Genomic DNA, 288,358 nt, shown 5'->3' on the forward strand with positions numbered 1-288,358 from the left:
TTATGTGATTTGTCCTATGCACGTGGTTTCTTTCTTTGGCTTTATGTCTTATGTGCTAATCTGGTATTCCTTAGATTGAGCCAGTACAAGAGATATGCATCCTTAGTTAAGTCAGGTAAAGCAGTTTGATAAACTGTTTAATTGGATCAGGAAAAGATGGATCCCCAACCATGAGTTCAGACATTGCTTGATTCACAAATGTGAGCTTATAGTCATAGGTCAAAAAATAGACTTCTAGGTTTATAGATGATGGTTGGAGTAAGTGTAGGAAAAGAGAAGAAGGGACTTAACCTAGGAATGGTGGCTAATGTCCAGTGCAGAGTGTTAGTTGACTTCAGGCCTCTAGATAAACTTTTGGCTTTGCATAAGAAAAAGGTTCAGGGGAAGGGAAGAAAGAGAAAAAGTAATTTAGCCAGGAAAGGTAGCTTGTAACAAGGTTTTGAATACCTCAGGTCTGTACTTAGCTGTTTTATTTTGATTATTTACTAATTATATTATATTTGAAATGGTCTTCATGTGGGTCCCCTAGAAAAGGGAGAGGGGCTGTCTCTGATACGGACTCTGTTGCTTGCTGTTTAATCACTACACCCTGAGGGGAGGCTGTCTCTCCAGGCCATAGAGAAAGAAGATGGAGTCGGTCCTGACACAACTTCCTCTTTAAAAATGGAGTTCAGCTTCACTCAAATGTCAGTCAACATTCCTAGTAGTGTTTTCTGCAGTATTATTTTATTACCCAAAAAATGTTTAGTTCAAGTGTTTCTCCTGCATGTCTTCCTTTAGATCTCTACTAATGATAAGGCAAAGATAATCTTGTGCCTCCAATGTTAAAACAATTCATTTGATTTTCTAGCTTGGCTCAGAAATAATATTATATTTTTTTCAGGCAGACCAGATTTCATCATATTAATATTTTATTCAAGATACTAAAAATTCTAAAAGATCAGAATGTATTTCCCATTGCTTTATCAGATGCATCGTATAAACTAAAACTTTAAAAATCTTCTCATTAGACAAATCCTCATATATTAAAAATATCAATTAAATCTTAATTCATATTAAAATTTATTTGACAAACAAACTTGCCAATAATATAGACTTGTTTAAATCAAGTATGGACTCCAGCATGAGGATACAAGACTGTACAATTTTAATTACACCTTCCCTTTTATACCCATAGCGTTTTTTCTCATATAGAATTATTTATTGAGATTCTTTATTCTCACTATCCAAAGTTGTAAATATTCTATTCAGAGCACAAGTTGTGAATCAAATAAACTACCAAATCCCAAATCAAACAGCAGTATGGCAATTATACATAGAAAGGAGACAGTAACAGTCATAAGACAACAAACCAGCAATAGTTACATTTACACAGTCAAAAATCTTTCATTAAAATTCAACTAAAAGTAACTGTGTAATTGTGATGAGAATATACTAGGACTGTGGTTGTCTCCTCCCTGGTTTTGTGATGAATGGTAAAGAAAAAAACCTTAATTCTAGTATCTCTTAACCACAGTATGTAATTATAGATTTGGTATTGTTAATATGGCTGTACTAGTAGCTCACATATGCCCAGAGGGCAAGAATCATTACTTATCTACTTATATCTAGGTATAGTCATGCAACTAGATATACAGAATGTCACTGATACATATTTTTTGCATGAATTAGAGAAGTTTAGAATGACTTCTATTTTCTACATGTCCAATCTTGGTGAGTTGTAAAGATAGTCTTTCAAATTCTAGAAAAACACATATTTATGCTTATTTTGTATAATCTGCAGTACACTGTAAAATTTTAAAGCAATGGAAATTAAAGCATGTGGTCTGCCCTAGTTTAATAGATAGTCAATCGTGTCTAAAAATTAGCTTATAATACTGATGTTTTAAAACTTGTATATACTGTAATATGAACAATTATTCCTAACAGGATTAAGAATTCCCAACATATTTAGTAGTTCAATTAGCTGGTAATCCTTTCATAATTAATTAATTCCATTCATCCTATTGTGAAGAATAAAAACTACATTAGATGCAAACAGGGTTGTGCATTGATCCTGAGTAACATTTTGGTTGCTTTGGCATAAAATTGTGAATTACATATACTGCTCTTGCATTTAGAAGCTTTGAAGTCATAGTTCAATACTTTTAGTTATATTCATTCATTTTAATGAATAAGTGAAAAATTTGAGTTCCTACATGTGTTAGCTATTATGTTTTAGAGAACATCAATTAGGGAATCCAAGAAATAACATCACAAAACTGTGAATAATACCCTATAGGCAAGAAAAAAAGTAGAACTATATTTCTAAAGAGGAGAATATGACATCTATATACTGTAATCTTTGTATTTCCTTCTCTCTATACATATAGATATATATGAATGTTCTGATGCTTATTGGCTACATTTAACTTTGAACTATTATATCATCTCAAAAAACTAGTTTACATGGTTTAAATCATAATGGCTCCTATAGAGGAATTTTAATCCAGCAATATCACTGCCCTGGCAAAGCATCATATCTAAAGACCTTCTATGTCCATGTGATTCAGCTGTATTGCAAACATACCCTGGATTGCAGTATTATCTGTCTGGAATATAGACAGGCCCATAATATAACCTTTAATCCTAAACAATGCACTTACAGTTGGTTTGTAGAAGGAAGAAGTGATGTTTGAAATTTATGTGTAAGTTAGAGGCATACAAAGTGACAAATCAGAGAAAGATTTGATAGAATAGAAAGGAAAGACAGACAACTTAAGAAATAGCAACACAGAAGAAGAGAGTGAGAAGGCAGTTTTACTGGGACAGTTGTACAGATCCAAGTTGCAGAGAGAGAGAGAGAGAGAGAGAGAGAGAGAGAGAGAGAGAGAGAGAGAGAGAGAACAAGCTAGACACAGGTGAAGACAGACCAAAAAAGAGAACGAGAAGGAGCCAGAATATTAGAGTATATTGCCAAAGTTAGTAGGAGGTTAAGCAGAGCAATTTAGTCAGAAGTTAAGAAAAGCCAGTTTGAATCAGTCACCTTAGAAAGAAGTTTGAACCAGCAGATCATAGATGGTGTAGATGTTGGGGTAGGACAAATCAGAACCCTGGAACTGGTCCTGGGTGGTAGCTGAGTGGATAAGCATGCCTGTGCCTACATCACCAGCGTGAGTTCCCCAGCACTGTACTGGGTAGCTCATTCAACGTACTGGCTGGCAAAAGGCAGCAACAGTTCTCCTGTTCTTATGTCCTCAGGGCCAGTACAACTGCACCTTTGCCACTAGGGTCAGCCCTACTGTGCTGCCTACGTGAGGGACAGGGATTGCTTTCCCCAGTGCTGAAGACAGTGAGAGGTGAGGCCAGCATTTCTGCTCTTATAACTTTGGGCTTGACTTACATTCCTGAAGCAGGCAGAGGGTGTCCATGGGAGAAGAAATAATCTTTCCCTCATCCAATCGACCCCGCAGCAGACTAGGGCAACTCTCCAGATGCCATGCCTCTAGAATCTGCTCACTCACTCCCACTCTATCAAGGTCAGCTTTACTGTGAAGCCGAGGTGAAGGGCAGGGCCAGTTTAGCACAATGCCTCAGGTTCCAGTCCAGACCTGGAACATATTCATGAACTTTGGTGGCAGCACCTGCCTGGGACAACAACACAGACCCAGGCTGCCATAGGACAACAGATTCATATATAGCCCCCAGTAACAGTATGGGCCTGGATGTCTCCATGGCTTCAGGTACAGGACACTCAGATCAGCCTGACCACATTTGGCAGCCCAACCATTAGATATCCATATTGTGTCCAGCTGCAGTCCAGACAATGAACATCTGCCAGGCCTTTGGTGATTACTTGTGCCACAGACATTGTCAGAGATTCAAGCTACAGAAGAACTACAGACCCAGACATGGCCGTTGTTGGCAGCCTGGTCCAGGACCTCACCATGGTCTCCTCTTATCTGTCTATTCCTCACTGCTGCTGAGTCTTCAGTTCTATCTTTCTCTGCAGTGTACGAGCCTCACAGCTTCACATTTCCTTCCATCTATTCACCACATATGCCATTTTCCCCATCTCTCCATCACACACTGAGTTGTAGTACTGGCACTCTGTAAAAGTTGTTTTTATTTCCTAAGATGAGAGAAGGGGATGAGAACCATTTCCAAGACTTCTAGCTCCTTCTGAACTCTTATTGGGTGTTTCAACTCAGCTGTTCTGGCCTCAACTCCTCAGCAAGTTGAATGATTCAAACTGCTTTCTCTTAGCTTCTGATTGAATTACTTTACCTGGTCTTAAACTAATTCTGGCAATATATTTTATTCTCTGGATCCTTCTCATTCTCTGGTTCCTTCTGTCTTCACCTGTATTTAGCTTGTTTTATCTGCCACCTATCTTTGCAAAACTGTCCAAGTAGGAAACTTTAGGTTAAAAAACCCTCTAGGTAAAACTTTTTCTCTGGTAAAAACCTAGATGTTCCTCAGCTGAAGAATGGATTTAAAAAATGTGGTAAATTTACACAATGGAATCCTTAGTAGCTTTTAAAAACAAGGAAATATTGAAATTTGTGGGCAAATGGATGGAATTAGAAACGATCTTTTGAGTGAGATAACTGAGACCTAGAAAGACATGCATGGCTTATACTCACTTATAAATAGGCATTAGCCATATAATATAGTATAACCACAGTACAATACACAAACCTGAATAAACTAAATAACAAAGAATTCCCAGGGGATAGTGCTTATTTCTCCTTCAGAAGAGCAAATAGAATAGAAACCAGAAGCAGTTGAAGAGAAGAACAGAAAAAGAGCCTACCATTGAGTTCCTCTTAAAGACTGCACCCCATAGGAGATCTAAACAGATGCTCCAGGGTGGATCACAGGCAGTCTTATGGAAGAGTTGGAGAATAGAGGGACCTGGAGGGTTCAGGCACTCCACAAGAAAACAAATGGAGCCAAAATATCTGGGTGGAGGAGGGGGTGCTGCTGAGACTGATGTACCAACCAAGGAACATTTACGTTATCCAACTAGACCCTCTCTTTAGATGTAGTAGATAGGCAGCAGAGTCTCCTTTTGGGTCCCATAATGTGGAAAGTAGGGACTACTTCAGACATGGATTCTGGCTCCCGGAATTTGATCACTTCCCCCTAGTGCCATAAAGTAAGAGGATGCAGACAGTTCATATGAGACTTTATAGGCTGATGTCAGGAATTAGGGAAGGAGAGATCCCCTTTCTGAAGAGTAGGGGAGGGAGAGAGAGGGTATGAGAGAGGGAGGGTGGGATTGGGAGGCAACAAGGAAGGGAGCTACAATCGGGATGCAAAGTGAACAAATTAAAAATTAAAAAAGTTTCTTTCCCTCTGTGCTGCTTTTAAGTAGGCTTCCTTGTCTGTTCTCTTCTCATGAGAGTTGGGCATATCCTATTTCTGACTAATTTTGTCAAATCATTCTCTGGTTCATCACTTTGTCTGGTCCTCAATTAGACATCACTTTAAAACATGGCTGCCTCCTTTTATAAACTAAACTTACCTTTATTGTTTGGGAGTAAAGGTATGTACTAAGTGCACATCTGTATTCCAACCAGATCACATTGACCTAGAAGGTGTTTGGATGTGATCTGTTGTCAGAGTAGCCATGCTGTGGGATTATATTTCCTCTACTGCACCTGCAACAGGAGCTTTGGTGTCTTTATTCCAGTCACTCTGACCAGAATAATAACATATTTTTTTAAATTTATTTAAACTCTTTTTATTTAAAAATAATGATAAAGTAATAAAGTTTTAAGATGTTCTGGATGCATTATTCTACTTCTGAGGCCTTATACACACTAATAAAATCAAATGCTTCCAACAATTTTTTTAAAAGTACATTATCAATTAAATCTTTTCTAATTTAATTTTAATTTGGTACAGAAAATAAAGTATTAATGTACTTTACCTGTTTTTCATAACTATTGATATGTAAGATACCATATGTGTTCTGTTTTAAATATACCCTCTTGAGACTTCATTTAAAATTATCTCATTAAAATAGTTTTCTAAATTTGACACAATAACAATGTTAAGATTAAAATATGTTGTAAAAGATTGTTTAAAAATAAATATGCTTGTATCTAAGTTAAAGGCTTAACTTTGAAAATTATACCTCACTGTAGTTGCATCTCTGATGTGCCCAACAATGTAATTTTAAAATTGCTTTTATTTATGATTGTCTTTGTTCAGAAAAAGTATAAGACACCATAAAATAGCTTCCCATTTGAACAAACAATTTGTGGTAACCTAAATGTATGCTCTTGGGTAACTAAAATGACTCCAGAAAATAAATTAAAAATAAAATCTACTGTGGCATTCCATATCATTTCTCCCTACATGGATATCTTCAAGGATACAAAGTACAACAATGGCTAGGTACAATATGGAAAAAGGGAATTGCCTTATTCACTTGTTGGTAGCGTAAACTTGTATAGATACTATGTAAATAAGTCAGGAGACTCCCCTAAAAAACTGCATATAAAACTATCACACAAATCACTTATACTCTGTCTGAGTGTATACCCAAAGGACTCTGAATCTTAACACAGAGATAGATATTCACTCCTTTTTGATCTACTCATAATAGCTAGAGAATGGATTCACCTAGATGTTCACCAGTAGATTAATGAATAAAGAAAGTGAAATACATATATACAATAGAATTTCATTCAATTGTAAAGAAAAATGAAAATAGGTAGAAGTAAGCATTCTCTCTTAAATTTTGATACCAGCTTTTATTTATTATATTTGTATGTTTAAGTTGAAACAAATGCCTGCTGAAGTAAGGATTTCAGAAAATGTTCTTGCTGGGATGATAAGGGCAAAGGATAGTAGAACACAGATGATATGAAAATAAGTGGAGGGAATATTGAGTTATTGAGTACAAACAAAAGTAAAGAGAAGATGGGAGCAAGAGGATATAAAAGGTGGAGGTTAATCAAAACTAAGAATTTAAGGAAAAAGCTTTTGGAAATCTGTTATTTCTAAGGCTAACTAGAAAATATATTTTAGGAAATTAAAATAATTTCAATGGGAGTATCCTGATTAAGTGGCCAATGTTGTTTCAGGAAATCATAGGTTATTAAAGAAAAATCTAAGTCCAAAATTTAAGATATATCAGCATAAATTTTTGATGAACAAAGACCTAGACTCCTCCAAAATAATAGAAACCCTTGATCTTGGTTGTCCAATGGAACTTGATACCATACCTTGCACTTCAGATGTAGGACACAGAAAAATTAAGCTTGAATTGACTGGAAACTTCCTCCATCATCTAGATTTCATATCGCCTGAATACTCTGTAAGCTGTTAAGAATGCCATTTTGGTCATCTTATTAATCCTTATGTCTATTAGGTGATTGACTTACAGTTCTTCTCAATGATTCTGAAATTATTACTGCTAAAATACTTAAATCCTAGTGGAACTGATAGAAAAAAAATTGGTCCATTGATGTATATATGTATATACACGATTTGGCATTTCCAATATTCTAGCTCTCTAGAAAAATCACATTTTAAAAGGATAAAGGAAACAATAATTGGAGCAATGAAAAGCTGAGCTTAATCCCTTTAAAACATACTCACTTATACTATGGAAGACACTGTAGAAAACTAGAATGAAAAAGGTGATATCATTTCACTTGTCATTTTGGTAGAGGACCTAGTCTTTCATCTCCTTTTTATGTCTTTGAGAAATTACCTTGGAGTGCTTTCTATCAATAGATAGCTTGATTCGATATGTCCTTTCTCTCATACCTGTAATTACCCTATTAAAATATATATATATATATAGGATTTCAGTAAAAAGAGCTAGTGAGAATGGAAGCTAATTCCATGGCCCAATGAACAACAGAGAAGTAGGATGTTGTCTCTAGTGTACTCAATTATGTTAACTTCTCCAGTTTTTGTCATTTTCCTTGAAACCACATTCTTCTAAATGTACCTTCAAAATGTAAAATTTTACTGAATTACAGAGGTTCAGATTTGTCCTTAGTCTTAATTTAATGAACATTGGTGGTAATATTTCCATTATAAAGTTACTAATTGCAACACCAATTACATCAATATCACTAATTAAATTCTTCTAAAGCAGCAATACTAATAGGACTCATTTATTGAGAACATATTGTTGGCTAAGCATTTGATATAAATTATCCCATTTAATTGCCACAGCAATATTTTACAGTAGGTGCTATTATTATTAGAAACCTACCATCCTAATCACATTTTCCTACTCTATATAGAATATTGACCCTAGAAAGTATTCAATTTTGTAAGGCTGATATTTTACAGGATGGTCCTTGGATGTGGGAATATAACCATCTCAGCCAAAATAATCATCATTCCTCAACAGGAAGTGTACAGTATCTATAGCTATTTGTTTTTCTCTTTCACCTGAAAATTCATACATATTTTATAACTTAATCTAGTGAATATATAATGCTTCAGATTTTTTCAAAAGCCCAAACAAACAAACAAAAACAAAAAAAAGCAAAAACCAAAACAATAAACAAACAAAAAACCCAAAAAACCCAAGATCAGAAAACCTTGTGACTAGGCCATAAAGGTATTTGTATGGGAACAAGAAGTTTCCATAAAAATACAACTGTAAGAGTAACACAGTTACTGGACTTTCCTTTGTGACTGTTGTTGAATCTTAGGTAATGCATCACTTCTAAAATTGTACAAGTAGTAAAAGAGCTAGAAGAAATTGCTATAAATTAATTGCCTCCCCTCTCTCACCTCTGTCTCTCTTCTCTCTCTCTCTCTCTCTCTCTCTCTCTCTCTCTCTCTCTCTCTCTCTCTCCTCCCCCTCTGTGAATTTTATATTTCACCTCTCTGTTACTTACTCTTTTCTTGCTGTGAAGAGACACCACGACCAATACAACATATAAAAGTAAACATTTAATTGGGGGCTTGCTTAGGGTTTCAGACTGTGAGTATATGATAATCTTTCATCAGGCAGGCAGGCTGCTGCTGGGGCAATAGCTGAAAGTTTACATATTTTTCATTAATTAATCAATTTATTTACTTTGCATCTGATTGGGACTTCTCTTCCGATTGCCTTTCTCTCTCTTCTCCATCTCTATGCTACCCTCAATTTCTCCTTAGAGAAGTGGAGAACTCCCATGGATATCAATTTCCCTTAGTATATCAACTTGTAGTAGGACTGGGCACATTTTCATCTATTGAAGCTAAACAGAGCCATCCAAGTAGGAGAAAGGGATGCAAAGGCATGTAGCAGAGTCAGAGATAGCCCATAGAGAGCTTACATCTTATCCACAGACAGAACGTAGAGACACAGAGAGATTGTGCCTGTTTGCAGGCTTTTGAAACCTTAAACTTCATCCCCAGTGGCATATTGCTTTCATTAGGGCCACAGATCTTAATATTTCCTAAACAGTCCATCAACTGGAAACCAAACATTCAAATGTATGATTATATGGAGACCATTATTATTTAAATGATCACAATATCTGTGAAATATTTTTATTCTTTATTTTTAACAAATAAATGACAGATGACTAAGAATCCCAGTTGTAATATCAAATAAACATTTGTAATGTAGTAGAGTACTAAGGGTCAAGACCAATCTAATTTTAATGAGGTGCTGAATATCTTTATGGAAATCCAACTCAGTTTTATTTATGTTATAGCAATTGGATGTAGTATATAATAACAAGGAAATTATTAGACCTGGGCTAAAAGGAGCAGTTTGAATACTTTCATAACATTTGATCACTTGTCTCATTTCATATTTGTCATCAATGGGCATAGCAGAACTGAAAAAATAGACTCTTGTCTTGGAAGGTGAATCAATAAGTACAATACTGTCATTGGACTACTGAGAAGCCTTGGCAAGTTGACAAACCTGAGAAAGTTTGTGTTCCATGTTATCTTCCATGTTTCTTATCTTCTTCTCTCCTCTACTTCTAGTCTCTTTGTTAAGCCCTTTGATGGTGACTGGTGCTCAAAGTTGTAATGGTGATAGGAATTATGCATTTCACAAGAGCATTGCATATAAGGCAGAGACCAGCTCCAACGAATTAATCAAATGTTTGAATACCTTTTACAATTTCCCAAATGATAGTCCCAAAGAGCATTGTCTTGTAATCAGCTTATTAACTTTTTTTCTGACAGATTCAAATAGGTTTCCTAGGAAGAACTTTTTAGTTTTCAATTACACAAAGTCATTGTATTAGTAAATGTTAGCTTCTCATAGCAATTTTTGCTCCAATATGTAGCACAAAACTGGATTTTCCACAAAACAATATAAATTCCAATTTTTTCTGCCTTCCTCATGGCCCTGATGCAATTACAAGCACCAGCTAGATAAAAACAAAAGTGATTTTTATGAAATTTTTGCTGGTTAAGAAAGAAGAAAGAGTATAGATGTGTTTCACTTGAGTGAACTGTAAGGGCAGCATTTAAGAAAAAAGAAGCATATTGCTAAAATTAAACTTTAAATAAGATGGGGGTAGAGTATTAGAAAATAAAAACAATCTTTTCGTATGTTTTTCTGCCAGTATTGCAAAAATATCACCATTTTCTTGCAATGGCTTATTTTTAAGGACCACAGAGGTGGTAAAAACCTGTTAGCTTGGTGTGAGGGCAGAGTAACACCAAAGGAAACCTGGTAGAGTTCCATAGAAATCCGATGTGAAAATCAGTTATCCAATCTGCAGGGAGGGGTGAATCACTAATTGAACCATCTAGTAGCTGGTCCACTCCAAAATTTCCCTCAGGAGGAAACGATCATCCTAAGCAACAAAATCAGGATACAAGGAGATGAAGCTGCTGGTTAACTTTGTAGATAGGGAATATATATTTTCCATTAGCTTGAGAGAATGGAAGATGTACTTAGTTGTTTATCTATTGGTGTAATGAAACACTATGACCAAGACAAGTTACTGAAGGAAGGGGTTATTTGGTACATATGGTTCCAGAGGGACAAGAGTACATCATCATCAAGACAGAAAAGTGTGAAAGCAATTTTCCAAGCATGGTGGCAGGAACAGTTTAGAGCACACATCTTTAATTATGAAAAGGAAACAAAAAGAGCAACTCAAAATGGCCAGAGTCTTTTAAAACTATAAAACTTGTATGCACTGACATATTTCTTATATCAAAATCACATTTCCTAATCCTCCTTAAACATCTAATAACTAGGGACATAGATTAAAATTCCTGATATTTATGGAAGACATGTCCTTCAGACTACCACAGAGACAGTAGTCAAGACACTTATATTTCATGATTTAAAGCTTAGGTTTCATCTGATAGGCTTTAAGCAACAATTAATTGCATTTTTTATTTTACATTTTCCATCAATACCTGAAAATTACTTCATGTACTTATAGTTTGATGAAGATAATTTTCAACTTCAAAGTAATAATTGTCATTGTAGAAAATGTAGAAATCAACATGTAACAAAAATAAGTATTTTGTGTAACTCCAAACACATACACACACACACACACACACACACACACACACACACACACACATATATATTTGTTTTTTCACAACAAGGTAGCATTGGCTACCAATGTGTAGCATTGGCTGTCCTGAACTCACTTTGTAGACCAGGCCAGCCATGAACTCACATAGATCTGCCAGCCTCTGCCTCCCTGAGTCCTGGGATTACCATTGTGTGACACCACACCTGGTTTTACAGTTTATGTGTTTTAAAACCAAATTTATAGCAAAATATTCCATTAGTGTGTGTGCATATATATATTTAAATAACTAAAATGATTTGTATAACAAAGTATAATATTATTTAATAATATATTGTTGACCATTTTCATGGCTGTTACTTTTGACTTCTATTATAATGAGTGCATGTTTCACACAAATGCTATAAATATGTAAAAATAAATCCATTACATTTAATAACCATATTATCATTATTTAATTCATAGTGCAAATTTTCTTGCCAATTAAGCTATTATTGTATTGCATGTTGTACCATATCCTGACTTTATATTGTATACACACACAAACACACACACACACACACACACACACACACACACACACACACACACACACACATATATATATATATATATATATATATATATATATATTCTTTTAAAGTTTATCACTAATATTTTGACCATTTGGTAGAGTTACAGTTTTTGCGTTATAAGTTATTTGAGGCACTAATTGGAATTAGAGTTAAATATTAAAAATTGAATGGAAAACCATATAGGGTTAAGTATTAGTGGGAGACTCCTGAACAATAACAATATATGAGCAAAAAAAATCTAGGCAATGGACAGGAAGCAGAGAGAGCTGAATTTTGCTGTTTAGCCCAAACTTCCTTTTTCCTTTTTCCTTTAGTTTGAGACATAGCACATTAAATAGTATCATACACATTTAGAGGACGTGTTTCTCTCTCAGGCATCATAATCTAGAAAATTTCTCAGACTAGCTTAGAGATTTACTTCCATGGTGATTATAACTCTCATCAATTTGACAAACAAAATCAGCCATCACAGATATACTTGTCTACAAGAAAAACATATGACCTTCTATATAAGTCAGGCTTATTTCCTTTAAAGCCAGCTGATAATTAGCTATCAATTTATTGCATTCTAGTTAGATAGCAAAATCTACTATCTGGGCATAAGAATGTAGACAGAGCTGAGGAGAGTTATTCTGACTAACACAATGGAAAACGGAAAAATCAAATATGTGGGTTTTTTTGGGGGGTTTGGTTGGTTGTTTTTGTTTTGCTTTATTTCTGTGAGTGTTTGATTGTATGTATGTTTGTGCAGAGTGTGCATGCTTGCTGCCCACAGAATTCAGAAGAGGAGGCAAGATACTCTGGAACTGGAGTTTGGCATGTTTGTGAGACAGTCTTGGTACTGTCTGTTGTAGAAATAAGGACATTTTGCCCAGTGGTTTGCCACATTTGAAGCCATCACCATATGGAGGTTCTTTGATGCTCATTTTCTTCTTTGAGGTAGGCTGGGTGTTGCCAGGAGTTAACCTATCTCATTGTAAATGTATCTTTGAAATAAGAAAAAAAATCATTAAATGCAATATTATGTATGTCTCTGAGGTTTTTGAAGACCTTATCCAACTATTTTAGCTTATCTTTCTATAAAATCATATCTATTTATTACACCTAGGATGTATATTCTTCTGGTTAAAAATAGACTAGTAATTGATATGACCATGATTTGAACAACTAACAATTAACTTGTATAATTTACTTATCCTAAACAGCCTGCAATGGAACTTTCAAAGTAATAGTTGTAAAATTAATTGATGTTATAAATTTGCTTACAACACATAAAATGATGAAAAATTAAAAATACACATACAGACATCTATATATTGGAACTAAAGCTTCATGTTTCCAATATAAAACTGAAAAGAATATTAATATAAAGGAAGAAATAATAATGCCCAGTGAATACAAGAATAAAACAGTATATTTTTCTTTTATTTACAGAATAGACACCACATGCTAGCGAGGATGTGGGTAGAGAGGAACACTCCTTCATTGCTGGTTGGAATGCAAACTAGTACAGCCACTTTGGAAATCTATCTGGTGCTATATCAGAAAAATGGGAATAGGGCTTCCTCAAGACCCAGCTATTCCACTCCTTGGAATATACCCAGAAGATGCTCCAGCACACAACAAGAAAATTTGCTCAACCATGTTCATAGCAGCCTTATTCATAATAGCCAGAACATGGAAACAGCCTAAGTGTCCATCAGTAGAAGAATGGATAAAGAAACTGTGGCATATATACACTACGGAATACTATTCAGCTATTAAAAACAAGGAATTCCCGAAATTTGTGGATAAATGGATTGAGCTAGAAATGATCATAATGAGTGAGTTAACCCAGAAGCAGAAAGACTCAAATGGTATATACTCACTTATATCTGCATATTAGCTCAAGGGGCATGTCCCACGAAAGCCTTCACTTACCAGGAAACTGAGACCGAGGGGAGGACATTCTAGTGGGACTCTAGATGAGAGAATCATGGGAGAATGGCAAAGTAGAAGGATCCAGAGAGTCCTAGAAGCCTACAAGTAGAACATTATGATAGGCAGATTTGGGCTCAGGGGTCCCGCTCAAACTAAGGCACCAGCCAAGGACAATACAGGCGGTAACCTTAAACCCCTACCCAGATTTAGCCAATGGACAGAACGCTCTCCACAGTAGAGTGGAGAGTGGGATATTACTTTCTCACATACTCTGGTGCCTCACCTTTGACCATTTCCCCTGGAGGGGGAGACCTGGAGGCACTCAGAGGAAGGACAGCAGGTTACCAAGAAGAGACTTGATACCCTATGAATATATACAGGGGGAGGTAATCCCCCTCAGGAACAGTCATAGGGGAGGGGAATAAGGGGAAAATGGGAGGGAGGGAAGAATGGGAGGATACAAGGGATGGGATAACCATTGAGATGTAACAAGAATAAATTAATAAAGGAGAAAAAAAGAAAATCAAGGCAACATTGAGATAGCAAATGAAAAAATTGAACATAATAATGATCAGCTTTTGCAAGTATATAGAATAATGAATGCACTTTCCCTATTGTGAATGTTGTAAGTCATAAAGTACATCTGTAAGCAATTTAGTAATCTATAACAAAACAATTAAAGTATATGCAGTTTGTCATGGTAATTCTATTCAGTAGGACTGCAACACCCAAAGGAAATCAGCCCATGTTCTGACAAGGACTTATAAATATGCTAACAATAACATAGTTTTTTGCACCAAAAATTAGTACCATAAAGATCCATCAGAAAAATAAAGTTAGCTACATGTTATGCCCTTACAATTGGAATATTATTTACGTAATAAACATTGACTATGCTAGAAATGTCAGAAATTGAAAATACTATAAAAATCCAACAAGAAGTTGGATTAAACAGTTAAATCTATGTTACTGGATATTAGGAAGAAATTAACTGTTCATGTGAAACATGGATAAATATACAGATAAACTTGCTAAGTGAAAAACCAGGATCTAAATATTAACACAGAATATTATTAAATTTCATGATCTTCATTAACCTGCTAAATTAATCTTGGTGACTATACAGTAGAATAGTGCTTTTCTCCTGAGGATGTCTAGGAAGCTGAATGCAACAACATTCTCCAGTGTCAAAATACTTTATATCGTGATGGGATGTTCATTTACATGAGCTCTTGTCCTTGTCACAATACATTGGACTTTTCAAAATATATACTCTTATGCTGAAGTAATACTTGAAATATGTTCACTGTCTAATTTTATATCTCTGTATGCACATACAAGAAAATATCTACTAACAGTTTGTGAGCAGCAGCTATCAATCTATGCTGTTCTTTCTCACTTTTTTATATTAAAAAGAATCTTAAATTGGGTGTGGTGGCACACACCTGTAACCTCAGCAATCAGAAAGGCAGAGGCAGGCAGATCTCTGTGAGTTTGTGCCAGTGTGGTCTACAAAGTGAGTCAAGGGCAACCAAGGAAATACAGAGAAACCCTATCTCAAACAAACAAACAAACAAAAAAACCAAACCAAAACAAAACCAAAAATGCAGAATCCTAAAGTGAACTTGCAGTATATTTTAACAAAAATAACTAAAAATGTATTTGTTGGATATGAACTTGGAGTTGTCTTATGGTAAGCTCTTAGTTAGCGAATACAAACAATATACTTCACTGATTCCTTAGTTCTCTGAATTCCTGAGATAAAGGAAAATAAAATAGTTCTTGGTCCACATATTATTGGCACCTTAGTTAAATATTTGCATGCATAAACTGTTGTCTTTTGCATGCATAAGCTGTTGTCTTTCTCCATTGGCGCTTACCCCAGAAAACTGGATTTCAGAATGCTGGTTCATCAGACTGTCCCTTTATCCTTTGTTTCAAATATCATTTTAAAAACTCATCCTTCCATCTGGTCTGTGTGTTGCTAATGCATTAGCTCTTCCTGCCCTTTCTACTGGAACATTCTTGGGTTAAGTATGTTCATTCATGAATAACTGTATAATTATTGTAATTTTGTTATTTACAGAGTCCTGGCAGTATACCCAGAGCTAAAAGCAAAGACATGTTTGCTGACTGAAGATTTACTATAGAACAAAAAGAAACTCACTGAGTAAAGAGGAGCATGTTTTGAGCAATGAAGGAATTCTTGATGGTGCTTCAAACATAGTATGCTGTGCCAAGTGGTTTTGTTAAATGGACTGGGCCATTATGATCAACATTGCTTTTTGGATTTAATTTATTTCTTGGCAACTTTACAGTGATTTAATGATTTTTTTTTAACTAAAATGGAATTAGCATATAAAAATAGCTTCTAAATATGGAAAATTGATGCATCCATAATTTGATATTAATGCTAGTTTGTAGCTTTACAGAAATTATTTGTCTACAAGCATTGTCTAAAGTTTAAGTAATCTACTTTAGGAAATTAAAAAAAAATAAAGACTATACCATATTCAGTTTTAGATCACCACTGCCTGTTAACTGAATGGCAGGAATTCAATAAGGGCATGCAGATTGACGAAAAAGTTGATGATGCGTTTTGATTATGCAAGTTGCACAAATTAACAATGTTATTAGTAGACATTTAAAATTTTATCCTTGAAAAACAAATAATCTGGCCTATTTCATATGCATAGCTTCAATGTTTATTTATATCAACATAATGCAATCATAATTTTGAGATTGAAGTTTAACTTATTAAATATATATATATATATATATATATATATATATATATATATATATATATACACACACACACACATACCTTATGCTTTACTTAAAGTTTTAGCACTTATTACTTAGAAAAAGATTCTGTGGTCTGACCCCATCCAGCCTTCAGCCCTTTTAAGAAACCTCAAAACAATGAATTTGCCATTGTTATAGATGGACATTTTCTAACTATCTTTGAAACATGATCTTTAACAATCTACCAGGTTTACATTCAGAATTCTGCTAGACCAAAAGTGATAAGATGAAAAATAAAGAAATAAATTGGTGTTACTGCCTAATAATAGATTATTTCTTTTCTTTCTTTGATAATTCAAATGTATTTCACTGATCTTGGAAATTCAGGCTGCATATCTCTACCAGTAGGGAGGATATGTTTGGCTAGTGTTCCTGAAATGGCACCATGTGGATAGCTTGCAATACTCTGCTGTTTGGACGCCATTTGTAGCTTGATTTCTGCTTTGTAGTTGTAACTACTGTTTTTAGGCCTGTCATTGCTTGTGGCTCAGACTCTATTTGCCTCACAGAATTTTTAGAGTCCTTTTTCAAAATGAGTCACCTCTGATTGCAACTCAGCAGTATGTCTTTCTTGTTGTATCCCTGTGGCCTATGATTCTTTCAGCTTTATAAAGTGAATTTTCCATTTTGGAAAGATACACCTTTTCTTTCTCTTGTTTAACATTATTTGTATGAACTTTCCATAGTAAGCCAATAGAATTCATAAGCAAAATGGCAACTTAATATTAAGTATCTGTATCTACCTTCTGGACTACCATCATATGTATGGGCATGTTTGTCATTAATACTTCTTCAATAGAAAAGAAACTCTCTTCAAACTTTGTTACCAATCAAGATGCAACATTTTTTTCTTCATGTAATATGACTTTTGTCTTTGATGTTTATAGGCAACCATGGTAATGATTCTAGAAGTTTAGTTTAGAAAATGTCTATATTTGTTACTTCATAATTGACAGAATCGTGTTTATTGAAAAAACTGGTTAAATTAATATACTTGTTTATAAAGGGACATTAAAATATAAATTTAAGTAGTAATCTTTAACTTGAAAATTTTGTGGTGTTTCAAATCCATGCAATTCAAGATAAACAAACATACCATTACATGTCATTTATTGTACTTTTATAGTTATATGATGGCTATTAGTAAGAAAAGCTTTATGTCCCAATATTGTTTATAGTTTTCTGGGTTTCTACTTTGCTATTGTTCCATAATTGAATAATTAGAGGTGGAAATTCTTAAAAAAATAAATCAATTTCTAAAATTTTCTTCAGAATAAATATTTATTTTACAAAGAGAGGGATAAAGATATGATGTAGTCAGTCTTAAGCATTCTTTAATTTCCTATTGTTTAGAAAATACTATGTATGCTTTCTTCCAAAAGAACTGTAACTTAAGATCCCTATTCCATCATTATCTTATGTGATGAGTACATATTTCAAGATGAAGTGTTAAAGGATCTAACAATGTCAGTCATTTTTCTAGACTAGGAGAATCTCAGTTTTTATCAATGGATATTGATACTTTGTATCCAGAGTTTTCTGAAGTTCTTTGTTATTAATATTTGACTACTTAAATACAAGTCTATGTTAGTCTTATGGGAATATTCTTAAAGGCTCATACAAAATGGAGTGGCTGTACACCTTTTTATAATGTTTACATCTCATCTTTTTCCCCCATTCCACTTCAGCATGTGCATTTTTGTTGTCCTCAGGTCACATTTTGGAAGTTATATTTGTAAGATTTTTTAAGGATGTAGCTTCTGTCATTTCTAAGAGAAAATAACTCATGAAAAAACCTGGTCCTCCGGCCCTTACATTCTTACAACCAACTAACTCTTCCATGATGATCCTTGAGCATTTGGTGAAGGGATTATATTGTACCAGTATCTGTTAGAACTGCAATTAAAGAGTACTGAGACTAGGAGAAATAGCCTTCCCCAATGAAGAATATACCATTGGTTATCCAATATCAAGTGGTCACTCATGAAAATATACATATAAGCAACATTATTCAGCCTTAGCAAGTTATATTAATGTATTTAAATAAATATGTGATAGGGATCATTGGGAAAAAGGTAAGCAAGATATTATATAATTACATTGTAGTCTCCAAATCTAAATGAAATAATCAAAAGGAATACTTTTTATGTTCCATTTTTAAATGTTTTTACTTTTAGTCAATGTCTATGATTTACATGTCATGCACCAAAATCTCTCTCCTCCCCCCATTAAAATAAAACCAAAAAAATAAAATCTTGTCAGAGAAGCTGTAGTGTATCACACAGTCTAGATTTTCTTTACATATGTTTACTTTTAAATGTTCATTGTTATAAGTCATGGGTCTGGTTTGAGGCCTACACTATCATTACTGGATCTTCACTGAGACTGTTGTCAGATATCCCTTTGTTGCCATGTGTCAAGTAGATTCTTAATCTTTGAATCTGCAAGTCTGGCCCTTTCATGTGTTCCAGCGGTCATACACAGGGTAGATGTTGGGGTGAGGTCCACTCAGAGCCCTGGGTAAGGGGCCCACTCCCTTGTCCTCAGGGCAGGGCCCACTCTACCACTCCCATGTCCTCAGAGCAGGGCCAGATCTCCTCCTCCCCTGTCATCATGGCAGGACCAGCTCTCCAGTTCCTGTGTCCTCAGGGCAGGGACCACTCTCTAGCTCCTGTCTCCTCAAGGCAGGGCCAGCTCTTGGTCTCCCATGTCCCTAGGGCTGGCTCACCTTCTCCTGTTCTTATGTCCTCAGGGCCAGCTCTCCTGTTCTTGTGACCTCAGGGCCAGCTCTCCTGTTTCCATTCAATTTGCCAGGTTGTTGTTGGCCAACAAGGCCTGGGTGGCCTCCTACTCCTGTAGGTATTGGATCTTGTGGGCCATCAAGCAAGTGGCAAGTGGAGACGCCTCAAGTCTTTGTTGAGAAGCTCACAGAAACCACTGATATTGACCCAGGTCAGCTTCTTGTCCCAGGGAACTTGTGGCTCTGTTGATTTGTTCCTCCAGAGTCTCTGGTTCCACCATGTGCTCCATCCACCAAGGGCCCCTGCCTCGGTGCTGCCCATAGTATCCACCTCTGCACAATACAGCTCTTGGCACTGAGCATGGCCTGTGAGAGGAGGTCTGTGAGGCCTGTGGTGTGGGCATTGTAATCCTTGCTTAGGCTCGACTCAAACAGACCCCCCCTCCTCAAACTCCATCTCCTTGGCCCACATTGCACTGGGCTGCAACCTGAAAAACACAGGCTGCTGCAGTGGCAGTGTCTCGGGTCCCTGGGAGCTCACTGGAGCTTGGTTTCATGATCCTGCAGCAGGAAGGCATGGGCGATCCACAAGACAAGATTTTCTTCTTTCTGGGAAACACCTGCACTGTGTTTTGGAGCTCTCAGTATTGTCCTTTGGTGGCTGTGCAGTCACTGTTGTTCTGTGGATCGGACACAGTGTGCGATTTGCCATCTTGAATGATCTTGGCTTGGATATTTCTAATACATTGCACTAAGTGTTTCCTCCCAATCAGGCTGCTCTCGGTGGTGAACATTTCAGTGTAGCTCTGGAACACAACCATCTTCCTCAGAATGCATTGAGGACCCCATCTTTCAAACCCAAAAGACCTGCTTATGTTCCATTTTTTTAAGTCTACATTTAATTGTCATTTCACAAACCAACATCTACAATAACCTGTATGAGCCTTGTTTAATGTGACAATTATAAAATAAATTATTTCTAAATTACTTTTCTTCATAGAGAAGTGTATCAATATTTTTCTCCTTAATATAGACATTTTATTTCTTCCCAAATTAATTGAAGGGCACTTTACATCTTGAAGACAGTTTACCATAACTAAAATATTTGAGAACCAAGTTACCAGAAGTATCCCCTTTTGCATGTTAAATAATATCTCAATTAGAATGCATAGCATATTCATAGGCATTTTGCTAAGAATTCTCATAGGAAGCAATGAAGTTAGAAAGGCTACTTTCTAGCATCTAATGCGTAAACATTTGGTTCCTTGGGACAACCTGACATGATTTTTGCCCTTTTCTTTTCATGTCAGACTTTCCTTTTCTTAATTTTATTCCCTCAGGTCTCTATTTGCTAATCTAATTATCTGAGTCAAGCTGAGGTTTTAATGGATAATAATGGTTTAATATGTTATGCTTCTTAGATAATAGTTGCCTTTTAATAAACTACTTAATGTTTTAACCCAAAGGAATAAGAATATGGGAACTTTAGACATAATCAGTGTTGAAAGTAGAGAATATTGTAGCTGAATTTAATCTTGGAAATACCCGTATAAAAATGCATTGCTCCAAAGAGGAGAAAATGATTGACAAAGACCAAAAGTCACGTTTCTTTGATCTAATATTTTAGTGGCCAATCAAAGATTGTATGTTCGTTCTTCCAATTCTCCATTGAATTTTTTCAAATCCTTGCCACAAAAACCTTGAGTTCTACAAACTTAATAACTATATTAATATTCAGCATATTTTGTCATCATTTCTACCATCTAAACATAGAAAACTCCTAAAACCATGATTGAAACCTTTTAAAAATGTGATTATCATTTACTAAATATAGTTCTCATGTTCCCTTGATGCTTGCTGAAATGTAAAAATAATTTACTAGTTTTGGAAAGAGAATGAAAGTAACTTTAATTTTAGCATATATTTCTTTGAACACATGCCATCTTATTTTAGATAATCGCATGTACCCTGTGTAGTTTTGGCTTACTGTGGAAAGTCTTGTGTTATATGAACTTAAGGAAGTATAATTTTGTGTACGAATAATCCAGATCTGTTGTTTGATTTTTGTACTCCTAGAGTCTGCATCATTTTAAAGAGCCTTTTTATATGCAGCAAAACAGGAAAATGGAAAAAGAAAAAAGAATGCCACTAGCAGGTGAAATCCCTCAATAGGTGATTGCGCACATGAGAGAAAGTCCCAAAGAAGGGAGGGATGCGTTCTCAGAGCAGTAACCATGACTAGCCTACCAACATAAACATAGACACGGAAGCTGCTAAAAACAGGACATGCAACAGCAAGACAGGCAGGCAGCCGAGTCAGGCCTGGTTCCCACAAAAGAAACCTGTGTTTTCTAATCACATAGTATCATTTTTTCAAAAACAAATCCTCTCTTCTTTTAAGAAGGAGTTACAGATTGATGAATGTTATATTTTAATTAATTAATATTTTGTAATAGAGTATTCATTGTGTATTCTAAGCCAGCCTGGAAGATGCTAACATATACTAGGTTAGCTTTGAACTCACAGTGATCCATTTGTTTCCTGAATGCTGGGATTAAAGAGTTAAGCTACCATGCTCACATTTTTTTAATTTTATTGACAGACACTATGTAACATTTACATTTGATATTTTCTGACAACTTTTTTACATAGTTCATAAAACACTATGAGGTTGTAACAGACTACACAGTGGACATAAGTAGGCATCTTCATTTAAATAGAAATGGCTACATGTGAGTAATAAAGTTAATTTCATAAGTAATAATAGGTGCATCATGATGAATTTTAACCTTTCTAATCAATGTAAAAACTTTAAGTAGCAATAATAGGCCAACTAAACTCATAGTCAATGTATTGAGGCAAAGAAGTTTTTTTAAAAGGCTTTCAGGGAGAAGATAGAGGACTCTTTTCACAAAGCCCACCTAGCTCAGGGACTATATCAACACTTGATAGTTTTTCCAAGACTGGTGGGCACACTTCCAAAATGAGTAAGAAAGAACATTCACTTCAGATGCCTTGTCTAGTTATAAACCACTCTGAAAAATCCCCAAACAAAAAATGACATTTTGTTTTTAATTTAAATTTTAATAATAATTTATTCACATTACATCCCTATTGGAATGCCCTCCATGGTCTCCTCTTGTTCCCACACTCTCTCCCTCTTCTCATCTATCCCCCTTACCTAGTCCTCTGAGAGGGGGAGCCCTCGTCCTCTACCAACTGACCATGCCATGGAAAAGTGATCAAATAGAGGGCACTAGTCTCCATGTCAGAGATAGCTCCTGTTCTCCTTACTAGGGGACTCACTTAGGCACAGAGATGCCCACCAACTTCATCTGAACAGGGGATCTAAGTTCTCTCTATGCATGGTCCTTGATTGGTGCATCAGTTTCTGAATACCCCTCTGGGTCCAGATTTGTTGGCCTTGTATGAGCTCCTGTCTCCTCCAGGTCCTTTTATCAGCTCACTCTTCCATATAACTCCCAGTGCTCTGCCCAAAGTTTTCCAGGCTTAGCTTCTGCTTTGATCTCCTACTGGGTGGAGTCTTTCAGAGGAGGCTCCAGTCTTATTCCCTCTCTTCAACTGCTTCTGGTGTCTATTCTATTTGCCCTTCTGAACGTGAACCAAGCATCCTCCTTAGGGTCCTCCTTGTCCTCTTTATTGGCTAGATCTAAATGTAGGTTCAGTATTTACTGCATGTATTATACTTGGTTGATAGAGTAGTTTGAGCAGATCCCCCTGGGTCCAAATCCACTCATCATGATGTTCTTCTTGTAGGGTTCTAGGATCCTCTGGATCTTTCTATTTCCCCATTCTCCCATACTTCTCTCACCTAGAGTCCCAACAGGAAGTCCCCACATCTATCCCAATCTTCTGGTAGGTAAAGACTTTCATGAGACATCCATTTGGGGCTAGTGTCCAATTATAAGTGAGTATATACCTTGTGAGTCTTTCTGGGTCTGGGTTAACTCAGGATATTCATTTCTAGTTCCATCAATTTGTCTATAAATTTCAGGATTTCCTTGTTTTTAATAGCTGAGTAGTATTCCGTAGTATAAATGTACCACACATCTTTATCCATTCTTCAACTGAGGAACATTTAGGCTTTTTCCATGTTCTGGCTATTATGAATAAAGCCACTATGAACATGGTTGAGTATATGTACTTGTTCTGTGGTGGAAAATCTTTTGGGTATATTCCAAGGAGCGGAATAGCTGGGTCTTGAGGTAGCCTTATTTCCAATTTTTTGAGAAAGCACCAGATTGATTTCCATAGTGGTTGTACATATTTGCACTCCCACCAGCAATGGAGGAGTGTTTCCCTTTCTCCACACCCTCACCAGCATGTACTGTCACTTGAGTTTTTTATTTTAGTCATTCCAATGGTTGTAAGATGGAATCTCAGAGTCATTTTGATTTGTATTTCTCTGATGCCTAAGGACATTGAGCATTTCTTTAAGTGATCTCTGCCATTCGCTATTGCTCTATTGAGAATTCTCTGTTTAATACTGAATCCCATTTTTAATTGGGTTATTTGGTTTGGTGGTGTTTAGTTTCTTCAGCTCTTTATTTTGGATATTAGCCCTTTGTCAGATGCAAGGTTGGTGAAGATTTTTTCCCATTCTGTATGCTGTTGCTTTGTTCTGATGACAGTGTCTTTTGCCTTAAAGAAGCTTCTCAGCCTCATAAGGTCCCATTTATTAATTGTGGACCTTAAGTCCTGGGCTGTTGGAGTTCTGTTCAGGAAGATGTCCCCTATGCCAATGTGTTCCAGGCTCTTCTCCACTTTTTCTTCTAGAAGATTTAGTATTTCTGGTTTTATGTTGAGGTCTTTAATTGACTTGGACTTGACTTTTGTGAATGGGGACAAATATAGGTCTACTTGCATTTTTCTTTTTTTCTCTCCTTTATTAATTTATTCTTGTTACATCTCAATGGTTATCCCATCCCTTGTATCCTCCCATTCTTCCCTCCCTCCCATTTTCCCCTTATTCCCCTCCCCTATGACTATTCCTGAGGGGGATTACCTCCCCCTGTATATGTTCATAGGGTATCAAGTCTCTTCTTGGTAACCTGCTGTCCTTCCTCTGAGTGCCTCCAGGTCTCCCCCTGCAGGGGACATGGTCAAAGGTGAGGCACCAGAGTATGTGAGAAAGTAATATCCCACTCTCCACTCTACTGTGGAGAGTGTTCTGTCCATTGGCTAGATCTGGGTAGGGGTTTAAGGTTTACTGCCTGTATTGTCCTTATGTAGACATCCAGTTATACCAACACCATTTGTTGAAGATGCTATTCTTTTTCAATGGAATAGATATGGTTTCTTTGTCAAAAATCAAGTGTCTGTATGTGTGTGGATTTACTTCTTGGTCTTTAATTCGATTCCATTGATCAACCAGCTTATTACTACCATGCTGTTTAAATTACTGTTGCTCTATAGGACAGCTTGAGATCAGGTATGGAGATTCCTCTGGAGGATCTTTTATTGTACAGGATTGTTTTAGCTATTCTGGGTTTTTTGTTTTCCATTTGAAGTTGAAAATTGATCTTTCACTGTCTTTTAAAAAGTGTGTTGGTGTTTTGATAGGGATTACACTGAATCTGTAGTTTGCTTTCCGAAAGATGGTCATCTTTACTATGTTAATTCTCCTGATCCATGAACAAGGGCGATCTTTCTATCTTTTGATGTCATCTTCAATCTCTTTATTCAGAGATTTAAAATTTTCTTCAAACAAGTCTTTCACTTGCTTGTTTATAGTTACTCCTAGATATTTTGTATTGCTTGTGGCTATCATGAAGGGTGTAGTTTCCCTAATTTCTTTCTCTACACAATTGTCCTTTGTATATAAGAAGGCTACTGAATTTTTTGAGTTAGGTTTGTATCCAACCATTTGCTGAAGGTGTTTTCAACTGTAGGAGTTCTCTGTTTGAATTTTGGGGGTCACTTATGTACACTATCATATCATCTGCAAATAAGGATAATTTGACTTCCTCCTCTCCCATTCATATTCCCTTGATTTTTTTTTTTTGTCTTCTTGCTCTGCCTAGAACTTCAAGAACTATATTGAAGAGATTTGGAGACAATGGACAACCTTGCATGGTTCCCTATTTTAGAGGAAATTCTGTGAGTATCTTTCCATTTAATTTGATGTTGGCTATTGGCTTGCTGTGTATAGCCTTTATTATGTTTTAGGTATGTGCCTTGAATCCCTCATATCTCTAGAACTTTAAACATGAATCGGTGTTGGATTTTGTCAAATGCTTTTGCTGCATCTAAGGAGATGATCATGTGATATTTATTTCAGTTTGTTTATATGGCGGATTACATTGGTGAATTTCTGTATATTAAACCATCCCTGCATGCCTGGAATGAAGCCTACCTGGTCACGGTGAATGATATCTTTGATGTGTTCTTGTATTTGTTTTGCAAGTATTTTATTGAGTATTTTTGCACCAATATTCATGAGAGAAATTGGTCAGGAATTCTCTTTCTTTGTTGGGTCTTTGTGAGGTTTAGGTATCAAAGTGACTGTGGCTCATAGAATAAGTTTGGTAATGTTCTGTCCATTTCTATCTTTTGGAGTAGCTTGAAGAGTATCGGTATTAGTTCTTCTTTGAAGGTCTGGTAGAATTCTGCACTGAAACTGTCTGGCATGGGCTGGTTTTTTTTGTTGTTGTTGTTTGTTTGTTTGTTTTGGTTGGGAGACTTAATGTCTGCTTATATTTCTGTAGCAGAAATAGGACTATTTAATTTGTTTATCAGATCTTGATTCAATTTTGTCAAGAAATTGTTCATTTCCCTTAAGTTTCCAAATATTGTGGCATATATACCTTTGAAGTAGGATCTTATGATTCTTTGTACTTCTTTAGTGTCTGTTGCTTTCTCCCTTTTCATTTCTGACTTTGTTAATTTGGATAGTTTCTCTCTGTCTTTTAGATAGTTTGGCTAGCAGTTTGTCTATCTTGTTGATTTTCTCAAAGAATCAGCTCCTGGTTTTGTTGATTCTGTGAATTGTTCTTTTTGTTACTAATTTATTGATTTCAGTTCTGAGCTTGATTATTTCCAAATGTGTACTCCTCTTGGGTGTTTCACCTTCTTTTTTTCCCTAGGACTTCCAAATTTGTTATTAAATTGCTTATATTATATATTTCTAATTTCTTCATGAAGGCATTTCATGAATTTTCTTAGCACTGCTTTCAATGTGTCCCACAAATTTGGGTCTGTTGTTCCTTCTTGTGGGTCTGTTGTTCCTTCATTTTCATTGAATTTCTGGTAGTCCTTATTTCTTTCTGTATTTCTCCCCTGACCCAGGTGTCATTAATTAGAGAGTTGTTTAGTTTCCATATTTGTATAGGATTTTTGTTATTTTTTGCTGTTGGTAAAGTCCAGCTTTAGAACTTGATGATCTGATAGGATACAAGGTATAATTTCAATTTTGTATCTGTTGAGGCTTGCTTTGTGAACTAGTATGTGGTCAATTTTGGAGAAGTTTCCATAAGGTGCTGAGAAGAAGGTATAATCTTTTCTTTTTGAGTGAAAAGTTCTGTAAATATCTGTGGGATCCATTGGATTCATGACATTGGTGAGTGTCATTATTTTTGGGTTTAGTTTCTGTTTCAATGACCTATCCTTTGGTGAAAATAGGGTGTTGAAGTCTCCCATTACTAAGGCATGAGGAAAAATGTGTGGTTTAAGATTTGTTAATAGTTCTTTTACAAATGTGGGTGTCCTTGTATTGGGAGCATAGATGTTCAGAATTGTGATGCCATCTTGGTTGACTTTACCTTTGATGAGTATGAAGTGTACTTCCTCAACTCTTCTGATTAATTTTCATTGAAACTCCAATTTATTAGATATTATAATGGCCAAGCCAGCCTGCTTCTTGTATCTATTTGCTTGGAATACTTTTTTCCATCCTTTTATCCTGAGGTAATATATGTCCTTGTGGCTGAGATGTGTTTTTTGAATGGAGAAGAATGTTGGTTCTTGTTTATGCATTCATTTAGTAAGTTTGTGTCTTTTTATTGGAGAATTGAGACCATTGATGTTGATAGATATTAATGACCAGTGACAGTTAAGTGCCTTGATTTTGATGTTGGTTGCAGTAGAGAGTTTGTATGGTTGTGTTTTGCAACAGTGAAATTATCTATTTCCTGTCTTATTTTTGTTCTAGTTGGTCCCTTTGGGTCAGAGTTTTCCTTCTTGTAATTTCTGAAGGGATGGATTTGTGGATAGGTACTGTTTGAATTTTTTTTTGCCGTAGAATATCTTGTTTTCTCCATCAACGGTTATTGAAAGTTTCACTGGATATAGTAGTCTGGCCTGGCTACTATGGTCTATTAGGGTTTGAAGGACCTCTGTCCAGGCTCTTCTGGCTTTTATGGTCTGTTCAGAGAAGTTGAGTGTATTTCTGATAGGTTTGCCACTATATGATACTTGGTTATTTTCCATTGCCAATTTTAATATTTTTTAATTGTTCTGTATATTTTGTGTCTTGATTATTATATGACAGAAAGATTTTCTTTTCTGGTCTATTCTATTTGGTGTTCTGTAGGCCTCTTGGATGTTTATATGCATCTCTTCTTTAAACTGAGGAAATTTTCATCTATGATTTTATCAAAAATATTTTCTGGGCCTTGGAGTCAGGCATCTTCTCTTTCTTCAATGCCTATTATCTTCAGGTTTCATCTTTTCATGGTGTCCTTGATTCTTTGGATGTTTTGTGTGAGGAATTTTTCAGATATAACATTTTCTTTGATGGTTGCTTCAAGTTCTATGATAGTATCTTATATTCCCAAGATTCATTCCTCCATCTCTTGAATTCTGTTAGACAAGATTACCTCTGTATTCCTTGCTTTCTTTTCTAAATACTCTTGTTCTTGTCTTTCTTCCATCTGTACCTTTATCATTGTTTCCATTTTCATCTTCAGATCTTGAAATGTTTTATTGATTTCTTTCACCTGACTGTATTTTCCTAAATTTCTTCTAGTGCCTCTTTATAGGCCTCTCTAATGTCTTCAGTCTGTTTGGCTGCATCTTCTTGCATTTGTTTGCAAATTTTATTTGTTTCCTCCATTATCATCTTTATTACTAAGGATGTGAGGTCATTTTCTTGAGTTTCATTTGTGTTTGTGTTCTCAGGGCTGGATTTTTTTTGTGATTACTGGGGTCTGGAGAGGCCATATTGTTTTGTTTTTTTTTTTGTTGTTGTAGTTTGTGTTATTATGCTGGCTTTTAGTCATCTCACGGTCTCTGATATTGAGTGGGAGGTAGCTTCTTGCATCCTTTATTGGTCACTGAGGGCAGTTTGTTGTTGAGTGTTTGTATGTCGAGTGCCCTTGCTTGTGGGGATCAGAGACTTCTTCCCTGGAACAGGCAGGTGACCTGGTTTCAGCTCCAGGGGACTTTGCTTCACACCCTGGCTTCCCCACTGGTTCATCAAAGGTAGGTGCTGGTGCTCAGAAGCCCCAGTGTCAGATCGAGATAGTGTGGGTAGAACCACTAATCCTGTCTTTAGCTGGGCTTTGAATAACCCCCTCAGGCCCTGGGGCTTTCCATCCTAGGCTCAGATCACCCTAGAGTGCCTGAATCCATTCTCTCTTATAGCAGTTGTTTAGGCTTCTACCTGATCCATCCAGGCAGTTTGGCCTAGGTTCTGCCCACCAGGGGGCAAGCAGATACTGCCTTCTGGTTGTTGTTTGTTGGCTTGGTTTCTGTGCTATACTTCCAGGCCAGTTTAGCCTCTCCCAAGAGTGTGGGAGACTCTGCTGGCCTGTGGAGGCTGGCTCAGCTGGGTCAGTTCACCAAATGTACAGGAAAAGTCTGCTGGGACAGGTATCTAGGTTTCTGCACAATCTGGTTTAGACCACATAGCTATGGCTAGATAAAGTGTCTACATCTGCCTGGATCCCCGTGTGGCACCTGGGGCTTTCTGTGGACTGGTGAAGGGGTGGGTATTTATTCCCACTGACTGGTACCACACCCAGGTATTCTGGACTTGGGTTTGACTCCAAGTGTACAGAGAACAGGGATTTTGATGGCAAAACCACATCTAGGCATCTCACTTGGCAGCTGGGAGGGAGCTTCATTGAAGTAAACTATTTAATAGAAGCTAAAATAAACAGACTAAGATAAATAATCTACAAAATTCTAACCTTGGGTTCCTTGAATAAAATTGGGTACTTTTTCATGGGATTCTCCATCATGGAGATAAAATTCTAGTTAAACATGAACTGGTCTCACTGAATAACAGTTTCCATACTTAATTTACTATCCATAGTTATTCATTTATTTTATGTTTTCAGATTATAAATTATCTACTTTTTGTACTTATTTACTCTCCTTAATAGTAGAATTCATGTGATTAAGTGGTTCATACATTTTGCTTTTGTGTTCTGGTTTTTGAAGATATTTTATCTCCTTAGGAATTGTCTGTGGTCTTTGTCATATGTTGGTCTCTAACAACAAGTTTTTATGTTACTTTGAGTCTGATTTACATATCATTTTTTCCATTTTGGGATACTTATATCTTGTAAAGAATGGGAATTTAGGTCCCACACTACTATGGCAAATGAAATGTATATATCTATATATCTATATCCATCTCTCCCTCTCTCTCTCTCTCTCTCTCTCTCTCTCTCTCTCTCTCTCTCTCTCTTACACAGACATCATAAATATCAAAATATCTCTTAAGCCACTGGAAAGAACTATTTTAATTATCCTTTTAATGATGAGGCAGTTTCTCAGATGAAAAATTTCAGTTCCCTTTGCAAAGTCAGTACCATACCTTCTGTATTCATGTGAGCATTAAACATCCTGGTCCTAAAAATTCTGTCTTTTAGTAGCTAATAGTCACTCAAGTTCGTTCAGTTTAAAGTTTCTGCTTTTGCTTTAGCATTTTGCAACCATGATTTTATTTTATTTATTCACATTACATCTCAATGATTATCCCATCCCTTGTATCCTTCCATTCTTCCCTCCCTAAAATTTTCCCCTTACTCCCCTCCCCTATGACTGTGACTGAGGGGCACCTCCTCCCCCTGTATATGATCCTAGGGTATCAAGTCTCTTCTTGGTAGCCTGCTATCTTTTCTCCGAGTGCCACCAGATCTAGCCAATGGAAAGAACATTCTCCACAGTTGAATGGAGAGTGTGGTATGACTTTCACAAGAACTCTGGTACCCCATATTTGACCACGTACCCTGGATGGGGAGACCTGGGGTCACTCAGAGGAATGATTTTATTTGTTATCCTTACTACTAATTAACATTTTATTTTTTTATATTTGAAATATCACATTCTTTTAGTTGTGTACGTGAGAGTATATGAACGCTTGAGACTTATGGTCTCTGAAATAAATTAACAAGTAGGTATTGATTCAAATTCCTTTTTATACTTATTTTCTGACAATAGATGGTATCCTAAGATGACTCCTAATAGGTGCTCCCTTTGTTTATCTTTCTACTAAGTGACTCTGTAACTCCATAGTCATGGCAGTGAAATAAGAAAGAACCAAAACAATAACAAAACCCAAAAAACCAAAACAAAACCAGTGATAGCTAGGTCTATGGTAACGGTAAAGGGGGTATTAACACTTTTATCATATAATGAAGGAAAGGTGGTACTTATCATCAGATACTGAAATTCTAATTGTTATTCTTTCCTGTCTCCCAACAGTAATAGATTTTGTGGCATGTTAAACTACATGGGTGACTGCAGGTAGGACTTCAGTGATGCAGCCATGCTTAAATATCACCATGCCAAGGATAGGGCTATTGAGTTAAGAAGATGCTTTTGAACCACCCATGATCTCATGAGTAAAGCTGTGTAAATATCTCTAATAAATTATCATTGATTCATACAGCTGAATTTTAATGTACTATTTCCTGTGGTCTGTTGGTGTCCTATCTGAAGTGAAGAGACATTTCTTTCTATTTACCTCAGCAAAGCTCATATAATTGCATAGAAGTGGATTGTCCCTCAGACCCTTCAGATGATATGATCAAACAAAGGATTCAGCATTGAATCAGTGCTTGATTCTGTACTATGATATTGTACATAGCAAACATAGTCATTCAATACCATAATTATGACCTTTTTAGACAATATATTAGTAAATATTTGTTATATAGTAACAGAAAACTAATATTTTTTCTTTTTTGTTTGTTTTTGTTTTTTTCACATTTTTCCTATTTTTATTAATTTATTCTTGTTACATCTCAATGGTTATCCCATCCCTTGTATCCTCCCATTCTTCCCTCCCTCCCATTTTCCCCTTATTCCCCTCCACTATGACTGTTCCTGAGGGAGATTACTTCCCCCTGTATATGCTCATAGGGTATCAAGTCTCTTCTTGGTAACATGCTGTCCTTCCTCTGAGTGCCACCAGGTCTCCCCCTCCAGGGGACATGGTCAAAGGTGAGGCACCGGAGTATGTGAGAGAGTCATATCTCACTCTCCACTCTACTGTGGAGAATGTTCTGCCCATTGGCTAGATCTGGGTAGGGGTTTTAAAGTTTTACGGCCTGTATTGTCCTTGGCTGGTACCATAGTGTGAGTGGGACCCCTGGGCCCAAATCTGCCTATCATAATGTTCTACTTGTATGTTTCTAGGACCCTCTGGATCCTTCTACTTTGCCATTCTCCCATGCTTCTCTCATTTAGAGTCCCAATAGAATGTCATCACCTCTGTCTCAGTTTCCTGGTAAGGGAAGTCTTTCGTGGGACATGCCCCTTGGGCTAATATGCAGATATAAGTGAGTATATACCATTTGAGTCTTTCTGCTTCTGGGTTAACTCACTCATTATGATCATTTCTAGCTCAATTCATTTACTCCACAAATTTCGGGAATTCCTTGTTTTTAATAGCTGAATAGTATTCCATAGTGTATATATACCACAGTTTCTTTATCCATTCTTCTACTAATGGACACTTATGCTGTTTCCATGTTCTGGCTATTATGAATAAGGCTGCTATGAACATGGTTGAGCAAATTTTCTTGTGGTGTGCTGGAGCATCTTCTGGGTGTATTCCAAGGAGTGGAATAGCTGGGTCTTGAGGAAGCCCTATTCCCATTTTTCTGAGATAGCACCAGATAGATTTCCAAAGTGGCTTTACTAGTTTGCATTCCCACCAACAATGAAGGAGTGTTCCTCTTTCCCCACATCCTCGCCAGCATGTGGTGTGGCTTAAATTTTTGATCTTGGCCATTCTGATGGGTGTAAGATGGAATCTCAGAGTTGTTTTGATTTGCATTTCCCTGATGTTTAAGGAGGTTGAGCATTTCTTTCAGTGTTTCTCAGCCATTTGATATTCCTCTGTTGAGAATTCTCTGTTTAGTTCGAAGCTCCATTTCTCAATTGGGTTATTTGGTTTGGTGGTGCTTAATTTGTTGAGTTCTTTATATATTTTGGATATTAGACCTTTGTCAGATGTAGGGTTGGTGAAGATCTTTCCCAGTCTGTAGGCTGTTGCTTTGTTCTCTTGACAGTGTCTCCTGCCTTACAGAATCTTTTCAGCCTCATGAGGTCCCATTAAGTAACTGTTGACATTAATGCCTGGGCTGTTGGTGTTCTGTTCAGGAAGTTGTCTCCTGTGCCAATATGTTCCAGGCTCTTCCCCATTTTTTCTTCTAAGTGACTTAGTGTCTCTGGTTTTATGTTGAGGTCTTTAATCCACTTGGATTTGAGTTTTGTACAAGGTGACAAATGTGGGTCCAGTTACAATTTTTACACATAGACATCCAGTTAGACCAGCACCATTTGTTGAAGATGCTATCCTTTTCCCATCGAATGGATTTGGCTTCTTTGTCAAAAATCAAGTGACCATATGTGTGTGGATTCATATCTGGGTCTTTGATTCGATTCCACTGATCAACCAGCCTGTTGCTGTGCCAGTATCATGCTGTTTTAATTACTATTGCTTTATAGTACAGTTTGAGATCAGGTATGGAGACTCCTCCGGAGTACCTTTTATTGTACAAGAATGTTTTAGCTATTCTGAGCTTTTTGTTTTTCCATATGAAGTTCAGAATTGAATTTTCAATGTCTTTAAAAATTTGTGTAGGTATTTTGGTAGGGATTGCATTGAATCTGTAGATTGCTTTTGGTAGGATGGCCATTTTTACTATGTTAATTCTCCCGATCCATGAGCAAGGAAGATCATTCCATCTTCTCATGTCATCTTCAATCTCTTTCTTCAGAATTTTGAAATTTTTTCAAACAAGTCCTTCACTTGCTTAGTTAGAGTAACTCCTAAATATTTTATATTTAATGTGGCTAATGTAAAGTGTGTGGTTTTCCTAATTTCTTCCTCTGCAAGCTTGTCATTTGTGTATAGGAAGGCTACAGACATTTTTGAGTTAATTTTGTATCCATACAATTTGCTGAGGGTGTTTTTCAGCTATAGAAGTTCTCTGGTGGAAATTTGGGGGTCTCTTATGTACACTATTATATCATCTGCAAATAGGGATAATTTGACTTCCTCTTTTTCCATTTGGATACCCTTGATCTCCTTTTGTTGTCTTATTGCTCTGGCTAGAACTTCGAGTACTATATTGAAGAGAAATGGAGAGAGTGGGCAGCCTTGCCTTGTTCCTGATTTTAGAGGAATTTCCTTGAGTATCTCCCCATTTACTTTGATTTGGGCTATTGGCTTGCTGTATACAGCCTTTATTATGTTGAGGAAAGTGCCCTGTATCCTCGATCTCTCTAACAATTTAAACATGAATGGGTGTTGGATATTATCAAATGCTTTCTCTGCATCTAAAGAGATGATCATGTGTTTTTTTTTTTATTTCCAGTTTGTTTATATGGTGGATTACATTGATGGATTTCTATATATTAAACCATCCCTGCATGTCTGGAATGAAGCCTACTTGGTCATGATGAATGATATCTTTGATGTGCTCTTGTATTCGTTTTGCAAGTATTTTATTTAGTATTTTTGCATCGATGTTCATCAGAGAAATTGGTCTGAAATTCTCTTTGTTTGTTGAGTCTTTGTGAGGTTTAGGTATCAATGAGACTATGGCCTCATAGAATGAATTTGGTAATGTTCCATCCCTTTCTACCTTTTGGAGTAGCTTGAAGAGTATCAGCATTAGCTCACCCTTGAAGGTTTGGTAGAATTCTGCCCTGAAACCATCTGGCCCTCGGCTTTTTTTGGTTGGGAGACTATCAATGATTGCTTTAATTTCTGTAGGGGAAATAGGACTATTTAGCTTGTTTATCTGTTCTTCACTCAACTCTGGCAAGTGAAATTGATCAAGAAAATCATCCATTTCCCTTAGATTTTCAAATTTTGTGGCATATATGCCTTCAAAGTAGGATCTTATGATTCTTTTTATTTCTTCAGTGTCTGTTGTTATGTCTCCCTTTTCATTTCTGATTTTGTTGATTTCAATACTGTCTCTCTGCCTTTTAGTTAGTTTGGCTAATGGTCTGTATATCTTGTTGATTTTCTCAAAAAAACAGCTCTTGGTTTTTTTGATTCTTTGGACTGTTTTCTTAGTTTCTAATTTGTTAATTTCACCCCTGAGTTTGATTATTTCCAGACGTCTACTCCTTTTGGGTGTTTCTGCTTCTTTTTTTTTCTAGGGCTTCCAGTTGTGTCGTTAAGGTGTTTATGTGCGATGCTTCCAATTTCTTTTTAAAGGCACTTAGTGCTATGAATTTTCCTCTTAGCACTGCTTTCAATGTATCCCACAAATTTGGGTATGTTGTTCCTTCATTTTCATTGAATTTCAGAAACTCCTTGATTTCTTTCTTTGTTTTTTCCCTGACCCAGGTGTCATTTAGCATAGAGTTGTTTAGTTTCCATATATGTGTGGGCTTTTTGTTATTTCTGTTGTTGTTGAATTGCAGCCTAAGCTCATGGTGATCTGATAGGATACAAGGTATTATTTCAATCCTCTTGTATCTTTTGAGTGCTCTGTCCAGCCTGCATCACAGCAGAAGAACTGTGGCTGTGCTGAGTTAGCGCCTAGGATGGAACTGCACGCTCCGCCCAGCCTGTGTCACAGCAGGAGAACTGCGGCTGTGCTGAGTTAGCTCCCATGGTGGCATTGAGTGGTCTGCCCAGCCTGCATCACAGCAGGGGAACTGCCGGAGAGCTGAGCTGGTTCGTAGGTTGGACCTGAGCGCTTGACCCAGCCTGTGTCACAGCAGGGGAGCTGTGGCTGCACTGAGGTAGTGCCTCAGGCAGAATTCCTTGCTGAGCTGAGCCAGTGTCTCCTCGGCACAGCACACTGAGCAAACCCGGACTCTGGTGCTGAACTGTCTGCCGAGTCCAGTTTGGGTCTCAAGGCACCACGTGACCCAAATCCTGTCCAGACTCCCCTCTCCCACAGCAACTTCCACCGTCCACCACACCAATCGCCTCCACTGGAAGGCTCTGAGCTGCAAAGCTCAACCTCCGCCGCTGGTGTCGCTCGTGCCCCTGGTGACACTGCTGTCTCTGCTGCTGCTGCTCTGATCTGAGAAAATCCGTGCTCCTCCCATGTGCAGGGGCAAGCAGGTCCTCTGCACCCTGGTCCCTCTGAACCATGGAGCACTCCTGCTGCCGTGGTGTGGGGACCTTGGTGTTCCTGGCTCAGAAATCTGTGCAATTCCCTGAATTGTTCACTGGAGCTTCCAAATGTGGTCCACACTGCTCACCGCCTTCTTGGGTACCCAACCATCATCAATAATTTTTTTCTTGTGTGATTCAATGAAGAACACAAATTTGGTAAATTAATTGAGCCAAGGAGAAACAACGTAACTTCAGCATGCAAAGAATTCAGGTTTTATTTTATTATACCAATTGTCATATTGAGATCACATGATAAAACCCAGAAAAACACAATTTGAGCTGCACTGATCTTTGATGACCATGAAGTGATGAATCCTTTTCCTTTTTTACATTTACAAAGTAGCCAGAGTCTTGCTGTTATAAACTCAGTAACAACCATTTTCTCTTCCTAGAGAGGAATCTCAGACAGAAAACAAGTGGCCCTAAACATGCTGTTGCCTAATGATAAACATATCATGAACTTGTAATTAAGCTTTTATTTATTTTCAGTGTTTATCTTATTCAAAGTTGCTACTTTCATTTGAACGATTTAAAGTATTGATTTGGCAGTATTATTCCCTTTGTTCATTGTGTATTGATTAAATGGTCAGTGAAATTGGACCACTTGGAATGTTAATCAGTATGAAAATCACTCCTTGATTGTTTGTAATTCTGAAATATAAAACTTAAAGGTTTTTCTTGTTTTGTTTTTGTTTTTCTTAGTTTTAAGGCTAATTACATCACATACACAGTCACTTCAGAAAATATAGAAGTTATGTTTATGCCTTGGCCTTTCACCCTCTGTGAACATGTCAAACTAATTAGCAGGAAAAGTAAAATGACTGCTTAACTGGTGATTGAACTTTGGCAGTTGAAAGAAAGCATCACAGATTAATTTGTTTCTGACCAAGTAAGGGTGTTACCAAAAGTGGCAGAGTACCGAGAAATGATATTTTATATGCTAAGCAATTCTTTTTTTGGAAAGAAAAGTAAATATGAATCATAACTTTTGAGAGCTGTTACATAAGCAATCATCTGAAATGGCCATTTGTAATCATCAGATAAAAAATTCAAAAGCCAATAGACTAGAGCATCTTAATTTTATATACACAAACTTCAAAGTTTTAAAACTAGTACTTGGAAAAAGGAAAGTTTATTAGTTTGGAAGGACAGAATAAAAAGAAGTTACCTTGTGCCTGTTGAAATAAATATGTGTTATTATACAGTGTAAATAGAAAAGTGACTCAGCCAGTGTTGAGCCAATCCCATAGAGGATTTGAATGCAATGCAATTCATAGACTCTGTTTTCATAAAGCATACTTATCATCTCCAAATATTCCTGAGACATTTGATGCTTTCTGATTTAAAAAATATCTGAAACATTTCATTATTTTACTCATACGTAAAACTAAAAAAGTCTCTATAAATTTTAATGCTTATTTTCAATTAATCACATATTCCTGTGGCTTGCACAACACAAAATTGTAATTTTGGTATTAGATATTTTTTGTTACTATTTTAATAGAGAGACTGAACTTTTGAAGAAGAAATTTCCTAGTATGTGCTTTCTTCTTTAGATATTTATCTTTATCTAAATGTATAGGTAGGTAGGTAGGTAGGTTGATAGACACACAGAGAGACGAACCACATAGATATACAGATAATGACAGATAGTACTTAGGAGATAGATATATGTACTCATTTTTATTGATCTCAAAAATAAATCACTTTAATTTTTAAACCCATCTACCCTATGTGTTAATGTAAAAATTTAATTAAAAAGATCTACAAAGCTTTCAGATTGTGCTGAAGGCAAAAACACACTCCTTGTCTTAAATTGAATTCTAGAAATTGTTTGCTTCCTAGAATAAGCAACAGCATAGTAGAAAGAAGGCTGAGGGCCCGTGGTTGATGCCTTGGGTGTTGTTATTTTACTTTAATGATGATGTTATTTGGTACCTTATGTTGCTCTTGAACTTTTTATCCCTTTGCCTTGAGTTTTGGAGTTCTAGCATTACAGGCTTATGCCACCAGACCTGGAAATATCTGATCTTAAATCATTTGCAGAAAGGAATTTATATGCTGGAAGCATATTAACAACATTCCCTACCCTAAATACAACCCAATTTAAAATAGAATTCAATCTTTGACAATTATTTATATTATATTAAATATTTTATTTACTGAACATTTATTTTAAAACAATATTTGTAGAATGAATAGGATTCTGTGTTCAATATATTAAGATAATTTGCCAGCTCACAGCTGTAAAAGTAGTAATAAATCTTGTGGGATTCTTTGATATTTGATTCGAAGGTGGTACTATAAGACATGGAGAAAAATAAATGAAATGAAGATGGAATTCCGAAACCACCTTTGACCAGGACTCAGTCGGCATGTATGGATCTTCAACATTTCCTGCTGTAGAATGATTATTATAATTAATTGAAGGCATATTATTTCTAAACTTAAAAAAAAACCTATTTCAATGCCTTCCTCTTTTCCTATGCTATTGTGAATCATATTATTTCTAACAGAAGTAGAAAACCAGAGAAACAGGAGAGAAGAATAACAGTCAAAATGTGTTCAGTAGAGAGTCACAGAGAGCACATCTTGGCAGTTTTTCAAAATGAACACTGCATTCCATTGCTTTTCAGACAAGCTGAATGGGACAGCACATAACCATTTGTGCCATGGAGATTATAAATGCATTTGAATGGCATGTGTTATGTAAAATTTGGTACATCCTTGAGGATCAGGTGAATCATGGAAGATTGATGAGTCACTCACAGATCTACTGTGTCTTAGGCCCTGATCATATGTTTGAAATAAGAGAACATGTTCCATTTTTATACAGACATGACATTTTTAAACTGTGTATCAGTTTTCATAACATATAGCAAAAATAATAAAAATTAGTGAAATGTTTTAGTATTTATGGACAGAAAATATTTATTTTATACTTATTGAATATAGTAGAATGTGAATATTATAAAGTAAATAAACTACTTTTTCTATCAATGTATCTATGAAGATACAAACTAATTATTTTATCTAGGTATCATTACATTTCTTTGGATATATATTTCTGAGAACACTTTTAAAAGTATGTTTATCAACCCTAATTCAAGTGCCCTGCAATATAGTCATGAGTTTTCCCAGGTGGAAGTGATTTTAGTGAGACACTTTGGTCAAATAATGAAGTTTTTTTTTTTGAAGAGTTTGAATTGTGTCATCTTCCTCTAGATAGCTGAGTTGATTCTTTACAAGACAATGGAAACCACAAATGGAAGAGCACTTTACTAGTTTCTTGCATTTGAGAGTAATGCATAATTTACATTTGAAGATTACTCTTCTAAAAGAATATGAGCAGAATTATAATACTGGAAAAAATCACCTCTGCTATAACTAAGTGTGTTGCTGTTTGAAACATAGGCATCCAAATAGAAGGAAAAACTGTTAGGCAAAGGCAAAAGAAGACTCCACTGTACTTTCCAAACTAGAATTTGACAAAGATGGACATAAATTGTCAAGAAACATGAATATTATTGGAGAGATGTGGTATTGGTATTGTAGGGTCGATGGAGGGGTGGATATTAAGTATATTCATAGCATATTTCCATTTCCTGACAGGGAAAACAAGCAGTTTAATTGACCTTCGTATGATGACCAGAGTTTGGTCTAGTAACCATTACCAATAGTCCATTAGACTGGAGCATAATGCCTATAGAATATCAGATTGAAGTGAAGATTTATTCCAATAATCTATCCTGAATGTAAAGGAAGGTATGAAATTGTTTGTGCCAATGTAATAAGACCCTAGATATATGGTAGCAAGACAAGATATTCTGTCTTTGTTTTATTTGAAGAGAAACAAAATTCAGGCCAGGTGGAAAGTAATCAACTAAGAGAGTAATGGGAACATCTTTTTATTAAACATGACCTTGCAGTTTTGACACTGTGTTTCAAAACAGAATTCACAAAAACTAAAAGAATAGCATCTGACCAGGTGTGGTGGTACACACCTTCAATCCCAGGATCTGGAGGTAGAGGCAGGCCAATCTCTTTGAGATCAAGGCCAACCTGGTCTACAAAGCAAGTTCCAGGGCAGCCAGGGCTATTAAACAGAGAAACCCTGTCTTGAGAAACAGAACAAGAATGGCATATTAGCCATAACTAATTACAAACAACAAATGAGTCCACAGAAAATAGTCTGAAAGGCAAGCATTACAGTCTAAGACAAGCAAAACCCAATTTAGTACCTGCCAAAAAATCCATATAGTTAACATAACTGAGCTAGATAGTTACTGGATGTATTTTCTTAACAGCATTCTAAGCTTATTTGTCCATTTTGATATCAGAGAAAAGGGTATAAGACATTAATATGTGTTAGGTTTTGCTTACCACCATTTTTCATTACACTTGAGTTTCACTAGCCTCAGTGATTCAAGCCAAATAAGGTTTACATTATTCTATGTAGAAACTGAGAAGGAACTAAAGCTGATTTTCAATGATTTCACATAGACTTCAAAGCACTTTATACATACAGCCAGAAAATAAACTATTTTAGTTTGAATCTTATTATGTTTATTATGCATATTGAAAGAGTTAATTCTGTTAATGGTCAAACAATTAGGTACCCATTTTTCATGGTTACTCCAATTGTGAAATATGTATCATTACATGGGAAAATATCAACTATGTAACTACTGGTGTTCTTCCACAGTTTATTATGAAACCAAACAAGTGTAATTCTTACATATTATAGCTGCAAAAAAAATGAAGGCTCACAAAATGACAAGGTGCATTACTTGAACTATTTGTATTGAGTAGTGAGAGTTGAAGAACTAGATCAATTGTCAGTAAGTTTAGAATAATGAGATGCAGAGAATACTTGACCACAGAGTTACTTTAGAGAGGCACCATTAAAATGGAAATATATGACCCATATCCTATGAGGCTATCTGTGTCTCTAGATAAGATACTCCTGAGGGCAGTTAGCATAATTTTATTTGGGATTAAATGTAGATTTAAAAGGAAAGTTTAAATCAAACACCTAACTTATACTGAATACGTTTCTCTAATAATATGCTTCACAGAAAAATATACCACCCAAGGTACGACTTGGCTAGAGCCATAAGTTTTAATTTTTAAATAGTAAACTGAGTAGAGTTAATTATTTTTACAACCTGAGGAATTCAAGCTTTTATCATCATAATGCAGATTACAGTCCTTCAGGGGACCTGAAACTAGAGTCTTCAGAAGAATCCAAGAGGAAGAGAAACATATTGCTAAGTTGAATCTTGAATTTCCAAGGTAACTACTAGTACTATGCATTTATTGAATGCTTTCATAATTCAAATACTCTTAAAGATTAAGTTTCTCACTGCATGTAATTATGCAGATTAAACACACTTTGGGAAAATATATTAATCCTCTCACCCACAGCATAATTGTTTATCTACTGGAGTCATGTTGGATTCAAGCAAATAGACATCCTCATTTACTTCTGTAAAATTTATCAATTCAATTGAGAGGCTGTTCACAGAATTTGTCAAATTACATGGTTTCAATTGTGGGATTATAATGTGTTTTTACTTCAGCATAGTACAATTGTCAAAGTGTCACCATCTCAGAATAATTTGAATAAAGGAACCAACAATTCTTAATTATTTTCCAAGAATTTGAATGTTTCATTTCCACATTTAATGCTTGGCAGTACCAGTTAATATGGCATATGGACTCAAAGAAATATAAGAAGCATTTGCCTCTTTATTTAACATTTTGTGAATATATAAATTTAATTTCCCAGTAAAAAACAGATAATTTTTAAGTAACATTTCCATGGAGCTTTATGGATGAAAAAAGTGGTACAAATGCTTTTATATACAGAGGACCAGTTTTAAATATAGTATTCAACATTTGAGTAGGGTGGGGTATACTTTCTTCCTTCCCCTAAAGTAACATGGTATTTTCTTTGGAGTCTGAGCATATTCAAAGTAAAATTTCTAAGTTACTTTGAATGAAAAAGCATGACATTTTATTTACAACTGTCTAAATATAATGCACTGGATAATAAATATATTATTGCCTTGAGAAGGGTCATACATTTGAAAATTCCTGGTAATGCTGATCTTAATAAGTGGTCTTTGATGAAGTGCTGCAAAACATAGGATCCACTAGAAACAAATGACAGCTGAGATGGTGTTCCTCATGTGAAATGCCCATTGTACACTTTGGCATAGAAATTCACCATTTCAGACGCTTCTCAGATACATGGCTGCTATCGGACATCCATGTGGCAGCTATGGAATGATGACATTCAATAGTGCTGAAATTCAGGTTAGAACTTTGTGTTTCATATTTCACAGAATTGTATATGCCTCTGTCAGTCAGAAAGTATATTAACAGCAAAATGGCCCTTAGCCTTGAAGGCTATTTGATAGGTCCATGTGGGACAATCTAAGAGGTTAGCATTGCACCTGTTCTTTCTAGCATAAATTTGTATATTTGTTCTTTTAATCTATAGTGTGTAGTTTGAAGCTATCTCCAAGTCTTTATTTCTGCATAGTAATTAGGATCATCTGAAATGCCCCTGCTTTTGCTCCTCCAATTTTAATTGGCAGTAAACATAGTTCGCATTATTTGGAGAGATTTGCTTTCAGGAGACTCCTCACTGTCTCAGAACGACAGGAAAATGTGCCTGCATTTTATAAAGGCTGTTTTGTTCCAGTGAATAAGAACTTTCTTTATTTCTTTCATGGATTTATTGTTTAAATGTACTTGATTTATGGATTTTGAATTACAGTTTGTATATGACCTTTTAATTTCTGCATTAAAAAGAAAAATACATAAATCTCAAGGAATTTGATAAATTTTAGTTTTTAAAAGCTGCTTTGGCTCAGCCTCTAAAAGCATGAGTAGTCCTTCCTTCTCATTTCTCAAAATGAGAGTGTTACCAGTAGGTCTGGCAGGGAGTGAATTGAAGTAAGATTATTATCTTTTTGTTTCATAAATGACAACAAGAAGAAATAGACAAAAGAGACAAGAAAGGCATCTTATAATGGCCACACTGTGGAGTAAGAGATTGGATCCTTAGGGACATAAGTACTCCCCAATATACTATATATTTATGGTTCTGTCTACATAAAAACATAACTATTTCCTGATAGTACATACTTAGTTAATATTCTAATTAGCTTTCCTCTTCAGAACCAATTATAGGGTTAATTTTCAAGTATTATTTTAGCGAATCTTTTCTTCTCACGTTACTTAAGACTGATTATCATGGCATTGAATTTGTATGAAACATTTATTTCTTTGATCCTATGAAATGTATGTTTGTATTAGAGATACATTAAAACCTTGCCTATTAGAAATAACAACTGACTTTCATAACAAACAAAAGGAGATTCTATGTGCATATGGACTGTATGTCAATGTTTATAATTCACTCATTCTGAGAGTTATGACCAGTATTTGGTTTAGGGGTGGGCAGGGCAGAAGAAAACATATTCTGACTGATTGTGCTATGTGGCCATTTGTGGCATACTTTGACTCTTTTTTAAAAATATTATCAACAAATGAGAAAATATTTATTCTTTTGTAAATGGAACAGGCAACATTCTCAATGTATGAGAATAGAAACAAAAATGCCCAAAGAATAGATGATATAGAAAATCCAGTCTATAAATATTTACCCACTTTTATTTGATTTGCCTGAAGAATCATTGATAATTCTATGCTTACTCATTTCTTAAAGGTCCATTAAATATAAAGAGACTAGATTCTAAACAACTACAACCAAGCAACTCTCTCTCTCTCTCTTTCTCTCTCTCTCTCTCTCTCTCTCTCTCTCTCTCTCTCTCTCTCTCTCTCTCTCACACACACACACACACACACACACACGACACCACATCACACCCAGTAAATTAAAAAAAGCAACAACAAAAAGTAAACAGTAAAAGGAATGATTCCTATGTAATCCAAGTGAGCCTTGAAGTCACCTTCTATGTTAGTCTCCTTTTAAACCACCACATCCAGTTTATCACAAAGTAATTTTGAAGATCACTAACAGGAAGAAAGAATATCTACTATTAAACACCCAAAAAAAATCTTCTTGCTTTGTGTCTAATTTCTGCCTCTGTAGAAGTATTTTCTTCAAATGTTTACCAATTTGTTTTCCCTCTTCTTTCGGAGAAGAAAATGTCCAATGAAGCAAATTATTTCAAATAATTGCACAAGTAATATATTGATTCTATAGAAACTATTTTCAACCAGGTTAGATCAAAGACAATTTTCTGCAAATCACATAAATCCAGATGTAATAAATAAATAATGAGAATATAAATAAATTTCAATCATGGATCAGGATTTCGGCCTGAGAAACAATTGATTATTCATGTAAAGTAGTGTGGAGGGTGTGTATGCTTGAAGATATGAATAGCATATGAAGATTGAGAGAAGGTAACTGCACTGAAAGCACTGATCTTTAGTCATTCAGTTTCCTTTTCAAAGAATGTTCCAGTGAAGTACACTTTCAGTTATGAATTAGCTTTTCACATTTATTAACACAAAATTTATGTACTTTGCAAGATAGACTTGACTATTCAGGCTTGAGTCAGCATAGGTAGATAACCTTAGTTGTATTTTTATTGGCATAATTTGGAAGATTTTAAATGGGTGGTTAATGGTCCTATAGATCAAGTAAATCCTTTATCTTCCCATTATAACAATTAAGAAAATATGATAAAGAATTCACTATATTTAATGACCTCGTGCTTTCTTTTCTTTTGAGTTACATGCGACATTTGGAAAACATTTTAACCAAATACCTGATACAAAAATACATAGAACGTAGATGTGTATGGCTCTAATTACTACATGTGAGTGTGTATGTACACATGTACTTGTGTATGTGTGATGGCAGGAACTTTATTTTAGTTATTGTTTCAAGATGAAGTAATCAATGAGATTCTAATAGGAATCCAGGAACACTAAGGATTTATGGTTGCATATAGTGTTTGTATGCATGTAATATGCAGCATCCCATGAGTTATACAGCATGTTACAAAAATATAATTTCACAGTCTTTATTACCATTAACGACTTTTGTACCTAAATGCAACTGTGAGTTTTTCTGTCTCTGTCACAAATTCGTTCATGTATAGCATTTGGTATATGCAGAATGGAAGCTATAGATTCAGTGGATGAGTAGCAAAACTGTTTCAAAGGTACAAAGTGAGAGATTAAATGCATGCTCAGAGAAAATATCATAGACTACTGACCATAGACTTTGTGAGTGGACATTTCTGATTGACAAACCAAGTCATTTTTTTATCTGACTTCAAGTACAGAATGGAAATGAATGAAACACAGAATTTCAACTTACATAATGTTAAATTTTGGTCTCAGAGGAAACAATTAATATTTTTAATAGGAAATCATGTAGAATATCAGTATTAAACATGTATTTTCATTCTTGAATAGACTTTGTATTGTGCTAGCTTCAACTAAAATCCTTTTAAAACAGTGTCATAGGATCTAAAAACAATTATCAGGCAGATTTCCAGATACCTGTCTCTTAGTAGTCAGTATTTTTTTCCTTTAAGGTGTGTTCTTTAATGATAATATCATTATGCAATATATTACAAAATGTTATATCGCGAAATTTCCTTAAAATTCATAAAAATCATTCCCTCAAAATTTCTGTGAATCTATGGCCTGTTATTTTAGGCTTATCATGTAATTTGATTCTTACCTTTCATTTACTTCTTCCTTCTTAAACTTATTTTCATCTTCCTGTGTTTCTTCTAATAAAATATCAGTAACATGAAATATATTGCCTGTTTCATGAAATTAAATGGAAACTGAACAAATAATTTATTTTCTTGTTTTCTTTCTATTTCCTGTGTAAGATCAGTCATTTCCCCGAAGAGGGGTCCAGAATCACCAGATTTATCAAGGATTTGAAAGCTTTCTTGGTGTTGCCACACCTTATATTTTATACCTCACTTTGGAGATTATTCTCTTTTGCTTTCTCAATTTTAGACTTTTAGAACTAGTCCTTCAAATATCTTGTTAATCCTCTTATCTTAAGCTTGATAAAATGATGATTGTGATAAAAATCATTGTTAACATCTTGTTAACCAGTTTTGTGTCATATTACAAGAACCCCTTACGCTGTTTTGGAATGGGCTCTGGATTTATGACTAAAGTTTGCCATCTAGTGTTTAGTGTTTTCTGAAACCAAGTTTTATAAGACATAAAAATATCCTTTCACTGTTTTGACTTGGCTAATCAGTAGGTTCCAAAGAAGACATTTTAATCACTACATAGACCAGGAAACTTTAGTTACTCTGATGTGCTTGTACAATAATAGACCCAGTAAATTGATTAAAATTAAAACTGCACTTGAAAAGAGTGAATTTAATTGAATTCAAACCTGAGCATTTTAAAAATGAAAATTGTTTTATAATGTCTATAGCATGAATTTGATCAATTATAAATATAATTACTGAGAAGATATTCTCTGTTTCCTTCCATCTTTATCATAGTTTTGATGAGATTCCACACAAAATGTTTTTTCTGTGTATCTGCATTTATTTATATACATAAAAAATCAATTAAACTAAGGAAAAATAAAAGGGGGTAGCAAAAATATGAATTTAAAATTATGTTGTTAAAAACCAGTACTTTTCACATCACATGGTGTCCTTAAAGTCATATTAAATATAATATATTCAATTTACATTTTTTAATGAAAGATAATACAATGAGACTTCATGCGTCCCCTAGTAAGGGGAGTGGGGGCTATTGCCTGCCTTGTGATCACTCCCTGCTGGAGAGGCTGCCTCACCAGGCCACAGGGGAAGAGGACATGCTCAGTCCTGATGCCACTTGATGAGCTGGAGTGGTTGGTAGGATCTTTTCACAGAAATAGAGGAAGAGGTAGGGGGAAAGATAGAGGGACGGTGGGACCAGGAGAGTAGGAGGGAAGGGCTATGTTTGGGATGTAAAGTGAATAAATAAACTAACTAAATTTTAAAAAGGAAAGAAAAATTAAAAGGATGAAGGGTTTTTACATTCAAGTTTTAATTCCTGGTCTGTGTTAGTACTCTGGAGAATAAATCTGTATTGTGAACATTGGGGAATATTTGTAAAGTGTTACTGAGATGGTAAGTCATTCAATAACTTCTGAAGTTATAAATAGTATAAGGAGGCAGTAATTCAAGGATGGCTTTAAGTAGAAAAGAGTCTATAATAATGACTCAAGTGTAGTAGTAGCCTTAAAGCAAGAGAGAAATCAGTTGGGTTACCTCACTCAGGACATTATCTAGTTCCATCCATTTGTCTACAAATTTTATGATGCCCTTGGTTTTCATAGTACTATTCCATTGTGTAAATAAAGACCAAAATCCTGATACTATTAATTATACTTTGCTCTCCTTGCAGACAGGAGCCTAGAATAACTGTCTTCTGAGAGGCTTCATCCAGTAGCTGATAGAAACAGATGCAGAGACCCACAGCCAAACAATAGGCCAATCATGGGGAGATTTGTGGAATACTATGGCACCAGCAGCATCAAAGACACAAGAAGACCTACAGAGGAAACTAAATTGGGCTCATATGGGCACACATAGACTAAACCACCAACAAAAGTACATTCATGGACTAGCCTTAGGACCCCTACACATATAAAGCTGAGCGGCTGCTTGGTTCTCAAGTGGGACCCTCAAAATTATAGTGGGGGCTATCTCTGACTAGAACTTTGTAGCCTCCCTCTAGATCTTGTTTCCATATCAGGATGCCTTGTCTTGTTGCATTTAGCCCTGATGTATCTTAATGTGCCAATGTGGGTTGTTGGTACCTGGAGGGTGGTAGTGTAAGGGAGTGGGAGGACAGGGAGTATGGACAAGTGAGAAAATAAAAAAAAGAAAGGCATGGTAGAAAGATGATAATATATGTAGAAATAATGCATTAATACTCTATGTAAAGGCTCTCTCTGAATGAACAAATTAGTAACTGTAAGAAATATAATGTACATCGGTGATACTAAGAACAGCAATTGGTCTGCTATTTTTTTTTAAGCTTCAGGCTATATTTTTTTAGACGACCTGTTGCTTTAAATGCTCCTCCCCCCTTCTATTGTAGGTCAGTAGGTTGCTAAAATTCCTTTTCTAATTTTTTTCCTCACTTAAATGTTGATACAAAGCCATAGGCATTTCATAGAATAGTAATCTAACAGATTCCAGACAAAGTACTTTTCAAATACACCTATGACGCTGCTGGCCCAATCAAACATAAATCTCATCACAACTTTTGCTCTCAGTCCACATACAGTTATTTGTGACATGGTTAGGCATGTGAACTTCATGGTGTGGAATCATATACATAATTGTAATGGTGAAAAGAACTGGCCAAAGCATTGCCCTGCTTCATTACTTGCATGATAGTATATGAGACACAGAACATCTTTGAGTTACCTTACCAGCTTCCAAATGTAGGTGGAAGCTTGATGTGAAGACAAAGTGAAGAAGTATTCAGAAGCACTTGGAAAAATAATCAAATAGTTTTTGCATTTGTAAGTTTTCACTAACCCAAAAATCTATTTGTTTTCTTTTAAAAATGTGAAGTATTTATGTTGCTACTTGCACTGAAAGAAGGCATACATTTTAATCTCACATGCTTTCAAAATCTTAAAATTTAGGCATCTTTTCAAGTTTTGTTTATTGTTGTTACTTCTTTGTTTTAGGGAGGGTTGACATGCTTTGTATCTCAGCAGTTTCATTTATTCAGTATAAGAATTTTGGTCTCTGTTTCTGGAAGAAAGCTCTCATACATAATGAAAAGGTAGAGATCATATTTACATGCAAAAATTTTGCCATCACTGCTGTCACTTCCTTTTGCTCTGCAGGTTCAGAAATAGCCACTGAAATTCAGCTCTTCTGTTACAGCTATGATTCAATATCATTTTATTCTTTATGTTTTGCTAAATGACTCTGAGATCAAGTTCACAGGTATGCTTTAAGAATCAAAATGTCAATTCATTTTCAATTTTTTGGTAAATCTAAAACTATTTTGAAAAACAGCACAAGAACTTAACATTTGTATTATACAAAGCATCAATATTTATATATTAATAAAGACATCACTACAATGTTAATCCTTTACAATGATTTGTTAATCCACTTATTCGATAGGCAGGATAGAAAAATGATGTCATATATAATTTCTAGGTGATAAATGACATTATAGGTAAATTCCAAAGCCGTGACAGCCACAAAAAAATAAAAATTTTGATTCTGAGTTTTTAGTTTTTTTCATTAACTGCACTTCCTGCTCATTTTTTTATTAAGTGAGAAAATAGTTCTTTTTCAGAAAAAATTAAAGCTAAGTTCACTAACAAAGGGACTAACGTGGATGCTTTAACTTAAATGTAATTGGTATTTTTCTTTATAGAACAGTTAGCTTTTAATTCGTACTCCACATTTGGTAATATGTAAAATGTGAATCAGGATTTGACACAAAGTTACATTAGTAAATTATTTACAGAGGAATGCGTTAAGAAAAGCATATTGAAAAAGCTTCAAGTATTGATATTTAATTTTAGGGATTGTCATTCAAAGACATTTTGTTCTTCTGCTTAAACAATGTTGGGTAGTATTACACATCCATTATATGTACTCACCTAACTACTCAGGAGCTAATAATCCCACCACTTTTCTCCCCACTTTATTTTTGTGAAGTAGATTATATATAGGGAATAATCAAACATGTGCTCTGAGTAAGAATAATATAACTTACACATTTTTGTGACTGTAACATAAATTTATACATGATATCTTAAGAATCCCCCCAAAATCCATCTCATTGTGCACCCGAATCATAGTGCAACTCCCTTCTCCACACTTAATGCTATTCCTTATTTTTTTAAACAATCCTACTTCCTTTCTCCTTATACCTGAATCAATGTTGTGCATTGCTTGTTTAAGTAAAATATCATTTACTGTTACCTGTTCTTAAGCTTTTAATTAGAATCACAATTTACAGATAATTGTTTATTTTTAAATTTTTTCTTTAAATACTTTGCCATTTGTGTTTCTATATTTGACACGATTGTTATACATAACACAGCTTTGCCGTTTTAAAGATTCTTAGTTTGGAATACTATAACATTAAGCACATTTTCCTTATATTTTGGCAATTGCAACTATTTATACCCAAACCATCTTCATTATTCCAAATTGAATCTATGTCACATTTAACAGTTAACTCTCTGATTCTTTATAATTACTGATGTTTTATACAGATGTTTAAATGAATTGCACCCAATCTTTTGTCAATTCACTGTTTCTGGTGATTTTATTTATTACTGTATTACTGGAGAAAAGCCAAGAAGTAATTCTTTTGCCTTTGTGTGTCTGAACAAGTCATTATTTCATGTTTGTTATTAAAGGATATTTTCCATAAATATATAATATAAGTGAAATTATTTGTAGGATGTGATAGTAAAATGCAAGTATACTCTGTTTTTAATGTTTTGCTCCTCTTACTAGTTCTAATTATTGTACTCTAAAAAACATTTTGCTTCTGGAGGTAGCAGTATTTATTCCAGAAATGTGTTGTCATGGTTATTTTTTGACAATACAATTTAAAGTTATCTGGAAGGAAATCACAATTGCAATAATACCTCAATAATATTTATCTGTTCAAATCTTTATTTAAATTACTAGAGCTTGTTGCCAATCTCACTACAGTGATATTAAGCTCTGGCTAGAAATCAAGACTTTGTATGTTCTATTTTTGTCAACATGATACAAGTTAGAGTCATTATGAAGGGGCAGGCCTCTGCAACTAATCACTGATGGGAAAGGGAGAATTAGCCTATATGAGACTCTTTATTGGTTTTCCAATGCAAAGTATACAACTCTGAATCCATATATAAAAAAACTGATTCAGGAAGTTGTATGTAACAATAATAATAATTTTTAAAATGCAGCATAGGATGGATGTAAGGGAGGGTTCTTGATATAGGCTGGATGGAGGAAAGGCAGAGGGAAAACTTGAGAGAAAGAGGGAGAGAGGAAGAAGAAGAAGAAGAAGAAGAAGAAGAAGAAGAAGAAGAAGAAGAGAGAGAGAGAGAGAGAGAGAGAGAGAGAGAGAGCACAAGAGAGTTCACTTCCAACAGATTTGTTTATGGACAACCTTCAGTGCATTTTCTTGATTAATGATTGAAATGGAAAATTCCACCTCAATGTGAACAATGACATCACAGGTCAGGTGGTTCTTAATGCTATAGCATTAAGAAAGCAGGATTAGCAAGCCAGTTCTGTGACCTTTGCAAGAGCTCCCACCTCCAGGTTTTTTGCCAGCTTGAATTCAAGCACTGACCACCCTTAGTGATGGACTGTTACCTATATATGTAGGTGAAATAAACCCTTTCTTTCTCAAGTTGCTTTTGGCCTCAATGTTTTACCACAGCAAACAAAACACTGACTAAGACAATATGTAAAGTCTAACCCACAGATAAATTGTCTTCTCTATCTTGAAGTTTCAGTCACATTCAATGAGACTGAATCATTTTCAACACTCTAAGATTTTGATATGCTCCAGGTTATGATCAGCTTTGGTGACCAAATGTCTGATTTTTTGTAACACCATAACCCAAATTTAGGAAGCGAAACTATCACTAGGCCCATGCCCACCTATATGGCCAAAGCTGTCACTTCCATCTATATATTCCATCTTTCAACTGCATATTATTGAGCAAAATATTATTTCCTCCGGGTACAGGACTTACAAGGTAATAAATTCAGTACTTTTTCACATAGAAATTTATATAAGACTTGTGATATTCAGGTCTAAAGAGATTCTAATGCCCTTCATTCCCTGGTCTGGGTGAAATTTATACTTACATTTCTGCTTCTGGGTTAACTCACTCATTATGATCATTTCTAGCTCAATCCATTTGTCCACAAATTTCGGGAATTCCTTGTTTTTAATAACTGAGTAGTTTTCCATAGTGTATATGTACCACAGTTTCTTTATCCATTCTTCTACTGAGGGCCACTTAGGCTGTTTCCATGTTCTGGCTATTATGAACAAGGCTGCTATGAACATGGTTGAGCAAATTTTCTTGTGTGCTGAAGCATCATTTGGGTATATTCCATGAAGTGGAATAGCTGCATCTTGAACATTATGATAGGCAGATTTGGGCCCAGGAGTCCCGCTCAAACTAAGGCACCAGCCAAGGACAATACAGGCAGCAAACTTTAAACCCCTACCCAGATCTAGCCAATGGACAGAACACTCTCCACAGTAGAGTGGAGAGTGGGATATGACTTTCTCACATACTCTGGTGACTCACCTTTGACCATGTCCCCTGGATGGGGAGACCTGGTAACACTCAGAGGAAAGATAGCAGGCTACCAAAAAGAGACTTGATACCCTATGAGCATATACAGGGGGAGAAAATCCCCCTCAGGAACAGTCATAGGGGAGAGGAATAAGGGGAAAATGGGAGGGAGGGAAGAATGGGAGGATACAAGGGATTGGATAACCATTGAGATATAACAAGAATAAATTAATAAAAAAGAAAGTTACACTGACAATAGCATGAGAAAAAATAGTATCCAACTTAGAATTGTAGAAATCCAGTTTAGTTAGAATGAAGAGATCTATAATGTTTCAATTGAAACTAGCATCAAAGATTTTAAGGAATATAGAATATGACCTAAAAGTGAGATTATGATATAGGAAAACACTTATAGTGAGAAAACTCTCAGAGAAAATTTAAAATAGCTTTGTAAATTGTTTTTTAATTTCTTTTGGAATTTAAGAGAGCTTTTTAAATGGGAACTCTGTGATCTTGGGGAAAAAACCCAACAACACAGCAATGATCCAGAATTTAAAAAAGGATAAAAGCAATCCAAAGAAATTATATTTTTAGGCTGAAAAATATGCTAAGGAAATTTGAAAACATGACTAGTGGCCTCAATATCTTAATAAGCATACAGTGGAAAGAATTAGTTAGCTCAAATACAAGATTATTTGAAAATAAACAATAAAGAAGAAGAAAAATGTATAAAGAATGAAGAAGGCAAGTATAGTGTTAAATGTCAGTAATTACAACCTATCAGATTTGGAGGAGGGAGGATCATGGCCAAGAGTTTCTGTCTCAGAAAAGTAAAGACAAAACCAAAAATGAAAGAGTGTAGAATGGGAATTGACTTTCACACGAACTCTAGTACCCCATATTTGACCACATCCCCTGGATGGGGAGGCCTGGTGGCACTCAGAGGAAGGATAGCAAGCTACCAAGAAGAGACTTGGTACCCTTTGAGCATATACAAGGGGAGGAGGAGGTCCTCCTCAGTCACAGACGTAGGGGAGGGAGGTAGGAGGAAAGCAGTTGGGAGAGAGGAACAGGAGGATACAAGGGAGGGGCTAACAATTGAGGTGTAATATGAATAAAAGAATAAAATATTAAAAAATGTCAGTGGAGAACAAAGCAAAGATGGATAATAAAATTCTACAAGAATTTGGGAGAGTTTCAGAGGCATATGTATTTGAGTTACTATGGTTCAAAAAGATACTGAGATTATCAAAGATAGAAAGCATAATCAAAAGACACGTTTTAGAAAGCATTGGGAATATTAATATAGGAAGGTCAAAGGTCACCACTCAAACTTTAGTCTACAAGTAATTTTAAGATGAAATTCCAAAAGGAAAAAGATAAAGAGAAGATTATTCCAAGCTACAAAAGCAAGAAACTTAATTCACAGGCTTTTAAAATAACTTTTAATACTACTCAGCAGAACAGAGCATGACATAAGATTTTCACAGTACAAAGGAAAAAAATTTCAATTAACAATATTCAACATGAAAATAAAAGGAAAGTCTATTATCAGAGAAACAATGTCTGAGAGAATCTATACCTATCAGTGATGTCTTAAAAGAAATGCTAAAGTGACTTTTGTAAATCTGAAGAGGCTTTAAGGGCAAAAAGAAACAGAAAGGTAAAAACATACAGAATGTTTGAGTCCTTCAAATACTATACACAAATCATCTATATCTTTACAAAAGAAGATGAAATACTGAGAATAAACCAAAGTTATAATAACTACAACAGTATTTTAAGAGATTAGCAGTATTAAAGTTCAGTAAATGGCAATTTCATAATTTCAAAATGGCCTGCAAAGTAGATCATCAGCTAAAAATACCAACAATGCAGAATAACAATTTGAGTTCAGTCCTCAGAATCCATAGTGGAAGAAAAGACACCTGTAAGTTGTCCTCTGATCTCTACACTCATGTAAAGCTCCATCCCTACACACACACACACACACACACACACACACACACACACACACACACACACACACACACACAATCATATAGACATACTAATACTAAATGGAAAAAGAGGCCATGAATTTCAAGGAGAGAAAGGAGGGTTTAAAGGAAGAAAGGGGGAGGGAGAAAGATTGTATTTGTAGTACAATCTCAAAAATACTGCACAGCTCAAAATAAGTACTATAAGTTTTTTCAGAAAAGGACTAGGATTGTTTTAGCTATTCTGTTTTTTTGTTTTGTTTTGTTTTGTTTTTCCATATGGAGTTGAGGTTTGACATTTCAATGTCTTTAAAAATTATGTAGTTATTTTGATAGGGATTGCACTGAATCTGTAAATTGCTTTTGGTAAAATGGCCATTTTTACTACGTAAATTCTCCTGATCCACGAACAAGGGAGATCCTTCCATCTTAGCCCAAAAGGCATGCCTCATGAATATCTTCACTTACCAAGAGATTGGAACAGATTTGAGGACATCCTACTGGGACTGTAGGTAAGAGAAATATAGGAGATGGGGTAATAGAAGGATGCCGAGGATCTTAGAAACCTACAAGAAGAACAACACAATGGGTGGATCAGGGCCCAGGGGTATCTGCTCAAACTATTGCACTAACCAAGGACAACACTAGTAGTAAACATCAAACCCCTACTCTGATCTAGCCAATAGACAGGACATCCTCCCCATTTATGTGGAGAGCAGGGACTAACTCTGATATGAGCTCTGGTGGCCTATATTTGATGACCTCCCATTAGTGGGGAGCCTTGGTAGCACCCAAAGAAAGAATAGATAGATTACTAAAATGAGACTTGTTAGCCTGCGACCATAAAGTAGGGAAGGGGAATCTCCCTCAGACGTGGACCTAAGGGAGGATAATAGGGTGGGGGTGGGAGGAACAGAATGATACGAGTAATAGGAGAACAATTGAGTTGTAACCTGAATAAATTAATTTTAAAAATTTGAACATTCAGCCATTTTAAAGCAGATAATAATACATTCTTGCTATATGGAAAAAATGGACTAAAAATGTAGTGGTGAAGTACAGAGGTTTTTCTAATATATTTCTATTTATCTTTTATTTATCTCTAGCATCATGTTAAGCTGATATCATTTTACAAAAGCTTGTTATAATAAAGATATTTTTGTACATGCTTGACATACACAAGTTTATGAAAAACATAAGAAACAAAAATGAAAACATGGATTTGGGAGTCAAGATGGTGGCTACAAAGACGCACACTGCCTGATTTGCCGGGAAGAGATCAAAGATGCTAACTGAGGCCACAGACAGTGAGTGCTGTGGATAACTGATCAAGAGACATCCACACAGTACGGACCTTGGGTTAGTTAGACCACCGGTCATCCAGCACCCCAGGAAGGATGACAGACTAGTCCCCCAGCACCCAGACAGGATGCAGACTGTAAGTGATCCAACAAAAAAAGAGAATTTCAGACCAATATACTAAATAAAATACTTGCAAAATGAATATAAGAAGATATCAAAGATATCATTCACCATGACCAGATAGGCTTCATTCCAGGCATGCAGGGATGGTTTAATATATGAAAATCCGTCAATGTAATCCACCATATAAATAAACTGAAAGAGAAAAAACACATGATCATCTCCTTAGATGCAGAAAAAGCAGTTGACAAAATCCAACACCCATTCATGTTTAAAGTTCTGGAGAGATTGGGAATTCAAGGCACATACCTATACATAATAAAGGCTATATACAGCAAGCCAATAGCCAACATCAAATTAAATGGAGAGATACTCAAGGAAATTCTTCTAAAATCGGGACCAGACAAGGCTGCCCACTTTCTCCATATATCTCCAATATAGTTCTTGAAGGTCTAGCCAGAACAATAAGATAACACGAGGAGATCAAGGGGATCCAAATGGGAAAGGAAGAAGTCAGACCATCCCTATTTGCAGATGATATGATAGTGTATATAAGTGACCCCCAAAATTCTACCAGAGAACTCCTACAGCTGATAAACACGTTCAGCAAATTGGCTATATACAAGATTAACTGACTCAAAAAGGTCAGTGGCTTTCTTATATACAAATGACAAACATGCAGAGGAAGAAATTAGGAAAATGATACCCTTCACAATAGCCACAAACAATATAAAATATCTAGGAGTAACTCTAACCAAGCAAGTGAAGGACTTGTTTGAAAAGAATTTTAAATCTCTGAAGTAAGAGATTGAAGATGATATCAGAAGATGGAGGGATGTACCTTGTTCATGGATCAGGAGAATTAATAGAGTAAAAATGGCCATCTTACCAAAAGCAATTTATAGATTCAATGCAATCCCTATTAAAATACCTTCAAAATATTTTGAAGATCAATTCTCAATTTCATATGGAAAAACAAAAAGCCTAGAATAGCAAAAACAATCCTAAATAATAAAAGATCCTCTAGAGGAATCTCCATACCCGACTCAAGCTGTACTATAGAGCAACAGTAATTAAAACAGCATGGTACTGGAATAACAATAGGATGGTGGATCAATGGAATCGAAGTCCTAGATGTGAATCCACACACATATGGTCACTTGACTTTTGACAAAGAAGCCAAATCTATTCAATGGAAAAAGGATAGCTTATTCAAAAATTAGTGTTGGCCTGACTGGATGCCTACGTGTAGAAAAATGGAATTAGATCCATATTTGTCACCATGCACAAAACTCAAGTCCAAGTGGATTAAAGACCTCAATATAAAACCAGAGACACTAAATTGGTTAAAAGAAATAGTGGGAAAGAGGCTGGAACACATTGGTACAGGAGAAAACTTCCTGAACAGAACACTAACAGCCCAGGCCTTAAAGTCAACAATTAATAAATGATACCTCATGAGGCTGAGAAGCTTCTGTAAGGTAGGAGACACTGTCAACAGAACAAAGTGACAGCCTACAGACTGGGAAAAAATCTTCACCAACCCTACATCTGACAAAGGTATAATATCCAAAATATACAAAGAACTCAAGAAATTAAACACCATCAAACCAAATAACCCAATTGAGAAATGGAGCTCAGAACTAAACAGGGAATTCTCAACAGAGGAATATCAAATGGCTAAGAAACACTTAAAGAAATGCTCATCCTCTTTAGTCATCAGGAAAATGCAAATCAAAACAACACTGATATTTCATCTTACACCCATTAAAATGGCTAAGATCAAAAATTCAAGCAACACCACGTGCTAGCAAGAATGTGGAGAAAAAGGAACACTCCTTCGTTGCTGGTGGGAATGGAAACTATTACAACCACTTTGGAAATCTATCTGGCACTATCTCAGAAAACTTGGAAAAGGGCTTCCACAAGACCTAGCTATTGCACTCCTTAGAATATACCCAGAAGATGCACCAGCACACAACAAGGGCATATGCTCAACCATGTTCTTAGCGGCCATATTCATAATTGCCAGAACAAGGAAACAGCTTAAGTGTCCCTCAGTAGAAGAATCTATAAAGAAAATGTGGTCCATTTACACTATGGAATATTACTTAGCTATTAAAATCAAGGAATTCCTGAAATTTGTGGACAAATGGATTGAACTAGAAATGATCATGATGACTGATTTAACCCAAAAGCAGAAAGACTCAAATAGTATATACTCACTTATAACTAGACATTAGCCCAAGGGATATGTCCCATGAAAGTCTTCACCTACAAGGAAAGTGGAATAGATGTGAGGACATCCTATTGGGACTCTAGATGAGAGAAGCATGGGAGAATGGGGAAATAGAAGGATCCCGATGGTGCTAGAAACCTAGAAGTAGAACATTATGATGGGCAGATCTTGGCCCAGGGGTTCTGCTCAAACCATGGCACCAACCAAGGCCAATACATGCAGTAAATTTTGAACCCCTACCCAGATCTAGCCAATGGACAGGACATTCTCCACAAATGAGGGAAGAGTGGGGACTGACTTTCACATGAACTCTGGTGCCCCATATTTGACCATGTCACCTTGATGGGGAGGCCTGGTGGCACTCAGAGGAAGGATACAGGTTACCAAGAAAAGACTTTATAACTTATGATGATATAGAGGGGGAGGAGGTCCCCCTCAGTCACGGTCATAGGGGAGGGGAATAGCGTGAAAGTGGGAGGGAGGGAGGAATGGGAGGATGGATACAAGGGATGGGATAACAATTGAGATGTAATGTGAATTAATTAATTAATTAATTCAAAAGTGAATACATGGTGAATAAGTCAAGTGTTCATAAAGTCTAGTGCAAGAAAGTGATAAGAACAATTTTTAGCTTGAACTAGAAACAAAAATCATTCATAAAAAGATTTTGGTATCAATATTTATCTTAAATGTCAAACATGTAATTTTCTAGTTAGAAGAGTAACTAAATAAACTAAAATAAGATCAATGGTATATTATTTTTAAATTGTCACCATATTTCTTAAAGAATAATTATAAGAAATGTGAAAATCTGCAATAAAATATTCTACATGGATTGGATAATAATAAAAAATGACAAGATAAGACAGACTAGTATCAGTGCAAAAATACCTTAAATAAAAAATAGTTAAACCACACAAGAAAAAGTTATGTTGTAATGTCAAGGAGTCAAATCTCCAAGCAGTGGATATGTCAAAAATATACAGCTAATTTTAATATGGTCAAAAGATAAAGTAAACTAAAAAAAATAGGTTAGGGTTTCTCATACTCCTCTTTTAGCATACCGACACATCATGTAGACAGAAAATCTGAACAAAAAAATAATAGAGTTAAAAGTCAACCTTAACTGGTCCTTTAAAAATTGTCAGAATTTATTTCACAACAGAATACCTATTTCTCTCGTCAGCACTTGAAATATTCTCCAAAGCAAATCATTTTATACATTACAAAACAAATATCAACTAATTTGTAAATAATGAAGTCATACCAAATAACTTTTCAAAAATGTCATAAAACTAAGGAACATTACAATAAAATATTTAACAAGTACACAAGTAAATGAAAATTAAACAACTCTGGAACAAATGGTAAAATGGAAAATATCAACATACAAATTAAAAATACTTTTAACAAATAAAAATGAAAAAAAATATCAAAACCCATGGGACATTGCAAAGGCAGTATTATTAAGGACTTTATAGAAAATAAAATACCAGAATCCAAAAAGATCTAAAAAAGAAAGAAAGAAAATAGAACAAATGAAAGTAAGAAAGATACAGGAAAAATAAAACTATATCAGCGTGGATTGAACAGATGGTTCAGAGGTGGAGTTCTTATTTGTCTTCCAGGGAACTCCAGTTCAAACTCATGTTTGGTTTCTATAACTTACTCATTTAAGTCCAGCTATAGGCAACCTAGTGCCTTCTGGCCTCCTTGAATACCTCCAAACGTGTGTGCCGACTCAGGTGGGCGTCCGTGAGCACACGTGCATGCGCGTGCGCGCGCACACACACACACACACACACACACACAGAGTAAAATGTATAACTAAAAACAAAAACAAAAACAAAAAAAAAACCCTGACTATTAAAGAACTAAAAAGTCAGAAAACAAAATCTAAATTAGTAGATGGAAGCAATCAAGGGTAGACTAGAAATAAAATAAATGTAGGGTCAACAGGTATGAAAAGATAAATTTACTAAAGATTTTTTTTTGCAAAAAGATTTTAAAAAGATAAATCCATAGCTGTGTGGCATAAAGAAAGACTACATTTTAAATAAGAAATGAGTTTGAAAGGAGACAGTAAAATTTATACCACATTAAAAACAAATGTTCATTAAAGAATATTATAAACAACTATGTACTAATGCATTTGATAATCTAGATAATCATACATTTCTGAAGACATATACCTCACCAACACTGAATCATGAAAGAACAGAAAACTTAACACATCAAAAAACAAAAACTAAGATTGCATTATAATGAAGACTTCTTTATCAAGAAAAGCCCAGAACTACATATCTTCATTTTTGGGTTTGCTCAAATAGTTAAAGAGTTAGTATTGTTTTTTCTTAATATTCAATTTGATATTATTATAAATACAGAAGGAATTATTTCAATCAGATTTCATGAGACAAAACAAAGAATAGAAGAAATGCAGAATGAATGAAAAAAGTAAGAAATTGGAGATAAAACAAACATGGAAGTAAATCTATGTTTGTGGATTGAGAAAATTTGTATTAAAATGTCCATTCTATATGAGGTAATATGCAACTTTAATAGAATTTTATCAAATAATGACATTTTAAGGAACTAGAAAAAAGAATAATATTTATGCCTATCTTCAAGAGGTAAAGCCATCTTAAACAAAAAGAGGAAAGAAAAATACATTATACTACTTGATTTCATAAGCTGTATCACAACGCTAAAGTAGCTAATACAGTACTATTTAAATTCATTGCTATTTTTAACTGTAAAGAAACTTAAAAACGTATCAACTGATGAACAATGGAATACTGCCAAGGTATCAGAATTAAAAAAAAAAATATTCCATTATTACACTTAGACCTTAGCAAGTCCTCATGTGTTCTTCTATGGTAGCATAGATATAGACAACAGCAATTGTGTATAAATAAAAAACTGAAGAAAAGTTTTGAATGTTTTATTATGAAGAAATTTAGGTATGGGATATAATCATTAGCAGAATGCTTTAAGAGCATATGTGAAACAGTAGAGTTTGATCATAGAAAAGCAACAAAAAAGAACAAATAGTTAAACCTGATTTAATTATTGTACATGCACATTGCATTTTTACTTTGCAATTTTATTATATTTCTAATTATATATTTGTTATAATTTATAAAATGCTATGTAATACTAATATATATTCACCAATTTTATTTTATGCATTAACATAAATGTAGTTAAAATTTTATAAAAAGATTGGGCCATTTTTTCCAGCTGGTAAGATTGTTTTTCACAGATTGCTTGTTAATATTTTACTTATTTAATTTTAACATTTTTCTTATAGCTATATATCGTATGTTGAGCATATTCATTCCTCATCATTAACCTTTTCTTTCTTTTCTTCTCCCTTCCCTTTATTTCTACTTTAATATGTACAGATATGATTCTGTGTGACTTTTACAAAATATGGAATTGACAAGAAAAAACACATTGCCCCCCCTGAAATTGTTTAATTTTCATAATATAGTTGCCTTCAGTTGCATCAATTTTTTTCATAAATTAACAGGTTCATTTTCCTTTATGAATTAAAATTCCATATATATAAACATACATATATATTACCATTATATTTCTAAGTTTCTTATTTGTATTATGTTCCTAGAAACATGTCTAAAACCTGGATTGCCCCGTGCTCACTTCCTGGCTTTTCTTTGAGAGATCACGTTACAAATACTGTCTGTTGCCTGCCTTTGTGTCCCATTCCCTTAGCTGAGTTGCCTTGTCAGGACTCAGTAGAGGATGTGGCTAGTCCTGCTGTGGCTTGAGGTGCCAGGGTGAGTTGGTACCACTTGGGGGCCTCCCCTTCTCTGAATAAAAGAGAGGGGAGAATGGTGGAAGTAGGCATGAGAGTGGGATTGGGAGAAGAGGGTGGGGGTTGGGATCGGGCTGTACAGTTCTTAAATATATAAATTGAAATACAAAATAAAAAACAAATAGTGTCTGGTTAGTAGGTGGAGCATAACAGGTGAAGTCTCAAATAGTTATCACACCTCTGAGTCATAGAATTGCTAGCTCTTACTCTTTGACCCTCCAGTGACCTGCATGGATCACTGTTTTAAATTAGCTGTGAAGACTCATTCTCCATATTCCACTTTTACCTCACCAAGTACATATTCTGGTAGTCTGGCTGAATTCTTCTGACCCAGAGTCAGCATGTAGTTCAGCTTCATTTGCGTTGAATTTCTGACACAACTGTTCTTAGAGAATCATTGGCTGCCTCTCTGCCTGCTCAGAGTGGTTCTCTTTTTTAATTAATTTATTCATATTACATATTTATGGTTATCCCCTCCCTTGTATTCTTTCAGTCTTCCCTCCCTCCCATTTTCCCCTTACTCCCCTCCACTATGACTGTTCCTGAGGGGGATTTTCTCCCCCTATATATGCTCATAGGGTATCAAGTCTCATCTCGGTAACCTGTTGTCCTTCCTCTGAGTGCCACCAGGTCTCCCCCTCCAGGGGACATGGTCAAATATGAGGCACCAGAGTTCATGTGAAAGTCATACCCCACTCTCCACTCTACTGTGGAGAATGTTCTGACCATTGGCTAGATCTGGGTAGGGTTTTAAAGTTTACCGCCTGTATTGTCCTTGGATGGTGCCTTAGTTTGAGCAGGACCCCTGGGCCCAAATCTGCCTATCCTAATGTTCTACTTGTATGTTTCTAGGACCCTCTGGATCCTTCTACTTTGCCATTCTCCCATGCTTCTCTCATCTAGAGTCCCAGTAGAATGTCCTCCCCTCTGTCTCAGTTTCCTGTTAAGTGAAGGCTTCGTGGGACATGCCTCTTGGGCTAATATGAAGATATAAATGTAGAAGAATGGATAAAGAAACTGTGGTACATATACACTATAGAATACTATACCACTATTAAAAACAAGGAATTCCCGAAATTTGTGGATAAATGGATTAAGCTAGAAATGATCATAATGGGTGAGTTAACCCAGAAGCAGAAAGAATCAAATGGTATATACTGATTTATATCTGTTTTTTTATTTTTTATTATATTTTTATTTTGGAGGTGGCAAGAAGTGGCTAACATTATCCTTTTCCTCTCCACTTCCATTTTTTAAATTGAAAATATTTTTTATAAAATATGTTCTCATTGTTGTTTTCCCTCCTTCATCCCCTCTTTTATCTTCCCACCTCTATACTCATCCAACTCTATGCCTTCTTGTTCTTTCTCTTTAGAAAAATGAGAGGTAAATTAAATACAAAACAAAAACAAAACCAGAGAAATCAGAACATAACAAAACAAAGGAAAAGAAAAAATAAAATGCATGATGATAAAAAATAATCTCCCCCAAACTATTAAGTTCATTTTTTGATGGTCAACTACTGCTGAGTCTGGGGACACTATGGTTTTTATACAGAGTAAGACTCTGTTAGAGAAAACTCATTTTTTCTTTGTGAGTGGTTGTCAGTTGGATACAGCTTCTTGGTTAGGAATAGGAGATCAAGTCCATTTCCCCTTTCAGTACTGGGACCTCATGTGGCTTATATCTGTGCAGAACCTGTGCATGCTGCCACTGTCACTGTGATTTCTTATAGGACTTTTTCTTTCCTGAGCTTTGAGGGGAGGAGTTTGCTGGAGACATTCATTTACAACTGAGTGCTCAAAGATCTCTCACTCTTTGTTGTTTGCCCCGTTGTGGGTCTCTATTTGTCCCCATCTACTGCAGGTGGAAGCTTAACTGATGATGGGTGAGCAAGACACTGATCTGCTTCCTAGGCAGGTGTTTCACTACCTTTTGTCCTTCTCTTTTCTGATATGGTTTCACTTCCATCACAGATTTCTGAAGTTCTGTTTCTCTTTCTGAAATAAATCAATATTTTCTCATATTGATTCTTGTTTACTAAAATATATGGAGGTAATCTTCAGGCTACTACATGTATATATGTGTATGCATTATTTCAAATATTTTTCAATCCTCTTCCATTCCTTATCATTCTCCATTTATACACATGTCTATACATCTCATGGCATCTTCCAACATTCTTTTGATATATCAACATGTATCTACATTTTCTGTTAGTTGGAACACACAGTCTTTATTTTTAAATTCACAAATATTGCTTCCTTCTCCTCCTCCTTCTCCCCCTCCCCCTCCCCCCTCCTCCTCCTCCTCCTCCTCCTCCTCCTCCTCTTCTTTTTCTTTTTCTTCTTCTTCTTCTTCTTCTTCTTCTTCTTCTTCTTCTTCTTCTTCTTCTTCTTCTTCTTCTTCTTCTTCTTCTTCTTCTTCCTCCTCTGGTTTTTCAAGAAGGGGATTCTGTTTGTGGTACTGGCTGTCCTAGAACTCTCTTTGTAAACCAGGCTGTCTTCAAACTCACAGACATCTTTTTGCTTCTGTTTCCCAACTTCTTTGACTAAAGACATGTGTCAAGATGGGCGACTTCAATACTGAAAAATCTTCTGATGAATCTTTTTCATAAATATTAGATCATTCCATTTGGGTATTATTTTTATGTAGCTGCTACCTTTTTTATTAGTATTCTCTTTTTCAGTGGAACCTCATCATTTCATCTTTCTTTACTTCTTTAGTAATATTTTCCTTCAGTTTATGGCCACATATATACCAGCTACTTATAAATTATTATGAAGTTTGACATTCCTCTCATATTCTTTGCATATGGAATCATCTTTTTTTTTTGTACTTTAACCGGGAAATTAGCGTGTGTGTGTGTGTGTGTGTGTGTGTGTGTGTGTGTGTGTGTGTGTGTGTGTGTGTATCCTCTGCTCCTACCTACTCTATCACATCACTCATCATTGTTATTGGTATTCATTTTTATTGTCTTGTTGGACTGTGCTATTGAAGTAAATTTACCCTATAGTTAAATTGTTCCTTAGAATGTGTAGTCTTGTACACCCACAATAGCTAATCATTATTTTTATATGAGTGGTTTTAGCAATCTCTGTTTTGAAATTTTAACTTTTCATACTTTCTCTGCAAAATGCCTATTTCTGTTAAGCTCATACCCAGCTATTACATCCCAGCAATGGTCAAAGTTTGCTGCTTTTGATGATATCCAGGACTTCAAATTATTAGACATTATGATCCAATAAAATTATCTCTTTTTTCAGATTTGAAAGACTGTCTCTAGTCAGGCTTTTAGCTATCATTTTTCCAGACTATCTACTAAGCAGATAACATTTGTGGGTTTTTTATTTTTGTTTTTTGAACTTTCAGTTTCATTTTAATTGCTTATAACAAAAATTTCATTATCTGCCACAGAACTTAAAGGCTTGAAATTCTCCAACACTGTTCTAAATAAAATTTTTACAGAACAGTTCCTGAACTCTCTATTGTTAATATTTCTTTCTCTCCTTTTGTGCTTGTTAGTTTTTTTTTAATCAACTTACCTTATCAATTTAATGTCATTTGAGAAGAGGAAACCTCAATTGATAAAATACCTTCTTTCATACTGGCCCTTTAGGCAAGACTTTGGGCAATTTTTTTTTATTAACGATTGTTGTACAAAAGTCCAGCAAGTAGCATTATTGGCCAAGTGGTCTGGGAGTGTACAAGAAACTTAGCAGGTCATGAGAAGCAAGCCAGTAAGCAGCATTCAGTCATGGAGTTAGATTCAATTCCTGCCTCCAGCTTCATGCCCCAACTTATTGTCATGAAAGTAAGCTAAAAATGAAATAAACATTTTTTTTCTTCAAGTAGCTATTGGTCATGGTTTTATTCATAACAATAACAATGTAACAAACATAATCTGGGCAAAACCAGAAAGCCTCAAGTGCAAGAGTTATGGGTATGAGATCTGTCCACTACAGTTGAATGACACCCTGATTTATGAGCAGGGTAGAGGGGGCAATCTATTGTCATCAGATTGTCTCTACTGATATGGGACATTTACTTTAATTGAATTTTATTGTAAAATAGCAGAGCTTAGGCATCCTTGACATCCAGTACCAAAGTTAGAATATTTAATTTCTAAGTAAGGGCTTGGCATAAGAAATCTTCTAAATCCTCTCTATTGTCTTCTGATTATCTTCATCATTCTGATCATCTGTAAACACCAGTAGTTTAGCTCATGCAACACTTAGATGTAGGAGATAAGAAATGCTGGTGATCATCCCACTTTATGGAGGTAATGGAGATGTTAGAATAGGTGGAAGAGGAAGTAATTTTATCCACATTGGCTGATAATGAATTTCCTCAAAGTTAGGAAAATGTAGGTTGTGCTTCAAATGCTACACTCTCATTATTCTTAGCAAAATTAAGTTAATTCACATGACAAAATGAGTGCCTTTTATTCAAATAATCACCAAAAGAATATTTGCATAAAATATTTAATTGTTTATTGTTTTTAATTGTTTAAATTATGTTTTACTTTTTAGTTTTAACATTTTCTTTGACTGATGTATTGACTGCTTCAACCATATCTTCTACACTTACAATTATCTCTTACATCTCTTGTATTTTATTGATGTTTCTTGTGTCTGCAGTTCCCACTCTGTTCCACAGGTTTTCCAACTCCAGGTTTGCATCAGAGTGTGTTTTCTGCCTTTTTACTAATGCAATATTTATATCTTGAATAGTTATATTAATTCTATTCTCCCAATTGATTGTATTATCCTATAATTATTTAAAGGATTTATTCAATTCCTTCATCTGTTTGAACGTATTTTCCTGTATTTCTTTGATTTATTTAACTTGTTCAAGGATTCTATAATTTTCATCACCTCCAAATTAAAATCTTTTTTCTTTTTTCTACATATATTTTATTAATTCATTCATATTACATCTCAATTGTTATGCCATCCCTTGTATCTTCCCATTCCTCCATCCCTCCTGCATTCCCCCTAATCCCCTCCCCTATGACTGTGACTAGGGAGGACCTCCTCCCACTGTATATGCTCATAGGGTATCAAGTCTCTTCTTGGTAGTCTTCTATCCTTCCTTTGAGTGCCACCAGGCCTCCCCCTCAAGGGGATGTGGTCAAATATGGCACACCGTTGTTCATATGAAAGTCAGTCCCCACTCTCCACTCTCCACTCAACTGTGGAGACTGTCTTGTCTATTGTCTAGATCTGGGTAGGGGTTTGATGCTCACTGCATGTATTGTCCTTGGTTGGTGCCATAGTTTGAGCAGAACCCCTGGGCCCAGATCTTCCTGTCATAATGTTCTACTTGTAGGTTTCTAGGACCCTCTGGATCCTTCTATTTCCCCATTCTCCCATACATTTCTCACCTAGAGTTGCAATAGGATAGCCTCCCCTCTATCCTGCTTTCCTGATAAGTGAAGACTTTCATGGGACATGCCCCTTGGGCTAGTGCCCAGATATAAGTGAATATATACTATTTGACCCTTTCTGCTTCTGGGTTAACTCACTCATTATGATCACTTCTAGTTCAATCCATTTCTCCACACGTTTCGGGAATTCCTTGCTTTTAATAGTAGTATAGTATTCTATAGTGTAAAAGTACCACAGTTTCTTTATCCATTTTTCTACTGAGGGACATTTAGGCTGTTTCCATATTCTGGCTATTATGAATAAGGCCACTATGACATCAACAGCCCAGGCCAGGCTCTCAAAAAACATGGAATAGGGCTTCCTCAAGACCCAGCTATTGCACTCCTTGGAATATACCCAGAAGATGCTCCAGCATACAACAGGGACATATGCTCAACCGTGTTTAAAACCTTCTTGGGCCTCAGAAGTGTTAGTATTTCCAGGGCTTGCTCTGGTAGGACTTCTGGTTTTGATGATGTCACTGGTTCTAAGTTTTGTTGCTTGTTTTATTATGCTGGCCTCTAGACATCTGGTTGTATCTGGTGTTAACAGGCCTGGAGATTGGTCCTATGAAGTCATTGTCTGTGTCCCAGGAGGGCCAGACAGGTCAGGAGCAGGTGAAGGGAGCTCTAAGCCAATGGCTGCCTGCTAGGGCTCCTGAGAGGCATCCTCAGGAGGGTGAACTACTAGGGATGGAGACTTCACCCAGCTCAGTTCTGCTGGGTTCACTGTTTCCCTGTTTGGCCAGACAGGTAAGGAACAGGCTGAGAGAGCTCCAAGTAGAAAGCTGTTCAGGTACTCCAGGGACCTCCTCTGCTAGTTCGCTGTCTGTTTTCCAAATGTGCCAGGCTACTGAGCCCAAAAAGTCTCAGGTGCCCCACAGGCTTCCTCCTCAGGATGGCTGATAATATGAGTTGTTGTCTGTGCCCATCTCACCTCTGTTGTTTATCTGTCTTTTCTGGTTCAATGTCTCTGATTAATTCTCGTTCAGAAGAGCAAGAAGAATAGATACTGGAAGCAGTTGAAGAGAAGGAACAAGATGAAAACTTACTATAGAGGTCCTCTGAAAGACTCCACTGAGCAGGGGATCAAAGTAGGTCCTGAAACTCACAGCCAAACTTCGGGTTGGAGCAAAAGGACTCTTATGGAAGACTTGGGAAATAGAAAGACCTGGAATGGACAGGAGCTCAACAAAGGGACCAGTGTAGCAAAAAAAATCTGGGACTGGGGTTGGGGCATGGTGAGGACCTAGATACTCTGTTCTTATGTAGGTGATAGGTAACACAATTTTCTTGTGGGTCTCATAATATGGGGAGTGGGGATTACATCTGACATACATTTTGCTGCTCACTCATTGAGCACTTCCTCCTGGCTAGGAGGAAGTGTGTCGTTCATTTGTTGAAGCCCTTGGCAGGAAGACATACATGCCATTCTTCCATGTTTACAATGACCTTGTTACATCCAGCAGGTACTATTTCATATCACTCCTCATTTTCTAGCTCATACATTCTTTCTGCCCTCTCATTTATGGTGTTTCTTAGTTGAGTGAGCACAGAATAGTCATTTATTATCAGCGCTTGGGTCAGTTATGTGTCTGTTCATAAATGGTCACCCATTGCAAAAATAATCTCCTCTGACTCTGGCTGAGAGCAACATTAGGTTATAAGTATAAACAGAGATAGCAAAAAGCACTTTGACTACATATCTATAAAGTTAGTAGCAAACTTCTATGGAAGTAATGTAACCTCTCCAGCCATAGAATTTTTACCAAGTTTATAGGAGAAGATAAGCATAGTCCCCAGTGGGATGGATGTTAAATCCAATCAGAAATCAACTGTCTACACCTTAAATAATGCCAAAACTGCTTTACTAAACACAGCCTTTGCTTGACAGAGCAGTGTTATAACATGCAGGTCCACAATTAGGTAAGACCATTTGTATTAGTCAGTGTTCTATTGATGTGAAGGGATAGCATGGCCATGGCATAGTATGGCCATGGCAAATATTATAGCTTACAAAATAGAACATTTAATTAGGGTTGTTCTACATCAGGATCCACAGTAAGAGAGAAAGCCACTGGGACTAGTTTTGGCTTTTAACATGTCAAAGCCCCCACAGCAGGCAGATATCAATTAGGTCCACTTGTTTGATGATGCCAATTAGTTTCCCTATTTATCCATTTACTTTCTCTCTTGGTGATCTGTCTATTGGGGAGAGAGGGCTTTTGAAGTCTCCGATGATTCATGTGTAAGGTTTGATATGTGATTTAAGTTTTAGTAACATCTCTTTTACAAATGTGGGTGCTCCTGCATTTGGAGTATAGATGTTCAGAATAGAGACATCGTCTTGGGGTATTTCTCCTTCAGTGAGGATGTAGTGACCTTCCCCATTTCTTTTGATTAGTTTTGGTTGAAAGTCTATTTTATCAGATACTAGTATGGCTACTCCAGCTTGCTTCTTGGAATTCAGTTTTCCAACCCTTTAACCTGAGGTAAGCCTATCTTTATTGCTGAGGTGTGTTTCTTGTATGCAGCAGAATAATGGATCCTATTTTTTCAGCCACTCTGTCAGCCTATGTTTTTTTACTGGAGATTTGAGGCCATTGATGTTAAGAGATATTAATGACCAGTGGTTGTTACTTCCTTTTGTCTTGATATTGGTGGTGGTAGAATGTGTGTGTGTGTGTGTGTGTGTGTGTGTGTGTGTGTGTGTGTGTGTGTGTGTTTCTGTGTTCTTGAGGTCTCATTTTTCCTTCTATTACCTTCTGTAGTGCTAGATTTCTGATTAGGTACTGATTGAACTTGGATTATTCATGGAATGTCTTGACATTTCCATCTATGGTGACTGAAAGCTATGATGGGTTGGCATCAATGGTCTCTTAATGTTTGCATGACTCCCATCCAGGCCCTTCTAGTTTTCATAGTTTCTGTTGAGAAGTCAGGTGTAATTCTGATGGATTTGCCTTTATATGTGACTTGATCTTTTTCTCTTGTAGTTTTTAATATTCTTTATTTGATATGTACATTTGATATTTTGATTATGAGGTTGCAGGAGGATATTCTTTTCTGGTTGAATATATTTGTAGTGCTGTAGGATTTTTGTATGTTTATGGGCACTTCTTTCTTTAGGTTGGGGAAACTTTCTAGGGTTACAAACTTAGTTCCTCACAATTGTGTGGCAATGCCTATAAACAGAGAGAAAAGGCCTATTCCAAGCCTAGGAAACCTGTTTGAAACATTGTATCCATAGATATTTTCATATAATAGTTCTGCAAAAATGTTTCCCAATTTTCCCTCAAAAAGTTCAAAGTAGTTTTTTTGGATTTTATGCATGTGAGTGAGAGTCCACCTGTGTGTGTGTCTGAAGACCAGAAGATGATTTGAAATTCCTACAACAGTCCCTCTCTACCTTATTTTTTAAATGTCTTTCACTGAATTACAATCTTGACAATTCAGCTAGGTTGGCAGGTAGATCTCTGTTGAGTCTAAGGCCGGTCAACGGAGATCTACAGAGAAAGTTACAGGACTATGACAGTATCTCCTGCCTTACAGAAACTTCTCAGCCTCATGAAATCCCATTTATTAATTGCTGACCTTAAGGCATGGGCTGTTGATGTTCTGTTCAGGAAGTTGTCTCCTATGCCAATGTGTTCTAGGCTCTTACCCACTTTGTCATCTAACTGATTTAATGTCTCTGCTTTTAAGTTTAGGTCTTTAATCCACTTGGACTTGAGTTTTGTGCATGGTGACAAATAGGGGTCTAATTGCATTTTTCTAATGTATACATCCAGTTAGACCAGCACCATTTGTCGAAGATGCTATCCTTTTTCCATTGAATAGATTTGTCTTCTTTGTCAAAAATCAAGTGACCAAATGTGTGTGGATTCATCTCTGGGTCTTCAATTCAATTCCATTGATCCAACATCCTATTGCTGTGCCAGTACCATGCTGTTTTAATTACTGTTGCTCTATAGTAGAGCTTGAGATCAGGTATGGAGATTCCTCCAGAGGATCTTTTATTGTACAGGATTGTTTTTGCTATTCTGGACTTTTTGTTTCTCCATATGAATTTGAGAATTGAACTTTCAATATCTTCAAAATATTTTGTAGGTATTTTGACAGGGATTGCATTGAATCTGTAAGTTGCTTTTGGTAAGATGGCCATTTTTACTATGTTAATTCTCCCAATCCATGAATAAGGGAGAAATCATTCAATCTTCTCATGTCATCTTCAATCTCTTTCTTCAGAGATTTAAAGCTTTTTTCATATAAGTCCTACACTTGCTTGGTTAGAGTTACTCCTAGATATTTTATATTGTTTTCCTAGATATTTTATATTGCTTTTATTTTCTTAAAATACAATATTTATGATTAATAACTCATTTTACAATTTTAAGATAATTTAAAATGAAGATTTTATACTTTTTCACTATTTATTTCTAATTCAATGTTTATTTTAATAAGTATATACCAAATGAATCTCATTTTGCTTCTCAATGTATTTTTAAATATTTTATGTACATGAGTGTTTCATCTAAATGTAAATTTCTGTAGTATGTGTATATGATGGCTGCAGAGGCCAAAAAGAGAGAATGGGTAACTTGGAATGTGTTAAAGATAGTTGCAAGCCCCTATAACTGGACCCTCTGGAGAAGTAACTAATATTCTTAGTCACTGATTAACTTCTATAACCTCAAGTTTCTCAGTAATTTTAAAATTATAATGGGGTAGCCAGACTTAAATGTTATAAAAATACTTGAATAGATTATATATTGAGTGGTGAGGCTTCAATCCAAATTAAAACTTAAATTAAGGAGTCAATTAGCAGATACTAAAATAACTACTTGCATGTGCTAAATGATCCCACAGGACTTTTAAACATCTATTACACACTGTAAAACAAATTTTCATTGTTTCTTTTGAAATTTGATTTGGAGTGGAGGGCCTTGTAAAATATGAATATAATGGCATTTAGAGATCCTGACTAAATGTATATAAATGAAAATGTAATCAGTGAGTTCGTGCATAATGAATGGTTTCTACTTGAGTTACCTCACTTAGGAATTCTTATTCTAATTAAAATTTATTAATTCATTTTTGATATATTCTACTTCTGCTCAAACCAATCATGTTCTTGGAAATTAGGAGGCGGTATGATAAACTTGATTCACTTAATTGTCTGGCTTTTCAGACTCATTTAAAACTTATGTTCCAGAATCATGGTTCTAAAATACTCAGTGTATCCAGAGAAGGAGATAGCAATGAGATTACTGTTATCAAGGTGGGTTTTGAAATGGTTTGTTAATTTTTGTTCTTTCTCATTTTATGTCTTTCCTTTTCTCTCTCTTTTCCATATCTTTCTTTATCCTTCCCCCTCCCTCCTTCCCTCCTTCCTTCACTTTCTTTCTTTCTTTGTCATACTTGTTTCCATTTTTAAGACATAGGCTCTCAAAAACAGGGAATTGCAGTTAGTGAACATGTATCCTGAAATGACCAATTACCCCCACCCAATAGGTTGGTTGGGCTTTAAAATCTCAAGAGCAACAAACTCCATGCTTTTTAGTAACTTTTTTTTCTTTTGTTTGAATACTAATAAAACAAGGTGGTCTCTGATGCTAAGAGAGGATTCTTTGATGAAGGGATTCTGTTGTTCAATATTTATTAATTCAAGAACGCTTTTCTATAACCCACCTAGCTTCCACCTAATTCAGATAAAGACCTATTGTTTATTTAATAAGCTTTAGCACAATAACTGTGCAAGTATATTTAAACTAATTTGTAAGCTATTCTGGCTACCTCCCAGATGTACTCCTCAAGATACTTACCAATATTTGTCCTGTATAGGCTATAACTGTTCCATAAGGCCACATCCTCTCTATCTTATTCGTTTTTCTTCTTCCTGTCTCTCTACTCTGGACCTCATGATCCCTATTTTGGACACCAAGCCTGAAAGGCAAATGCCTGGCTACTTCTCTTCTTCTCAGTTACAGGCTGTCCAGACTGTTTAAGTAACCAATCAGAGATAATTGGGGGCAATGTGTACAGAACAAAGACTGGTGTACCTGAGAATGCGCTCTTCTGGATTGCAACCAGATCTTGGGGGCCAGATTGTATCTTCTGAATGCACAGAGCACCAGACCAACACATAATGGGCAGCCATACTTATCTGCAGATATAAAAATAAGCTTTATAATGTAGCTTCACTAGCACCAGGAAACTGGCTATCATTCCAGGACCAGGCATGATTTCCATCCTACTGAGTAGGCTTTAATTCAACTTAGATAGCTTTTGGTTACCACGGACTTGTCAGGGCCACTTTTTACACCTTTCTGTGTATCCTGCATTGTTGGAAATTGCAGTAGCAATTGTTGATATTTATAGATGTCACTGAGTAGGATTGCTTAATTTTTCCCTTCCCCTGGCATATTCTGTTGTATTTTCTGGAAACATGGAGAGCAGAACACTGGGAAAAGGCTTTCAGTTCAGATCTGGCTTGAATCATTCAAGTCCTGAGTTGTTAGTGTACAGTGTCTTCAGGAATAGTGGCTCATCCTCAATGCCTTAGAAGCATTCAAGGGCTAAATTAATAATCTATTTTGTTTTGAACATTTATTTGACTAGTATGACAAATCATTTGAAAGGAAATTTCTTATGCCTGGCAATGTGTTTTTGTTAGTCTATGGTTCTTGGAGGATGAGTTATGAGCCAGAGTGAATGAATTAAATATATATACTCCCTCTCTCTTTCTCTCTGTCTGTCTCTGTCTCTCTGCTTCATTGTTGTTAATCAAGAAGTGAATTCTCAGCTGTTCCTTTGCTCCATCAGGCACTCTATGTTTCTGAAACCATAATCCAATTAAATGCTCTCCTTTCTAAGTTGACTTATCACATCAAAAGAAAAGTAACTAAGACGAGATCACAGCCCCAATGGAAAATCTACATCACAGATCCTAGACTTGTGGCTCAGAGAAGATCATGCAAGAGGGGACAGAATGCTTGTAAAATCCAGAACATCAGGAAGTCTTTTGTGAAACAGAGTCTCTTAGATGTAGCTGAATAAATAAGAAAGAAACAATGACACTATGAATGGATATGTTGATGTGGAAGGAGGCTAATTTTCAAGACATTCAACACCTAACAAAAACTACAGTCAAAAATGATGGCAGAGAGAAACATAATAAGCCTCCCCAAGGAATGAGAATCTTATTTGCTGCCAAATATGGAGTGGTCTACCTTGAAACCATATATATATCACCAACAAAAACAGATACAGTAGGTTGTCTCACATATATTTGTGTATATACATTCATTCATACAAATGTGTATGTATGTATGCATATATATGTAACAATAGTAATCAAAGAAAAAGAGACTATCAACTTGAGAGTCAGATAGCATGGGAAGGATTTTGAGGAGGGTAACTGAGACGGTCAGAACAAAAGAAAGTTGAGGGAAGAAGTGATATAGTTTTATCTCATTTTTAAATATATTTTATTAAATTATTCATATCACATCTCAATTGGTATCCCATCCCTTGTATCCTCCCATTCTTCCCTCCCTCCCATTTCCCCTTACTCCCTCGACCCATGACTGATTGATGGGGACCTACTTCCCCTGTATATGCTCATAGGGTATCAAGTCTCTTCTTGGGAACCTGCTATCCTTCCTCTGAGTGCCACCAGGCCTCCCCATCCAGGGGACATGGTCAAATATGGGGCACCCAAGTTCTTGTGAAAGTCAGTTAAAACATATTTTTAAAAACATTGAAAAAATGGAAAGAACATAAATTTTTATGGGAACTGAATGATTATGAACTGGAAGAACTCAAAGAATAATAAAGAATATATATATATATATATATATATATATATATATATATATATATTATATAATATATACTATATAATATTATATACAATTATAAAAGAAATGATATTAAAAATTAAAAGTAGAAAAATAATAATTTGTAATTTAATTTTCATTGACATTTTTATGAAATTGCTACCATGCTTATGGAGTATTGTTGTGTCAGAAGTGATCAGGTTGTTTTGGAGAGAACTGTAGTAAGATTTCAAATTCTCAGAAGTAAAAGCCATTGACTGCTCTGATTTAATGAGCTGTTTTGGTAACCTAGAAGCTAAATGCAGACTATGAAGTCCTAGCTTGTGAAGTTTCAGAGAGAAGCAAAAACATTATTAAAGATGTTAATGTGAGTCTTTGGCTATGATTGTGGCTATGGTCATCTGAGGATAAAGAGTCATCTGTGATGAACAAGAAACCAACACCACTAAAGTAAAACCTTTGTGTTAACTGTACAGTTGATACTGTTTAGCTGGGGCCTAGAAATCAGCTGTTCTGTTGTTTTTGGGATTTTGCTTGTGGTACAAAGTTTAAAGAATATGAGGTATATTGGGTACAGAGGTTGCATCCAGGAGAAGTTTGGGAGAGAAAAAATATGATCGAAATGCAACTCATAAAAACTTTTAGAGTAAAAATAAATTTATACTATGATCCACATTTTTTATAATAATATGGCATCTTGCAGAAAATTAGTAGTGTAAGCTCATGGTTTAATAGTGACATGTTTATGTGCCATGTTGAAAAGTATTAATTCAGTTTTTGTTTTGTTTGGTTTGGTTTGATTTTTTGTTTTGTTTTGGTCAACTAGAAACAAACTAGGGTCATCTGAAAGACGTTCAAGTGAAAAATAATCTATCAGGTTGGCCTTCTGTCAAGTGTATGGGGGCACTTTCTCCATTGATTTGATGGAGAAAGTTCTAGCTCTCTGTGGCAATTGGAATTATTGGGTAAATGACCCTGGTTTGTATAACAAGGCAAATTGAGCAACCCATGGATACCAAGTCAGTGAGCAGTGTTGCTCCATGCTTTCTGCTTCATTTCTTGCCACAGTTTTTTTTTGCTGGCATTCCTACCCACACTTCCCTCATTGATGGACTGTGACTTGGAAATTTAAGACAAATACCTCTTTTTTTAATAAGTTGTCATGTTCATAGTATTTTATCATCACAATACAAATTAACTTCAGGATGAAAAGATGAGCAGTATTCAACCTTTGCTAAAATTTTAAAATGTTATGACTGTTTTTAGAGTTGAGTCATTGTGAAATGTGTTCTGATGAATGTACTCACTATATGGTTATTAGATTCAAATGTGTAAGCTGCTACTGATTGATTATATGCTTACTCATATATATGACTCTACTAAACATTTTCTGAAAATGTAAATATTTAAATATTTTCTGGTAGTTATATTATTGTAGTAGGAGAAGTTTACATGTTGAATTATTTTATTATTAACATGTGAATGAAAAACATAAAAATGTATGTTGTGACAAGGGTTTTCAGGTGTTTGCTTTGTTTCTGATATTGCTTCCATTTCTTATTTACTATATTTAATTATATATTATTAGATTATAATAGAGAGACTGTGTGATTGAATATATTCCTTTGCTTATTTTGAAATTCTTGCCCAAGCAGCACAGTATATCGAAGCAAATCATATAGCTTATTTGTTTTAAAAAAAACTAAAAAACAAAACTAAGACTTTCTTCTATGTTGAATTCCTATAGATGTTAGTATGAATGTCATTTTTTTTCTAAGTACAGCAAGGGCATGCTATACAAATCATGCTCATAATAATGTAAGTTTTAACTTCCCTTTAAATAACTATCACTTCATTTCAGATATTAATGATACCTCTAATTCATACTCTATCATGAATTTTGGATTGTGAAGACATAAAAAGTTACTGTATATTGACCTTTATTCTACTTGTAAAACTGTGCTTATATTATGATACTCACAATTGTCCTTAAGAACATTATTTTCACTTATTGTTGGCCTTACATTTCTAAGAAAAATCCTATTTATTTTTATTTAATTCTAGAACACAAAGAGTGGAATTCTCTTACTTCATTTGTATAAAAATGCATATAGATAATAACATGTAAATGTCATGAGCTGCTTCTTAAACTTCAAAAACTTGATGGAAATTGCAGTTCAGCAATAAATTTCTTCTAGAATAAGTGTTAAATTTCAATTTTATTTGTATAAACATGAATATTTGAAAAGTGTTTAGTTCATGAATTTTTATTGTGGCACCTCTCGTTCAGCATCATAATATTGCAAAACTGTGTTCATTAAATCTCCTTTGAAATTTAGCTGTAGGTTAATAATAATTTACTGAAAAGTGCAGTTCTCTGTTATCCTAAGCAGTTAAAAATGTTTCTGAAGTCCATTTGCAGATTATTAGGAAAACGTGTTATAGGTGTTAAGTTATGATAGATTCGCATTAGGCAGCCATTCCCAGCAGTTCAAGGAGTATATCAGAACTGAGCTTAGATGAAAAAATATGCATAGTCTAATATACCTGGAGGCAGAATTAAGATCTTTGTTTTAATTAAAGGAACAATTAATGAACAATAGATTTTTTTGTGCAACATAATTTGACTAGTTGGTTTAATTAAGTAGGAATTTATGTTTCACTTAGAGACTGTCTTTGCTTGAATAATTAAACACTTCTGCTTTCTAAAGCTTTATCTTCTACTTTGAAAAAGTTTGTTTTCTATTCTTAATTTCTTCCTCTAGATTATCATCAGCAGAAGGTACATCACTTCTTCAGAGTGTATCTTTTCCTTGCCATTTTGTCACAGCTTTCAGACTTTTGATAGCAGATGTGCATTTGAGTCCTATTTCTTTCATTCACTTACGCATTCTTCAGGCAACACTTCTTAAACCATCCAATATTGAATGTGTTTGGAGATAGTGAAGTGGAAGAAAAATAGATTTTTGTCACTTTAAGATTTATGTGTTATTGAAATGAATAATTGAAAGAAGGGGTGATTGAAATTTTAAGTGTTTAGGGAGTTTTCTTCGAGACCAAACTCTGAGGTATAAATTTGTGAACCACTCTATTTTTTAGGGAAAGATACTACACATTGGATATTACACAGGTAATGAGCCTAGAGAGATGACTCGGAGCACAATAAAGTCATGTTGCTAATTCAAAGGATCTGGGTTCATTTTTCAGCATCTACATGGTGGTGCACAATGAGCTATAACTTCACTTCTAAGAGATCTGATGTCTTCTTGTGACTGCAGAATGCATCAGGAGTGCACATGGTATACATACATACAAAGACTCACACAGAAAATAAACATACCTACAATTTTTAAAAAAATATTAATACCCATGAAATACAGAGGAAAGTAAGTTTGGGCAAAATAAACTGGGATGATGGGAAATGACAATAATGTCTTTGAAACAAGAATCAGACTCTTTATGTACTTGTATTTGCCAGTTATTGGATATGGCATAATTCAGTAAAGGAGGTCTGAACTCAACAGAAAGTTTTGTTAGCCAATATTTGGAAGCAGATGGATAAATGTTTGTCCCACCCTCAAGGACATCAGAGAATTTTAAATACCCTATGCACTATCCAAAGGGCTATATGATTCATTAGCAGGGGACATCTTTAAATTATACTCATTCCTTTAAATTGAGCAGATCAGAAAAGTTTTTGTAAATATCTTAACTTGATAAACAAAGCATGTAAAATTTACAGTTTATGAGACAAACATGGGGAGCTCTGTACATCATTTCAAATGCATAGTTTTAGCTCAGGGAGAGAATTCATGGGCACTGACTAATTTAAAATAATGGTGTTCTTAGAATGAAAGTCAGGATACCACATTTGATAGATAAGGGAAGAAGTCATCAAAATAGATATGTTTTCTTCCATGATAAGAATGCTTGTTTCATACTTTCTGCATGTACACAGTATGAAGAAAATATTGTGAACAAGAAAGGGCTGTGCCAGTGATTCAGTAAAATAACATCCAAAGAACCAAGAGTGATCCAAGGTTCCAAGGGCAGGCAACTTTGTGGGTAGATATACAAAAAGGCAGTATTAAGTCTTAGGCAAACAAATGAAAGCTTAGATAATTAGATGACTGAAAATCAAAGGTGCTTCTCTCATTAATTATAGGAAACTTAGCTTTTTAAGATTTACATGAGGCAACCTGATTTGGATGAAGGGACATGTCAAAAAAAAACTAAATGTAAAGCGAATGAGAAAAGAAAGCTATAGCTATTAAATATGTGTTTATATCACTTCATAATTTAATAATATCAGCACAGAAGTGGATAGCATTTTTTATAAATGCAGGAAGCCAAACAAACAAACAAAAAAACACATGGGAAAGCCTAACTGACAGAGTAAATAAGTAGAAGGCACTGGACACTGTGTAACTGGAGATACAGAGGATTGTAAGCAGCCATGACGGTGTTGAGAACTGAACCTGGATGTACTGGAAGAGCAGACAGTATTTTTAACCACTGAGAAATCTATCCGGCCCAAATCGGATAAATTTTAAAAATCCTTCCTACCCACTCTATCCATATTTCTTCAGTATAATACTTGAGCAATAAGAAAGAGCCATAAGAAAACTAAAGGAGATCAAAGTGATACGAATTGGAAAGGAAGAAATCCAAGTATCACTATTCTCAGATGATATGATAGTATACATAAGTTACCCCAAAATATTTGATCCCCAAACTACTACAGCTGAGAAACACCTTCAAGAAAGTGACTGGATACAAGATTAATTAAAAAGATTTAGTAGCCCTCCTGCATTCAAATGACAAATAAGCTGAGAATGAAATTAGGAAAAATACACACTTCATAATAGCAATAAATAATAAAAGTATCTTGGTGTGACTCTAACCAAGCAAATCAAAGACCTGTATGACAAGGACTTCAAGTCTATGAAGAAAGAAATTGAAGAGTATATCAGAAGATGGAAAGATCTCCCATGTTCATGGATCAGTAAAAATAATGATTTTCTCAAAAGTAACCTAAAGATTCAATGCACTGTCTATGCCAACACAGTTCTTTACAGACAACAAAATAATAATTCTATTCACCAAAGATGAGTTTCTTGCATTTCAGCAATAATTTGACTGGCTCCTTTTAATGCCTTTAGCATATCTGCTGCTTCTTTCCTGCACTGTGCCATGTCCTCTGATTGAGTCAAAATGTCATCTAATAAGGATGATTTATACAGCTGCCGCACTAATTCACTCTGAAGAGTATCTTTCACATGATTAACCAAAAAGTGCATTACTGCCTTTGGGACACTATCTTGAATATTCTTTCTGACAATTAGAAAATATGATTTGATGAGTCTTTCAATAACCTCACAATCTCGCTGTTCATGGGCAGACAGTTTTCATGCATCTGGAGCTGGCACATCCAGAAAATTGACAGCATGGCCTTTTTGTGGACTTGCTGGCATAATTAGAATTTGTTTTGATTTTTATTCAGCAAGTAACTCTTCAGCTTTTGAAGTTTTCAGCATTCCTCTCCAGTTGCCTGTTGCTGGTTCCTGAGCAGCATCTCCAATCCCACCACCTCCAGATGCAACATTTTTAGTTTCTCTTCTGTTGTCCTGAATTAACTTATCTCATGATACAGCTGAAGGTAGTTCTCTTGCTAGCCTGTTTCTTCTTTGTTCCTCTATATTATTGTTCATTAGCCCACACACATCAGCAAAGTCGGGATGTTTTGTGTTGATATACACTGGTTCAATTGCCACTAAATTATATACCATTTCATTTGTAACAGGCAACCATTTCCGAAGAAGACAATTCACTACTTCAACTATGCCATCATGAAGTTTAGGGAACCATAACAATTCCTGTGTGCTATAGTTGCAACAGTGCTGGAGGAACCTCTGCATTTCCTCATGGACCAGTTCCAAATACTGCATTAGTGTTACAAATACTAAAATCTCTTTTCAGGTTATGGCCAGGAACTTCATGAAGTATTATTAGCAAGGAAAACAAGAACATGTTATCTTTGGTTCATGATACTCATTGAGTGATCTCAAATACAAAAAGGCCCACTTTAGTCTGATGATTTAGGACTCAATATGTTAATAGTACCAGTTTAAAAGTAAGTACACACTGTCTAAATATGTTTGCACACTTTAAACAAATACCTTGACTATTTTTAAAGAGAGATGACTACCACTGTAGCCTTTTGAATTTGTAAGGGAAAAAATGCACCTTTATTCAACATTTCAAATAAATACATTTTAAATGGAAGGTATTATTAGCTTTATAAATGTGCTAGAATAATGCACTTGTTAGCACTACACACTTTGTACAAAGAAAAGCAAGCAAGGAACCTGGGGAAGGAGCTTCCTTTGTGCGCTTTTATACTGAGTTGTGTTCTGCAACATGGAGATAACCTCTGGCATATTTATAAGACCACAGTATGTTCTTTCTGTGTAAATAAAAATACTGGTATGAAATGGCAAAAAAAAAAGAATAATTCTAAACATCATATGGAGCAACAAAATCCTAGAAAAATAAAACAATCCTATACAATAAAAGGCCATCTGGAGGTACCTCCGTCCCTGACTTCAAGCTATGTATTAAAGAGCAATAGTGATAAAAACTACATGGTACTGGCATAGAAATAGACTGGTTGATCAAAGTAATCAAATAAAAGCCACAAAATAACCTATATACCCAAAGAAACTTCATTTTTGACAAAGAAACCAAAACCATACAATGGAAAAAGAAAAGCATTATCAACAAAGGGTTCTAGTCTAACTGGATATCTGCATGTAGAAGAATGCAAATAGACCCATATTAACCACTGGGCACAATTCTTTATTCCTACAACATAAACCAGATACACCAAGTCTATTAGAAGAGAAAGTGGGAGAAAGCCTTGAACTCATTGGCACAGGACACAACTTCCTGAACAGAACAGAAACTGCTCAGTTTCTCAGACCAACAATTAATAAATGGCACTGTTTGAAACTGAAATTGTTCTGTAAAGCTAAGGACACTGTCAATAGAACAAAACAATAACCTACAGATTGGAAAAAAGATCTTCACCAATGCTCCATCCAACGAAAAGCTCATATACAAAATATATAAAGAATTCAACACATTAATAACCACCAAACAAAATAACCCAATTAAAAATGGGACAAAGAGCTTAACAGAGAATTTTCAGAAAAAGATTTTAATTGGGTGTAAAGCCCTTAAAGAAATTCTCAATGTCCTTAGTCATCAGGGAAAAGCAAATCAAAATGAATCTGAAATTTCATTCTACAGCTGTCAAAATGGCTAAGATAAAAAACGCATGTGACAGTACATGCTCATAAGAATGTGGAGAAAGGGGAACACTCCTCCATTGCTGGTGGGAAGTCAAACTAGTACAACCAATTTGAAAATCAATCTGGTGTTTTCTAAAATATTGAGAATAGTGTTACCTCAAGACCCAGCCAAAATACTCCTGGGCATATATGGGAACAATGTTGCACCATACAACAAGGATACTTGATCAACTATGCTCATATCAGTTTTATTCATAAAACCCATAATCTGGAAACAATCTAGATGTTCCTCAATGGAAGAATTTATAACAAAATTGTGGTAATTTACACAATGGACTACTACTGAGCTATTATAAACAAGGAAACTATGAAAGTTGCAGGCAAATGGTTGGAGCTAGAAAAGATCATGCTGTGTGAGGTAGGCCAGATACAGAAAAACACGCATGGTATGTACTCACTTATAAATGGACTTTAGCCATATAGTGTATGATAAAAATACTACCATGCACAGACACAAAGAAGATAAGCAACAAGGTATACTCAAGGGAGGTTTCTTGAATCTCACTCAAAATGGGGAATAGAATAAACAACAGTAGTGAATGAAGAGAGAGAACAAGTTAGGAGATTACAGAGAGAAATGAGTGTGGAGATAAGACCTGGGGAGACTGGGAGGACAGAAGGCAGGCAGAGAAAAGAGAAACTGAGGACTGAGATATCTCTGTTAAAAGCTGGAGACATACAACAAGGTAGGCTTCAGAGAGGATATGTGGGGACTTTAGCAGAGTCTCCTGGTAGCAGGGGTGATGAAGACTGAAGAGGACACCCTCTAACTAGGCAAGACTCCTAGTGGAGGGAAGGGAAAATCAACCTACCCACAATAATTTCAAAACAAAATTTCCAAAGCATACTAGATGTGAAGGTATACAGATAGAGAAGATAGAGCAGAGATAGGCACAGCATCCAACCAATGCCTGGTGCAACCTAACACCCACCCTATGGAAGAAAGACAAACCTTGACACTATTATGGTATACTTTCAGACAGGAGCCTAGCATGGTTATTCTCTGAGAGGCTGCACCCAGCAACAGTTCCAAACAGTTGCTGAGACTCAGAGCCAAACATAGGGAGATATGTGGGGAGCCTTGTGGAAAAATGGGTGAAGGAGAAAAGGATCTGGAGATGACAGAAGCTCCACAAGAAAAATATCAGAGAAAACTGGCCAGGGCATAGAGGTTTTTGCTGAGCCTGAAGCACCAACAAAGAACCATGCATGGACTGTACATAGGTCCCCTACACAGATGTATATGATCAGAAGCTCAGGCTTCATATGGAGCTGCCTCTGACATGGATTCTCTTGCCAGCTTTTCTATCACTTCCCCTTGGTGGTTATGCTTAGCCAGGTCACGGAGGAAGAGGTCACACTTAGTCCTTATGCAACTTGATGAGCTGAGGTGGGTGAGAATTGGGGGACTCCTCTTTTCTGAGGAATAAGGGAAGAGGGATGGAGAGAGAAGGAAGGAGTGTGGGACTGGAAGGAGAAAAGAGTGGGGGCTAAAACCAGGATATAAAGTGAATAAATTAATTAGTTAATAAACATTCACAATAAAATATTCATTACACAAAATTAAAATTATTATTTAAGAATATGTGAAGAGTGATCACAGTTTTAAAACACACAGGCATACAATTCAAATATTCAGTGAAAATGTTAACAATAATCCTCAATATGAAAATAAGAATATTATTTTTTTTCTATTTTTGAGACAGGGTTTCTCTGTGTTGCCTTGGCTGTCCTAGACTCACTTTGCAGACCAGGCTGGTCTTAAACTCAAATAGATCTTCCTGGCTCTGCCTCTGTGATTGTTGGGATTATAGGCATGAGCATTCCTGGTTTATTAATTTTTAATTGTACTTTAAAGTACTTACTTTACTGTACATACTTGAGTATTCTAACTTTTTAAGAATATACTTATAATGCTTTATAATCACAAGAAATGTTATCTATGCAAAATACTTTATTTACTTATTTATGTTTATACATGATGGCAAACATGTAGAAGTCAGAGAAGATTTTACAAGTGTTGAATCTCATCTTCCACCTCATGAATTATGGTGCTCAATCTCACATCATCAAGTTCAAGAGGAAGCACACTTAGCCATCAAACGATTTCACCCACCCTAATGTTATTTTTACAAACAATTTATTCATATGTGATAGTGTTTTCTTTGCCCAGCATTTCATTTTTTTTTATACAAAAAATGGAGAAAATTCTTCTGGGTGCACACAATGATAGGTCTCACTTTTCTCTACTTTCTAAGATGTCACATAATGCATAAGATGTATTTTCAACCTTGGTGGGAAAAAAAGTTTTTAAACTTGAAAACTTTTATCAACATTCTTTTTGTATTTTTTTAATTTTTAATTTGTTCACTTTACATCCCAATTGTAGCTCCTCTTTCACCTCCTCCCAGGCCCACAACCACTCCCTCAACACCCTTCCCCTAGTTCTCAGAAAGGTGGAGCCCCCCTCCCCTATCATTGAACATTCTAATCATGTCAGTAACCAAGTACACAAATTATGTACTTATGGCCATGACAACTTTGTATTAGGAAACTGAGTTATTTTATATTTTTAAGAATAAGTTGCAAGCAAGTGAAAACCTAGTTTTCTAATGGATTTATATCAGAATCCATCCACAGACTGTGGATGTCATGCACATTAGAAATATGACATTAACACTATTTGATTTTATCTGAGGGTTTTCTTCTTGCATTAAATACGATGAAGAGCATCATGTGGTAGAAAAATAAGACATGATAATTCATTTCTTCCTTTCTCTTATCCTACCAAAGGCCAAAACTCTAAATATCATTAACACAAATCTCAATATTAAGTTAATTTTAAGGTACTTGAAACTTTTAGAGACACTTTGAAAAATATTATAAGTGTACCTCCATCCATGTATGGTTTACAAATTTTATAGTTTTCAGACTGTAAAAATAAAATTAGTAGTAATATAATTAAAATCTAAGGAGAATCATTTATGAAAAAGCATCAACAGATGAGAATAGACATGCTAAAAGATGACAAATACTAGCCTATCAAAATCATAATAGTCAGAGGTATTCAGACTAATTTATGGATATTTATTTCACATAAGTATCACTAAAAGCTAAGTAAATTCAACACATCTTCTTATTTAAGACAGTGATAACCCTTGAAATAATTTATCTCTTTGCTTTGATTTATATCCATAAATCACCATGTCATTTATTACTGTTGTGATTTAAGTCCTTTTGGTACAATGATTTTGTATCTCCTGATTATTTATGTATACTACTATGTGTACATACTGAAACATTAATTAATATGTTGAGTTGCAATGAGAAATCCTCATTTCTTGTCATACAGCCTTCAATAGAATGGACTCACTGAACTATTGTAAGTCTCACAGGGGGATAGTCTAATGAGCAAATAATCAATCTTCCTATCTGAACTAGGGTCTTCTCAGTCATACTTAAGTATAAAGCTATAGACAAATTTTACAAAAAAATTAAAGTTGAAAAGAATCAAGGCACTGTAGGTCTCTCTCAAATAAAGAAACAATTTCCTTTCTCCTGGCTAATATAATCTGATGACCAGAATTAAGGGGACAGTGTCCCTGATTAGGATACTTTGGACAATTAGAAGATGCTCTCTCTGTCTCTGTCTCTGTCTCTGTCTCTGTCTCTGTCTCTGACTCTGTCTCTGTCTCTCTCTCTCTCTCTCTCTCTCTCTGTCTCTCTCTCTCTCTGTCTCTGTCTCTGTCTCTCTGTCTCTCTCTCTCTCTCTCTCTCTCTCTCTCTCTCTCTCTCTCTCTCTCTCTCTGTGTGTGTGTGTGTGTGTGTGTGTGTGTGTTGTAGTGTTTAGTTAATGGAGTTGTAACTTTTATACAGTACTTGTGAGAATTAATTAGTTGTACTCTGATGTTTAAGTACACAATTGAAGCTGGTGGCTCAAATATTTATTTGATGGTATTTTCTTCTTTAGATAGATATAGTGATGGAAGTTTATTAATACTGGCTATATTTCTATAAGCAGTTTTTTTAAGCAACAGGGTTGCAGAATAACTTTAAAACTCAAAGCACAATTTTAATAAAACTATGCATAGTTGTTTTAAGAGACTGTAAGTCCTTTGTAAGAGTATATATTTATAATTTGAACAAAAATCTAGGAGACTATGTCTGGGTAGGTCATAGGCCCTAAGGAAATACCCATTATTACTCTGATAAATGCACATAATAGTAAATTTACTTCTGATGATTTACATTATAGCCATATATTAATGTACCTCTCAACCCTTATCAGAGAATAATACAGAGACTATTGACTTTCTAATAATCAGAAAATATGACACTTTGGAACGCTCAGTTCCAAATAAATCATCTCTGTCACACTCCTTAATATGAGGCCAAGTGATCATTACTGAAGAGCCATATGTACTGTGAAGCATAGTTTTATAGACTGGATCAGATTGATGTGTGCATGAAATTACAGTCATTGAGATAGTATATACAAAATCAAGCCAGACAAAAATCCCAGAATAGATTGGCGAGGGTCTTACAAAGTCTCACACCTAACTAAAGAACTACTGGCAGTTGATGGCTGTTAGAAGAGAGAAAACCAGTTTTCTTTAGGGACACAGAGATTGAGAGGCTCTATGAAATAGTTCTACACCCTTGGTTATGCTAGCAGCACTAAGTAGGCCCAATGGATTTTTTTCTTCTTATTTTTTTACCTTACATACAGATTGTAGCCCCCTTCATCATTGCCTCCAGATCCCACCTTCCCCACTACCCCAATCGTCAAAAATGGAAGCCCCCCTCTCCTAACATCTGACCTTAGTCTATTAAGTCTCCTCTGTACTACCTATATGCTCTTCCTTTGTGGCCTGGCAAGGCTGCTTTGCCAGGGGGAAGTGATCAACATGGAGGGTCCAGAGACCATGTCAGAAGTAATCATTACTCCATATAATATGGGACCCCCAAGAAGACTGTGGTCTGGAGAGAAGAGTGGTAGTGAAATGTAAAAGAAATTGGAGAGAAGGGCATCAGAAGAAGATATGATAAAACACATCGTATTCATGCTTGAAATTCCCAAATGAAAAGTAGTAAAATTAAATAAAGAACAGGAGGCTAAAATTATCCAAAATGAATAAATTGTTGGGATACATGTACCATAATGCAGTACATAGGTCATACACTTGTTGAGTTTGAGCAGAAAACACACACACACATATACACATAAGTTTAAGCTTCAACAAAGTTCTTAAGATACTATTTATAAAATTTAATTTCTAATATTTCTGTTTAGGAAAGACTTCATCTTAAATTAGTCCATTTTGCTTTTATTCTCATAAGCCTTATTTCATCTAACTTAATCAGGAAAATTTTAAGTTTTTAGAAGCTCCTTGAGATTATCTGTACATTTTTAATGCAATATGAAGAAATGGAGGGATTCTTGAAAAGGGAGACCATCATACTTTCTGTCATGTAGTACAAATGGTTTAGAGAGAGACTTGTGACTTTCCCAGAAATGCACTTCTCTGGCCTTGTAATGTACTCCCAAATGGATTTTCTATGTTTTTTTCTATAAAACATTCATGATGACAATGCCCTAATGAGTATATTTGTGTTTACAGACAGTTTTTATACGTGTTGTCTATTTTGGTGTTCATAGTATATTTACAATGTTGTAATATCATATTTTAGAAAACAAAGCTAGCAGAATCTTCAAAATGAAATAATTTGTCGATCACATAGAAAGTTCAGTAGCTTCTCTTGTTTAGATGCACTGTTTTTTCATCTTATATGTGGATAGAAGAATGAAGATTTGGAAGAGAACTGTTTCAGGACACTGTTAGTAGGAGAAAGTGCCAGCCTACAGAATGGGAAAATATATTCACCAATCCCACATCTGACAAAAGGCTAATATCAAAAATGGATAAAGAACTCAAGAAACTAGATATCAACAAACCAAATAATCAAATTAATAGTGGACTAAAGTTCTAAATAGCGAATCCTCAAATGACTGAGAAATGTTCAAAACGTTTATCTATCAAAAAACGCAAATTAAAACAAATTTGAAATTTCATCTTGTGTTTTTCAGAATGGCTAAGATCAAAGGTATATGTAAAAGCTTATGCTGGCAAAGACATGAATCAAGGGGAACACTCCTCCATTGCTGGTGGGAGTGCAAACTTGTATATCCCCTATGAAAATCAATATAGTGGTTCCTTAGAAAACTAGGAATCTATCTACCTCAAGATCTAGTTAGGTACTCCACTCTTGTGCATATACCCAAAGGAAGTTCCATCTTACCCCAAGGACACTTATCCAATTATACTCATTGTAGCCTTAATAACAGCCAGAAACTAAAAAAATGTCTCTCAAATGAAGAATAGATAAAGAAAATGTGGTACATTTACACAATATTACTCGACCACTAAAATAATAATATCATGATATTTGCTGGCAAATGGATGAAATGAGAACAGGTTATCCTGAGTAAGGTAACCCATACTCAGAAAGATATACATGGTATATATGTACTCACATAGAAGTGGACATTAGTTGTTAAATAAGTTCAATCATGATACAAGCCACAGACCAAGAGAGGCTAATAAGGAGTGCTCAATGTGGGGACACATGTATCTCCCTGGGAAAAGAGATTTTTCAGGTCACCTGAACTGGGTATGGGTGGGAACAAGATTAGGAAAAGATCAGGAAATGGCCAGGTGGAGGAGACTGAGGGAGAGAACTAGAATAGAGGATGCAAATTAGGGGGCATTTGGAGTGCCATGCAGAAACCTCTTGCAATGGAAACATCATGGCATATATAAGAGTGACCTTACTGAAGTCTCCTAGGGCAATATGGAGCCTGAGCCAAATTCTATAATCATCCAAGGCCCCCAGCAGTAGGACTGCAATAACAACCCAGGCAAAAACTTTGACCTATTCTGTTCTGCTTGCAAGAAGTGCTGTGGTAATGGTGGCACAACTGTCACAGTGGTCACTTCATGGCTGACATTGCCTGAATAGCAAAGGAACCCAAGGCAATACATCCCAGAGACCCATGAGAAAACCAAACATGACTGGCCAAAATGTCAATGAAATGATTCCTAGTGATGTTTTGCTATATTCATAGATGGGTGCTTAAGCCTCCCCATTATACAACATTATACAGCAACTGAAGAGAGCAGAATCAGAGACCCAGAGTAAAACATTAGGCAAAACTATGGGAACCATGAAGAGGAAGGGAAGTAAAGATTGTAGGATCTGGAGGGAATGAGGACACCTGGAGAATACACACCCCACAGATTCAACTAAATGGGGTTCCAGTACATTACAGACATTGAACGAACAGTTAGGGAGCCTGTGTGGGTCTCAGATAGGTTCTCTGCATATATCTTTTTAAAAATTTATTTATTCAGATTACATCTCAATTGTTATCCCATCACTTGTATCCTCCCATTCCTCCCTCCCTCCCACTTTCACTCTATTCCCTTCCCCTAGGTCTATGACCTAGGGCGACCTTTTTCCCCACTATATGGTCATAGCCTATCAAGTCTCATCTTGGTAGCCTGCTTATTCTTTCTTTGAGTGCCACCAGGCCTGCCCAGCAAGGAGAAGTGGTCAAATATGGGGCACCAATGTTCATGTCAGAGGCAGGTCCCACTCTCCACATAACTGTGGAGAATGTCCAGTCTATTGACTAGATTAGAGTAGGAGTTCAATGCTTATTGCATGTATTATCCTCTATCTGGCACTTTCTCAGAAAACTGAGAATAGGGCTTCTTCAAGACCCAGCTATTCCACTCCTTGGAATATACTCAGAAGATGCTCCACCACACAACAAGGAAATATGCTAAACTATGTTCATAGCAGCCTTATTCATAGTAGCCAGGACCTGGAAATAGTGTAAATGTCTCTCAGTTGAAGAATGGATAAAGAAACTGTGGTACATTACACTACAGAATACTAATCAACTATTAAAAACAAGGAAATCCTGAAATTTGTGGACAAATAGATTGAACTAGAAATAATCATACTGAGTGAGTTAACCCACAAGCAGAAAGACTCACATAGTACATACTCACTTAAAATTGGGCACTAGCCCAAAAGGGATATCCCATGAAAGTCTGCACTAACCAGGATATTGGGATAGATGTTAAGACATTCTACTAGGACTCTAGGTAAGAGAAATATAGGAGATGGGGAAATAGAATGATACAAAGCATGTTAGAAACCTACAAGAAGATTATCGTGATTGGTGGATAAGGGCCCAGGGGGTTCTGCTCAAACTACTGCTCTGCATATATCTTAAGGTTGTGTAATTTGGTGTTCTTATGGGACTCCCAACAAAGGGAGTCGGTGGTTATCACTGACTCTTTTGTCTGTTCTTGGGATACATTTCATCCTACTGGCTTGTCATATCCAGTTGTAATATAAATGTCCTCTCAGTCTTATTTTATCTTCTTAGGCCATGTTCTGTGGATATCCCTTGGAAACCTGTTTTTTTTTTATATTGTTGCTTGTGAGTCTATCCTTTAACAGCTGAGCCATCTGTCCAGCCTTGTTTCTTTTTTTGAAAGGGAAATGTAAGAGGAGTTAATAGGGGGAGAGGGGAGGTTGGGGAGGAACTGGGGGAAGAAGAAGGTGGGAAAATTGCAGGTAGGAAATAATAGTGCATAAGAGAACTTTTTTTTGGAAGACTTCAACTGGATTGAAGATGTTATTTAAATTTCCTATTCATTTGGCAGTGTCTTGAGTTCAGTTCTGGAATTAGATGGAAGTTGAGTTATTTCTCCAACTGATGTAGTAGAAAGACCTTGGTTAGTTATTCTACTTTTTAGAACTTCATGTGATCAGTCTCTAAAATGAAAAAATAATATCTATTTCTGGCAGTATGGTTGTTGGGATAAAGTGAAATAAAACATGTGAACCATAGTTTGAACAACTGTACATCAGAAGTTGCTAATAAAATTGCTTTGATTTCTTTCCTTTCTAAGATCTGAAGGGAGAAAAACTTTATTGGATATAGATTGAGCTAAAAACTCATTAAAGAAAACTCATCTTTTTCCTTTGATGGTGGATGACATTTGTTCAGGCATGAGGCTCTTGTCTACCTCCACCTCTCAGCACTGGAACTGTATACGGATTGAACTTATGAAGTCACTGTGCATGTTGCCACAGTTTCTGTTAGTTCATATTTTGCATCCGTGCAGTTCTGTCTAGAATACAGTTTCCTTGGTGCCATATATCCTCATTTGCTCTTACATTATTTCTGTTTCCTCTTATGTATAGCTATCTCAGGCATACTAGGAGGGGTTTGGTGAAAATAACCTATATAAGACTGAGTATTCTTTTCACTCTCCACACATTTTCTAGTACTGGGCCTCTGCATTAGTTTCCATCTATTACAAGAGGAAGGTTCTCTGATGATGACTGAGTGAAGTACTGATCTATACCTATGACAGAATGTCTCTAGGAGTCATTCTGTTTCTATGTTCCTTCAGCAAACAATAAGATAGGGTTTTCACCTAGGCTCATGGTCTATCTAATCCCAGGTTCTTGGCCACTGGAGCAGATTCAGGTATAGGTTACATCCTGTAGAGTAGGCCAAATGTCCCACAGTAAATAGGCAATACAAAATGAAGTCAGTGATTTATACTTTTTTGCATGGGCATCTTTGTCTTGTCTTACTGATCTTTTACTTGTATATTACTATTTATGGTCTTGTTTTATGAGTTTTTTCTTTGTGTATGTGTTTTCTGTATTTATCCTTATTCCCAATTATGTTTTGTTTGGGGTTGTTTGGGACTGTTTATTTTCTAAAGAGAGAGATAAAGGAATGGTGCAGACTTGGGTATGTGAGGAGGATCCAGAAGGAGTTGGAGAGGATGGAACTGAGACCAGAAATATTGCATGAAAAATGTCTTCAATAGATACATATTAAAATAGAATAAAATAAAATATATGTATAAGAAAAAAAAGAGAATCATTAAATCTGGATGAGTTTACCATAACCATTGATAAAGTTCAGAGTTTGATACTTCTGGAATACAGGTAGTAAAGAGATCAGAAGCATGGGACATCTTTCCATCTTCTGATATCTTCCTCAATTTCTGTCTTGAGAAACTTCAAGTTCTTGTCATATAGGTCTTTACTTACTTGGTTAAAGATACACCAAGATACTTTATATTATTTATGGTTCATATGAACGGTGTAGTTTCCCTTATTTATTTCTCAGCCTGTTTGCCCTTTGTATACAGGAGGGATACTGATTTTTTAAAATTTGTGTCCATCTAATTTGAAGAAGTTATTTATCAGCTGTATAAGTTCTCTGGTGCAATTTTTGGTTCATTTATGTCTACCATAAGATCATTTGTGAATAATGATAATTTGATTTCTTCCTTTCTAATTTTTATCTCTTTGATTTTCTTTAGTTGTCTTATTGCTCTAGATAGAACTTCAAATACTATATTGATGAGATATGGAGACAGTGGGAAACCTGGTATTTTCCCGGATTTTAATGGAATTTCTTTACATTTAATTTTTTGTTAGCTATTGGCTTTCTGTATATAGTGATTATGATGTTTAGGTGTGGATTTTGTATCCCTGATGTCTGCAAGACTTTCATCATGAAGGGGTGTTAGATGATATCAAAAGATCTTTCTGCATCTAATGAAATAATCATGTGATTTTTTCTTTCAATTTTTATAAGGTGAAATATACTTATGGATTTTCATATGTTATTCCATCAATGCATCCCTGGGATGGATCCTAATTGATCATGGTGGATGATGTAGTTGATGTGTTCTCCATTTAGGTTTGTGAGTATTTTATGGAATATTTTTATATCAAGTACCCATTGATACAGTAAGTGACATTGTTTTGAAATTTTCTTTGTTGAGCCTTTATGTGGTTTAAGTATCAGGGTGGATGTGGCTTCCTAAGATGAATTTGGTTATGTTTCTTCTGTCTCTATTTTGTGGAATAATTTGAGGTGTTGTTGGTTTTAGCTCTTCTTTGAATATCGTTTAGAATTCTACACTAAAACCCTCTGGCCCTGGGCTTTTAGTGGTTGGAAGATGCTTGATGAATGCTTATATTTTCTTAGGGCTTATAGGACTGCTTAAAGTATTTGCCTAATCTTGATTCAACTTCAGTAGGTGAAATTTATCAAGAAAGTAATCCATTTCCTTGAGATTTTCAAATTTTGTGGAATACAGGCATTTGAATTAAGACCTAATGATTCTTTGAATTTCCTCAGTGTCTGTTGTTATGTCTCCCTTTTCATTTCTGATTTTGTATCTTTAGATAATCTTCATCTGCCTTTTTGTTAGTTTGGTTAAGAGTTTGTCTGTCTTGTTGATTTTTGGAAAAGCCCACCTCTTTGTTTAATTGATTCTTTGTTTTGTTCTCTTTGTTTCTTTTTTTTTTAATTCACTTTAACATATACATTTACATTATTACACATGAATGAAATAACCTACATACAGCAGGAGGAACCATGAGACAAGAGTTATATAAATGTTACATTCATAGTGATTTGACTATTTGTATTTGTCAAACATGAAGAAAGCATCTTTCTTACCTTGTTGGGTCTAAATTTCAGAATGAAAATCAATATCTATCATATCTCTTCTCTATTAACTTAAAACATCTATCTTGACCTAAAAGCATCTTAACCCCTAACCAACTAAGCTTAATTGAAGTCTAAACTACCTGGGCTTCAGCCCCAGCTGAGACTTGAGAAGGGATAGAACTTGTATACCTGAGTGAAGTGTAGGTTAACAGGTTCCAAAATAAATAAAAAAATTAACTGAAACAGTTTACTGCCTGAACCCAACACCCAGTAGTCTGTATAATGTTGGAGCATCATATTTAGCCTTCTAGCCCAATATCTCTGACAGACATATTTGCAAGGCAGGAACTACTGAGGACTTGCTCACCCTGTCTTGGCAGAGTTCAGCCATCGACTCTGCCTGCATCTAAGCTTGCCTATTTTTAGGCATAAATCTATCTGTGGCAGAAATGAGGACATTTTGCTCAGTGGCTTGTTTGCCATATTTGAAGCCAACTCCATAAGGAGATTCTTTGATATTCCTCATCTTCTTTGAGGTAGGCTGATTGCTGGCAGGAGTTAACTTTTCTTGTTTTCAAGGAATCTTTAGAATAATAAAAAACATTTAAATGACATATTCTGTATGTCTCTGAGGCTTTTGAAGACCTTATTTAACTATTTTACCTTATATATCTATAGAATAATATCTATCTGTTAGACCTAGGGAATATTTTCTTGTGGTAATTGCTCTGTACATCCCACATACCTCATAAAATTATAATGTTATAACTGTAGAATGTTTATGAGAAATAATGTTTTCAGAACACAAGAATGAAACACTGATCCTGGATCAGACCTGACAAGATTAATTCCTCCCAGCATGCAGCATCCTGCATATTCCAGGTTCCAGCTCCAGGAGCCTCAGTTGTTGTCACCCATCAGAATTGGACAGCTTCCAGGATAGCATTGTAGAAAGCAGATGATCTCAATTCGTCCAACATTTCAGACTGTCCCACACAGGATTCCAATTAGGTCTGGAATTTTGCAACATTTAGAAAACAGTCCACAAATGCTATTCCTGTCTTACTTAAACATTTTCCCCATTGCTTTTGGACCCCTTCAAGGTTATTATTTTTCTCTAAATCAGCCTGAAGAAACCTTAAGAGAATGGCATCCCAGTTCCTCTAAGGGGGCTTGGGTAGGTTTCTGTTTGGTCTCTTGGGCTACAGATGCTTATTTTCACTGGGAGGTGGTTATAAGTTATTATTGGTCTTAGACAGAGAGAAAGATAGGTTGGAATCAGGGACATCTATCTCTCTTTTCCTTTATGTTTCTTCCATAGGTAAAGAAATAGGAGCCGAAAAGAAAGAAAGGGGATATAGAAATAGTGAGGGAGGATAGAACAAAATGTAGATTATTGATTCTACTCTTCAACTCAAGGCCTTAATTGTTACTCAGAAACAAGGTTATTTTTTAAATATTTTTTTATTGGTATAGAATTTTGTATATTGATGTAAATCATGGTCATATGAAAAATTAGTTCTCTTTGTTTCTAGTTTATTGATTTTAGACCTGAGTTTTATAATTTCCTGACATGTAATCCTAATTGTTTTATTTGCTGCTTTGAACTTCTGTTCTCAACAGTGTTCTCCATTTGCCTGATCTGGGGGACCCTAGATCCCCTGTGGAGCATCACATAGCCCTCAGGGAAGATTACAAGTCTAATCTTTTCCTGATAAGAAACTTGTTAAGCCAACACCTGGGGATTCCTGGAGATACCTGATCTATGCTAATAAGATATCTTGGTGTCTTTGCTTTCAACCAAGGACATTTAACTGGACCTGGAGATTCTTTCCTATCCATAGGATAAATAAGTACTGCTTTTCTCTTTTACGATAGGACTGATATTTTACATTTAGATTAAGTATCTCTGTTACCCCTAGTTCCAGCCGATCAAACACATTCACCCCCAAAACCCCTCTTACTGCCCAAGGTTTATAATGTCCCTGTTTGACAAATATAAAAGCTTGCTCTTTCTCTCCTCCACCATGACCACCTGAGCCTCATCATTTATTCTAGGATAAATTCGAGGATAAAAATTCTAGGATTTACCACTGGATGCCTGGGGCTTGACCATCAGTCTGGCAACAATGCCAGAACTGCTATGGCAGCCTCTGAAGCTCACTCCTTTGCAGCAAGTGAGGTGTTGACCACCAGCTAAGTACCCACAGAGGCTGTGTCTTACTGGACCTGCCTTCAGGCTCCCAAGGCCTACTTCTCACTGGACCTGCCTTCAGGCTGATTTTGAGAGTCTGCCTGCATCTTCTGCTATGCTTAACATGGCTGCTTAACAAAGGGTTGTAACACTTTTGATATCATTCATTACAGGCTTTTGGAACTTCCAAGTTTCGACTGTTGTCTGATACCAGCAATCTCATTTCAAAAAAGGTAACTGTAACACACATTGGAAAACTCGTTTACACCTCCTGCGGTGAGACTAGTAGCCTTACCTAGCTCACAGGCCTTGCCCTGAGCACTCTAAGTAGCTCCTGCTAGAGAAACAGAACCTTTGATCTCAAGGTCTCTCTGTTTTTTTGTTTTTGTTTTTGCTTTTGTTTTTTTGTTTTTTTTCTGGAAGTAAACAGTGCCTAGAACAAAGCAGAACAATAATTGTGTTTTGATTTCTGTTTACTTCTTTATGTCCTACTGCTTGAGAGGGTACAAATATGCTTAACCTAAGGACATTAAAAGACATGTTAGCAAGAACAATGCAAAGGAATTAGTGCAAGACCTTCCTATACATTTTCATAGTTTTTACAGATAATGAATAGATATCTAACAGCAACGAATTGTCTATGATATGTAACTCCAGAGACAGTACTACATGAGAAAAAATGTTTTCTCTGCCCATCTATATTAAGTGTTACTAATGAGTTAATAATGAGTTATTATTAATGAGTTAATATTAATAATAAAATATAGCTGTATATTAAAGTATTCTTGTGCATTTGTATTTTGTCAAGATCATAGATCTTATAACATTTATCACAATACTACATTTGACTGTGAATTTCTTCTGCTCATAGTTAATTATTGGATAGATTTTTAGCTGGTGATTTTTTTCTGATAATGTACTAATTTTATTATTTTCTTTTGCTGTTGAATGTTTAATCTTAAATTAAGAAGGAAGGAAGTGTGGAGAACTATATTTTTACAAATTTACTTATATAAGAAAGTTTTGGTGTGACATAGCATTATAATATAATCCAAAACAAAGTCTTAACTAGCTTGCTTATCATTAAGAGATTATCATCATAAATAATATTAAGGTGTATTAAGAATATAAACTTATTTTGTACAATTTGTGTTACTACAATGTGTGAAACTAATAATAAAAAGAGAATTACAGAAAGCATTGCCAAACATATTTTCTTTTAGTATTCACATTTTAACATACTGCTAATGTGTAAGTACTTTTGCTTTCTACACCTCTGCTGAAAAATAGCTCATTATATAAACTTCAAAACCAGAATACAAATGAAATTTATTCTTCTTTTGAAAAAGTAGGAATCTGTACACAATTGTATTTTCAAGTAAGTATGAATTTGCATGTGGAATAGAGGTGCAAATCAGTAGATAGCTAAAATTTCATCATCAGAGGTAGAGTAGTTTAGAATTCACTTATAAGATTTTTAGAATAATTAAAAGGAGGAGAATAAAGTGTTATGACTTTGTATGGGTTAAGTAAATGGATCTGACTTAATCAGGACTTAATTGACAGGATTTAAAAGAAGAAAATAACTAGTGATCTGAGATTTTTCTATCTTTAGCTGAATAGTTAGTGAGGATATCTACAAATTTGACAAATGTCCAAACTTTTAGGAAATATTTTTTTGTTTTGTAAATCTACTTTTAACAAATATAAATATTATGTATACATATAATCTTTTAGTCAAATATGATGGTCTTATGATTATAAAGTATATATATTCTTTTCTGATTCTTTTATTATTAGAACCTTTGGAACCCATGTATCTAGTTTTTGATTTCACTTTGGTTTAGACTGAGAGCTAATAGAAGCAAGGGTTTAAAAAATGAATTCAAGCTTTATTTTAGGTTTTAAGGAATATGAAAGTCAAGAAAAGTACTGAAATGTCCCTACCCCCACCATCAGAGATGCTACAGTACAGATTGTTTTCTTTTAAAATAGTTAACATTTTAGTTGATTAATAAATAAAAATAATTGGAAGATTGATTGTTATGTAGATTCCCTAGAAAGTTGATTATGTGCTGTGAATGATATAGATTCGGTTAACTGGTTTTGTTCACTTCCCTCTAATGGGGTTGCCTTGCGAGGTCACAGGGGAAGTGGAAGCACTCACTCCAGATGTGACTTGGTTAGCTGCTACGGGTTTGTGGGGGTGCTCTCCTTTTTTCAGAAAAAGGGGAGAGGGATATAGAGAAGAGGGTGGGACTGGTAGGAGAGAAATGAGGGTATTACAATTTAGATGTAAAGTAAATATATAAATTAAAATATTAATAAAATATTTAAGCAGAAATAAAGATAAATTAAAGAAGTTGCATGATGTGTTAGATTTCATACTCTAAAAACATTATTATTGAGAATACTTTTATTTTGCTAAAACATAAATGTAATCAAGAAAAGTAGAGTGGCTGTCAAATTTAAATATGTAGACATGTTTTTATTTTTGGAGGGGCCTATGATATGACCCTGTTTTTAGAATAATATTTCACAAAAAATACCAGAAAGTTATTGTTTGTTTTTTCAAACAGTGAATAAACGTCTACAGGAAATCTAAGAAATTGCTAACATTTTCACATATCTATAAAGTTATTTTTTATAAAGCCGAGAAAGCCAATAAACACGTTGCACAAAATATTTAAAGTTAATATACATATTAAATAGATTTAAATATTTTTATTAGATGACTTTTGAGATCAAGTAAATATATTGCTGTATTCAGATAAATAACATTTTTCATTTATGTTGAGGTGTTATCTACATGAAGAAAGTATAGAGCTAGAGAACAGACTTCCTTTGAATTATAATGGGAAACACATCTGCTGTCTATCTAATCAAACTCTGTTATTAAAATACTTATATCAAATAAAAGTGAATTATATGTTACTAGCACTATATGTTCCTACTAAAACTATTATCATATATCTCCTGATTAGTACATAATTTCTATATGCAGCATAATAATTTAAAATGATATAGTAATTATAATTAGTGTTTTATACAAGCTATGACATTTTGATTCAGGAATTAATAAACAATAAAAATTTAGAAAAGTATTTGTTGTCTTAGCTTTGTTACCTATTGAAGAGATATAACATGCTGGAAAAAATTAGCATCTTTAAGAAGATAAGGATTTATCTGGCTAACATATCCATGTTACAGTCCCACATTAAGAGAAAATCAAGGCAGTAGGAAAAAAATCAGATAGCTAAAACATCCATGGTCAAGAGCAGTGAGTTAGTGCATGTGTACATGTTCTGAGCTGGGTTTCTCCTTTGCATTCAATCCAGGTTTCATCCCATGAAATGGTGCTCTCCACTTGAAGGTTAGGTCTTCTCACTGCAGGCAATCACTCGCAGACTTTTGCCTAGATCAATAAAATTTAGAAGAGCTCTCATAAAGACTCTCTTCTTCGGTGATCCTAGAATGTGTCTAGTTGACAATTAGAATTAAGCATCTCTTTCAGCATATTAAACTATCTAATTTTAAAAAGTAGAGTTTCTTTTATTACTGAAAATTGGTCATGTATATCTAATATATTATTGTATATTTTAGAAACTAGTATTGTTTAATTGTCTGAATTATGGTAATATACGGTCTCTACCCATTTGTATCCTATTTAAAGCCTCATTCGTTCTACATATCTTGTTCAAATTAGCAAAACTGCTAAATTTTAATCTTTTATTTATTCACACAAAACACACAGACACATACATGTGTATAGGTGTAAATGCAGTAGAGAAAAAGTATACAGTAGTAAAAATTCAGCAAATTATATAATTCAGCACCATCAATAATTGTTTTACTCATGCTTATGAAGTTAGTCAATAATTTATTATTAAATACCCTTTCCAGCTTCAGCTTTTATCTTCTTAATGGTATATATTGAATAACAGGCATCTGGGATGGTTAGCTATAATTGCCAATTTGACACAACTTAGAATGACCTAGGAATAGAGTATTAATGAGTCATTGTCTACCTTGCACTGTCCTTGGATCACTTCTTTGGGAGACTATATTAGTTAAGTTATTTGATGTGGTAGACCTAACTTACTCTTGGTAGCACCATTCCCTAGGCTGAGACTTCTGAACTGTATAAAGCTTCAGAAATTGAAGTGAACACAAGCAAGCATTTGAGAATGCATGAATTCATTTCCCTCTTATTTTTGAATATAATATGAATGACTAGTTACTTCAAAATTCTGCTAACTTCTCCAACATTAAGAGGAATAACTCACATTTATAAATTGTGATAAACTCCCTTTTCCCATTAATTTTTTTTGGCATGATATTTTATCACAGCAACAGAATATTGCATCTATTTTCACTATATTATGATACATTCAATGTATGATATTATGTACCTGTATATGTAGTTTTTATTTATGTATATAATTTTATTCACTGTCATAAGGGCATGATTTATAGGGAAGATAACATTTATAGACACATATGTATACACAATACATATTATATTTAAATGAAAGCTCCACAAATAATGTAAGAGTATAAAAAGAAATATTTGCTATATGTAATTATAAATGTAAATAAATAACTATTAGATACTTAAATTACTTTTCTTCTTTTGAAATATCAATTTCTTTAGCTTATAAAAAGAAAAAGAAATATTTTAGAGTTATGTAATTTTATGAAGGAAATAAAAATAACAAATAAAATTTACTGATTATTTTATCTTAACTCTGACTTCCTATAAGAAGTATGTAAGAATCTTTGAAAAATTTATTAATACAAATGAATACCCTCTGAGAGGCTCAGTTAATTAGTCTGGAGTTATTCAGTTGCTAATTCCATATAGAGATTATTTTTTGATGCTCATCATCTTCCTTGTTATTAATATATCTATTAATGGCATAATTTTAGTATTTCATCAAATTTTATCCTACCCATATTTATTTTTTGTTCAGTGACTTGTGAATAAATGAATTATCCTGAAAGAACTTTTATGAAGGAAGGTTGATTTTACCTTTTAAAATGACTTATTATTTGAAAATTTCACACATTTATATAATTGATACTAGTGGCCTTCCACTCATTCTTATCACCATTACCATCATCCCTTTGCTGGATCAAGTCCTCATCCCTCATTCATGGTTTCTGTTTTAATTTCCTTTGTGTTATATAACTATCTAGTTTTAACCAGGAATTCTCCCATGAGTGTAGGATTGTATTTATACCCTGGAGTAGTAAAAACCCACCAGTGGTTACATCAGATTATGACTGAAGGAAGAGGTTTTTGTGTGTATACAAGACTTAATATTTCACCAACTTCTTTTCATTTAGAAAAGTAAATATTTATATACAACTTACCTATTTTATTCTACCTGTGATATTTTTCTCCTTTCGGAAAAGTGCTTGAGAATAAATTAGGTTGGAATATAATATATTTTTGTTATTACTAGTAAAACAATTTTCAACTTAACAATGACCAGATGATCTTTTTCTTTTTTATTGCTGATTGACAAAATTCCAAATAAGGTATGAAAATAAAACTAAAGGAACTAATACAAAAATGTATACATGAATAAATGTTAACATAACTGTGTTTCTTCTATCCCTAAGAATGTTTGTACTTTCACACTGAAAGTATTGCTTCTCAAAAATACTGTTTGGTCTTCTCAGGAAAGTGCCCCAGTGGTATTACCTGTCAAAATGTATTGCTCATTTTACCACAAGATAGCTTTAAGATATCTTTACTGTACCTATTGTGCTCTGTATGATATTCAAGTTAAGAAACAGAAATGATAAGCATAAATCATGAAGCCTTGAAATGTCATGTTTTTAAGCATGTTCTGTATTTAAAAGTGATGCCCTTACATAGCTGCTGTGATTTTTTTTATGGTTTACGTTCTGTAAGTTCGGTCCTCAGTAAAGTAGTTTAAAAGTGGAAGAACCTCAAAGAGGTAAGACCAGGTGAGCATCCATTAAACTTTTCTGGCAATACCCTTGAGATTAATACTGATCTCAGAGAGTGGATTATTCTTGTGATAGTAGATTGTTATAAAAATAAACCCACTATTCTTTGAAGACGTATTTTTTCTCAATCCTGTACTCATGTAACCATGAGAAGTGAAGAGGTTGTCTGCACACTAGTAACTTATAATATGATTCATGATCTATTAAATGTGAGTTCAAGGCTAGCCTGGTCTACAGATTCAGCGAATTACAGGACATCAAAGGTTACACAGAGAAACCCTTTCCCCAAAAATAAACAAACAAAAGTTGCTTAAGTAAGTTATCAGTTCAAAATTTTATCATATAGTAGTTATAGACACTTCTCTGTTTAAATTTCTGCTTAAGTATATTTTAAATGATTAGTTATATTAATTTTCAAATAAAACCATATGTAATTACTGTATTGGGAAATGCCTAAATGGAACTAATTACTATGTGTTTTGGAAAAATGCTAAAAATAAAGAATTGAAGAAAATAAAACTTTTTTCTAACAGTATTCTGCCTCAGTTATTTTGTTATAGCAACATAAGGGTATCAATATAATAGTTGATTCTAGAAATGCTTATTCATGTCAATCAGGTACTGTAGGAAACAAAGAAGGCAATAAGTAACATAGAATAATATGAGCAATATGCCAATTTTGAATTTAAAGTTGCATTGTATGTGAATATGAGGAAGAATTAATATGTTTGCAATATGAATTCATTTATTGCACTTGTATATTAACACATATATTCATTTGTACATATACCACCACTAGAATAAAATATAAAAGAAAAACAGGTGGAGTGGTGCTTGTTAAAATTTGTTATGTGGAAATTGATAGGCAGGCAAGGTGTAAGAAGGAAAAACCTATTTAGCATTAGTATTGTCATTTTAAACTTACATTTTAATTTATTAAAGATTTATTTATTTTACGTGTATAGTTGTTTTGCTTGCATCTGTGTCTGTAAACCATGTTCTTGTAGTTTCCAAAAGAGCCCAAGGACGGCATTTGCGTCGTGTGAAACTGGAGTCCCACACAGTTGTTAGCTTCCATGTGAGTACTAAACACAGAAGTGAAAGAATAGCTGTTTTTCTTAACTACATATCCATCTCTCAAGCTTACTTCTTTTAAGTATGTATTTATATATGTGTATCTGTGTGTTTGAGCACATAAGTGCAGTACCTGTGCAGGCCAAAAGATAGTGTCAGAATCTCTGGAGATAATAAGGGAAAGAAGGAGGGGGGTAGAACTGGAAGGAGAGGAGGGAGAGGGCTATGATCTCTATGTAAAGTGAAGAGAGAAAGAAGGAGAGGGAGAGGGAGAGGGAGAGAGAGAGAGAGAGAGAGAGAGAGAGAGAGAGAGAGAGAGAGAGAGAGAGAAACAATAACAGAAACTAAGAAATAATAAAAAAGAGAATCTCTGCAGCTGGAGTTACAGGTGGTTGTGAGTCACCAGATGAAAGCTTTAGAAACCTATTTCTGGTTCTCTCCAAGAACAGCTAGCACTGTTCACTGCTGAGGCATCTCTGTAGCCTTAACATACCAAACTATTAGAATATTTTACCAAGTGAATTTTCTTTTACTGTATATCCATGTTAACTAAGAGAAGACAAAATGTTTGAAATCTTTATTTGAAAACACAATTTTGAAATCTACTTGCCTAGGAAAAATGCATGTAAAGTAAAAAATTATAGTCTCCATCATCAAAATGCTATGAAAGCATACGAATTATATACATTCTATCTAAGAAAAGCATAAAGCTATTAGAAAGTGAGACTTAATGAGAATAAGTATATTAAACATCTAAAGAAGAAAAAACTGAGAAGATCCAAGTTTCATGAGTACAAAAACATTTGGCTGATAATACTTATAGTATCAAAACCATTTTTTCACACTGGAAAGTTACTCTGTGCTTAAAAACATTTAATACTATTCCCTAAAACATGACTTTGGTTCCTAGCATGCAGACTGTCTTTTATTTTATTTATTTTATTTTTTATACTTGTATTCAGTTTGCACTTATTTTTATTGAGTATTTTAAATATATTTTATTAATTTATTCATATTACCCCTCAATTATTATCCCATCCTTGTATCCTGCCATTCCTCCCTCCCTTCCATTTTCCCCCTACTCCACTCCTCTGTAACTGTGACTGAGGGGGACTTCCTCCCCCTGTATGTGCTCATAGTGTATCAAATCTCTTCTTGGTAGCCTGATATCCTTCCTCTGAGTGCCATCAGGCCTCCCCATCCAGGGGACGTGGTCAAACATGGGGCACTAGAGTTCATGTGAAAGTCAGACCACACTCTCCACTCAACTATCAGTCAGACTGTCTTTTAACCTCAATGAATCAATGGGTATACCTGACATGCTCACATGGTTATATGTGTGTATGTGTAAACACACACAGATATACACACACAAAGAAACACACAAACAAGCTCACACACATACAAACTCACACCACACACACACACACACGCACACACACACACACATACACACACAAATGCAAAAATTTAAAAGAAAATATAGAGTCTGAAGATCTGGCTCAGCAATGAAGAGGGCATGCTTTCTCTTCCAATGGGCCCTGTTTTAGGTCCCAGCAACCATACCAGAGCTCATAACACACTGTAACTCCAGTTCCATGGAATCTGACTCTTACTTCAGCCCTCTGCTGTCACTGCATATTTGGATGAACAGGTATACTTGTAGACAGACTACATACATTAAATAAAATTAAATCTTTTAAAAGGAACTCACAAGATGCTGGAGTATTCACTCTAAGGAACCCTCTGGTTAGCTCACATGCCACAGAAACACAGATAAACCACTTGTATTTTCCAGCAGAACCCTGCTCAACCCATTCCTCCCATAGCTGCTTGTCCTAGATTGTGACCTTTCTCAGTCCTCTTTCACCTTTTGAGGCTTACCAGACACAAGAGTCCTCACTGCAAGAGACACTGTAGTCAAAGTTTGGTTTCTTAAAAAAATCTTTCATGTTATATAAACAGATTTTTGTTTTAATCCCAAGTGTGGGATATGCAGCTGCTTTTAATTTGTCCACAGGTGGTAATAGCCTCCTGTAGTTTGAAAAGAGATGTAGTCTTTGCCAGCATCAGGTAGTTTAATACTGAGGACTCAGAGTGTATAAATACCAGAGCCTGGAGAGTGATGAAGGGCTTCAAGAGAACACTTTGAGAGAAAAAGATGCTTCAAGGAAGGAGAGAAAAGGAGGCTTATAGGAGACCGTCATAGGAGGAAGAAGGTTGCTGGTTAGCAGGACTGCTGGATATCCAGATTACTGAGATTGTTATTGCTCCCAAAGACCCCCAATCACCCTATCCATCTGGAAGCATCTAAAGAGAACACTGCTCCCTCTCCTCACAAATCTTTCTCTACTACCTAGGGATGGAGGGTAAGAAGGTATTAGGAAGAATAAGCAGAAAAGGAAGAATGGAAGAGACATGAGAAATAAAAATAAAAGTTTTAAAAACTAATGCCAACCAGCTGATAGAACACTCTAGTCAGCCTTCATGGTGCAAAGTCATAGTCAACCTGTGTTCCCAGGTACAGCTCCTTCCAACTTTGTTTGCCTCATAGTTGATATGCTTAAATTCATCCTCCATGCCCAATCAGACCCATATATACTGAGCTTAGCATAGTGAGTCTACATGATACTATGAAGCCTGAGTCACTCTCAATTCCCAGGCCTACCCTGTATCCCAAAAACAAGATCAGACATTAATATTGATTTCATGATGTAACATGAAATTTAATGTTTGCATAATTAACCCAGTCTTTAAATTTTCAATACCCAAATATTCAGTCTCTTAATTGTCCATTCCTGTAAAATTAAAACAAACAAACAAAACTAAGATAAATTTTTACTCCAAGAAAGAAGAATTAGAGCACAGTTGCAATACAATCAAAACAAAACAGTGTAAATAGCTCAGTGTTGGACATCTGGGACTTATAATCTTATGGGATTCAAAGGCCTTGGAAAACTATGCTTCTGTGTTTCATACCTGCATAGCCGTTCATCTCAGCCTCAGACTGGTTCAATTCCATAGCTGTTGCTGTTCTTGGCAGTCATTCCATAGTAATGGTATTTCCAGTATGCTGGAGTGTCTCCATTGCAATTGAGTATGAACCTTGGTCAATGGCCTCCCTTGGCCTATCTTCAAAAACTGCATCCCTGCCAAACACTGTCAAGTCTTGGCTATTCTTCATGACTAATTCATGCCTTCAAAACCTGTACCATGTGAGATAATCTTACAAATCACTAAGTTTGGCTTCCAGCTTCAGAATCAGCCTTGGCCCTTTCTGTAATACAGCTTCTATGAACTGATCTGATACTCACAGAGGATGTTGTCTCTGTAATACTGGTTCTTTCTTTTTCATACCTGATTTTTCAGTCCTAGCAAGCAGTATCAATGGTGCCATTAAAACAAAGTTGTTTTTGTTTGTTTGTTTGTTTGTTTTGTTTTCCTGTGATTCTCGTCTCTTTCCATCACAGTTGACTTTTTTGGCCACAGCCAATAAGAACCAGAGCCAGAGATTTTTAATTCAAAACAACACACAAGTGGCTATAATACAATTTTTGCTTCCCTGTGAAATTTCACAAGCCAGGTCTCAGTAATTTGCATGGCTTCCAGAATTCCTTTTTTGCCTGTATATATTTGTAGCCCCCAGAGTGGTCCTTTTTCTAAGTTACCATGTCTCTTGGTATTATTTGCAAACAGTCAATCCTGAAAACATATAGGTAGCACTACATGGACTAAGCAGGTTTAATGTTATACATAATTAAGGTTAATGTAAGGTGTGTGTGTGCTCATGCATGTAAAAACATTAAAGAAAAAGAGGGTATGAGTTTGAATGAGAGCAAAGAGATTGCAAGGGAGGGTTCAGGAAGGCTTAAATAATATAATATATAATATATATATTATAATCTTAAAACCTCAAAAAAATAAAATTAAAATAGAAATATATTTCCATTATGTCCTAAGGATATCAAAGTTCCCACTTTGCTATTTGATCAATATAATTGTATTCACTTGATTTATTCTAGAGATCTAAAATAATTTCCTATTTATATGTTTTTAGTAATTATTTCAAGATATTGATAACTTCTTTTCTTTATACTGATTGTTCATTAACTTATAAAATATTTCATAGTATAAACATTACTAGAGTAAACAATAAGTACTCTATACTTTCTAAAAATGCATTTCTTCTCTGATGGCAAGAAAAGAATTCAGGCAATAATTTTATCATGTGTATGGTAATATCTAGTATGCTGTAGTGATCATTTAATTTAATAAAACTAATATAAAATATTGTTTATTGTGATGGAGTGAAGGCAAAACTTTTCTAAATAATAGTTTTGAGAAATATCCTATTTGAACATGGTAATATTTTTATGATTGTTAGAAATCAATGGGGATTTAAGCATGTGCTCTTTAGAAATACATTGTAAAAAGTGTTTACTGTTGAAAGGGATATTCTCAATCCTGTCACACAGAAAATTGTAAATTAATGTGTATAAAAGTTATCTTTCCATTAAACCAATCTCGGTTATGTACATATATATGAAATGACAAAAACTTACTTTGAAGTCCTCAAAAAAATCAGACTGTATTAGAATTTCACAAATATCCATCCAACTCACTATTTCACAGTTATGGATAAAAATGCAAAATACTTATACTAACATCATGATTAATGTATGCTATGCTGCCTTTGTTTTCTTTTAAAGCCATTGTTCACCAAAGCTTTGGAAATACATGAAAGAGATTAAATAAAACTGAACAAAAACAGAATAAAAGTGAATGAAAAATGAATATAAATGTCTGATAATGCCACATAAGGTTTTTCTAAGGAATTAATCCTTCAACCTTGTTTATCTCAGTTTCTTTTTAGTGAGTTTTTATGCCCTGTTTTTATTTTTGTGGGTTTATATCTTGAGAACAAAGTATAGATGTAATCACTTTCTAAAACCTTGAAAGAGGATGTAGGTCATCTGAATAGCTTGTGCCATCAAATCAAGGCCTGAGATATTCTGCTGTGCTTACCTAAAAAAAAAAAAAAACCTACCATTTCATTTCAATTATTTTTTCTCTTCTTTCTTCTTTTCTTTCTTTCTTGCTTTTTTCATTCTTCTTTTTTCTTTTCTTCTTTTTTAAAAGAAAGTATCTGTTACTCTAGAGTTTCTAAGTAGCATATAATTGTCATATAGGGTTTATTACAAATACTGTCTAAAAAAGAACTTGGAGAAAAATTTTCTACAATAGAGCATTTCAGGAAATATTTTACTCTAAAAATAAGGAGACATTTTATTCTCACATGTTGTTTAATGCTTTGGGTGGTAGCATTTTAAAATGCAATATTTGTAGCTCAATCAGTCATCATGGAACCATGAGATGATAAGTAATGTCATTATAAAGAAATTAGTCTAGAACCCTGAGATGGTCATGCTTTGGAATTGCCAGTCCATAATATGACAAGATCCATAATATTTTTATGTCAGAAAATTTAAAATAATAATTTTTGTATTTGTAGATAAAAGGAGGTTGATGGTTAAAATAGGCATAATTAATTAGAATAAGACCTCAATAAGGAAGAAATGGAGTTTGGCAATAAAATCTTTTTTTTTTCATTTCTCTTTTTCCTCCTTTATTAATTTATTCTTGTTACATCTCAATGGTTATCCCATCCCTTGTTTCCTCCCATTCTTCCTTCCCTCCCATTTTCCCCTTATTCCCCTCCCCTATGACTGTTCCTGAGGGGGATTACCTCCCCCTGTATATGTTCATAGGGTATCAAGTCTCTTCTTGGTAACCTGTTGTACTTCCTCTGAGTGCCACCAGGTCCCCCCCCTCCAGGGGACATGGTCAAAGGTGAGGCACCAGAGTATGTGAGAAAGTAATATCCCATGAAAGAAATAAATAAAACAGTTCAAGATTTGAAGGCATTAAAATCTTAAAGAAGAGAAAACTGACTCAAACTAAATACAAATTAAACAGAGGAAAGGCTTAACAACTTTGTAATAGGAAGTATCCATTTTCATTTTATCAGCTTTGACTTGTGGTAAAGGGATACAGATGCCTATTGACGAACAATAAGGTTGTACAGTGAGCCTGTCTTAGGTAGAAAATAGCATATGTTAAAAACAAATTTAAGATATTAATTTACTAAGTTAACACTAGCCCAAAAGGCATGTCCCATGAAAGTCTTTACTTACCAGGAGATTTGGATAGATGTGAAGACATCCTACTGGGACTCTAGGGGGAAAAAAAAGGATACAGAGTGTCCTAGAAAACTACAAGAAGAACATCGTAATGGGTAGATTAGGGCCTGGGGAGGTCTGCTCAAATTACTGCACTAACCAAGGACAATACAAGTAGTAAATATCGAATTCATACTCTGATCTACCTAATGGACAGGAAATTCTCCACAGTTATGTGGAGAGTGGAGTCTGACTCAGACATGAACTCTGGTGCCCCATATTTGACCACCTCCCCTTGGTGGGGAGGCCTGATGGCACTCAAAGAAAGAATGAGCAGGTTACCAAGATTAGACTTGGTAGCCTATGATCATATAGTGGGGGAGGAGATCGCCCTCGGTCATAGACCTAGGGGAGGGGAATAGGGTGAAAGTGGGAGGGAGGGATGAATAGGAGGTTACAAGTGAGGGGATAACAATTGAGTTGTCATCTGAATGAATTAATTAAATAAAAAACAGAAAAAATACTAACTTACATAATGGCAAGACTATCAATACATTATATTGTATAGTAAGAGTCATTAATTCTTTGGAATATGTGTTTAGCTGAGAACTGTGACTTATGGTATTGTTGTGGCTAATATGGAACTACTATGTATTCAAGCATTAGTTGCTTGTCTCTGAGATCTTTACTATTCTATTAGCAAGTGCTCACATACACCAAGTGATGGTATGTCACCTTGCCTCTCCATTTATCCTTTATTGGCCAATGAGATTACCTATATCTGGGATGGGCAAAAGATAGGTAGGTGGAGGTACTTTCCACATGCTTGGAGGGCAGAAGGATTATGGGAGAGAGGTGTACAGTAGAGAAGGAATGAAAAAGAGAGGGGTATGTTTCCGTGGGTTAGCATGAACAAGAAGCACATGGCAGGGAGGAGCTTGTTCTGAGGACTGGCATGATGGAGAGAAGCAGCCCAAATGGAGCATATGGAAGTACTTATGGGAATTTTGGATGGAATGTATCACTGGGAGATAACAAGGTAGCTTAGAGGGTTAAGATCTTCCCAGTCCCAGTGTTTAAAGGGGGTTAAGATCAGCCTAGCTCCAGTATTTAAAGCAAAACTGAACCAAATATTACCTTTTTCTGAGATATTATATCACTATCTTAACAGGGTAACTGTATAGCATTTATTATTATCATTAATAACTTCATGTTTTGGACTTTCATAAAATGTTTTCTAGTAAAATATGAAGGTTCTGTAAAAACAACAACAAAGGAACTAGAAGAAACATATTTTCGCTCTACAACTATAGAAAACATTACACCAAGCCACACAAACATAAACGTTTACACTGAATTAAATATGACCTGTCTCAACTAAATGTATCACTTTAATCTTTCAAAAAGCACCCATAAATGTGTAATAATAAAAGACAAAAAACAAGCTGAAGAATAAGAAAACAACCAGAATCATATTTAAATATAGCATATATTTATATTTTGAATTTTAAAATGACTGTCTTCACTTAGCACAGCATTCTCCTTGTTCACCAATCTTATTATGAACAACAGTGAAGTGAACTACACAGTGACAAATCTAGTATGGTCTCACAAATATATGGATCCTAAAATGGGGAACTCCTTAAGTATGGTTTCTATGCAACTTTGAAATTATGAATCTATAAACAGCTGAATTTTATTAAATGAAATAAAACAAGCATTATGAATATGTTACAAATTATAATGGATAAAAGTGGAGAAAGTGTAAGAACAACATAAACAGAAAGCTGAAATTTCATAAAAGTGGAATCAAATTGAAAGTCAAACCAGAAATAAAACCTACGGCAATATTGATGAATATATGTAATAAATTTTATACATCTTGATGATGGGAAAACTCTGTAATAGATTCCTTCCATTTTTGATAATAGGAAAATTATGCAAAAATACACAGAGTTGAAAGGTTAACTCAGCTGTACAGTATTTGTTCCATATAAAGTTCCATAGCTTGGAAGGTCTGTTGGATTTTTTCTGTATTTGGAAACAAAATAACCCATCCAATAAAAATTTATAGTTGTGCAGCCAAATCTTTTTTTTTTTTTTTTTGGTTTTTCTAGACATGGTTTCTCTGTGTAGCCTTGACTGTCCTGGACTTGCTTTTGTAGACCAGGCTGGCCTAGAACTCACAGCGATTTGCCTGCCTCTGCCTCCCAAGTGCTGGGATTAAAGGCATGCGCCACCACTGCCCGGCCTGTGCAGCCAAATCTTAATGTATATATCTATAATGCAATTTCTTCACCTAAGGCTAAGGTACCTTTGCTGAATAGAAGGTTATTATATGAGCCAGAGGAATGGAGAGATTTTTTGTGTGATGTTGTGTCTCATAGGAATGTCAAAATCTACTACAATTAAGTCTCACCAAGATGACAGTCATCCCCTGCCTGTAAAATAAGAAAGAATAAATGATAAATAAAAACATACTAAAATACACAATGTGCTTTTTGTGTTGTCTATATATTCATTTGAGTATGGTCAAACTCCCAGTGGTGAGCCCCTTAATTGAAACACAGTTCTTCTTCTTCCTCCACTAGAAACCATCAACTTTGAAGAGTTACAGTTCACCGTTTCCACCCATAGTTTTTTTTCTGATATGTGAAACTTTTATGTTTTTGTCCTTTATCAATTTATTCTTGTTACATCTCAATGGTTATCCCATCCCTTGTATCCTCCCATTCTTCCTTCCCTCCCATTTTCCCCTTATTCCCCTCCCCTATGACTGTTCCTGAGGGGGATTACCTCCCCCTGTATATGTTCATAGGGTATCAAGTCTCTTCTTGGTAACCTGCTGTCCTTCCTCTGAGTGTCACCAGGTCTCCCCCTCCAGGGGGAAAGTCATATCCCACTCTCCACTCTACTGTGGAGAGTGTTCTGTCCATTGGCTAGATCTGGGTAGGGGTTTAAGGTTAACCGCCTGTATTGTCCTTGGCTGGTGCCTTAGTTTGAGTGGGACCCCTGAGCCCAAATCTGCCTATCAAAATGTTCTAATTGTAGGTTTCTAGGACCCTCTGGATCCTTCTACTTTGCCATTCTCCCATGTTTCTCTCATCTAGAGTCCCAGTAGAATGTCCTCCCCTCTGTCTCAGTTTCCTGGTAAGTGAAGGCTTTCGTGGGACATGCCCCTTGGGCTAATATGCAGATATAAGTGAGTATATACCATTTGAGTCTTTCTGCTTCTAGGTTAACTCACTCATTATGATCATTTCTAGCTCAATCCATTTATCCACAAATATCCACCCACAGTTTTTAAGGACTTTCTTCAATAGATTCCTGTTTAGACTATTTCCTTTGGGGGAACATGAGGGTGTGTTTAGCATATAAGCCTTCAATGTCTGTTATTCACAGTTATGTGCCTGTAGTCATTGATACCACTACAAAAGAAGTGTCCTTGCCCATAGCATCCTGTGGCAAAAAGATCACAGACTTACACATGGTTTTCAGTGGGAGCTTGAATCAGAGACATCAGTAAGCAGCATGGATCACAGACTTCAATACAGCCTCCAGTGGAAGCATAGAGCACGAAACTCAACATGAATTCTGGCATCAGCACAGACTATAGATATCAACATGTCTTTCAGTGGCAGCTAGTTCCATGAACATCAACATGGTCTCTGGCTTCAGTATGGATCACAGACATCAACATAGCATCTAGTGGCAGCAAACACTAACAGGGCCTATCTTAGCAGCACAGATCACTGATGTAAACAGCTCTGTTCTGTCACCTTTTCCCAAATTCCGTGAAACCACTTTTTAGAATAATGTTCTTATAATACAGGCCATTGTTTTAGTTGATCTAGAGATACTAGTGCTCTGAAGGCTCATCCTCCAAAATTATGACACCCTTTGAAGACTTGATGAATCTCTAAGTGAAATCTTCCCTCAATCCTGTTGTTAAATTTTTATGCCAAATTTAATCAGTAACTAATCAATGGCATAGTTTATTTATACAAGAAATAAGTGAAGATTTAAAATAAATGATGCAAAGACAATATTTTAATGGTAACTGAAATATATTTTTTATAGAACTGCCTTTTATTTCATCACTTATATAAATATATAATTTTCTAAATATCTTCTTTGTTGTAAACTATTTGTTTTATGATTTTCTTTTACCTATCAAATATACAAAGCATAAGGACAAGGCTTGGCAATTTATAGTAGTTTATGGTTGAACTCTGTTAAGCAGGTTTAGTATATATTTTCAATAATAGATATATTTACAAGTACTGTTTATATTTAATTTATGAATTAGGGTTTTCAGTTTTCGGTTTCATATAAGCCACATCAAATAACCTCAGTTTGCTCAGTTATTTCCCCTTTGTCTGTAAAAATTATTTTTTCCTTTGAAAAGGATACAATGTGTCATAAACGGACTGAATTTTACTTGACCCAGATGAGTTAGAGATAATTCTTCATATGTAGACCATGTGTAGAATGAATATTGAAATTCTTAACCCTCCTTTTCTTACAGTGATAGCAGAGAGGTCAATATCCCTAAGAGAGATTAAAATATTGTGGATAAAGCAGGGCGTGGTGGCACACGCCTATAATCCCAGCACTCCGGAGGCAGAAGCAGGTGGATCGCTGTGAGTTCAAGGCCAGCCTGGTCTACAAAGCGGGTTCAGGACAGCCAAGGCTACACAGAGAAACCCTGTCTCAAAAAAAAATATTCTGGATAATATGGTTACTCAACAAAAGAGAACTACTGATACATATTTTCTTTTTAAAATGTCTGCTAAAACAAACCACTCTATACTGAAGAACAGTAAAAAACAAAACCTTATTCTTGCATATACAATTTCAATGTTTTCTATTAAATATAAGCATGTGGTAGGTATGAAAAACTTCTGAAGAAAGCAGTAAGATTGGAGATTGATGAAGAAAAAATAAAACAAAATAAATTTATATATGAATAAATTGGAAAAGAACATGAGCACAAACTAAAACAAAAAAGATACAGCAATGTTTACACAAAAATGAAATAATGTATTTGATAAATTGCATCATTCAGCAATTTGAAAGATAAGATCAAAAACAATTTTTAAAAATGATACTAAATAAGCTAACAAAAATAATAATAAATATTTAAGTTAAGTTTTAATAAAGTTCAGTGTATATCCTAGAAAATGGTAAAAATAAACAAAAAATATGAATAAGAAGAAGCACAAATCAATTGTGTTTTAATTTAAATTTGAGATGAAAAGGAAGGATGAAGAGTAGGAAAGACAAAGGGCAGAGGGGAAAAAAGACAGAAAGAGACAGAGATATAGAAAGATACCACATTTATCTTCATAATATGGCAGGGTCCACCAATTTCAAAGATAATGCTTGAAGGTTGACACACGCTAAAATTGACATTTACTATTTAGCAAGTTATCACTCACTCATAGTATTTTAAATACTTATTTTGATGTTTACAATAACTGACCTCAATCTTAAAGATGAGATTAATTTATATGTGAGACTTTATTTTGGTTGAGCAATTGTTCTAAGATTACAGAAATTCTGACTTGGATCCAGAGACTATTATTAGATTGTTAGATACAATCTATTATTAATTAGATATGTCAATAACTTAATATTATTTAGATATGCTATATCTACATGTATTGTATATTATATAGCTCTATTATATATGTATTTAGACATCTTCCTAATATCATAATAAATATAATCTACATAATTTACATAATCTATTGGGCTATTCTGAGACACTTTTTAGAATTTTTATTAAACTAAAATTAAGATCCTGTAAAGCATTAGAGCATAGAAAGACATACATAGCACTCAAAAAAAATGGTAAAGTGACTAGACTTCTCAAGAACATTACAAGCAAGAAAATTCTTGTGGAAAATAGTTCATCAATTATGAAAATCAGTATGAAAAAAATGAAAATAGATTAACATAGAACCTATGTATCATTACTGATACATATCTTTAAAAACTCCTTAAAAAATTCCTTGTCATTGGGCATGGTGGCATATACCTTTAATGCCAGCACTAGAGAGGCAGAGGTAGACAGATTTCTGTGAGTTTGAGGCCAGCCTGTTCTATATATTAGAGTCCAGGATAGACAGGACTGTTACACAGAGAAACACTGGTTTGAAAATTCTAACAACAACAACAACAACAACAACAACAACAACAACAACAACTCCTTGTCATGATATCAAAGAGATACTCTAACATATGCAGGACTAATCACAATATATATTAATAGTCACTTCACCTGTTTCCATAATTTGTATACTTATCTAATATACAAGATGATACAAAGTACAAAAATAATGTTCACCCATTTTTTAAATTAGTATACTTGGAGAAGAAAGCAATAGCAACTGAGCCTTTACAATGGGAGAAATATGGTGAAAAAATTTAGTTTCATTTAACTGAAAAATATTTAATTCTTGAAGCTAGGAAATGAAATAATATAATATAAACAAGTCTTGTCGTTGTCTTCATTCAGTTGCATAAGAAATCAGCCAAGCAGTTGAAGCAATGTATCTTTAGAAAAGGATGTAGAATAAAGATATTTATAGATTATTTAATTACATTTTTTATTTTATAAGAGGAGGGACATATATTTAGCATAATACTTGTGTAGAGGTCAAAAGATATGTTGTAGGAATAGGTTTTATTATTCCACCTTAAGTTCCTGGGTATTGACGTCAGGTCATCAAGCTTGGACTCAATGCCTTTATTCACTAAGCCATCTTGCTAGCCTTGGAATTTTCTTATAAAAGTACAATGATCCTCTCTTGAAAATTCTCTGTTAAGCTCTGTAACTGAATTTTAATTGTGCTATTGGTTTGTTTGCGTTTAATCTCTTGAGTTCTTCATATATTTTGGATACTAGACATCTGTTGGATATAGGGTTGGTGAAGATCTTTTTCCAGTCTGTAGGCTGCTGTTCTGTCCTATTCACAGCATCTTTTCCTGAGGTCCCAGTTTATAATTATTGGTCTTAGTGCCTGAGCTGTTGGTATTCTATTCAGGAAGTTGTCTCCTGTGTCAATGTGTTAAAGGCTAATCCCTATTTTCTCTTCTATTTGATTTAGTGTGTCTGGTTTTATGTTGAGGTCTTATATCCACTTAGACTTGAGTTTTATGCATGGTGATAAATATGGATTTATTTGTATTCTCCTACATGCCAACATCCACTTAGACCAGCATCATTTACTGAAGTTGCTTCCTTTTGCTTTCCTATTGTATGTTTGGGGATTCTTTTTATTTTCTTTTTAAAAAACTATTTTAATTTGTTCATTTCATGTATCAATTGTAACCCCCTCTCTCTTTGCCTCTATATCACACTTTTCCTCCCTCATGCCCTCTCCCTCCCTCCCCTTGTCCTCAGAAAGAGGATTCATCTTCTCCTATCATCTGATCTCAGCCTATCAAGTCTCATCTGTACTTCCTGTACTCTCTTCCTCTGTGGCCTGGCAAGGCCACCCTGCCAGAGGGAAGTGATCAACATGGGGTGGGGGCAGAGTCCATGTCAGAAGTAGTCCCTACTTCTTATATTGTGGGAATCACAAGAGACTGTGTTGCCTCTCTACTACATCTGACCAGAGAGTATAGCTTCTTTCTAGATTCTGGCTGTTATCAATAAAGCTGCTATGAACATAGTTGAGTAAATGTACTTGGTGTATGGTGGAGCATCTTTTGGATACACGACCAGGAGTGTTATGACTGGGTGTTGAGATAGTATTATTCCAAATTTTGTGGGAAAGTGCCGGATTGATTTCTAAAGTGGTTGTTTAAGTTTGATCTCCCACCAACAATGAAGGAGTGTTTATCATAAGTTAGTTTTAAAAATTATGTCAATGATACATATTTATTTTCACAATGAAATATAAACCTTAAATGTCACTAAGTGGTGGAATCACAGAGATTGGCTAGCATGCATTTCCAAATACTTTTGATTTGTGGGCTGTAACTGTTGTTCTTTCTTATTTCATTTACAACAGAACAAATTTCAAAGAGATTAAGTTGCAGGGTTTCTGAAAATGGGGTTTTGTTGTTTGCTTGTTTAATTTTTGATTTTTTAAAGATTAAATTGATACCCTATATAATAATTAATAAAATCTTATTTTACAAGAATAGGCAAAATGCTTTCTTTACCAATGAAGACATTATCAAGTTTTAAGTTTTTCTTTTTAGAATTTTTACTTGGAAGTCTAAAATATTATATGAACACATAATAATCATGTTGCTTTTATTTTCTGTGCTCATTTCTATTCTTTTCTCTATTAGTACAAACTCCCTCCTACCACCATCTATTAAATTCTTTAGTTGAAAAGAAGTTTAAAAAATAATTTTGTGAAAAAGGCCATTTTTTCCAAATTATTCAATATTATTAGCCTTGCAGAGATCATGAAGTGTTTTGAGAAGTTTCAGGTTACAGAGCCAACACATTGAAAAAAGATAAAGGTATTCTCATAAAACAGAAAATGTCATGCTACAAAAATGTCTAGTGTTTGTGCGAGGAATATTAATCCTCACTGTCACTTTGCTAACAGTATATGAAGACGATTTCAGATTTTCACATAGCCTTCTAACAACACTATAACTTTAAACTTTCAAATGCTTTGTTGTTTACAAAGAGCCCTGTAGCTCTTGGTCACCTGTGAAAAAGCTGATAGATCAATTTCAAGATTTTTTTAATATGCAGAAAGAATGTGGGTGTGCTTCTCTTCAAAAGTCAAGTACTTATCCCTGAAATATGAAATTGAATAATATTTGGATGGGGATTTGTTACATCTGTTTTCCTAATTAAAGGAGAAGTAAACTTGCACAATGCAGTAACTTAGCAATCAGAAAGTAGATAAAATAAAATTAAGCTGACTCTCCTTGTGGGTATAGAGATCTCAAAGGAAATGTTAGAATGGTATTATTGATGCATTTATCACTGATGTATTGATGACCAGCAAAAAGTAAGTTAAAAGCAAATAAATGGAATGTGTGATCATCATGGTTAAACATGCTGATGAAGATATAAAATGAAACTGTCATAGAGCATAAAGTGTCAGGAGATGTGATTCAGAGTTATGTATTACACAGCAAAAATCAATGTTTTAAAATAAATAAAATTTCACATTTCTGATCGATATACCTTTATTTTATAAAGACACACTACTATGTATACTTATAGACTACATTGTCATTTATTCTGAATTAAATAAATGTACACTGATCACACTATTTGCATAATCACAGATTAGCATTACTAACTGAAGGAAAAGTGCTCAAATAAAGTCCCTGAATACATTTTGGATATACTGCTTGATCTAAATTAATTTTAAAAAATAAAGCAGCTACAATGTTTCAGTACCTATTAACTCTTAAGATTTTAAGCAAAATTCATGCCTTCAAAGACTTTACATATTTATTACAATTAGCAAGGTTGCTAAAGTACACTGAACAGTGAAGCTTTGTGTATATGGCCCATATCACAGAGACCAGCAACATTAATTATTACCTGTATATCACAGTTTTGCTGTAGTTGATAAGGTTGCATTTCTAATATATACTGTGCTCCCCTTATAAACTTAAAAGGTCTGTGTCCTCCTTTGAAGTGAAAAACATCATGCCCGTGTATAAGATATTAATCATATCCCAGGGACAGAGAGCTAAGTTGATATTTTTTAACAGATTTGAATAGAAGGCAGAATTTTACACATGAGAAAATGACTTAAACACTTAATTGTGACTCCAAATATAATTTTTAAAAATGTTCCAAAAGGATGTCCTCCCCACTGTCCCAGTTTCCTGGTAGGTGAAGACTTTCATGGGACATGCCCCTTGGGCTAGTGTCCAGATATAAGTGAATATATACCATTTCAGTCTTTCTGCTTCTGGGTTAACTCACTCATTATGATCATTTCTAATTCAATCCATTTGTCCAAAAAATTCTGGAATTCCTTGTTTTTAATAGCTGAGCAATATTCCATAGTGTAAATGTACCACAGTTTCTTTATCCATTCTTCTACTGAGGGACGCTTAGGCTGTTTCCGTGTTCTGGCTATTACAAATAAGGCTGTTATGAGCACGGTTTGAGCAAATGTTCTTGTTGTGTGCTGGAGCATCTTCTGGGTTTGTTCCAAGGAGTGGAATAGCTCGGTCTTGCGGAAGCCCTATTCCCAGTTTTCTGAGATAGCACCAGATAGATTTTCAAAGTGGCTGTAATAGTTTGCATTCCTACCAGCAATGAAGGAGTGCTCCTCTCTCTCCAGCATGTGGTGTCACTTGAGTTTTTTATCTTAGACATTCTGATGGATGTAAAACGGAACCTCAGGGTTGTTTTGATTTGCATTTCCCTGATGGCTAATGAGGTTGAGCAATTCTTTAAGTGTTTCTCAGTCATTTGATATTCCTGTGTTGAGAATTCTGTTTAGTTTTGAGTCCCATTTCTCAATTGGGTTATTTGGTTTGGTAGTGTTTAATTTCTTGAGTTCTTTATGTATTTTGGATATTAGACCTTTGTCAGATGTAGGGTTTGTGAAGATCTTTTCCCAGTCTGTAGGCTGTCATTTTGTTCTGTTGACAGTGTCTCCTGCTTTATAGAAGCTTGTCAGCCTCATGTTAGCTCACTCTTCATGTTAGCTACAACAATATAAAATATTTAGGAGTTACTTTAATCAAGCAAGTGAAGGACTTATTTGAAAAAAATTTCAAAACTCTGGAAAAAGAGATTGAAGATGACATGAGAAGATGGAATGATCTTCCTTGCTTGGGGATAGGGAGAATTAACATAGTAATAATAGCCAGCTTACCAAAAGCAATTTACAAATTCAATGCAATCCCTATCAAAATAACTATACAATTTTTTAAAAACACTGAAAGTTCAATCCTCAACTTCATATGGAAAAACAAAAAACCCAGAATAGCTAAAACAATCTTGTACAATAAAAGATCCTCCGGAGGAATCGCCATACCTGATCTCAAGCTGTACTATAAAGCAACAGTAATTAAAACATCATGGTACTGGCACAGCAATAGGCTGGTTGATCAGTGGAATCAAATAGAAGACCCAGATATGAATCCACACACATATGGTCACTTGACTTTTGACAAGAAACCAAATCTATTCAATGGAAAAAGGATAGCATCTTCAACAAATGATACTGGTCTAACTGGATGTCTACATGTAAAAAAAAAATGCAATTGGGTCCATATTTGTCACCTTGCACAAAACTCAAGTCCAAGTGGATCAAAGACCTCAACATAAAACCAGAGACACTAAATCAGTTAGAAGAAAAAGTGGAGAAGAGCCTGGAACACATTGGCATAGGAGACAACTTCCTGAAGAGAACACCTACATGCCTCGAAGTCAACAATTAATAAATGCAACTTACATTTCTGATATACAAAAGAATTGAAGAGTTTCATGCAATCCAGCTCTGGAAGAGACAAGAAATCACTTTTTAATTTTATCAGAGATCTCTAATTGTATAGTGTCCTCCCATGTCAATAGTGGCTCCTCTGTATTTATTCACATTCCAGATATCCCTGGAAACTTCTTCAACCATTTTTACTAAAATAATGTTTTACCATCCTGTAGATAATGTTGATGTAGGCAACTTCATACCTAACATTAATAAACAGAAGCTAGGGATACAAGTTAGCGGCGAGCTGTATGGACCGTGTTTGGAAGCTCCAGTGAACAATTCAGTGAATTGCACAGATTTCTGAGCCAGGAACACCAAGGGCTCCACACCATGGCAGCCAGAGTGCTCCACGGTTCAGAGAAACCAGGGTGTGGAGGACCTGCGTGCCCCTGCACACAGGAGGAGCATGGATTTTCTTGGATTGGAGCAACAGTGGCAGAGGCAGCAGCAGCAGAGGCGGCAACAGTGGCAAGAGCGACAGCAGCGGCAGTGGCTGAGGTTTGCAGCTCATAGCCTTCCGGTGGAGGTGATTAGTGTGGTGGCCGGGGGGAGTTGCTGCAGGAGAGGGGACTCTGGACAGGATTTGGGTCACGTGGTGCCTTGAGACACAAACTGGACTCGGCGGACAGTTCAGCCACAGAGTCCTGGGTTCAGCTCAGTATGTAGTGCCGTGGAGACGCTGGCTCAGTGCAGCAAGCAATTCTGCCCGAGGCACTAGCTCAATGCAGCCACAGCTCCCCTGCTGTGACACAGGCTGGGCGGGGCACTCAGTTTCACTGGAGGCACCACCTCAGTGCAGCCACAATTCTCCTGCTGTGATGCAAGCTGGGCAGAACACTCAGTTTCAACCTAGGCACCAGCTCAGCGCAGCTGCAGTGCAGTTCTCTAGTTGTGACATAGGCTGGCTGGAGCACTCAGTTCCACCGGAGGCGCCACCTCATCGCAGCCGCAGTTCTCTGGCTGTGACGCAGGCTGGGCGGAGTGCTCAGTTCCACCCTAGGCGCTAGCTCACCTCAACAAGCAGGTCTGCCCAAGATACCAGCTCAGCTCAGCGGGCAGTTCTGAGGCTCTGACACAGGCTGAGGTCAGCACACAGATTCAGCCCAGATGCCCTATAGCTGGACTTGCCAGGCAGATTGGGCCCAGAGACTCTAGTTGAGCTGTGCGCACAGGGTCAGCGGCCCTAAGACTCTGGCTGGACTATCCACGCAGTTTAGGCCCGGAGTCCTGGCCTGAATTCAGCGTGCAGTGTGAGTGCAGAGTCCATGGCTGAGCTTGGTGCACAATTCCGCCCCGGAGACTCGGGAGGAGCTTGGCGTGCAGTTTGGGGCCAGAGTCCCTAACTGTGCTTGGCAGACAGATTGGGACCAAAGACTCTAGCAGAGCCTTTGGCACAGTCCCGGCTCTAAGACTCTGGTTGGACACAGTTTGCAGTTTGAATCCATAATTCCTGTCTGAGCTGGGTGGACGGTTTGGGCCCTGAGTCAATAGCTGACCATTGCACGCATTTTTGGCCAAAAGCACCTACCTGAGCACGGTGCGCAGTCCCAGCCCAAAAATTCTGGCTGAACCCTGTGTGCATATTGGGGTCAGAATCCCTAGCTGAGCTCAGCAGACAGTTCAGGCCCTGAGAATCTAGTTGAGCTCCATGCGTGGTTCGGGCCCAGTGTCCCTGGCTGGACTTGGCAGGGAACCCAGAAGGCTGTGGATACCTTGGCCTGACCCAACGCTCATTCAAAGACCCAGAACGATTGCAGGACCCACAGCACAGGGGAACTGAGGATCACTGGCTGTGAAAGTCCAAAACGACAGGGCTAACCTCCTGCCATCCACACCAGTGAAGTATCAGAGCTTCCAGCCTACAAAAAACATGAGAAAACAAGTGAATCTATCATCAGACTCCCTCCTTCCAACTCTGGAAGCTACCCAACAAAAACAAAGACGGCAAGATGTCTAAAGGACAGCATAAAAGCATACGCAGAAAACCCCAAAACAACATGGCATCTCCAGTTCCTAGCTATCCCAAAGGAAACAACCCAGAGAACTCAAATACAAAGGAAATACAAGAAAATGACCTCAAATCCTTAGTAATGAGGATATTAATGGAGGAAACAAATAAAATTCATAATCAAATGCAGGAGGACGCAGCCAAACAGGTGAGAGACATAAAAGAAGCACATAGAGTGGAACTGGAAAAATTTCAGGAAAATGCAAACAACCAGATGAAATAAATAAATAAAATGGTTCAAGCACTGAAGACCTATAAAGAGGTAATGGAAGAAACTCAGGAATATACAAACAATCAGATGAAAGAAATCAAAATATCAGTTCAAGATCTGAAGACGAAAATGGATTCAATGATAAACACACAGACAGAAGAAAAACAAGAATGTAAGACCTCAGAGAAGAAGGTGAGCAACACAGAGGTGAACTTTTCTAACAAAATCCAAGAGATGGAAGAACGAATCTCAGGTCTAGAAGATGCAATTACAGATCTTGAAGCAACCATTAAAGAAAATGCCAAATCTGGAAAACTCCTGACACAAAACATCCAAGAAATTAAGGAAACCATGAAAAAAAGAAATCTGAGGATAATAGACATCGAAGAAAGAGAAGATATCAGTCTCCAAAGCCCAGAAACTATTCTCAACAAAATCAGAAGAAAATTTCCCCAATCTAAAGAAAGAGATTCTTATAAACTTATAAGAGGCCTACAGAACACCAAATAGAATTGACCAGAAAAGAAAAAAATGCCCGTCACATAATAATCAAAACACAAAACATATAAAACAATGAAAAATATTAAAAGCTGCAAGGGAAAAGGGCCAAATAACATTTAATGGCAAACCCATCAGAATTACACCCGACTTCTCAACAGAGACCATAAAAGCTAGAAGGGCCTGGACAGAAATCCTGAAAAACCTAAGAGACCACAGATGCCAGGCCAGACTACTTTACCCAGCAAAACTATCAATAACCATTGATGGAGAAAACAAAATATTCCACGACAAAAACAAATTCAAACTACCTATCTACAAATCCAGCTTTACAGAAGGTACTAGAAGGAAAACTCCATCCCAAAGAGTCAAGCTACAACCAAAACTACTCAGGAAATAGATAACTATACCATGGCAAAAACACAACTACACAAACGCTCGACTGGAACCAACATCAAAATTAAGACTCTTAACAGTCACTGGTCATTAATATCTCTCAACATCAATGGTCTCAATTTGCTAATAAAAAGACACAGACTAACTGAATGGGTGCATAAACAGGATCCAACATTCTTCTGCATTCAAGAATCACATCTCACCCATAACGATAGGCATTACCTCAGGATGAAAGGTTGGAAAAAAATATTCCAAGCAAATGGTCACAAGAAGCAAGCAGGCGTAGCCATTTTAATATCGAACAAAATAGACTTTCAACCAAAATTAATGAAAAGGGGTGAAGATGGACACTTCATACTCATCAAAGGTAAAGTCAACCAAGACGACATCACAATTCTGAACATCTATGCTCCCAATACAAGGGCACCCACATTTGTAAAAGATCTGCTAAAAAGGCTTAAACCACACATCGATCCCCACTCAATAATAGTGGGAGACTTCAACACCCCACTCTCACTGAAGGACAAGTCATTGAAACAGAAACTAAGCCAAGAAATAACATCATTAACCAATGCCATGGGTCAAATGGATCTAACAGATATCTATAGAATTTTTCACCCAAACAAGAAAGAATATACCTTCTTCTCTGCACCCCATGGAACCTTCTCCAAAATTGATCACATTGTAGTTCACAAAGCAAGCCTCAACAGATACAAGAGGATTGAAATAATACCTTGTATCCTATCAGATCACCATAGGCTTAGGCTGCAATTTAACAACAACAGAAATAACAACAAGCCTACATGTACTTGGAAACTAAACAACTCTCTGCTAAATGACACCTGGGTCAGGGAAGAAATAACGAAAGAAACCAAGGAGTTTCTGAAACTCAAAGAAAATGAAGAAACAACATACCCAAATTTGTGGGATACACTGAGAGCAGTGCTAAGAGGAAAATTCATAGCACTAAATGCCTTTAAAAACTAATTGGAAGCATCGCACATAACCACCTTAACCACACAACTGGAAGCCGTAGGAAAAAAAAGAAGCAGAAACAGCCAAAAGGAGTAGACATCTGGAAATAATCAAACTCAGGGGTGAAATTAACAAATTAGAAACTAAGAAAACAGTCCAAAGAATCAACAAAACCAAGAGCTAGTTCTCCGACAAAATCAACAAGATATACAGACCACTAGCCAAATTAACTAAAAGGCAGAGAGACAATATTGAAATCAACAAAATCAGAAATGAAAAGGGGAACATAACAACAGACACTGAAGAAATACAAAGAATCATAAGATTGTACTTTGAAGGCATATATGCCATAAAATTTGAAAATCTAAGGGAAATGGACAATTTTCTTAATCAATTTCACTTGCTAAAGTTGAATGAAGAACAGATAAACAAGCTAAACAGTCCCATTTCCCCTACAGAAATAGAAGCAATCTTTGATACTCTCCCAACCAAAAATAACCCAGGGCCAGATGGTTTCAGTGCAGAATTTTACCAGACCTTCAAGGGCAAGCTAATACCGATACTCTTCAAGCTACTTCAAAAGATAGAAATGGATGGAATATTACCAAATTCATTCTATGAGACCATAGTCACATTGATACCTAAACCTCACAAAGGTTTAGGTCAACAAAGAAGAAGAATTTCAGACCAATTTCTCTTATGAACGTAGATGCAAAAATACTAAATAAAATACTTGCAAAACGAGTACAAGAACACATCAAAGATATCATTCATCATGACCAAGTAGGTTTAATTCCAGGCATGCAGGGATGGTTTAATATATGGAAATCCTTCAATGTAATCCACCATATAAACAAACTGAAAATAAAAAAACACATGATCATCTCTTTAGATGCAGAGAAAGCATTTGATAAAATTCAGCACCTATTCATGTTTAAAGTTTCAGAGCGATCAGGGATACAAGGCACTTTCTTCAACATAATAAAACCTATATACAGCAAGCCAATAGCCAAAATGAAAGTAAATGGTGAGGTACTCAAGGAAATTCCTCTAAAATCAGGAACAAGGCAAGGCTGCCCACTCTCTCCATATCTCTTCAATATAGTACTCGAATTTCTAGCCAGAGCAATAAGACAACAAAAGGAGATCAAGGGTATCCAAATGGAAGAGGAGGAAGTCAAATTATCCCTATTTGCAGATGATATAATAGTGTACATAAGTGACCCTCAAATTTCCACCAGAGAACTCCTATAGCTGATAAACACCCTCAGCAAATTGTATGGATACCAAATTAACTCAAAAAAGTCTGTAGCCTTCCTATACACAAATGACAAGCTTTCAGAGGAAGAAATTAGGAAAACTACACCCTTCATATTAGCCATGAGCAATATAAAATATTTAGGAGTTACTCTAACTAAGCAAGTAAAGGACTTGTTTGAAAAAAATTCAAAACTCTTAAGAAAGAGATTGAAGATGACATGAGAAGATGGAATGATCTTCCTTGCTCATGGATCGGGAGAATTAACATAGTAAAAATGGCCATCCTACCAAAAGCAATCTACAGATTCAATGCAATCCCTATCAAAATACCTACACAATTTTGTAAAGACATTGAAAATTCAATTCTGAACTTCATATGGAAAAACAAAAAAAACGAATAGCTAAAACAATCTTGTACAATAAAAGGTGCTCCGGAGGATTCTCCATACCTGATATCAAACTGTACTATAAAGCAATAGTAATTAAAACAGTATGGTACTGGCACAGCAACAGGCTGGTTGATCAGTGGAATCGAATCAAAGACCCAGATGTGAATCCACACACATATGGTGACTTGATTTTTGACAAAGAAGAAAATGCCATTCGATGGAAAAAGGATAGCATCTTCAACAAATGGTGCTGGTCTAACTGGATGTCTATGTGTAAAAAAATGCAACTGAAGTCATATTTGTCACCTTGCACAAAACTCAAATCCAAGTGGATTAAAGACCTCAACATAAAACCAGAGACACTAAGTTACTAGGAAGAAAAAGTGGGGAAGAGCCTCGAACATATTGGCACAGAAGACAACTTCCTGAACAGAACACCAACAGCCCAAGCCTTAATGTCAACAATTAATTAATGGGACCTCATGAGGCTGAAAAGCTTCTGTAAGGCAGGAGACACTGTCAAGAGAACAAAGCAACAGCCTACAGACTGGGAAAGATCTTCACCAACCCTACATCTGACAAAGGTCTAATATCCAAAATATATAAAGAACTCAAGAAATTAAACACCCCAAACCAAATAACCCAATTGAGAAATGGGGCATGGAACTAAACAGAGAATTCTCAACAGAGGAATATCAAATGGCTGAGAAACACTTAAAGAAATGCTCAACCTCCTTAGTCATCAGGGAAATGCAAATCAGAACAACTCTGAGATTCCATCTTACACCCATCAGAATGGCTAAGATAAAAAATTCAAGCGACACCACATGCTGGCGAGGATGTGGGGAGAGAGGAACACTCCTTCATTGCTGGTGGGAATGCAAACTAGTACAGCCACTTTGGAAATCTATCTGGTGCTATCTCAGAAAAATGGGAATAGGGCTTCCTCAAGACCCAGCTATTCCACTCCTTGGAATGTATCCAGAAGATGCTCCAGCACACAACAAGAAAATTTGCTGAACCGTGTTCATAGCAGCCTCATTCATAATAGCCAGAACATGGAAACAGCCTAAGTCTCCCTCAGTAGAAGAATGGATAAAGAAACTGTGGTACATATACACTATGGAATACTACTCAGCTATTAAAAACAAGGAATTCCTGAAATTTGTGGAATAAATGGATTGAGCTAGAAATGATCATAATGAGTGAGTTAACCCAGAAGCAGAAAGACTCAAATGGTATATACTCACTTATATCTGCATATTAGCCCAATGGGCATGTCCCACGAAAGACTTCACTTACCAGGAAACTTGGACAGAGGGGAGGACAGCCTATTGGGACTCTGGATGAGAGAAGCATGGGAGAATAGCAAAGTAGAAGGATCCAGAGGGTCCTACAAACCTATAAGTAGAACATTATGATAGGCAGATTTGGGCCCAGGTGTCCTGCTCAAACTAAGGCACCAGCCAAGGACAATACAAGTGGTAAATTTTAAACCCCTACCAAGATCTAGCCAATGGTCAGAACAGTCTCCACACTTGAGTGGAGAGCGGGATACGACTTTCTCACATACTCTATTGCCTCAGATTTGACCATGTCCCCTGGAGGGGGAGACCTGGTGGCACTCAGAGGAAGGACAGCAAGTTACTGAGAAGAGACTTGATGCCCTATGTGCATATACAGGGGGAGGTAATCTCCCTCAGGAACAGTCGTAGGGGAGGGGAATAAGGGGAAAATTGGAGGAAGGGAAGAATGGGAAGATACAAGGAATGAGATAACCATTGAGATTTAACAAGAACAAATTAATAAAAAAAAAAAAAAGAAAAAAAAGATGGAATACAAATCAAAAAAAAAAAAAATCCACATTGCCCGCTCTGTCTCCTGTGTACCGTTCCCTCTGAGCTGAACCATGGAGGAGTCTAAACTTCTGCAATCATAAGACTAATGAAACATTTCTTTTTATACATTTTCTTACTCATGGTATTTTATCACTATAGTGCAAAAATACAAGAATACAGAAGTACAAAAGTTACTGATGCAAAAAATAAACAGAAGCTGTAAGTATAAATAAAATGTCTACTGAATAAAATACTCTTAAAGTAAAGAGATTTGATAAATAGCTTTCAACAAATAAGAGTTTGGACCATGAACCCCTTTGCTTTCTTTTTAAATATATTTTATTAATTTATTCATACTACATCTCAATTGTTAACCCATCCCTTATATCCCCCCATTCCTCCCTCCTTACCATTTTCCCCTTACTACCTTCCCCTATGGCCTTTGCTTTCTTAAGGCAATCTTCAGTATTCTAAGAGCATTCTAAAATGTTTTAATTTCATTCCTGTTCACCTACATGTGGGTATGAAAATGAGGAGGAGGGAATCACATTTATCCTACTTGAACATAATCTATATACTCTTATTTAAAGTTATAAGTAAAATATGACTAGATATGTCAATATATCATAGAAAATTATGTTTTAATTAAATTTGGTCAAATACAGGATTCTCTAGCTTGAGTTCACAGTTTAATTTTGATATTCATTTCTACTTACACATATATAATAACAGTTTATATATCACAGAAATATAAATTGAATTGAATATATTTTGGGCATAATTTGAATATCACATTTACTAATGAAGAAGGTTTATAGTAGAGAGTCCAAGGAACATTTTCAATGATAATATAGGAAGAATTGTGGCTAGGATAGAAATATATTATGTATTTTTGTTCTCTGTGACTATATTGAGGGACAAATGTATTATAAAAGCTGTTACATTTAAGTTTTTAATATGCACCATTAGTTTTTCCTAATACTCAGAAATTGTACATATCTAGAAATTTAGAAATTTATGTCACTACGAATATCAGGGAGCAAGAATTGGAACATGAATTATCCCCAAACTTGAGTTTAACCCCAATATTAATATAAAATCTGAAATTGAATTTAGTAAATTTCAGTTAAAATTAGCAAGTTATTTTGCACAAACCAAACTCCATTCTCATCTTTCTCCTGTTTTCCTGTCACTGCACAGAATAAATATAGCTTTCTAAAATCCACTTATTCTATTTTTTAAATTTTTTCCTTGGTAATAGTAGTAAGTCAAACTCAGAGTGATGCTCCAAAATTTCATGATATTTTTCTATTTCTCCATTGTAGTGACCTTTTAAAATAAGCAACACCATCTACAGAGACTGTCTAGTATGTTCACACCATTATGATACAATTTCTTTTTACCTTTGTTAAAGTTCATTTGAAAAATGTCTATGACACATGAGCACTACTTTCAACATTGTGGAGAAATGTTAATATGTGTCCACCATAGTTAAAAATTACAGGACTATAATTTCATGTTTTCAGTCTTCATCTACATGTCCAGTTTAATAGGCTTACATGGCATGGATATATCTCATAGGGCAAGAAGTTATGCAGCTTAAAATATGATCCTGATGCATTAATGATAAAGATAAATATTCTACTTTTCTTCATCTTCTAATTTATTTCTGAAGGAAACTTTCATTTTAGCATAATGTACTTACTTAATACATATAATTTTGTGTATATTATGGTAGACTAATGATGACCAAAGGGCCCACAACTCTGAGAATGGAGCATAAACACTTTCAAGACAGATTATGAAAATAGATTTAATGCTCTGATTTTAAGACATAACCAGAAGTTAGATTTTTTTCAAAAGTAAAGCTTTATACTGCCTTGTCAAGTTATTTACTTTCAATTAAAATAGGTTTGGAAAAGTCACAGAATTAAATTAAGTTCAGGAAAATTTTTCTACAACGAGATGACCTTAGGTAATTTAGTCAACTGGTCCCTAATGGCTTAGTTATTTCATAGTGTGTCTTTTAGACTGCTATATATAATGTAAAAGTAAAACCACAGAGAAAATACTTACAACTAAGATTTTACTAGTAATTATTCTTTTAGAATGTTTTATTAATTCTATAAAAATTTCATAGAGTGTATTTCCATTGACTCCAAACTACTGTCCTTACATTCTTCCAATTCCACCTGTTTGTACCCCCTAAGCATGGTGTACATTTTCATTTTTATTTAATAACCCTTTGACTCTAATATATGTTTTCTATCTACTTCTGAGTGTGAAGGTGTCCACAAAAACATAGTTCATTTACCACAGGAAATTTCTTTATAAAGGAAAATTAGTACACCTACCTAAGAATTCGTTGATCACCATAGCTCCACAGTGAAGTATAGTGAATCATGTAACATTCCTAGTATATGCTAGAAAAAGTGTTGGATTGATCTTATTCAGGTTACATCATGCAAGCATCTAAAGTTGCTGTGAGTTTATGAGTACAAGTTCATGTTTTGTCCAAAAAGACATTGTATTCCATTGGAATCATCTATTACCTCTGGTTCTTATATTTCTACCTATTCTTCCACATAGATCCCAGACGCTAGAGGGGAGTGCTTTGATAAGACATCAGGTTAAGGTCTGAGTGCTCCAAATTTTCTCAATAACTGCATGTTGTACAAAATGTAGGTATCTATGTAAATTTGCATAGACTGAAAAACAAACTTCTCTTATGAGGGTTGAGTGAGGCACTGACATATGTGTGCATCAATATATCATTTTGAGGCTTTTTAATGCAGTTTCTTTATCATTCTAAAAAAAATTCCACATGATGTCTTTAATTGATAGAGTATACTTTTAATAGCTACCTTTGGGTTTATATTTATATTACCAAATCCAACAATTACAGTGACATTCATGATATATTAAGAGGGTGAAAATTAATGTAAACATATTGTTTAGTGGTAGAGTTTAGGATGACAATTAAATTTTCATTTAAATTATTTCAAATGGATATCATTTCTATTAATATCATTCTCCTTGCCATCTAGAGTTCTATTTAAACTATGGATCTCATCTAGATATAATCTAGGAAAGTAATATGTCTAGAAATTTATTCACTTCTTTTAGATTTTCTAATTGATTAAAATAATAAATTTTGAAAGGATATCTATGTGGTTTTCTGATTTTTAACTCTTACCTGTTAGAATGTCACTTTGTTTCTTTTTTGAATTTATTCTTCTCTTGTACAATATATTCAAACTTCAGTTTCCCCTTCTTCCACTCCTCCCAGGAACTCTAGACCTCCCCTCTCCCCAGAAACTCTCCTCTTTTTCCCTTCATAAAAGAGCTGGCCTCCCAGGGATACCAACTTAACATGGCATGACAAGTTACAGTAAGACTGGACACACAAACCTTCTTCATATCAAGGCAGGATAAAGCAACTAATTAGGAGTCTAAGGAAAAGTCTACCACTGTTAGGAGTCTCACAAGAACCCTAAGCTACACAGTCATAAAATATATGCAGAGGCCCTTGCATAGACCCACATAAGCTTCCTGATTATTTCATATTTCTATATGTACCTTGTTAGACCTTCTTAGTTGATTCTGTGGGTTGGATTCTCATGGTATTCTCGATGTTTCTAGCTCCTACAGTCCTTCTTCCTCAGCTTCATCAGGGTTTCATATCTCTACTTGATGGGTGACTGTGGATTTCTGCACCTATTACCATTAGTATCTTACTGAGTTTTTCAATGATGTCTGTGCTTGGCACAGATCTATGAGGATAGCAGAATATCATTGAAGATTATTTTATTGCTTTGTGTGTTGGGGTGAGTGCATGACTGACAGTTTGTGTGTGTGTGTGTGTGTGTGTGTGTGTGTGTGTGTGTGTGTGTGTGTGTGTCCTGTTAGGTTCTGTCTTAGCCCTCTGGACTATCAGCCTCCTCCAGGCAGTGCTGGATGTGGGCCATTTCTCTTCTTTGTGGGGGTTAGAACACAGGTCAGACCAGTCTTTGGCTGGCCAGTACTATAATTTTTGTGTCATCATTACCCAGTATATCTTGCAGGCAGGACAAATTGTATGTTAGTTGTTTTCTGGATGTATTTTTTCCTAGTCTGATCACTAGAAATCTTGCTTGTTTACAGAAGAAAGCCAGTGTATTCTTTGTATCCACCATTACAAAGAATGTTGATTGGAGGCACCCTCAGAGATTTTAGGAAGTTTCCACTGCATTAGTTATTCATATCACTTCCCAAACATCCCAGTTATGGTTGTCTCTCCAGTACCTTCTATCTCCATTCTCCAACCCTATGCACCTATTCCCATCCCACTTGCCACATCAACCCACAAAATCTATTCTATTTTTCTTTCCTACAGAGATCCATATATCTCCTTTTGAGACTTCTTTGTTACTTAGCTTCTCTGGATCTGTAGCATTATTATCCATTACATAAAAGCTAATATCCACTTTATGGATCTGGATGGCCTCAGTCAGGATGTTTTTTTCTATTTTCATTGATTGGCCTGAAATTTTCATGATGTCATTATTTTTAACTATTGAGTAATACTGCATTGTGTAAATGAAGCACATTCTTGTTATCCACTCTTCAGTTGAGGGACATCTAGATTGTTTCAACTTTCTGTCTATTATGAATAAATCTGCTATAAACATAATTGAACAAGTGTTATAGGAGTAGGATGTAGTGTCCTACATATATATGCCCAAGAGTGTTATATGTGTTTATTGAAGTAGATTGATTCCCAATTTGTGGAGACACTGCCATATTGATTTTCATACTATGGGTAGAAGATTTCACACTCCCCAACAATAGAGGTGTGTTTGTCTTGTTCTACATCCTTGACAACATGAGCTCTCACTTCAAGATAAAAAGAAATACTGGCAGGAACATTACAAATTTAAAGGAAAGTTTTGGATTATGAATCTAAGTAACTCAATAAACTCGATACTGTAGTAAATCCATGTATATGAGGATATAGTTACACTGAAATCAACCTATCAAAAGGAAGAAGCTCTTAGCAGCAACAGAATGAAAATGATTCATTGTATACAAAGTAACTTCATTTATATTACCATAATAACTGACTTCCCATTAGTAAGATAATAGCTTGCTAAACGCATTTTAAGATTAAGATAATAAAGAAAAAATTAAAAAGTAATGCATAAAATAAAAGCTAAACAGAATTAGAGACATACATGTCCTAAACTGCATTATTTGTACCCTATTTGAGGATATTATATTGTCAGGGTAAGTAAAAAGCAAAGCATGATTGAACTACATGCTCCATGAGACATTGATGTTGATCACACAAAAGACAGTAAGGACAAACTGAGGTGAAATACTTATCTTAATATCATACAAAATAAACATGAAAAAAGCTGTTACTATAGACAAAAAGTGACATTTCATAACTGTAAATGGGTCTATGTGCCAAAATAATTGTTAATATTACACACAGAGCAAAATTGAAAATAAAAAAGTAAAGAATATATAATTCAGTTCAACACTTGCATTTGGCAGTTTTTATTATTTTGACAAATACATGCAAGAAAAAAATAACTATATATTTGTTTTGGCTTATGATATGAGAGGTTACAGTATATGGGCAGATGGTTTTCATGTTTCTAGATACTGATATGTAAAAACATCACGGAAAAGAATAGTGAGGCAAATTTGTTCATCTTATTATTTTCAGATAGTAAAGAAAGAAAAATGCAGGAAGGGGTAAAGGTATGACCCTTTCCAGTCACTGTCTACAGTGTCTAGTGGCAAGCTTACAATTACCAACTTCCTAAACCAGGTCCCAATTCTTAATGGCTCATTCACTGGACTAGCAATTAATGGTCAAAGCTCTTCTCAATAATGCTAAGAGCATTATTGAGTCCCTCATATAATCCCTCAGTCTTTGAAATACAAGCTTTGAGGTGAGATTCTCCTTTTACAATCATAACACTGTCTTAATTCCCATAATGCATAGAACACAGAGGGTTAACTAATAAAGCATAGAAGACTTAAATCCTCTGTTTATCAATTAAATTTAGTAAGAATCTTCAAACTAATCAATCTATAGCAGAATGTGTATTCATTTCAAATGAGAATGAAGAATATGATAGATCATATAATTGAGACTGGAGAAATCATCAGTATAAATTTAATCAGAGATTTAAGTAAGACTATGAAATTAAAATAAAATCACATGGAATTTTGAGAAATTAAATAGTATTGAGTAATTTTGTCAAAATAAAGAATGGATAAATGAAAAATTCAAAAGATAATTTCTAAATACTTATGATGAATGCAAATGAAATCATAGAATGCAAGACTCAAGGAACAAAGTAACGACAATCAAACCCAACAAATATGGTAAATTCAATACTTTAAATATACTTGTAGCTGTCTCCTGTGCCAATGTGTTTCAGGCTTTTCCCCACTTTTTCTTCTAAGCAATTTAGTGTCTCGGTTTTATGTTGAGATCTTTAATCCACTTGTACCTCAGTTTTGTGCACGGTGACAAATAGGGGTCTAATTCCAGTTTTCTACATGTATACATCCAGTTAGACCAGCACCATTTGTTGAAGATGCTATCATTTTTCCATTGACTAGATTTGACTTCTTTGTCAAAAATCAAATGACCATATGTTTTTTGATTAATTTCTGAGTCTTCAATTATATTCCATTGATCAACCAGCCTTTTGCTGTGCCAGTACCATGCTGTTTCAATTACTGTTGCTCTATAGTACAGCTTGAGATTGGGTATGGATATTCCTCTGGAAGATCTTTTATTGTATAGGATTGTTTTAGCTATTCTGGGTTTTTTGTTTTTCCATATGAAGTTGAGAGTTGATCTTTCAATGTCTTTAAAATATTGTGTAGTTATTTTGATAGGGATTCCATTGATTCTGTATATTGCTTTTGGTAAGATGGCCATGTTTACTATGTTAATTCTCCTGATCCATGAACAAGGGAGATACTTCCATCTTCTGATGTCATCTTCAATCTCTTTCTTCAGAGATTTAAAGTTTTTTCAAACAAGTCCTTCACTTGCTTGGCACAGGAGAAAATTTCTAGAACAGAACACTAACAACCCAGGCCTTCAGGTCAACAATTAATAAATGGGACCTTATGAGGCTGAGAAGCTTCTGTAAGGCAGGAGACACTGTCAAGAGAACAAAGTGACAGCCTACAGACTGGGAAAAGATCTTCACCAACCCTTCATCTGACAAAGGTCTAATACTCAAAATGTAAAAAACTCAAGAAATTAAACACCATCAAACCAAATAACCCAGTTAAGAAATGGGGCTCAGAACTAAACAGAGAATTCTCAACAGAGGAACATCAAATGATTAAGAAACACTTAAAGAAATGCTCGATGTCTTTAGTCATCAGAGAAATACAAATCAAATTGACTCTCAGATTCCATCATACACCCATCAGAATGGCTAAGATCAAAAATTCAAATGACACCACATGCTGGCGAGGATGTGGAGAAAGAGAAACACCCCTTCATTGCTGGTGGGAATGAAAACTTTGGAAATCTATATGATGCTTTCTCAGAAAACTGAGCCAGCTTAAGACCCAGCTATTCCACTCCTTGGAATATACCCAGAAAATGCTCCATCACACAAGGACATGTGTTTAACCATGTTCATAGCAGCCTTATTCATAATAGCCAGAACCTGGAAACAGCTTACATGTCCCTCAGTTGAAAAATGGATAAAGAAACTGTGGTACATTTACTCTATGGAATACTACACAGCTATTAAAAACAAGGAAATCCTGAAATATGTGGACAAATGCATGGAACTAGAAATTATCATACTGAGTTAGCACAGAAGCAGAAAGACTCACATGATATATACTCATTTATAATTGGGCACTAGTCCAAAAGGCATGTCCTATGAAAGTCTTCACTTATCAAGAGATTGAGAAAGATGTGAGGATATCCTACTGGTACTCTAGGTAAGAAAAAAAAGGAGATGAAGAAATAGAATGATCCAGAGGGTCCCAGAAACCTAGAAGAACATCATGACGGGTAGATTGGGTTCCAGGGGGATATGTTCAAACTACTGCACTAACCAAGGACAATACAAGTAGTAAACTTCGAACCCCTACTCTGATCTACTTAATGGACAGGAAATTGCCCACAATTATGTGGAGAGTGGGGTCTGACTCTGACATGAACTTTGGTGCCCCATATTTGACCACCTTCCCTTGGTGTAGTGGCCTGATGGCAGTTAAAGAAAGAATAAGAAGGCTACCAAGAAGAGACTTGATAGCCTATGATCATATAGTGAGGTAGGAGGTCCCCCTTGGTCTTAGAGCTAGGTGTGGGGAATAGGATGAAATTAGGAGGGAGTGAGGAATCGGAGGATATAGGTGATGATATAACAATTGTGTTGTAATCTGAATAAATTTATTAAATAAAAAAAGAAAATATACTTGTAGCTGTAAATAAATATTGCAATGGAACTCAAATTTTAAATCACTATGTATTCCTCTTTAATAAAATAGAAATAACATGCAAACCAGATTCAAAACAAATAACAGGAATGGAATAAAAATTGAAAATAAATTTGGGAGAATTTAGAATGCAGATCATTCAAATGAGAAGTTATTTATTCCTTAACAAATGGTATTGTGTAACACATAGTTGTTTGGTTACTACCAAACTACATAAAGACAAATTATATAGGTCACCAAGGAGAGACTTGATACCCTATGAGCATATACAGGGGGAGGAGGTCCCCCTCAGTCACAGTCATAGAGGAGGGAAGTAGGGGGGAAGTGGGAGGAAGGGAGGAATAGGAGGATACAAGGGATGAGATAACAATTGGTATGTAATATGAATAAATTAATAAAAAAATACATTAAAAAAGAAAAAATAAAGTAAAAAAAAGTAATGAAAAAAGGATATCAGCAGAGAATATTCTTTAAAAAATAAGAGTTTTATGGTAGAATATGCTTAAAATCCCCAATTAAGAATACAATTATAACTAGCAAAGAGCTTGAGATACTAGTAAACAAGAATTTATTTCTTGTGTTATGAATACTAACACATACTTAACTAAAAATGATAGTAACTATTCACAAAGTATTAAATATTTACAATTTATAAATGAAAGAAACCACTATCCAATTTATTCTGAGGCCTGTCTTACACTGATATCAAACCAGAAAGATTATATGAAAAAAGGAAAACATACCTCAAGTTTATATAATATATGACTAAAATATGAAAAAAGTCCCTGAAAAATCTATTTAAATTGCAATTCACAAATAAATAAAAAAAAATTATGCAGTATGACCATGTCAAACTTTTTCAAATGGAAGAAAGTTTCATTGATTTAAAATTAGTCAGTGGACTCTATCATATTGATAAGCTAAGAAATAAAAATAATTATGATTATGATGTTTCACCAAAGCATTCCAGTATGCAAGATGTACTTAAGGTTGTAGATTGTGCTGTGTTGTAAAACTGTTGCAAAAACTTAATATTTATCTATATTTAGCAGTTAGCAATGAATTTTCACCAGCATCACTCAGATTTATTGGTGCTTAAAGCTCTAGTCAATTCAAGAAGATAACGAAATAATGCTGTAATAATATGGGTAAGAAAAAATATATAAACTTCAATCAAAACCTTCCATTTTGTAAAAAATTAACCAGAAATGGATCATGGTTTAAAAGTAAAATATTTTTTAACAGAATAAGCAAAAATACTTGAGAACTAAGACTATGAAAAAAGACTGAAAACTTGTTTACCCGAAAAGTAATAACCATAAAATTAAAGTTGATAAGTTATTCTTCATCAAAATGAAAAACACATGCTCTCTGATAAATCTGTTAACAGAATAAAAACAATGGTTACAGAGTACAACAAAATATTTATAAATCACCTCTAATAAACAAAAGCAAATCTTAAAATTCAATAGTTGAAAACAGTTGAATTTCAATATGGGTAAAAGTGGTGAATAGACATTTCTCCAAAGAATATATACAGATGGCAAATTAACACATGAAAAATTGTTTACTGTAATTAAGCATTACAGAAATACAAAGTAAAACTATGAGATGCTACTCTACTCTTATATGAATTCCTACATTAGAAATGTGATAATACCAAAGGCAATAATGTAAAAAAGTGGAATATTTATGCTTTGCTAGTAGGGATGGACAAATTCTACTGTGAATGTGGAAAACAACTTGGCAGTTTCCTAATAAAAAAATATCAGCATTGGCTATATAAAAGCATTGAGCCTTTATCTCAGAAAAAAGAAGTTGCATAATGATATAATTAATATGTATGAATGTTTACAGCAGATGTTATTTTTATATACAAAGTTAGACAGAAAATCCACTTGTCTTTCTGTGAGCAAAATGGATAAAAATGCGAAAATGTCAAAAGCTAAAATAAAAATTTAAATTAAAACATAATCATGCTTCTTTGCTATGCTACTGTAGGCTAAACATATCCCTATAAAATTTATGTTTTGAATTCTTCATCACTAATACTTTAGAATATGTTATATGTACAGATAAGTTGTTACACAATTAACTAAGATGAAATGGAATCAAAAGTGCAGCCCACAAATTAATACATTTGATGTTGTAATAAAAAGAGAAAATTTAGGAAGACATGACACAAAGGATAGAATAGTTGAAAACACAAGCAGATATCCATAACGGGTCAGAGAAAGATATTTAAAATAAATTATTTCCTTATTATCACTTAATCTTGCTAATTTCATCATTGTTCTTGAACTCTCAGGAATGGGGAGAAAATGTTTTTCTGCTATATTCCATTGTGTCTATGGCATTTTTTCTTTCAAGTTCTAACAAATGATTACACTGCTGCAATGGCTGTAATGATAACTTTTCTGTGAAAAACACTTCACCACATCATTTCTAGATATTTCATTAAGCAATACTCTAGATTTTATTGTGATAATATGTTGAGGTTCACATTTAAATAACTGACCTGTCTAGTTTTTTGTTTTGTTTTGTTTTTGTTTTTGTTTTTGTTTTTGTTTTGAGACAGGTGTTCTCTGTGTATCCCTGGAAGTTCTGGACTCACTTTGTAGGCCAAACTAGCCTCAAACTCATAGAGATTCACAGAGAACTACCTTTGCCTCCTGAGTGCAAGGATTATTGGTGTGTCTTACCATGCTCAACTAAATGGTCTGTACAAAAAATAGCTGTCTTGGTTTATTTAAACTTTGCCTTGACATCAGCAACTGATCACTAACTCTGTCAAATCTCAGTTCTCTAACTAATTTTGCCTTGATCGATAGTCATGCCTAAATCCATAATTTCTTACAGAGAAGAATTGTCTCTAGCCTTGTCTTTCCCAAGTGGTTGGCCATCAATCTGGAAACTTTTTTCAGTCTCAGAGTGTATAACCCTATTCAGCTGCACATTCTAGTCAATACCTCTGCCCAAGGTGGAAGAGTAATCAGAGCCAAATAAAAAACTCTCCACTAGGTAGTTGAGCCAATAATCTCACTGAACAATAAAACATAATAAAAAGTATTATTTTGTTTAAGAATGCAGTAAGGAACCCAGTCAACTAGAAAACATGGCCACAGTGTACAAGGTTTGAAACATCTCCAGATGATTTATTCAGAATTGTTGTAGACTAAGCCCCAAAGTCTATCACCAACAAATAACAGGTATAAAGACAGAAAAGGTAGTTGTCTATTATAAGGAGAAGGCATATATTCAAGACAACTGATTTTTATAAATTATGTATTTATGATCTTACTGGAAATATAAATATGCACTAGCAGGTATAGAAGAAAAAGTAACTGGTAGACTTAAGAAATACCAAGACAATACTGCCAAGTAGTTTGAAAAATTTAGGAAATTATTACTGATAAATTAACTTGGCTAATACAACAATTAATTAGCAAATTGAAAAGTTTTACAAAGACTTATAAAATATACAAATAGACAGAGACACTTGCTTAACCCTGTTCACCACTGCTCTATTCTTAATAGCCAGAAATTGGAAACAGACTAGACACCCATTAATGAACAAATGGAACAATGAATGTGTGGTACATTTACTCAATGAAATATGACTCAGTTGTTAAAAATACAAATATGTAATCATGAAATTCACAGGTAAAAGGGTGGAGCTAGGAAACAAAGTAATACTGAGTAAGGTAACCCAGACTAAAAAAGACAGATGTGGTACATATTGACTTACATGTGGATGTTCGCTGTTAGTGTTTGAAAAGAAGATACAACTCATATAACCACATATGTTAACTACAGAGTAAGGGTCTAGGATGAGAGGATTGATCTCCATAGGAAATTATAGTTATAAGTAGATGAGATGAGACTGGAATGGAGGAAGCAAATAGAAAGGAAAGAGGTGGCTCAGGATGGAATACAAGGATGGAAAGCTAAAACTATATGCCAATTGAGGGACCATATGGAAATCTGATATAGTAGAAGTTTCCTAAAATATATACATATATCTTGGTGATGTAAATGCAATCACCAAATAACCAGGGAGAAAGGCCCTGAATAGACATATGTCATCTCCAAATGAAGCCTCTAATTCTGGAAATGGTTTATATCTAATTGAGTTTTGGCCAAAGCAGCTTCTTGGAAACTCCAAAATAACCCAGGCTATTGTTAAGGCTATCAATTGCTATCCACATGTTAATTGCAAGGCCCAAGTGATGAAGCCAACACACTCACAACTAATTGAACATAAAGAATTTGAACTGGCCCTAACTACAGCTTTAACTCCTACTAGCTAGTGACCATGCTAATAGAAGGTACTCTACACATTACCAGAGGAGAACTGGAAAAAAAAACCCAACCCAGTGACAAAACATGTAGTCTAAATTATTAACCTGTTTGCAAGATATGCTAGTGCAATAGTGACATATCCTTATGAGAACAACCAAAAAAAATCTGATTGAACTTAAGGACCACTCCATAAGAAGGAACCTAGCACTGCTTGGTGGCCAAGAAACTAAGAATAAATAGGCCAGGAAGCTAAAAATAAAACCAAATACTACTGTTCTGAAAAAGGAACACAGAAATTAAATGACTTCTAATGGTAATCTGCTATAGTCATAGGTATATGCTATGGCTCAACTGCTATAATAGATAGGAACACAGACAGAAACCCACAGCTGGACAATGTGAAGAGAGTAAAAGACCTTGGAGCTCTCAATCTTAATTGAAGCATCTCTATCAAATTCCTCTACTTAATACTCAGTGTATCCCAAGGTAAAGGATGCAGAATGGTTTTAAGGTCTATAGGAGATGGAAGAAGTCAAGGAAACCAAGCTGTCATATTATAGCAGGACCAAAACACATGTGAACTCAGAAGAACTGTGGCAGCATGGATAGGTCTCAGATGAACTGGGACCAGGAGGTCCCAGCACTCAAAGGGAAAATGGATCCAAGGCCCATACTTAACCCAGAAGCTATCTCAAATTTGTAGCCTCTTCCAAATAAAAAAAAATTAGTTCATACTGTCAAGGGATGTGGGGAAAGGGGATCATATTACTTTCTGGTGGCAGTACAAACTGGAACAGCCATAACCCACCAAAAGATGCAGCTATACCAGTCTTGTGCATATACCAAATGAACTAACTGTATATATTAGTACAGGGATGTTTGCTTGTCTACTGCTCTAAAATTCATAATATCTTGAAATGGGATGAAAATAGAATAGATGTCCACCAACTTATCAAAGGATAATAAAATATGATATATATATATATATATATATATATATATATATATGTGTGTGTGTGTGTGTGTGTGTGTGTGTGTGTGTGTGTGTGTGTGTGTGTATGTATGTATATATATATGAATAGTATTCATCTGTTAAAAATTAAATTATATAATCTTCAGGTAAGCAGCTGGAGCTGATATAAACCAGCCTAAGAGTGGTATTCTAGGCCACTCAAACAAATGTTGTATTTTTTCTCTTGTATATAGATGTTAGTATTTAATCTTTTAATATGTATTCTATAATCCAAATAACCAAAGATATTGGGTACCTAATACAGGACCAGGATCTTCTAAAAGATGGGAAATAGAATGTAGTGTTATGGAGACATAAAAGAATAGGAGGATTAAATAGGGAGGGAATGAGAGATAAGAGTGAAGAAGGAATTTGGGGGTAGACAAATAATAGTAAATGCTATTTAAATGTTCTTTAAAACATGGAAGAAACCTACTACCATGAAAGTTTCCTAAAATACATGAATATATGAAATTGTGATGGATAATCTTGTAATTTTGTCCACATCTGGTATTAATTAAGGCCCAAGCAGGTAGGCACAAAAGGAAAGGATTTTTCTTCAAAAAATATTTATTTACTCTACATTGTAAATATAGCCCCTCTCTCCTCTCCCCTTGGCCATACTTCCCTCCTTCTTCCCCATATTCCACCTTCTCTACTCCTCAGATAAGGTCAGCCCTCAACCTATCCATCCCAGCACATCAAGTTACATCAGGTTTAAGCACATCTTCTACCACAGTGACTTGGCAAGGCAGCCCCTCCAGGGAGATGTGATCAAAAGTCCTCACCAGAGACAGCTCCAACTCCCCTTACTAGGGTACCCACATGAAAAGCAAGCTCCATCGGGTGCATATGTGTAGATGACCTAGGTATAGTACATGCATGGACCTTGGTTGGTGTTTCAGTCTTTGGAAGCTCCCTGAGCTCAGCTTAATTGGCTTTGTCGGTCTTCATGTGGAACTCTTGTTCACCACAGGTCTTTCTATATTTCTGACCTTTCTACAAGGCTCTCTGTGCTCCACCAAATTTTTGGCTGTGAGTCTCAGTATCTCTTTTTAACTGTCGCTGGGTAGGGCTTCTCAAATGACAGATAAGCTCAACTCCTGAATGCAAACATACCAGAGTGCCTTTAATAATGTCAGGGTTTGTCTTTCTTACATGGTGTAGCCAGGTATTAGCTGGACAATCCCTCAGTCTCTGCTCTTTCTTTAGCCATGAACATCTTGAAAGCAAAGTAAATTTTGGATCCAAGTTTGTGAGTATGCTGTGTTCCCCTCCCTCTACCAAGAATTCTGTCTGGTCAGTCTCCGTGTCTGTCCTAGTATGGGTCTTAGCTAGAGTTATTCCCTTATCCTTCCAGGAGCTTACCCTGTTGTAGGTCTCAAAATGTTCCAGGCCACAGTTTCTTTGCACTCTTTAAACCCCTTGTCCTCCTTATTGTCTTGATTATATTATTTGAGGTGGGAAGACTCACCCTCAATCTGGATCATGTGATGTCAGAAGAAACAGGGTAAATCTGAGTCATAACTTCTGGTAATAACATATATAAAAGGCATGGATGATGAAAAATTTTGTGTTTTTGCTGCTTCCCCTCTTGCTGGTAAGTTCTTTTATCCTGCTGTTTAGACATTACATCTATTGTATGAGAATGAACTTCTTTGGGATGTTAATATATGATAAAGACTACTGAGACCTGCAACCTTATGAACTGAACTATTGGATTCTTTACTTTTCCATTGGAAGACAGCGATTATTGAACTAGAAGACCAAAGCCTATAAGCCACTCTAGTAAATCTGAGTCATATATATATATATTGTATAAATTTTGTTCCTCTAGACAAGCCAGAATAATATGGAAAGGAATATAAGTTGTATCACAAATAATATAAAACACAATGTCCCCAACTAAATAAAGCTTGCAGTGACAAAATTTGTAACATATGGTTGAGTCATTGGCCAAACGTGTCTCATGGAAACCTCTAAGTATCACACACTATGGAAAATTGTATTAGTTACCCTTTACAACCTTAAGGTGAGCCCCTATTGCTGAATATGCCACTTAATTATGTTTTTAAACTTGAAGAAATCAAGCTAATGCTCAATTAGATGCTACTCTGATGACTACTGGAGAGGAAAACGTAACATCAATATCTCCCAGATGTTAACTCTGTAATGTATAACAAACACTGTAATGTATAACAAACAGCTGCCTGACTGCAAGACATACTGGTGCTGTAACACCACAAATTTTTCATGAGTAACCAACCATTTTTTAAATTGGATTAAAGTTCCATTTCATGAGATGGAACCATTACCTGAAACTGCTAATGTACCCATAAACCTGAGAGTAGATGGACACAGGGGAATATGTACTACTATTACTCTGCTAAAGCAGTGGTTCTCAATCTTCAAAATCCTGTCTGTGACCCTTTAATAGAGTTGCTAATGTTTTGGTGACTTCCAATCATAAGATTATTTTCATTGATACTTCAGAATTGTAATTTTGATACTGCTATTGACTGTAATGTAAATATTTCTGGAGATAGAGTTTTGCAAAAGGTGTTTTGACCCACAGGTTGAGAACCATGGTGCTAAAGGAGCCCAACAAAAATGATTTTTAATGGCATATTGCTATATCCATAAATAAGTCCAACATTCAACCCTCATCAGAGAAACTTCTTACAGTACAGGGAAATTATTATAGAGAGCCACAACTGGACAATATTCAGTCCTGAATGTAATGTTTTCTCCCACCCCTTTCCATCAAATCTTAGAAATTAATGCAGAAGAGGTGACAGAAAGAATATAAGAGCCAGACATGATAGATGACTCTAATTCAACAATTTTTTTAGACATAACACTACTGACAGTGATACAAACTCACAAAATGATAGTAGTATGTATAAGATATGTACATGTTTAAACTAGACAGAATATAAGCAATGAGAGAAGGAATTGGACCCCCTAACCAAGAAGATATCTGGAATTGATGCCCACTCACTGGGTATATCAACTGTAGTCCATGGTAGGCCCCATGCCCAGGAATTGTTGTTCTTCGTTGGTTGATTGCTGGACTTTTGGGGGATTTTTTTTGGTATTTTTGTCTTTTTGTTTGTTTAATTCTTTGTGTTTTATTTTGAGAGAGATCTATCCAATGTGTTGATGTTTTCAATATTTTGATCTTTTATCTTTTTAATACTTTATTATTTTATGTTATAATACATGTATCAACTACATAATGGTTTTGGGGGTTGCTTTTATATTTTGAAGCATAATCTCACACAACCCAGGTTGGTCTTAAACTTGATATGTAGATGACCCTGTCCTTTTATTCTTGATTATTTTACCTTTACTTCCATAGAGCTGAAATAACTAATAAGTATCATACCAACCTGACAATACCAAGTCTTTATTTTTGATTTTAAATGATATAGCTTTTCTCAATTTATTTATTATTTCTAATAGCTTTTTTATTTACAGTTTTGTGGTTCTTTCTACATAAGATTATATCATAATAAGATTTTATTTCATTATTTTGGTCAATTTTTCAATATATCTTTCTTGGAAAATGCTGTTCCTGGAACTTCCATTTTTATGTTGAGTGACAGAGGTTAAGAGGTAGATATATCCACAAATTTCGGGAATTCCTTGTTTTTAATAGCTGAATAATGTTCCATAGTGTATATGTACCACAGTTTCTTTATCCATTCTTCTATTGAGGGACACTTAGGCTGTTTCCATGTTCTGGCTATTATGAATAAGGCTGCTATGAACATGGGTGGATAAATGGATTGAGCTAGAAATGATCATAATGAGTGAGTTAACCCAGAAGCAGAAAGACTCAAATGGTATATACTCACTTATATCTGCATATTAGCCCAACGGGCATGTCCCACGAAAGCCTTCACTTACCAGGAAACTGCGACAGAGGAGAGGACATTCTAGTGGGACTCTAGATGAGAGAATCATGGGAGAAAGGCAAAGTTGAAGGACCCAGAGGGTCCTAGAAGCCTACAAGTAGAACATTATGATAGGCAGATTTGGGCAAAGGGGTCCCGCTCAAACTAAGGCACCAGCCAAGGACAATACAGGCGGTAAACCTTAAGCCCCTACCCAGATCTAGACAATGGACAGAACACTCTCCACAATAGAGTGGAGAGTGGGATATTACTTTCTCACATACTCTGGTGCCTCACCTTTGACCATGTCCCCTGGACGGGGAGACCTGGTGGCAATCAGAGGAAGGACAGCAGGTTACCAAGAAGAGACTTGATACCCTATGAACATATAGAGGGGGAGGTAATCCCCCTCAGGAACAGTCATAGGGGAGGGGAATAGGGGGAAATTGGGAGGGAGGGAAGAATGGGAGGATACAAGGGATGGGATAACCATTGAGATGTAACAAGAATAAATTAATAAAGGAGGAAAAAAAAGAGGTAGATATAATGGTCTTTTGCCCAATCTTATAAGATAATCTATTTCTTACCATCATGTTATGTTATTATGGGTGACCTTGTCAAATTTACTCTAAATATTTGTTAAGTTTTCCAAAGGAGGAAAATATTGATCTTTGGTTATTTTGCTGCACATATTGAAATGATTATGATCCTTTTTGATATTTATTCTATTGAAGTTTTGTCTTATGTTTGTTCATTTGTATATGTTCACTGATTGTTAGATACCAGTGATAAATATAACTTAAGCATGACATAATATTCTTTAATTTCAGGAATAATTCCTGCTCCAGATGTTAGATATGCAGTTGTAAATATAACTGATCTCATCTTGACACCATTGAGTTTCATTATAGTAGCAATTATGGAACAATTTTTTAAAACCTGTACAGTCATTCCATATATTTAAACAATGACTGGAGTAGTAAAGGGCATGAAGAAGGCAGTGTTCATAACTCAGTTTGCTAGAAAATTGTTCAATGTATAGTCATCTTACTTTCCTTATCCGGTGTTGGGCTAAGAGTAATAGTAATTACAGATGGTGAATTTGGGGTGAATTTGGAAGTTTTCCTTTAATTTTTGGAACCATTTTATCAATGATTGATACTCACCAAATATTTGATAGAATTCACCTATGACATTGTGTATTACCAGAATTTTCTATCTTGGAAGTGTTTTTTATGATTTATTCAATTATTGCTTGCTATTACTCTACTAATATTTTATATTTTTCTATTGTTTGACCTTGATAGGTTATTTTTCTAATTTTTTCCAGAGATACACAGTTTGTTCAGAGTCTCTTATCCTTTCTATATCTTTGACCTCACTTATGTCTCTTCTTTCATTAATAATTTAATTTATTTGAATTTTCTATTTAGTATAAATAAAACTTTGCCCTTTTGTTCAACTTTACAATCAATACCAGCTTAGACATGGTTATACAAAACTATAATCCAGTACTCAGGAGGTGGAGGCAAGAGAACTGGACATTTGTGGACAGCTTAGTATACATAATAAAACCTAAAAAGGCAACAAAAATGTTAATATAAAATACCATTTTAACTTAACTGATTTTTATTTTTCTTTAAATTATTACCTTTTGCTTCTGCTCAAGTTTTATAACATTTTCCTTTCATCCTAATTTGAATCTCATTCTCTAGTTTCATGAAGTATAATATTAGAGATCTTTCTTCTTATGAATATAAGCATTTAAGAGTAGAAAGGCTCTGCCCTTTTTCTTTTGTTTCTTTGAATTATGTTTTTTACTTCAATTTTGATTTCTGTGGCTAGCGTTACCGTCTCGTCAGCAAGAACGACGCTGCACACACAAACAGGATCCTTCTGCAGTAAAGCTTTACTGCCTCTTGAGAGGAAGAGCATAAGCTTACAACACGAAAAACGGAGACAGAGAGACCAAACAGCAGAAACCCCTCCCTTATATAGGAAACTGTCCTCCGCTTAGGACGTGTCAGTCCCTGATTGGCTGTTGCTCATCGGGCGAGATGATGCCATGGGAGAGGCAGAGCACAACGAGTGGAAAATCCCTTCGCACATGTGCAGATTAGTTGTTTGTCAGCGTGGGACACAGGGTGTCAGCGCCATCTTGTAATGGCGAATGTGGGCGCGGCTTCCCACAGATTTCTTCTTTTCTTTTCTTCTCTTTTTCTTTTTTTGACCTGTTAATGTTCAGGAGTATGTTGTTTAATTTTTACATATTTTTACATTTTCCAAAGTTCTGTTATTGATTATGAGGCTTATACTATTATGATAAGAAAAGGTACCTGGGATATTTTAAATTACATTAAAATTAATGAAATTTGTGTCTTGAGAATGATCTGTATATGCCTAAGAGAGTGTCTACTCTTGCTGCTTCTCAGATTGTTCTACATGTTTGTTAGGTCTATAATGTTATGCAAATAAGTTGTTTCTGAAACTACTTTCCGTTAAGATGATTTATTAGTTGTTAAAAATGGGCTACTTAGTTATCCTTCCACCATTGTACTGTAGACTCTGTGGGTCTTTATTTCTGTTTAAATTTGGTTTATATGTTCTTATGCCACAATGTTGAATGCATATGCATTTACCATTGTCATGCCATTTTGATGCATTGCCTCTTTTATCATCATATGTGATCTTCTTTGTCTCTTGTGATGGATTATAACTGAAATGGTCTATTATCTGATAGGAGTATGGCCACACATATTCTCACTTGTTTTCCATTTATGTGGAATATCTTTCAAATTTGTGTGTCCTTAAGGCAAAATTTAGTCTCTTACAGATGGTATCTTGATGATGAGGATAATCATTAATTATTATTAATTTTGAGACAGATTCTCTTGTAGCAAATGCTGATTTCAAACTGGCTGTGTAGCTGAGGATGATCTTGGACTTTTGATCTTCCTGCCTCTATCTCCCAAACAATAGAATTATGGGCAGGTGTATGATACAATACTCAAGTTACAAATAGTTTTAAAAACTATAACCAACTACTCTTAGGTTGGGGCAATTAATACATTAATGTTTAAATAATTATTTATAAGGAAATAATTAACTATTGGCATTTTGGTAATTATTATGCTATGTTTCATTTTTTCCCTTATTGCTGCTTTCTTTTATAGTTGGTTTGAATTTTACATTGGTGTGCTTTGATTCACTTTTATCTTTTTGTAACTACTGGAGTCATGTTATTTTGGATCCCAGAGGGCTTACAAAAAGCATCTTATAAGATTTTATATTTTGCTGCTGTTCTTTTCTCATAAGGAATAATATGAAGAAATGTTTCTTGGGATTCTTCCAGTCTAAGTTCTCTGTACATGAAGGAGTTATTCGTAAGGAAAACTTTCATGATGGAGTTAGCCCCACACTACATTAACCCTTAAAACTTTCACACTCTTATTCTAGTCTATTATCTGTTCATAAGCTTAAAAATAACTTAGTGGATTCTTCTTGCTATGATATGTGACCTTCAGTAGCATATTCTTTGGATGAAACAAAATCTCACAACATTTGGGTTAATAGTTTGACTTTTAACTTTGTTTGTTTGTTCATTCATTAAGCCACTGCCAACATTTTCTTATCGTAAGCATATGAGTGATGCTCCTTGATTTTGTTAATTACAGTACAATTGCTATCCATAACCATTTCAAATGTCTACATTCCCATAAGATATATGAAAGAAGTGTTCTTCCATCCTAACCATGTATGCCATTTTAAAATATAATTTTTCTAAATATTAATGAAACTTAGCAAAACATGATTTAATACATAGGTTTTAATTATTGATTTTTAACATTTTTTGTAATGTAAAAATTACTAACCTTTCCAAACATTAATGAAATTTAGTAAAATATGATTTAGTGTACACTTCCTAAGTTATTGATTCTGAAAAATTTTGATCCTTCTTATGCACTAGGCTTTTCTTTCTCTGACTTGTGTATTTTTATTGTTTGTCTATTGTCAAGATTTTGTTTCTTAGTTTGTATACAGATGTTTTGTTGTTTTTCATTCTAGACGATAGCCCTTTTCCAGTTATAGACATTACAAATATCTTCTGTCTTATATAATCAGCTACATAGAAATTGTTTGTCTTGATAGCCTCAGTTCCTTGAGTTTTGTCTTATAGGTGGTACTTAGGATGTTTTTCCAGACCTGTAAGCAATATATGGAATAAAAATGATTTTATTGTTTACAACATTTCAAATTTACTAACAATCTTTGAATCACTAAATATTAAAATGTGTTAATTAATCTTAACTTTTGAAGACTTTGAAGAGTATATTAAGATTGTACTGTATTATAAAAACTATGCTGGATGGGTGTTTGAACATCACAATCCCTGTCCTAATTCTATCACTAGACGTGACATTGTAAACAAATCTTCTCATTGGCCTTGGTAGCAGTTACCACAGCTGTTGTAAGTTGTTATAAAGAATAACTAAGATAAATATTTTTAAAGTATTTTGAAAATTATTCTAGTACAAATAAGGATTCATGGCGTGTTAAATCTGTATGTTGGAACTCATTTCAGTAGAAGATATTGAATGGTTTGAAGTGTCTAATAAATAATTTTACAAAGTAAATTATATGTTCATATAAGGTTGATAAAATACAAGTCAGTTAACTATTATGATATTACTAGCTGTTGTATATATTTCTAATATATATTGAATTTCTTTTTAAAAAGTCATATCATAGTACAATTTTTTCTATCACCATTGTCAGAACCACTTTTTCTGTATACATGTGAATATTCCTTAGAAAGTATCTTATTAAATACAAGCTTGAGAATTGATCTACTAAAAAATAATATGTAGTTTTTGTCTGCTTTGGCTTTTTTTCTAGTTCTGTTATGTATGAGAGACTTTAGGGAAGGTACTTAACCTCTTTGAGTTTCACATGCTTCACTTTCAAAACAGGACATAAAGTTTCAATGTACTGAAAATTATTACAGTATTGCTTATTAAAAATAAGTACAGGACATAACATAACTTTAGTTAACTCTAGTAACTGTTTATTTTGTTACTTTTGATGTTATTAATATTGATATTATTGTAAGTGTAGGCATCCACCTCTGATAAAATGTCTGTATTCATCATATGTCTGAGTTTCCTCCCTATACCAGAGAAAATGAAGTAGAAGTTGTTAAAGCTTCATTGCAACAAGATATTATTTAGTATCCCTGCTAATCTTGTGACTGAAATCTCAGCTGTGCTTGTTTCCTATATTTTCTGCATCATTATTTCAGCTACCACTGAGATGAAATTGGGTCATCTGGAGCTCTTTCAGAGAAACTTTCCTGTAAATTTAATGCAAATTAGCCCATAAAGTGAGTGAATACCTACATCAGTAGTGCTTTCTTAGAATGGAGTTTTTATTGTGCTTTGTTAAAATGCTAATTCATTAGTCTTCTTTTTCAATTGTTGTCAGGACCAATATCCTATCCATTCAGTGTTCTCATCTTTACCTTAGTGATTGTTTTATATAATTTAGTTATCCTCACTTTGACTTGGAATTCATCCTACAAATAAACAAACAAAAATTTTCATTTAATTTTATATAATATCTTAAGGAGGTACTCTTTCTGAATATTATTCTAGAGCTTTTCTAATTCTATGAAGTACTAGTCATCAGTGTCCAAACAATAATACAAATTCAATTCTGGAATGTTAACTGATTTTTAATTTAATCAGACATGAAAATCTCTTTTCCTGAGACAATATACTTAGTGTGACGTTTGGAGGCCTAAAGATTTAATCAAGCAGTATTAAAAAGGAAATAGGACTTCTGTAATATTCCAATGGAGAGAGTGAATTGTGATGGCCTTGTTGTTTCTCTTGTCACCTGGCAAGTGCTCAGATTGCCAGTAGCAATTTTAGTTTGTATGTGATAACAAGACAAACTTGTAGCAGTCTTTTTCATTTCAATTTTCACACAGTTTCTTTCTGTAATAGTCCTTGCCCCCCTCACCCCATATCAATCTCTGACTTGACATGTATATGTTCTCCACATAAGTGAGAACTTCTCTCAGTAACCACGAGCCACAGGCCACTCAGTTGTAAGAAAGTATAGCTTCGGAACAGTCAAAAATGAAAATAAAACAAATCACAAAGGAGGCTTGGCTATGATTATGCCTGGATATTACATGCCAACTATTTGTGGTTGCTATGGTTCATCAGGACAGCCAGAGGTAGGGAGGCAATTTGCCTCCACTTTTGCAGCCACTGTCAAAGAAACACCATCCATCACAAGAAAATGTCCTGAAGCTTGCTGTGGAAATGTTGATTACCAGAGAAAAATGCAAGGCCAACTCAATCTGCCTATCCTTTTGACATTTATGCCAAGATATAAGGTTACTATGGTGATAAGCAGCTGAAATTTGCACCAGGGGCCATGCATTCACCTATTTTGAGTATACTGATTCATTTGTAATCCTCCTATGAACTCCAGACAACATCCTGTTTTTATAGAGATGCAATGAAAAGAATGACTCACAACCTAGATGCAAAAAGTGCTTCTTTAATGGGGGCCTAGAGTGGAATGAAAACTAAAACAATGGAGCACACCTTGAATTCTATATCAACAAAATCACAGTGGATGCAGATCTTTTGTTGGAAAACAATCACAAAGTAAAGTAAAGCCTTATTTTCCATGGAAGTATATTTGCCTAGAAGTCATCTGTTTATTGAGCTATTGAGTCTATTTTGCTCCAGGTTCTCACTGTCTCTCTGATTCTCTGTCTATCTGCCACTGCCTCCGCTTCTGTCTCTGTCTGTCTCTGTCTCTGTCTATGTGTCTCTGTCTCTCTGTCTGTCTCTCTCTGTCTATGTCTCTCTGTTACACAGTCTCATTGTCTCTCTCTGTCTCGCTGTCTCACTGTCTCTGTCCCTCTCTGTCTCTCTGTCTCTGTCTCTGTCTGTCTGTCTGTCTCTCTCTCTGTCTCTGTCCCTCTCTGTCTCTCTGTCTCTGTCTCTGTCTCTGTCTCTGTCTCTGTCTCTCTCTCTCTCTCTGTCTCTCTCTGTCTCTGTCTCTGTCTCTCTCTCTCTCTCTCTCTCTCTCTCTCTCTCTCTCTCTCTCTCTCTCACACACACACACACACACACACACACACACACACACACACACACACACACCTTTTTTCCCTCCTATTTTATATCATCAGGTTATGGAAGTAACGTATACACTAAGGAAAAAGAACTACTGATCCCAACACAACAACATGCTGGGTTAATTTCTTCCAAATCCTAAACCACCCTTACATTAAGCATTCACTTTCTCAGGCTCTGCTGACATAGTCATTTAATAAGTTTTTCCCTAGGAGCCTGAAAATGCGAATTTCTAATATACTTTAAGACCTGTCTATTTTCAGCCTCAGGAGAATCTACTGTTTATTTCTCTTCATATGAGTGACAAATTAAAGCAAAGAGTTCCTTTGAAATTATGTCAGTTTGAAATGATAACCCCTGAGATGTGCAGTGATGAAATTCACAAACTACTACATAACCAACAGTTTCCCTCTTATTATTTTTGATCCCTACCTTGCTTTTCCTGCTGTTGGCTCAGCATTATAGTCCATACAGTATGACCTTTTTCCTCCATAGCTCCTGTTGTTTAATAAGGGAAATAAAGTTGCCCATCAAGTCACGATAGGAACCTTTGCTCCATGTGGAGCACCACCTTTGCTTTAAGTACCTTCTAATATTTTATTTCAGTGGGAGGGAGAAAAAGTTAGTGATACTTTTTATCACATTAAAATTTCCTAGCAACTTGGTATATTTTGAAGTAATATGATTAAAACAATTTACATTTTTATACAGAATGCTTGAAGGAGTTAAAGATTTGGGGGTTGGATGAATAAAGTGTACTTCATTAGAAATAAAATATGAGGTTATACAAGTCTGGAAAGTAAATCTACCTGTTTACAATGGAGGGTTTTTTTTAAAGCAGGTTTGAAAACCTTTGAAGCTAGCAAACATTTATAATGCCACTTTGAATCTAAATTACTGGAAAAGACAGTGCCCTAGAATAAACATCTTAGTTTTTAACTGTTTTTATTGAATGATAACTATGCGATCTTTGCTCCATCACTTCTCTTCTTTAATTTCATCCTCGTCCGTAAAATAGAAGATTTAAAGAAAACCTTTATGGGTCATTTTCTATTCTTATATTTATCATTTCTGTACTTTGTAAATCCTCTGCTCTGGTTATTACTAGCACTGAACCTCGAGCATACCCTGAGCTCTATCATCTGCAATTTTCCTGCCACTTCATGGTTGATTGAATCTCCGTGTGTAGCTCTTACAAATTAATACTCCTGTATGTATTTTCAAAAGTAGACATGGGCCATAACAATCATTTTCCATCATGAAACTCTTTACAATTAACTTTCTCCATTGAATCGGTATTAGACAATTCAAATGAGGGCTTATCAATCAACTTAAGCCTCTGAAACATTTTCATGACTAGCATACTTAATGTATATGTGTCAATGAATTAGCTATACACATTTATGGTGTTAAAATACTTGACTTTAGAAGTTACTACTATGAAAGTGTAACTTATCTTTGATGACATGCCAGTCTTTCTTGTTAAGTCTATCACTAACCATTGTTGATTTACTATACAATCAGAGGAGTTAAATAAATACATAGTATTAAAGCTATTCTGAGTGTAAATGCCATTTTGGTCATAGTCACTGAAATATATTACAGAAATAAAGGAAGTAAAATTATTTTTAAATTTTCATAGGAAAAATATAGTAGCCACAAATTTGAAAGAAATCAGGAGTAGGGATGAAATTAAAATTACATTTTAATTTCAAAAATAAAATAATATTAAATAACAAAAATAATCAAACAGACAAAACAAAGATTAACAATTCTATAAAACAGGCCATACTCAGTAAAATACAAAGTATTACATACCTGAAAATTCTATTGTACAATGTATAAGTGTTATTATACACAAAGCAGATTGAGGTAATCTTTTGCTATACTTTAATAACGTGCTAGTTGGCATTTTGTAAAAAAAGGAAAATATAAAAAGCTACAGGAAATTAGTGACTGCTGAGAGAGAGAGAGAGAGAGAGAGAGAGAGAGAGAGAGAGAGAGAGAATCCCCAGGGATAAGCTGCCTAACTGATTGTCAAATATCAATGGTCAACTCTAAATACGTATGCCTATGAGGAAAACTGAATGGATTAAGAAGGTATAAGTATCTATACATGTAACAATAATAATTAAATAAAAGTAAATAATAGGCATAATACATGAGAGTGGGAGGACTTGGAGGTAGGAGAAGTAGAGCAATGTGAGGAACAAAATAGTGCTAAAGGGGAATGAAATATACTATATAGATATATAAAATGTCATAATGAAATCCATTACTTTATACGAATAGTAAATGCTAATAAAAATGAAAAAGTAAATATTTAAAACTCACACAACTTCTATGTGTAAGGGAATGAAGAGAGAGTAATGGGATGCATACAGCAAGAAGCAAAAGAAAAGAAATTATTTGGGCATAAGAAGATGACCAGCAAATAAGAGTTTGGGAAAGACTCAGACAAGAACACCAATAGATATGCTAATATGAAAGGAGAAATTGCACAGAGTTCCACAGCTAGACAAAGGCAAATAAGGCACTTGAGAGAGTGAGAATTAGTTTACCTCAAGTATAATGTCCTTACTAAGTTATATAATACTAAATGGTCAGCCTTAAAACATACGCTTACAAGTAACACTAAACAGACTCAACACATTAAATACATACATAGATATTTTAAAAAGAGGCCATGAATTTGTGAGAGAGTGAACAATCATATTAGTATTAAATTTTTATATCATTTTAAAATATGACATGAAAAAGAAAAGATTTGGAGAAGGGCAATGGGAAAACAGAAAAGTATACTGTATATAAATATTCAGGAAGAGATCACTATGAAACTCATTACATTGGATGATAAATAAATAAATAATTAAGAAAGTACATAGGTAGTTAGGTATTCTCTCTTGAATCATTTTAAAAAATCTAATTTGTGGAGGATCCAAGATGGCTGCGAGCAGTGTGGACCATGTTTGAAAGCTCCAGTGAACAATTCAGGGAATTGCACAGATTTCTGAGCCAGGAACACCAAGGTCCCCACACCACAGCAGCAGAAGTGCTCCACGGTTCAGAGGGACCAGGGTGCGGAAGACCTGCTTGCCCCGGCACACAGGAGGAACATGGACTTTCTCGGATCAGAGCAGCAGCGGCAGAGACAGCAGTGCCACCAGCGGCACCAGCAGCGATGGCTGAGGTTTGCAGCTCAGAGCCTTCCAGTGGAGGCGATTGGTGTGGTGGACGGTGGGAGTTGCTGCGGGAGAGGGGACTCTGGAGAGGATTTGGGTCGCGTGGTGCCTTGAGACCCAAACTAGACTCAGCAGACAGTTCAGCCACAGAGTCCTGGGTTTGCTCAGGGAGCTGTGCCATGGAGAAGCTGGCTCAGCTCAGCAAGCAATTCTGCCTGAGGCACAGCTCCCCTGCTGTGGCACAGGCTGGGCTGAGCGCTCAATTCCACCCTAGGCTCCAGCTCAGTGCAGCCACAGTTTTCCTGCTGTGACACAAGCTGGGCGGAGCACTCACTTCTACCCTAGGTGCTTACTCAGCGCAGTCGCAGTTTCCCTGCTGTGACGCAGGCTGGGCGGAGCGCTCACTTCCACCAGGTGCTTGCTCAGGGCTGTCGCAGTTTTCCTGCTGTGACGCAAGCTGGGCGGAGCGCTCACTTCCACCCTAGGTGCTTGCTCAGCGCAGTCGCAGTTTCCCTGCTGTGACGCAAGCTGGGCAAAGCGTTCACTTCCACCAGGTGCTTGCTCAGAGCAGTCGCAGTTTCCCTGCTGTGACGCAGGCTAGGTGGAGTGCTCACTTCTACCCTAGGCGCTTGCTCAGTGCAGTCTCAGTTCTCCTGCTGTGGCAGACGGTTCAGGCCCTGAGAAAATAGCTGACCTTGACGCGTGGTTCGGGCCCAGTATCTCTGGCTGGACCTGGCAGGGGACCCAAAAGGTTGTGGATACCTTGGCCTGATCCAACGCTCATTCAGAGACCCAGAACGATTGCAGGACCCACAGCAAAGGGGAGCTGAGGATGACTGGCTGTGAGAGCCCAAAACTAAAGGGCTAACCTCCTGCCATCCACACCAGTGAAGTATCAGGGCTTCCAGCCTACGGAAATCGTGAGAAAACAAGTGAATCTATCATCAGACTCGCTCCACTCAACTCTGGAAGTTACCCAACAAAAACAGAGATGGCAAGATGTCTAAAGGACAGCGTAAAAACATACGCAAAATCCCCCAAAACAACATGGCATCTCCAGTTCCCAGCTATCCCAAAGAAAACAACCCAGACAACTCAAATACAATGGAAACACAAGAAAATGACCTCAAATCCTTGGTAATGAGGATGATAACGGAGGAAACAAATAAAATTCAAAATCAGATGCAGGAAGACGCAGCCAAGCAGGTGCAAGACATAAAAGAAGCACATAGAGTGGAACTGGAAAATTTTCAGGAAAATGTAAACAACCAGATGAAAGAAATTTAAAAAAATCTAGTCAAGATATGAAGATGAAAATGGATTCAATGATAAACACACAGACAGAAGAAAAACGAGAACATGAGGCCTCAGAGAAGAAGGTGAATGACACAGTGCTGAGCTTTTCTAACAGAATCCAAGAGATGGAAGAACGAATCTCAAGTCTAGAAGATACAATCACAGATCTTGAAGCAAACATTAAAGAAATTGCCAAATATGGAAAACTCCTGACACAAAACATCCAAGAAATTAAGGACACCATGAAAAGAAGAAATCTAAGGATAATAGGCATTGAAGAAAGAGAAGATATCAGACTCCAAGGCCCAGAAACTATTCTCAACAAAATCATAGAAAAAAATTTCCCCAATCTAAAGAAAGAGATGCCTATAAACATAAAAGAGACATACAGAACACCAAATAGAATTGACCAGAAAAGAAAAAATGCCCGTCACATAATAATCAAAACACAAAATGTATAGAACAAAGAAAAAATATTAAAAGCTGCAAGGGAAAAGGGCCAAATAACATTTAATGGCAAACCTATCAGAATTACACCCGACTTCTCAGCAGAAACCATCAAAGCCAGAAGGGCCTGGACAGAGATCCTGCAAACCCTAAGAGACCACAGACGCCAAGCCAGACTACTTTACCCAGCAAAACTATCAATAACCATTGATGGAGAAAACAAAATATTCCATGACAAAACCAAATTCAAACAATACCTACCCACAAATCCAGCTTTACAGAAGGTACTAGAAGGAAATCTCCATCCCAAAGAGTCAAGCTATAACCAAAACTACTCAGGAAATAGATAACTATACCATGGCAAAAACACAACTACACAAACGCTCAACTGGAACCACCATCAAAATTAAGACTCTTAATAGTAACTGGTCATTAATGTCTCTCAACATCAATGGTCTCAATTCTCCAATAAAAAGACACAGACTAACTGAATGGGTGCATAAACAGGATCCAACATTCTTCTGCATTTAAGAAACACATCTCACCCATAATGATAGGCATTACCTCAGGATAAAAGGTTGGAAAAAATATTCCAAGCAAATGGTCACAAGAAGCAAGCAGGCGTAGCCATTTTAATATCGAACAAAATAGACTTTCAACCAAGATTAATCAAAAGGGATGAGATGGACACTTCATACTCATCAAAGTTAAAGTCAAACAAGATGACGTCACAATTCTGAACATCTATGCTCCCAATACAAGGGCACCCACATTTGTAAAAGATCTGCTAAAAAGGCTTAAACCACACATCGATCCCCACTCAATAATAGTGGGAGACTTCAACACCCCACTCTCACTGAAGGACAAGTCATTGAAACAGAAACTAAGCCGAGAAATAACATCATTAACCAATGCCATGGGTCAAATGGATCTAACAGATATCTATAGAACCTTTCACCCAAACAAGAAAGAATATACCTTCTTCTCTGCACCCCATGGAACCTTCTCCAAAATTGATCACATTGTAGTTCACAAAGCAAGCCTCAACAGATACAAGAGGATTGAAATAATACCTTGTATCCTATCACATCATCATAGGCTTAGGCTGCAATTCAACAACAACAGAAATAACAAAAAGCCTACACGTATGTGGAAATTAAACAACTCTCTGCTAAATGACACCTGGGTCAGAAAGAAATAAAGAAATCAAGGAGTTTCTGAAATTCAATGAAAATGAGGGAACAACATACCCAAATTTGTGGGATACACTGAAAGCAGTGCTAAGAGGAAAATTCATAGCACTAAGTGCCTTTAAAAAGAAATTGGAAGCATCGTACATAAGCACCTTAACCACACAACTGGAAGCCGTAGGAAAAAAAAGAAGCAGAAACACCCAAAAGGAGTAGACGTCTGGAAATAATCAAACTAGGGGTGAAATTAACAAATTAGAAATTAAGAAAACAGTCCAAAGAATCAACAAAACCAAGAGCTGGTTCTTTGAGAAAGTCAACAAGATAGAAAGACCATTAGCCAAACTAACTAAAAAGCAGAGAGACAGTATTGAAATCAACAAAATCAGAAATGAAAAGGGAGACATAACAACAGACACTGAAGAAATAAAAAGAATCATAAGATCCTACTTTGAAGGCATATATGCCACAAAATTTGAAAATCTAAGGGAAATGGACGATTTTCTTGATCAATTTCACTTGCCAAAGTTGAGTGAAGAACAGATAAACAAGCTACATAGTCCCATTTCCCCTACAGAAATTGAAGTAATCATTTATAGTCTCCCAACCAAAAAAAGCCCAAGGCCAGATTATTTCAGTGCAGAATTCAACCAGACCTTCAAGGACGAGCTAATACTGATACTCTTCAAGCTACTCCAAGAGATAGAAAGGGATGGAACATTACTAAAATCTTTCTATGAGGCCATAGTCTCATTGATACCTAAACCTCACAAAGACTCAACAAAGAAAGAGAATTTCAGACCAATTTCTCTTATGAACATCGATGCAAAAATACTAAATAAAATACTTGCAAAACAAATACAAGAACACATCAAAGATATCATTCATCATGACCAAGTAGGCTTCATTCCAGGCATGCAGGGATGGTTTAATATAAGGAAATCCATCAATGTAATCCACCACATAAACAAACTGAAAATAAAAAACCACATGATCATCTCTTTGGATGCAGAGAAAGCATTTGATAAAATCCAACACCCTTTCATGTTTAAAGTTTTAGAGAGATCGGGAATACAAGGCACTTTCCTCAACATAATAAAGGCTATATACAGCAAGCCAATAGCCAACATGAAAGTAAATGGTGAGATACTCAAGGAAATTCCTCTAAAATCAGGAACAAGGCAAGGCTGCCCACTCTCTCCATATCTCTTCAATATAGTACTTGAATTTCTAGCCAGAGCAATAAGACAACAAAAGGAGATCAAGGGTATTCAAATGGAAAAGGAGGAAGTCAAATTATCCCTATTTGCAGATGATATGATAGTCTACATAAGTGACCCTCAAAATTCCACCAGAGAACTCCTACAGCTGATAAAAAACCTTCAGCAAATTGGCTGGATACAAAATTAACTCAAAAATTCTGTAGCTTTCCTATACACAAATGATAAGCTTGCAGAGGAAGAAATTAGGAAAACTACACCCTTCACAGTAGCCATAAACAATATAAAGTACATAGGAGTTACTCTAACTAAGCAAGTGAAGGACTTGTTTGAAAAAAATTTCAAAACTCTTAAGAAAGAGATTGAAGATGACATGAGAAGATGGATTGATCTTCCTTGCTCATGGATCGGGAGAATTAACATAATAAAAATGGCCATCTTACCAAAAGCAATCTACAGATTCAATGCAATCCTTATCAAAATACCTAAACAATTTTTAAAGACATTGAAAGTTCAATCCTGAACTTCATATGGAAAAATAAAAAACCCAGAATAGCTAAAACAATCTTGTACAATAAAAGGTGCTCCAGAGGAGTCTCCATACCTGATCTCAAACTATACTATAAAGCAATAGTAATTAAAACAGCATGGTACTGGCACAGCAACAGGCTGGTTGATCAGTGGAATCGAATCGAAGACCCAGATATGAATCCACACACATATGGTCATTTGATTTTTGACAAAGAAGCCAAATCCATTCGATGGAAAAGGGATAGCATCTTCAACAAATGGTGCTGTTCTAACTGGATGTCCATGTGTAAAAAAAATGCAACTGGATCCATATTTGTCACCTTGTACAAACCTCAAATCCAAGTGGATTAAAGACCTCGACATAAAACAAGAGACACTATCTCACTAGGAAGAAAAAGTGGGGAAGAGCCTGGAACATATTGGCACAGGAGACAACTTCCTGAACAGAACACCAACAGCCCAGGCATTAATGTAAACAATTAATTAATGGGACCTCATGAGGCTGAGAAGCTTCTGTAAGGCAGGAGACACTGTCAAGAGAACAAAGTGACAGCCTACAGAATGGGAAAAGATGTTCACTAACCCTACATCTGACAAAGGTCTAATATCCAAAATATATAAAGAACTCAAAAAATTAAACACCACCAAACCAAATAACCCATTTGAGAAATGGGGCATGGAACTAAACAGAGAATTCTCAACAGAGGAATATCAAATGGCTGAGAAACACTTAAAGAAATGCTCAACCTCCTTAATCATCAGGGAAATGCAAATCAAAACAACTCTGAGATTCCATCTTACACCCATCAGAATGGCTAAGATCAAAAATTCAAGCGACACCACATGCTGGCGAGGATGTGGGGAGAGAGGAACACTCCTTCATTGCTGGTTGGAATGCAAACTAGTACAACCACTTTGGAAATCTACCTCGTGCTATATCAGAAAAATGGGAATAGGGCTTCCTCAAGACCCAGCTATTCCACTCCTTGGAATATACCCAGAAGATGCTCCAGCACACAGCAAGAAAATTTGCTCAACCATGGTCATAGCAGCCTTATTCGTAATAGCCAGAACATGGAAACAGCCTAAGTGTCCCTCAATAGAAGAAACTGTGGTACATTTACACTATGGAATACTATTCAGCTATTAAAAATAAGGAATTCCCGAAATTTGTGGATAAATGGATTGAGCTAGAAATGATCATAATGAGTGAGTTACCCAGAAGCAGAAAGACTCAAATGGTATATACTCACTTATATCTGCATATTAGCCCATGGGGCATGTCCCACGAATGCCTTCACTTACCAGGAAACTGAGACAGAGGGGAGGTCATTCTAGTGGCACTCTAGATGAGAGAATCATGGGAGAATGGCAAAGTAGAAGGATCCAGAGGGTACTAGAAGCCTACAAGTAGAACATTATGATAGGCAGATTTGGGCACAGGTGTCCTGCTCAAACTAAGGCACCAGCCAAGGACAATACAGGTGGTAAACCTAAAACCCCTACCCAGATCTAGCCAATAGACAGAACACTCTCCACAGTAGAGTGGAGAGTGGGATATGACTTTCTCACATACTCTGGTGCCTCACCTTTGACCATGTCCCCTGGACGGGGAGACCTGGTGGCAATCAGAGGAAGGACAGCAGGTTACCAAGAAGAGACTTGATACCCTATGAACATATACAGGAGGAGGTAATCCCCCTCAGGAACAGTCATAGGGGAGGGGAATAAGGGGAAAATGGGAGGGAGGGAAGAATGGGAGGATACAAGGGATGGGATAACCATTGAGATGTAACAAGAATAAATTAATAAAGGAGAAAAAATCAAATTTGTACTTTAAAAATGGTAACCAACCAATGATGAGTTCCAGATGATACTAGACAACTAGCTTGATTTTCCTCCTATGCATTGTTTCATTGACCTCCTCTTTTTGTTGTGCGATTTGGACATAGCTTTACTTAACATCCTTGAATGCTCACAACATCATTGTGTTTTATAGGATGTTTGTTCACCAAATAGCATATCTGAGTCTAAGACTATAGTTCTAATGAGAGCGCTATTGTGAAAATATCAAAATATAAAATTGATACACATAAGTAAACTCTTTCTGTATTACTTTTTAATTTGTGATTAGACTGGTATAGAGTTAAGGGATCTTTCAGTTATAAAACCCAAAATCCCCTCTAGTCCTGTTGCAATTACCTCTCTAGACCAATTGAAAAATAGAAAATGATTCTCCTTCAGGGATCTGCATTAATTGATTTTTTGTAGCTATGGCCACAAATCTAAAAAGTTGTAACTTAGAGGAAGAAGGGTTCATTGTGTCTTACAATTACAGAGGATAATATCAGTCAAGAAGGGGGAGAGAAAATGGCTACAGGAGTTATAGCTACAGTCAAATAGTGTCCACAATCCACAGCAGAGGGAGATCAAAGCTGGTGCTCATCTTATATATGTATTTGTGTGTGTGTGTGTTTGTGTGTGTGTTTGTGTGTGTGTGTGTGTGTGTGTGTGTGTGTGTGTGTGTGTGTGTGTATCTGTGTCTGTTTGGTTTGCAAGAGTACAAAGGCTCGAAGTTGACATATTTATGTGGGTACTGAGAAGCTAAACTTTGTTTTTTATGACCTAACCTATCTCCCAGCCCCCTCACTTACTGCTTTTTATATAGTCCAGGACTCCAACCCATGAGATGTCATATACACACTCAGAGTGGATATTTCTTGTTCTGATAAACCTTTTTAGAAACTCTCATAAACACACTGGGAAATTGTTTCTATGATGATATTAAGACTTATAAATTTGGCAAGAAGATTAACCATCACATTTTCCAAATAAGAATTCACAATAATATATATAGGGAAGATACTTATGGATTATCTCCCAAATGAGTGAAAGCCCCAGTTTTCCTAACTCTGAACCATTTATCACTACTATTTATTAATGAAAAATTAGAGCACAGAATTTAACAAATATAATATAAAAAAGATCCTCTAAACAAAAATAAGTAAGACAACCTAAGTGACATTTATTCATCTGTTTAACTGTTCTTTCTGACCTTATGATACTTTCAAAAATGTAGGACTTCCTAATATATTTTAATAATTGATCACTTTTACTAAAATCTGTTTTTAAACAGGAAAGTAGGCTTTTGTTGATATCTACCTGTCTTGTTATTTAAAAATCTGATTAAAATATCACTCCTTTATGCTTTAGTGGATACCTGCTTAATTTTCAAAGCTTGCATTGCCACCTTGTGGATGAATGATGCCAGTATTGGGATGTGGGAGCAACCTGGGAAATACAATATATTTTATTTCTTCCTTACACATCACTTTTTTTTTACATCAAAAATGAGAGCAGAATAAGTATAGCTATGTGAAAGTGAGCCATCACCAGAGGTTAAATAGTTCAAAGAGGAACTCATGACTGCAGAAAGGAGATAGGGATACTTCTTATTTATTTTATTTTTGTTGCTGAATTAAAATATCCTAATAAAATAACACAAAGGCCTGTTTAATGGCTTTTTTAGTAAAAGTGTCTACTACCAAGCCTGATGACCACAGTTTGATGCCCTGTGGTCATATGTGGGAAGGAGAGAAAAAACTCACACAAATTGACCTATAACTTCCACATGCAGATATAGGCACATACAGACACAAATATAAATAAAATGTTTTCTTTTTCTTCTTTTTTGAGTGCTTTGTCTGCATGTACACCTATATACCAGAAGAGGGCATCAGATCCTGTTATAAATGGTCATAAGTCATGATTTGGTTGCTTCAAATTGAACTCAGGCCCTCAGGAAGAGCAGCCAATGCCCTTGAACACTGAGATATCTCACCATCACCCCACCCTAAATGTTTTCTTTTTAAAAGTTATTTATAGAAAAAGTTTACTCTGGCTCACAGATCGAGGCTGCAGTAATATCATGATAAAGAAATCATAGGGAAAAAAAGGAAAGAAAAAAAAAAAACATAAAGGCAAGGACTTGAGGCAACAGTCAACATTGCAATTGCATTCTTAGCCAGGAAGCAGAGAGAGATGAATGCATGGTTCAGCAGTTTTTCTCTTCTATTTTTATAAGGTCCCGGATTCCAGCCCAAGAAAGGAAATCACACCGTGCGTTCATTTCCCACTTCAATTAACTTAATCAAAACAATCATTCACAGGCCCATGCAAAGTCCTGTCTCTAAGGTAATTTTAGGTCATTTCAAGTTGACAACACAAGAGGGCACACATAGACATAGAAAAATTGCCATGCAGTGGCTGCAAAGAAGGATAAAATGGCCTTAGTGTACTATTGCACACTACTAAAGCTGCATTTGTTCTAATAATTCTTTGTGTGAACAAAACATTGATCCACCCAGTATTTACTCTATTTTCTTTGACAATTCCCAGTTCTTTAGCTGTTTTTCATAGTCAGCAGGGCCAAATGTAGAACAAACCATTGGGTGATCACAGCTCATAGACTTAGCAAGTATCTGTCTAGGAGTAATGAGTTAACTTTGGATCTAGCCTTCTTTCCATTGCAGAGAAATGAATGTCAAGTACCATCACCTAACATGGAATCCTAAATGACATTAACAATGTCCAAGAATGAACACACAACCACTGTTCAGGAAGCTCTTCTCATTGTGTTTCACTTTCAGTGTCCATGGACCAGTGACATTGTTGAAAGCAAAACTGCTGATATGAAGTTTTTCTATGCTAATACATATAAAAACTGAAGGTGAGACATAGACACAAGTATGTCAGGTCAAGTGACTCAATAAGAAATGGGGTTATACACTCTACATTTCCATGAGGGACTATCAACCTAAGTTTCCTATTAGTATAAAATGTAAAGAGTAGGGTTTCATTTACAGAGCTCTTTAATACTGATGTCTACATAAGAAGTTGTCGAGGTCTACATGAAAGTAAGACTAAAAACTAAAATTAAAGCTTTGAAATATATGTTATAATCCATGACAGAGGCTTATATTTGGAACTTCAGCACCATTTTGGGTATTGATGATCACTATCAACACTGCTGATTATTTTATGAATATATTCATATTCTACCTACATACAGTACAGAATCTACTGCAGCAATAGAATATATCCACTCTTGACTACAACCTAAATCAATCAAATCCCAAAGTATTATTCAGCAAAACAGTGACACAGATGAGAAAAAGAACTTTGGCCTGCTGAATTAGAAATTCATGAAGAAATTAAGTCACAGTTTAACAGGAAAAGTTTGTTCAAATAAAAAAAGGTATTCAATAAGAAATAAATATTGACAACAAACTATTACAAGATGAATCCAAGCCAATCCTTGGTACCTGATATTGTTGTCACTGAAGCAGTGGCAACTCGTAGCAGAAATTTGTATGCTTACATTAATTTGGCTGATGTCTTTCTTACAGGTCTGTGAAATATAGTATAATTATCCTGTACTATATGTTTAATATCTGCTTATAGGTGAGTACAAACCATGTGTATCTTTCCGGGTCTGCATTACCTCATTTAGGATGGTCTTCTCTAGTTCCCTACATTTTTCTGCAAATTTCATGATTTCATTGTTTTTAATAGTGGGCTAGTATTTCATTGTGTAAATATACCACAGTTTCTTTATCCATTCTTCTGTTTGGGGACACCTAGGTTATTTCCCAATTCTGGATATTATGAATAAAACTGCTATGAACATAGTTGAGTAAATGTCCTTGCTGTATTGTGAGACAGCTTTGGGGTATATGCCCAGGAGCAGTATGCCTGGGTCTTTTTTTTTTTTAATTTTTTTAATTAATTTATTCTTGTTACATCTCTTTTTTTTTTCCTTTTTTATTAATTTATTCTTGTTACATCTCAATGGTTATCCCATCCTTTGTATCCTCCCATTCTTCTCTCCCTCCCATTTTCCCCTTATTCCCCTCCTCTATGACTGTTCCTGAGGGGGATTACCTCCCCCTGTATATGCTCATAGGGTATCAAGTCTCTTCTTGGTAACCTGCTATCCTTCCTCTGAGTGCCACCAGGTCTCCCCTCCAGGGGACATGGTCAAAGGTGAGGCACCAGAGTATGTGAGAAAGTCATATCCCACTCTCCACTCTACTGTCTTGAGGTAGATCTAGTCCCGATTTTTGGAAGAAGCACCAGATTGATTTCAAAAGTGGTTATACAAGTTTGTACTCTCACCACCAATGGAGGTTTGGTTCCCTTTTTGCATATCCTTGCCGGACAAACAGAGTCAACTAACCTGGGCCCAGGTGTGTCAGTAGAGAATGAAGCATCAACCAAGGACCATAGATGGACTGAATGTAGACACCCTACAAAATATATACCCGATGGGCAACTTGCTCTTCATGAGGGTCCTCTAGTAAGGGAAGTGGGGTCTGATTCTAACATGGACTCTGTTGAATGTTTTTAATCACTTCATGATGGAGTGGCTGCCTTGCCAGACCACCCTGGATGAAAATATGCTTAGTCCTGATAATACTTTATGTGCTGGGGTGGGTTAGTAGATCCCGCCCCCTTTACTGAGGGTTAGGACAGTAGGAAGAGGGAGGGAGCGCGGGATCAGGAGCCTGGGATCAGTAGGAGAGGAGGATGGGGACTTGCTTATGATGTAAAGCGAACAACTAAATAAAGTTAAAGGTTAAAAAATGACCTCATCAGTGAAATCCTTAGTGAAAGCACCATGCTACACTTATGATTAGTTATTAAAGTAAAATACAGGTCTTTTAGCAGAAGGTCAAGTCTATAATCATTTATCTGTGAAAATACAGGAAAGATACTATGGAAAGAAGAGGAAATGCTTACAAAGCATTTCTTTCTCATTTTTAATTTTTATTAATTAATTAATTTATTTAATAAAGGGCCTCAGTATGTCTTTCTGGCTATTCTGAAAAAAAAATATCCCCCTGTAGACCAGGCTGGCCTCGAACTAATGGATACCAGTCTGGCTTTGCCTCTCATGTGCTGAGACTAAAGGTGGGTGCCTCTACTCCCAGCAAAGCATTGATTCTTTTAGCATAGAGAATATTATATCTGACATTTCACTAGCTGATATACAAGCCTGTAAAAGACAGAAGAGGAGGCAGATGTCACAGAGCAAGCTGAGTGTACTCTATTAAACTTCACATCTGAGCAATAGCACACATCAACAAAATGGCAAAAAAAAAATAATGACAATTTTTCAATGGGGACAGTGTAAACAAACCTTAAAAATGGCAGAAAATGAATTTGGAAAAGTAAAATATCTATTCTTCGGAAGAAGAATAAATATGCAGTGACTACATGGAGAAGAAAAGTTCACATGCTTTATAGAAAAAACCTAAATTATCTCAATTTCCATGAATTATGCAGTTCTTTCAAATCAAATGATTATGATGAGTAGGTTTTAAGATATGATATGGTAAAATAAAATTTTCAGATGAAGTCAAAGCCCTAACCGATTGAAATAATTTAAAAGACCATTATTATCTGCTTTGCTATTGTTTTCAGTGAGCGTGGGTTCTTGTAATACAAAAAGAGATAAGAAGAGTATATTTATTCTACAGAAGCTTTGTGTTGCAGCTTACAAGATCAAAGGAGACACATGATATGAAAAACAAAAGATCTGAAACCATTTCCTGACTAATGACCAAGAAGTGCATTTGGACATTCACATTTACCTGTTTATCTTACTGACTAACTGAGTTTATTAAAAGCTGGTTGTTGCATTCACAGAGTAATTATGCTGCCCTAAATTTTAATCATTAAGATCCAGGATCCAAAAGCTTCAGTTGTTCCCTTGTAGTGATACTTTGCCTATAATCCTGGCCCTCAGGATCCTGAAGCAAGACAATTGAAATTTTGATGTCAATCTTAAAGCAGAAATCTGTCTCAGATACGCAAAAGACTAAAATTTAAATTGATAGAATTCTCAGGTTATAAATGGATGTTATTTTAAACTAAGTTTTTCATCAGTCATTATATAATAATGAAAGAGTATTACAAGTTTGGTATTGGAAAGCACTTTATTGTTATAACTTGCTTAATATGTGAGTGATGCTTTAGATTTGCGTGGGGACAAAGACTGAAAAATTTGAAGAGCAAGAGAGGTTTTCCTTTAGAGGAAGCCTGATATACCTTGAAGAAAATTCTAACAGAAATCTCTTGCTATGTCTCAGACTAAAGTAAGGCACAGTTTATTAAAAGCTGTAGGGAAAGGTATCCTAGAGTGTGAAGCTAAACTCCTGCTGTTACTTGTAAAATAGAATTTGTAATCAGTGAACTTGAATATTTTGCTGACTTCTTTAAACAGCATGTGAAAAGGGCATTTTGGTGTCTTCTTGCTACTTATGGTAAAATGTATTTAGAATTAATGATAAATTGAGTGAAAATCTGTTAAAAAACACACAAATGCCATTAAAGTTGTGATTATTTGAAGATTATAAACAGACATTAAAATGCTAAAACAGTTTTCATTAAAACTGTTGTATAGGCAAAAAGCACTCAGTAATGCTTTACAGACTTAGAAAGCAATATCACAAAGAGGTTAGTGTTTTCAAGACTTTGGTTAAAATCTCACAAAGAGGAAAAGGTCAAGATAGCCAGTCAGAAAATATGTCCTTTCAAATGATTAATGACCTCACATGTGTTCTGGAATAAGAGGCATTGTAAGTAGAAAAGGTGATACCCCTTCATTCATTCAACTAGAGCTGCTATGCTTATAGCTACATTTGTGTCAATCTGGTGCAAAGCAACAGGAAAAAAGAAAGTGCATTGTTAATTGATAAATGTATTTCAATATAAATGAAAAACCAATGGAGCAATTAACAGAATTAATAATGGTCCATATTCTTACAATTTACCTTTAAAAATAATTACTATTTATACATAAAAATGTACTAGAAAGCTGCCCTTAAAAGACTAGAATTATGTGGAAAAAATCATATATATATATATGAATTAACTTGTTATGTCCATTACATTTCTTGTACTCTATGAACACTTCTTTTTCTGTTTAAGCAGACTTGTGATAAAGAACTGGGTCATTGATCTAGTAATGCATACATATTTTAGACTTTTCAGGTTGCTTCCTTCTGGTATATGTTAAGATTTTTTTTATTATTCATGAGATTTCCTGTACTGGTAGTAACAAATGGAGATCCAATGTGAATAATTTTGAAGTAAAACTAAAGGGGCAAATGAGAACAACAGGAGGAAAAAGGTGGGGTATAAGATAAATTTTCTTTAACTTGCATGCATCTATGAATTTTTTTATAAATTTAAAGAATTTTAATACAGGTAACTGTATAGGTGGATAAATCTGCTGAAAGAAGTAACGGATGTTAAAAGAAGTTCAATGCTAGGAAGTACCAGAGTCCTGGTACTAAACCTAATGCCAGGGAAAGATAATGTCATACTATCTGGGCAGCACCTGAGAATACCAAGATAATACACACTATTGCTACTACTATTCATTGTCCACCAAAAAATAAATGGTAAGACCAATTACCAGATACTTGTCATATGCATTTGATTAAACATTATAGCATATTTAACTAAAAGAGGGTTGGGATATTTTTAATTTTTTTGATTCTAATAAGTTATTCAAATTATATCTCAATTGTTATCCCCTCCCTAGTCTCTTACCGTTCCCCCTCCGTTCCCTCCCTCTTTCACCCTATTCCATTCCCCTAGGCCTGTGACAGAAGGGAATCACCTACCCCACCTTATGATCAGAGCTTATCAGTTCCCATCCTAGGAGCCTGCTTACCTTTCCTCTGAGTGCCACCAGGCCTCCCCTCCAAGGGGAAGTGGTCAAATAGGGGGCATTATAGTTCACGTCAGAGTCAGTCCTTGCTTTCCACACACCTAGTGAGAAGGCACTGCCCATTGGGTAGATCTAAATAGGGATCTAAGTTTACTGCATTCAATGTCCTTGGTTGGTACAGTAGTTTGTGCAGGGGCCCTGGGTCTAGATCTGCCAGCCTTGATGGTCTTCTTGTAAGGTTCCAGGACCCTCTGAATCCTTCTATTTACCCACTTTCCCATATCTCTCTCACCTGGAGTCCAAACAGGAAGTCTTAGCATCTGTCCCTATCCTCTGCTGAGTGAAGACTCTCAGAGAATATCTATGTTGGGCTAGTGTCCAATTATAAGTGAGTATATATCATGTGTATCTTTCTGGGTCTGGGTTAATTTACTCAGGATGATCATTTCTAGTTCCTTCTATTTGCTTGAAAATTTAAAGACTTCCTTTTTTTAAATCTCTGAGTAGTATTCCATGGTGTCCTCTTCGACAGAGGGACATCTAGGTTGTTTTCAGATTCTGGCTATTATGAATAGGCTGCTATGAACACAGTTGAGCAAATGTTTTTGTTGGGTGCTGGAGCATCTTTTGGATATATGCTGAGGAGTGGAATAGCTGGGTTTTGAAGTAGCCTTATTCTGTTTTCTGAGAAAGTGCCAGATTGATTTCCAAAGTGGTTGTCTGAGTTTGCACTCCCACCAGTAATGAAAGAGTGTTCCCTTTTCCACATCCTTGCCAGCATGTGTTTCACTGTCATTCTGATGGGTGTAAGAGGGAATCTCAGAGTCGTTTTGATTTGCATTTCTCTGATAACTAAGGAAGTTGAGCATTTCTTTAAGCTTTTCTCAGTGATTTGATATTCCTCTGTTGAGAATTCTGTTTAGTTCTGACCTCCATTTCTTAATTGGGTTATTTGAATTCATGGTTTTTATTTCCTGAGTTCTTTATATATTTTGGATATTAGCACTTTGTCAGATGTGGGGTTGGTGAAGATCTTTTTCCAGTATGTAGGCTGTTGCTTTTTTCTGTTGACAGTGTCCTTTGCCTTACAGAAGCTTCTCAGCCTCATAAGGTCCCATTTATTAATTGTTGATCCTAGTGCCTGGGCTGTTGATATCCTGTTCAGGAAATTCTCCTGTGCCAATGAGCTCAAGGCTCTTCCCTACTTTTTCTTCTAACAGATTTATTGTCTCTGGATTTATGTTGAGGTCTTTAATCCACTTCTACTTGAGTTTTGTGCATGGTGACAAATATGGGTCTACATGTATTTTTCTACATGTAGACATCCAGGTAAACCAGCACCATTTGTTCAAGATGTTATCTTTTTTCCATTCTATAGATTTGGATTTTTTTGTCAAAAATCAAGTGTTCATAGATGTGTGGATTTATTTCTAGGTCTTTGATTAGGTTCCATTGACCAACCAGCATATTGCTATGCTAGTACCATGCTGTTTCCATTATTGTTGCTCTGTAGTAAAACTTGGAGATTCTTCCAAAGGACCTTTTATTGTATAGATTGCTTTATCTATTCTGGGCTTTCTGTTTTTCCATATGAAGTTGAGAATTGATCTTATATGTTTTAAAAAAATTGTGTAGGTATTTAAGTAGGGATTGCATTGAATCTGTAAGTTACACTTGGTAAGATAGCCATTTTTCCTATGTTAATTCTCTCCCAATCCCTGAACAAGGGTGACCTTTCCATCTTCTGATGTCATCTTCAATTTCCTTCTTCAGAGACTTGAAGTTTTTTTTCATACAAGTCTTTAACTTGCTTGGTTAGAGTTATACCTAGATACTTTATAATAATTGTGTCTATGGTGAAGGGTGTAGTTTTCCTAATTTCTTTCTCAGCACCATTTTCATTTGCATATAGGGGAGCTACTGACTTTTTAAAATTGATTTAGCTACAACAGTACCAGCTGCCAAGCAAGAAATGATCACTGCTTCAATAGTGTAATGACAGTTATTAGGGTAATTAACTGCTTTGTAATTGGATTAAGTGTCTGTCCAAGGAAGACATTTATATTATGTATCATAAAACTGGTACAAAAAAGGACATGAATGGGGAAGTCCTAGCCTCTAATGGGTAATATACTGGTGTTAATTTGATAGATGGACATGTTGCTGAACTTTCATTTAAATACTAATGTTTACTTCCATAGATTGTACCTTAAATCTGGTCCACTACAAGGACATGACTGGGAAAGTCATAGACTATTGTGGAGAACATGCTAGTATTCTTTGGCTAGACATGTAGGTTTTTTGAACTTCTATATAGCATTTATGTTTATTTTCATAGATTAGTGATTCTGACAGATTTGATAAGATAGTATTCTCTTTGGAAATTGTGGCAGTTTTGGGGGGGTCTCATAACTGGTCAAAAGAGTTAGAAAAAGTATCTACTAAATGCTACATTTTAACTGAGACATCTATATCACTCCTCAGAAGTCTCAGGGAACATTGTAGAAGAGGAAAATGAAAGAATGTAAGAGCAGAGTACTAAGAAATACCCTCACACATTTGAATCCTCACTAGCAATGATGACTTATACAAGGAAATCACATCAACATTCATCATAGAGGAAGGAAGCCCCAAGCCTCCCTGAGGATGTGTAGGTTGTTAACAATGGTTAGGTGCTATCTTAGTTACTTTTCTGTTTCTGTAAAGAAACACCATGGCAGAGGAAGAGTTTGAAACTGTAAACCCCACTAAACTCTTGCAATTTCATAGAGTGAGTCTATGACCATCATGGAGGAGACAGTCACAGAAGGCAGATAAGCATGGTACTGGAGTTGTAGCTGAGCATGTACATTTGATCTACAAGCAATTGGTAGAGAACGCTAATTGGAAATGGCATGTTCTTTTTTTTTTAAATCTATGAGTGGCACACTTCTTCTAGAAAGGCCATACATACTAGTTCTTCCCAAGCACTTCCATTAATTTTGGATCAGTTATTCAAGAATAAATGGCTATAGAGATCATTCTCATTCAAACTAGGATAGAGGAAGAGACATTTTATTTAGTGATTTAACCACTTGTATGTTTCCCATATTCCTATAAATACCACTTCCTCCATGATTCCTTAAATAAATCTAGTTGAATTCATTGGCACAGTGCCTATATGTTACAATAAATTTATCTGTTTGGCTTAGGAAGCTGATAACTGACACAGAGACTGAAACGTACTTTAAAGCTGCTAGCATGACACCAGGCAGAATTTAAACTGATACTAATCTACTTCTAAACTAAAATAAACTACTCCATACCTCATAGCCTACATATATCCCAAGCACTTGCCAATCTGATCCTAGGAGGCTTCAATACTCCTTCTCTCATCAACTGTCAACAGGCCTCTCCCCCTCCAGGAAGTCCAGCTTTCCACTTCCTGTCCTTCTGCTCAGCTTATTGGCTAAACAGTGCTTTATTGACAGTTGTCTCATCTGTTCAAGACATTCCTCTATACCCATACCCTCAAAAGTACGTGATTGGTTGATAAGTTAATAAGAATCAGAAGAATTGGAATAGGAATATAAGAAGATAGAAGATGAACATGTTGAAAATGTATTATATACATATATGACTATGCCATAAAGAATTCTAATATTATATACAATAAATATATGTTAACAAAAATTTAAAATTCCAATGAAGCATAATATATTTTTAAGAGGTTTTGTTTTAGGAAAAAGAGTTATAATAGGCACAGAATTTCCTGGTTTGTTATTCATATATCTTCAGTAAATGTTCCATTATCATGAAGTATTACAAATATTTGTAAATATGATACAAAAGTAACATTAACACAAAAAGAAGAAGAATATGTGTCAGTATTTTGTGGTCCCATTCTATACTTTGTATATTCACACACACACACACACACACACACACACACACACACACACACACACACACTGTTACTGGTATTAGTTCTAGCCTTCCTTCTTTATCTAGTTCAATGAGTGGCACACCTCTTCTGTCTAACACACCTATCATGTATTGTAAATTTCCATCTCTGTTATACTTTTTACATATGTGGAATAAATTTAGGGCCTCAGACATACAAGAAAAACTTCTACCTATATCTCTAGCAAACATCTTACAAACTTTTTAGAAAAGTATTTAAAATGTACAGAATATTAGATCCAATAATTAATAATGTATAATATCATTTCTGATAAATCATGTAACTGAATATAGTAATTACTTATCTATCACTGTGATAAAATATCATGATCAGTGAAACTTGTTTAAAGGTCAGTTTATTTGGACTTACAGTTGCTGAAATATATGTATTCAACATAGCTTGGAGGCATGGCAGCAAGCAGGTATAGTAGCCAATGCAAGAAACTAAGAGGTAATACCTTCAAGAGCAATCATTAAATATAGAGAATGAACTAGAAGTACTGCAAGGCTAAATAATAATAAGAACTTTTTCTAGTCTCATATTTCTTACAATAATCTTGTTCCTCCTTAATCTCACCAATTAGTGCCACCACTGAGGAACCATGTGTTTAAACACCCAAACCTATAGGGACATTTTCATTCAAACCACAACTCCAACAGTGTAAGCAATTTATTTTTCATCACTAATTACACAAATCAGTTGATCAAATAGAAGATTAAGATGATAGCATCTATTGACATTTCACTAGATATTCTCCCCAATAATATGAGTTACCTAATTTGTATTGCCATTTCAATCATCCATTGTGAAAATCTGACAGGAATATATATATATATGACACAAATAATGTTCTAAGTGCTTTACAAATTTTATTAATTGCTTGTAATAACCATTCCAATTAAGTATTGTTGTTACTTCCATTTTAAGCATAAGTAAAATCTTTATTCTGAAAGGTAAAATAACTGAAAAAAAAACTGAGACAAAGAGTTTAAGTATTTTTGAGAGTCATTATAGTAGTGCATCAAGAAGACTGAATTCTAACTCAACAGTTCATGCTTTTTAAATCTATTATTTTAATGGTTTTAGCTAAAAAAAAAACCTCAAGGGCTCATGAAGTTTAATGTGGTACTCAATCATTAAACTCTAGTTACAGGTCCCCAGAGTATTTGTCCATCCTATATCTTTTTCTCTTTTTTTAATTGATAATATTCATATTACATCTCAATTGTTCTCCCATCCCTTGTATCCTCCCATTCCTCCCTCTCTCCCACTTTCACCCTATTCCCCTCCCCTATGACTGTGACTGAGGGCAACCTCCTCCTCCTGTATATGATCCTAGGGTATCAAGTCTCTTCTTGGTTGCCTGCTATCCTTACTCTGAGTGCCATAAATCTTTATCTAAATATATTTTCCCTTGTTTTGTAGGCAGAGGAACAGGTGAAACAGGGTAGCATATAGGACATTATGGTATAGAACTTGTTTTATTGTTAAAAATGTTCTTGAATTTCTAATTATATCTCTACCTCCTTAGTACTGGGATTATTTGTGTCACAACATGTCAAAACTGTTAATAACCAACAAACAGCCAAACCAAGCAAGTTGACAATAAGAAATAATAATGATTAAAGAATAAATTAGTGAAATGGATATTAAAAGAGTATCACACAAAATCAAACAATCTAAGAGGTGGCTCTTTGAAAAAATTAATAAGTCTGACATGTCCTTAGCAAATTTAATAAAAAGAGTGAATTAACAAATTAAATATCAAAGAAGTGTCATTGCAATAGACTCCAACAAAATGCAGAGCATCATTAGAAATTTTTGGAAAATATACACTCTGAAAAACTAGATAACTCAGATTAAATAGAAGAAATTTGAAATATATATCATTGTTCAAAATTAAAGAAGTAATATAAAAATAACTTAAACAGACTCATTATAAGCAATGAAATTGCGGTATAATCAAATGTCCCCATCACAGCAAAGGCCACCACCAGAAATATTTCCTCTTTAATTCTACTAAACTGTCATTATTATTTCCATTATTATTATAATACAAAAACCAGTTAAGAACACAATATAAAACTAAAACTCTACCTTTCTTAAAGCCTATATTCATAATATTTGACAGGTACAGTGTCATTGACAGTAATAGAATAAAGTTTGATTCAGGAAACAAAAATGTTATTTGTGGGAACTGACAAGCATTCTTTAAGAAGCCCACATTCTCCAGAAAGTGTTACTTTTTTTGAGACAGGGTTTCTTTGTGTAGCCTTGGCTGTCCTGGACTCACTTTGTAGACCAGGCTACACTAAAACTCACAGAGGTCCAACTGCCTCTGCCTCCAGAGTATTGGAATTAAAGGCATGCACCACCATGCTGGGCTTACATGTCATTTTGCTAAGTGTCTTTCTTACTCTTGGGTCTTGTGCTTAATGTCTATATTAAAAAATGTCTTTGCTAAGCTTCAACTTTACTTCATACTGATTATTCCTATGTTTCCATCTCATAACAAAACCACAAATCTGAATTAGGCTTGATACAAAGTCCATAAAATACTACAAGAATTTTGACAACTCCAGAGTGACAGAGTCAAGCTGTGTCCCCTGCGCTTTTCTGACCAACTAGTCACATCTGAGTGCTTATCTGTGAGACCTCTACAGCATTATTGGTGAGTTTCCTTCATTACTGTTGAAGTAATTATGCTGTACTCTTAACCTACATATTTCCCTAGTTTTAATACTTCTGGTTTTCTGGCCCAAGAACCCCTGACTCTGAAGAAAACAATCCTGTAAAAAAATTCCTATCCAATTCCTGGGCCAGATGGACTACTATGCTGCTTCCCTGAGAGAAACTAAACTCTTTCTAGGCATGAGAAATGAGAAAATTTCTCCCTAAAGCAGCATATTCTGAATCCAAAATATATTAGCAATGACTACATTTATACTTTTGATTCTAAAATTCAAATGTCATTCTTTGTTTGTCACATTTTTATTCATAAAGGTGTTCACTGCTACTCCAGCTTAACCATTTTCTGCAAGTTAATGCCTCAGTTAAGAATTCATCTTGCCACTTATTCCTTCCCAGTGCTGTATCCCAGCCTCTAACAGTTTTTATCTTTCTTTGTGAGACTCTAATCTTCCATATTTTATTCTAAAGTCTCACTACATAATATTTTGAAGCACAATATTCCATCAATTTTAAGGCCAATATGAGTTAAAGTTTTACTTCACATGTTCTCATTTTATGAATTCATAAAACCCGAAGTGATGTATCAATATGTTTAATCATTACACAGAATGGTCTAATGTCTCATCTCTGTCAAATAATATTTCCAGCAACTGGAGAGAGAAATATAGGAGCTATCTATGGAATGCCTCATGCCCAGTTATGAGTGATACTAAATAGGCTGGTTGTGTGACTTAAGAAGAGAACTATCTCAGGTTTATACTGGATGGGTAGGTGCTCAGTTCTCAAAATTTGACTCAAAGTTGAATATCCTAGGTTGAGGACAAAAGACAGACTTATCACAGCTGATTCACGAAGACAACTTGGTTTGAGTAACAGAGGTCTTTACTTTTGGTCTTACTACATTTTTCTTTGCAATACACAAGCAAAGATGATAATTGTGGTTTATACTTAAAAAATTAGAAATCAAAACCCTTAGGATCAATTATGGCAGTACCAATCACACACTGGGCGTGATTGACAAGACTGAACTGAAGGACTGGGTAAGGAGTTACAGAGCACTACAGCTCGAGTACTCTGGGTGAGAGGGGTATACACTCTGTGGAGCTATGGTGGGTCTGTACTCGGGCCATCCAGTTGGTCCATAGATGAGTCCCTGGGTCTCTGCTGGCTTGTGTCAAGGCCCCAGTGTCTGGATGCTTGCCTGTGAACTGCATCTGTGCTCCAGGTATCAGAATCTTGTGTCTCTTACTGAACTGTGGGCTGCAGGGCACCAGTCTTCTAAATCAGGGGAGACACCAAGTTGTAGAGCATGGGTGAGTCTGATCTCAGATCACCCAGCCAATCCACAGAAGGCTCCTAGACAGAGAGCTTCCAGTGTCTGGTGTCCATCGAGTCAATAAATGGGTGTTGGAAATCCTAGAAGTGGAGTTATCGATGGTTGTGAGTTGTCATTTGTTGCTGGAAATTCATGCTACATTTCTCTGGATGGGCAACTATTGGTTTTAACTGCTGAGCCATCCCTTTACCCATTCAGCTTACAGAATTCTTAATGATCAGTGAGTAATTAAAAGTTTATACTTTTCTACATTCAGGGTGGATCTTTGCTCTATCTGTATATATTGAATGTTTAGGAGGCTGGAAAATATATCTTAAACTCCTTATGCTTTCTTACTTTCAAAATGGATCTTGGTTTTATCTGGGTGCATTTCATATTTAGGAGGCTGAGAAATATGCCTTAAATTCAGTTTCCAATGATGATGAATAGCCTATGTGGACTTGATAGATAGCATACTCCATGTTATTTAACTTGGAGTTTGGTGACATGATTTAGTGGTTTTTAAATCTTTTCTTAGAAAAAATATATGTGTTTATCATGCAGAAGAAAGGAAGGTGGGTGTTTGTGACCACTAGCTACAAATGAGACCCACTGTACATTTACTTTTTTGTCTATTGTTTTCTTCAGTAAAGGTTTTTTAAAAACATCCTTCTTTGTTTATAACTGACTCACAATGTTTCTTATGAGCCTATTTTTTTTATCTCAATGATGTTGGACTAGGCAGTGTGATTTAATTTACCCAATTGATTTGACTTCTGAGTAGAAACTATAAGTGCCACTTTCCAGATTCTTGTCCTTTCCTTTTCATCACAAAATTATTTTTTTCACAACATGCTACAGGCAGAACTGCTCTTTTTGTCTGGATGAAGGAAGTACAATTGGAGTGACAACTAACCTTGTCTGAGTAAAGTAGGAAAGAAAACCATTTATTTTAACACATTGATATTAAACAGATGGGATGATTTATTCTAAAGCTTCAATGTATACAGAAACGCCATCAAACATATACCAAAATGTATTGAAATGATGGATGAGCAAATGTATTAAGAATGAATAAACAAATGAAAAATATTGAGAGAGACAATTTTTTCTTGTTCAATGAGCAGAACTTTTATTGGTAAAAAAGAATCATACCAGCTGAGTTTTACTATATGAGTATGGAAAATGGTGAATATTAAGTGAATCATCTGCAAAAGAAATTATAGAAGTAACTGTATTTTTAATAGCTCCAAGTAAAATACTTAGATATGAGCTTAATTGGGGGAATGTAATAATTGTACACCAAAAACTATAAGATTTTAATATAAGAAATAAATAGAAAATGCAAGCAAATAAGAAAGTCTTGTGTTAATGGATTATAAGTGCCCTGACTTCCCAAAGCAAGTTATAGATTCAGTACAAACCATATCAAAATCACAATAGTTTTTCCTTACAAAATTGTCAGCCAGCTAGTTATGAATGAGTAGGCCTGGTACTGAGGTTGTAGCTCAGTTGATAGTATTGCTGAATGGGATCTCAGTGATGTCCCATGACACCATGTTCAGGGTCTTTATACATCAAAGAACTGAGCAAGATGAATGCTACTGGGAAATTAGAATTTCCCTTTCACAAGATTTTAGTCTTCTTTATAAAAAGTCCTAGAATGTGGAATGGAGGAGTGCATATCTGTAGAAGATATGAAGGAGACAATTTGGGGGAAAGCGGAGGATTTTACATTGTGGAGTGGAAAAGCAAGACAGTAAAGAAGGAGACATTAGGAGGAGTAATAAATAATACTAAAGATGTTTGAAAGGGCTATAGAAAACTTTATTAGTTAATATTTACCTAAAATTACAGATTAAAAATCTAAAAGTATATGATACATTGAGAGAGAAGAAGAAGGAGGAGGAGGAGGAGAAGAAGAAGAAGAAGAAGAAGAAGAAGAAGAAGAAGAAGAAGAAGAAGAGGAGGAGGAGGAGGAGGAGGAAAGAGTTAGAGAGAGAGAGAGAGAGAGAGAGAGAGAGAGAGAGAGAGAAAGAAAGAAAGAGAGAGAGATTGACTCTAACAAAAACCTCCTACCAAGAATTTGAAAGCCCTTTCAAGATGTTGGTTGAGGTATCCAAAAAGATCTCAAAATGATATAGGATATTATTCTTGCATGACTTCTAGAAGTTAAACTTAAGTCCCTATTGTTGAATGCTTTAGGCAATTTAGACACAGGACTATTAAGAATCAAGTTGTATCTGACCTGAAACCTCTCTGCTAAGCAATGGCTTTCATAGTACAGTAAGGTGCTATGCAAGCAGCCAATGGAGAAAATAATCATTAATCTTATCCAATTGTTATGCTTATAAATTACAATGACCATCATAACAAGACATTTCTAAAAGTGAAATGTTGACAATTATCCTTGGCAGTAACCAACAGTTGTCTTACTGGACATAAGATCTGATAAGCAGGAAGGAAAATATAACTGCTACTGTAAAATGAATCTGTGGCTAGTGAAGTCATGGGCCTTAAAAGAGAACCGCCACTGACATTTTCATGAATGACTAAAACTCCTAACTTCATTCTAAATATTTATTTTATATCCACAGGTCAGTGTAGTCCTCACCTCTATTCAAGGAAATTTTTTGTTACAACAGATGGAGACCATTAAGAACATAACAAGTGCTCAAAATGCAGAGAACCACTGATTATCATGTGCTCAACCCCTGAACATAAGATTCAGTGAATATTGAGGGAAATGGCATGGGAATACTGTAAGAGTCAAGGGGCCAGAACTTCTGCTGTGAGATTGTGTTTATAGTTGTATATTTCTAAGTGGAATAAAATTTTTAAAAATATTACATTAAGGCAGCTATGGTGGCACACGGCTTTAATTCCAGCATTCTGGAGGCAGAGACAGGGAGATTGCTGTGAGTTCGAGGCCAACCTGGTCTACAAAATAATTCCAGGACAGTCAAGGCTACACAGAGATACCCTGTCTCAATAAATAAAAAAAGAAAATAATTACATTTGCCCCTGCCCACGGGGTCTTCAATGGGTACCTATGGAGGGGACAGACGAGTGGGGGGACAGGAGACACAAAGAAATTAGGCAAGTCTGTATTCAGATCAAGCCCGGTTTATTGAAATTTTCACAGGGTTTTTTTCATTTATTTATTAATTTATTCATATTACATCTCAATTGTTAGCCCTTCCCTTGTATCCTCCTATTCCTCCCTCCCTTCCATTTCCCCCTTCTCCCCTCCCCAATGTCTGTGATTGAGGAAGACCTCCTCCCCCTATATATGCTCTTAGAGTATCGAGTCTCTTCTTGGTAATTTGCTATCCTTCCTCTGAGTGCCACCAGGCCTCCCCATCCAGGAGATGTGGTCAGAAAAGGGGCACCAGAGTTCGTGTGAGAGTCAGATCTCACTCTCCACTCAACGGTGGAGAATATCCTGTTCATCAGCTAGGTCTGGGTAGGGGTTCGAAGTTTACTGCCTATATTCTCCTTGGCTGGTACCTTAGTTTGAAGAGGACCCCAGAACCCAGATCTGCCTGTCATAAAGTTCTTCTTGTAGGTTTCCAGGACCCTGTGGATCCTTCTATTTCCCCATTCTTCCATGCTACTCTCACCTAAAGTCTCAATAGGATGTCCTCTCTTCTGACTCACTTTCCTGGTAAGTAAAGTTTCTCATGGGACATTGGACTAGTGTCTCTATATAAGTGAGCATATACCGTTTATCTCTTTTTGCTTTTGGGTGAACTCACTCATTATGATCATTTCTAGTTCAATCCATTTGTACACAAATTTCAGGATTTCCTTGTTTTTAATAGTTGAGCAGTATTCCATAATGTAAATGTACCACAGTTTCTTAGTCCATTCTTCTACTGAGGGACACTTAGGCTGTTTCCATGATCTGGCTATTATGAATAAGGCTGCTATGAACATATTTGAGCATATGTCCCTGTTGTGTGGTAGTGCATCTTCTGGGTATATTCCAAGGAGTGGGATAGCTGGGTCTTGAGGAAGCCCTATTCCCATTTTTCTGAGAAAGCGCCAGATAGATTTCCAGTGTGGTTGTACTAGTTTGCATTCCCACCAGCAATGAAGGAGTGTTCCTCTCTGTCCACATCCTCGCCAACATGTGGTGTCACTTGAGTTTTTGATCTTAGTCATTCAGTTGGATGTAAGATGGAATCTCTGTGTTGTTTTGATTTGCATTTCCCTGATGACTAACAATGACGAGCATTTCTTTAAGTGTTTCTCAGCCATTTGATATTCTTCTGTTGAGAATTCTGTTTAGTTCTGAGCCCCATTTCACAATTAGGTTGTTTGTTTTTGTGGTGTTTAATTTCTTGAGTTCTTTATATATTTTGGATATTAGACCTTTGTCAGATGAAGGGTTGGTGAAGATATTTTCCCAGTCTGTAGCCTGTCACTTTGTTCTGCTGACAGTATCTCCTACCTTACAGAAGCTTCTCAGCCTCATGAGGTCTCATTTATTAATTGTTGACATTAAGAACTGGGCAGTTGGTGTACTGTTTAGGAAGTTTTCTCCTGTGCCTCTGTATTCCAGGCTCTTCCCCATTTTTCCCTTTAACTGAATTAATGTCTTTGGTTTTATGTTGAGGTCTTTAATCCACTTGGACTTGAGTTTTGTGCATGGTGACTAATAGGGGTCTAACTGTATTTTTCGACATGTAGACATCCAGTTAGACCAGCACCATTTGTTGAAGATTCTATCATTTTTCCATTGAATAGATTTGGCTTCTTTGTCAAAAATAAAGTGAGCAAATGTCACAGGGTTTTTATAGGCACGGGGGCATGGGTATTTGTGTAAGCAAGGGTTGATATGGATACCTAACTGTGAACTGGTCCAGCAAGCATCTACATTTACAGCTGCTATAATTACAGAGGGAGGAGAAATTCCAGAGAGCGAGGGAGGTTGTAAAAGATCTGGTTAGTCAAAAAAATGTTCCCGGAACTGCTGCTCCCAGGCAGCTGGCCTTTATCTGATTTTACCAGTAGTCTTACTGGAAAAACTAGTTTATAGCCAGAAAGGAGTAGCTCTTACTATGATCTCGGGGGTCTTAGAATGACTGTCCCCCACATTAAATGTGTATTATGCTTTGGGTAGCATGGACATTTAACATTATTAGTCTTTTCTAGTGAAAACAAGATGTCATTCCATTATTTGGGCTTTCTGTAATCTATTACAACATTTTGTACTTTGTAGTTTTTCAGGATACAGTATATAGGTAATTTCATTCTATTTTTTGTTTGTTTTTTGTTTGTTTTTGTTTGTTTGTTTTTGTTTTTTGAGACAGGGTTTCTCTGTGTAGCCCTGGCTCTCCTGGACTCACTTGTAGACCAAGCAGGCCTCAAACTCACAGTGACCCACCTGGCTCTGCCTCCCACGTGCTGGGATTAAAGGTGTGCACCACCATGCCCGGCTATAACTTCATTCTTAAACAATTTGCATTTTATGTTGTCATAAAGAGATCAATACTGTTTTTCATGTATGCTTTTTATCTTATAATTTTAACAAATTCATTTTCCTAATTCCAATTTTAACTATAGAAATAAGGTTTTACAGTTGAAGGAACATATTATCTGAAAATCACAACAGTGTTACTTCTAACTTTCTGATAAAGGTGGCTTTTGATCATAGGGTATCAAGTCTCTTCTTGGTAACCTGCTGTCCTTCCTCTGATTGCCACCAGGTCTCCCTGTCCAGGGGACATGGTCAAAGGTGAGGCACCAGAGTATGTGAGAAAGTCATATCCCACTCTCCACTCTACTGTGGAGAGTGTTCTGTCCATTGGCTAGATCTGGGTAGGGGCTTAAGGTTTACCACCTGTATTGTCCTTGGCTGGTGCCTTAGTTTGAGCGGGACCCCTGTGCCCAAATCTGCCTATCGTAATGTTCTACTTGTAGGAACAGTCATAGGGGAGGGGAATAAGGGGAAATTGGGAGGGAGGGAAGAATGGGAGGATACAAGGGATGGGATAGCCATTGAGATGTAACAAGAATAAATTAATAAAGGAGGAAAAAAAGAGAAAAAAAAAGAAAAAAAAGGTGGCTTTTGACACTTTACTAAGTTCTCATATAATTGCACAATAATGAACAGAAATGGCTAGAAAAAATCACTCTGATAAATGCTGTGTACAATGGAAAGATATGTTCTAAACATGAATATTTAGAAGGGAGTTTGACAATATGTGCATTTAGAAAAAAAACCATAGTAGTAGAGTATACTAAAGGACTTATAATATCCACAGCCACAGGTCTTAACACCTACACCTTTATATACACTCATGAACTCACTAAAGTTGTAGTTCTTTACACAACATCTATAGAAGATCAGATCAGTAAACATTTGAATATGCATATAAGATGGGCCACCAGGCATCACCACTTCCCACAGGACTCTTTGTAGTCAGAAATTGCCATGAGAGAGGTTTCCAGTCTCTTTGTTGGCCTAGCTAATAGTAAGTTTCCCTTGATTCAGTAAATAAGTTCCCACACACGCTTGGAAAAGAAACCCTAGTTAAACTTTGTGGGTCACACTCAAAAAGAAGATCACTGCCCTGTACCAAATCCTTATGTTTTATTTTTTCCTCCCACTGGACAAAATAACAAATTTCATAGTGGCCTTTCTATAAATGCTCATTTCCTCCATTTTCATTATAATTTACCAAGGCCTCTCAGCTTGTATTTGCATATTCAAAATAATTCATCTTTTCTCTAGTATTCCACTTATCAAAGAAAATGTGTTTATGGTTCATTTGTGTGTCAGTCTATTTTATTTCATTTAATATATGGAATCTTTATGTGAGTAAGTTCATCTATTTTCCTATAAATTATATATAATTTTATTTCTCCTTTGGGATGAATAATATTTGACTATTTCTCTTTGTCTATCAATCTTGTGATAGGCACCTAATCTCTTGTGAATAGCACAACAACATGTATGCATTTGCAAATATTTCCTTATCTCCTTACAGTTCAATCATATAGTGCTTGCTTTGTTTGTATGAGGCCCTAGGTTCAATTCTATAACCTTAATAAGAAAGAAAAGAAAGAAAAAAAAAGACTAAGAGAGATAGACAATCAGACAGAGAAAGACAGAGAAAGACAGAGTGAGAATAAGAGAAAGAGAGAGACAGAGAGAAAGAAGGAAGGAGGACTTCAAAACTCTTTTGTGTTTTATTTTTATTTATTTTTACTTTTTTTTATAATTTATTTACATTACATCCTGATTATAATCCCGTTGTTTTTATTTTCCTGTTCCCACTCTCTCCGTCTTCCACCCTATTTCCTTAACCAAAACCTCTGACAGGTGGTGTCCTCCTTCCCCACATTCTGACCAGAACTTAACAGCTCTCATCTTGATAGTCTGCATCCCCTTGAGCCTCTCTGCCAAGGGATAATTATTAAATGGCAGGCACCAAAGTTTGTGTCAGAGGCAGACTCATGCTCTCTCTCCATTTCCCCATGTGGAGAATGAACAGAAGTTCTAGGTTCTCTATTTCCAACGCCCTTCATTGGTGCTTCAGTTTGTGCAGGCCTTCTTGGGTCCAGATCTACTAGCCTTGATAGTGTCCTTGTGGAGCTCCTGACCATTGAGAACTCTTCGCATAGATTCTGGTTCTGAGTCCCATACAATGGAATAATATTCAACTACCAAAAACAAGGATATCTCGAAACTTGCAGGCAAATGTATGGAAGTAGAAATGATCATCCTGAGTGAAGTGTCCCAAACTCAGAAAGACATGCATGGGATGTAATCACTTACAAGTAGATATTAGTTTAATATGTCCTCTAAGAGACTCTTAAGAAAATCTTAAGAAATTATACCTGAGAAAATACAGAGACAGATGTTGAGTACATAAGTTTTTCTAGAGATATTGTTATTTAGGAGAGTAGTTATTTTTTTAGGAATATAAGGATGATGACATTATATGTAACTATATATAAAATGTAGACTTTGGCAAAAGAATAATGTTACTAATATCAGTATATTATGCAGTCAGGGTAAATATGCAACTTATAAAGTGAGCAAACAATTTTTTTCTAAAGTTAATTAAAGTTTCTTAATCACAGAATTTTTTTAAAAAATGTATCATTTATTTTTATTTTTTTTCCTGGACTATTCCTTTCTCTGTGTTGTAGGGGTTGTTGGCCTCTCTCATTGCTGCTTGGTAATAATGGAAAATGTGTTACCTTGTCTTCTCCTAAGGATTATAGTTTATGTTTGAAAACCAGAGTGAATTACTGCAAACAATATTATGATGGAATAGTATAACCTTAGGAACCCAAAGATTAGAAAATTCTGTTTTCAGTTTTTGATTCTTTCAAGAATGGTCATCTGTGTGAAAGTATATCTAGTCAAAAAGTGTGGAATAATAATAGACAGAAAAAGCTCAGAGAAGCCTCTTGGTACAGCTTTTTTTCCCCAGACATTTTAGGACACCTGTGAAATGATGGCTTCTACAGAAAATAGACCAGCATGATGTTTCTGATTTCTAGCCATAAAAATTGCCATGTAATTTAGCTTCTATTACTTTCAACAGGAAAGAGGGTTTATAGTTTCCACATCTCATGTCAGGGGACAAAGCTCAGCAAGAGTTAAAAGACAGGAAAAGATCAGACAAAACTTGCTTCTAAGGTCCCTCAATTAACTTTTATGCAAACCAGCATGTGATTGATATTTTGGCTGTCAGGAGATTTTATTATTTTCATTTTATTTTATGTGTATAAGTGTTTTGCTTGCATCTATGAATGTTGCTGTACTATAGAAATGCATCAGATTAACTAAAACTGGAGGCACAACTGCTTGTGATTGATCACATGGGTGGTAGGATTTTAACTTGGCTTCCCTAGAAAAGTAGCCTCTGCTCTTAACTGCAGAACCATTCCTATAGCCCCTATGGTGTTTTGTTTTGAGCCCTAATACCCAACTCTCAAGACTTTCCTACCTTTTTTTCCTCATTGACTTATTTTCTCTTTCCTCCTCTTTTCCTTATCTTTCTTTTTTTTCCCTCTGTTATATTTTCTTCTTTATTTTTAATCCTTTTAATTACTTAATTAAGATTACAGATTTGAGACTGAGTCTATATATGTGGCCCAGAGTGGCTTCAAAATTGATAATCTTCATATTTCAGCTTCTATTACTGTAATTACAGGTATCTACAACCATGTATATCATTGTTTCCATTAATTTGTAAGCATCTATTCTGTCTAATCTAAAGCTATCAGGTGAGAATACCATAATCACAATGAAGACCATCTTCTTCTATTTACTGAGTACAAGATTATGACTCTTCTTACTAAGGTTGAAGCTCTTCCACACTATCTATCAAAAAGGGAAACGGGTAGACATAAACTACCATGCTCTACCCTATAAATTTATGGAACATAATTACTCCTGCTGCCTAATTTCATGAATATGCACTTAGTGAGAAAAGTAGGATGGAGAATTGAGGATAGATAGAGAAGAAAGTTTTTTGTAGAAAATGCATCTGCTACATATGTTTGGGGGACAAACAACCAGCCCATGCATGCTCTTTGGTTGGTGGTTCAGTCTCTGTGAGCTGCTATGGACTCAGGTATCCTGTACTTTATGGCTTATAAGTGAATACACACCATGTGTGTCTTCCTGTAGGTCCCGTGGAGTCTTTGACCCCCTCCAGCTCCTTCAATCTTTCCTCCAAATTTTCCCTAAGACTCTTAAAGCTCTGTATAATGTTTGGCTGTGGGTCTCTGCATCTATTTCCATTAACTGCTGGCTGAAACCTCTCAAGGGATTAACTCTAGTCTCCTGTCTACAAACATAGCAGAGTAACATTAATAATCTCAGGGATTGATTCTCTCTCATTGTTTGGTCTCAAATAGGGCCTGACTATGGTTGGCCATTCTCTCTATCTCTCCTGCCTTTTTGTTTCTACATATCTTATATGCAGGACAAATTTTGGGTTGAAGGTTTTTTGACTGTGTTGTCCTTATCCCTCCAATGGAAGTCCTACCTGCATACAGGAGGTCAGCAGTTCAGGCTCCATATCCCCTGCTGCTTGGAGTATCAGCTAGGATGACTTGCACAGACTTCCTGGAGTCACACCTATGCCCCCACCTCTGATTTCCATTCTCTCTCCAGGCCCTTTTTCAAAAAACTCTTCCTACTCCTAATCTCCACCCCTGCTTCAGTCACCATCCCCTCTGCTACCCAGTTCCCTCCCTCTGACCACTTGCAATACATATTTTATTTCCTTTCTGAGTGAGATTCAAGCATCCTTCCTTGGGCCTTCCATGTAATATAGCTTCTTTGGATCTGTGGATTATAGCATGGCTATCTTGTACTTTTTGGCTTATAAGTGAGTACACACAATATGTGTCTTTCTTGGTCTGGGTTAGCTCACTCAGCATGATCTTTTCCAGATCCACCCATTACCAGCAAATTTCATGATGTCCTTGTTTTAATAGCTGAGTAGTATTATGTTGTGTAAACACACCACATTTTCTTTATCCATTCTTCTGTTGAGTGACATCCAGATTGTTTCCAGTTTCTGGCTATTGCTAATAAAACTGTCATAAACATAGTTGAGCAAGTGTCCCTGTGGTATGGTAAAGCATCTTCTGGGAGTATTCCAAGCAGTAGTATAGCTGGGTCCTAATGTATAGATATTCCCACTTTTCTTAGAGACCACCAGATTGGTTTTCCACAGTGGTTGTACAAGTTTGCAACCTGATCAGAAATGGAAGAGTTATTCTCTTTCCCCAGAACCTTCTGAGTATGTGCTTTTGCCTGAGATTTTGATTATAGCCAACCTGACAGGTTTAAGACAGAATATCAAGGTTGTTTTGATTTGTATTTCCCTCATAACTAAAGAAAGTGAACAGTTCTTTAAGTGTTCCTAAGTCATTTGAGATTCCTCTGTTGAGAATTGTACCCCATTTTTAATTAGATTGCCTGGTTTGTTATTGCCTAATATCTTGGATTCTGTATATATTTTGGATATTAGTCCTCTGTTAGATGTAGTGTTGGTGGACATCTTTTCCCATTCTATTGGCTGGCATTTTATCATATTGACAATGTCCTTTGCCTTATGGAAGCTTTTCAGTTTCATAAGGTTCTATTTATAGATGTTTGTATTATCTTAGATTTTGTACATGCAAACTCCAGTACATTTCTTTTGCTTTTGTTGGGATTTATTTCCATTTAAAACCAAAGTGCTACTCAAATGTAATACTTGTTCATGTTGAAAAGGAACTGCAGAAGTATCTATGACTACTACAAAACAACTGAGAATTAAAATACTTATTTATATCCATTGAATGATAATGAAATAACAATGAACAAAAACTTATATATGCATAAATAAGTTGTAAAAATTAATTGTAGCTCTTCAGGTGTTGGCAAAATTGTAGACCATTAAGGATAGACAGATCCTTCAACTTTAGATTCTAATACCTGTATTCCTAAATGTTACACTAACTTTTTAAAAAAGGAAATTATCACAATTTCCCACTTTAAAATTTGAAATTCTATGTGAAAGAAAGAAGGAAGCACCACAAGATCCCTTCTTAGGATTTAAAATAATATATGAAAGTAAAGAGACCACCAGGGATTTATTGGAGTCCACTTAGGGAAGTGGATCTCCAGGTGAGAGGCTACTTTGTGTATTTATTCTTTTAATTTTTCTTCTCTTTTTCTAAATGTACCTTTGCATGAATTTGGTTTAAAGAATAATATCTCTGGACCAGAGTGAAGATGTGACATTCCAATTTGCCCAAAAGGTCATAAAATTTTAAAGATATATGATTAATTTGTCCCTTAACAGTTAATCTAAGTAGGCTTCATTCCAGGCATGCAGGGATGGTTTAATATATGAAAATCCATCAATGTAATCCACCATATAAACAAACTGAAAATAAAAACACATGATCATCTCCTTAGATAAGAAAAAGCATTTGGTAAAATACAACACCCATTCATGTTTAGACTTTTGGAGAGATCAGGGATACAAGGCAAATATCTAAACATAATAAAGGCTATACACAGCAAGCCAATAGCCAAAATCAAATTAAATGGTGAGATACTTAAGGAAATTCCTCTAAAATAGGGAACAAGGCAAGGCTGCCCAATCTCTCCATATCTTTTCAATATAGTACTTCAAGTTCTAGCCAGAGCAATAAGACAAAAAAAAAAAAAAGACATTAAGAGGATCCAAATGGGAAAAAAGGAAGTCAAATTATCCTTATTTGCAGATGATATGATAGTGTACATAAGTGACCCCCAAATTTCCACCAGAGAACTACTGCAGCTGATAAACACCTTCAGCAAATTGGCTGGATACAAAATTAATTCAAAAATGTCAGTAGCCTTCCTATATACAAATGACAAATATGCAGAGGAAGAAATTAGGAAAACTATACCTTTCACATTAACCACAAGCAATATAAAATATTTAGGAGTTACTCTAACCAAGCAAGTAAAGGATTTGTTTGAAAAAATTTCAAAACTCTGAAGAAAGAGACTGAAGATGACATCAGAAGATGCTCATGGATTGGGAGAATTAACATAGAAAAATGGCCATCTTACCCAAAGCAATGTACAGATTCAATGCAATCCCTATCAAAATACCTACAAAACTTTCTAAAGACATTGAAAATTCAATTCTCAACTTCATATGGAAAAAAAAACCCAGAATAGCTAAAACAATTTTATACAATAAAAGATCCTCAGGAGGAATCTCCATTCCTGATCTCAAGCTGTACTATAGAGCAACAGTAATTAAAACAGCATGGCACTGGCACAGCAATAGGCTGGTTGATCAGTGGAATTGAATCAAAGACCCAGATATGAATCCACACACATATGGTCACTTGATTTTTGACAGAGAAGCCAAATCTATTCAATAGAAAAATTTAGCATATTCAACAAATGGTTCTGGTCTAACTGGATTGTCTATGTATTAAAAATTGCAATTGGACTCATATTTGGCATCATGCACAAAATTTAAATCCAGGTGGATCAAAGACCTCAACATAAAACCAGAGACACTAAGTCACTTAGAAGAAAAAAGTGGGGAAGTGTCTGGAACACATTGGCACAGGAGAAAACTTCCTGAACAGAACTCCAACAGCACAGGCCTTAAGGTCAACAATTAATAAATGGGACCTCATGAGACTGAGAAGCTTCTGTAAGGCAGGAGACACTGTCAAGAGAACAAAGCAACAGCCTACAGACTGGGAAAACATCTTCACCAACCCTACATCTGACAAAGGTCTAATATCCAAAATATATAAAGAACTCAAGAAATTAAACACCACCAAACCAAATAACCCAATTAAGAAATGGGGTTTGGAACTAAACAGAGAATTCTCAACAGAGGAATTACAAATGGCTGAGAAACACTTAAAGAAATGCTCAACCTCCCTAGTCATGAGGGAAATGCAAATCAAAACAACACTGAGATTCCATCTTACACCCATCAGAATGGCTAAGATCAAAAATTCAAGTGACACCACATGCTGGCATGGAAGTGGAGAGAGAGGAACACTCCTTCATTGCTGGAGGGAATACAAATTAGTACAGCCATTTTGGAAATCTATCTGGTGCTTTCTCAGAAAAATTGGAATAGGGCTCCCTCAAAGACCCAGCTATTCCACTCCTTGGAATATACCCAGAAAATGCCCTACCACACAACAGGGTCATATGCTCAACCATGTTCATAGCTGCTTTATTCATAATAGCCAGAACATGGAAACTGCCTAAGTGTCCCTCAGTAGAAGAATGGATAAAGAAATTGTGGTACATTTACACTATGGAATACTACTTAGCTATTAAAAACAAGGAATTCCCGAAAATCATGGACAAATGGATTGAACTAGAAATGATCATAATGAGTGAGTTTACCCAGAAGCAGAAAGATTCAAATGGTATATACTCACTTATATCTGCATACTAGCCCAAGGGGCATGCCCCATGAATGTCTTCACTTACCAGGAAACTGGGTCAGAGGAGAGGTCATCCTATTGGGACTTTAGGTTAGAGAAGCATGGGAGAATGGGGAGATAGAAGGATCCAGAGGGTCCTAGAAACCTACAAGAAGAACTTTATGATGGGCAGATCTGGGCCCAGGGGTCCTGCTCAAACTATGGCACCAGCCAAGGACAATATGTGCAGTAAACTTCGAACCCCTACCCAGATCTATCCAATGGACAGGGCATTCTTCACAGTTGAGTGGAGAGTGGGGTCTTTTTTTCACACGAACTCTGGTGCCTCATATTTGACCACGTCCCCTGGATGGGGAGACCTGGTGGTACTCAAAAGAACGACACAGGCTACCAAGAAGAGACTTCATACCCTATGAGCATATACATGGGGAAGAGGTGTCCCTCATTCACAGTCATAAGGGAAAGGAGCAAGGGGAAAATGGGAGGGAGGAGGAACGGGAAGTTACAAGGGATGGAATAACAATTGAGATGTAATAAGAATAAAGTAATAAAATATACTTTTAAAAAGAGTTAATCTAAATGAGCCTATCAACAGTAGAATAGAAAAACTCTCCTTAAAAAGATATGACATTAAGAAATATTATATGTCTGAATAAAATATCAGAATTAAATATATGGGAGGAATAAGTATGACCTTAAAGAGCCATGTCCTTCACTCAATTCGGTTGCTTGCAGCCTATTTATTTATTTATTTATTTATTTATTTATTTATTTAATTCTGGTTTCAGAGAGTATATCTCATATTTTCATTATAATAGAGATCACACCTCGAGCTTAAGATGAGTTTTCATGAAATGCTTTGTGGAAGACCATATAGATATATATGTTTGTTGAAATCAGTTTGATCTTGGGACCACATCCTTCCAACAACAGAATCACAGTCACTGATCCACTAGAGTCTCTAAGGTCTTGCCCCACCAGGGGTTGTTATGGCCAGCCACAAAATAGACATGTACCATACCTTGGAACAGAACTTAAATCTGCTCATTGTAGATATGCATCTCACAGCACTATTTCACAAGTGAGAATATCTTGCTTAGTGTTGTCATCATATAGCACTTCATTAATCAGATCTACTGGTAACACTCCCTCACACAGTGCCTTCAGAAATTTTGAATTCCATCCAATGAGAGTATATGTGTATGGGGATGTTTCTGTCTTAGTCTCTGCTGGATTTCTCTTTCATCCATGCTCACAGTTTGCAGTATCTTCAGCAATAGGATATTATCATTCAGTTCTCGCATCAGCAATAGCCTTTGTAATGGGATCCTCTGGGGCCTCCCTGGGCAACATTTCATGGTAGAATAGCACTCCTGTGTCAAAGGGAGTCTCATATAGCAATCATACCATTGTTCAGAGGACCATCTCTTATCCACATAAGGTCCCTTCTGCTCTTAAGGCTATTCACTATTGCTTTAGCAAGCCATTTTTTTCTTTCAGATAGCTATACCCCCCAAAAGTGTAAAGATATAACTGCTATTACAGCTGATATCCTCATGTACAACCATGTTTGTAAAATGAGTACCACTATCATTATCAATTTTATGTAAGCAACCATACAGAACAATAAGTTGGGTGATACCCTTGATGGTAGACTTCCTTGTTATTTTCCTGCAGGGAAAGAACTGTACAGTGTTTATGGGAGTATCTATATAAGTAAGAACAAACTTGAACAGTTTACTGAGTGGAAGAGGCCATATATTATTTTCTAATACTTCATGGATCAAGTTGACTTATTTGTAAGTTATTCTTAATATGTATCCACCAAAGCTGTAATGGAACAAACCTCACAGAACTGATCAGCATTCTGCATGTCACAGTATGTTAATGGAATGTAAGCAACTTTGGCTATTTTTCATCTTTTCTGTCTCCTATAATTTATATGAATCCAGTGAACCCCTTTTAGATGCCTCGAAAAAAATGTTTCTCACCTTGGTAATGGCATCAATATCATACTTTGGCAATGGAATTACTTGACAGTTTTCCTTCTCTTGTTAGGCCATTCTCTTGTTCAGGCCTTTGAATACTGCCTAATTGTCAGTACAAATGGTCAATACAAGTCAGCTTAGCCGACTGGCTATTTTCATCTCCTCTTTATAGGCATATAGTGTCCCTGCTCATTTTATTGCAAATGCTACCACTACTCATTCTGTTTGGAACCACTGCTGCTACAATCCATGTAATAGGCATCAGTAGTAATTGAGAATGTCCCTTCTGGCACTTTATCAGGTTGTATAGGATGACCAATTACAGGAATTGATCAGGACATCATAGTAGCTTGAAATATACTTAGAATTTGTGATTGGGTTTGCTGACAACTCCCCTTTCTACTGTAAATTTTACCATTGAAGCATGTTTTGGGTTTTGCATGACGCTATCTGTTACAGGCCACATTTACATGGGATATGCAGTTTTCATGATAATGAAGGCAAAGTCAGTAATGTGGTAAATGTGTTGCAAGGCCTTTTTATCCTCCAGTCATTGGTTTTCAAAGGTTGTTTATATAGACTCTGTACCTTTCATTGACTGGGACAAATTTTTTATTGGGGTAGTTTTCCCTGATTGTTCTCAGAGGCTCATAACAGAGCACTGTTTCTGAAAAAGAGACATTAGGTGGCTGGCTCATAATTCTTTTTAGCTTGTTCTACAAGTATCTCTGCTTGCTCAATGGCTGCTTGGCTTTTCCATCCCAAACCTACATGGCACCTCTTTCTATAAGAGTATACAGAATACAATTGTCCTTGGCATGGTAAATCATGAATTTCTTCTAGTAATCCAGAGACCCAGGAATACCAGCAAAGATTTTCATTCACAGGCACTGGTTTTGCAATATTTTTGCAATCATCTTATCAGGTACCATGTATTATCTGAACAAAATACGCCTCAAAATTTTATTGTCAGATTGGGCCTTATTCCTTATGCTGACTGAGTTCCCATCCCTGTACCTTCAGATGCACTTGTAAATCTTCAAAATGGGCTTTGACATTGGCAAAGCACTCAAACCTTAGAACTATATCATCTACATTATGGGATGTCTTTATTGAGGGCAGCCAGATCCCTGGTCATCATCCCATGATAAATGGTAGGCCTATGGAGATAACCTTGGGGAAGTACTGTGAAGGTCCACTGTCATCTATACCATTTTAATGTAAACTGCTCTTGTGATTCAGCAGCTATGTTAGATGATCTCTACCCTTCCAAGTTCCTGGATGGCTTCTGTAATATTGCCATGGCCCTGTGGGACCTTATACTCTTTGATATTCATAACCATTTTGGGATGGTAATTTTATGAGCTCACACCTTGCCATCTTCAGGCATAATTATTTTTACAATTCACATTTTCAAAAGGAATTTCTCAAGATTTGAGTGTAGTGTATATCCTTCTAGGGCATCTGCTTCAATCACTGTTCTTTTGCTGTACAGAGACACCATGACCATGACAACTCTTATAAAGGAAAACATTTAATTAAGGCAGGCTTATATTACAGAGGTTTAGTCCATTACTGTAATGCCAGTAAGAATGGTAACATGTAGGCAGACATGGTGCTAAAGAGATAGCAAAGAGTTGTACATGCAGATTGGCAGGCAGCAGAAATAGACAAAGAGCTATTATGCCGGGATTCAGCTTCTTAAAACTCAAAGCCTATTCCCAGTGACACACTTTTGAGAAGGATATACTTACTCCAATAAAGCCACACCTCCTAATTCTTATCAAGTATTGACATTTCTTCATGACCAAGCATTCAATCAGATGATCCTATGGGGACCAGTCCTACTCAAACTACCACACTGTACAAACACAGAACATGCTATCATTAGGGTTAGGTGTACTATACTATTGGGGGGGCGTAATTATTCACTCCTAGGATGACCTTTGTATTCTTTATCTGTATGGGTTTCTCTCCTTATTCCTCTACTCTACCCTATACTGGTCCTGGTACTCCTGCAGCTTATTATGAATAAATGTCCATTCTACTCTTCTATCCAAAAGAACCAAAGTATTTTGCATATTGGTAAGGGATCAACTAATCCTCTCAATATTAGGCCTCCGTTTTAACCTGTGTGACTCTCACCATCACAGCTTTTACCATCCATCTGAGGAAGTACTGAGAAACTCCCACCCTGAGAGATTTTTGTTTTCATCAGGAAAAGAAGGAGGAATCACCTTTACCTCTTATTTGGCCTTACCCTTAATCTAATGTTGAATTGCTTGTCTGTCTTTATGCCCTCCACAGGCTCACCACACAGCATTGAGCTGCTCATCAATTTTGTCATTAGAAACTGCTAAATAATGCAAGTTCAGTCACACCTCTGCTTAAGAGGCTTAGATAGGACTTTTGCCCTTACATTCTACTTTCACTAGCTCCTAGTCATATTAGTACCTTTCTAACTGAGTTTACATGGTAAACTAAATCATCTAGCTCAACCAAAATCTCTTCTGCTTCATAGGTACCATGTTCTATTATGGGATTCAGCACAGCAACAAGTGCTCCATGCATGTTTTGTGTTCCTTGATCAATCAGTTTCTTTTTTTTTTTTTCAATTTCTTCTTTAAATACTGCTTAGTCTGGGCCTGTGAGTTGGAAATCAAACAGTTCTTCCCCTATGCCCAGTGTTCTTAGCAGGACCTTCTTCTCTTGCTTTCCAGTTGCTAATACTCATAAGAACCTCAGCTGAGGATAACCAGGTATCCCTAAATTTAGGTTCATATAAGTTAATCTATCAGGAACTAGTTTTCCTCAGATTGCTTTAACTTATTAAGTCTTTGTCTCAACAAGGAATATGTGATTATGTTGTTTAGCCTTTCTGTTTCCTAGGGCCCTACCAACAAACTGAAAGCAAAATTCCGCCAAAGTTCACTTTCTGAAACCAACATGTCTATTCAGCTACATTACAAAGCATAGGGTGGAATATGGGCACTCCTCCAAAATGGCTACATCTACGAAGCCTTAGGAAAGAAGGATGAGGGATTCCCCATAGTCGCATAAATGGAGACCTTTCTTTATTTTTCCCTGTCTTATACAATAGCCCTTCTACCAGGACATATTCAGAGTTGATGGTATAGGCATCAGTTGGATACTCTGAAGGAGGAACCTGTAAACAATCAAAAGGACCAGTGGGGATGGTCTTTTTTGCAAAGGTGCAGAGCTTAATGACCAAGATTGGCAGTTGTTTTGCTTAAAGGACAGTTAATCAACAACGAAAAAAATATAAATATAATTCGATAAGTCCATTTAGTGTTGTTGCTTTTAGGGATGACTATTCAGTACTGGATATCATTCTGTATTGGATAACCATTTAGGAATCCCATCCATGAGGAAGATTAATTATAACTTTATCAGAAGTCATTACTTTCCTTTAACTCATCATCTAGGGGTATGGACTCATAAAATAGATTACTACATTGATATTGGCATCTCAACTGATGTTATTGCTCAGGTCCTGCTTATGTAGTCATTATTGTTCAGGGTTTAGCTTCCTTGTTCTGTCTAGAAGTCATAATCTTGCAGCAGACTTCCTGATCTTCTGACAGACATAAGATATAAATGCCACTATCACACCTTTAGGCATATCTTGCTGTGCTGGTAATTGGTTAGCTCATGAAAGCTTTGTCTTTGGGAGAAGGCTTTCAGATCACATACAGCTCAATTTCTTTGAATCTTAGTACCAAAGCTCTTGTCTTCAGCAATAGAAATTTGTCTTCAGATTCTGGGATGAATCTGAACATATCCACAATAGTCATACATAGGGATTCTAGATATTGCAGGAATGCTATTCCCATGAAATTCCAACAATATGTTTGCCTATACAAGACCTGAATAATTAAAAGGCTGCTGACATACCAATGCAATGCAAGTGGAGAAAATCTCATAGAGGCCTGCTTCACAATAAAGAGCTACAAACAGTAACTTTTAAAAGAGGGAGAATAGTCTTTCCCAAGGGTAAATTCATTAATGGTTAACCAATACAAAGTACTCAGTCTTAAAATTGTAAACATATTGAATAAACCAATACTAAATGGACTCAGCAGTTCAATTAACATAATTATTCATTAATAGTTAAGTGTGTTTGCCAATAAGAAATAAGAAAATAAGGCAGTAGATATGAGAGGGGATATGGGAGAGGTTGAAGGAAAGGAAGAAAGTTTTGTAATTATACATTAATTAAAAAAAATGAATTTTAAAATGTAGAAACAGAAGACAATTTAAGACATTACATAGAACAGCAAAATAACAAAAAATTAAAGCAAAAATTCCAGATAGGCAAAAGAACACTGAGAGAGAAAGAAGACTAGAGCCTCCCTGCTTTAAAAGTGATTACTTTGCAAAGCTAGAGGAATCAAACAATATAGAAGAACTATAAAATTAAAAACATAGATGAGTAGACTAGAATACAATACAGTCTTCCATAAATAAGCCCAAACTTATATAGTTCAGAAATTTTCAAGAAAGACAACAAAAGAACATACTGACAAATAATCTCTTTAATAAACAGCACTAGAAAATTGATTTCTACACACAAATTAATAACATTGGGCCATTTTCTTGCATCATACACAAAAATCAACTTAAAGAAAAATTCCTTAAAGGTAATATCTGAAAATAAAAATCTTAGAAAAGAGAACATATAGGAAATATCTACTGAATTGGCTTTATTAATCATATTAAATAATTAGATGTGATTATATAACATTTAAAGGCTTCTGTACACCACGTACAACCAGCAAGCTAAGTGTAACTTAAAAATGAGAAATATATCCAAAGTCCACATCTTTTAAGGGGTTAATGATCAAGGTTAATATAGAGTATTTCAAATTCATTTAAATAAAACACTAATGTAAATTTTTCAAACAGTGAAAATTGAACAAAGAAGTTAATGGACATCTCTCCAATGAAAAAACTCATCAGTAGACATATGTAAATGTTCATAATATTACAATTCATCAATAAATGTAAAGTAGAACTATGATTATATGACATACATTAATGGATATTACCAAATGAAGAGATTTTTAAAAGTGGTGAGAGTGTGAAAAATGGGAGTACTAGTACAATCATAAAGAACAGTTTTGTTAGGACCAGTCTTTATGTACACTCTATCTCCTTTCCAGGTTATTTTCAGAGTTGAAAGTTTGTAGAGAGCAGTAAGATATTTAGCAGGCAGAATAAATTTTCAGTAGGTTTATCTGTGATAATATTTTAAGGGGGTTCAGTTAAGTACCTCCAAATGGCAGTTTCTTGGAGACCAAATCACTATATTATTAAACTAGCTGCATTCCAATATTCATCTATGATAATTAATAACAGCAAACTATGGAAGCAATGAAAATACTTAGCCACAGACAATATGTGAAAAAAGTAGCACATTTTTTGTACTGTTTTACAATATGGTACATTTTGAGAAATGAATCATCATTACTTATGTACATGTCACTGTACATGATACTGACCATGGATAAAATACTCAGAATGAGCTAGATACTGAACAAAGTGCATTATGTGGATTATATGTAGAATAATTCCTAAAAAGAGATCATATAGATAGTGAAACTGAATACTCTTGGAAGGAAAAAGTGGGAAGTAGGGAGATGTTGGTTGTAGCATACAATAAAGCAATAAATCTAGAGATCTAAAGGACAGTGTAGAAAGTGAAATTTTAAAAAATAAATTAATTTTGGAGTTTTTAAAGGTTTTTTTCACAAAACATAACTATGAAAGATGATAGATATAATTAAATATTTCAATATAGCAACCTTAGTATTTTCTATATATATTTCACAATCATTTTGTAAATATTCAAATGTACACAGTAAAATTAACATGTCATATTATAAATTACTTTATACTATGATAGTATTTTGGTTGGAAGAATGAAATACTTTTCAACAGTCTCATAAAGATATTTTCATTCATTGGTTTAATCTGTCATTTTCTTAGCTATGATCATAGGATATATCATCTAATTTATTTATCCCAAGGAAGAAGTTACTTCTAGATATGATTATATTTTAAGAAGTATTTGAGTTGAATATTTATACACTCTCTCTTCAGAAATAATCTTCTTAAAAACTGCTTAATATTCAAGTTTATTTAGTGCTCATTTTACAGGTAGTGACTAGAGATGGTGATGAAATGTACATTTTCAAGTCCAGTGTATGAATGAGTTTACACATGGATATTTCTTTGTGTTTAGGAAAATAAAAAACAGAACAATGAAAGATTTCATTTTCACTCTTAATGCCCAGCAGATAGGCTAGATGTATAAAAACAGTTTTAAAAGCTAATAATTCAGGCATGCCATAAAAGTTTGTAGAGCAGAAATTGGTGCTACATATTGAATATTATTTTATCTTGACTTCTAATACAAAGCTGGTGATATGTTACTGATGTGTTTGTCTTTAGAATGCCATAGAAATGCAAATTATTATGTTATTTCTTAGAATATATATTAATATTAGCACTTAGATTTTATATATACATATATATAATAACTCTTTAACAGTGAAAGATCAGAGAATGAACGAAATGTTATTAAATAATGTCAAGTAATCCCCATTTATCATTAAAATATATAGTCATAAACTCAGCTGCTTGGTTATTTACCCATCTGTTAATATGGAAAAAAGTTAATAGGAAATTGAGTGCTTAAATTACTCTCAAGGTCCAGCTCATATTGGCGGTGACTGGCAAAACACACATTGCCCTAGACTGCCCCATCTGATTCAATTGTGGGGCTTGGGTCCAAGAGGAACTATCATTCATCACTTGAAGCTGAAGCTAATATGATCTGGAGACATGGTGACATCACATTTAGTGTCCAAATATATCCATGCACTGGATACACAGCAGCTTTATCTTGACACTCATTGTTATATGGTTGAAAATATATGTGGTAATGCTAGTGCTTTTTTTTTTTTTTTTTACTTTTCTTGCATTTGTATTGTATTTGTTTAGAAACTTTGCTTTATATACCCAGAAGATGCTCCAGCACACAAGGACATATGTTCAACCATGTTCATAGTGGCCTTATTCATAACAGCCAGAACCTGGAGACAGCCTAAGTGTCTCTCAGTAGAAGAATGGATAAAGAAATGTGGTACATTTACACTATGGAAAACTACTTAGCTATTAAAAACAAGGAATTCCCAAAATTTGTGGACAAATGGATTGAACTAGAAATTATCATAATGAGTGAGTTAACCCAGAAGCAAAAAGAGACAAATGGTATATATTCACTTATATCGAGACACGAGCCCAAGGGGTATGTCCCATGAAAGACTTTACTTACCAGGAAAGCAAGTCAGAGGGGAGGACATCCTATTGGGAATTTAGGTGAGGGAAGCATGGGAGAATGGGGAAATAGAAGAATCCAGAGGGTCCTAGAAACCTACAAAAAGAACACTATGATGGACGGATCTGGGCACAGGGATTCTGCCCAAACTATGGCACCAACCAAGGACAATAAGTGCAGTGAGCATCAATCCCCTACCCAGATCTAGCCAAGAGACAGGACACTCTCCACAGTTGAGTGGAGAGTAGGGACTAATGTTCACATGAACTCTTGTGCCCCATATTTGACCATGTCCCCTTGATGGGTTGGCCCGATCGCACTCAGAGGAAGGATAGCAGACTACCGAGAAGAAACTTGATACCCTAGGATCATATTTAGTGTGAGGAGGTCCTCCTCAGTCACAGTCATAGGGGAGGGGAATAGGGTGAAAGCCAGAAGGAGTGAGGAATGGGTGGATAGAAAGGACAGAATAACAATTGAGATGTAATATGAATTAATTAATAAAAAATTATAATGCAAAAAAAAACTTTCCTTTAAAATGTTATTTTTAATCATGCATGCGTATGTATTTATGTTCAAGTATATATATATCTTAGAGTTATTATTGTTATTACCAAACACCAAACACCAAAAGGACATTTGAAAGGACAGGGTTTATTTGTTTTACATTTTCACATTCATAATTGGAGGAAGTCCGGGCAGGAACTCAATCAGGGCTGGAACATGGAGGCAGAACCTGGTGCAGTGGTCATGGAGAGGTACTGCTTACTGGCTTGCTACTCATGGCTTACCCAGCTTGATTTTTTATAGAACCCAAGACAATCAGCCCAGGAGTGGCACCACTCACAATGGACTAGTCTGTAACCAATTAATCACCAACTAGGAAAATGTTCTACAGGCTGAGATACAACCCAATCTCATAAAAGCAGTTTTCAAATTGTGGCTTCCTCCTCTCAGATGACTGTAACTTGTGTCAAGTTGACAGGAATCCAGCCAGGAAGTCTACAAGTGAGTACAGGTGCCTCTAAAAGCCTGCAGTGCCTCACACCATGGAGCTAAAATCACAGTTGTTTGTAAGCTATCTGACAAGGGAACCTAACTGGTTTGGAGCCTAACTCTGGTCCTCTCTCATAGTAGTGTGCACATTTAAAGGCTAAGTCCCACGAAAGCCTTCACTTACCAGGAAACTGAGACAGAGGGGAGGTCATTCTAGTGGGACTCTAGATGAGAGAATCATGGGAGAATGGCAAAGTAGAAGGATCCAGAGGGTCCTAAAAGCCTACAAGTAGAACATTATGATAGGCAGATTTGGGCACAGGGGTCCCGCTCAAACTAAGGCACCAGCCAAGGACAATACAGATGGTAAACCTTAAACCCCTACCCAGATCTAGCCAATGGACAGAACACTTTCCACAGTAGAGTGGAGAGTGGGATATGACTTTCTCACATACTCTGGTGCCTCACCTTTGACCATGTCCCCTGGAGGGGGAGATCTGGTGGCACTCAGAGGAAGGACAGCAGGTTACCAAGAAGAGACTTGATACCCTATGAACATATAGAGGGGGAGGTAATCCCCCTCAGGAACAGTCATAGGGGAAGGGAATAGGGGGAAAATGGGAGGGAGGGAAGAATGGGAGGATACAAGGGATGGGATAACCATTGAGATATAACAAGAATAAATTAATAAAGAAGAAAAAAATGAAAAAAATAAAGGCTAAGTCATCTATCTAGCCCAATTTGAATTCTTTCTATCCAGAATGAACATTTGTCATTTTCATTTAGTATTTCATTCTCTCTTTCAACCTGATATAAAAATAATTAATAAAGTTTAGAGCCTGCTTTGGCGAGGTTTTAAATGAAAGATTTTTAGTCATACTAGAAAGACACATTTCATTCTCATTGTAGCTATATTATACTTGGTCTTTTGTTTTTTGGGTTGTTTTGTTTTGTTTTTGTTTTTGTTTCCTGATGGCACAGCAAAAATGCTGGCCGAGTTGCATTAATCAAATATAGAAAACTATTGGCAAGCTGCCATCTGTGATTATGAAAATTCACCATAGCTGTGGACACAGGTAAATAAGCAAGATAAGATATTGCCTACTTTCAATTTATCTTTTAAAAAATAAAGCTATTCATGTAAAACTGATACAAAAACCTGCATATTTAATTTTGAAAAAAATTTTAAGTTTGAATATGCATATATGACCATTACATCATCACAAAAATCATGGTAATAAGCATATATGTCACCTAATAATGTTCCTATTTTAACTATTGACATTAAGTCATCCAGATTTTTATAAGATATTTAACATATACAATTGAAAATATATAAGTTATTAATGCATACCCCACATTTCCTCTTCTATAAAGTCTACTACTATTATATTTTCTGATTCTTTTATTTTGACTATTAGAGGTAATTCATAAAAGTGGTGTCATGGGGTATCAAGTCTCTTCTTGGTAACCGGCTATCCTTTCTCTGAGTGCCACCAGGTCTCCCCCCCAGGGGACATGGTCAAATATGAGGCACCAGAGTACATGAGAAAGTCATATCCCACTCTCCACTCAACTGTCGAGAATGTTCTGCCCATTGGCTAGATCTGGGTAGGGGTTTAAAGTTTACTACCTGTATTGTCCTTGGCTAGTGCCTTAGTTGAGCGGGACCTCTGGGCCCAAATCTGCCTATCATAATGTTCTACTTGTAGGTTTATAGGATCCTATGAGCATATACAGGGGGAGGTAAACCCCCTCTGGAAAAGTCATAGGGGAGAGGAATAAGGGGAAAATTGGAGGGAGGAAAGAATGGGAGGATACAAGGGATGGAATAACCATTGAGATGTAACAAGAATAAAAATAAATAAATAAATTAATTTATTTATTAATTAAATAAAAAATAAAAGTGGTGTCAGGAAACAGCTATGTGACTGCTTTGTGCTTCGTGACTGGGTTATTTCATGAAGCACACTATCTCAGTGTCCATCTTTACTACTATATTTTTTATTAAGCAATTGATTTACTTAATTTACAACTCTGTCATAGCCCCCTCCCTCCTCTCCTTCCAGTCCCATCCTCCCTCCCCTATACTCTGAAAAGGGTACACCCCCCTCTGCAAGCCACCTACCTCAGCTCATCAAGTTGCATCAAGACTGAGTCAATACTGTTCCCCTGTGGCCCGGCAAGGGCCATTAGGCAGAAACAAAGCAACAAAAACAAAACAAAACAAAACAAAAGAAAAAACAGCAGGCAACAGAGTCCATGTCAAAGAAGCTCCCACCACTCTTACAAAGGGACCCATATGAATCTGAAGCTGCCTATCAGCTACATCTGTGTAATGGATCTAGGGTCAAGCTATACATGGTCCTTGCTTGGTACCTCAGTCTCCACAGGTCCTTCTGAGCTCTGGTTGGTCTTCTTGTGATATTCCTGTCATCTCAATGTCCTTTTCTCCTTTCCTCCACTTTTTCCACAAGACTCCTTACACATTGCCTAATGATTGGGCTGTGAGTCTCAGCATCTGTTTTGAACCACTCCTGGATGAAGCTTCTTTACAACAGCTATGCAGGCTTCTATCTGTGAAAATAGCAGAATATCCTTAATAGTGTCTGGGGTTAGCTGTATCCCATGGGATGGGTCTCAGGTAGGGCCAGTCTTCTGTTGTACATTCCTTTAATTTCCACTCTATCTTTGTCCCTGCACATCTTGTAGATAGAGTAAATTTTGGGACAATGGTTTTTTGGGTGAGTTTGTTTTACCTTCCATCCTAATCAGTCTCCATGACCCCTGCTACTAGGAGTCTCAGCTACAGACACCCCTATATCCTTCTAGAAGCCTACCATGTCTGGGGGCTCCAGGTTGTCACTGAGATGCTTCTGCCCATGGTTTCTCTTCTCTTGGTAGGCCCTTTGTTCTCCTGTGCCACCTCCTGCTCTCCCCAGATCTGATTTCCTCCATAATTTCTCTCCATGTTCCCTCTCATAACTTGTTTCCTCTCTTCTACTACTACTGCTGTTTATTCTATTTCCTCTTCTCACTGAGATTTAAGCATCCTCCCTTGGGTCTTCCTTGTTATTTGTCATCTTTGGGTCTGTGACTGTTGTATGTTTATCCTGTACTATAATGGCTAAAATCCATTTATAAGTGCATACATACCATGTGTGTCTTTCTGGGTTTGGGTTACCTCACTCAGGATTATCTTTTCTATTTCTATCCATTTGCTTGCACATTTCATGATTAGTCTTCTTTTTAATAGCTGAGGAGTATTCCATTCTGTAAGTATACCAAATTTTTAACCCATTTTTTGGTGATGGTCACCTAGGTTGTTTCCAGATTCTGTGTATTATGAATAAAGCTGATATGAACATAGTTAAGAAAGTGTCCATGTTATTTGGTGGAGCAATTTTTGAGTATATGTCCAGGTGTGGTATACCTGGCCTTTGAGGTGGAGCTATTCCCAATATCCTGAGAAAGCACCACATTGATTTCCAAAGTGGTTGTACAAGTGTGCACTCCTACCAGCAATGGAGGAGTTTTCTCCTTTCTCCACATCCTTGCCAGCATGTGCTGTAACTTGAGTTTTTGATCTTAGACATTCTGATAGGTATAAGGTGGAATCTCAGAGTTGTTTTGATTTGTACTTCCCTGATAACTAAGGATGTTGAGCATTTTTTAAAGTGCTTATAGGACATTTGAGATTCCCTTGTTGAGAATTCACTATTTAGCTGTGTATCCCATTTTTTATTTGGATTAATTTGTTTGACTGTGTTTAATTTTTCAAGTATATATTTTGGATATTAGCCCTTTATAGGATGTAGGATTGGTTTAGATCTTTTCCCAATCTATAGACTTCCTTTTTGTTCTGTTGACAGTGTTGTTTGCCTTACAGAAACTATTTGATTCCATGAGGTCCCATTTATTAATTGTTGATCTTAGAACCTGAATTATTGGTTGTCTGTTCAGTAAATTGTCTCCTGTGCCAATGAGTTTAAAGGTCTTCCTTAATTTATCTTCTAATACATTTAGTATATCTAGTTTTATGTAGGCATTGTCAATTCAATTGGATTTGAGTTTTGTGCAGGATGATAAATATTGATATATTTGCGTTTTTCTACATATAGACATGCACTTTGACAAGCACCATTTGTTGAAGACACTATCTTTTTTCCATTGAATGGTTTTGGCACATTTGTTCCATATGAGAGGAGCTCTTTGTTATGTAAAATTAAATATTATTTCATTACTTATACATACCACTCTTTTTATCCATTCATTATTATACAATAACATTGTTTCTATAGTTTTTTACTTAATATAATAGTGCATATTTATTTGCATATTTTCCTTGAGATCATGACTAAAATTTTCAACATTTTCTATAGCTCTGTAAAAAAATTTTGTTTTAATTTTGAAAGATTAGCTGTCCATATGTCTGAGTTTCTAGATCCATCTGGACAGTTAAACAATATATAATCTTCTTGTCCATGATTTATTTTTATCTTTGGGTCCTTCCATGCATACAAATGTTTTATTTCCTTCAGTAAGTTTCCTCCTAAATATTGCATTATTATAATATAATTATATGGCATCATTTCAGTTAAACAGTTATGAACAAGTTCATTGTTAGCACATGTAAATTCAATGATTTTTGAGTGTTGAATTTATATATTACAACTTTGCCGTATTCATTATTTATTCTAATGGGTTTCATGGCATATTTAAGGTCTACCACATATAAAATGATACCATCTGTAAGCAGACATAATTGTATTTCTTCTCTAATTTATAAATAAATGGATTTCTACATCACACTTTGGCAGTGAAATGTAAACACACAGAGAGAGAGAGGGAGGGAGAGAAAGAGAGTGAGAGAGAGAGAGAGAGAGAGAGAGAGAGAGAGGGAGGATGGGGAGAAAAAGTGAGAGAGAACTGGTGAGAGTGTGGAGAAAACAGAGCTCTTCTTCTACACTATTGCTTAGAATGTGAAATCATACAGTAATTGTGTAAAATAGAAAGAGAGCTTTTTCTAATATTAAAAATAGAATTTTCACTTGCTGCCACTAAAAAAATTAAAATCAGTGTGTTGAAGAGATATCTGCAGTATCACGCTGTGCCCCATTTTGTAAACAATATGCAAGGTGTAGTTCCTGAGGCTATAAAATGTTTCAATGGATGGAAAAGAAACTATGGGCTGTACATATTGCAAAATGTAATTCTGCACTAACAAAGAAAAAACTTTTGCAATTTATAATACAAATGAGTTTGTAGAGCATTGTACCATGTGAAATGAGCCAGAAACAAAAGAAAGTTAGAACATTTCTGTTCTAAAAGTCTAAGATCTAAAATATATGAAAATTTGTAATACCTCGTGGATTCACATACTATCAAAAGTGGAAATTTTTACACCTGATATCATATGACAACTTAGAATATAAATTCAGGTACATTAAAATATTATAAAAATTAACATTAGATTATATGTATAAAGTATATTTGATGCTTATATGAAGGTCTTAGTAATGCTTGGATTGAATTGTTATGGTATTACATTATATGTCTTTAAATGTTACAAAATTTGAAGCATCACTAATTTAATACACTTCTGTTCAAAAATACGTTTTTTGGAACTAAATTTCCACCTCTGGCTTATTACTTAACTTATATATTCAATATTTTAAAAAAAACAGGCCAAATTTGAGAAAACAGAATATAATTATGATAACAAGAAGTTGGGCTTAGGTAGAATAAATTGACAGGTGTTGAGCAAGGATAAAATCTTGTAGGGCTGGAAAGGTGGCTCAGCATTTAAAAGTATTTGCTAGTCTTCCAGAGGATTCTGGTTCAAATCCCAGAACCTGCATAATAGGTGGATGATTGCAGCCTGTAAACCCAGTTCCAGGGAGGCCAGTGCCCTCCTCCAACATCTGCAGGCACCAGACATACTCATGGTACTGAAACACATATTTAGGAAAAATATCGATACACATAAAAGTATTAATTGTTTAGTTAATTAGTTAACTAAAAACATGTTTACATCCTCTACAAAGATCCTGTAGATATAAGTTGGATATATTATGGAGATATAAGCATAACATGCTGACAATAGTCTCCAGTGCATTAGACATATGATTGTAGGAATCTTTAACAGCATTATTCAAATATCAAAATATGATAGAATAACCTTTAAATATCTAAAATGATTTTTAACAATATAAAATAGCCTCAATCTTACGATCCAGCAGTTTATTTGGGCAATTCCAGAGAAATAGTTATGTTCATATAAAACTTATATATAAGTATTTAAACTACATTTATTTGCAATAACCCAAAATGAAAAGCAATGCAATTTTTTTCAAGCAGCTAAATATTAAACATGTTATGGTTTAGTTTTATTATGGAATATGCCTCAATAAAATCATGAAAAGAAATAACCTTTTGATATATGGAACTTGGATGGATCTATGTTAAATTCAAAAGGTTAATACTGACTATGTTATTGAAGAAATGACAAATTTAAAGAAACAGTAACTGTTCATAAGGATGAGAAGGGCAAGTGTGTGATAGTTACAAGATCAGTATGGTTAATGAAATAAAAATTTTCAAAGCAACACACACTAGTGGCAAAACAGTATGAGAAGAGATTTGCTAAATAACTTTAATTTTTTTCTAATGAAGAAACAGGATTGAGAGGCTAGATCTTTAAGTTTCATATTAAAATGTTACATGAAAAGAAGTTAAATTTGTATGTCTTATATTGAGACTCTGAGACCTAAGACAGGCTGGTGTCATAATTTCTCATCTCCTACATTTGCCATCAGAAAGGGGTCTATGATAACAAGAGAAGAAAACTGAAGTAGATAAAATGGGTGATCTCAGTTCTTCATACTGCTTGATTCATACTTTTACCATATGCTCATTGTGAAAAGAGTGAATTTCTTTTTCTTTAGATTATAGCATTGACCATGTTCAATTAAAGAACTGTAGGCTTGCTTTCAGGCTATTCTTTCTACAGATTCTGTTTTCTCTATCATTCTTTCTTCTATCAAGATGAGACTTTTTACCAGGTAGCCTACTAGGCCACAAGGGATGAAATGTATAGAGAGAGTAGAATAATGCCGCTGATCAAGAACAGTGAACAGTAAACAACGTTTCCAGAGCCTCAACATATCCAGGAAAGAGTCAGTTGATTCTAGCCCAAGAAAGCTAGTCAACAAACCACTTGCATAGGCATGGTTATTATACATAATAGGAAAATAATAAAATATTTTTATTTGCTTAAAACAATATATTTCTATAAAGTAGTATCTAATTGATAGAATAAAGCAGGAGGCAATAGTGAGAAATTAATAATTTGGGAGCATTTACATGAACTAAAAGTTGAAGGCAACTGTTTTAGAATGTTTTTGCATCCCACATAACATAATTATAAAAAACTCAAAGCCAGGAATAAACATAAAGATGCTTCATAAATGTCTATATTTTTCAAAAGACTCAAGACACAGGAATCACTCTGTAACACTGGGTAAGATGAACACAGAACGTATTAGATAATGTGCTGTGCTAGTCAAGAAGTCTTCAAGTTTCTTTGAACAAGAACGTAGTTGATGAGCATATACAGGGAGAGGTAATCCCCCTCAGGAACAGTCATAGGGGAGGGGAATAAGGGGAAATGGGAGGGAGGGAAGAATGGGGGGATACAAGGGATGGGATAACCATTGAGATGTGACAAGAATAAATTAATTAAAAAAAAAAAGAACGTAGTTGAACAGAAACATGGTATGACCCAAGATAGCAGAGAAAAATAAAGATAAACAAGGTTTAAAATATTAAGGTCTGTAATATCTTGTTTCTTCTCTACCTCTTACATTCTCTTAGTTTACATATGTATTGTATTAATACAGACTTTCTTGCCAAATGATGCATGTGGAGGTATGTTACTTAAGTACAATTATTACCATATACTACTTACGAGAAAGGTTTAAGCAACCAGCATTTGTTGAATGTTTATCATATACTAGGAATCATTGCAATAATTTTTATATGCATGATGTTATTTAACCTTTATTGGAGACTATATTATGCACATATCATTGTCCAAGTATACAGATGATAAAACTGTGTAAATAAAGTAAATCACATATGAAATCTGTATCTAGAACGTTTGCTCAAATTGATATAGTATCCTGCCATTTTATAGAGATATCTATGGTGTTCCAGAAAGAAGATTATTTGAAAAGTAAATTTCATATAAGTCATAATAAAGTTAAATTTATTGTTAAACTATAATGGTATGTAAATAGTAAATATTTAAAAATTATAATGCACAAAATAAAGACAAAGATGAATAAATTGCAATTCATTTATATAGCTAGATACTCTGGAAGAATTAACAAGAATAGCATGTTTTTGTTTAATTAACTAAAATGTGTTCATAAATGTCTTTATGAGTCAGAAAATTAGACATGTACAACTGTATATATAATATTGATCTATGATATGTGCATACATCTGAATATAGAAATTAAAACATTTTACCAAGAGTTTGGTATCACATTCTTTAATCCCAGCAATCTCTCCCAGTGCAGATGCAGGCACATCTCTGAGTTTCAGGCCATGCTGGACTACAGAGCTACTTCCAAGACATCCAGGGATACACAAAGAAACCCTGTCCCAAAGAAGAAGAAGAAGAAGAAGAAGAAGAAGAAGAAGAAGAAGAAGAAGAAGAAGAAGAAGAAGAAGAAGAAGGGGAGGAGGAGGAGGAGGAGGAGGAGGAGGAGGAGGTGGTGGTGGAGAGGAAGTAGGAAAAGGAGGAGGAGGAAGAGAAGAAAGAAAATAAAGGGATTTTGTAATACAAACAAATGCTTATTTCTTAATGGTGTTATTGAAAAAATGAACACATATGAACATATATTTACCTATTTTTAATCTTTGCCAAATCTTTACTGCTTTTAAAATGGAAGAAAATAATATTGCACAAAGAAAAATATCAAGACATGTAAAGAGAGAAAATGCCTATAGGTACAGCAGAGGAATTAACAGTGGTTCAGTGTTACAAAATATGAACACTATCATGCTTGTGAAAAATATGCAGATGATCTTTAGCTTTAAATTATCATTCAACCCAGTCTTCATTGGTAACTCCTTTGATACATCTAAACTAATTACTATTTAATGCTTAAAATGTGAATCATACAGTAGTGATCAAATACAAATCACAAGATGAGTTTGAGGCCAGCCTGGTCTACAAGCAAGTCCAGGAATGCAGGCCCCCACACAGAAACCTTGTCTTGAAAAACTAACAAACAAAAGAATTAAAAAAATATTTTTCTAGAATATATCCAATAGCTTTCACTGATACCTATATGCTAATGGTAAACCAGAAATGGTTAAGGCCTCATCAATGCTCTTATGATATATTTTTAATAAAAATATTCCATTTATTTTCTTATATTTTTAATTTATTCACTGTACATCCCTATTGTGGCACTCCTTCATTTCTTCCTGGTCCCACTGTCTCTCCCTCATTTCCCTACCTCTCTGTACTAGTCCTCAGAAACAGGAACTATCCTCCCCTTTCATCTCGCCCGGCCTGTCAAGTCTCATCTGGACTGCCTGCATCTTCTTCTCTGTGGCCTGGCAAGGCCTGCCCACCAGGGGGATATAATCAACAAGTGGGCACCAGAGTCCAAGACAGAGTCAGCTTCTGCTCTCTATATTATAATACCCACAGGGAGACTGTACTGCCCACCTACTACATCTGACCAAGGGGTCTAGGTCCTCACCATGCATGATCCTTGGTTGGTTCATCAGTCTCTGCAGTACCCCCCTCCTCTGCCCAGATTTGTTGGCTCCATTGGTCTCCTTGTGGAGGTCATGACTCCTCCAAGACCTTCTATTCCCCAACTCTTCCATAAGACTCCCTGTGCTCCACCCAGAAGTTTGGTTGTATATATTAGCACTTGTATCAATCGCCTGCTGGGTCGAATCTTTCAGAGGACCTCTATGATTTCCTTAAATTCTGTGCCTTCTCTTCAACTACTGCCAGTGAATGAGAAGTAAGCATCCTCCTTACATCCTATTTGTTATTTAGCTTCTTTAGGTCTGTGGATTTTAATGTGGTTATCCTGTATTATGTCACTAATATTCATTTATAAATAAGTATATATTTTGTCTGTCTTTCTGAGTCTGGCATGGTAAATGCTCACTTTTAAGTGAATATTCACCACATAATACAAGGCAACCACATTAAAATTCACAGACCTAAAGAAGCTAAATAACAAGGAGGACCCTAGGGCTTCCCTTGATTCTCATTCACAAGGGCAAATAGAATAGACACGGGAAGTGGTTGAAGAGAGGGTACAGGACAGGAGCCTGCCATAGAGGTCCTCTGGAAGACTCCACCTAGCAGCGGACTGATGTGGATTCTGAGATGCACGTATACACTTTATGGTGGAGCATACAGAGTCCTATGGAAGAGCTGGAAAATAGAAGGACCTGGAGGAGTCTTGAAGTTCACGAGGAGATCAAGGAAGATAATAAAACTTGTCTCAGGGGAGACCTGCAGAGACTGAAGCACCAACCAAGGATCATGCTTTGTGAGGACCTTAATCACCTTCTTAGATAGAGTAGATATAGACAGTCTCATTGTGTGTCCCATAATATGAGGAGTAAGAGCTATATCTGACTTGGACTCTGGTACCCACATATTCATCACTTCCTAGTGCCAGGACAGCCTTGCAAGGTTATAGAGGAAGAGGATGCAGACAGTCTAGATGAGACTCATAGGCTTGGGTCATATGATAGAGGAGGAGGACTCCCTCTTTCTGAGGACAAGCGGAGAGGGGAATGAGGATGAGGGAGGGTGGGACTAGGAGGTGATGAGACAGGGGACTACAATCGGGATGCAAATTGAATAATTTTTTTAAAAATTAAAGAAAAGAAATTAAGTCTGGGTAAGCACATTCTCTAAAAATGATTTATTATTTGTTTTGTTTACAAGTAGCTACTACTTGAGGAGTGTGCACATAACTGTAGCATCTGTCTAAGGCAAGTCACTAAGTTAACTTGGATTTATTCATCATAGAAGTGAGAATAATGAAAATGACCCATATGTGTGAGGGAAGATACAAAGATTAGCAAATTTACTTTATCAGAAATATGGTAAGCATTATTAATAAAATTAAAACAAACTCACTTACTATAAAACCATATATGTGTTTTATTTTTCTTCCTCTAAGAAAATTAAGGCATTTATTTTAAGACAAGTAGCATTATTATAGCAACATAACTTATTAAGTTTAACAGAATCATTCTCTAGTTCTGGATTCTTTGCACTGATTTATAATTGTTCTTCTTACCATAATGAACATTGTAATGATCCAATATCCTGTACGTATGAAGACTAAAACAAGATCTTACATACAAGGATATTATAATTTTGTTTGTGTTAGTTTTCTTTGTTGTGTTATTTTTCTTATTCAGCCATTAATGTGGTTAGAAATAAAATGATTAATATAGCTACTTTAAATCTCATTTTATGATAAATGAATCTTTGCTTAGAACCTTTCCTTAATTCTTGAGACTGACATAGTTAGTAAACATTTAAGATCAAAATACAGAAGACTTCTGAATTAATTTGTATGTAACCTATTTAAGTGGGCTTTAAATTTTACACTATTTGTCCCTTTGTTTACATACTAATACAGTGACAATTTTTCCTTATTTGTATTATAAAGTCAATAGGTGTTTCAGTTGTATTGGAAGTCATAATTACATTTTCCATTTCATTAAGACCCCTATTGACTCATATAAAAATATAAAGTATTATAGCATTGAATAAAAGTTCTTGATAAATTTATGTCAGAATTATTAGGCTTGACCAAATGCAAGTACAAATTGTATTTTATTGGTAATGAATATTAAAAAAATAAAAAAAATTGAAGAATTCTATACTTCAGAGTATTTATTACTGGGTTCCCCAAATCCTCTCAGTTTTTATCACAAATACAGACACTATATAAGAGGATAGGAAGGTAATTTTAGCAAGTGTGGATAATGAATTCATGATGTAATATTTTACATGGACACTCAATGAACTGAACATAAACATGAAAAGACTATTAATTTTTATTATGCAAATAGTTCACTAAAGTGACTATATTCTTATCCATTTTTCTCATTTTAATATTGACAACTTCCCTGAAAGAAAATGCATGCCAGGTATTACATTCACTGTTGAGAGAGTTTAAAACTCCAGAGGGTCCTGTTAAATTCAACTTTATGTTGGCATAAGTATCTGCAATTGTGTAAGTAATTTAAATTCATAGAGAACTGAAATACTCATTTATTTTTCAACTTTCCTTTTTTTTCTTCTGCCCTTGAATAAATAAAGCTGCTTAAACTGTTTAGTCAGTATAGGGGATTAAATAAAATGAAACTTTTGTCATTTATTTTTATTAAAGTCTCAATTTGAAACTAAAATTGTGGAATACAACAGGCATCTTATTACTTTCTAGAGATATTGTTTTTATGGTTGGAAGGTGACTTAAATAAAATATAATTTCTGTACATTTTTAATATGTTAAAATATGTGGTATGGAAAAATTTAAATGTTATACATAGACAATGGAAGTCATCAGGAGCTGTAAATGAAATGAAGAGAAAAAGATTCAAGAGATTATTATATTTTTATTACACTGGACTAATTATCAAAGTTATAATTCTGGGATGAACTTTTTTCTCACCTCGCAAAATTGTCCTTAATGCCCAGTGACAAGAACAATGATAGATTATGCAGCCTGTGCAGAAAGAAAGCTTTTTGAAAAGGTGTATCTTGAAACCATTAAAATCTAAACACTTTCTAATTGTACACATGACAGAATTATTCCAGTAACATAGTCACAAATAATTAAAACTGAATATTGTCATCTATGGTAGGAAATTGAGGGATTAGGGTACATTTGCAAGTGGGGAAAATGTCAATGGTACTCTTTTTCTGAACTTGGCAGATTAACTACTCAGGATTATTTTCTTCATCATCTGAAACCTTTCTATAATGACAAGCAGCAGAATAAAAAAAAGTTGGCTGACTATATCTCCAGTGCACAGAGGAAGCAGAGAGGATGGGCAGGAAGTGGGATGAGGCTAGAAACCATCATAGCACACCCACAGTGACAAACTTCCTCCAGCAAGGCTCTATGTGATTTAACATCCATAACCTTTCCAAGCAGAACCACCAATTAGAGTCCAGGTGTTCAAATAAATAAGATTATGACAAACATTTTTTCAACTCACAATAGAAATAAGAAGAGGAAAACAAGGAAGGAAGAAAAGACAGAAGGAAGGAAGGAAATGCATTAATTTTAGCAGAGAATTAGAAGGTGGAAGACTCTGAAATTAATAAATTCAGAGAGTAAAACATTTTGTGAGCTCACACATCATATTTTTAAAAACTGTATACATAGAAACATGTACAATTGAGTAACAGGGATTGACTACAATATCAAGATCAATAAATACAAATTTTCAGTTATTTATGATGAATGACTAGATATCTAAGATACAGCTCCATGACTGCAGTTAATATTGTACAGGGTTGGCCTTAGTAAGAGACCCTGGGTTCAACCTGAACTCTGCAAAAAAAAAATGGAAATTTGCAAAAACACTAGATTGAAAAGGGGGAAATCACCCGTGTGAAGAGATATGTATGTATATTTTCTTTAGTATAGACATCAACTAATGATATATACATATAAAAATTTAATTATACACCAGCTGTGTAGCAGTTTTCTCTGAGATTAAATCCTTCTATTTTAGGGGTGAGCTCATTAGGACACAGGATATTTACAAGAAGGTAAAACACAGGATGTTTTAAAGGTAGATGAAATATCTCAACCTGCTCACTAAGCTCAGGAAGTAATAAACTCAAAATAGTTTCAGGAAGTATGGGAAACTAACCAGATACATGAATTCTTTCCTTCACTAAGTATATATAAATAGTTAGGATTGCTGAGAAACATTCTCAGGCATGCTGAGATACTTAGAAGTGATTCAGACAAGCTGAGCAATCTGGAAGAAACAGAGGGTCAGCCAAGCTGCCTTAATGAAACAGAAACAAGCCTAGCTGTGTAGGCAAGGCTCAAACCAAATGAACTGCCTGCCGTCTTAGTGAATTCCAGGTTTCCAGGCTTTGTGAACCATTGCCCAGGCTGGGGTAAGCCTTAGTGATGCAGCTGTCTTTAAGTCATTTTTATTCCGATAAGCTAGGCTTACTTTTTTAATGGGCAATATTCCATGAATATTTGGCTTAAAACTATATTAGATGTTATTTAGACAACTATTTCTCATTATTGTCTTCTTCATAAGAAAAATATTTGACAGATAATAAAAAAAAATAATGGCTTCGGCTTAACTGAACATTGCAGTACATACCTATAACCTAAAAAGACAAGTGCACTATTGTTTGAATCTAAAAATTAAATAATTTTCCATCCTCTCCACTTAGATTCATCCCAAAGAGATTTCACTGTAGCCACTCCAACAACAAAGCACGTCCTAGGTTCATCACTTTGGAGACCAGCCTTGGACTGATTGCTACTATTTGTAACTTTCTTGGAAAGGGTCACCCTACTCTGAATTATATTGAAATGCCTTTAGAATTTCTTTCTCCACTTCTTCTGGCCTTCTGTTTCTATATATTGACTTACAGGTGGAGCCACAGATGCATTGCCCAAGATAATTTTGTCACAATATCATGACCAGTCCCAGGAGCCCAAAAGTCTTTCTTTGACCAACAGCCTTAGAATATTCTTCATCTCAAAATGAGAAACTAATGTATTCATGGCCCTATACCTGGACAGCAATCTGTGTCATTCCCCAAAAGAGGGCAGTTAATTCGAGTTACAAACAAGTAGATTGACAAGGAAAATAAAAGTGGGCTTCCTGAAATAGCTTCTTCTTCACAAAACACACTTCACAGAGAAACAGTGCAAAGGTACATGGCTAGGCACCTAAGCAGATCTCATAGAGAGAAGGGAAAGACCAAGGGATATAAAATACTTATATATAAAATACTTAAGCCAGTGTCTGTTTAAATATATACTGTTAATGGATTTCCAGCCATAGGCTTTTCCCATGCCAAATGTATAAAGCTGTTATATTTCCCTCCTTCATGACATAATAAAATATTAAACAGGCAAGTAAGAATAGCTATTATCAGATAGGCACTTGGGGGTAAGGGTCAGCTCTGGTAGCTCAGCAATTTAGGACACTAGCTGCTCTTCCCCAGGATTCAAGTTTGATCCCTAGTGCCCATATGCAGCTCAATACTATCTGTAACTCTACTTCTAGAGAATCCACTTCTAGAGAAATTGATTCTTTTCTTTCTTCTCAAGGTACCAGGCATGCAATATTATACAGACATACAGTCACACAAAAGATTAATACAAATTATACACATGCACACATTTAATTTTTTAAAAGATACAAAAGACGGCTAAAGTCTATTGTTCAACTGTAGAACACTTACTTGCCTAAGACCATGGGTTACCTCATTAACACTAAAAAAACAAAAAAAAAAAAAACCTTTTAAACAATTTGGAGGAAAGGGAGCCCTTGCACACTGCCAGTGGGAATATAAATTAGTACAAGTATTATGTTAAACAGCATAGGTGTTCCTCAAGAATAAGTAAGAACAGAAGTACAATGTGTTCACTATAGCTAAGAAATTAAAGTTATTAACAACATAACTGAAATTTAAAATCATTATAATAGATTAAATAAGTTAGGCAGAGAAAAATACCATACAATCTCACTAATATGTAGACTAGCAAGCAAATTGATCTCACTGAAGTTTCAAATTGAATGAGTGTTACAAGAAGCTAGGGAAAACACAGGGTTAAACAGAAGACAAGTAATAAGAGTATGATAACATTTAGATAAGAATAAGAAGTCCTGAAATGCTATTACATAGTAGGATACTTCAGATAATGATTAGGTACTGTATATAGTTTTTAAGTTAGACACCAGATTTTTAACATTTTTAGCATAATGATTCATTCATCTTGGAGAAAATAGGAATAACTTAAATTGACTTGAACATAACACAATGAAAAAAATTAAAACATCACATAATTCTCTGAGAATACACAAAATTTTAGTATTTTTATATATATGGTAACTTGGTTTTATGTTTATTTTAGTTAACTAATAAAAACATTAATATTTATACTTTGAAAATGTTTTAAATAGTATGTACTTTGTAGAATGGCTATTTCAAGCCATTTACTGTATATATTACCTCACATAATTGTTAACTTTGAGACTATAAACATCTAACATCTACTATCTTGACAATTTTTAAACTAAAATGCATTAGTACTTATTGTAGGCACCATACTAGAGGAGACACCTCTTGAACATATTCCTTCTACCTAACTGGGAATTTGCATCCTTTCTCTAAAAGATTGTTTGATTTCTTCTCTTTCTCTTTTGTGTTTTATTACATATTTTTACATTGTAGCCACTGTGAAGCACAAAGGCCTTAAGACTCTGAGTTTGAGCCCTAGAATTACCCACTTAAAAAGAGGATAATTCTAACAGAATTTCAGCAAACAGAAACAATGATATTAAGTGCAGGCTATAATTGAGGAATATAGCTCAATAGATAAGGACACATGCCATCAGGCTTAGGGATCCTTATTCAGTGCCTGGGAATAACATTGTGGAAGGAGAAAAATCTACTACTGCAAGTTGTCCTCTCATCAAGATACATACTCTTTGATACACTCTACTACACACAAACACACACAATAAAATAAATATTAAAAATCACATTTATTACTAGGAAAACATAACTATAATTTTCATTTGTAAACACATCAATATACTCAAATTCAGAAAATGACTATTTAATATAATCAAACATATAAAATAATGATAGCTACAATATATCTACAAAATATAAAAAAGATGTAAATTATGATAGATATACTTTTAATATTTATTCTTTCATAATTTTATCAGATTTTGGAGATTTAAATGCTCAGTTTTGGAAAAACAAAACAAAGAAAAGAAGGTGGATTCAAAAGAGATGCCACATGCAAAGGACACTGCCAACAGAACAAAATGATGGCCTACAGACTGGGAAAAGATCATCACCAAGCCTACATTGGACAAAGGGCTAATATCCAAAACATATAAAGAACTCAAAAAATTAAATACCACCAAGCCAAATAATCCAATTAAAAAATGTGGTACAGAACTAAACAGAGAACTCTCTACATCAGAATAGCGAATGGCCAAGAAACACTTAAAGAAATGAGCAACATCCTTAATTATCAGGGAAACACAACTCAAAATAACTCTTAGATTTTGCGTTACACCTATCTGAATGGCTAGGATAAAAAAACTCAGGTGACAGCACATGCTGGTGAGGATGTGGAGAAAGGCAAACACTCCTCCATTGCTGGTGGGAGTGCAAACTTGTACAACTACTTTGGAAATCAATCTGGTGCTTTCTCAGGAAATTGAATGTAACTCTACCTCAGGACCCAGACATACCACTCCTGGTAATATACCCAAATGATGCTCTACCATACAACAAGTGCATTTGCTCAACAACATTCATCGCAGCTTTATTTGTAATAGGCATTATCTGGAAACAACCATGATGTCCCTCAACTGAAGAATGAATGAAGAAACTGTGGTACATATACACAATGGAGTACTATTCAGCTATTAGAAACAACGAAACCTGAAAATTAACAGGCAAATGGATGGAAATGAAAAAGATCATCCTGAACTAGGTAACCCAGACCCAGAAAGACATGCTTGGTATATATTCACTCATAATTGGACATTAGGAACATAATATAGGATAACTACACTACAAAACAGAGTCAAAACCATTAACCAAGAACCATGTATGATGTGCACCTAGACCCACTGCTTAGATTTAGTAGTACAGTCTCCTTGTAGATCCCATGTGTGGAGAGTAGGGACTACTTCAGACATGCACTCTGGCCACTGAATTTAGATCACTTTCCCCTGGCAAGACAGCCTTGTCAGGCTACAGAGGAAGAGGATACAGCTAATACAGATAAGACTTGATAGGCTGAGGTCAGTTATTAGGGTAAAAGTGCTCCCCTGTCTGAGTATTGAGGGAAGGAGGGAGAGGATATGAGGGAGGGAAGGGGGATCAGGAGGGAATGAAGGAGGGGCCTACAATCAGGTTGTGAAGAATTTAAACTGCAGAACATGCAGGTAACTTATATTGTTAATCACACCATATGGGGCTAGTCTGAGAATGCCTGAAACATGATTGTCTAGGCATAGACAATGCTTCTAGTTGACTAGAAAAACTCTTACAAATTACTAGTACATACCATTCTTCATATGGCACAAATGAAGATTTAAGAGGTCTTCTTTTCCAGCTCACACAAAGAGCAGAATTTCAGCCTTAATTGTTCTGTACATCTCACACACCTTATACACATATAATTTTAGGACTGTATAATGCTTGTGAGTAATTATATGGTTTCAGAAGAGAACCAGACACTGAAATTGGATCAGACCTGACAGGACACATTCCTCAAGCATACTGAACATAGGTATCCTGTTTGGAGAAAGGGGTTAAAAGAAAAAAAGGGGAATATAGAAATATATAGGGAAGATAGAACAAAGAGTAGATTAGTGAATCTACTCCTCAACTTAATGCCTCAATTGTTACTCACAAGGCATTTTTAATTCACTTGTATAGAATTTTGCATATAGATGCAAAATAAGTTTAATTCTAGATACAGTGGTATATAATTCAAAGGTAAGATTTTTCTTCATATATATATATATATATATATATATATATATATATATATATATATATATATATTTCTACTCTTATATGAGTTATTGTACCTACATAACTCAACTATAATACAAGGTTTACTTCCAATGCTTTGAAAGTGCTATAGCAAGTGGTTTAGGAGAAATAAGTTATACAAATTAAATGGTAGTGGCCATGGATCTTCTTGCTATAGGTAGTTTATTGTATATATGTTTAATAATATAAATGTATATATAAAAATAAAATAAAATAAGGTGTAAAAAGATTATAATAAGGCCTTTCACATCATACTATAGGCTTATTAAAACAAATAGGCTGGTAAATTTACTTGACATCAAATATCAAATGATATCCATTTAGTTATAGTAATAATATAATAAATTACTTCACATAAAATTTCAGTTTAAGGTCAGTGACATGGATAGTGGATAAAGTGCTTGCTGTACAAGGGTGGGGACCTGAGTTTGGATCTCTAGCACTCACATAAAAATTCAGGCATGTGATTGTAACTCCAGCTTTTGGGAGTGGATAGACACTGACAGATATTAGGTGGTTTGTTGGCCACTCAGTACAGCCAAAAGTTCAAGTTTTAAATTTAGTGAGAAATACTTGTTAGGTCCAAACTGGACACCCAAAATGACAATGTTCTGAGCAGGACTCTGACCAGGTTACAGAAGGATTGTGTGTTGGTTAAACAGAAGCTTAATTCAGGTATCTCAGGAAGGTAGATTTCCCTTTACCAGGAACCTCCCTTAATCTGGCCCAAAGGTTCAACCCACTTGGCCAAGGGCATGTAGTTCCAAGTCAATATTAACATGCTGCATTAGCTCAAAGACTCCCACTGTATTATTTATCATATAAAACGCCATTTGCTTTTCTGAAATTTTGTGCACCCTCCATCAGATAGCTTTTGTACTTTGATCCCAAATAAATCTTTCTAACCACAAAGTGGTCTAGTTTGGTGATTTCTCTGTGTCCTCACTTACATTTAATGCCAAAACTGAACAGAAGAAAATTTCTCCACAAAAGGTTCTGCCCCTGCTAACTGAATCAAAAGGTCCATTTGATCCTTCTAGTTCCAAATACTTTGCCTATCCTGGATCTTGACACTAACCATACTTGACTCAAAATATTAGAATCTGCCTCTTAGCAGTTTCTCCCCTCTACCTACTCTAACCATTCATTTATCATTTCTTACTTCGGTAAATTCTCTCTTTAAACTTCCTGTTCTGTTTCTTGCTTGTTCACTGCAGCCTATTAAAGCAAAGTTCAGTGGTGCATCAGGAAGCTTCCCTATGCCATTCTGAGTACATAATTCTGTGAAAAGGGATGCCTTTCCACTGTGATTCTGGGCATTTCTCCGACAAATCTAGATCTCTTGAGAACACCATCAGACTGAGACTTTGTCATATAGCATTTATTCTTTCCCTCCTCATATATCTTATCCTATGCTGATTCTCCACTGCTTCATTTTCAAGAGTATCTGCCTCCCACATTCAAACTAATCATGAACTCTTACAACTCAAAAACATACTCTTCAGCTCCATATGCCTCTATCCTTAAGTCTTTTTCCCCTGCTTGGACTTAAAGATAACACGAAACCTCACAGCCCTCTTTGTTTTTAAACTGGAATATGCAATAGCCTCAATAAAAATGTAACAATCAGTCACAATGGTCAGAAAGTGGCACAATTTCCAAAAATATTTCTTACTGATCTTGACAAATTCTGCTAACCAATAGGCAAATGATCAGAGACTCCTACGTTCAGGTATTCTTTTCAGTACATTTTTTTATTCCTTGTGTACCTTGTGCCATACTTACCAAAGGCCAAACCACCTTCTAAATCTGACCAAGGCCCAGAATCCTGGTTCCTTCTCCTCTACACTTTGATGTAACAGACCTGCTCCTTCTTCTGTGTGTGTCTCCTCTGCCAGACTCTTTTTGGGTACCACTTAAACCTCACCCCACAGCACCTTCCCAGATCACCCCTCTTCCTTATATTGACTCAACCTCAATCTCATTCTCTTCATTGCTTTAGGAAGCTCACATCTGCTCCCATATAGATGGACTTTCTCCTTTTAGAGAAGTGGCATTCCCTAACTGCATACTCCATGGTACATGTGCCTATTTTTTTTATAGCTGAACTATCCCAGGTAGAAAAGTGCCTCAGTTTTTTCTTTGCAGATTCTTCTATATTCATCAAGGAGATCAGGAGCTTTACTCAAATATAGCCTCATCTTGGAATAATCTTTATGCTATTCTCTCTACTTTCAACCCAGAGGGAAAGAAACGCGTCTAAACAGCTACCCAAGACAATACAGATGAAGTCCACCATAATGATATTTCTTATTCCACGAGATTTCTCGCAATTCCCATGGTGGAACCCCACTGAAATTACCAGCTTGAGAAAAAAGAGTTATTTGTCTCATAATAGATTTCCAAAGGGTTTCTTGTAAAGGGAGGCCCAGGATCAGATGGTAGAAGCCATCAGGCTCTAGATCAACAAGATTGCAGTACCATAAGACAGTGAGTTTGTTTGTGAATGCATTTATTTAGAAGGTTTATTGTGTGATAAAATTGAAGCATCATCTGTGTTTTAAAGAAATAGGGTATTAAGCAGTACAGGGAAAGGAAGTAAGGTTGAAATAGGATATTAATTGGGGCACGACGGCAAACTACCAATGTATAAGAGGTATCCCATTCTAGTCTGAAAGAATATAGATTCAAACATTTGTTTCAGATAATAGGCAAAGAGGCTCTTCAGAGGCTAGAAGGAGAGGGAAAATTCTGGAAGGAATTGAATAAAAAGCAATTTCACCATTATATTTCTGTCCAATAATGAGATTGGGCATCTAAGCATAGTGAGGAACAGAGGCTGGGACTTGTACCCAAAGGCTGGTAGGGCTGACCATCAACACAATAACAAAAATCTGAGAAGGATAAGTTTAATGAGAGCAAGCAGGAAGTAAAGACAAAGTTTTTTGTCAATAAAAATACCATGTGTCAGAAAAAAAAAAACCTCTATCCTGTTGAACAGCATATAAAATCTGCTTGCTTTTTTTCCTTTATTAATTTATTCTTGTTACATCTCAATGGTTATCCCATCCCTTGTGTCCTCTCATTCTTCCCTCCCTCCTCTTTTCCCGTTATTCCCCTCCCCTATGATTGTTCCTGAGGGGGATTACCTCCCCCTGTATATGCTCATAGGTTATCAAGTCTCTTCTTGGTAACCTGCTGTCCTTCCTCTGAGTGCTACCAGGTCTCCCCCTCCAGGGGACATGGTCTGCTTGCTTATCCATTATTTTGATCCTCTCTACCCATAGAGAGATATACTTGGCAGTTTGATCCCCAGTAAACCTTTCTTTCTTGCTAGGGAGTGCGTTAGTTTGGTGGTTTCTCTGTTTCCTCTCTTACCCTCTTATACTATCTGACTCCACATATACACCACATCTACATATGCACTTCTGTCCATCTCTGTCTGTCTGTCTGTCTCTGTCTCTGTCTCTCTCTCTCATACACACACAGACACACACACACACACACACACACACACACACACACACACACACACTAAAACACTGTATAAGGATTTTTATTACTGCATTCAGTTAACTATAACAGAGAACAAGAGAAACAGAACACGTCTGTCTATAAACAAAAGTCCATGACCAACTTCTCTGGCAAGAGTACCTGATAAAGTTCTTTCTCTATATATACAGTTTGTAAAAGGTAGAAGAAGTGAACATTTTTCAAATTAAAGGGCCATGTGGGGCTGTGAGAAACTTAACAGACTCTTAGAAATATTATGTCAGCAGAGTAAAAAAAAATCATGTCTGACTCCAAGGAAATGGAAATCTCTAAATTGGCTAATAAATAATTTAAAATACTCATCTTAATGAATGGCTATGAGGCACAAGAGAACATAAAAAGATGATTAGAGAAATGATGAATGAACAAAATGGAAATTTTAGTACAAAAACAGGAAGCAAATAATAATACTCCAGTAGAAATAATAAAATGATGAATTCAAAATTTCAATGAATAGGCTCAATAGAAGACTAGATGAAAGGAAGGAAGAATCAGTGAATAGAAGACAGACAATTTATAGTCATCCATAGTTAAAATAAAAAGCAATAAAAGGCAGACAAGAATGCTTATGAGAAATTTGAAATTCAATAATAAACATGCATTTTATGTTCCTCAGAATAAACAGAATAAGAGAAACTGACAGAAAGTGAGAATATAGCCAATGAGCTGTGACGGGCTTGACAATTAGAACTTCCATAAAAGATTTGTTTCAAATATTTTGTTCAATGTGTCAATACAGTCCTTTTTATTGCTGGTGGGAGTGCAAACTGGTACAAACATGTTGGAAATCAATCTGGCACTTTCTCTAAAACCTGGGAATAGGGCTACCTCAAAACCAAGCTATTCCACTCCTTGGATTATACCCAAAAGATTTGCTCCACTATGTTCATGGCGGCCTTATTGATAATAGCCAGAATCTGGAAACAACCTAGATGTCCCTCTGTTGAAGAATCGAGAAAGAAACTGTGATACATTTACACCATGGAAACTACTCAGCAATTAAAAACAAGGAAATCTTGAAATTTGCAGGCAAATGGAAGGAAATAAAAATGATCAGCCTGAGTGAATTAACCCAGACCCAGAAAGATACACATGGTATATATTCACTTTTAATTGTACACTAGCTCAGCCTAGATGTCATCTGAGAGTCTTCACTCAGTGGTGGATTGGGACAGATGCTGGGACTTCCTATTTGGACTCCAGGTGAGATAGATATGGGAAAGTGGATAAATAGAAGGGCCCAGAGGGCCCTGGAACCTTACAAGAAGACAATCAAGGCTGGCAGATCTGGACCCAGGAGGGCCTGCACAAACTACTGCACCAACCAAGGACAATGCATGCAGTAAACCTAGACCCCTATTCAGATCTAACCAATGGACAGTGCATTCTCACTAGTTGTGTAGAGAGCAGGGACTAACTCTGATATGAACTCTGATGCCATGTATTTGCTCAGTTCCCCTTGGAGGGGAGGCCTGGTGGCACTCAGAGGAAAGGTAAGCAGACTCCCAGGATGAGACCTGATAGACTGTGATCATATGGTGTGGAAGGTGGTTCCCTTCTGTCACAAGCCTAGGGGAGGGGAATAGGGTGAAAGGCAGAGGAGAGGGAGGGGGAAAGGGAAGGTACAAGGTAGGGGATAACAATTGAGATATAATCGGAATAAATTATTTAAATAAAACATTTTGAAAAATAAATAAGTAAAAATGAGAATCACTGGCTTAAAAATATGCCTCTCCCTACATAAGGTCTTCTTATGCTAACAGATACAGATTTAAAGATATACATTTAATATCCTTGTTTTTAATAGCATTATTATTATATAGCTATTTTTGTAAACTAAGTCATACAAAGAACTCTATGTAATATAAGGGTCATGTAAGGATCAAGAAAGTTCCCTGTCGCTAGCTTTCAAAGTCTTATCTTGATATTGAAAGAGCTTCAATTCAGAAATTGTCATATTATTATAAACTGATAAGGATAATTAAAAATATATACAAATTAATAGTCACTTTATAAATATCAAATTGTTTAAGATATTCAGAAAAAATATTTATAATTATTCTAAGTGTTAATGTAATTCATTGCAAGAATAAACCTTATTTAACCACCTGTATATGTTTCAAGGTTAAGCCTAGGATAGGTAACTAGAAATAAGCAAATATTTTTCTATTGAAATATATCTTTGATGGATAGATGATCCTTAAACACTTCATTGATCTGCACGATATAGCATTAAAATGTTTAGTAAAATAGCTTTTCATGATAGACATGCCAGCTCCTGACTCTGTTCTTAATCTCTGCCAAAGAAGATGGACACAAAAGAACTTCCAACTGAAGCTTGCTTCATATATGGTAAATCAGGCCAGTGGGTTGTAAACTGCCCTACATCTCAACTCTTCCCAACATGCTGTCCAAACTGGAAACAAGCAGGATCCTGGAACATTGACAACACCACATTGTCAAGACAATGTAGGCCATACCTTCAAAATTCTTGATTCACAAAAAGTCTGTATAATCTGCCAGCTGACTACTGTTGTCTCACCTACACAGAGGAACATGGAGTCCAGTTAGTCAGTCTCTATCATTTTTAATAAGCTTAGAAGCTGGTGGTCTGCACTTCCTGCTTACTCAGGTGAAATCTATTCTTCTCAGGTCTATAATGGCTTTGAAAACTAGACTAAAGAAAGATTTATTAGTTTGATAGCAGCTACCAAGGCTTCAGCTGCCTTCTCTGATATCGTCATATGTAAAAATCTGACCAAAGACCTCACTCTCCTAGAGCTGTCAAAACTAGGCGTAGATGAAGTCTACCTCATTTCTAGACAGAGAAAACACGTTTCAAATAACTTTTTGCTATTCCTTTATCTAAAGGTAGTCACTTTAGAGTGACTGCTCCCAGTAATCAACTGCCTATGCCTTATGGTAAATAATAGAATGGAGAAAAAATGTTAAGTTATGTAAGTTCTGAGGATATGAAAGCTGATCTAAGATGATCTTTAAAAAATGTTTGAAGAAGCCCTATTCCCATTTTTCTGAGATAGCATCAGTAGAAGAATGGATAAAGAAACTGTGGTACATATACACTATAGAATATTACTCAGCTATTAAAAACAAGGAATTCCCGAAATTTGTGGACAAATGGATTGAGCTAGAAATGATCATAATGAGTGAGTTAACCCAGAAGTAGAAAGACTCAAATGGTATATACTCACTTATATCTGCATACTAGCCCAAGGGGCATGTCCCATGAAAGCCTTCACTTACCAGGAAACTGGGACAGAGGGGAGGACATCCTAATGGGACTCTAGATGAGAGAAGCATGGGAGAATAGCAAAGTAGAAGGATCCAGAGGGTCCTAGAAACCTACAAGTAGAACATTATGATAGGCAGATTTGGGCCCAGGTGTCCTGCTCAAACTAAGGCACCAGCCAAGGACAATACAGGCGGTAAACTTTAAACTCCTACCCAGATCTAGCCAATGGTCAGAACAATCTCCATAGATGAGTGGAGAGTGGGATATGACTTTCTCACTTATTCTGGGGCCTCACATTTGACCATGTCCCCTGGAGGGAGAGATCTGGTGGCACTCAGAGGAAGGACAGCAGGTTACCAAGAAGAGACTTGATACCCTATGAGCATATACAGGGTGAGGAAATTCCCCCCAGGAACAGTCATAGTGGAGGGGAATAAGGGGAAAATGGGAGGGAGGGAAGAATGGGAGGATACAAGGGATGGGATAACCATTGAGATGTAACAAGAATAAATTAATAAAAAATTTTAAAAATGAAAAAATGAAAAAAATATTTGAGACTCTACAAGTGTATTTTAAGGTTTGCAACTTATGAAGATCGGAGGATGTAAAAACTTAAATGATTACAAGAAAATTCTTTAAGATATGTTTAAAATGGAAAATAATGCATATTTCTTTCCCTTCTCTATGCTACCTTTATACTAAGATTTCAAACTTCAGAATTTTAACGTTGATCAATAGAGTTCTGATAAGCTGGTGGAGCACTGGCTTCTTACTATTCAGTCATAAGCTCAAGATTTCAAATTTCCATTGGTGTAATTTAAAAAAGTTTTTCATTGTGCTAAATATATATACATCTAATGTTTTGGATAGAACAAAAAAGCCCCTTTTTCATAGTGTGTAGTCTTACTGAAACTCAAGATCAAATGACCTTTTACCCTTGCTGATCCATGGAAGGCTTTCCTTTTCAATAAGCTCTTTTTACAGAGTGATGAGCTGAGGTGGTTGGGAAGGGGGCGGGGTCCCTTTTACTGAGGAATATGGGAAGGTGGTGGGGAATATGGAGGGAGGGTTGGACTGGGAGGTAATAAGTGATAGGGTTATGACCAAGATGTAAAGTGAATGAATAAATAAATAAAGTTTAAAAGAGTGTTCATACTTTTAACACCAAACCATATCCTAAGATTCTACTATGTGGATTTCAGTACAGATCACAAACAATGGTAATAATAACATATCTAAAATTTAGCTTTTTATAAATTTAAAAAGATTGGTATAAAATTCAGAGAATGACTTGGATCCACCTGGTGCAGGTCAAATGGACTCCTTTTAATTACACATACCTGTTCCTGAAAATGAGAATTTTCCCCTGGTCTTAGGATACTTCACTTTCCACAATTAGCAGGAAATTTTAATTATGTCCCTAGTTTATATTTATTTCAGCATATTTTCAGTTTCTTGACATTCTCTATACAAGGATGGTCTGTAGTCTGCCAACTGCTGAGCTCTGAACTTCCTGAAATCTGATGTAAGCCAGTCCAGCCAGTGGTTTACTTACTATCTTTCAGCTGGATTTTCTTCTCAGATGCTTCTGGTAAATGCTTCATTTTCCAGCCTTTGACTAGCCTTTCAGCCCTCCTAGGCCCCAATAACAACACCTAATGTGGGCTTGAAGCAATTACAGAAGAGAATTCCTCATTTATTGTCCTATGTAACAGGCTAAATGACATAAGGGATAAATGGGTACCTATAATGCCAATTGACATGCCAAAAATGGGTCAAGATTTGTCAACCGTTACATTCATTAACTAAAATAGTTCTACAATATAATAGGACACTTAACCTGTTTTATGCTAAACAAAATATATTATATGATTTTTAAAAAAATATTTCTATACTAACCCTTCAAGAGTTATTAGGGACACTCTAGAATTAAGAAAACTCTCTTGCAGAAGGAACAGGATGAAATGAATGATCAAAACTGGACCAACAATATCTTGTCAACTTTTCCCCATGGCCAACCACTCTTGTCACCAGACTGGGTCCTCAGTCTTGTTCCTCCTGTCTTTGCTTTATGCCTCATGCATGACAAATTTCATTTTACATTTTCCAAATACCACAATGGTTGTGTGGCCATAATACAATTCCTTATATAAGACAAAAGTAGTAACATCATAGGTTATATTAAAGTAGAAAGAAAAGGGGAGAATATTGTGAACAATCAAAAATAATTTATTCTAACAACTACCATTTCATTTTCAGACACAATTTAATCATAGGGTGAAAGCTAGCTCAAGGTCCTAGACCCAATAAATGAACAGATTCTATTATAAGGAAACTGTTGTCTGAGTCCAGCAATCTCAAGGACAACTTTTACATCTTGTTAGCAATATCAAACTCAGATCATGTTCCCAGGCCGAACAAAATGTGATTGGACAATGCTACAGCTCACCCCACTCCCCATTGCTTTTTGGTTTCATCTTTTCAATAAGCTATGCAATGCCTTTTCAGAGATTCAGTTCAGCTGCTGAATCTTTTCTGAATCTCTGATCATCATTAGGAGCTTGACTACCATGAATTTTTGTTATCAGTATTGACCTGATGTTTGAATTATATTGAATTAAAGAGGACTCCATAACAGAAACCAAACAACCAAGATAGATTGTGATGGCAGCTGACATAGTGTAAACAAATACCAGCTACTGGAGAAATAAAAAGGGAAAAAGAAAAACATACAAATGCTTTTTAAAAATGCTTTTATCCTAAAGGATATTTATTCATATTTATGGGTAGAAAGTACTCCATTTTAATATACAGAGTCAGAAAGTGAGGATAGCTTCAGTTGTTTGAAAATTTTCAATGATTATACATATACAGCAGATTTATTTTAAATAACTTTTCCACAGAATTTCATACATGATTAATATACCATGTATACTACTCCTCCTTCTCCCCCATCCAATTACCGTCATGCTCCCAACTCCTCAAATTCAAGACCTCTTCTTTAATTATATTATTATATATAAATACACACACAGCCCCTACTGAATGTGTTTAGTTTTGCTTGTTTGATGCTCACCACTTGAATTTTATAGCATATTAGCAGCTATTGATTGCTTACAGCTCTTCTCCTATAGCTAGGGCCTTAGGAAATTTCTACCCTTCATGTTGGAGTGTTGACAGTTATTTTTATTCTGCAGGTCTTGTATAGGCAACCATATTGCTGAGATCTCATGGCTGTATCATCCTTATTATGTCTAGTAGACATTATCTAGAAGGTGTCATCCTGCTCTTCTGCTTCTTAGAGTGTTTCGGCCCCTGATCCACAATGTTAATTGGCCCTTATGTATAAGGGGTATTTTTTATATAAAGTAACAGAGGTACACAGCATGGAGTGCAATGCTTCTCCAACAGATGTAGATTAGAAGTACAAGAGAAGAGAAACCTCCATTTTAGTTGTTAACCAGAGGAGGGGTGTCCAATAGTTCCCAAAATAATATGGTCTATCATCTTTACCTTAGTTGTCTTCCAGAAATCAAAGGTCATACCCTATTGATAAAGACACAACCCACTTTGGACACAAAACATGGAAGATTTTAACTATGTCTGACCTGGAATCTCCTCTCTGAAGACTAGCTCTCAATATCCACATGTGCTTTGCAAGCTGCAAGCTGCAAGCTTCCAAGGGAGAAACGCAGTCTATAGTCCTAATCAGATGTAAAACCTACAAACCATAACAATGACTTTCCCAGCAAGATCTCCCCAATGGTACAATGTTCTATATTTTGGAAGCTTTAAGCAGCTTCCTAGCTTGATGTAAGGTCAGCTCAATCACTGAAGAGTCATAACAGGTATTGCAAATCTAGTTAATTACTCTTTACCATAGGTGTTAGCATTACTAGAGGAGTACCTGATACTACCATTTTCCTAAATCAATATAGTTTCTAACTGCATTCTAAATGCATATTCTTTTTTCCACTTTTATCTATTGCTTTATTTTCATTATGTTACATTTTACATATACATTTATATTATTACCCATAAATAAAATAAACTACATACAGGAAGAAGAACCATAAAACAATCAGGGATTATATGTGTTACATTCATCCTGTTTCTGCTAAATTTATTTGGTAACCTTGTAGGACACATCTTTCTACTCTTGGTGAGTCTAGAATTATGAATGTAAATCAATATCTATCATATTTCATCTCTATCCACTTAAAATATCAGTCTAGACCTAAATACATCTTAAACACTAAACGACTAAGCTTAATTGTAAAAGTAAACTGTGTGGTCTTCAAGCACATCAGAGACTTGAGAAAGAATAAATTTAATTATCTGTGTATACAGGGAATGCAGTTTAGCAGCTTCTCAAATGAGAAGATGGCAGAGACAATTTGCTACCTGAATAGTCACCCAAAACTCTCTATAAGGTTGGAGCATCATCTTCAGCTTTCTCGTCCAATATGTCTGACATATTGATGAGGCAGGAACTATTGAGGACTTGCTTATGCTGTCTTGACAGAGTTTGGCTATCTACTCTGCCTGCATCCAAACTTGCTCTTTTTTTAGGCAGAATTCTATCTGTGGTAGAAATGAGAACATTTTTCACAGTGGCTTGTTTGCCACATTTGAATCCAATCAATTCCTTTGACATTTCTCATCCTCTTTTAGGTAGGCTGATTGTTGCCAGGAGTTAACCTGTCTCATTGTCAATGAATCTTTAAAATAATAAATACATTTTAAGTGTCATATTCTGTATGTCTGAGGTTTTTAAGACTTTATCTAACTATTACCTTATCTTTCTATAGAATCATATCTATCTGTTGTACCTTAAATGTATATTCTTGTGATAAAAATAGATGAGTAACTGATATGACCATGATTTTATCAACTAACAATTAGCTTGTATAATTTGTTTATCCTAAACTGCCTAGAATAGCACTTTCAAAGTGTGGAAAGTAAACCTTTTATTATAATTGAGTTATGTGGGTAAAATAACTCACATTAGAGTAGAAATATATATCATGTGTATGAAGAATAATCTTCAATTTGAATTATATACCAATGTATCAAAATTACAATTATTTTGCATAAATATACAAAATTTTATACCAATGTCTTAAAAATAACCTTATTTGTGAATAACAATTAAGACCTTAAGTTGAGGAATATATTCAATAATCTATTCTTTGTCCAGTCATCCCTATATATTTCTATATTCCCACTTCTTTCTTTTCAGCCCCTATCTCCATACCTACAGACGAAAAGGAGAAAGAGAGACATTTCTGAGTCCAAATTCATTTTCTTTCTGAATAAGACCAGTAATAACTTATAACCAACTCACTATGAAAATCAGCTTCTGTAGCCCAAAAGAGCAAACAAAAACCTACCCAAACTCCTTAGGGGAAATGGAGTATAATTCTCTTAATGTTTCTTTTGGCTGTTTTGAGGCTAGTAATAACTTTGTAGGGGCCCAAATAAAATTGGGGAAAATGGTCCAGTTTCTAAGTGTGGAGAAATTCCAGGCTTAATAGAAGTCCTATGTGGGGCATTGTGAAATGCTGGACTAATTGGAATCAGAAGCTTTCTTGGAAACTCTCCTGGGAGCTGTCCTGTTCTGATGAATAGCAACAACTGAAGTGCTGAAGTCTGTAACATTAAGGATGCAGGATATCAGCATCTAGCATGCTGAGAGGAATGAATCCTGTCAGGTCTGATGCAGCATCATTCCTACAAACTCTTTTTAAAAGAGACAATATATCTCATCAAGGTAAAGGAAGGGGCCCCAAAGGTGGGAGTCGACCCAGGCTCTGAGAACCTCAGCACATGAACTAATATCTATATTTAATAACCTGTATGAAACAATTCTTCAGGGCCTAGTTCCTATCATATTGCCTCAAGTTATTCAGCATTATTCAGCAGTTGTCTTGAGGATGGCTAGAGAGTTATGTTGTTTCTCTGCTTCTGAGATTGGCCCATTCTCTCCCAAGTTCAAATAGCATCACAAGCTTGGCTCTGAAAGATTCCTCAAGTGCCCAGTTGCTGAATATTTCCTGTTACCATAGTTTCTTGTAACAGACCATTGTTATGACTATCATCTCCATGCTGAATAAGTAATTTTCCTTTCGTCTCTATTAATGGTCTGATTTTAGGAATATATTTTATTAGTTCTACCATGAATTCTTCCCTCCTAACTGATCCCTATCACAGGCTTCAAGTATTTTTATCCCAGAAAGGGCATATTTAAACATTTATAAACTTTATTCTCTTTTCTTTTTGGCCCCACTGCCATAAAAATGTCAAATGATTTCATTTATTACATCTTCTCTTTTATCTAATCTTCTTTTAGTCAAGAGGCAACATAGAGGAGGTTACTTACATTTCATTTTTCTGTTGTAATTATTATCTTACACTAGGTAACTTCTGCCATTTCAGCCTCATTTGTATAGTACATCTTGTTACAAATAACCATAGCCATGCAAATTCCTCATCAGCTTCCTGATATCCTAATCCCTTAGGTTACTTTTCTGAGTTAATCTTTTAATTGTATGTGCAGTGGTTTCTCCCAGGAAAGGTATATTAATTCTAGGACAGAAACATCTTCATCCTTTTAAAAAATATTTCTGCAACAATCTATGTTGACTCAAGTCACCTTGACCTAAGACTCTTTGTTGATTTTAAGGAATGTAAAACATGCTTTGAACATTCAAAAAGATTACAGAGATTGTCCATACTCTCATGGTAGATACCACATATTAATCAGATATGCCATCTCATACCTCATTCTTGAAGACTGTTATCCTGGGATTGCCTCCATGTGCACTCCATCTCTCAATGTGTCACTACCCATAGAAAGACACATGTAACATTTTCCACAGCTTTTGCTCACCTCTCTCTGCTTCCCTTACCTTCCCTCTATGCCTTTGTCTCCTTCCTTCTCTTCCTTATTCTCTCACTCTCTCCCTTTTATCATCCTCCTTCTCCCTCTATTAATCCATTTATATCTTTCTTACTCCCTTTCCCTTTCCTCTTTTTCTCTCTATTTTTCTCCTGTCCATTCCTATCTCTCCTCCTTTCCTCCATCTCTGCCCAACATATTTTCTCCTCTCTTTATATCTCTCAGAATTATATCTCCTCCTCTTTTCTTTTTTTATCCATTTCTTTCCCTCTTATTCCCCATCTCTCTCCTTTTCTCTCTCATACTCTTCCTTTTCATCTTACCTTTCTTGTCTTTTCCACTCTTTCACTCTCTTTTATTCTCCTCTCTCTTTCCTTTTTTCTTTGTCTCTCTTCATTTATCCCCATTTTGTCCCTGTGTGACTTACTCTATCCACCTCTATATCCCTCTACCCCTCTCTTTCTTTGTTTTTTCTCTCCCTCTCCCTGTCTCGATATCTTGGTTTTGTTCCCTGCTTTTCTCTGCCTCTTACCTATTGCTCTATCTTACCCTTCTTTCCTACTCTTTCTTATTCTCCCTCTTTATATGCTCCTATCTCTCTTTCACTTTGCTCTCTCACCATTTCCTTTCCTCCATATGTCTGATAATATCTATCCTTCTCCCTTTTCTCTTTCCTTTTCCTTCACTCTTCTTCTGTTTGCTCTCTCACTCCCTTCTTTCCTCTCTTTCCTCTTCTGTCCAACTCCACCCCACTTATTTTATTACTGCCCTTTCCTGCCTCTTTTCTTATCTCTCTCTCCATCTTAGTGTTTCTCTCCATCCTCTTTCACACTATCTCCTCTCTCCCTATTTTTATCACACTGTCTCACTATCCATCTTTCTCCACATCTGTCTCTTTCCATTCATTAATCTCTTTCCCTTTCTCCCTCCTTTTCTCTTTTTCTCTACCCCCTGCATCCCTAATTCCTGTCTCAATCTACTTCACTTCCTCTGTCATTCTATCTCTCCTATCCGATTTCTTGCTCCCTTTTTCTGTCTGTCTCCACATCTATACTCCTCTCCCATCATTCTCTCTTGATTTCTCTCTCACTCATATCTCTTTCTCGTTCCCCTCTCATTCTCTCTATGCCTGCCTTACTTCAGCATAAGTTAATAAAGACAGAAAGGATAGGAAAGAAAGAGAAGAAAATAGAGTATGTGAGAGTTGGAGAGATGAGAAAGGTAATAAGTGGTGATGAGAGAGAGAGAGAGAGAGAGAGAGAGAGAGAGAGAGAGAGAGAGAGAAAGGACTTTCTCTCATCTTGCTTTGTTTCTTTGATATAGCCCTCCCTTTCTCTCTCTCTCTTTCTACCTCACTTTCTCTTTTCTTCTTTTCTTCTTTTCTCTCTCCCTGTCCACATATGTGTCTCTCACCCTCTCTTCCTTTTTCTCTCCATCATTTTATCTTTCTCATGGATTTCTGTCCCCACTTTTCTCTCTTATTCCAATCTGTTTTTTTCTATCTTCCTCCCAGTATCTCCTGTCTTCTTCCACATCTGTACCTTCTTCTTCTTTCTATCTTCCTCTCTTTCTCCCTTTTTCTCTTTCATGTCCTCCACTTGCCTTCTCAATCTAACCCCTAACATCTCCCTATGGAGAGAGAAAGATAGATAGGTTTTTATATAGGGAGTGGAAATAAAGAGAGGGAGAGAGTAAGACACAGCAATAAATTGAGAGAGAAAGGGAGAGGGAGGAGAGAGAGACAGGAAGAGAGGGGGAGAATGGACAGATGAGAGTGATATAGAGAGTTAAAGAATGTAAGAAAGAGTTAGAAAGGAAGAGAAAGATGGTGAGGGAGAGGCAGAGTAAAAAAGAAGTGATAGAGAGGGTAAGTTTTGTGGGGAAAAGGAAAAAAGAAGAACAAGACAGTAAGAGGGTGTGAGAAGGTTTAATGAAAAGAAGATGGAGAGAAAGAGGGAGATAGAAAAAGAGAAAAGGGGAGAGGCAATGAGTGGGGAAGAACAAGGGTGGAAGAGAGATGATAAAGAGGGGGAGAAATGAAACTGAGTTGAGGTAAGAGAAAAAGACTAAGGGAAGGATGATGTGACCGAGAGAGACATAGAGTGTGATAAAGAGAGACAGTGACGTAGAGGGAATATATATGGAGAAATGGGGAAGAAATACAGATTAAATCAGAGATGGAATGAAAAAGTAGAGAAAGTCTTTGTCTTCCTCTCTTCCTTTCTTCCTATTTTATTATCTTTCCCATTCATTCACAATCTCTCACTCTTTCTTCATCTCTCTCTCCTCCATCCTTCTCTATCAGTCATTCTCTACTCCTTTCCCTATCTTTTGCTTTCTCCATCTTTCTATTGTCCCCTTTCTCTCTCACATCTCTTTTATCTTTCCCCAGCTCCATCACTTCCCTTTTAGTCACTTTGTCTCCCTTCATCCTTTCTTTAATTTTCTCCCATTTTCTCTGTCTTCTTCAAAATCCCTTTCCCCTTTTGTCCTTCTCTTTCTCTACTTTTCTTTCCACCAACTCCCTATCTTTCTAAACATTGGGGAGAATGAGATTTATGAATAAGGAGGGAACAAATAAGCATAAAAAGAGTAAAAGAAAAGGGATACATGCCAGAGAAGAAAAGAGAGATAAAAGGTGAGAGGGAGACTGAATGAGTGAAAAGACATAGCATGAGAGAAGAGATAGAATGAGATAGAACAATAGAGTTTGAGAGAGGGATAGATAGTTATAAACAAAGAGAAATGAAGAAAATATATAGAATATGAGAGAATTACAGACAAAAGTTATAGAAAATAGTATGAGTTAGGAAGAAAGGGAGATGGGGAGAAAGTGAGTAAATAGATGTAATGAGAATAGAGGGAGAAGTGGCAGAGAAAAAGGGAGGAAGTAGTAGCAACTGAGATAAAAAAGAAGGTGAGAGAAGGAGGAGAAAAGGAAAGAGAACAAGAAAGAGGTGGAGAGAGAGGAAGGAAGGGAAAAAAGAGTCTACAAGGGATAAAAACAGTGAGGGATGGTAAGTGAGAGAGGCAGTAGGAAAGATAGATTGTGATGGGTAAAGAAGGAGAGATATTGAGGGATATACAGAAGAGAAAGAGGGAGGACAAAGACATGAAGAGAGGATGTGAAGCAAAAAGAGAAGATAGAATTGGTGAAAGAGAAGGAGGGAAATGGGGTTATAGATATTGAAGGGAGAGAAAGTTGTAAGCCATGTGAAGGAAAGGAAGAAAGAGAGGAGAGTCTATCTATCCTATTTTTCTTCTTACTCTTTTTAATCTTTTTCTCCCCCACACATCTTCTCTCTTTTTCTCTTTCTCCCTGAATCTCTAATCTATTCTTCTCTATTTCTCCATCTCCTTTCACCCCTTTCCCCCACTTACTCTCCTTTCTCATTTTCTCTTGCCCTCTCTCATTATCCTTTTCTACCCCTTTGCTTTTGACTATCTCCCTTCCTCTCTTTGTATTTCTTCCCTATTATCCTGGTCTGTCTTCCTTTAGCTCTATCTCTACTGTTATTTCCCCTATCTTTAACCCCCTCTTCTACTCTATGTCCCAATTTCTATCTCATTCTGCTCTGTAATTCACCCTCTAAATCTCTCATATTCCCTCTTTCACTCATTTCCATCACTTTCCTACTCACTTTCTATCTTTCTAACCTTTACAGTCACTCTATCACTTTCTCTCCATGTCTCTTTCTCTAACTCCCTGTCTCATTTTCCCCTTTTCTCTCTCTATACTTCTGTGTCTCTCCAGTTCTCCCTTTGTCCCTCTCTCTAATCCTTCCTTTTACTTTCACTTTTAATCTCTTTGCACAATTCCAAATTTCTTCTATTTCCCTCTTTCCTCCACAACTACACCCTTCTCTCCATTCTTCACTCTCTTCCTCCTACATTCTATTACTGTCCCTTCTCCATACTTAATCATCTTTCTCAACCTATTTCTCTTACTTTCTACCCTTCCTCCCCTAATATCTCCTACTCCACCATTTCTCCTCTCCCCACTTACTATTTTTCCAATTTATTTTCCTCTTTCCCTATTTTTGACTCACTATACTCACTAAAGAGAGGAAGACAAACTGAAAGAAAAGATGAGTGTGAGAGATTTAATCAGACAATGTTACTGAGAAAGGGGAGAGAAAGAAGAATAGAAAAATAAGCAAGAAGGTGTGAGTAAGAGACAGAGAAGGCTAGTGAGACAAGATAAGGTAGAGAGGAGGAGAGAGGATATAAATGGAGAAAGAAGGAAAGTTGGAGAATAAAGAAAGAAAAAATGAGAGGGAGAGAGAAAAAGAATTGCTGGGAACAGAAAGGGTACTCAAAATGGAGGTCAAGTGAAAGGAGGAAAATGAGAGTGAGAGAAAGAAAGGAAGAAAAAAATAGAGAGTGGAGAGATATGGAGTAAAAAAAGGTGATAGGAAGAGATAGGAAGAAAGATAAGGAGGTACTATGGGTGAGATTTAAAGCAATAGGGATGTAGTGATCAAGGGGGAAAGAGAGAGAGAGAGAGAGAGAGAGAGAGAGAGAGAGAGAGAGAGAGAGAGAGAGAGAGAGAGAACAGGTATAAATATAGAGAGAGAGGAAGTGAGAGAAATAGAAGATAAAACAGGCAAAGAGAGAAAAATAAGAGAAAAGAAAGAAATAAGAGGTTCAGAATAGAAGAGACAGAGAATTAGAGAGTTAAAAGGGGAGAGTAAGAGAGGGAAAGAGGGTTATAGAAAGAGAAATAGAGGAGCAGAGGAATAGAAGACAAAGTGTAGGATATGAAAATGAGAGAGAAAGAGAGAGAGGGAAAGGAGGTAATGAATGGAGAGGCAAGAGAATGTAAGTAAGATAGAAGAAGACAGAAGAGAGAAGACACAGTATGACAGAAAGCTGGAGAAAGAGTTATAGAAAGTGTTATAGTATGAAAGAATAGGAAGGGAAAAGAGAGAGTAAGTGAGGAAGAGAAAAAGTGAAAGAATTGAGAGAGAGAGAGAGAGAGAGAGAGAGAGAGAGAGAGAGAGAGAGAGAGAGAGAGAATAAGTGATAAAGGAAGAGGAATATAGAGGGGGTTAGACAGAGGAATAAAAAAGGGAGAGAGTGTGGTACACCAGCCTCTTTCTTTCTCTGCTTTCTCTCACTTTCTCACCCTAACTTTTTCTCCTCCCTCTCTGTCCCCATGTCACTTCCCTTTCACTTCCATGTTTTTCTTTGTCTATCCTTCATTCTCTCTCAGCCTCTCTCTACCTTTCTTTCATTCCCCCATTTTTATCTCTGCAGCTTTATCCCTTCTCATCACCTCTTTCATCCTGTCTAACTTTCCTTGTGTCTCTCTCAGTCTAAGTCTCTAACCATTACTCTCTTATTCTCTCCTTTGCTCTTTCTTCCACCAACTATCTCTCTTTTTTCTTTTACTCTATTTCTTGCTCTACCTTTGCTCTCTTACTTTCCCTCTATCTTCTCTCCTTCCTTATTTCTCCTTCCCTATGTATTTATCCCATTTTCTTCTCTTCATTTTGCTTTTCTTTTCCTTGTCTCATGTTTACTGTCTTTCCCGCTCTCTTCATGTCTCACTCTCCTCCTCTTCTTAGCAATTTTACTTTCTCCATTAATCCCTCACCTCCTCTCTCTACCCCAAATCCCCAGGCTTTCTCTCTCTCTCTCTCTCTCTCTCTCTCTCTCTCTCTCTCTCTCTCTCTCTCTCCCCAAAGGTCTTTTTCATCTCTATTTCTTTCTCTTCTATTCTTCTATCTTTTTCCCCATCTGAAACTTTCCTTCCTTCTATCTTCCTTCTTTACTTCTCTTTTTTCCTGTCATTCCTTTTTACCCTCATTTCCTGTATCTCTTCCCTTTCTCTCTCATTCTGTCTTTCCCCATCCTTGACCCCATTTCTTCTCTTCTCTTTATTTCCTTTTATCTCTCTCACACTCTTTTTCCTCTATCTCTTCTCTCTATCTCAATTTGTGTTCATCTCCCTTACTCTGTCTTTTTCTCATTCTCTCTCTCCCTCTGCATCTATTTCTTGCTTTCTCCTACAGCATCCTCCTACATCAGTTCCCTCTGTCTTCCCCTTTTCTCTCTCCTGGTCATTTCCTCTTCCTTAAGACAGAGTGAGTTACAATTTGGAAGAATAGAGAAGAGAGGGATAAAAGTGATAGTGATAAAAGGAGAGAGATAGAACCGAAGAGGAAAGAGAAATCTGGGACATTGAGACAGAAAGAGAAAAAGAAGGGAAGAGAAAAAGAAGGGAAGAAAAAAGATGCAATGAGGAAGAGAAATTGTGAAAGAAAAAGACATACATCAGGGAAATGCAAATCAAAACAACTCTGAGATTACATCTTGCACCCATCAGAATGGCTAAGATCAAAAATTCAAGTGACACCACATGCTGGCAAGGATGTGGGGAGAGAAGAACACTCCTTCATTGCTCATGGGAATGCAAACTAGTACAGCAACTTTGGAAATCTATCTATTGCTATCTCAGAAAAATGAGAATAGGGCTTCCTAAAGACCCAGCTATTCCACTCCTTGGAATATACCCAGAAGATGCTCCAGCACACAACAAGAACATTTTTTCAACCATGTTCATAACAGCCTTATTCATAATAGCCAGAACATGGAAACAGCCTAAGTGTCTATCAATAGAAGAATGGATAAAGAAACAGTGGTACATATATACTATGGAATATTAATCAGCTATTAAAAACAAGGAATTCCCGAAATTTGTGGACAAATGGATTGAGCTAGAAATGATCATAATGAGTGAATTAACCCAGAAGCAGAAAGACTCAAATGGTATATATTCACTTATATCTGCATACTAGCCCAAGGGACATGTCCCACAAAAACCTTCACTTACCAGGAAACTGAGACAGAGGGAAGGACATCCTATTGAGACTCTAGATGAGAGAGGCATGGGAGAATGGCAAAGTAGAAGGATCCAGAGGGTCCTAGAAACCTACAAGTAGAACATTATGATAGGCAGATTTGGGCCCAGGGATCCCGCTCAAACTAAGGCACCAGCCAAGTACAATTCAGGCCGTAAACTTTAAACCCCTACCCAGATCTAGCCAAGGGTAAGAACATTCTCCATAGATGAGTGGAGAGTGGGATATGACTTTCTCACATACTCTGGTGCCTCACTTTTGACCATGTCCCCTGGAGGGGGAGGCCTGGTGGCACTCAGAGGAAGGACAGCAGGTTACCAAGAAGAGACTTGATACCCTAAGAGCATATACAGGGTGAGGAAATCCCCCTCAGGAACAGTCATAGGGGAGGGAAATAAGGGGAAAGTGGGAGGGAGGGAAGAATGGGAGGATACAAGGGATGGGATAACCATTGAGATGTAATAAGAATACATTAATAAAAAATTTTAAAAACGAAAAAGACATAAATATGTATATTGATACAGGGAGATAGTGGAGTCAGAAACAAAGATGGATAAATACAGAGAAACTGTGAGAGGAATAGAAAAGGATATGTAGATAGAGAAAATGAGAAAGAAAGAATAAAGAGTATGAGAGAATAAGAAAAGAAGAAATAAAAAGAGATTGAGACAGGATGAGAGGGAGGAATGACTGTTATAGAGAGGGAAAGAGAAAAGGAGAGAGAAAGAGAAGGAAAGATAGGTGAGGAGGGTTAGTTTAAAAGAAAGATGCAAACAGGGATAAAGAGTGGGAGTGAGAGATGGAAAAGAAGTGAGAGTGAATGGAGAGAAGAGAAAGAAAGGAGAAAGTTGCAGAAGTTAGGGGAGAAAGAAAGAGAGAAGAGAGATGGTGAGTAAAGTTGAGAGGAGGATAGGTAAATAAAAGGTGAAAGACAGAATATGAGTCAGAAAAAGGAAGGGAGAGAAAGAGGCAGAGAATAGGAAGGAAAGACATGCAGAAGGAAAGAGTCAAGGGAGAAGTAGAAAAAGAAAGATGGATAGTGAGGAGAAAAGTTATAGGAGGGAGAAATGGGGGAATGAAAGAGAGCAAGGAAAGGTATCCCATTCTCCTGTTTCTAGCTCTCCTCCCTCTCTCTCTGTATCTGTCTCTGTCTCTGTCTCTGTCTCTGTCTCTGTCTGTCTGTCTGTCTGTCTGTCTGTCTCTCTCTCTCTCTCTCTCTCTCTCTCTCTCTCTCTTGCTCTCTGTGTGTGATATTATATACCTTTTCTCTGATTCTCATGTCTCTGCCTCCCTCTCTAACCATCCATGCCTTTTCTTCCCTTCCTCCCTCTCTTATTCCCTTTCTTCTATCCTCCCCTCTTTCTTCCTCTCTACCTGTCTCACACAAACTCTCTCCTGCCTTTTTGCTCCTCTTTACTTCTCTCTCCTCTCTGACTTACTTTTTTCTCTTTCTCTGTATATCTTTCACTGTCACACTTCCTCGTTCTTTTTCCTCTTCTCTCATTTTCTGTCTCTCTGGCACTTTTTCCCTCCCTCTTTCTCTCATTTCTTTTTTCTTTGTCCCTGTCTTCCTATGCATCTCCCCCTTTTCTCTCTCCATTTCTTTATCATTCCCACCTTCCATCTTTCTCTCACATGTCTCTCCATTCTTTTCTTCTCTTTACCTCACTCTCTGTCCTTTCTCCATCTTTCTGTCTCATTCACCTGGTATCTTTCTCCCTTTATAGTCCCTCTTTTCTCCCCTTTCACTCTCTTCATTTCTCACAATTTCATTCTCTCCATTCTCTCTTTCACTGTGTTCTTCTCTCTCCCCTTCTCTCATTACTTCTTTTTCTCCATTTATCCCTACTTCTTTCTTCATTCTACCTTCTCTCTTTCTATTTCTCTTTTCTTTTCTCTCTGTATCTCTCTTTTCACTTCCTTCATTTCACTCCCAATCTCTCTTTCTCTTCCTCAATTCCTCTTTTTTCACTTTCTTTTTGTTCTTTTTCCCAATACTGCCTTCTCTGTCTTCCATTTCCCCGTTCTCCCTTTCTCCTCTTCTCTCCTCTTTTTTCTCTACCATTCTCGCACTATTTTTTTTATCCATCTTCATGCTCCATCCCATCCCTCAGAGCAAAAAGTGCTACAGAGGGGAGAGAGAGAGAGAGAGAGAGAGAGAGAGAGAGAGAGAGAGAGAGAGAAGAAGAAGAAGAAGAAGAAGAAGAAGAAGAAGAAGAAGAAGAAGAGGATGAGGAGGAGGAGAAGGAGGAGGAGAAGGAGTGAGTCAGTGATAAATGGAATGGCACCAAAAGACAGAAAGAAAATGAAACTAGGAGAGAGAGAGGGGGATGAGAGTATGAAAAAAAGACAGAGCAAAAGTGAGTATGAGAAAAAGGAGGAAGAGAGATAGAAAGGGAGGGAGGAAGAGAGCTAGGAAGAGATAGCTAAGGAAAGTAATAGAGTGTTCTAATCCTCTATCAATAGATACTGAGAGACAATGGGAGATAGAGGGAAGGGAAGAGAGAGAAAAAGAGGGCAGAGAACAAGGAGGGGAGATAGAGTAGAGAGAGGTAAGAGAAAAGATTGAGAGATAGCAAGAGAAGAAATGGATAAAGAGGGAAATTGGGAGAGGAAAGAGAAGGAAGAGAATGGTAGGATGCAAGAGAGGGTAGAGAAGATGGAGAGAGAAGGGAGGGGTATGAGATGTAAAAAGAAGAGAGGAGGGTTACATAGAAAAGATAAAGGAGAGAGGGGTGGGGAGAAATGAGGGGGAGAGAGGAGAGAGAGGAGAGAGGGATGATGAGGTCACAGAGCATTAGAATGTGATGGTACAAGAAAAGGCTCAGAGCTTTGAAGAATTCACTAGTGTTGTCAAGAAGTCTCTCAAGCAGGAGGGACAACTGGTAGCTCTGTGTCCTTCTTGGCTCTCTTGGAACAGAGAGCAGCCATTCTGGGTTCCTGCCAAGATACTGGTCACTGGTTAACTTGAAGACAGCATTGCTGGTTAGTATATGGCCTAGTCTTCCTTGTTTTGTATTTTTTTAATGTGGATAAATATATACATAAATTTTAACAATAACTATCATGTATACAATTCCATGGCAGTAAGTACGTTAACAGTGCTGTCGAATCATTACGGTATCTCTTTGCTGACTTCCACAGCCCTAATCAACCACCATTCTACTTTATATCTCTCTAGAATTGATCCTACAAGGGACCTTTCTAGTGGAATTTGATCAGTACTTGATTTGTGACTGACTTATTTCACTTAGATGAATATCCTCAAGGTTCATCCATGATGTCAACTATTTGAGAATTTATCATCCTTCCAAGGTTAAAAATAAGAAAAGATTTTTACCTTTTGTAAAGACAGGCCCTAATTTACCATGTAGCTTAAGTGTTAAATCCTTGGCTGTAAGATGATCATGTTATTGAAGGTTTGGGACAATTAAGAAGTTGTGTCATAGCTACAGTAAACAAATACCAGAGGCTCTGCCTATTTATATTTAAACTCTAATTAAATATTATGTTGTGATTCCTGTCCATTATGAGGTAAGTACTCTCTGTCACATTCACCTTCTGCCATGATGCCATCCCTCACCACACACACCAAGAATAAATAATGCCAAGAATGGGTGATTTACATTAAAGACTCAGGCCCTGACTAAGATTAAGAAACATAGGGACTATGGTTATAAAAAAAATAGATAGGCAAGGACAGAGAGATACAGACACAGAGATACAGAAATTGCTACCATTGCCAGGCACTACAAGAAGTAGTAGATCACACTGAAATTTGAAAGCCCACAGAAAAAGTAAACTCAAAATTCAAAGTTCAAAGTTTGGATTCTATTGAGTATCTTCTTACACACACACACACACACACACACACACACACACACACACACACTCTAGACTTTTAACATAAAAAAAGAAACAGAACATCATCTCAAAATTCAAATATATCTTGTTTTGTATTTTTCTAACACATTTTATGACAGTCAAAAGAAAATAAATAAAAAAATTATACTGCAGTATGTACTTAATATTCTCTCTTTACTGAAAATTTGCTTCCTGGTATAAATTGCCCTAGTTTCAAAATTGTCAGTTGTCATCTAGTGAGATGTGTGGTAAATATTCAAGTGAAAGGATTGGCTTTAAGGTAATGTATATCAAGTAGTAAACTGTATGTACCAGAATCAGCTAACCTTTGATTATTGTGAAATTATCAGGAAATACCATGACAGTGCCCTTTTACCTGGCTTTTCAGGCCACACTCCCAGAAGCAGATCTTAATGAGAAAGGCCTACTTTTTCAAACACAAGATTCCATTCTGATACTGCTCTTCTTAGCGGCACTGCCTAAGGCTGAAAGATGTCACTCTTACATGCTCCTGTATTTATTTTCAGTTTCCAAATATTTGATGCTAGGATGGTCTTTTTCAACAAAGTTGCCAATCACCAAATAAGAGGTATCGCCTTGGCCACCATAGGATGGATAATGTGCATCACGTCTATGAGCCTTCCACAGTGGAGAGTGTGGTACATGGAAGAACCCATGCTTTCGTACCCAAGCATGGCATTTATAGGTATGTGGAGGTCCTGTATCTGCCACCACCTCGACAACTCCAGCCACCTAAGAGTTTGTCATCGCTACAACTACCATGACACGCTTATTCCTTTGGATATCCGGGCATCTCAACATCTGCTCCTAGTTGCAAACATTATTGGTCTGATTGGTACAGCTTCTGCTGTCCTTGCTCTACAGCAAGTATTCTCGAAGAAGCCAAGGAAGAATGACAATTACAATCCATTTGTCCTTTCAGCCGTTCTCAATGCTATTTCAAGCAGCTTTATTTTTCTTGCAGTTATGTGTAATTACTTCTCAGTGTCCAACAAGGAGGGGGTAGCTTTTATCCCTTCTTTCCAAATGCCAGTTTTTTACTATGCTCAAAGAGGAGGAAGTGCCATGGGAGTGGCAAGCATAGCTGCTATACTGTTTTTGTTAAGTGCTATGATTTTTATTTCTTACTGTCCTTCCTTGGAAGGCGGTATACTTCCTGATGTCTGAAAATAAATTTACAGCATGCAAAACCTTGAAAGTCTAAAATTCTTGACAGTGGCAATGGGTGCAGGGACAGGGGGATAATGGAAGGTATTATTGAGTTCTTTAACTAGATTTTCCATGGACATCAAATCCTGCCCCAGGTAGCCTATGACAGAAAATGACAAAATGACACCTTCTAACATTCTTTCTTATTTGGTTCATGACTTCATTAGTTGAGTTGTTGGATTTAGTCTTTATTTTGATTTTGTTTCCTGTTTTTTTTCTGGCCAATTGTGCAATAAAATCAAAGTTTTAATTATTATTGTTCAAGGTAAATAATATACAAACATAGTTGCATCAGAAAGGGTTCCAAAAAGTAACAAAATTTATAGAATGAATCTTTATCACTCATAAAATGTTCTCTCTCTCTCTCTCTCTCTCTCTCTCTCTCTCTCTCACACACACACACACACACACACACAAACACACACACACACACACAAACACACACACACACACACACACACACACACACACACACTTATTAGAATGACTTGCAGGCTGGAGTCAAATAATGTCTGGCTACATACAGAAAGTTTAAGAATCCAGTAGTTGGTCAGTCCACAAGGCTCAGTTGCTCTTCAGTATACACTAGAATCTTTATGTTAGTGAAGGAATGGACTTGCTAGCTAGGTGAAGGCAAGCAAACAGCAAAAGATTTCCTTCTTCCATGCCCTTATAGAGGCTTCCAACAGAAGGAGTATCCCAGATTAAAGTTTTGTCTTCCCATCTCAAGACCTGGATCAAAGGCACATCTTCCCCATCTCAAAAATTATCCATAAAATGTGTATATTCCTATCTTTAAAATATGGATTAGAAATGGGTCTTCCTACTTCAAATAAAACAAAAATCTCTCACAGCTGTGTACTCTATTTTTTGGCTTTAGTTCCAGATATCGTCCTGTTGACAAGCAAGAATAACCATCAAAATAGTATTTATTAACATGAGTATCATAATTCATTAACATCTCACATTGTCCTCTGAATTCAGTGCTAAAAACAAAAGCCAACCTATTTTCAGTGCCATAATAGTTTTTCTCTACCATATGAACTGTTCTAAAATACATTAAGTTGAAAAACTGGTGTAAGGGATGTTCCCAAAGCATTATAAGACTCAATTCTTTTGAAGTTTTTATTTTTCCATAGTTTTGTTGCACATAATTTACTCAGTCTGCCTTTTAAGTTTATGATTGACAACACTTAGACATACAGATATATTTCTGCAATGTCCCCTTTTGCATCCTACATTGTGATTTTATGGCCTGGGACTGCGAGGTCTTCAATGGGTACCTGTGGAGGGGGCAGATAAGTGGGGGGACAGGAGACACAAAGAAATAAGGGCAGGTCTGGATTCTGATCAAGCCCCGTTTATTGAAAAGTTTCACAGAGTTTTTATAGGCACAGGGGCATGGGTACTTGCATAAGCGAGAGTTGCTATGGATATTTAACTCTGGAGTGCTCCAGCAGGTGTCTACCTTTACAGCTGATGTAATCACAGAAGATAGAGAAATTCCAGAGAGAAAGGGAAGTTGTAAAAGATGGAGTTAGTCAGGAAAAAGTTCCCAGAACTGCTGCTCGCAGGCAGCTGGCCTTTAATCTGATTTTACCAGTAGTCTTACTGAAAAAGCTAGTTTATAGCCAGAAAGAAGTAGCTCTTATTATGAGCTTTGGGGGGTCTTAGAATGACCATCCCCCACAATAAACCACAACAGGTGTCTAACTGCCAAACCATGACAGGGTCAGCTGGCTTCTGGTAAATGGCAGACTGCTGGAGAAATAGGAACCTAGGCTCTGACAAGATGGAAGAACATTGGCCATATAGCCCGTCACCAACAATTTTAATGATTTTGTTTGCTGAACTAGAATCAATTATCTTGTCAGTTAACTAACTCTGGGTGAGCTCTTTGAAAAAAAGCTCTCTGGGTGGTGCCATGTACTTTATACTGAAGGTTATACAGCTGTCTTATACTACCTGCCACTTAGTGATACAACATTTGATGCAATTATTGGTGGATACTTGAGGAGAAAGCTTATCCTCTCCTAAGTATCATGGTTTCTTCAATTAATAGTTTCATCTCCAGGTGTTCCATGTTTGCATCAATGATAAATTAGCATTCCTCAAAGTCCTACTCTGATGTGTCTCTAATTAGCTTTTGGAGAATTTTAATTCACCTAGTATGACTGGTCATTCTACAACCTGATGCATATAAAGATGGTGGTGTAATTGCTTCATCCTTTAACTCTAATTAATTTCAAGAATTAATAAAAATACACAGTACATTGGGTCTTGTTTTTACATTTTTTTTTTAATATTGACTCAATTCTTGATGTTTCATGAATGAATTCACTTTCTCCATTTTTTAAGGTGTGGAAATGATCAAGGCCTTGAGGTGTATTTACACAGAACATTAGTTGTACTCCCCATGTTTCATCCCAAGCACTTATAAACAAACAAAGGCTGAGAAGTTTTCCCAGTGGTTAAGGGCACTTGTTGCTCTTGCCAAGCACCTGGAGTTTGATACGTAGCAAGCACATAGTAGCTCACATGTGCCTGTAACTCCAGACCCAGGGAATCTGACACTGTCTTTGGTCCTCCATCAGTACTAGATGTGTGCATGGTGCACAGATATAGATATAGGCAAAATATTTGCACACATATAATAAAATAAAATCTTCAGAAAATAGAAAACATAAATTTACTCTAACTATAGGCCGTGGTTTTAGATTCAATAATGATCAATTCATGACCAGGCATGATTACATGTACTCTATGTCCTTTTCTCAATTCATGTCTTGGATTAGCTAGTGATACAGCTCTAGTATGACTATGCCATTCAATAATTTTTTATTGTATAATGGATTTAGTACACACAAAGTCAATGAAGGCCTATCCTTGGTACATGATTTCCTAATAAAAACCTTGATGATGCCTTCCACCTCTAGCTTCACATTGGTAGAAATGTGTTTCTCCACCCTTCCCTTGAGTTTCTCTTTGTCATTGGAGACCACTGCCAGCTCAAAAAAACCCCACCATTTATGCTACACAGCTTGAAAATCACATTCACCAAACAAGGTTAATATGCTTATTGAAGCTATAACTAAATTTTATCATGTTCTTGGTCTCCAGTGGCTTTTCTTTATCAGGCTTGTGGCCTTAGATCAAGTCAGAGCCATGGTTGATGGTAAAGAAATTGTAATATACATTTTGAAAAGGGGAACATATTCCTCCTACCCAAGCACACTGATAATATAACAAAGAAGCTACTGTCTAAAACCTTTCCTTTACTCTCCCCATCCTTTCTTTCATTGCCTCTTCTCACACTCACTTTTCTTCCCTCCACCAGTTCCTTTCTCTTGGATTTGTTTGTTTGGAGACAGACTTTCTATGTCACACAAGATGGCTTTCAATTTCTTAATTTAAGGTAGCTCACATAAAAAAGAGATTTGTTTTTATTAAAAGCACAAAAAATATGTTGAAAGAAAAAAATCTGGGCTTCAAAACAAAGATTCATCATTAAGATTTTATATAATAAGTATGTGTCTTAGTTACTGTTCTCTTTCTGTGAAAAGATGGCATCATCCAGGCAATTCTTATAAAAGAAAACATATAATTGAGGCCGAGTTACAGTTTCAAATCTCAGAGCCTATGGGGGCCATCCTTATTCAAGCCACGATATTCTATTCCCTGTCACCACTATGTTTGTGGCTATATCATAATGCATAAAAAATGCACTAGGTTCAATTTAGTATACTACAGTCTCAATACTGTTTGAAAGTCCAAAGTTCAAAGACTTTTCTGAGGCTCATGGAAACCACTTAACTGTAACCTAACATAAAATCAAAAATAAAAATCAGCATACTTCTAATATACTCACAAAATTAAGTAAAAGTTGTACAATAATGTTGTAACAAAAGAAAGCCAATAACAAGTAGGGGAAACTCCAAATTGTCCCTTTCCGTGTCTGATGTCAAAGTATTCTGCTGATCTTCATCTACTCCTTTCAGCTCTGTTGACTATAACACACTTCTCTGTTACAGTGGTTCCATACCTTGTTACAGCTTACCTTGACAGGCATTCCACAAGTCTGGAAACTCTTAACATCTTGGGCTCTCAAGGCAGTCTAGACATTACCTTCATAACTTTGTGAAATTGTCTTTCTCAGCCCCCTGACTTATGCTTGGCCTCAGAAGCATTCCTTGGTCACAAAATGCTGCTCCCCAAAACCAGCTCCAGGAACAGTGAAGAGGAGAGAAGAGATCCATGGTAGTGAGAATTGATCAGGCAGTGAATGGCTCATTAAGGGAAACCAATGGTTGACTGAACAATTAACTATAGGAACCGTTGTTGAGGAGAGGTTGAAGAATGAAGGAAGAGGAAATACTCAAAGACTCAGGCATATGTGGTACAAGTTGAAGGCCTTAAAGCCCAGGAAATTTTTATTTTGTCTCTCTATCTCTCTCTGTCTCTATCTTGCTTGCTGTCTGCCTGGCTCCTGGCTCATTGTCACCCATCGTTCAATCCCTCTTCCTGCTTGTTGTTACCCATCTTTTTTTTCAGGCAGCCACCACCTCTGCTGCTGTCACTGCACAGAGATTTTTAAATGACTTTTATTAAATCCTTACAAAACAGAATACAAAATCCTGGCATTGACAGTTGGGAAAGGAGTCAGAGCGGTCAGTTCACCTGGTAGGATGGAGCTGAAAGTGCTTGCATGTCCCCCACTCTACAACAGGGTTTTAGATTTCAGCATGGCTTGTGGACAAGCCGCCCAGGATGATCTCATTCACAGTTAAGGGGTCTGACCGGTCCTCCAGGTTGGGCTTGGAGTGACCGAGGGAAGGACAGCCCTTCTGGGGGGGAGGGAATCAATACTGCCTGCTCACTGTCCAGTCACGTTGCTTATGGAACCTGCAGGGGGGCAAGTCCTCAGGGACCAGACAGCTGAGTCACCCCATTACCCATCTTTTTATCTCTCTTCTTACTTGCTGTATCCTGTCTTTCTAACTCACTTCTTGCTTGCTGTTACCCATCTTTATAATTCTCTTCCTGCTTTTCCCCATCTTTCTAGCTCCTTTCTTGTTGTTGCCCATCTTTCTAATCTTGCTTGTTCCATACCTCTCTATCTCTATTGCTATTCCTCATCTCTCTATCTCTATTGCTGTTCTAAATTTCACTCTAATTTACTCTCTCATGTCGGTTCCTTGTTTGCTCTCTCTCCTTGGGCCAACCTCAGTATTTTATTGAAATGAAGTTCATTTTTTTTCCATTACAGATTACATCATGATTGTTCTCCATCTTTTACAATCACTAAAGCAATAAAATATCCACAGAGTAACAAGGAAATACCAATAATTCTGTTACCTTCAAGAAAGCATACAACAAAAAGCCATCAATTTTCAAACAATGTTCAGCAAAACCTGATTATTACTTCTTAAACAATATTCAGGAAAGTTTAATCATAAATCTCCTTAGGCTAAAGAAATTCTCTTTACAAGACTATCATAGAAAAATAACTTGAGCTAAATCTTCTCTATTAAGAAAATAAACTTGAGTTACTCCCAGTCCCAAATGAACAGGTGTGGAATACAAGCATAGGCTAACTGCCAATGGGTCTTCTATTGTAAAATAACTATAAGACATGACATTTCAAGCCCACTTTCTAGTGCTCTCAAAGCAGATTCTAAAGAAACATTTCTATAGGTAAAAGTATCTAGTCATGTACTGTTATGTCTATGTCTTAACTTTCTTACATGCAGTTTCTCCTTGAGTGTTCACAGTCAGAGCAAAAATGCTATCATTGTCTCAAGACTTTGACCAGATGCCCTCTTTCTATATTTTCTGTAGAAAACAGTTTTTCCCTGTGTGATTTTTGTTAGGGCTAAAAAATAAAGATAAAAAAGTTTTAGGAGAAATAGTAGCTTTCTAAACAACATTACAACTGGACCATACAAAATATTTGGGGGCAATGGTGATCAGCTGGAGATCTTTGGAACTTTGTCAAGCAAAACCTCACCAGCTATTCTAGATCTCTATAGAACATGCTGGATAGTTGGAGGTCTCTGGAACTTTGTCAAGCAAAGCCTCTACAACTTATCCTCATGTCTGCAACAACAAAGGGAGAAATTTGTGTTTTTGCATCGTTTCTTGTGTTATTGACTTGAAAGCCAGAAACACATGACCAAAGCTTGCACATTCTTCTGCTTGTTCTGTTTTTGATTGTTTCCTTAACTGCTTATGTTTTTCTTTAATTCCTTTTCACAACTGGATTTGGTATTGCCATAAGGTCATCACATCCTTTATTCCATTTAACATTGGGATTTTCTTTCAATTTTTTCCTTGTGCTCCTTTTCAAACTTTACATTTTGTATTTTTTCTTGTTCTGTTTGCTCTTTTTTATTATATATGTGCATATGAGTGGCCACTACTTATCAAGAAACATAGTCAATAAGTGGTGATTTTGAAATCTCTGCCAGGGTCATTAATCCAAAACTCTCCAATTTGGCATTAGACAGAAATTTTTTGGACAAGGGCAAAAACCAGTCACATTCTTTGCCAAAATATTATAAGAATAATCTCTAGGCCACTTCTCTGAAATTTCTTGATTAATGCCATCATAATCTACATTGCTTTCATCACCACTGTCTCCCATGCTCATTAAGCCCTGATTAAAGCATTCAACTGTGTTTTTTATCCAAAGACCTGAAGTTCATATTTTGCCAATAACCAGTATTATCAGCCTTGTCACAGCAATACATCACTTCACACAATTAATTTTTGTTTAGTTATTTTTCTAATGCTGGAAAGAGAGCATATCCAGGAAACTTTTTATACAGCAAAACACTTAATTGTGCCTGTCTTACAGTTTCAGAGGTTTAGTCCATAATCTTCATAGCAAGGAGAATGGTGCCATGCAGACAGACATGATGCTGGAGAAGTAGCTGAGAGTAATACCTATATATCCATAGACATCAGAATATAAAGCCCCTGGGCCTGTTACTTGAACCTTCAATGTTTATCCCTAGTGACACACTTCTTCCAACCATGCCACACCTACTCCAACAAGGCTATACTTCCTAATCCTTATCAGGTAATACCACTCCCTGTTGAGTAAGCATTCATATTTATGAGCCTATGGGGGCCATTCTTATTCAATCCAACACACTTTGTAAGGGATTTTTGTGGTTCTCAAGTTACAGCTCTAAAAGTTTCTAATAAAATGTCCATCCCCTGCAAGGTGGGTAGCATATGCCTAATAATCTGATCACTCTGGGAAGCAGAGGCAGGCAGAGCTCTATGAGTTCAATGCCAGCCTGGTCTACAAAGTGAATCAAGTACAGCCAAAGCCACACAGAGAATTCCTGTCTCAAAAAAACAAAACGAAGCAAAACAAAAGAAAAGAAAAATAAAATGTCAATCTCTTAGGCATGGACATATGATATTTCTATGATTAAGGACATTTATTCTTATAGAGGACTAGAGTTTGATTTCTAGTACCTACATGGCAGCTTACAACCATCTGCAAATCCAGTTTCAGAGAATCTGATGCCCTTACCTGCACAGACATCAGCCATGCACATGATGCATAAGCATACATGGAGGCAAAACACACATATTCATAACAAAATACAAATTTATTATGTAACAAACTTAAGATTTAAGGAATTTTTCTCATTAAAGTATCCTTAAAGGTAGACTTATGACAGGCAACATTGGGTCTAGGATGGAAATATGCTAATATCACAAAGTTATGCATAATTTTTCCCTAGGTAATCATAGCCTAATTACAGTCTTTTTCTGAGACTGAATCACCTTGCCATGACTGAGCATAATTTATGTATTGGCTCTGATAAGATACCTTATAGAAGGCATGTATTGTGTAAGTGGATCATTTCATCCCTATCAGTGTCATTTGAAGCATAAGTCTTTTATTTCTTATCAATAAAAGAAGACCAGATCTCAGGAGAACAGTGTTGCCCTTCTATCAGGCTTTTCTCTTCACATAGCCATTGTTTTCTATCTGTCTATCAATTACTTCTCCACCCAAGACAGTTTCCTTGATCAGTTTCTTATAATTTCTTTAGAGCTTGTGGAAGAATGTCTTGAGTGGATGTAACAACTGTCAATAAAGTGCTGTTTAGCCAATCAGGTTGGCAGAAGGACAGGAAGTGGAAGGCAGAATTTCCTGGAGGTGGGGGGGGGGACCCAAGATTGAGAGGAAAGAGAGAAAGAAACTGGTTTATGGTTGACAGGGAAGGAGAGAGAAGTCTCCAAGGAGCACAGTGGCAAGTGTTCAGGATATATGTAAGTTATAAGGTTTAGACTAGTTTGTCTATGTTAGTTTACAAGTATATTTGTATCAGTTTAGATTCTGCCAAGTGTAGTTCTGGCAACTTTAAAGTATGTTTCAGACTCTGTGTCAGTTATTAGCCATTTTAGGCCGAACTGATACAATTTACTGTAACAGAGTCGAACATGGTGGCAGGCTTACTAATCCCAGAATCAGAATTCTTATCTAGTCCCATCTACATGAGAAATGGGAAGATCTAAGGAGCTTGAGGCTAGTAAGATCACCATCATTACAGGCAATTCTGGAAGAAAAGATGTCATGGCTTGGTACCTGAAATAACATATATTAAACAGTTATGACTAAATTAGCACCAAAGCCTAGCATGGCTGGTGACATGCCTGATTATCATAATAGATCATTAAAGCTTAAGCTTAACATTCAATATGACAGATATTTGATTTGAATATGTAAACCTTGAAAGACTAAAAGAACTCTATCACAGTTTTTAGGTATATATTTGAAGCACACTACTGGCATAGTTTCCTGTATTAACAGAGTATTAAGATACATCATATTTTGTATTGTAGCTATCATTAACATCTTAATTTTGAAGTTAGTGTGAGTTTCCAAAAGCTGTGGAAAGAGCACACTGATGGTTACATATGGATTCTATAGAAAAGTAAAGAAGAGCAATTACAAGAAGAGATCCACTTCTTTGAGTTTGGACATTCCAATCAAAACAAGTTACTACACAGGTTAGTTAAGAAATGGATCTTTGTTTATTGATAAGGAGAAGGCCCTTATATTAAAAAGAAAATTATTGCTCTTTAACTACCATATCAAGAGTTACATGAGATGCCTTTATGATTATCTAATGTTGTTCAAGTAGGGTGTTTATCAAACCAATTTGGGAAACATCTTTAAGAGTAGCCGTCGGCTGGAGAGATGGCTCAGTGGTTATGAACATAGCTTGTTCTAGCAGAGAACCCGACAACCGAGCTCGGTTACTAGTGTCTTCTATAGCTCCTCACAAGGCTCTCTAAGCTCAGCTTTAGTGCGTGCAATCTCTCAGAAATCCAGGGGAAAAATACCAATGGACAGAAAAGGAACAACAACAACAACAACAACAACAACAAGAGTAGCCATCATTGGACCTGAAGACACATCCTTACTTTGTAACATAAGACATTATCCTTCTTAAGATTCCTTTCTTTGTAGAGAAAGCAAGAACTAAATTTAAAGGTCTTTTTTGGGGTTGAATTCTCATGCTTTTGGTAAACATGGTTATTTCTGCATCTTCTCTTTGTCTGGGTGTTTTTGAAGAAGCAAGTACCTAAGATTATAGGGCCATATAATATTCCAGTGGCAAGGAGACCAATTAAAGATTTCCTTTTGTTAATAATCATTTCTGATGGTCCTTTCAAAATATATTTTGTCTTAAGAACCCCAGAAGTAAACTTTAAAAATAATGGTCACACTTCAATTTGTCATATAGTTTTAATAGAATAATCCACTTATTAAAATTACAAACTATATTAGAAACTATCCGGAAGCTCCAATGTGACAGCGTTAGTCATCTGCACAAGTTTCCAAAATGTGTACCTTTCTATAAGTTAAATTCAAAGAAGTGGAGAGTAAAAATTTTGTTTCACTTGACATCCTTATTCTCCATTTTAAATGAAGCTTTGAAATGAATAAATGACTATTATTTTATTTATGAGACTAAATCATCTCATTTAATAGTATATATATATATAATCTGGAGATAACCAATATATAAATAACATAAGTTCCTCCCTTATTGGCAATTTAAATCTTTTTTAAAGTATCTAAGTAGAAACACTAACATGAGATCCTAATTTTTGGTGTTGAATTTAGATAATTTTTCTAAATAGAATTAAAATAAAACAGAATAATTTACATGAATATGTCATATTTTAAATGACTTCCCTTGGAGAAAGCATAATTTGAAACTTTAATTTGTGTTCCAGTCCTATTACAGTCATAACTGGAATAAAATAACTATCAATATGTTATCTAATTAATACCTTAGGTGGCAAAAAAAACTGGTGTCAGCAGGAATATGTCTTTAAACATCAACCATGGTTACTTTGTTTCATTTTGTCTTTTTTTTCAACTTGTTCTTCAGAGCAACTAATTATATCACCAAATAAAATAACAAAAATCCCAAACATAGGTGTTTATTATTATGTCACGTGTGTAGTGGAAGTCCTTAACTGCTTCATTTCTCTCTTTGGACCAAGTTTATGTAAATTAAAATGCTGTCTCATGAAAACAGAAACACTTATACACTAAAAATATATTCTTGTTGGTTTGTCAACAAAAAACACATCTCTTACCTCAAAAGGAAAAGAGATATTTTATTTTGGTGCTAAATATGAGTGATGATGCCCAGAAACAGAGATTTAGGTTATTAAAATTCCATATACTAATGTGGAAGCAGTTTCATGAAGTTTTTATAGTAACAGAACAAAAAAAGTTATAAACCAAATATCATTAAGTCCATGAGACTATTAAGTGTGCAGTAGCAGAATTAAGAACTTCTGTTATAGGCCTCAGACACTCTCTGATGACTCTCGGTTTTAGTTGGTAGAAAATACGGTATAGTTTTGCTAATAAATTCTAAGAGGTTTGAAATTTCTTAAACATTTAATCATTTAAAATCTTACACATAGGTAGTATGGTGGTTTGTTAATGCCCAGCTGGTGCTCTGAAAAGGGTCCAGGGTAGTGTCTCTGGTGCTGGATGTGGATGCCCTTCCAGTTCTCTTCATCTCTTGTGTGGCCAGAGCTGATGGCTCAGGTAACCAATCAGGATTGAAAGAGAAAGGAGGGAAGGAGAAAAAGAGTCCAAGGTTTCTTCTCTAGTGACTGGCTGTGCTAAGGCCAAGGAGGAGAACTTAAACTGACAACAAGTTTCCTATGGATGAGGCTGTAAAAGTGGCTTCTGGCTAGAAACTGTACTGGAGTCATAAAAGGAGGCTTTTTGATCTGTAGACAGGCCTCTTTGCACAGATCTCTAATAAGTTGGTGTAAACTTAAGCTTATTAGCCATAGAAGGCTGATGGCCCTGAGTCTGCCAACTTAGTTGTGAATCTACAGAGAAATAAGAAGTAGGAGAGAGAAAATAAACCACTCACACACATACATTCAAGACAAACGGTAGCTGGAATTACGCATCTTGACTTCAACTGAAGTCAGCTTTCCCAATTTTCAGCACATACATTCAAGATAAAAGGATCAAGAGAAGAAGTGAATGAAGTCAGGCATCTTAACTTCCACTGAAGTTAAGCTTCCAAATTTTCCCAGCCACGTTTATTGTAGAAGACCATACTTTTACTTCTGAGAAAAGGGAATTACCTCATAGTCAAAAGAGTACAATTAATCACAAAAACAGATGAATTCTAAAATATAACAGGTTACATGTTTTAAATCTAAATATTTCTTATCTATATATCCATAACATAAGTTCATGGTGAGTTTAGAATGACAAAGATTGACAGGGTCTAAAGTTAATAAGGTCTGAAACTTACAAGAGTATACAACTTATCAATTAGGACGGACCTGACTATACATTATCCAGCTATCTCTTAGTTCATAATGAGCCCAGGACAATAAGTTTATCTGTTTTTCATTCTAAGAAACAGAATAAATTCAGACATCTCTAGGTAACTTCATTCATACTTGTAAAGTTTAAACAAACTTGCCTATATTTATGGTGAAATATCAGGATTCATGGTGCCATCTGCAGTGAAGGCTTATCTGAAGACACAAATCTGCTAGTAGGCTATCCTTAGTGAAGCAGCCATAAACCAACTTTAACTTTTAAAACTATTTGAATCAAATCAGGAATTCCATAATCAGAGATTAATTCAGTGAGTAACAAACAGTACATCTTCAAAAATATCATGTAGGAAGTTTCCTCAATCAGAGCTGGTCAGTGCCCAGAAAATAACAATTCATACCAATGCTAGGTGTATTTACTTTTGGTTTTTCAAGACAAGGTTTCTCTGTGTAATCTTGGCTATCCTGGACTCACTTTGTAGACCAGGCTGGCCCTGAATGTAGTCCTGGCTCTCCTGGACTCACTTTTGTAGACCAAGCTGGCCTTAGACTCACAGTGATCCACCTGCCTCTGCCTCCCTGGGTGCTGGGATTAATGGAATGTGCCACCATGCCCTGCTCTGATGCCAGATTTTAGAGAGATGCAACAAAATATAATTGGCAGGGTAGTCAGAGGTTGGAAGCGGTTCTGGTGTACTTCAAGATACAGACTTTGCAAATACCACATCACCTGCAGAGATCTCTCATGTCTACTGGACTTTCCCAAATCAATGGCTCCTGACAGCATGCCAGAAGCTGGAAGCAGTTTGGGGGTGCATCCTGGTATAAGACCTTGTAAACACCAGATCACCTCCTAGACAGGCCACATGCCTAGTGAACTCCCTTAGCAGAGTGGCTCTTGGCAGTGGTTTGAAAGAAAATGGCCACATAGGCACAAAGGGAGTGGCACAAGTAGGAAATAGTGTAGAATCGGTTAGATTCTATTCTTTGTTGGAGGAACTGGCCTCAGTGGATGGGCTTTGAAGTTTCAGATGCTCAAGCCATGTCCAGTCTGGTAGTTAACTTCTGCTGCCTACAGATAAAGACAGAACTATCACCTCCTTCAATACCATGTCCTACCTGCATGTCACTATGCTTAACACCATTGATGATAATGGGCTAAACCTATGAAACTGTAAGCCAGCTGTAATTAAATGTTTTCCTTTTTGAAAGTTGCCAAGGTTATAGTGTTTCTTCAGTGATAAAACCTTAAGAAAAGTGGGCAAAAACTCCTTATCAAAATCTTTTCATATATTTTTAATTTCTTATCTTAATGAAATCTTTTATCTTGGTTCCTCTGGGAACAGTTACCATTTTAAAGTTTCATGAGACCAAAAGATATCATACGAAGAACTTTTTGGTTTTGAGAGTGCCTGCATATATAAAGGCAGTTAACAATTGTCAGACATTTTAATGAATCACCCAAATCCTAATATTTGTAAATCTGAACATACATAATTTAACTAGGAGTACCAAGAATATCAGCAATTTTAGCACACAATAAAAAGTAAATAAAACCTTGAATTGGCAATGGTATGTTATATATATTTAGGCACAAATAATGCATGAAACAATAATCATAAATACCCATGACATAATTACATAAACTCTATGTGCACTCAGTTCTTCGGAGAAAGGTAAAACATTTATATCCCTTATCTCTTTAGATAGTAGAAATGCTTTGTTGCCTAAAAAAACAAAAAAAAAAAAAAAAACAAGTTTTTCATGTAAACATAAACTAATATATTTCTATAAAAATATTTTGATTCTGTTTTTATTTTCTTTTTAAAAAATATTTTATTAACTTATTCATATTACATCTCACTTGTTAACTCATCCCTTGTATCCTCCCATTCCTCCCTCCCTCCCATTTCCCCTTACTCCCCTCCCCTATGACTGTGACTGAGGGGGACCTCCTCCCCTGTATGTGTTCATAGGGTATTAAGTCTCTTCTTGGTAATCTGCTATCCTCTGAATGCCACCAGGCCTCCCCATCAAAGAGATGTGGTAAAAAAATGGGGCACTAGAGTTCACATGAAAGTCAGACCACACTCTCCACTCAACGGTGGAGAATACCCTGTCCATCAGCTAGATCTGAATAGGGGTTCAATGTTTACTGCCTATATTGTCCTTGGCTGGTGTCATAGTTTGAGCAGGACCCCTGGACCCAGATCCACGCATCATAATGTTATACTTGTAGAGTTCTAGGACGTTCTGGATCCTTGTATTTCCCCATTTTTCAATGCTTCTCTCACCTAAAGTCCCAATAGGATGTCTTGCCGTGTGTCCCACTTTCCTGGTAAGTGAAGACTTTCATGGGACATGCCCCTTGGGCTAGTGTCTTGATAAGTGAGTATATACCATTTGACTCTTTTTGCTTCTGGGTGAACTCACTCATTATGATAATTTCTAGTTCAATCCATTTGTCCACAAATTTTGGGACTTCCTTGTTTTTAAAGCTGAGTAGTATTCCATAGCATAAATGTACCACAATTTCTTTATCCATTCTTCTACTGAGGGAAGCTTAGGCTGTTTCCAGGTTCTGGCTATTATGAATAAGGCAACTATGAACATGGTTGAGCATATGTCCCTGTTGTGTGGTGGAGCATTTTATGGGTATATTCCAAGGAGTGGAATAGCTGGATCTTGAGTAAGCCCTATTCCCAGTTCTCTGAGAAAGCACCAGATAGATTTCCAAAGTAGCTGTACTAGTTTGCATTCCCACCAGAAATGAAGGAGTGTTCCTCTCTCCCCACATCCTTGCCAACTTGTGGTTTCACTTGAGTTTTTTATCTTAGCCATTCTGATGCATTTAAGATGGAATGTCAGTGTTATTTCGATTTACTTTTCTCTTATAACTAAGGAGGTTAAGCATTTCTTTAAGTGTTTCTCAGCCATTTGATATTCCTCTATTGAGAATTCTCTATTTAGTTCTGAACTCCATTTCTCAGTTGGGTTATTTGGTTTGATGGTGTTTAATTTCTTGAGTTCTTTATATATTTTGCATATTAGACTTTTGTCAGATGTAAGGTTGGTGAAGATATTTTCCCAGTCTGTAGGCTGTCGCTTCATTCTTTTGACAATGTCTCCTGCCTTACAGAAGCTTCTCAGCCTCATGAGGTCCCATTTATTAACTGTTGACCTTAAGGTCAGGCTGTTGGTGTTGTGTTCAGGAAGTTATTTCCAGTGGCAATGTATTCCAGGCTCTTCTCCACTTTTTCCTCGAACTGATTTTATGTCTCTGGTTTTATGTTGAGGTCTTTAATCCACTTGGACTTGAGTTTTGTACATGGTGACAAATATGGGTCTAATTGCATTTTTCCTCATGTAGACATCCAGTTAGACCAGCACCATCTGTTGAAGATGCTATCGCTTTTCCATTGAGTAGATTTGGCTTCTTTGTCAAAAATCAAGTAGCCAAAAGTGTGTTGTTTCATCTCTGGTACTTCAATTCAATTGCATTGATTCACCAGCCTATTGCTATACCAGTATCATGCTATTTTAATTACTGTTGCTCTATAGTACAGCTTGAGATTGGGTATGGAGATTCCTCCAGAGGATCTTTCATTGTATAGGATTGTTTTTGATATTCTGGATTTTTTGTTTCTCCATATGAAGTTGAGAATTCATCTTTCAATATTTTCAAAATATTTTGTAGGTATTTTGATAGGGATTACATTGAATCTGTAAATTGCTTTTGGTAAGATGCCATTTTTACTATGTTAATTCTCCCAATCTATGAACAAGGTAGATCTCTCCATCTTTTGATGTCATCTTCAATCTCTTTCTTCAGAGATTTAAAGTTTTTTTTTTTTTCAAATAAGTCATTCACTTGCTTGGTTAGAGTTTCTCCTAGATATTTTATATTGCTTGTGGCTATCGTGAAGGGTGTAGTTTCCCTAATTTCTTCCTCTGCATGTTTGTGATTTGTATATAGGAAATCTACTGACTTTTTTGAATTAATTTTGTATCCATCCAATTTGTTGAAGATGTTTATCAGCTGTATTAGTTCTCTGGTGGAATTTTGGAGGTCAATTATATACACTATCATATCATTTGCAAATTGGGATAATTTTACTTCTTCCTTTCCCAATTGGATTCCCTTGATCTCCTTTTGATGTCTTTTTGCTCTGGCTAGAACTTCAAGGACTATATTGAAGGGATATGGAGAAAGTGAGGAGCCTTGTCTCATCCCAGATTTTAGAGGAATTTCCTTGAGTATCTCACCATTTAATTTGATGTTGGATATTGACTTTCTGTATATAGCCTTCATTATGTTTAGGTATGTGCCTTTTATTCCCAATTTCTCAATAATTTTAATCAGGAATGGGTATTGTATTATATCAAATGCTTTTTCTGCATCTAAGGAGATGATCATGTGATTTTTCTATTTCAGTTTGTTTATATGGTGGATTACATTGATGTATTTTCATATGTTGAACCTTCTTTGCGTGCCTGGAATGAAGCTTATCTGGTCATGGTGAATGATGTCTTTAATATGTTCTTGTATTCATTTTGTGAGTATTTTATTGAGTATTTTTGCATTAATGTTCATAACAGAACTTGGTCTGAAATTCTTTTTTTGTTGGGCCTTTGTGAGGTTTAGGTATCAATGTGACTATGGCCTCATAGAAAGAATTTGGTAATGTTCCATCAATGTCTATCTTTTGGAGTAGCTTGAAGAGTATCAGTATAAGTTCCTCTTTGAAGGTCTGGTAGAATTCTGGACTGTAGCCATCTGCCCTGGGCTTTTTTTTTTTTTTTGTTGTTGTTGTTGTTGTTGTTGTTGTTGTTGGGAGACTACAAAGATTACTTCTATTTCTATAGGTGAAATAGGGCTATTTAATTTGTTTATCTGATCTTGATTCAATTTTGGCAAATGGAATTGGTTGAGAAAATTGTCCATTTCCCTTAGATTTTCAAATTTTGTGGCATACATACCTTTAAAGTAGGTTCTTATGATTCTTTGTATTTCTTCTGTGTCTGTTGTTATGTCTCCTTTTCATTTCTGATTTTGTTGATTTGGATACTGTTTCTCTCTCTTTTAGTTAGTTTGGCTAACAGTTTGTCTATCTCCTTAATTTTCTCAAAGGACCAGCTCCTGGTTTTGTTGATTCTTTGAAGTGTTCTCTTTGTTTCTAATTTATTGATTTCAGCCCTGAGTTTGATTATTTCCAGACATCTACTCCTCTTGAGTGTTTCTGCTTCTTTTTTTTCCTAGGGCTGGCAGATGTGTTGATAAAGTGTTTATGTGGGATGTTTCTATTTTCTTTCTAAAGGCACTTAGTGCTATGAATTTTCCTCTTAGCACCACCTTCATTGTGTCCCACAAATTTGGGTATGTTTTTCCTACATTTTCATTGAATTTCAGGAAGTCTTTTATTTCTTCCTTGACCCAGGTGTCATTAAGTAGAGAGTTGTTTAATTTCCATGTGTGTGTAGACTTTTTGTTATTTCTGTTGTTGTTGAGTCCAGCCTTAGACCCTGGTGGTCTAATAGGATCCAAGGTATTATTTCAATCTTCTTGTATCTGTTGAGGCTTGCTTCATGACTTACTATGTGATCAATTTTAGAGTACATTACATGGAGTGCTGAGAAGAAGGTATAATCATTTGTGTTTGGGGGAAAAGTTCTGTAGATATCTGTTAGATCCATTTGATTCAAGATGTTGGGTAATGAAGTTATTTACTGGCTTAGCTTCTGATTCAAAGACCTATCCTTCAGTGAAAGTGGGATGTTGAAGTCTCCCACTATTAATGTGTGGGGATCGATGAGTGGTTTAAGCTTTGTTTATAGTTCTTTTACAAATGTGAGTGCCCTTGTATTTGGAGCATAGATGTACAAAATTGTGATGTGTTCTTGGTTGACTTTATCTTTGATGAGTATGAAGTGTCATTCCTCATCCCTTTTCACTAATTTTGGTTGAAAGTATATTTCATTAGATATTAGAATAGCTACATCAGCTTGCTTCTTGTGACAATTTGCTTGGAATATTTTTCCCCAACCTTTTACTCTGAGGTAATATCTGTCCTTGTGGGTGACATGTGTTTCTTGAATGCAGAAGAATGTTGGGTCATGTTTATGCATCCACTCTGCTAGTCTGTTTCTTTTTATTTGATAATTGAGACCATTGATGTTGAGAGATATTAGTGACCAGTGACTGTTAAGTCCCTTCATTTTTACTGTTTGTTAGAGTCAAGAGTTTGTGATTTTGTGATGGTGTAGTTATCTATTTCCTATGTAGTTTTTGTTGTAATTTGACCCTTTGGGTGGAGTTTTCTTTCTGGCAACTTCTGTAAAGCCGGATTTGAGGATAGGTACTGTTTGAATTTGTTTTTGTCATGGAATATCTTGTTTTCTCCATCAATGATTATTGATAATTTTGCTGGGTATAGTAGTCTGGCCTGGCATCTGTGTTCTCTTAGGGTTTGAGGACCTCTATCCAGGCCCTTCTGGCTTTCATGGTTTCTGTGAGAAGTCGGGTGTAATTCTGATAGGTTTTCTATCCTATATTACTAGACCTTTTTCTCTTGTCGCTTTCAATGTTTTTTTCTTGTTCTGTATATTTTGTGTTTTTATTATTATGTGGCAGGAAGATTTTCTTTTCTGGTCTATTCTATTTGGTGTTCTGTATGCCTCTTGCATGCTCATATGCATCATCTTCTTCAGGTTGGGGGAATTTTATTCTATGATTTTGTTAAAGATATTCCCTGGGCTGTGGAGTCGGGTGTCCTCTCTTTCTTCAATACCTATTATTCTCAAGTTTCGTCTTTTCATGTTGTCCTTGATTTCTTGGATGATCTGTGTCAGGAACTTTTCAGATTTAGCATTTTCTTTGATAGTTTTCAAATTCTACGATTGTGTCTTCAAGTCCCAATATTTGTTCCTCCATATCTTGGATTCTGTTAGATAAGGTCACCTCTGTGATGCTCGCTTTCTTTTCTGATGCCTCTCGATCAAGCTTCTCTTCTGTGTGTTTCTTTATCATAGCTTCCATTTTTATCTTCAGATCTTGAACTGTTTTAATGATTTCCTTCATCTGGTTTGTTGGTGTTTTTCTGAAATTCTTCCAGTGCTTCTTTATATGACACTTTTATGTCTTCAACCCTCTTATTTGCATCCTTCTGCAGTTGTTTACAGATTTTGTTTCTTGTGTTATCATCTTCCTTACTAAGTACTTGAGGTCATTTTCTTGTATTTTGATTGTTTTTTGGGTTCTCTGGGTTGCTTTCATTGGAATTGCTGTGATCTGGAGATTACAAACTGTTTTGGATTTGTTTGCTTTCTTCCACTGTCCGCTTGTCATTTTGGTGTCTCTGATGTTGGAGATAGCTTCTGGTGTCCTTCACTGGTTAACAGTGGATAGTTGGTGAATGATTATAGGTTGGGTGCCCTTTTCTTTGGGGATCAAGGAGTATTTCCCGGGAACAGGCTGTTGATATGGTTTTCACTCCTGGAGATTTTGCTCTACACCTTAGGCTCCAGACTGAGTCAGCAGAAGTAGATTTCTGTCTGGGCTCTTTCAACCTTACAGCTGTAATTCAGATCAGCTGTTTTGGGACTTAGAACATCAGCACAAAAGCGCTCTGGTTGGGTAGGTTGGTCCCAGTGGCCTGTCCTTCCTGTCACTTTGTAGCCAAGACCTCAGCTGGATCAGATCTTGTGGGCTGTAGCTTTCTTTTAGCTCTGTCTCTAAACACTGCAGAAGCATCCAGCCTCTCCTGAGAGCATGGGAGATCCTGCAGTGTCTGTGAGAGCTGATCCAGTTAGGATCTGTCTGTTGGAGAGTGCCGATCAGTAGCGGCAGCCCAGAGAGAGGACTGTTTCAGACCACAGCTTAGCTCCAAGCTGCCTGCACTTTCTGTGACCCTGTAGCCAGGACCACTCACAGATCCTCAGAGCTGTATTTACCTTTAGGTCAGTGATTAGACACCGCAGGGGTGGCCAACCTCTCCCAATAGCATGGGATCCTGCTGGGCCTGTGGGAGCAATCCAAGCTGGTTTCTAACTGCCCTTTGCAGGCTCACTCCATTGCAACTGGCTCTAGATTGGGCCCAGGATGGCTCCTCAAGCTGAACGCCCACTCTAGCTGTTTTTGGTGGGCCCCGCCACCTGTGTTTCCACTTGGCCTGGGGGACCTCCGCAGTTTGGCGTGGGGTGGGTGGAAGGATCCCAGGGAAGTTTCACCCTGTTTGCTGAGACTCTTCAGGCCAGGGGCTTTGGAGTATCATCTCTCTACACAGCGAGTTTGTGCTTTATAGGCTGGCTGCAGCCCACATGTGTGTTCCATTTGAGCATCTGGGAAGTGGGTTCAGGACCTCCAGGCTGTTGCTTGTCCCAGGGCTAGGCCTACTGATGGTCTGCAGAGTTTGGAACCCCACTTACCTACAGTTCTCAAGATCCAGCAGTCTGTGGCTCCATTCAAGCCCCTGGTCTCCACGCAGGAGATCAGATATGGTGCATACTGGTTGATGCCATCTTGGAGCTCCTTTTTTTATTTTCTTAGATTACAATATGATTACATAATTTCCCATTACTTTCTTCCCTCTAAAGTATCCCATATATTTTTAAAGTATTGTAATTCTTTCTTAAATTTTCTGAGACTATAATATAATTACATGACGTCCCCCTCTTTTAGACTTTCCCATGTTTTTCCATCAATTCTCTATCAAATTTATAGTCTATTTTTCATTAATTGTTACACATATACACACTCGCGCGCACACTCACACACACACACACACACACACACACACACACACACACACGTATTCCTAAATCTGTAAATGGAGCCTGTTCAGCCTGTTTCATGCTATTTGTGTGTATATTTTCAGGGCCAGCCTTATAGTTTTTTTAAGAACTAAGTAGCTGAAGGAGAGATTCTTTTACTTATAAGTGGGCAAATACCATTCATGTCTTTCTGGGTTTGTGTTACCTCACTCAGGATGATTCTTTCCCCAGTTCCACCCATTTTCTTGAAAATTTCAAGATGCCCTTGTTTTTAATAGCTAAGTAGTATTCCATGTATAAATGTAGCACAGTTCCTTTATCCATTCTTTGGTTGAATTACATCTAGGTGGTTTCCAGTTCCTGGCTATTCTGGAGGTGATATGAGCTTCCCAAGAAGATCAATACAGCCAAATAACCAAGGCCCTGGTGGGCCTCCTGAGACTGAAGTGCCAACCAAGGACTTTGTATGAACTGGCCATAGGTCCCCCTACAAAGATGTAGCTTATGGGCAGCTCAGGCTTCATGTGGTTCCTGTAGTAAGGGGAGTGGTAACTCTCTCTGAGATGGACTTCCCTGCTAGGTTTTTGATTAGTTCCCCCTGAAAGAACTGCCTTGATAGGCAACAGCGGAGGATTGGGAGGTTAGGAGGGATGAGGCTTCATGACCAGCATGAAAACTAAATAAAAAATAAGGAATAAAGCTGTTAAGAACATAGGTGAGCAGACCTTGTAGTATCGTCAAGCATGTTTTGGGTATATATCCAGAAGTTGTATAACTGGATCTTGAGACAGAATTATTCCCAATTTTATGAGAAACTCCCAGATTAATTTCCACAGTGGTTGCATAAGTTTACACTCCCACCATCAATACAGGAGTGTTCCCCTTTCTCCACAATCTCGCCACCCTGCGCTTCTGCTTCAGTTTTTGATCCTAGCTGTCCTGCAGTGTGTAAGATGAAATCTTAGGGTTGTTTTCCTTTGCATTTCCTCAATGACTAAGAAGTTTGACTATTTTTCAAGTGTTTCTCTGCCATTCCAAATTGCTCTGTTGAGAATTATGTTTAGCCTGGTACCCCATTTTTAATTTGGTTATTTGAGTTGTTGGTATCTAATTTCTTGAGATTTTTATATATTTTGGATATTAGCCCTTTGTCAGATGTACCATTGCTGAAGATTATTTCCCATTTGGTTGGCTGCTGTTCTGTCTTATTGACAAAATAATATATGAATTCCCTTTATTAATCGTTTAGTTTCATGAGTTCCCATTTATTAATTGTTTATCTTAGTGTCTGATCTATAGGTGTTTTCAGGAAGTTGTTTCCTGTGCCAATGAGTTCAAGGGTGATTCTCATTTTCTTTTCTATTAAATTTAGTGCATCTGTTTTTTTTTTCTCTTAAAAAAATTAATTTATTCTTGTTACATCTCAATGGTTATCCCATCCCTTGTATCCTCCCATTCTTCCCTCCTTCCCATTTTCCCCTTATTCCCCTCCCCTATGACAGCTCGTGAGAGGGACTTCCTCCCCCTGTATATGCTCATAAGGTATCAAGTCTCTTCTTGGTAACCTGCTATCCTTCCTCTAAGTGCCATCAGGTCTCCCCCTCCAGGGGACATGGTCAAATATGAGGCACCAGAGAACACATCTGGTTTTAAGTTGTGGTCTTTCACACACTTGGACTTAAGTTTTGTGCAGGGTGATAAATATGGATCTAATTGCATTTTCAATATGCACACCATCAGTTACGCCAGCACCATTTGTTGATGATGCTTTCTTTTTTCCATTGCATGGTTTTGGCTTATTTGTGAGAAATCTTGTGTCTATAGGTGCATGGGTTTATTTCTGGGCCTTCAGTTATATTCCTGTGATCAACCTGTCTGTTTCGATGTCAATACCATGCAGTTTTTGTTACCATTGCTCTGTAGTACAGTTTGTGATTTCTCCTTTGCCTAACGTGTTATGTATTCATGTTTCTCATTTACTGGTTTATTGGAGAAATAAATTTTTATTTCCATAGGCTAACCATGAAATATAGAATTTTTAAAATAAATTAAAATAAATTTTGTGAATTAGCTGAATTTTTAGTGATGTGAACTTCAGCTGTTCTAAAAATGGACTTTAAATTACATCCTTCATAAGATTATCTTTATGTAGAAAACAAAAAATAGGCAAATGGTTATGAAAATAATGTTAGCAGATATACTAAGCAATACACAAACTTTATAATTTAAGTTACACCTGTTTAGTATTTTTTGGTTAGTTTAATATATAGGTTCAATAAGATTATTAATTCAGCCAAAGCAAATTACAATATTATTTTAAAAGTAGAATACTTTTAATATTTTAAGTTAAGAAAATTAGAGAAATATTTATCTCTCTTATGCTACTTTTGTTAGTAATTTTCTACTGTGTCTTGGTATCCACTCTTGAATATAAGAGACTGCCTTAAGATATATATAAGAGACCAGATTTTATGAGTTGTTTCCATCTGAAAAGCCATGCACTATAATATATGACCCAGGAATTGAAGATAGATAAACTTAGAAGACTTTTATTCTTGTTGGCAATGTCAGTTAATAAACATTAAGTGGGTTTCTAAGCTAAAATCACAGAAATGAAGGAATCTATGGTATGCAAGCTATGCTTAGCATGGTAGAACAACAAAGCATCAAACAGGAAAATTCACCAGCAATGCTTCAAGACTGACATCAATATGAACCTGAAGGACTATTATCAGTGACTGGAAAACCAATTCCAGGTGGTCACTGCTGGCAGTCTAAAGAGTTCTTCTAAGCATTAGAGCTGTGACTCAGGCTAAGTGGGGATTCACAGATTTCACCATGAAAGAATATGTTAAGAATGGCTTTTACAAAAAAGAACTTTTTAAATTTTTTTTCTTTTTATTAATTAAACATTTTTTTATTTTTTACATATACATTTATATTATTACACATATATACAATAAACTACTTATAGCAAAAAGAACCATGACACAATCAGGAATTACATAAATGTTACATTCTTAGTGTTTTGGCTATTTGTATTTGGCAGCCTTGAAGAAAGCACCTTTCCTAACTTGGTGAGTCTGAAATTCTGAATGTAAATCAATCACCATCACATCTTGTCATTATAAACTTTAAACATCTATCTAGATCTAAAAAAAATCTTAACCCCTAAACAATTAAGCTTTGTTATAAAACTAAGCTACCTGGTCTTCAACTCCATCAGAGACTTGAGAAGGAATAAACTTGATTACCTGTGGTAGTGCAGGTTAGTAGCTTTTCAAATGAGAAGATGACAAAGACAGTTTGCTTCCTGAAGAGTCATGTAAAACTCTCTATTGTGTTGGAACATCTTCAGCTTTCTGTCCCAGTACATCTGAAAAATATATTTCTGAGGCAGGAACTATTGAGGACTTGCTTATATTGTCTTGGCAGAGTTTGATCATAGACTTTGCCTGCATCCAAGCTTGCCCTTTGTAAGGCAGAATTCTGTCTGTTGTATAAATGAGGACATTTTTCCCAGTTCCTTGTTTGCCACATTTGAAGCCATCTTCATAAGGAAGTTTTTTGGTGCTTATCATCTTTTTTGAGTTAGGTTTGGTGTTGCCAGGCGTTAACCTGCCTCATTATAAGTGAATCTTTAAATTAGTAAAAAAAAATTTACATGCCATATTCTGCATGTCTTTGTGGTTTTTGAAGACCTTATCTAACTATCCTACTTTACTTTCTATAGAATGATATCTGCCACACCTAAGATGTATATTCTAGTAATAAAAATGAACCAGAAATTGACGTGACCATTATCTGATCAGGTAGAAAAATAACTTTTAATGTAGGCTTAAACATGAATGTTCAAGGTAAATGAGATGTTTAGGAAAAACAAAATAAGGTAGTCAAGTGTGAGTATTAGCAGTTACCTTAGATCTCAGGGATGCAACCAAGAGCAATAGAAACAGCCTGTATATTTTAGGAGTCTGTAATTATAGTATACCCCTTCCCCAAATGAACATATGATTCCAGGGGAAAGTAACCTTTACAAATAGGAATTTTAAATATAGCATAGAATCAATTGTTTCTCTCTCTCTCTTGCTCTCTCCCTCCCTCCCTCCCTCTTTCCCTCTTTTTGAACTCTTACCATAATTCAGGCCACAGTTTTCCTTAGATATATATTTTTTTTTATATTAGGAGACATAGATTAAAGAGGCAAGGTCTGAGAAAGAGATGAGACTGTGGAGTTAGTTGCAAAAATTATCTTTAGTTCTGATATAACCTCTAAATTTTTCTATCAATTTCTTATTTACTTTTAGTGTCTTCTTTGGCCTCACATTTAGTTCTTTGAGGTCTTATTAAGTTCTGAAATTTACCAATCTTACCATTTCTTTTATAGATTATTTTACACTCTAATGAAAGCAGGCTACACTTTTGTTTTCTTTTTTAAAAAAACACATCTAAGGACTTTTACTTAAGCACACAAAAAACTTAAAGCTAGTTAAGATTCTCTAGCAAGGGGAATCTTGTCTTTAGCAGATTTTTTAAATATTTCATACTTACTTATAAATTGAATTAGCACAATAATTAAAGACAAAACAGGCCGGAGTGGTATTATTTTTAAAATTACAAGTATTATCTGTAGGTCCGGCTAGCAATCAATCAAGACACAGACACTTGTTATATTTTAAGATAGCCTTAGGTAACCTGGGGCAGGGCAGATATCAATCCTCTAAATTGCCTCCCATAGTGGGGCAGACATGTGATCCCTGTCTCAATTCCATGCCATATACTTCTAATAACTTCTATCAAGCTACCTACCATCCATAATCCCAAATACTTGCTCGTGTTATTCCTCTGGACTGGATTCTCCATCCACACCACAGGCCATGTGCTTCTCTTCCAGCTAACCCATGGCGGCCTTCCTCTATTCACTTCAGGTCTCCTTCCTCCTCTCTTGGCAGTCTTCCTAGAATTACTCTCTCTCTCTTTCCTAGCCCCACCTATCTCCTGCCCTGCCTAGGTGGGATGATTTTTTATTAAGCAAAAGTTGGATCAGACAGCAAGCAATAATTAGCATCAAAATACATCAGACCATCCCCCAACAGAGTGGTGAAATATGTTTGTCTCCAACTACTTCCATGCTTCTTAGATTAAATATGGGATAAATATGTACATAAAAAGAAATAGAAGAAAACCTGCCAGCAAGTCAAATGGTAAGAATCACAATTGCCTTGAAATAAACAAAAAACAAGCATCAAGACCAAAATGCTTTCAAAGAAACCAAAACAGATACTTTAAACTAAACCTCTTTAAAGAAATCCTGAAACAAAATTATCTATGAAACACAATTATTAAATAATAAGTTCACAGTAAGTAAAGGGATCATTGACCAGATCATGGGAAATTTATGAAAGACCAGCAAAAAACTCACTGCAATTCACCTGAGGAGAAAAAAACAGATGGCTTGGAGTTAATAGGTCACTGAAGGTTCCTTCCTTCCATAGAGATTACTTTCTGTGAAAATGGATCATTGTTGGAACATCCACACTGTTACACCATAACTATTGATATAATAAAAACACCATGACCAAAAGCAACGTGGCTAGAAAAGGGTGTATTTGGCTTACAGGTTAAAGCCCATCATTAAAGATAGTCAATGTGGGGATGCAAGCTGGGAACCAAGTGGCAGGGAATGAAACAGAGAAAATTGAAAAGTGCTGCCTACTGGATTATCCATGTGGTTTTATCAGCCTGCTGGTTTATACAATCCAGAACCTCCCCTACCCATGAATGGCCCTGCCCACAGAGTATTGGGTATTCTCATATCAATCACTACAAAAGAAGATGAACTAAAGTGTCCCCTGTTTGTACATGGTGGAAAAAAACCTAACCAGTATAACTGCTATTCAAAAACAAAACTCTCAACTCAAAGGAGATAGATAAGTTTCTCTAGAGACAAATATGAGTGGCCATGGTATAGAAACACAGATTTAGGTTACCTCAAATTCTATATCTCAATAAAGTTTCATAAAGTCAGTTTCATAAAGTCTCTTTATAGTAATAGAACAAAGAAAATCATAAATCAAGGTGGTGTTCAATTACATTTGTGGGAGCTTGCAGGTACAGCAAAGTTATAAATCTCAACTATAGGTCTCATGATATCTGATATGTTTTGGTTGGCTGAAAGTGTAGTTTTGCTAATAAATCCCAAGAGATTTTTAATCTGTTAGTCACAGGATATTCGGTTTTGGACCTGCAACATTCTAAACTCTCCACAATCACTGAAGTTCTAATCAGTTAAACAGACCTTCAGAAGGTTTTAAAATTAAGCTTTTTATTGGAAGCTTTTGTTCATATATAGCCGAAGTATCCATGAGAGTTGGTTTTCATATAGATGGTAATGATGAGAATAGTAGACAAAAGTTGCTAAGCAGTTTATGGCAATGAAATCTAAGCATAATGAAATCTAACCATGAACAGTTTTTCCCATTGCCTTTTAAAGGCCAGAAATATCTTTAGACCAGTGGGCATCCTGATAGCTTTTTCTTTGCCAGAAGACAGAGAGAGTAGAAATAAACAAGCCAAAATATCTTTGGTTTAGATCTGTTTGTTTATTTGTTTGTTTGCCTTCACTTTTTTACCCTGAAGGAGTGCTCCTGTCTTGGAAACCATATGTGAATATATAACTGAAACTTAGAGACATGTGGATAATTGGAATGAAAACTTTACTGACTGGTCTATTTCCCCCTACATATGCCACCTCCATCTAATCTAGCTTTAGTAACTTCAAGACAATGGCATTCAATTGTGTCTCATTCTCCAAGACTCCATTCTTCCATAAAAGAGCTCTGCCTTTTTTTTTCTTGTAAGCTCCCTACAAGGAATAATCTTTTTGAAACCCATTCTCTGTGGTCTGTCTATTAATTTTATTTATTGAATTTGAAAGAACAGAACCAAGGGTCATTTGCTAAGTGGAAGTATTCTATGGCTGTGAGTATCCAGCACTCTAACTCTTGAGTTAAAACTCACTTGTTGAGAAAAGACCCATTGTTCTCCAAGACAAACCAATATTCCCCTATCATCAAAGGCCCTGAGATCAGTGTTTCATAACCCATGGACTCTTTTGTGGGGCTAAATGACCTTTTTATAGGGGTCACCTATAAAACAGCAATGAAAATAAGTTTATGGTTGGGGGTCACCAAAACTTGATGAAATGTATAGTATTAAGGAAGTTGAGAACGACAGATGTTTGTATTTTTTGCTGATACAAAGTCTCAAATATATTTTGACACTGTGAGTTAATAAAGTACTTGGAATGACTTTATGTTCATATACAATTCTATACTTCTAGTGGGTATACTTGGCCTGCCTTTTTGTGGAACACTGCTTTATTCCATATCTTCATTGCCAGTTAACTTGAAAAGGTTTTCCATAACTGGAGCTTATTTTTCCCACAGCAAATGACAAGAGAAAAACTCAGAGAAGGCAATCTTAGGTAGAAAGGGATGACACAAATTTCATTATGAGGAAAATCATAAAAATGAAATTGTTCTCAGAAGAATAGCATGTTATAGTTTAGTGCATGGAGCATCTATTCATAATATTTTTATCACAAGTAAAATAAAGTTCTTTATTTCTAAGCCCTTTGACTTTTAAAAGGAGCCTTTTCCCCCAAAAGTGAAGGAAAACAATGTTACCATGTGTTTAAGGTAGTGGTTAGCACAGTATTGTGGTTGATAGTGTTTATTTGAAAATAATTATAATTCAGCTTTAAGCATAGTCAGAATTCAAGTTGTATTATTTTTACAGGGAAATATAGGAAATCTGATACATTAATGGGGAATTGGAATTCCTTTTGGAGTTTTAAGTCTAATTAATAAAATAGACCCTGAAGGAAGCTTGAGACAATTTTATTATAGTTTGAAAGAAAATCAACAGTATAAGTGAGCTATAAATCTTTGTAGTGTTGCAGAGGAGGAGATACCCAAGAGAAGGAGACAAAATTACAGATTTTTAATCTAGGATCTGAGAAAGCAGGCAAGTTCAGTGATGGAGTTTAGCAAGTAGAAGGGGTTGAGTCTTGTACCATTAAAGCTGAGAATGTCTGAGAATCCTGGCCAGTTCTTAGTATCTAAATAAAGGACAGAAGGGAAAGCAAAGTTACATGGCAGAGTTCTGAAGAAAACCAAGCAAATGCCTGCTTACATCTGCAATAAGGGGAGGGACTTTTGAAAAAGAGGAGTTCATTATCTCCTTAAGGTGATAATTATTCCTTTACTCAATTCAACACAATTTGAGCTGAATTATATTTTCTGGAGGGTGAGCAAGGGTGTACTCCTCCAGAGGTGTTTGACCTGCCCAGCTGGATTAACTGTTATAAGGGAAAGATAAAGGGATCCTTTAGGTATTTTGGAATTTTATATGTTCATCCAAGGCCTTAGTAAAAACATAGAGGAAGAAATATGATTGGCTTAATGACAACAGTGCCCACTAACCTCTACCGTTTCTTATTTAAATCCTATCAGGCACTTCTCTTTCCAGCCAGTGAAAGGGGAAGGGTGGTCAATGGCTTCCAAGTCTGCTAATATCTCTAGCTACCTAACATTATTAGTGATGTCCAAAGATCATAAATTAATTTGTTATTGTTTGGGGATATTCCTAATAGGCTAGATACATAGTTTTCCCAGGCTGTTTGAAACTAAGATAATCCTCACTGAAAGACTTATTTTGACCACTTTTCCTTAAATATTAAAACAAAATAAGTCCTTCATTGCCTGCCAGCTATTCTGAGAACTCCCATACCACAGATTAGAAATAAGAGTCTTATATGTCTATTTTTCACTAATTTATTAGTTTACCAGAAATTATTTATATTTTATAATTCACCATTCTAAAGTTTATAATTTAATAGTTTTTAGCTGTTTCTATGAATAATCATATTATTGTTTGAATCTGAAATGATCTTTACAGATTAATGTTTTGAATACTCATTACTGAGTTTGTGGCACTATTTTGGCAGACTGTGTAATCATCAATGCATGGAAATTAGCTGGTGGAATTAAGTCAACAGTGGTGGGATTTTGAATGTTTATACCTGATGCTATATAAGCAAGTTCTGTTCCTTCTTGATCCAGCAGGAATTTTAAAAGTCTCCTGACATGCTTCGAGGCTGAGATGTTTTACGGTGCCTTTCAACTCTAAATGGAATGAAATTTTCTCATATAATAAGCCCAAATAAGTCTTTCCACTCCAATTATTTCTATCCTATATTGTGGTTATAGAAGTAAAAATATAGGATGTTAAAATATTTGATGTGCTTATTTGCCATTTATATGTATTTTTGAGGAAATGTGTGCTCAACATATTTACTTTATTTTAAATACATTATTGACCACAACTGATCAGTATTTTTCTACATATCACACATAAAATTCTCCCAACAGCTATATAATTTGCAACAATTTTCCCTCGCTTAGTGATTTGTCTTTACACATTCTTAATGTCATCCTTTGAAGAACAAAGCTCTAATTTTTACAAAAAAGTTCCAATCATTTTTATTTTCTTGTATTGTTTTTTGTATACTCTGTGGTTTGTTCTGATAATTTAAGGAGTACAGTATTGAGTGGAAAGTTAACATTGGGTTAGAAAAAAATTCTATTATCGGTTGAGTATAACAAAAATAAATGCTGGATTTTGTCATATGATTTTTCAACAAAACTGTTACAAAGATTTTTGTCCTTTATTCATTGTTCCATTTATATAATGCAACAAAATATTTAATTATTGTAAGTCAGCTTTAATTTAGCCTGTTTATTGTAGTTCGATTCACTCAGTGGGAAAACTGTCCTGTGGGTAAGCAGAGATGTTCCCAGTATTCTGATCCTTTTTAGAAAACTTATTGTCAAGTAAGTGGAATTGTTCAAGATGCTTCAGCAGAAGGCAATTTTTTTGGCAAGTGGTCTTGACATCAGAAGAGTTGGCCTTTGTCGATGGCCATTTTTTTCTTGTTTTTATTGTTATTGTTGCTGACAGCCCTGGTAGATACAATATGTTACTTCTGAGAGAAAGATACAATGGGTTATTTCTGAAAGAAATAGTGCAATAAGAGTCAGAAATCTCATCAGGCTAATTATATCTGACTGGATTAGAGAATCAGAGTTTTGGGAGAAAAGTAAAACTATAAACCAACAAAAAAATCCTTGATAGACTTTTATCATTTAGTTATATCTTATGATATAGATTGCCTTCCTTGGCACACTATTTCTTCTGGTGGTTAATTACTTCTTCTTGGTTTGACATTAGTTAAAAGAGGCTTTCTGTTTCTATCTAGAAACTAGAAGTAGGCTAAAGAGTTTTAGAGATTTTAGCCTCATGAGCAAACTGAAAGATAGAGGGTTATTTTGAGAGTTTTTACTTTTTTGAACTAATTCTAGTTCATCTGTATGAACTAAGAGTTTAAATTGATTTTTTAACTTTGTTTCAGCATTTAAGAGATGAGGCCATTGATATATATGACAAGTTTAGATTCCATCTGAACCAATGCATCTAGGAGCATCTATTAGGTTTCAACAAATGCCCTTTGTCAAGTAGTAGAAGTGCAATGTCTAGAAAGCATATCAGAAATTGAGTACATTTCCTATAGGCTCTTGTTCAGTGTTGTCATGGTCTTCTATTAATTTTCATCAGCTAATATACTCAGATGCATTTGATGTTCTGTTTTTAATTTTTTTCTATAGACATTTTCTTACTGTGGGCCTGTTCTATTTCTCTAGCAATTCCTAATACTGTTCCAATACCCCTCCATGGAAAGATTTTTCAACATTGTCAGGACTATTTGGTTCTCAACTCACTGGAGACAATTTGAAAGGACTAACATGAAAATTGTTATCTTTGATAAAGGTGGTATAAGAACATTTGTAGTAGCTCAAAATCAAGACATAGTATTGTGAGGACCATCTCCAGATATGCTGAAGTATTAATTTGCCATTAGAATTCTCATAGTTTTTCATATCTTAGATTTGAGGTGTGGATTGGGTGGGTTTGTGAGACAACCAGGTTATTCCAAGAAATACAGAATTATCCTTATTAAGAATTTATATGGGTAAGCCACTTATTCCACAGAAGACTACTCAGAAGGCATGTTTCTTTAAATGATTTTGGTGGTATATCGTATTCTATCCTTTAGTACATTTACAGAATCTGATAATAACTGTAATGGTACCACTGAATATCATGAGAAATGGATGGAATCTGAAAGTCTGTTTGGATCTCCAGGCAATATTAGGCCTGTTTGTGTGATCTTAGAGGGCCCTTTATTGTGGAGTCCATAATGAAGAAATAACTCCTATGCAATTGTCAGATTGATGTAAGACCATTCAATAGTAGAATATAGCCTATAATTTTCCATTTCTTTTGGGCCATCTTTATCAATATGCTCACATTCATTAACAGTATTGACAGAAAATACATTGTGACAGCAAGGATAAATCACCTGTAGATATGAAGGTTAATGGTTATTGGAGTTTGTCAAGGACTAATGTTTAAGGAATATTCCTGGACTTCTACAAGTGTCAACAAGAATAAGGATACTAGATTATAACATGGGGGAGAAATCTCATTAATATGAATATATTTTCTGATCCTTCAAGCATGATAAACTACCAATTAAGCAGTCAATTATCAGTCAGTCATAAGTGACATTCTGAATTGATAATACACCCAATGTAGTTATGTATATAGACCTTCAAAAGTCACAATAAAATAGTATTTTGGCCTTTGCAATTAAAATTCCTATAGCAGACAAAGAAAGCATCCTTTGACCACCAGGTATAATACTTTGCTAAGTATCCCATTCTTTGGGGAGGTGATCCTATGAGCTGAGTATTCATGCTCAGGTATGTTCTCTTGTTGGCACAGGTTATTGTGGATTTCAAGTGCTGATTTCTGTACCACACTTCCACTCCTCTCTGGTTGTAATCCTTGTTCTGAGAATATTTTGTATCAATGTTGTATAACTACTGCTCATTAATTGTCCCCCAATGTGCCAATAAAGCAGCTTATAGTCAATCACTGAACAGGGGAGAGAATAGGGCTGTACTTCTTGCCAGCCAGGGGAGGAAGATTTAGAATAGGAAGTAAGTGATTCAGAAGGAAATTCATCTACAAGCAGAGGTGTAGGTGAGATGAAGAATACTCAGCTGGAGCAAAGAAAGAACTTAAATCCAAGTAACTTGGAAATTTTAGCAAAGATGGAGTCAGGATAGCATAGTGAATTAGGCATAGACTTCAACTGCTCAGGATTGTGTTGTGAAGATTACTATTAAACAAATATAAAAGTCTCAAATATTTGTATGAGGATTGGCTTAAGAAAGAAAGTAAGAAAAACAAACACAGGTTTATAAAAAAATAACCTTAACATTCCCTATTTCTCTGTAATGTATAATTGAAAGTTTTCTTGTGTGGGCAAGCTTGATTCTGGAGCTCATGTTAGGGCACTTTTGAATTTTTGAAATGCCCTATGTGCTTCAGTAGAACTAAGCTTCTGGATGGGCATTCTTTCCATGATAACCGTTATGAGGGATCGCTCATGCTTGCATTATAAAAAAACAAAGTAGTGGTTAATTGTTGATGTATTTGTGCCCATATGAGTGAGAGAAAAAGAAATAGAAAGAGGGATTTAAATTTTTTTTCTTTTTATAAAATTTATTCCTGTTACATCTCAATGGTTATCCCATCCCTTGTATCCTCCCATTGTTCCCTCCCTCCCATTTTCCCCTTATTCCCCTCCCCTATGACTGTTCCTGAGGGGGATTACCTCCCCCTGCATATGCTCATAGGGTATCAAGTCTCTTCTTGGTAGTATGCTATCCTTCCTCTGAGTGCCACCAGGTCTCCCCCTCCAGGGGACATGGTCAAATGTGAGGCACCAGACCCTCAAAATTCCACCAGAGAACTCCTACAGCTGATAAACACCTTCAGCAAATTGGCTGGATACAAAATTAATTCAAAAAAGTCTGTAGCCTTCCTATACACAAATGACAAGCTTGCAGAGGAAGAAATAAGGAAAACCACACCCTTCATATTAGCCACAAGCAATATGAAATATTTAGGAGTTACTCTAACTAAGCAAGTGAAGGACTTGTTTGAAAAAAAATTTAAAACTCTGAATAAAGAGACTGAAGATGACATGAGAAGATGGAATGATCTTCCTTGCTCATGGATCAGGAAAATTAACATAGGGATTTAAATTTTAATTTAATTTTTTTAATATTTATTCACTTTACCCTCCTTACTCCTCCCCCCTCCCTGCAATTCTTCTCTCCTAGTCCTCAGAGAGAGGAAGCCCTTCTCCACTACAAAACGATACCAGACTATCAAGCCTCATCAGGACTGGCTGTATCCTCTTCCACTGTGACAGTATAAGGCACCCCACCAGGAGGAAGTGATCAAAGTGCAGGCAACAGAGTCATGGCAGAAACATCCCATACTCCCCTTAATAAGGACCCATATGAAGACTGAGCTATCAGCTACATCTAAATGGAGGGCACATGTCCTCTCCATGCATAGTCCTGTTTGCTGCATCAGTCTCTGCAAGCCACTAGGCCCAGATTTGTTGGCTCTGGTGGTCTTTCTGTGTAGCTCTTATGGCCCCTGTGCCCTTCTATCCTTCCACTCTTCCATGGGACTCTCTATACTCTGACCAAAATTTGGCTATAGGACTCAGCTTCTGCTTCAGTCTCCTACTGGATGGAGTCTTTCAGAGGATATCTATGGTAGGCTCCCATCCTCTTACCTCTGTTTAATTTCTTCCAGTGTCTATTATATTTGCCCTTCTCAATGAGAATTAAGTATCCTTTCTAGGGTCCTCTGTAGGTTTCTACCTTTTCCAAACTTACTTTATTTGAAGTCATTTAATGTGTATACCTCCCTTCCAACCCACCTACCCTAAGATAGGAAAGAAAAGAAATTAATGGGAACGGAAGTAGATCTTCTTGGATTCAGTTCCTGGGAACAATTCCCCTGGTGTAGTTGGCAGGATTTTAGCAGACCAGCAATACAAACAAAGTTGCTGCTGGAACCTGAAAGAACAGTAGGCACCCAGAGCCCTGACAGTTTCTCTAGGAGTGTTTCAAAGTGGAGCAATGACCAGCCAAACAATCCAAGACCCAAAAAGTGTCCCCCCATTATTTTTGGAGAGATATATATCTCCTTTCAGAGTCTGTACTAAAATGTGTTTCAAGTGGCAAAAACCAAGCCCCTGAACAAGATGGTTCATTTTCTAGTGGATAAACATCACCTGATCTCTCACTAGTCTGTTCTCCATCCTACACTTGGGATCAAAACAAAAACATGTTTATATCTACTTCAGTCTTCGTTGTTACTTAGCTTCTTAAAATCTGTGGATTGTAATATGATTATTCTGTATTTTATGGTTAATATACACTTATAAGTGAGTATATACCATGTATGTCCTTCTGTGTATGTATTATCTCACTCAAGATGATCTTTTACAACTCCATCCACATGCCTGCAAATTTCATGATGTACTTGTTTTTGATACCTGAACAGTATTCCATGGCGTAGATGTACCACAATATCTTCATCTATTCTTCTGGTGAGGGACATCTGGGTTGCTTCCAGTTTCTGGCTATTATGAATACTGCTGCTATGAACATAGTTGAGCAAATGTCCTTGTTGTATGGTAGAACATCTTTTGTGTATATGCACAGGAGTGGTCCAGCAGAGAATTTAGGCAGAGCTAGATTGCTTTCCAAAGTGGTTTTCATAGTTTGCACTCTCACCAACAATGGACAAGTGTTCTGCTTTCTCCACATCCTCAACAACATGTGCTATCACTTGAGTTGTTTATCTTTGCCATTATGATAGGTTTATGATGGAATCTCAGCTTTCCTTAGATTTTTATTTCCCTGATGGCTAAAGGCATTGAACATTTCTTTAAGTACTTCTTGGTCATTCAATATGGATATTAGTTTTCTGTTGTATGTAGGGTTGGTAAGGATCTTTTCCCAGTCCATGGGCTCTCACTTTGTTTTATTGGCAGTGTCCTTTTTTAACAGAAACTTTTCAGTGTCTTGAGGTCCCATTTATTAATTGTTGATCTTAGAGCTTGTGCTGTTGGTACTCTGTTTAAGAAGTTGTCTCCTATACCAATGAGTTCAAATCTATTTACCACTTTGTCTTCTTTTTTGTTTTACTTTTTATTAAATATTTTGTACATATACATTTATATTATTACACATAATAAACTACTTACAGCAAGAAGAACCATGAAACAATCAGAATTTATATTACATTCACAGTGATTTGGCTATTTTTATTTGGCAGTCTTGAAGAAAATCTCTTTCTTATCTTGGTAAATAAATTTCTATCATATCTCATCATTATCAACTTAAAATATCTGTCTAGACCTAAAAATATCTTAACCCCTAAACAACTAAGCTTAATTGTAAAACTGAACTATCTAGTATTCAGCCCCATCAGAGACTTGGGAAGGAATAAAATTCATTATCTGAGCATACAGAGAGTGCAGGTTAGCAGCTTCCCAAATGAGAAGATAACAGAGACAGTTTGCTACTGGAATAGTCACAGAAAATTCCCTATAACTTTGTATAACAAGAATATACATCCTAGGTGTAAAGGTAGATAGAATTCTATAGAAAGATAAGGTAAAATAGACAAGGTCATCAAAAACCTCAGAGACATATAGAATATGGCATTTGAAGATGTTTTTATAATTTCAAAGATAATTTTATAATGAGACAGTTTAACTCCTGGGCAAAACCCAGCCTATCTTAAAGAAGACAATGAACATTAAAAAAAAAAAAAAAAAAAAAAAAAAAAAAAAAACCACCTCCTTATGGAGATGGCTTCATATATGGCAAATAAGCCACTGGAAAACACATCTTGTTTATACCACAGATAGATTTCTGCCTAAAAATGGGTAAGCTTGGATTTAGGTAGAGTTGAAGACCAAACCCTGCCAAGACAGGGTAAGCAAGTCCTCAATAGTTCCTGCCTCGTCTGTCAAATATATTGGGCCAGGAGGCTGAAGATGATGCTCCAATTTCTCTTCTTATGGCTGCATAATAAACTATGCAATACTGACACTAGGGCTTTAGTCATTTCCTAGATCAAACACTTGTTTTTAATCTCACAATGATTACAAACAAAGCTATTATAGATGTTTGTATACAGGTTCATGTGAATATATTTTCCCTTGAGTTAATAATCAGAATAAAATTCCTCAGTTTTATTATAAATTTGCTTGACACCCTCAAACATGTGTATTTGAGTTTGGGGCATATTTTGATGTAGATATTCTGGATCCCTTCTAATCTATAAAGATGTTATATGTCAGTCATAATAACTATGTCAACATACTCTATTGATTACTGCATAATATATAAATATGCCACAATATCACAATATAGCCCTCAAAGATGTTCATAAAAAAGAGCTGATAACAAGTAGCTCTGAAAAACAGTGAGTAAAGTTTACCTTTTTCTAAATTAGTGAAGTAAATCTCAGATGCAAACAGGGTTTCTTTGATTAATGAGATTAGAGGTCACACCTGAATCAGACAGAGATTCTTTACACTGCTACAAGAAAGATGTAATATACGTGAAACAGTCTTGGATATTTATAAATCTTGAATTGAAAATTGACACAAAATATTAAAAGTTACTTTCCAGGTGCTTTTAGGAAATAGAATCATTAGCACTGAATAAATTAGAGTTGGAATGAGAACTAGAAGCTACAGGGTATTCTTGGTTATGCAATAAGTTGGGGCTACCCTATTTTAGATGAGAACTCAGATGAAGATGGAACAGGCCTGAAAATGAGAAGAAGCCAAAAGATTAGAACAGATTGATGAGTTAGTTTAGGCCAAGCAGAGAAATTCTGGGCTAATAGAGAAGCCGGATTAAATGAGTCAGCTGGGAGAAGAATTTGAGCCAGAACGGCTGAGTTGAACCAGCCAGCCCAGAGCTCAGTAAGAACAAGTAAGAGTGAGCTTATTAAGCAGTAAGTCTCAGAGGCTGAAAACATTCTAGGCCTAAATTAGATTGTAAGGAGTCTAGAAGCTTCTAGGAATAGGCATACATTAGCAGAAGGAGGCAGTTAACTTCCCAGATAACTACTGAACCAGAGAATTAAATTACTTTTACACATATGTAATTATGAACATACACACATACACATACACACACACACTTACAAAATGAATAAGGAAAAGGGTTTTTGTTTATCTATCCATAGGAAGTCTCTGTGTTGAATATGTTTGGAAGAGGTACCACATAATCACCGTATGAAATATTCCAGTCTTCCACAAGTCAGGTGGTTTCGAGCCATGAGTCATATTAACTAGACCTTTGACATGGCCAACAGTGAGGTCCCCTGAATCAACTGTGAATGGAGATAAATAGAGATTTTAAAAAAGTTAGAACTTTTGTATATCATATGGGAGGCTCACCTAAACCTGAAAGACACAGTATCTTGTGATGAACATCCTATATTTTTTAACAGAATAATCCATACCATACTTGTGTTTATGAAAATATTGCACATACACATAACTCCAACGGGCCTCTAATTCACTACATACCTAAAATTGTCCTTGAACTTCTGACCCTCCTGTTTTCACCTTCCAGCACTGCTGAGATTAAAGATATGTTCCACAATGCCCTGTTTTATGGCGTGCTAGGTATCAAACCCAAGGCTTCATGCATGAGAGGAAAGTATTCTACCAACACACCTTTTTGAGTCTCCGTTATAGCCCCATGATGTCTAGTTTAATGTCAGTTTCACACAAGCAGAGTACTTTGAGAAAAGGGAACTTAAATTGAGAAAATATTCCTACCCAAAATTTTTCTGTCAAAGCTGTGTCACATTTTATTATTTGATGGTTAATGTGGGAGGGCCTCTCTCTTTATCTCTGTTGGCAGTGTCAGATTTGGACTGTTGGTCCAAGGTGCAGTAAAAAGTAAGCTAAACAAGTCATGTGGATTATTACAGTATGACATTTTCCTATATGACCTCTCTTTCAATACTTGCCTTCTCCAGATTTTTGTCATGGGTTTCTTTATGAATTTACTAGATGATGAACTATAAACTGTAATATGAAATAAACCTTTTCTTCTCCAAGTTGATTTTGGTCATGATGTCTTATCACACAAATAGGATCCATAACTAAGACAAGTCTCTATGCCAATGTAGCACATGTACAGTATCAAGTATTTAATGTTCAGAGCAGGCCAGATATAGCACAGAAATAATAACCTTTGCTGGTCAGGATAATGTATACTGTCAGGGATTTGTAGAAGGAAAAACAAAATAGCTCTAGAGGTCATGGAATGTAGCCCACTGCTCAGAATCCACGTGGTAGATGTAGCTCAGTGATGCAAAACATGGATAACTAATGTCCTGAGGACTTCATGATGTTATGGAGCCTGCACTGCTTGTTACCCTTGCAGTCTTAATCATCCTTCTAATATATGAATTCTGTAAGGACTATAAGGGGCTTCCAGCCCCTCACTGGGCATTATCACTGCCACTCACAATACTAATGTTTGATCTCTTTCAGGCATTGCTATTGGCAGATATTAATGTTTCAAACACCACCCTTGAAAAGAACTTACAGATGTAGGTTGTTAGCAATGACCACAACCCTTAAAAAATAATTTGGAAAAATAGATTGCTTAGCAAGGTTAGGTAAAGATGTTTTTGCTTATGGTTCTGACGTAGAAAATCTCAGGTAACAATTTGAAGTTATAAAATGTACACTCATTATCATAAAGCTAGAATTTGTTTTGAAGTTGGCAAGAAGTAATAATAGTCCAGAGCAGCACTGGTTGACATGATTTTTTCAAGCTGGGCTGGAGACTAATATGAAGATTGATTTTCTTATACTTATTTTTGCTCTCAGTATCCTGATATGATTTAATAAAAATATTAATGAGTAGATGCTTAAAGAGAAATGACTGATTGGTTTTCATATAAAAGTTTAGGTATGTGATTCTTTTAAGATTTCTATATCCACACGAACTCTGGTTCCCCATATTGGACCACGTCCCCTGGATAGGGAGACCTGGTAGCACTCAGAGGAAGGATAGCAGGCTACCAAGAAGAGACTTGATATTCTATGAGCATATACAGGGGGAAGAGTTCCTCTTCAGTCACAGTCAAAGGGGAGGGGAGTAAGGGAAAAATGGGAGGGAAGAAGGAAAGAATGGGAGGATAGAAGGGATGGGATAACAATTAAGTTGTAATATGAATAAATTAATAAAATATATTTTAAAAAGATTTCTACAAGACTACTTTTTAAGATAATTGATTCTTTCTTTGTAATCACAAATTACAACCTGCCAGCAAAGAATAACTGGCTGAGAAGTTACCGTGCTTGCTCACACTTTGTTAATGTATAACAAATTGCTTGTATACAAATGTTTATGGGTTTTTAGGAATAACTTGTTTATCATATTTGTTTCTTACACATAATATGTAAAATATTTGATCATGTGAAGGTTTTGGGGGAACATATTTTTCTTACATATACTCATTTTAATTGTTCATTTAAAGAAAATGGAATGTAGCCACACTGTGATTTTTGTAATATTTGAAATATTTTGCTGGGGTATGTAAACAGAGGGAGAAAAAATAAATTTAGAAGAAAAAGGAAAAAATAAAGCGAAAAAGCCTCTTATTGGAACCTATTTGTTTGAGTCTGTCTTATTAAGTGAAAGTATGTGTGTGTGTGTGTGTGTGTGTGTGTGTGTGTGTGTGTGTGTATGTGTGTGTGTGTCTATTTCTTTTCTCTCCTTCTTTTCTTTCTTTTTGAGATGCTTTGCCACTACCGTGGAAAGCACCCACTAGGAGCTAATATCCCTAGTCCTGGTATACCATAATAAGTGTAA

General features: G+C 35.9%; 1 protein-coding gene, 1 long non-coding RNA gene and 1 pseudogene across 3 annotated transcripts; 1 reads left to right on the top strand and 2 right to left on the bottom strand.

Moving 5' to 3' along the window:
• Positions 1-55,958: 55,958 nt before the first annotated feature.
• Positions 55,959-205,660, bottom strand: LOC311602366. Its single transcript, XR_014780732.1, has 3 exons — positions 205,639-205,660; positions 58,045-58,092; positions 55,959-56,013 (listed from the first exon to the last, which is right to left on the bottom strand). It is a non-coding gene; the product is annotated as an uncharacterized lncRNA (long non-coding RNA).
• On the bottom strand, positions 80,267-81,115 carry LOC311601982 (dynamin-1-like protein; annotated as a pseudogene). The gene has a single exon. The product of its transcript is annotated as a dynamin-1-like protein (transcript).
• Positions 205,661-245,568: 39,908 nt separating the features above from the next.
• On the top strand, positions 245,569-247,760 carry LOC311601983 (claudin-34-like; the record flags this gene model as incomplete). The annotated part of the gene is made up of 2 exons (XM_084789721.1): positions 245,569-245,693; positions 247,100-247,760. The coding sequence occupies exon 2, from the start codon at positions 247,122-247,124 to the stop codon at positions 247,758-247,760; it is 639 nt and encodes a 212-aa protein (XP_084645847.1). The 5' UTR covers positions 245,569-245,693; positions 247,100-247,121.
• Between the last annotated feature and the right edge of the window lie 40,598 nt (positions 247,761-288,358).

Source organism: Acomys minous (assembly GCF_964271855.1).
Source record: "Acomys minous genome assembly, chromosome: 7".
In the NCBI taxonomy this organism is placed as follows: Eukaryota; Metazoa; Chordata; class Mammalia; order Rodentia; family Muridae; genus Acomys; species Acomys minous.